The following is a 247207-nucleotide window of genomic DNA, read 5'->3' on the forward strand; positions in this document are numbered from 1 at the left end:
TGTTGCTATGGTGGTGTGTCTCGCTTGGGTGTCAAGATTGTCATTGGAAATAGATGGGCCAAAATAACAGCGTAACAGGTGGCTGTGCTTTGTGACGTTGTTTGTAAAACTATTTTATGAAGTCCAATGCGAGTAAATCACGCAACTGTGCCCTTTACTGTATTTTGTATTTTAGAACATTCTTTCTTTTTTTGTCGTAACACATTCTTCCTCTTCCTGTTTTATATATAACCTCTCCCCTTTATCAAGCAGCACCACGCTGATTTCCTGTAGAACACAAGGCAAGATTTCAGTTCATTTTATTTAGCCATGGCTGTCCCTTCCTTATTTTGTGTAATTGGAACCCTCCTCCTAAAAATAATCCTTCTTTTTTTAAATCTGATTCTTTTTATAGCTGATGTGCTCATTTAAATAAACCTCTTTTTAATATGCCATTGATATATATATGTCACTACATACACACACACATATATACAGACATATTTGTATACACAGACTTCCTTCCCAGCCCCGTAGACTTCCTCTGTTACTGACCTTTCAAAAATACTGAACACGGTACTCTAAAGCAAGGGTCAGTGAACTTTTTCTGTTAGAGGCCAGATAGAAATATTTTAGAGTTGCAGGCTGTAAGGTTGCAACAACTAAACTCTGACCCTGCAACACAAAAGCAGGCGGAGACAGTATGTAAATGAATGGGCATGGCTGTATTCTGGTAAAATTTTATTTATAGACCCTGAAATCTGAATTTCATGTAATTTTCACATGTCATGAAATATTATTCTTTTGCTTTTTTTCACCCCATGCATAGCTCATGGGTCATACAAAAATAGGTATTGAGAGTCTTTCCTAGTGGTCCAGTGGTTAAGACCCCGTGCTCCCAATGCAGGGGGCCCCAGGTTCAGTCCCTGGTTGGGCAGGTAGATCGCACATGCCACAGGTGAAAAAAAGTAGATCCCATGTGCTGCAGCCAAGACCCAGTGCAGCTAAATAAATAAATAAATAATAAATATTAAAAAAAAAAAACAACAGGTGTGGGCTGGCTTGGGCTCAAGATATTGAAGGAGCAGTGCTGAAAATATGGAAACTAGTTACTTCAGCACCTTATACTCTGTTGATGCTTTAGTATTAGCATCGTCAGTTTGGAAGCTGCATCAGTTTTGACTGACAAGGTGATCAGTTCACCCACGTGACCTCCTGGTAAAGCTGTTTCTGCATCCAGATTTTTATTTGAAATCTACAAAAACAAGCAGCCTGATAACGACAACAACCATTATCGTAGGACTTTGAAATGTAAATGTGATGAACAGCATCTGCTGATTTCAAGTTTGACAAAATGTTTTTGGTTCATGCTTCTGTTATTTACTGTGTTAGCTAGTCCTCTTAACTTAGTGCCAGATGTGATAAGCATGGCTTTCTGTCTTGATCCAACAACACAGTGACTTTTCAGTCACATCCAAATCCTAAAATATAGGTCATCGCTGCTTACCTTGGTTGCAGAAACCAGTAAGCACTTGGGTATAGAGATGAAGCCCTCAATTATATTAATAAGATTAAGGATGGATTATTCGCTACTTCCTCATTAGTTTCAATTTTTTAAAATAAGGTTCTCATGAGATATTTTGTGAAACAGTTTAACCAAGATTATAATTTACCATGCAGAGGAGAAAATTTAGTAAATGGTGAAGCCAGTTGTTGTTTTTTTTTTAGTGTACAAACATTTAGTTAAAATCATATATTTGTCTGTGGGGACATTTACTTAGCAAGGCTTTGCTTTTTCACAGAAGAAGGGAAAACAGAGAGGATCAACATTTATGGAACTTTCTAGTATGCCAGGACCACTGTGTTTATTACCTCATTTCATCTTTGCAGTCATCCTTCAAAGCATTCATAGCTTGATCATGTCCGGCTCTTTTTACCCCATGGACTGTAGCCCACTAGGCTCCTCTGGTCCATGGAATTCTCCAGGTAAGAATACTGGAGTGGTTTGCCATTTCCTTCTCCAAGATCCTTCCAAGTGGATCCTTTTATCTCCATTTTATAGATGTTGAAACTGAGGCTCACTGGATTTGCCAAAGTCACCCAGAGAATCGGTGGCAGAGCTGGCTTCTGATGCACAGCACTTCGGTTACAAATTTCCATTTGCTTTCTCCAACAACACCATTGCTTTCCACAGCCAAAGAGAAGTTGCCCCCTCATTCATTATCAAGTTATTTGTGTTAATTTAGATAGTTGATCCCAAAAGGGACATATGTTCCTGAATTTGTTACTGGAATGATATATTTCTGGAGTAAATATCTGTAGAAAGTGTGATATAAAACAAAAATATTGACCTCCTTAGTGGAAAGAGTGTGTTCAAGTTGTAACTACTGGCATTTGTCAATCTTAGGTAAAACTGGAAACTAGATTCAATTTTCGATAACCTTACAGTGATATAAATCTTGAGGGAAGCCTTAATTGTTTTTAGAAAGCTTCTGTGTTTATTTCAACTCTACCTTGTAAAAAAGGCATTTCAAGATGTCATTATATGAATATTCAGAAACTAATAGAACCTAGATAAAAATATGTGATAATCTATAGATATCATTTACATTGGGGATTAAAAATACATTACTTCAAGTGAAAAACAAGTCTTGGAAACAAGTTCTTTACAATTCCACGTGCTCTTAATTCCTTAGCCTGAGTCCTTAAAAGCAGATTTATAAAAGGGAGATGAAACAACTTCTCAGGGTAAAAATGTGAACCTCTAAAAGCATTGATATTTTAATTGTATGAAGTTGATTCTTTAATTATAGCTGGTGCTGGGAATGACAAAACCCTTGCTGAAGTTGTTCCATGAGGAACCTGGTTTCTTGGCTCTCTGGAGCTGGTGGCCACTCATGCTTTAGATTATAAGCTCTTTGGAGGATGGTGATTGTCATGCCTCTTTCTAAAAAACTCTTCCTCTTTTTCTTTCTTTTTAATGGTGTGTTTTGCACACTGTGGTTTCTTAGTTAAGGTTGACGACGAATTTATGGTCATTTAAATTCAGATCCACAAGTCTGTTCTCCATGTTGGTATCTCCATTGTGTGTGCTTAGCTGGTCAGTCATGTCCGACTCTTTGTGACCCCATGGATGTAGCCTAGGCTCCTCCATCCATGGGGATTCCTCAGGCAAGAATTCTGGAGGGCGTTGCCATGCCCTCCTCCAGGGGATCTTCCCAACCCAGTGATAGAACCCAGGTCTCCCACACTGCAGGCGGATTCTTTACCATCTGAGCCACCGGGGAAGCATCTTCATTGCTGCCCTGCAAATAGGCGCATCAATACGACCCTTCTAGATTCCATATATGTGTATTAATATGATATTTGCTTTTCTCTGTCTTACTTCACTCTGTATAATAGGCTCTAGAGTCATCCACCTCATTAAAACTGATTCAAATGTGTTCCTTTTTATGGCTGAGTAGTATTCCATCAGATGTATGTACCACAGCCTCTTTATCCATTCATCTGCCGATGCTGGGATGAATTGGGAGAGTAGCATTTAAACATATACTTTACCCTACGTAAAATGGATAACCAGTGGGAATTTGTTGTATGATGCAGGGAGCTCAAATCCGGTGCTCTGTGACAACCTAGAGGCATGGAATGAACTGGGAGGGGGGAAGGAGGGTCAAGAGAGGGGACGTGTGTATACCTATGGCTGATTCATGTTGTTGTGTGGCAGAAGCCAACACAATATTGTAAAGCAATTATCCACCAGTTAAAAAATAAATTCAGATCCAATTTTTGTGTTGATTGTGGTTTGAAAAACAGGAGAAAGGTATATTAATTGCTCTTTTAAATGTTTTGCTTTTTATTGAATAGTTATGAAGCAATACACCTATCCACTCATTTGCCCAGTTTAATAAGTAGAATGATAAGTTCATTTAGCCCTCTATGTGCCCCCAACTGATCCCAGGCTCTCTATATACGTGGCATCCCAGAGGAGGTAGTCTTTAACAGCTTGCTGGGGTTTTTCTCTGTTAACTTTTTGTCTTGAAATATAATTCATATAACATAGACTTCATTCTTATAAGTAAGTGTACAGATCAGCAGTTTTAGTGTATTCACAAAATTGTATGGCCATCACTGCTCTTATTCCAGAACATTTCTACCACTCAAAAAGCAACCCTGTACTCACTGATAATCACCTCCCCAGCCCTTGGCAACCACTGATCCACTTTCTATCTTTACAGATTTGCATGTTTCAGACATTTCATATAGATGGAATCATGCAATACATGGCTCTCTGTGTCAGCTTCTTTCCCTCAGCATGGCATTTTCAAGATTCCTCCATGTCGTGTGAGTCAGTACTTCATTCTTTTTTATAGCTGAATATTACTTCATTGTAGGGATATATCACATTTTGCTTTTACAGTTATCAGTTGATGGACCTTTGGATTGTTTCCACAGTTTCCGTTCTGCTGGATAAATACACCTAGAGGTGGAATTGCTGGGTCTTATGGAAAGTCTTTTTAACTTATTGAGGAACTGCTAGAGTGTTTTCCACAGCTGATGCTCTATTTTACATTCCCACCAGTTGTGTATGAGTGTTCTAGATTCTCCGAATCCTGGCCAACACTTGTTATTTTCTTTTTTAAAAAATAATTTTTAAAAATATTTATTTATTTGGCTGTGTAGGGTCTTGCTTTCTGCATGTGGGCTCTTTTGTTGGGGCTCGTGAACTTCAGTTGTGGTGCTCCGGCTCAGTAGTTGCACCGTAGAGGCTTAATTGCTTCATGGAAGTGGGATCTTATTTCCTCAAACAGCGATGGAACCCATGTCCCCTGCATTGCAAGGCAAATTCTTAGCCACTGGACCACTAGGGAAGGTCCTACTTTCTGTCTTCTTTATTCTAGCCATCCTTAGTGGGTGTGCAGTCAGAGCTCAGCGTGGTTTGGATTTGCATTTCCTTAATGACGAGTAATACTGGACATCTTTCCATGGGCCTGTTGGCTATTTGGATATCTTTGGAGAAATTTCTATTCAGGTTACATCATCTTTTTATTGTTGAGTTCTAAGAGTTCTTTTTGTATTCTGGATGTTAGACCCTTATCAGGTAACATGATTTGCAAAAATATTCTCACATTCTGTGGGTTGCTTTTTCACTTTCTTGATAACGTCCTTTGAAGTGCAACAGTTTTAAATTTTTATTAAGTTGAAAGTATCTACTTTTTCTTTAATTTCTTGTACTTTTGGTGTAATATTTAAGAAATCATTCCCTAATCCAACATCACAAAGATTTATACTTATGTTTTCTTCTAAGAGTTTTATCATTTAAGCTCTTACATTCAGGTCTTTGGTCCATTTTGAGTAGATTTTTGAATATGAAGTTAAGTGAAAGTGTCAGTCGCGTCCGACTCTTTGCGATTCCATGGGCATAGCCCACCAGACTCCTCGGTCCATGGAATTCTCCAGGCAAGAGTACTGGAGAGGGTAGTCATTCCCTTTTCCAGGGGGTCTTCCTGACTCATGGGTCAAACCTGGGTCTCCTGCATCACGGGCAGATTCATGACCGTCTGAGCCAGATTTTTTAATGTGATATAGAGTAATGATCTAAATTCATTCTTTTGTGTGTGGATACCCATTTTGTTGCAGCATCATTTTTTAAAAGCCTACAGCACCAGTATTCCCAGGTGGTCTCCCATCCAATGACTTCCCAGGCCTGATCCTGCTTCACTTCCAAGATCTGATGAGGTTGGGTGTATTCATGGTGGTATGGCCATAGACTCAGCATCATTTTTGAAAAGACTCTTTTCCTCCTTCTATGGCAGAACTCAATCTTTTTTACTCAACATTTTGATCCTGAGATTGAAACCCATGGCCCTGATTTGTTCGTTTTTATGGCTGTATGCTGCTGCTGCTGCTGAGTTGCTAAATTTGTCTGACTCTGCAACCCCATGGATCATAGCCTGCCAGGCTCCTCTGCACATGGGATTCTCCAGGCAAGAGTACTGGAGTGGTTTGCCATTTCCATCTCCTGGGGATCTTCCTGACCCAGGGATCAAACCCGTGTCACCTGCTCTGGCAGCTGGATTCTTTACCACTGCGTCACCTGGGAAGCTAAGCCCTTATGGCTGTATAGTATCCTTCATGTGAATCTGCCATACTGTATTTAATTCATTCTTCAATCCATGCACAGTGGGTTGTTTCCAAAGTTTTGCTTTTCTGAATACTGTGGCTGGGAACATACTTGAGCGTGTGTTTTACTTCCCACTTGTGAGAGTCTTTCTGGGGAATATGCTTAGGAGTGTAGAATTGTGCACATGTTTCCCCAAAGTAATTGTAATATTTATGTTCCCATGAGCAATGTAGAATAGTTTACATTTGAGAAAATTCAGTTTTTAAATGGTCTATTTGTTCAGTGTCTCTTTGAAAAGTCATTACCTAAAGGGAAGAAGTAGTAAAATTTGCAAGTGGGATTTGCCTCTTAGGCTTCTGATATTTTATTAGCAAGAATTGTATTAAACAAGCAGAAGGCCAATAGCTGGAGAACTGAGTATCCAAAGTATCTCTATAAATTTGTAAATACTAGTGTGAGGCTTAAACAGATCTTTAGCTGGTTGAGATGATGATGCTTTTGCTAGTAGTAAATAAGGGTGTGTGTTTGTTTGTTAAAGCAACATCGCACCAACCTATTATTACTCTCTTACACAGGGTCTGGAGCTACGATAGTGTAGCAGTTGGCAGAATCAGGGAACCAAGGGTAGAGGAGGGAGGCTTCCCTTTCTTAGAGCCCACATAATAGTGCAGAATAGCTACGCTAAGACCAAATTGTGTCCATGTTGATGAGAAACATACCCTATCTCATCCTATAGCATTATGTGAAAGAGTTGACTGACAAAGTTGAGTCGGTGGTACCTAGAACCTTGAAGGAGATGGAAATGTTCTCTGCTTGTGATTACAGGGAGTTACACCTGGAAAACACAACAGGCTCTATACTGGACCACCAGTGTGGCCCAGGTAGACGGGTGTCAACAGGGATAGCCATGTAGAAGGTGAAGAAAGGCCTTTGGAAGGCAGACAGATGGAAGATGCAGGCAGCTTACCTGGCAGCATCAGAGAAACATGTGGGAAAGTGCTCCAAGTCAGAGTGGGACTTAGGGACAGGATGTCAGTTACAAAGCAGGAGTGAGGGAAGAGGAGATTGGTAAAATGCCCCAACCCTAGGGGCACTCGAGTAGCTCATCAGACCTTGTATTCCAGAAACTGAAACTCTAATATAAGGAGGCAACTTGATCTCAGGAATAAGTTGATCTTATGCCTAGTGTTATAGACTGAATGATTATGTCCCTCCCAAATTCATATGTTGAAACCTAATCCCCAATGTGATGGTATTTAGAAATGGGGTTTTTGAGAGGTGATTAGGTTGTGAGGCTAGATTTGTGTCATGAGTGGGATTAGCATGTTTATAAAAGAGACCCTCAGGACTTCCCTGGTGATCCAGAGGCTCAGACCCCAAGCTCTCAATGCAGGGGGCCTGGGTTCAATCCCTGTTCAGGGAACTAGATTCCACATGCTACAACTAAGACCCGGCGCAACCAAATAAATAAACCCAGACCACCTTGAAGGTTGTCGCATTAATTTGAATAATAAGTCCGAACTCCCTAGCAAATATCCTTGTCGGATGGACTCTCAACTCAACTTTACAGCCCTATTAGTTGTCTTCTCATTCACACATTCATTGCCTGCCACACCAGGCTCTGTATATAGACAGCCCCAGCCCTTGTCAGCTGCCGTGCAGTTGAGAGCAGAGGTCTGCAAACTACATTCTGTGGGTCAATTTTTTTTTTATCAATAAAGTTTTATGGGAACACAGTCGCATTGCTTTGCTAGCACGCTGTCTATAGCCACTTTCTTGCTACAATGGCAGAGTATAATAGTCATGACAGCGTCTGCATGCTAAAATATTTGCTATCTTGTTCTTTACCACTCCCTGGCCTGGAGTTAGAGAGAGCAAACCACAGGAAAGAAACACAAATGGCTAGGAATAATGACAGGTCACGAGGAATGCTGTGCAATAGAGAACCACGGGCAGAGGGGAACCTCTTTCTGTAGGGTGCTTCCGGGGCATCTTCACGTACAGCCAAATTGAAATTCTCATCGTTTTCTAGCTCTCCTCTATGTGTTTCGGACTCCCAGTCTTTGCCCGGCCTCCCCATCTACTATGCTCTTTTGTTGCCATCCACTGCTATCAAAATTTTACCTTCCCCTCGGGTCAGATGGGATGCCACATTCTCAGAGGTTTCCTGTCTCCTCAGCCATAATTCATTTCTCTCCTACCTTTCTGTTTCCTTTTTTCTTTTGGCTGCTGGGAACGTGGGAATCTTAATTCCCTGATCAGGGATTGCACCTACAGGCCTTGTATTGGAAGCACGGAGTCTTAACCACTGGACCACAAGTGGATTTCCATTTCTTGCTTTTCTTTAGCTCAGGAACCTCTCTGGGTGTCACTTCCATTAGATACGAAGTTTCTTAATACCAAGACTCACGTCTCATTCTTCTCCGAATCCCTGTGGTCAACACACCCTCTTTTACAGTGAGTTTAAGCCTTTTTGCATGACATTTCAAGTCCTCCAGGCAGACTTCTCTCAGCCTCATCTTCTGCCCCTGTCGTATCCTTTGACCAAATCAAACTAATTATGGTCCCCCAATGACTATGTAGCTAACTTTTAATATCTCTTCTTTTTATTGCCTTGGCTCTCTTGAAAAATCAGAGCTAATGAAATGTTGGCTATTACAGTTCTATGAACATGGTTATGTAATGGCCTCACAAGGCCCTTAATAAATGAAATCTAAAATGTTACATCTTTTCAGACCCAGAAATTCATTCAAACTTTATTCTCTTTGAAGATTTATAACATTTTTTGAAGATCATGTTGTCCTCTTCTTTCTTCTGAATGATTTTCCAGGAACTTTGGTTGAAAATGATAAAGTCCCAACTTAGATAGGATAAATACGCAATAGTCACGTCTTTTGGATGGAAAACACTGACTTTTAAAAATCACTCTTGCCTGAAAAACAAGCCTGAATGTTTTTTATACTTATGTGTAAAAATGTACTGCTATTCTTTGCTCTCATTTGTGTGTTGAAGAATGATTGCAGAATTGAAGGCACACCAATATCTGTGTCATGTATGTTTAATATGTAAAATAGCATGACAGTGACTGGACTCTTAGGAACACAGGTACTAACTAAAACACTCATTTAACTTTCCAAATAATGCTTTGTCTTTTTCTGCGTGTAAGTGTGCACCCCTTTTCATTGTTCTTATGAATGCTATTTTATTTATAATGAAATTTTGTATAATTTCAGTCACTGTCAGATTAAGAACCTATGGTTGCAGCTATAGATAACTTAAACCTAGGGAAAACAAAACAGTCATGGGAGTTGGGCGAGATAACAGTATATTTCTGCCTAGATTCTTCAGCCCCTTGCCTCTTGGTACAGGATGCTGATATACCTGGATAGGGTCCTACCGTATTTGAAAATGGCTTAGATAGTGAAGAATCTGCCTGCAATGCAGGAGACCTGGGTTTGATCCCTGAATCGGGAAAATCCCCTGGAGAAAGCCTTGGCTACCCACTCCAGCATTCTTGCCTTGGAGAATTCCATGGACAGAGGAGCCTTGTGGGCTACAGTCCAGGGGGTCACAAAGAGTCAGAGGTGACTGAGCGTGAGCATGAATATGTGGAAAGTTCAGTTTTTGCTGCACCACACTCTTTTAAAATTTTAATTATTTATGGCTGTGCTGGGTCTTCATTGCTGCGTGAGCTTTCTCCAGTTGCGGTGCGCAGGCTTCTCACTGAGGGGCTTCTCTTGTCGCAGAGCAGGAGCTCTTAGGGCACTCAGGCTTCAGCAGTCGTGGCACACGGGCTCAGGAGTGTCAGCTCACTGGCTCTAAAGCCCTGGCTCAGTAGTTGTGGTCACAGACTTGGTTGCTCTGCAGCATGTGAGATCTTCCTGGACCAGGGATTGAACCTGTGTCCCCTGCATTGCAGGGTGGATTCTTAACCACTGGACCACCAGGGAAGCCCATTTGTACACTTTCAAAATAGCTTCTCATCAGCTGTCCTGCTGAGAGCATACTTTTGTACTCGGTACTGTGAAAAGTTCTTTCTGGTTTCCTGTAGGTATGGAGCAGTTACATACAGCTTGGTCAATGGAAAGAGGCAACATATTAGGGTATTCTTCCCTTGGGAAGTGCGTGTGATAAATCTCACCAAGAGATGATTTGAATCTTAAGGCTACCAAGCACATAACCTCATTATCAGGGGATGATAGGGTAGTAGATTAAGATCTGTTTATTACCTTGTTGTAGACTATTCTAAAGCCCCCCATACCTATTTTGCACCCTCATGGACTGTAGCCCATCAGGCTCCTCTGTCCATGGGATTCTCCAGGCAAGAATATTGGAGTGGGTTAGCCATTCCCTTCTCCAGGGAATCTTCCCAACCCAGGGATCGAACCCAGATCTCCAGCATTGTAGGCGGATTCTTTACTGTCTGAGCCACCAAGGGAAGCCCATACCTATTTTTATTAGAGACTAAATTTCTAGCTTGTTCAATTGGTTGTTTATGGCAGCACTGCTCTGCTGTTCCTAGAGAAGACAATTTTACATTTAAATGGAATATTCTAACTTTGCCTAGTAAGTAATGACCTAGAAATTACAATGCAGGGAAATGGGATTTCAGTGTTTCGTGAAAAAGGTTCCTATCACAAGAGCATCACATTTTTCATTCTTTGGCTAGGTAGGCAGATTTCTGCATATTCCGTGAAACAGTCTTTCTGGAGGAGGAGGAAGCAAAAGTGAAAGATATCAGCAAGCAGGGATGGCAGTCATTTTCGGAACTCTGCTTAATATAAGCATGATGAAAATGAATGCCTTTGACCAGAGAAAACAGGCCTGACTGAAGCCCTGGGTTGCGTTCGGAGGTCATCAGCCTATGAGAACTTCATGCTACTTGGGTCTAGCTTGGCATTACTGAGTAACCTGTTCTTTTTATGCCAGCTGATCGGTAAGGAGCAGAGGACAGCACCCTCTTTGCCCAGATTAACACTAGATTGATAAGTCAGTAAATTTAAGCAGAGACTTTACTGTGACTTGTAACCACGAATAAAACCTTGCTTTGAGGAAGAAGGAGAAAAGGAGAGGAAAAAGGTGGAAGCAAGAAAGTTGTCAGGGTCTTCCTGGGTGGCTTAGCCTCCATGCTCCAAATGCAGGGTGCCTGGGTTCGATCCCTGGTCAGGGAAGTAAACCCTACATGCCATAACTGAGAGTTTGTGTGCACAGCTGAAGATTCCACTTGCCACAACTAAGATCTGGTGTAGCCAAATAAACAAATAAAAATAAATAAATATTTTTTAAAAAGAAAGATGGCAACAGGAGGTGGGAAAAGACAGGCAGCAGGTGCAAAGGGTGAGGGAGAAGATAGCTACATGTTGTGGAGAGGTAGACACTTCTCCAACTTGGTCAGTCAGCTCTGCTTCACTGGCACAGATTCTAGAAGTTTCCTAATTCTTAGAGCGTAGATAGGGTGTATTTCCTAGGAAAGACAGATTTATATCCAGCAAACATCATCTCAGGTTGCCGTGCCAGACTTGTGGATCCTTCTCTGCGTCCTTGTCTCAAGTTTTGTCGATTCAGTACATGCTTTAGAGCTAAGAGTGAAGCCAGTCTTTCATCCTTATTTGGGATACTTTCTAGTTTTGATCTTAATATGGGATCAGGAGAATTCTGAGAAAGGGAAGACCCTATTTTTTCCTCCATTACAGAGTCAATGGACTCATTAAAAAAAAAAAAATCCTTTTATACCAGAATGATCCACCTCTGGCTGTACATGAAGCACCAAGCTATCAGAGGCCTTTTTTCCCTTTGTGCTCTGAGCGCTTGACATCAGTCTGCCTTTGATCCCCAAGGGGGTAGCAGGAAAGCAATGCTTTTCACATTGGAGCTATAAAAAGGCACTCCGTGGAAAGGAATATATTTTATTGATCAGTGATCAGTGAGTCTTTTTTAATGGCATGCTTTGTATTAAATGTGATTTGAAAACCTTCAAAGGAAAATTCTCAGGAATTATTAAGTCATGGCCTGTCAGCATGCCTCTGAATGCAGCCAGAAGCAACGGAGCAAAAAAATCTCAATGTGTAGCCAGATTTCTACATTCTTGGAGACCCACGACATGAATCCGTTCAATTTTCTACTTGTATTTTTATTTCCATCACATTTCCTAACATTTAATATATTTTCTCCCCAGAGAAGCACTTAGTGCCTTAATATTCAGACATATTTTCCAATATTTCTTCTAATCAAATCAGTAGTCCTCGGGGCTTCCCTGTTAGTCCAGTGGTTAAGACTCTGCTTCCAATGCAGGGGGTATGTGTTCAATCCCTGGTGGGGGAACTAGGATCACACGTGCCTGCAGGGAAAAAAAATCAGTAATCCTTCATTTATGTAGTCTGTATGTAGCTGAAGGAAGATCAGAAATGCCTTATGTGGGTGCCCATTCTTATCCCAATGATTAGAATTTTATCATCCATGAATAATGCATTATCCATGATGTTAACTAGAACATGTTCAGCTCCAGTCTCTTTGGCTAGGGCTCTTTTAAGGTCTTTCTGGGTACAAAGGGGAAAACGGCCCTTTGGGAGACCTCTGCACACCCCTCCTTGGCTTCTTCTCTTCCAGGCAGGCTGAGCGTGGGCTTTCTTCTTTATGGCACTGGTGAAGACTTGGCAGGTGGCAAAAGAACTGTTAGTTTTTCACCCTGTGTTGGATGCATTCACACATACAGCCTGTATATAAGATCGAAAGCCTTCTTATCTTGGTGCCAAAGACTTGAGAAAAGAGGATGGTAGCTTTCAAAATCCATTTATGTTATTCCTAACCTCTTTGTGTAGTGTGTAGTATGATGTTAGGGGGAAAACCAGCTTGCTCTAACAGATGTCACCTCATCCAGGTTATGGCGGTTCTTAAATCGCCTTATGTGAAGTACCACTCTTTTTGTGACCTTAGAGAAGCTATCTTAATCTTCCTGTGCCTTAGTTTCCCTACTGCCTTGAAATGTGGCAGTGTTACACTGTCCATTGATCTAGTCAGTATTTATCAAGGTCTGGAAATACAGAGGTGAGTGAGCCAGCAAATCCTTCCTTGATGGGAATCATAGTCTAGTAAGGCCAAGGCAATTAGAGACCTTCCAGAGATAATATTGAGTGGCGAATTCCACATATCGATGATACACGAGGCCAACAGGAAATGACCTCAAATTGAAGTTAAGATTCACAGTATGAGAGATGAGCTTAATATCTGTGAACGCTTGGAACCCAGAAAGGTGAGCTGGTGTAACTTGCAGGAAGTATGACTCACTTGTGAATGTAATGAAGAAGGCTTAAAACAAATCATCTGAAGAAAGGCTGTACCGATATATGCTTCGAAAGACAAAGGAGAGGCAGAGAAAAAAACAAAACAGCATGTCCCCTGGCCTGTCCTGGGAAGAGAGGAGCTCATAGACCTTTGGCAGTGTCCAGCTACCATTACATAGAGTTGGAAGGAGAAAACAAAACAAAATAAGGGGATTTCTCTGGAAGTCCAATGGTTAAGCATCTACACTTCCAGTAGAGAGAGTGAAGGTTCTATCCCTGGTCGGGGAACTGAGAGCCTGCACTCCATGTGGTGAGGCCAAAACAAACAAACAAACAAAACAACAAATAAGGCTTCAGACTGAGTTTAGATCCCAGTTCTGCCACTTCTTACTAGGTGCTTGACCTTGGACAAGTCACTTCAACCCTCTGAGCTTCAGTGTGCTCATTTTTAAAGGTGGGCACAGGGAACTTTACTTGATGTTCTTTAATAACTTATATGAGAAAATAATCTTAGAAAGAGTAGATACATGTATAACTGATTCACTTCACTGTACACCTGAAACTAACACAACACTGTAAATCAACTATACTTCAATAAAATTTTTTAAAAATTAAAAAGAAACTTCAAAAAGGTGGGCTGAGACAAGGAACTGTATTCATTATCTTGTAATAACCTGTAATGGAAAAAAAATTCTGAAAAAGAATATATATCTATAAAAAATATATATAAAGAAATCAGTTTTTTGTGCACCTGAAATTAACACCTGAACATTGTAAATCAACTCTGCTTCCATAATAAACACAAATAAATAAATATAAATAAAAAAGTGGACTGAGAAAGAGTGGTCGTGTGGACGTGCCTCAATGCCTTCTGTGTCCTGAGCACTTAGTAAATGTGAGCTCTGCTCTAAGGAATGAAGCTCTGATTTGAACTCAGCAGCTCTGTCTTTGCTCCCAAGACTTCAGCATCCTTGCCTTTTTTTTTTTTTAAATGAGAAAGAATACAAAGAAGAGCTGCGTTTTAATTGTTTTACTGCTCAACTGCTAACTGTTTTGATAGATTGAACAAAGTCCATTGATTCTTCGTGGAGGAGTGCCTGCTAGAGAGAGTGAGTCAGCGTCTGTGTTATTAACTTGTTCAGAAGCTTTTTGTGGCAGATTGATTTAAAAGCTCCCAACAACATGGGAGGATTTTATTTAATAGGAATATTGTCAGGACGGCATTGAGATTTTGAGTTTGGCTTTCAAATCAAGCAATACAAGTTGAATAAAGGTCTTTCTTCTGACAGATTGAAGAGTCATGATGGATTGCAGAAATACTCTCCATCATCTTGTAGGGCTTTGCCTGGGGGAGGTAATATTCCCCTGGAGCACCCTGACCCCAATCAGTGGGCATGGCTTTCTTTTCTAAAGGTGAGCATATGGGTTTGATATAGAGAGCTGGTGAAATATGGTCACTAGTACTTTCAACTTACAGGGTTACGTGGTTCTGGGGTTAAGGACAAATGAAAGAAAGTTGTTAAAGAAACGAAGAATGTTTCACAGTGCCTTCAAAAGCAGGCTCCAGATTGGTATCCTCCAGCCTGGAAGGAAGATATTGTCGGAGTCTCACATGCAGAGACGTAATGTTCCTTCTTGAGTGTCTTGGTCCTTATTTGGACTCTGGGCTGAAACATCCGGATCAGTTTCACAGAAGAGGTTTTGAGTAGGTTCCTTGCAACCCTGAAAGTCACACTTCTCTGAAATTGGTTTTAACACCAATCTAAACCCCACTGGTGTTCCTGATATGTTTTACAGCTATTTATATGCCCTTTAATAAATGACCTCTGGAGAGAAAGAAGGATCACTAGTTCATTGTGCAGGAGGATCAGGCCCTCACAACTGGCCACAGCTTATTCAAAACCTGCATTGCTTCACCAGAATTTCTGACATTAGGCAAACTTCTTCTTAAAGGGCCAGTGAGTAGCTTTTTTTTTTTTTTTTTTTTTACTTTGCAGGCCGCGAGGTCTCTGGCACAATCCTTCAGTGCTGCTGTCATAGCTCAAAAGTAGCCATAAACAGTAGGTAAGAGGGATGAGTGTGACTGTGTTTTAATAAAACTTTATTTACCAAATAGGCCATTGGCCTGCCACCCCTGGTTCGCTAACATCTTCATAGATCATCATAAACTTCCTGTAACCTTGTGAGTGTGAAAATTACCCTTTGGAGTAAAAAACTCATTTGAATATAAATTTGTGTTTAGAGTTTCCTTATTGATGTATCACAGTGTTTTCTTACAACGTACTTAGTTTTTATTTAAACAGTCCACATTTATTGCCTCAAAATTGGATTCCTCATTTTCATTACTTGTTAAGGACACTCATGTTTGATAGGAGACAAATTAATTGGTGATGTTGGAATTCCTATTCATGGTGAAGTTCACTTTTACTTGCCAGGGACGTTTTCAGCACCCTGTTCCGGGTGTCTCTTCTTTGTAGCAGATGCAAGCATGAGGTCCACTCTGGAGGTGCCATACCAGACTACTCTCCCAGTCTTGATTCCCACCGGGAGAAATTCTTCTGATCATAGTTCACGTTAATACCTAAGGCTTTGTGGCACTGTGAGATCCTGGCTACATTACTGCTTTCCCACAATTTATAGTCTCTCACTATTAAAACCTCCGATTTCTCTCACAAGAGCGTGTGAGCCAGGTTTGCCGGATTTTCAAAGTCATCCTCTATTGCACGTGAACACTGGCTGCACCCGGAGCTTGGCTGTGAACTGATTATTCTCACCACGACCTGTTAACACAAATTCCATCACTCCCAAGGCTAAAAATATACCATATTTAACACTTGGAAGCAAAATTCCAAGCAAATATATAATGTGCTTTGATTGAATCTTTGTTGAAAATGTTCATGGTGGGGTCAAATGCTGACTTTTAAGGTAGAAGATTACCCCTGATAGCTCAGTTGGTAAAGAATCCACCTGCAATGTGGGAGACCCTGGTTCGATTCCTGGGTCCCGAAAATCCACTGGAGAAGGGATAGGCTACCCACTCCAGTATTCTTGGGCTTCCCTGGTGGCTCAGATGGTAAAGAATCCTCCTGCAATGCGGGAGACCTGGGTTCGATCCCTGGGTTGGGAAGATCCCTTGGAGAAGGGAACGGCTACCCACTCCAGTATTCTGGCCTGGAAGGTCCATGGGGTCGCAGAGTCAGACACAACTGAGTGACTTTCACTTAAGGTGGAAGATTGCATTCCTTCCGTGAGCAGGTAGATAGAAATCAATTCCCTCTTATCAATCGATGTAATCACAGAGACTGATAGATGCCTCAGCCTCAGCATCCCAAATCGCACTAGTTCATCTTGTTTAAGAGTATTTCCCCTCTCCCCAGAATTCCCTGGTGCTCCAGTGGTTAGGACTGGCTGCTTTCACTCCCATGGGCCCTAGTTCTATCCCTGGTTGGGGAACTTAAGATCCCACAAGTCACATGTTGCAGCCAAAATAAAAACAAAAAATGTGTGTTCTGCCTCATTTGTGGCACAAAGCCATCGAGGATCAGGCTTCTCTTTAAATCATGGTGCCATGTTAGAGGACTTAGGCATAGTTAGTGTTTGTGTGTCCAGCTAGTGTTTGGGTAATATAGAAACATGCTTAGGAGATAAAGCTGTTAATTATAGTCATTTGTGAGTGATGGAATTATAGATGATTTTAAACTTTCTTCTTATACAATTTTTCTGTTTTACAAATGTTCAATAAATAATATGCATTACTCTAAGAAAAACAGTACAAAGGCTTTCAAAATTTTTTTGATTGGGACCCCCAGTAAGAAGTAAAATTTACATCCTGACTCAGTACAAACATGCATTTGTGTACACAATTAAAACAAGCATTTCATGAAGCATTCATTAACCTTTGTGCTACCTGTCCTTATTTCCTGGTGTTTTCAATTTTTTATTCTATTTTATTGACACAGAAAGAGTGCAGGTATTGACCAACTAAAATGACCTCATAAACCCCTGATGGGTAAAATGAAAAATACTGACTATTGTGCAATAGTGCTAGTCTTTTATTTCATGGGTCAGTAAAATTTCAAAAGAAATTTTGGCACTTGATGCAAGATCAACTTTTTATGTTGCAGAGTAAGGCTATTTTAAAAACTTCTGCTATTCTTTTCATTAATTTTTCATGTTAAAATTTGTTTTTTTATGATTGGGGGAAATTTTCATGTCGAAATGTCCTTTATTTTGTGGGAGTATGTTTGAACATGCAACGATTTCAGGATTTAACCAGTGAGTAAATTTAGCCCTATGAGAACAGACTACACTGGCTTCGTTTTTTTCCCTTTGGCATTGAACCTGTGCAAACTTGGTGACGCAGGAGCACTTGGGAATCACTGAGGAATTATTATCAGTGCAGCCAAGAGTCCCACTTTGGAACAAACACAGTGCAGCTCTGCGTCCCCACTACTTGGGAGCAAATCACTTAACTTTTCTGATCTGAACCCCATTTCTGCTCACCTGTAAAAGAAGTACCTTTCACAGGTGTAAAGATATGATTTATATAGAGTTTAAGACCCTTTCAGATGCAGGGGAGTTTATAAATGGTAACATCTCAGGACCATTAACTCTTTCTGCTGCTCTGTACTGTGAAAAAACTTGGGAGGTTTAAAGACGTTCATTAGATGTTTCTACTTTATGATGAACTGCCCCTTTAACTATCATTAATATAAACAACACTTTTTTTTTTTTAACGTTTCCTGTCTTGTCTCACCCTCAAACTTTACCCTTCTTACTATATTTTTTCCCATCTTTAACCTCCTGTCAACCTCTTGATACCGTTATTCATGACAGGAACATGACTCGTCTGGCAGTTTTAGGGGACAGTTAGAAAATATTCCTTGACAGTGCCGTGAGCTTGCAGTTTTTAAGTTGTGGTTTTGGCTAGAGGGACTTAGATGGTGAGCGGAATACTAAGACTAAGGGAAGGATGTGCTTAAAATAGATCTTGTGAGCCTTCTGTTTAATTACATGGTAATTTGTAAAACAGACTGGTTTCTGTGGCCTTGAATACTAATGTAGATTTGTCCCTTACTAATCTTAAAAGCATATATCCCGAGAAATGCATAATTCACACATTTCCACACATTTTATGTCTTCAAAAGCTCCACGTGAATCAGTGTGAAAGCTTTTCTTCATTTATCTTTTAAAGTGGTGACTTTTTTTGGACAATGGGCTGTATGTTTATTTCATCAGCAATACCTATATTTAAAATGTCCTCTGTTTGGCTCAGATATTTTCAGTTTCTGGTGGTACCAACCACACCCCTGTATTTCCCCAATGGATTAACCCTCCAGGAAAGTTCTAGCTGTCTGAAACTCTCAGGAAACAAGCTGGGTGTGCCTGATAAGGAAGGTTTAACAAAATCATATACATTTTTCTAGAATATTTTCTATCATAATAGCTAACATTTTGCTGGGCTTGCTATGTTCTAGAAACTTTGTTAAAGACTTCCGGAACATCTCATTTAATCCGAAGAAAAAAATAAATACTTTTCTGCCTTGATTGCTTGAGAGATCTGTTGTAAAGGTCAGCAGTTACAGTGTATCCTATGGATTTCAGTTCTATGGTACTATTGTTCTCATTTAGCTTACCACTATTTACTGAGTAGTTATTTTGTGCCAGATACTGCTCTGGGCACTAGGGATGTGCAGTCACAAGTCACGGAATGCCTGGCACCACTAGAAACTTCCTGCCTTCTGCATGGGAGGACCCAGATAATAATGTTGCTGTTGTTCAGTTGCTAAGTCGTGTCCAACTTTTTGCGACCCCGTGGACTACAGCACGCCCGGCTCTTCTGTCGTCCGTGATCTCCTGGAGTTTGCTCTGATTCATGTCTGTTGAATCGGTGATGCTATCTAAACAACCATCTCATCCTCTGCCACCCTCTTCTCCTTTTGCCTTCAATCTTTCCCGGCATCAGGGCCTTTTCCAATGAGTCGGCTTTTTGGGTGATAATGTATAAACATACAAATACAATGTCAGGTAGAGACTTTAAAAAGGCAGGATAAAGGAGCAGGGCGTGGCGATGGGAAAAGTGATGGGGAAGGCCTTTGATGAGATGACATCTGAGCAGAGACCTGCATGAATCACGGGAAGAAGCCTCGCAGATACTTGGCAAAAGAGCCAGTTGCTTCTGCACTAAATGGTTCTCCCTCTCCTGCTTTTTATAGTCTTCCTGTCTCCTCCTTGCTTGAGCCAGACCAACGGAAGCCAGATCTAGAGAGGAGACAGAATGACAAGTGTGCAGTAGGGAAGGCAAAGGACTTAGCTGCAGCTGCGGAAGCAGGTCTGGACACGTGGGTGACGCCACATGGGAGTGTCTGGTGGCTGCTATGAGCCACCAAGCTTGCAGGCAGGTGCATCATCAGAGGGCCGGCCAGCCCAGGGCAGGGGGACCACCTAGCTGCGTGAGAAGATGCAGCAAAGAGGCTGATGGGCAGCAGAAGGACGGCACAGACTGGGTGTGGGTGCTGTCAGCGCGGGGCAGAGGGGCCAGGACCACAGGTGGCACTGCTGTTGGGGCTCAGAACAGAACCTGCTTCTCCGAGGAGATGGAGCAGACCGAGGCAGAGGGCAGACCATAGAGGGCTTCGGGGGCCTGGCCAGGAGCTTGGGATGTTGCCTTCTTACTGAGGGAGCCACTGAGAGTTATAAACAGGGGAGTGACATGATTTGATTTCTGTCTCTGATGTGTGGAGGGCTTCCCTGGTGGCTCAGTGGTAAAGAATCTGTCTGCAATGCAGGAGACCCAGGTTCAATCCCTGGGTTGGGAAAATCCCCTGGAGAAGGGAATGGCAACCTACTCCAGTATTCTTACCTGGAGAATTCCACGGACCTAGGAGCCTGGTGGGCTACCGTCCAGGGGGTTGCAAAGAGTTGGACACGACTAAGCAGCTAACACTTTTCTGATGTGTGGAAAGTCAAGGCGAGAGGAGGAGTGGGGATAAAAGGGAACCAGGGATCCTTGGACTTCAAGGATGTTGAGGTTCAGGGATTCATGGTGATGGCCTTTCAGGGGAGGTGGGATACTCAGTTATCAGTTTAGTGATAGCCTTCTGTGGGAGTCTAGTAGTCTCCTCAAGATTCGTGTTTGTCCAAATCCTCAGAATGTGACCTTATTTGGAAATAGGGTTTTTTGCAAATGTAGTCAGTTAAGAAATTAAAAACCTTGAGATGAAATCATTCTGGATATAGAATGACCAGGGTCCTTATAAGAAAAGAGGACACAGATACAAAGATGGCCTTGTGAAACTGGAGGCAGAAATTGGGGATATGCAGCCACAGGGATCTCCTGGTGCCGCTGGAAGAGGCAGGAAGGATTCATCCCTAGGGCCTTCAGGGGGAGCGTAGCCCTGCTGACACCTTGATTTTGGACTTCTACCTGCAGAGCCGTGAAAGTGAAAGTCGCTCACTTGTGTCCAACTCTTTGCGACCCCATGGACTATACAGTCCATGGAACTCTCCAGGCCAGAATACTGGAATAGGAGCTTTTCCCTTCTCCAGGGGATCTTCCCAACCCAGGTCTCCAGCATTGCAGGCGGATTCTTTACCAGCCAAGCCACAAGGGAAGCAGGAGCCGTGAGAGAGCATTTCTGTTGCTTGAAGCGACATCGTTGGTAGTACTGTCTCATTGCTGCTACAGGAAACTAATGCGGTTCCTAAGGGTCTTTGATCTCTCCGGAGGTTTCACTGGGGTAGATCGTGGGAGTCTCACAGGAACATTGGCAGCTCTGTAAACCTCCCTTAACGTCAGGGAGGCTGGTATTACCAGGAACGCGAATGAGCGTCAGTAGCCCTGAGGAGGCAGGGCTGGTTAAATGAATGAATGAAAGAGTGAGTGAATGAATAGGTCTGTCTGTGAACGAATAGGGCCTTGTCTGCCCTGAAGGTTATTAAATAGCCCCAGTGATAATTACAAGCAGCTGTGGACAGTGTGTGGGCACTCCTTTGCTGTGTGCCTTCTAAGCTCCTGCAGGTTGAAATACCAGATTAATTAAAAATCTGTGTTAGAATATGGATGAGGAGGACCGAGTTCCTGAGTGAGGGCCTAAGTACCTCTCTAATGCATAGACTGTGTGGATTTTAGAATCTGGACCCTTAACGTTGATTTTCTGAGCTGATAGGTAATTTTCCCTTCCTCCCTTTTAAATGTTTATTAGCTGGGTCAAGTTGGGAGAACTGGAGAAGCAATCCAGAAGTATAATCCTCTATGCCAGCAACACAAAGCAGTCCCGCTGCTGGTTTATTGCTACTATTTGTTTTTGTTTTGTTTTGTTCAGAGGTTGAAAGTGCTGAAAAAGGAGAGGAAACTCCAGGACACAAACATTTGATTTTATTGTAATCCTGCCAGAGGCCTACCCGCTCTGCTCCTATAAATTTCCCTTGGCCTGTCCTGTAGAAAGGGTACATGGACATCGATCAAGCTTTTTTCTTTTTTTCTTAATTAAACTAATGGACTGGCCTCTCTTCCATAAAACACGGATCCAAGTAGTGATGCCCTGGCCGAGCATCCACCTCTCCCAGGAAACCTGGCCCTTTGTCTTCGTGATACAAATTCCTGGTCCTGTCTGAACACACAGCAGGTCCTGAATGAATGCTTCTTTAACTTAAACCGGGGCTGAAATGCTGAACTGGTTAGGCATGAATACCTGGACAGTGTCAGTTTCTATGTCAGCTTCTCTTCTGTGTAATTGATGAGCTTCCTAATGTTGATTTAAAAAAAAAAAAATACAAACCAAGCACTGTATTTAGTTAATTAAAAAAATACAGACTAGGATTCAAAACAGCTGTGTTTGCTGTTGGCGAGGCCTTTATCCTCCTCATATTCGTGTTATGTCACTACAGTACCACATTGTAGAAACAAAAGTTTAGAAAGAATAAGGATGACTTTTCTCCCTCCAGTTACCAGTACAACCCACAGCTTCAGCTCATAATATTTATTTAATTTTGTATCTGATAATAGGGCTCAGAGACACTTCTATGAGGCAGATGTGTGAAGAGCTGATCCTTATGGAAGCTAATTTCCTGTAGAAATAAATATACTCTGAGGCCTTAGGCCATTATTCTAATAATAATGTGTGTGTGCTTCCCTTTTGAGTATATTTGAATATGTTCATGGGCTGTGTAGAATTTTTTGCATCCTGTTATCCATTTTATCACGTTTTGCCACATTTCTTGGTTGTAAGTATCCTAGTCGTGTCAGTGGTGACTAGAGAAAGAAGATAAAGGGAAGAAGTAAAATGAAGCAAACAAGTAAGTAAAAAAAAAAACCACAACACTGGAAACCTCTTTCACAGTAGGCAATACCTTTGAATGTAAAACTTATCAGGCAGGCTGGAGGAGGGGGATATGTCTGCTTAAAATGAGAGCTGTCTGTAGGCTGCATTCAGGTTATCATAGGTCACCCATAACCTGGAGGGCAGCCAAAGCTAGGATGAGGCTAGTGAGACATGCCCCTGGGACCCCAAATTGAAGGGGAAGCCCCCAAACTCAGTAATCATGATGAATAATATTTTTAATCTGATATATTATAAAAACATCATTAATATAAAATATTCCATGCTGAATAAAATATCCAAATGTTGAGTGCAGGATCTGACCCTGCACTGGTGAACTCAAACTTATTTACCTCCCACTAACGGAAAGTAAGTTACCAAGAGCTCAAAAGGAAAAGTTTCTCCTTGGTCTAAGCCTGGCTTTGCTCTGGGTTTAAATTCTAGTTCCTTTAGGACCAGCTCTGTGTCCTCAGGCTCATGACTCAACCTCTCAGAGCTTCCTTTTGTAGAAAAAAGATAGCGCTTTCTTTGCAGGACTTTGGGATGGCTTAAAGTTATATCTGTGAAGCTACTGGGTGCAAGGTAGATGGCCATTAAGCCATGGCTTGAAATAATTCATAGTTATTCACAGAGAATTCAGTTCTTCAGGCAACCCAAGCAGGTCCTGCCTCTTACACAAGTCTTTTACACATCTGTCAGGGTTAACACAGCTGTGCTTTCACTTTATAGGATGTCTCAGAATATAGCCCAGTGCCTGTGCTTTGAACGCTCATACATCCGTTCAACAGCTAAGTAACCAGTTTCCTGTTTAGTCATAGCTCTTTGCCTGGGCTGGGACATGGGCAGCAAGTTGCTATCTCTGTACCACCCTCTCAGAGCAAGTCAGCCTTTCAAAGCTATCCAGAAGTTAGATTTGATAGCAGCTTTTTTATTCTGGCTGCTCTGGGCCTGTGGAACTCCCCTACCAGGGATCAAAGCCACTTGCTCAGGCGTGGAAGTACAGAGTCTTAACCACTGGGCCACCAGGAAAGTCTCATAGCAGCTTTCTATTTATTAAAACCTCCTCCATCATTGAGTCTCTCTTGAGTGCATTTCCACACCTAGTGATTTATCTAGATAACGTGTCCATGATCCTGAACAGCCTCTGATCTGCTCCACAGAGAAGAAGCCATATTCCATAACATAGGACTGAAGCTAATATGGGGCAAGTGAAAATCACATGGGCAGGAAAGTTGGCGTGGGAATCTGGTTACTCTCTGATAGAAAACTGTAAAGCTCCCTCCCCCCATCCATTCTCTCCCATTGTGCCAGCCAGGTGTAACCAACCATTTTTTCAGCCTTTCTTCTAATCTGATCATAGCTGCAGAGACAACGAAGCAGAGCCCTCATTTCAGTTACTCTCCTCCTTAGTCCTAAGGATACAAAAAAGACGGGAGAATGACAGGAGAGTGTCACTCAGAAAGCTTGTTAGACTTTGGGGGGTGGCCTTAGTTATCATGAATGGGGATTCATCACTGTGCCCTTCTCTTCAGCGAGAGGCAGTTTGCGAAACAGAACCACACACTCCTGGCTTCAGTGGTGTGTGCTTTGGACTTAAGCTCCTCTTTCCACTTAATTAGTTAATAGGAATTTATTGAGTTGATACAAAAAGCTAGGATACAAAATATGATGGAAAAAGCTAGGAGAATGGAATTTTTGCCCCTGCAGTGTCTATGATGTCGTTAGGGAGAATAAATGATATTCCAGCTGAGCCTTTAGGCTTATATTCCTACTGTGTTTGTACATTCTCTCATTTCTGCCCTAGAAACGTTGCTTGAATCCGGCCTCTTCCTCTTTCACCCTCTGGGTGTTTGCTCTTGCCTCAGGGCTGTCCGTCCTCATTTACTGCCCAGTCTATGGCGGAGCCCTGCCAAGCTCTTACAGGCACCTTCAGGCAAAGAAAACTGTGCACCCCGTGTCCACTTATCAAAATATCCTCCCATATTGAGAACCGAGCAGGAAAAGTTAATAAAAGCTCCACAACAACGACAAAAAAAAAAATACAACTATATATAAAGCCTCACGTTATCCAGTCTTTTCCTATATCATTGTCCACCTTTGTAAACCCACCCAGCGTGGTGGAGGGTGGGGCTTGTGGAGGTGGGGTGGTGTTTTCCATTGCAAATAAGGCAGGGTGGTAAAACAAACAGCAACATTCTGTCTTTACCTATAATTTGGATTTTGTTTTCCCTCGTGGTTTTTTTTTTTTTTTTTGCTTTAATTTTGATTTCTGAAAAAGAAAATTGCATTAAAATAATATTCATCCGGATCGCTGAATTCTTTGGTGTCCCTGTAAATTTTGTACTTCACTCGATCACCCTAAGCCTGGCTCTGGTCTGTTGCAAAAGCCCATGCCAGCCTGTTAGGCACACAGCTGACAGTGACCTTCCCAATAGACCAACAACAATCATGTTACTTCCGCATTTATTTCTGATTGTCTCAGAGGTGAAATCTGGCCCCATTGGCTTGGCTACAAGCCCCTTCTGGTCTCCTTGCATGTTAGTCACTCAGTCGTGTCCGACTCTTTGCGACCCGGTGGACTGTAGCCTGCCAGGCTCCTCTGTCCATGGGATCCTCCAGGCAAGAATACTGGAGTGGGTTGCCATGCCCTCCTCCAGGGCATCTTCCCCACCCAGGTATCAAACCCAGGTCTCCTGCATTGCAGGCAGATTCTTTATCATCTGAGTCGCCAGGTAAGTCTTCACAGTCTGGGCCCCCACTTACCCTGCCAGGGCATCTTCCGCATCTGACCCTGTTCCTTCCTTACCACTCAACTTCAGAACTGCGTCTCTGTCTAGGTCATATCTTCTGTCAGGGTTGTACTCCTGGCCCCAAACTCATTCACCTTGGACGTCCCTGCTTAGCTCTTGAGTTCCATCTCCTGACTGCACTGCCTTTTTGAGCTCCCTAAAGCAGGCTTACTTGCTCTGTTTTCCCATAGAAACCTGTTTGTTTCCACTCGATTTCTGTCCTGGCTGTTTCACTTAGGATTCCACTGTGATTTATCTGTTTACCTGTGTCCCCGGTTACACTGCCAGCTCTCCTTGAGGAGAGCAGCCGGGCTTTTCGTGTCAAATGAATAATGAATACAACTGGATACAGCGAAAGCAGTAACAAAAGCAGTAACAGCAACTATGAAATAATTCATGAAAAACAATAGCACAGTCAAGAGGCTCTGCTCTTAACAGCCCTTAACGTCAGGCGATCCTGTGTTTTGAATGTCGGTTGTCATTAGCCAGCTTTGTGACACTAAATATTTTCAGATTTTTACTATGGAAACTTTCAAACAGAAGCAAAAGGAGAGAGACCCCCCACATGGGCCCATCCCGCAACTACAACAGTCAGCTTATAGCTAATTTAGTATCTTGTAATACCCCACCCTCCACTCAAATCCCAGATCACATATTATTCCACATAGAATTACTTCAATAAGAACATTAAACTTCTAATTGAGTGCAAACTCAGTATCATCCACGTGCAAGGAAGAACTTCCACTGGGTTGGGGTCATGGGAAAGCCCTTTTAAAGCAAGCCTTGAAGGATGAATATAGATTTTGGCAAAGAAAGTTGTTAAGTGGGAAGCTCTAAGTCATGTGTGCACAAGGTGTCAGCATATAGTTTTTGCTGAAACACAGCGGTCAGGGCAGGAAGAGGGAACAAGAAGGAAAACCTAGGTGTGAAACAGATAGGGGACCAGGCCCTTGATGCTTTAGAGGCAGCCTTGTAGGTGAGGGGATGGACTGTGGGATCTTTTAGTTTTAGGTAACAGTGTGTTCCTTTGGAGGTCTGTGCTCACAGTAGTGACACGGGGCTGAGGACAGTAGTAATATCGACTTAGTGCCCTTCAATTTTTTCTCAAAGCACTTTCTCTGTTAACTGATTTCTCCTTAAACAGCAAAAGAAATTGTCACAGAACATTTAAAGAACTGGTTTCTAAAAAAAAAAAAAAAAAAAAGAACTGGTTTCTGTACCAACCAACCACCTGGTTTTCCACACTCAGCCCTATGCAAAGATGACCTGGCAACTGTGTATTTTATCCTACTGAGCTTAATCCTTATTATGAATAACAGAGTGAAGCTTTGTTATTCATGGGAGTGGATTTCTGCTGCTGGGAGAATTAGCTGCACTCTTATTCACAAGGTACCTTCTGATGCAATGAGTCCTTTCGAACTGTGCATAAATAGAGGCTATTGTTTAGGCATTTGGAGCTAAGGCTTGGATTGCCCCAGAATTTCCAATCAGACTTCAGGTATCTTTGTTTGACTGATTTCTTTTTTTTTTTTTTTTTCTCTCCTCCCCGAGGCCACAAGTAGTAGTTTTCTCCATGTTGCTTTAGCGACTTGCCTTTTCATCACCTTCTAAAACTAGGGCACAACCAATCCTTTTTCTGGAGACTTTTCAACTTAGAGAAGGAGGAAATTCTTCTGAGTTTCAAAAAAATAAAATGGAGAAAAAATGAGCAAGTTTAAGAAGGGTATAATAGAATTGGAGTCTTTGGTAAAGAAACAAGTTCGTTTCCAATTAAGATTTTATAAAAAACAAACTAGGAGGAATAGAAGCATAGAATCTCTTAAAAAGATACTTCAGGATCTCTAAAGGAGACTTGATTATTTGTGTTAGTCTCAAAGCTTGCACACCCCAATTGCCCAGCACAATAAGTCTTTCTGGGTCTTTGGAGCGGTGGATGTGAAACTCTGTCTTCAAAACCACAGAGAGAAGTCTCCTTTCTTTGAAGGTGTCTATTTTCTGAAATTTTCACCTGGGATCCGAAAACACATGGCTGTTTTTGTTTTTTTAGGTTTTTTTTTCTTATGAGAACTTTTAAGATCTACTGTCTTAGCAACTTTCAAATGTATAATAGCGTATTGTTACCCACACTCTCCATGCCAGTATGTCACATCCCCAGGACTTACCTATCTCACCACAGTGCTTTTCTGGAACGGCTCATTGAAAATGATTTATGGGCTTAACCTGGGTATTTTCTTTTTATCACCTTGGTCTTCGTGTGTCCCTGACTATGTGTCTGTCTGTGGTTCTTCCACCCATATTGAAGTCATTTTCTCTTCTAGAACCAGATGCTTCTAGTATGGGGGAGGGCACCCCAACATGCGTAAGAGGGTACCAGGCTTCTCCAGAATCCAGGAAGCTGCCCTTTGTAGGTGCTTCCTGCATGCTTTATTCACATCTTCACGTTACCTGTTTTTTCCTTCCGCTGGATCTGTCTAGAGCCACGGGATCATTCTCCCCTTTTTTGTGACTCTGTGATTCTTGTCCTTCCCAAGGGATAAGATCTTCTGGTGCAGTCCTGTCTCACCACCCAAAGACAAAAATTACCATTAGTCTGTGTTTACTGAACTGCAAAGGTGGGTGCATCACCTCTTTTAAGCTCTTAATACTTTTATCTCTTCGCTCTTTCCCGCCTGACACCTGTGCCTTGTCACCCACACGGTTAAAACCATTTGGTTGTATTTCTTTGATTTGCACTGACCTCCTAAGGAATGTCCACATTGACATAGCAAGGCCCCTTCTCTTGCCTTTTCTCCGCTGCCATGTTTGATTTTGGAAAGACTTGGTGTCTGAAGAAGTTAAAAGTGACCCCCAAAGGCTTGCTTTGGACGATACTAATACACACCTTTTGACACCTTAGATTGGGTAGTGTCGGTTTAATTTGGAGTCTGTCAGCTTCTTACATTCTGATCACTCGTTTTGAAGGCTTGCTGAGGACCTGTGATTATTTGTTAAACCACCATTGGAATAAACACACTTTTCTTTAAAGGGAAAAGAACTTTTTAAAGAAAGTAATAACCATAGCTTTATATTTTCTTGACAGATATCAAAGGAAGAAATCTTCCTGTTTTTACCTTGACAAGACATCTAACATCTTTGGGAGGTTTTACTTGCATAAGAACTTCAGCATTATAATCTAGAAATCTCAAGCTCAACAAATTTCTCTGTCTGGGGGTGGGGAAAGGGAGTTAGTTTTCTATACAGCTGGTTACCAAAATAGTCAAATATGAAAGCTAATTCCTCTCCTTTTAAAAGGTTAGTCTTTTGATATATGAATCACAATTGATGCTAAAAGGAAAATGTTAGAAACATAAACTTTTTCTCTGCTAGTTCCGGTTTTGAATGTTTTAATTGCTTAAATGTTTATCTTTCTGGCAGTGAGGTTAGTACTGGTAGCCAGTGATCACCAATAATTAAAATAACAAGTCAACCAAGACAACACTTGCATGCCCAGAAAACCGAATTAAAATCACACTTGTTTTTTTGCTCTCACAGTTTAGAAGTAAATTTTGAATCAGTTTCATGAATTTTGTGGTATTTTTCCAGATTAATGACTTTGGACCTTTGGACATTGAGGTGTGTGAATGCTAAATGTGTTTTCTTCCTTTTGCTATCAGTTAGATATTTAAGAATGCAACTTATGAAGAAACAGGCATCTAAAAATGGGCCAAAGGTCACAGTCCTGTATCCTTCCTTAGAATACTGCATAGGAAACTTAAAAATATTGTGGTTATATGTGTCATAAAATCTACATTTTAACCTTTTTAAAGTGTATAGTTCAGTGGCATTAAGTACTTTCATAATGCTGTGTAACCATCACCACTAGTCATCTCCAGAACTTTTTTGTCAACCCGAACAGAAGCTGTGTACCCCTTAAACACTAACCCCCCCATATCCCCTTGCACCACCGTTCTACTTTCCGTTTCTAGAATTTTTGTATAAGTGGAATAATTTGTCTGGATTATTTCACCAAGCATAATGCCTCCTAGTTTCATCCATGTGGTAGCATGTGTCAGAATTTCCTTACTTTAGAAGGCTGGATAATATTTCATTGTATGTAGGTACCACATGCTGTGTATCCACTTATCTATGGCTTAATGCATTTTTAAAAGGAGCCTTTTAAAATTTAATTTTTCCTTTCATCACACACATACACAAAAAGGTAACCACAAGAGGAAATATGTTAATGAGCTTGGCTGTAGTAATCATTTATCCCAAATCATCACCTCATACACCATATGTCTTTTTTGTGTGTGTGGGATCTGAGTTCCCTAACCAGGGATTGAACCTGGGTTCCTACAGTGGAAGCGCAGAGTCCTGTCCTTTGGACTCTCAGGGAATTCCCAAGTAGATACAATTTTTATTTTAAAAAATAGGATAGTATAAAAATTATTTTTAATATGTGCCATTTGGCATCTTTCCTCCTAATTTCCTGCTGTTTCCCGCTGTTTCCCGTTGGGGATTAGTTTTTGAACCCTACATGATGCCACGTGCTGAGAAGACAGGGACAAATGAGCTCTACCCTGCATGCAGAGAACTTTTTGTCTGGCCAGGTAGAGACACCAGAAAACTGGGTTTCAGGCTTGGTGGGCTGCCACCCAAGCAGAAGGCATGGGGAAGAGGGTGACTCAGTGCTGGAGAAGGGCCACATCCACTGTGGGTGGGGGCCTGAGGAATGAAGTGTTCTTCATGTTCTAAGTTCATGTCATGTTCTAAGTTCTCTTACCCAAAAGGATAAATGTGAGCAGAATTAAAGGTCATGTGTAGAAGGAGAATCTGTTATACTGCAGTAGTCCACCTCTAGGTATGACTTCTTGTAAATTATTTTCAAGTTTTATCATCAAAGACACCCATCTCCTAAAATAACAGAGCACAACTTTAACTCCTTTGGCCCCTAAATAGACAGGGGGTTGTGTGTAGTAATGACTAACTTTCAAGCAGTATTACTATGTGTTATGAAACACATTTTCAATTTTTGATCTATGCATCCTATTCCCATTTGTACATAAACAGAATATAATTAACCTGTCCATGGTGGAAGAATAGAGTATAGAATCTGGATCTTCTGGCATTTAGCCTACTGTTCTTTTGTCTGTATTTCCTAGTACCCTGTATTCAACAATCTTTTTTGAAATTTTTTGTTCCTCTCCATCTGTTAGCCATTTGGGAGCATTGGGAAGTTCAAGTAGATCTCCAAGGTACCAACCTGCACAATATATTATTGACAAGACAGTAGAACTGATATGCATTTTGTTGGTGTAGATGAGCTTAGGGCAACAGATGGACTGACCTACCTACCCTTAACTTCAAAGAGCAGATTAGTACTCATAGCCACAGTTAGAGAGTTCCAAAGACAACTAAAGCATGCACCTTGCTTTCTAGATAGCAGATTCTATATGGTCCAGATTGCCTCTGATATGTTCAGCATTCTGCTCTCCAATCTATATATCTGTCCTCAGTTGGGGCATCATCTTTGGCCTTGTTCGTTTTGTGATCTCTAACTGCAAAAATCGGTTGGCGGTCTGCTAAGTGCAAACTGAAGAACAGCAATACGTTTACTGCAAGGGTGAGGGGCGCTAGCACGCACTGGTGCATGCGCGTACGTGAGTTGGCGCACAAGACGTGCACGTCGCACCACCGAGGCTCAGCGCCGGGCGCCATTTTGTAGAGTTTTTTCTGACGAAGGAACCGCCGCCACTGCCGCATCCGTGAGGCTCCTGTCAGGGTGGTAACGCTCTTCATCGGAAACCTGCTCTGGGAGGAAGAGCAGGAGATCCACTCTTTGAGCAGCATGGGAAGGTGCTAGAATGTGACATCGTTAAGTACTATGTCTTTGGGAATGCTCTGGCGGTGGGTCCTGTGGTTAGGAAGGTCAGTGAGGGCCAGCAAACCGTCATGGGCCAGGTTCCATCCCTGGTCAGGGAACTTAGATCCCGCAAGCCCCGCCAAAACAACAGAACAAAACTATAGCAACCAAACAAAACCTTCGTTGTGCACATAGAGAAAAAGATGCAGCTGAGTGTGCCATATGCAACCTGCACCAGTAAAAGCTGCAGGGAGGGAACATCAATGAGGAAGCCCTCAAGAATAGAAACAAAGCGTCAACCAGGCTGCATGTATGCATAATGTGTCCTATTTGTACCAAACGAGAGCTTTGGGTCAAGTTCGAGGAGTATGGTCCAGTGGTGGAATGAAATGTGACATCGTGAAAGATTATGCCTTCCTACACATGGAACGGGCAGAGGACCTTGACTCACAGAGTTTCAAGGCAAATGAATGCGCGTGGCATTGTACACAAGCCAGCTTCCAACCGCCCCTGGTGTGGGAGAAGACCAGAGTGGCTGCTATCGGTTGTGGAAAAGAGGATCACTGGTCAAAAGAGATCAAAGGGATGTCATGGCCGACGTTACTGAGTAGTACAATAAGAAGTATGGAGCGGACCCCATGGACTATAGGGAATCCATGTATGAGGAGGATGCATCGGGAGCACGCAGCTACTAACTAGGCTAAGCGCATACAGAGTCCGCTTTTCAGGAGGCAGTGGCGGCGGTAGCTTCCTTGAACAGCTACGTGGCCCATGTGCCTCAAGACCAGAGCACAGCTGTGACCAGTCACCTCAACTCCAGGGGTTTTTGTTTGTTTGGACTCTATTGCATGCGAGATCTCAGTTGCTTCTCCAGGGATCGAACCTGTGTCCCCTACAGTGGAAGTGCAGGATCCTAACAACTGCACCAGCAGGGAAGTCCTTCCACTCCTGTTGATCCCTGGACAGACCCCCACCCCCACCCCCGCCCCCCATAGCCAAACTCAAACCCTACTGCCACCTCAGCTGCTATGACTGTTGCTGCTGTCACCACTAGATTCTATTATGAAAGGGACAGGATCCCCCGCCCCATTCCTGCCGCAGCTCTACTCCCAACAGCTGGAGAGGGCTTCGTAATGGGCCAGAGGTGCGCTGTCCCAGGCTTCACCAGCTGCGGGGAATTTTCGGTATGACGTGGCCCGGCAGGAGCAGGAGCAGGATGTGGACCGAGGAGTGGTACTCAGCCTTTCACAAACTGGAGGTAGGACAATGGCCGACCGAGCCTTCGGGGGGCGGTCCTGTAGGAGAACTTGCTCCATACGGCCCCTTTTGCTGAGATGGTTCCATTCCTTCATGTTTAGGTTAAAAAAGAGGAGTCTGTGACCGACTGTGTTTTCTTTCTTAATTTAATTTTTCTAAGTTGACTTTTCTTTCTTCCTGATACTAGTCTCTATAGCCTGTTGATCCATTCTGTGTATTCTCAGCCACTGAGCTGCCCTGGATAAGGATGATGCTGGCCATCCCTTTTTTCCCCGTGCAGTGGAATTCCTCTAATCTTGCTTTCCTCCTTGCTGTCTACCTGCAGCGTGTCCGTTTCCCTTTATTTATTTAAAATTTGAAATGAAAAAAATTTTTTTCTTTATTAGGCTCCTGTGCATGGCATGTAGGAATCTTAGTTCCCTGACCAGGGATGGAACTTGACCCCCCCAGCAGTGAACGCACCGTGTCCTAACCACTGGGAACCACCTAGTCCTAACCAAGGGGACCACCAGGGAACTCCTCTCCTTTCCTTTTAAAATGACTGTGAGAGGGCAAGCAACCTTTTACTTTTCTGTTAGCCCTGGACTCTAACAATGAAACTAATCTTCTGAAATTGCTAGGACCATTGGGGTTTGGATTGTTTTATGTCTGACCTATGGTCGTCGTACAGCATTAGCTGAAACTTAGCCTTGTTTTACTCCACTCTTCCCATATTTCTAGAAGATATTTTGACAAATAAATGTTTCTAACCCTTAAAAAAAAAAAGGAGAAGGAAAAGCATTTTCTTAATATCTTTGCAAGGAGGACAGAGTAGATGCTATAATTAGCCTTTTCTTGGCCCTCATGCTTGTGAGGATCTTGGTTCCCCCCCCACCAGGTATCAAACCCAGGCTGGCCGAAGGTGAAAGTGTTGAGTCCTAACTACTGGCCCACCAAGGAGTTCTCTGTAATTAGCCTCTTTGATTTTGAGCCATAACTTCCTGCTGTTTGTCTGAGTCCATAGGAATCTTAGCTCGGTGGTTTCAGTGACTATTTCTTTGCTAAGATTTCTCCACGCCACAGCATCACCTCCAGTCTTTCCATTTCTGCCTGTTTGTATGCTGGATATTTGTACTTGAATATCTTGACAGCATCACACAATCAACCTAAGACAATATTTATGTCACCTCTTTCCCCCAAATCTGGTTTTGCTCCTATCATGGGCTTCTCTGGTGACTCAGTGGTAAAGATTTCACCTGTAATGCAGGAGATGCACCTAGACACAGGTTGATCCCTGGGTTGGGAAGATCCCCTGGAGGAGGGCATGGCAGCTCACTCCAGTATTCTTGCCTGGAGAATCTTACGGAGAGAGATGCCTGGCGGGCTACAGTCCATGGGGTCACAAAGAGTTGGACACGACTGAAGTGACTAAGCACTCAGCACTCATCCTTATTTGTTTTAGTGACATCTAGAAATTGTCTTCTTTCCCACCACCTCATGAGAAACTAAATAGTTGGTTCTATGTCTTTTCCCTGGGCATTGCCTGTTGTTTTTTTTCCTTTTACTTTTCCTTTAGAGTTAGCTTTCTAAAACTCAGATGTGATAGTCACTCACCCCCCACCCCAGCTTCCCTAATGACTTCCCACGACCTGTGAAACGAAGTACCAACTCCTTACACCTTTCTATTTTCTCACTTACCTAAGTGTAGCCTAACTTTTAGTATCACCTCTTTCTTTTCTTTCCCTAAATCCTACTTAAGTTTTCATACCTTCCAGTTCCAGCCTCTGCACACTGTTAAATCTCTTTCAGTTAAATGTCAATTATCAGAATGTTACCTCAAACTTTTTCTTCTGAAGCTTTCCTACATTTTCTTCCAATTCAAGCAGATAGCTGCCCCCTTGCTCCTATAGTTTTGTTTTAAACGGCTTTATTGAACCCTCATTTGCATGCCATAAATCCACCCATGAATGTAATGATGAGTTTTGGTAAATCCATACATGTTTGCAATCACAACCGCAATTCAGTTGTAGAACTTTCCATCACCCTGCAAAGTTCCCTTATGCCTGTTTGTAGATAGCCCTTGCTTTCACCCCAGTCCTGGGCAACCACTGATTTGCTTCTGTCTCTATAGTTTGTCTTTTCTAGAAATATCTTTTAAAAACATACAATATAGTCTTTTGAGACTTGCTTCTCTCCCTCAGCATGCTGTTTTTTAGTTCATCCATGTTGTTGAGTGTATCATAGTTGGCCTTTTTTTATTGCTAAGTAGTGTTCCATTGTGTGGATATACCACATTTTGTTTATCCAGTTACCAGTTGATAGACATTGGAGTTCTTTCCAGTTTAGAACTATCATGAAAATACTGCTGTGATCATCTGTATACCAATCTTGGTATGGATGCATGTTTCCATTCCTTTTGGGTAGACACTTAGGAGTTGAACTTTTGAGTCATATGTTTAACTTTCAAAGAAACCACCAGGCCATTTTCCAAAATGACTGTTGCATTTTATGTTTTACATTCTAACTAGCACTGTATGGGGGTTTTGCTTTCTCCACATCCTTGCCAATACTTAGTACTATCTGTCCTTTTGATTATAGATACTTTAATGGGTGTGGTGATGTCTCACTGTGGTTTTAATTTGTATTTCCTGTAGTCATTTAAAACTGCTTTCTATTATAAAATGTGTTTTGTTGTATTGATATATATCTTCTGATCTGTAAGCTATGCTTAGGGTTTGTTAAGTGAGTGAATGAACAAACCCATACTTAGGGTGGGCCAAATTCTCAGTTATTTTGGTAACAAAAAAAAAACACTGATAAGTTAATTAACTTCAGAAATGACATAAACGTCAAGTCTCTTCCCTTGAACAAATCTTTGCTAGAAGCAATAACCAAAAACTAAGTTTTACTTTCTTTTTTTAGTGCGCCTCTTGATGGGAGATAATGGATAAATATATATATATACACAGACATAGCAGTAGAAAGAGCTGTAGAAGGGCTTGAAAGAGAGAGCCGTTAGGGCTCTTGGTTACTCTGTGGTTCCAGGTGTGTGTGTGCTTTGTCGCTGTCATGTCCAACTCTTTGTGACCCCATGGACTGTAGCTCCCCCCCCAGGCCCCTCTGTCCATGGGGATTCTCCAGGCGAGAATACTGGAGGGGGTTGCCATGCCCTTACATAATGAGACTAAACAAATTTCCACCACTTTTTATTGATGAAATTCAAAACAGAATAATAATAATAAAAGAGTACAGCTTTCTACAGTGCAGGTCTAGTGATGAAAAGAGTGGAAATTGGTCTTTTTTAGTTTATTTAATGTCTTGTCTGTGGTGGGTCTTCACTGCTGCGCGAGGGTTTTCTCGAGCTGTGGTGAGCAGGGCTCCTCTTTGCCGCAGTGAACAGGCTTCTTGTCGTGGTGGCTTCTCTCGCTGCAGACCACCGGCTCTGGGAGTGTGGGCTTAGTAGCTGTGCACGGGCTTAGCTGCTCCACAGCATGTGGGATCTTCCTGGATCAGGGAGTAAACCCGTGCCCCCTGCGTTGGCAGGTGTTTTCGTAACATTCGGCCACCAGAGAAGTGTTTGAATTCTTTTTTTTTTTTTTTTTTTCGCCCTGGAATTCTTTTCAGGAGGATGACATTTTGGTTGATCGAAGTTCAGAGTTTGTGTTTCCTATCATCATGAGCTTTCCAGGTGGCATTAGTGGTTAAAGAACCCCCCGCCTGTCAGTGCAGGAAATAGAAGAGACATGAATTCAATCCCAGGGTCAGGAAGATTCCCTGGAGGAGGGCATGTCAACCCACTCCAGTATTCTTGCCTGGAGAATCCCATGGACAGAGGAGCCTGGCAGGCTACAATCCATAGCATCACAAGGAGTTGGACACGAAGGAAGCACCTGAGCACAGCATATCATCATGGTAGAAGCAAGATTGAATCTCAAAGCTTCCCTGAAACACTGTGGTCTTTCACCCTGAGATTCACCTATGCAGATCGGCCCTCACAGTGGTGGATTTTTCACATGGAGGAGCAGTTTAGGTAAAGTCTGGGGTAAGACTCCTTGGGTTTGAATTTCCACAAAGACTTGGTAACTGTGAGATCTTTGACCACTTACCTGACCAATCCTGGAGCTTCTGTTCGTTTATCTATAAAACAGGCCATAGTACCAACTTCACAGGGTTGTTGTAAAGATTGAATACAAAGATTAGAATGACAGATTATAAATATTATTCTGCTTTTTATTTTTTCCAAGGATATAAAAATGTAAAACCATTCTTAACTCACAGGCAGGGTGGCAGGCTGGATTTGGCATGCAGGATATAGTTTGTGGATCCCTGCATTAGAGTATAAACTGGAAGTATTGCCACTTACTTTAGAAATAATGATTGCTTCCCCCCCCCCCCCCCCCCCCCCGCAACTGCAAAGTACCATATGCTCACTGCAGACAGTTGGGAAAACAGGAAAACACAATGAAAAGAGTCAGTCAGAATCATGCTTCACTGGTGGGCCTTTGTCTGCTTACATATATATACATATGCTTTCTTAATTAAAACAAGCTCATACTATGCATAATGCTTTGTTTCTTTTTTCACTTATTAATATATACTTGTCATTAGCAATCTTATACAGCCTTAACCTGAATCTTAATGATTGCACACTATTCTGTTATACAGATGCATTACAGTTTAGTGAAGCAGCTTCCAACAAATTTAAAGTTGTTTGAATTTTTCACCATTACATGTAACTCAGTTATAAACTAATACATACGTGTTTGTACACACCTCTGATTAATTCCTTGGGATAAATTACAAGAATTGAATCACTGAGCTAAAGAGTGTCTACATTTTTAAAGTTTTTGTGTATCTTACAAAATTGTTTTCTAGGAAAGGTGTATAGTTCATACCCTCCCAAATGGTGTATAAGAACATTGTCATTTACTGTGGTCTTATATTTTTACTTGATTATTGGACTTAATAGATTTAAACAGTTAAAATTTTTTTTTTTTCTTTTTTGGCCATGCCACATGGCATGCAGAATCTTAGTTCCCCCAGCAATACTTGAACCTATGCCTCCTGCAGTGGGAGCTCGGAGCCCTAACCACTGGACTTCCAACACTTATTTTTGAAGCAGTTCAAATAGATTAAAATATACAGACAATAATGAAACTTGCACCTATGTACCCACCAGAAAAATTACACAAATGTTAACATTTTGCTGCATTGCTGGTGGCTCAGATGGTAAAGAATCTGCCTGCAATGCAAGCGACCTAGATTCAATCCCTGTGTTGGGAAGATCCCCTGGAGAAGGGAATGGTAACCTACTCCATTATTCTTGCTTGGAGAATTCCATGGACAGAGGAGCCTTGAGGGTACAGTGGACTACAGTCCACGGGGTTGCAAAGAGTCAAGATGCGACTGAATGATTAACATTTTCTTTTCACTTCTTTGTGTTATTTTAAGAAAAATGTATTATAGACTCAAAAATAAGTCTATCATTATCATCCCATTTTACAGATGAGAAACGGACCTTATCTCATTGATGAAATCAGTTAAGTCTTGTGTAAGAACCAGTAATTGGTTTTACTTAGTGGTAAAGTAAGTAAGAGGTTTTTATTTATAAGAACCTTTTTTAAATAGAATATGGCTAAATTTTAACCAGCTGTTTTAATCTGTTTGCATTTATAGTAACTAAATTATTTCTCTTACTTCATGTTCTCTATTTCCCATAGTTTTTCTTTGCTTTCTTTTTCTCCTTTCCTGTCTCTTACTGAATTGTTTTATCAATTCCTCCCTTTTTCCTTCTGCTGAATTTGTTATCCTTAAATTTATTTTCTTAGAAAGCAGTCTGAAATTAACTCCAATTATCCTACCTACCAACTTATTTTCTTTTCATTTAGTTCAAATTTCTCCTCGTTTTTGGCATTTTATAGCCTTTGATATTCTGCCATTTAACTATCGCATGTGTGGGTTTGCTTTGATTTATTCTGCTTGGAACTTGCTGTTAATTCTCTACATGGAGGATATATGGCTTTTACAATTCTGGAAAATCCTTAACTATTATCTCTTAAAATATTGCTCCCCTTCATTTTGGCAACCATGAAATATGCCTCCCAGATCTTCTGCTTTGGGAAGCATAGTTGAGAGACCCCAGATGCTGTGTCTCAAGATTTACTCAAAAGCCACACTTGCCCCGGGCTGTTCGAGTTGCTGGCTTAGTAAGATGGGGGTACTAGTGCCAGCCCATTCCTTCAGGATGTAGGACTCTTCTAATGCATGATTTTGGTTCAAGATCTCTCCACTGCATGACCAGAATTTTCTTAGAACTGAGCTTTACTCTGCGTCTCATCCTATCCAACACTCTTCCTTTCTCCCTTACCTTTCACAGGTCCCACCTGCATCATGGTCTGAGGCTTCTCTTTACCTATCCCTCTCTTCCCAACATCTTTTCTTGGCATCTGCTTATTAGAGGGTCCAAGCTGACACAGTCTCTATATTTGCATCATCTGAGTCTTGCATTAAGTGCTTTTGGAGTCAAGCTATTCTTTCATGCCCCTTTTATTTCTGTAATACACCTTGACAATTTCTTCAAATCTTTCTCCCATTTTACTTAATTTTCTCTTTATTTGTGTCTAATCTGTTTAACTTAATCTGTTGACTTTTTAATTTCAATGATTATAATATTCATTTCTAGAGTCTCTATTTGGCTTATTTTTACATCTGACTGTTTTTCATATTTTTTCCCTCAGGGTTTTATTCCCTACTTTTATGTCTTTTATAGCTTTAGACACACTTATTTTGTATTTTGTATTCTCTTTTTCAAATTTGAATTTTATGATCTCAAATTCCTGGCATTCTAACAGTTTTGTTTGTTGTGGTTGCTGTGTCCCTCCAGAACAATTTGCACTGCTTATTCTAGAGCTCTCAGGAGTATCACTGGTTTGGAGCCAGTGTTTCTGCTAATTTTTTAGTTTGGAACTTTCTGGATTATTTTGTTCAAGGCTCAGTTCTGGATATCCGTATTTCAGAGGAGAGGCTTTTTTGTTTTTCTTTTTCACTCAGAGTTCAGGGACACAAGGCTTGTCCTGTTGGATCCCTTTTCTAGGGGGTGAACTTTTCCCCCGGTCTTCATTGAGGAAGCCACCTGTTGAGGATCCTGCCTCACCTGAAGAGTTTTAGTTTCAACTCTCTGCCTTATGGCAACTCACGGTTTTACTCCTTAATCCACTTGGGTTTTAAAATGCAGGTCTGTAAGTTACCAAAGCAGTCTCAGGATCCACTCATAATATGCTCTCACTTGGCTTTTTCCTTTTTATATTTTACCCAGTTCTTGAATATTTGTAGTGAGAAATTTTTTTCCACATTGTCTTAATTTGCCACCATATTGCTGCACCAGAAAGTCCCATTTACCATATTAAGATTTGTGCTGCTATGCTTCTCAGGGTACCAATTTCTAAACAGTATCATTGGTGAAACCCATAAACTCACCCATTGTTAGGAAAGCCAAGTGCTTATGATCCTGTTGAGACTATAGATATATAGTGTGTGCTAAGGGATTTGGGAAGAAAGCTAACCTTATTTTCCAACCCATAGTCACTTCATTGGTACATCCAGAAAGTGCTGTAAGATTTTACAGATGGAGCTGATACTTAGAAAACAGTGACACTGCACATCATCATCATCATCATTAATTCTTAGACTGTACAGGCCAAGGGACAGAGCTCTTCTGTTTTCCTGCCTTTTTTCTCCCAGTTTTCCCACCATCCTTCTCAGTGTGTCCTTTGTCAACAGGGCAGAAAAGAGAGGCCAAAGTGATGTATGGGTATAATCCACTGTGCACTGCTAGAAAGGTAAATGAAGTGATTTATTACCTGTGGCAGGTATTCTGTCCCCAGAATTGTCTGTCAAAGTGAGTACCTGTTGATGTTCCATACTTTCTCTGTCAGCCTCTGGATTGCCATTGTTCATTAGTGGTGGATAAGGAGTTTAAGGTGCCTGGGTATTTTCCAGCCTCAGCACCCTTGCTGCAGGGGTTAGCCTTTATTTGTGTTCTAGGGCTCAGAACTCTTTCATTGTCTTGCCTAAAACTGTGTGTATTAAGAAGAGCAAATCCCATGGGTACTTCAAATTACTCAAATTAGAAATAAAACATATTCTGTATTCTTATTTTGAAAATGCTTCTAAAATTTTCCTACTTGAGTCAAATAGATAATAGGTATCAGTAGAATAGCACAGGATAGTATACAGCTATCAGAGCAGTGCCTGAGTTAGTCTGGTCTGTCTTAGAAGAAAGATACTCCATACCCTTTGGGAAGACATGAAATAGGTAATTTTTTTCACTTAAGGGGACCACACACATGTCATTCAGGACATGTCTTTCCTGTTTTTCTCCAAACCTATCCCATTGTACTGGCGAGTGACAAGCAAAATCTCTCCAGCAACCACAGTGCAGCCTTGGGAGTCAGGATCAGTGTCGTGGAGTCTTAGCAATGCCTAGGTATTGAAGAAATAGCCTTAAAATCTTAGAATATTGAATTGGCATGGACCTTAGACCATTTAATCCAGTGTTTTAACTGTAGATGAATATGAAGCCACCAACTTGCTCATCATCACAGAACTAGTCAGTTACACAGTCAACACTCAACCTGGTCCTTGGATTTCCTGCCCATCGCTGTTCCCTGGGAAGTTTCTCTTCCACTTCTCACTGGGTAACAGTCCATGTGCTTTCGCAGTGTACTGCTTGAATTTAAAGATCACTGTGGTGTTGTCGACTCTCAGGCTCTCATCGTTGAAGTTCATGTGTTTGGTCCTTTGACAAGAAAGAGTGTTTTGCTGATTATGAGTTTGGGAGGAGGGAGCTTAGCTACAATTTTGCTTTTTCCTTTCTTTTTCCTTTTTTTCTGTTTCATGCTTAAATGTGGTGATGTGGACAAGAACACCACATAGCAGGCACTTTCCAAACACACATTGTGCTGGAAAAAAGACTGCTGGCTTGTGCTGTGCTTTAGTTGCTCAGTTGTGTCCGACTGTTTGCAACGCTTTGGCTGTAGCCTGCCAGGCTCCTCTGTCCATGGGATTTTTCCAGTATGAATATTGGAGTGGGTTGCCATTGACTGCTTTTATGCAATTGGGGTGGAGCCAGGGAAATTATTTACATGATGTAATAGTATTTTCTTTTTTTTTTAATAGTGTTTTCTAAATAGCATGTTATAGGGAAAAAAAGACTAGTTGGATCACTGAATCTGTCGGTTCAGTTCAGTCACTCAGTCAGGTCGGACTCTTTGTGACCCCATGGACTGCAGCACGCCAGGCTTCCCTGTCACTGAATAATTATAGTCAAATACATAGATTGTAGTTATATATATACACATGTATATAATGTAATGTAGTACTTGTATTTAGCATTTGTGTTTTTTAAGATGATAAGCATCCTGTAGTAATCTGGACTTATACATGCCTTTGCATAGCAAGTAACAGTTTATAGTAGCTCAAGAGAGATAAACATGCATCCTATTTTTCTCTTTGTACCTCTGATTGACAGGTAGGGAGAGAGAACTGAAAGCTGGATTTGGGTTAATTTTGTTTTTTTTGAATACTTAGTTTCAATACTGTTTAATCACTTTCTTAATTGAATTTGTGGCATGTATTTCTTTAATATGCATTTATGGCAATATTGATTGAGCTTTCCCTGAGCCCATACCATCAATTTTTACAAGTTAAGCAGGATGTTGTTGTATTCATGCTATAATAATTTTGCACTTCATAGAGTGCTTTGAGAGCTTCCCAGATGGTGCTAGTGGTAAAGAACACAGAACACACCTGCCAACACAGGAGACATAAGAGACGCGGGTTTGACCCCTGGGTCAGGAAGATCCCCTGGAAGAGGGTGTGACAACCCACTCCAGTATTTTTGCCTGGAGAATCCCATGGACAGAGGAGCCTGGTGGGCTGCTGTCCACAGGGTCGCACAGTCTGACATAGCTGAAGCAACTTAGCACACACACATGCTCATAGTGCTTTGGAGGTTGGAGGAAGCAAATTCAGCCTCCAGAAGTCCTTAGCTTAGAGTTGAGAAGCATCACTGAACCAAGAGAAGCTATCTGGGTGTGCATTTGGTGGTAAAAGTGAAGAGATATTTCATGTGTTCAGACAAGCAGAGAAAAAAAAATATGTAGACCCACGTTATATTAATTTTCTTCCCTGTGTTCCCTAGTGACCTGATTATTCATCTGGCTGAGATGTAAGATCTTTTGAGTTTCTAACATAATAGTTATTCATAAAGGCATTTAGACTGATGGCTTTCTCAGAACCTCCTGCTGTTCAGGATGGACTTCATCTTTATTTCAATGAATTTCTAAATGGAGGAAACAGAACATTTTCCCTTTGATTAAACCATTGGTTTTTTTTTTTCCCATTTATTTTTATTAGTTGGAGGCTAATTACTTTACAACATTGCAGTGGTTTTTGTCATACATTGAAATGAATTAGCCATGGATTTACATGTATTAAACCATTGGTTTCTTTAGTCTTTAAGGACCCATATGCTGGAGAACTCCAAAAGGAAGTCAGGAAAAGAATAATGATAAATTGGAATTGGAACCATGAACTGGCCCCATAAAAATCTTTGAACACTGTCCTAAATTCAACATCTGAAATATAATGGAACAGGCAAGATTTATGAAAGCTAATTTAAAATTGCACTAAAGAAGCACATTGTTATGAGTTGTAAAAAATTCTTAGGCTGTTTCGGGCCACTCTTTTACAACTCTCTGGCTTTTAACTACTTTGCCCAAGAATCAAGTACTTTAGCAAGTTACAACTAGTTAGGTTACATTCTTGGGCCCTTCACTTAGAATATGAGCTCTGGAACTAAGATTTTAATATTTTACGTTGCTGGATGTACACTGTCCTAGAGTGATCCCCAGAGGTCAGCCCTAAGATGAGAACTGGGGAGGTAATCCTAGGAAGCCCCAAGAGGAGCACCGGACAGGAAGAAAGGCAAAGGAGGGAAGGCAGTGGGGAGTGTATATAAAGGAGAAAGTTTCCTGCTGATCCTGTAAAGAGGAAACAGCCTTGGAAAACACCAAGGAAAGATCATCTGTGCTGCGATGCTAGCACCAGTGCAAAATCTCATTTTAAATATCTTGTTGAAAAAGACTCTTTTTTGCCTTATAAGTGATCTGTGAGATTGGATTTGCCAGTATTTAGTTTTTCCCAGCTTGGGTACATGGTGTCCAGTAACTAGCAAAATCAGCCTTTTCTTGTAGGATCTTTTTAGGACATGGCTCTGCACACCCAGATATGGGGGATGCATCTCCTGATATCCTTTGTTCAATCGCAATAAGGAAGCACCAGGACATGAGCTTTCTTTCTAGTGTTTGGGGCATCAGTGGGCTTGGGTCTTAGTCTTTTCTGCCTAGTTGTTCTCAAGGGAGCGCTGGAGTCCTTGAACTGGAAATTCTTTTCCCAGGATCTACCAAAGCTCCCCCTGCCCCCAAACTTCAAGGAAGCTTAATTCCCAGTGTCTTGGGTCAGGTTCTTTAGAAGTCAAGGGATTTGCATGGAGATGATGTGTTAGCCTAGGGGCTGGGGGTGGGCAGAGTGGCAGGGTGGGGCTTCCCTGGTGGCTTAGACAGTAAAGAACTCGTGTGCAATGCCGGAGACCTGGGCTTGATCTCTTGGTTGGGAAGATTCCCTGGAGGAGGGCAAAGCAGTCCATTTCAGTATTCTTGCCTGGAGAATCCCCATGGACAGAAGAGCCTGGGGGGTTTCAGTCCATGGGGTTGCAAAGAGTTGGACATGACTGAGCGACTAAGCACAGCAGAGAGTGGCGGGGCGGTGGGGGAAAGGTGAGTTTCAGCTGGGTTGTTGAGGAGCTCTGTGTCCCCTTGCCCAAGGGTCAGCCTTTTGCTCTCCTCTCCCAGGTCAGCCATTGATTGGTTCTGGGCCTCCCTCAGGGTAGGTATAACCTTCCAGGTGGAGATATTCCTGTAGGCCAAAGGCTGTTTTACAGATTAGGGGACCAGAGGGGACCCATTAGCGGTCAACACTTAGAGCAACCCTTTCCCGGTAAAGACACATGCAGGGCACTCTGGCCTTACTCAGCAGAGAATAGGGCCAGGCATTCGCCTTTTCTGACTCGTGCTCTTTAACACAGTTCACCACTCTTCCAAGTGTCTCTCTTCAAAGCACCCCTTTGACCTTCCAAATACAGTGTCCTCAGCCTGCTCCCTTGAAAAACCTACTCCTGGACACCAGAAAGACACATCAGATGCCCATGCCTTCTGGTTGCTGTGGCTTGAGTTGGACCCCACTGGGGCTTCCCTGGCTCTGGGAGGAGTGGTGGCCCCTGGCATTGGTAGGATGGGAGATGGTAACGCTTTCATCCTGATCCATCTTTCAAACACTTGCTTCCGGAGTCAACTCATGGTAAATAGGACTCAGCAGTGAATATTAATTTTCTGCCCCCAATAATTTTCCTCCTATTAACAGGGCTTTGACCCTACTGTTTGCAAAATAACAAGCTGGCATTCTTGTGCTAAGGTTCATTTGATTGCTTCTTGAATCTGCTCTTGTTTGCATTTAAGCTGAAAAGAACTCTGAGGCATCCAGTTTTTTTCCCTGACCTCAGATTTCCAGATACAAGATGGGGGGAGGGAGGTGTGGACTGGCGGGAGAGGTTTCAGTTGTACCTGTTTCGTATTTACTCTGATGCAGAGTGACTGGGGTATTAATTTAATGGATGTTGTCACCAAGGGTTTTGAAATGGTTGTGGTCAGTAAGTGAATGGCTGTTAAAAAAAAATCTGAATTTGGGAACCAGCTATTGTTCTTTTGCTACACCAACCTGTCACTTTAGGCATGTTATAAGGTTTGCTTTGCCTATGCCTCAGCCAGATTTGCTCTGCAAATTAATGTCACTCAGGGTGAATGCTACACTCTCAGTGCACCAAAGCCACCTGTCAGCCACACCCAGGTGTGTGATGCATTTGGATATTGTGTCAAGATATCTCAATGACCTCTAAGAATAAAACTGCCAGAAGTCATCCTGATAATTCTAGAAAGCTGCCCCTGGGACCTGTTCCATCCATTAGTAGTGAGTCACTGAATCCAGCCTATATTAAAGGGGAGGGAAATGAAAGCTTTACCCAGTAGAGAGAGGAGTATGAAAACAAGGTTGTTCACAGGTGCTAAAACCCCCAAAGGGATTAATAATGCTTTTGGAGAGATGCTTTGAGGCTGTGCAAGTATCTTGTTTCTCCTTTAAAAACTTTGAACTTTCACCAGTGTATCTCACCAGCAGCCATTACTACCATTGCGCTCTGCTAGTGATTTTCTTTTTTTTTCATTCTTTTCTACATTTATTACTTGGAATTCTTCTGTGAGGATGTTTTGTTCCTTCTCTTCCATTTATTTATTTATCCAATTCCTTATTTATATCAATATGGACTCAACAGGTATTTGAGTCCTGTTTATTTTATTCTCTAGGTGAGGGGGAAACAGCCTCTCTGAACCAGATAGAGGGAGGTGGTGAGGGAGAGTGTAGATGGTCAGGAGTAGGCCATGGTGGAGGGAGCATAGTTCCTGAGAATGCCGGTGAGAATGAGGTCCGGGGGGTGGGCAGGGGGAGCTTGGCAAAAACAAGGAACACTCTGTACTCAAAAACAGGGACAAAGAAGGCCTGGGAGGGTTGATTTTTGTCTCCAGGAGGGAGTTCCCATTAATTAGCTTTTGTCTTCCCCGTCAGGATGTTTTTTGGTGACGACAGTAGGAAATTGACTTTTGGAATTTAAATTTTCTTGGCTGAAATTCCTGGCCTCTAGAGGAGGCTTTCTTGAACCACAGCACCGTTGACATTGGCTCATTCTTTGTTGCAAGGGGCTGCCCTGTCCTTTGTGAAGCGCTTGGCAGCATCCTTGGCCTCCACCCAGTAGATGCCAGGAGCATCATCCCTTCTTTCCCCAGTGTGACCTCTAGAGTGTCTCCTGTGTCACCGAGGAAGCGGAGCACTGGTTCTCAGAGGGTCTTTGTTCTGGTGAGTGTTGTTGAGGTTATAGCCTTGCCTCATGGTGATGGGTTGTTTTGTCTTCTTTGTGGGTTTGAGAAGCAACTTCAGTGTGCTATCAGCTAGGGACAAGAGGCTCTTCTCACTGATGGGGTTCTGCACGCCTTTTTGTTCTAAATCCAACATGACACTAGCCTAGCTTGGGTACCTGTTGCTGGTAAAATTGTTTTCTTAGTGAGTCGGAGATGTTGAGGTCTCTTACTCGTTTATAACTCTTGTTTTATTATCCAAAGACACTTGCATTTCATTTTGACTCTTTCTTCTTTCTTTTTTTTAACTTTCAGTTAGTTTTTAACAAGACATTGCATTTCATAGATAGCAAACGTGACAGAGATTAAGGAACAAGGCCAAGGCCGAAGCTGAAAGGACCTTGCACGACCACTGATGCCATCTGTTGGTGGCTGGCAGAACTGATGCCCTTAGACGCTTTGTTTATTGCACAAAAGTCCAAAATTGGCAGCAGAAGACCTTTCTTGCACCCAGGGAGCTTGGGATTGTCATTTAAGAAAGAATCCCAACGCACTGGGCTTTGGGGCATTAACAGAACAATAGGGAGATCTCAGCTAAAAACCATTCTATTCCATAGAATTAGCATGCATCTGATGTTTGTGAAATCTGATTAGTCAGGGACTATGAACTCATTCCAATCAAGGAAATTAAGAACTTGAATAAAGTAACTATTGTATTTTATCTTCTTTCAAAGTGCTTTCAGAAATGCTTGTTTCTATACCAATCCATTTTGGCCAGCATATCCCCTTTTTCTGATATCAAACTGAGATTCTTAGAGATTTAAGTTTCCTGGGTCCACATACCTAGTTGATAAGGAGAGTCAGAATAGTCCAGCTAGTGGGTCCCAAGTCCTGCTTGCATATAAAACTCACCTGGGAAACTTAAAAAAAAAAATCCCAGTGGTTGGCCTCACTGCCACATATACTGACTTAATTGGTCATGGGAAGGACTGAGTCAGGGATTTCCCTTTCAGAACTACAGTGATTCTAATGTATTGCCTGGGTTGAACTGTTACAACTCAGAGTATGGTCTGTAGAGCAGCAGAGCATCATTTAGAAGCTTGTTAGAAATGCAGATCTCAGGCCTCATCCCAGAACTTCTGAGTCAGAATTTGCATTGTAACAAGATTCCGAGGTAAAATTTAGAAACACTGGGTTTTGCCTCTGAGGCAAGGTTTCCTGAGCTGCCCATTGGTATCTCCGCTGGTGACTCCAGGTTTTATTTTTACCATTCAGATAGCATTCAAGGATTGGGTGACCTCTGTTGAGGGTCCTGGCTTCCCTCTGCCCTGTGGGTTCTCCTAGATTGAGAACCCTGGTGCTCCCCTCCTCCCCCTTAAAGTCTTTCTCAGCACTTGCATGTAGAGTGTTTTCACAACTCCCAATTTCTAGGTGCATCATAGTATCATCACCAAACCAAGACACCAGTCTGGGTGCCTCCAGGCTCTTCCTGTTAAGAGCTATGACGTCCTGCCATGATGAAACGGTCACCTTGTATTCATCCTGTAAGACTTTCACTTTATCTCTAACTTAAAGCCGGCTTGGATTAGAAAGGAAGGAGGTAGTGCTTTTTTTTTTTTTTCTTCCAAAAGAGAAAGTACTCTGGGTCAATGTTTGTTTTTTGAATATTTGAATAAAATAAAGCCTGTGTGGGCATCTGGGAAACTTTTTGACATTACAAACAGGCTTCATCCATCCTAGCTGAACTTGGGTTTTGGTGGAAGGACCTCTTACCCAGCAAATCCATCTATTGTCTTTCTAAAAGAGATCTTTTTTTAGTTCATTTCTTCAAATCCAGTGCTATATAAGTGATGTTTTCTAAATTCGTAGTTGCATTTTCGGTAGTGCCTGAAAGAGACACAGAAGTCCCTGTTCAGACTCTTTTTGGGAAACTGAGCATCTTGGCTTCTTTTCCACCCGTCCACTGCCGTTTTAAGAACAAGCCCCCTTTGATGAAGGGCCATTCCGAGCCAGGCAGAGCCAGCAGTTTCTCCCCTCTTCTACGCTCCCCTCCACCATCTCCTTTCCCTCTTCCAACCTTCCTCCTTGCAGGAACAAAACAACAACAAACTAAACTGGGAAAAAAACAGGGGAGGTTTGTCCCCATTTGTGAAATCCTTTGAAAGGGTGTTACTGAAAGAGGATTCAAAAGTGCATGGAGGATTTCTGTGTCTCTCTTTTTCTAGAAGCCTTGGGAGGTCTCTCTGCACCCAATCTGGAGAGACTGGAGTGGTCATTTTTGCACAGAAGCCATTCATTAGTGGCTGCCACCAAGAAAACCTTGCCAATTGCTTGTCATGCCTCTGAATTCGGAGGTTTTGAAAAGACCCTAAACAGGGCTTGTGGCTTTCTTCAGTCTAGTAGTTTTTTTTTCCTCCCCCTTCCTTCTCCGGCTGCTCTGTTCTCTGCTCAGTGTTTCTCCTCTGTTGCCCACAACAACCCCAGCAGTTGGTACCAGAGTGAGGGGAGCAGGAGTCCAGGTTACCTCGGAGTCCAGAAATCCTCACTGAGCAAGTCACCAGAGCCAGACAAAGGAATAGGTTTCTCTGAAAATTTCTGACTCAAACCACCTTTTGCAGCTCCCCCCAGCCGCCACCCTGCGTTTCCAGAGAGGCCTGTTTCTTCTGGTCCCTGAGAAACTGAGACACCCAGGGCCCCACCTCTGGAGGCATATGTTTACCAACAGTTCTGCGTAAACTCTTGTCTGCTCACACGTTCCCTCCACAGAGAGTCCGTAGGCTTTTCTCCAGTGGAGGGTGTTACTGAATCTAATATCACTCTCCGATGCAGGGAGACAGACTAGGGGAAGAATTAGCCCAGGGCCACCCGGGTAGAGTAGGCAGCCAGGCTGTGAGGTTTTTCTTTTGCTCTTTACCACAAGAAGGCACTTGGTCGAGAGGAAGTGCCAATGTCGTCATGGAAATAAATGATCAGGCTGTGGCAGCCAGATGAATTGAGCCGCTCTTAATTTGGGGGACCTCTTCCATTAATATTTCTAAATCTCGGTGTACAAATGAGGATAGGATAACTTGATCTGGGACACTTCTTGCGATTCTTTTGCACCTCAATTAGTAAATTTCCTTTCCCTTTGAATACCACAACACTCAGACCCAGAGAACGAGCAGGTAGAGTGCTGAAAGAGACCAAGTCAAAGAAGGTGATTTTTCTGAAGGAGGGAAAAAAGCATGAAACCTGAAATAGTGTTCCTCATTTAGATCCTGCCTTCTGATATCTTAAGTGTACCAGTTCCTTTAAATTACAAGGACTGGCGGGCTCTTTGGATATTTGTCAATGACAAGCGAAGTATGGGTTGAGTAAAGGCATTTTCTTCTGCAGTGTTCGTTTTTCTATTTCCATGGTTTGCCTCAGTCCTTTTTAATTAATGCTGTTTATGCTCACTGATGAATAATTCAGAGTCATACAAGCAACAGATGTCAGAGGATTCAAAAAGGCTTTCTCTGAATTATTTATTATTTCCAAAAAAGTAACAGGTTTGTTGAACAAGTAATTGGCAACACAGATGTAGATCAAGGTTTGTCAGCAGGAAACAAGGTTTACTACTGCTTTCCTTTTTGTGCATGTTACTAGCCAGGACTGCATTGTACAGGGAGAGTTTGTCTTATATGTGTAGGGAGTCAGTTATTCATTCCAGGTGCTGAGTGGGAGCTGGTTTTTCCGGTTGACAAAACATAAATAGGAGTTTGTTCAAAAATATAATGAATGAAGGCAGCCTTACAAATACTTATCAGACATATGATTTAATGCAGGCCCCGAGAAAGAGGGAACATCTTTGCAGATTTATGCTGAGAAGAGAGACCTAGGGGGGAAAAAACCTGATGGATATGTAAAGGTTTGTGTGCAAAAATGTTCTCTGCAGTGTTGTTTATAACAGAATTTTTAAGAGGAAAAAAATGCAAATGGCCAACAATGAAAAGTTAGATGAGTTTATTTTGATAAATCCAAACAGTAGAATATTATATAGCCATTAAGGTTAAATGTATGTTCTGCTATATTTAAAATGGATAACCGAAAAGGACCTACTGTATAGCACATGGAACTCTGCTCAATTGGATGGGAGGGGAATTTGGGGGAGAATGGATACTTGTGTGTGTATGGCTGAGTCTTTCCTATGTTTGCCTGAAACTATCACATTGTTAATTGGCTATACCCCAATACAAAAGAAGTCTTTTTAAAAAAGATTAAAAGTATGTATTTTTGATACTGAAAAATATTAGGAAATTCCCTGGTGGTTCAGTGGTTAGGATTCACACTTTCATTGTCAGGGCCCTGGGTTCGATCTCTGGTCAGGGAGTTAAGATCCTACAAGCTGCAAGGTGCAACCAAAAACAAAAAAGAAAAATGTTAATAGATAGAAGATGATATGAAGTAAGAGAGGCTGTATTTCTGTAGAAAAACACATGTATGTAGTTCTTCTATAGATACAGAGAAAAGTCAAGAGGTTAATAATTAATAGGTGGTGTAGGGCCCAGGTGGCTTTTCTCCTGCTTCTCATATTTTCTCGTCCTTTCCACTATACATACACATGTATTCTTCAGTTCAGTCTCTCAGTCGTGTCCGACTCTTTGCGACCCCATGGACTGCAGCACACCAGGCTTCCCTGTCCTTTACCCACTCCCAGAGCTTGCTCAAACTCTTGTCCATTGAGTCGGTGATGCTATCCAACCATCTCATCCTCTGTCGTCCCCTTCTCCTCCTGCCCTCAATCTTTCCCAGCATCAGGGTCTTTTCCAATGAGTCAGTTCTTTGCATCAGGTGGCCAAAGTATTGGAGTTTCAGCTTCATCATCAGTCCTTCCGATGAATATTTAGGATTGATTTCCTTTAGGCTTGACTGGTTGGATCTCCTTGCAGTCCAAGGGACTCTCAAGAGTCTTCTCCAACACTGCAGTTCAAAAGCATCAATTCTTCAGCACTCAGCTTTCTTTATAGTCCAACTCTCACATTCACACATGACTACTGGAAAAATCATAGCTTTGACTAGACAGACCTTTGTTGGCAAAGTAATGTCTCTGATTTTTAATATGCCATCTAGGTTTGTCATAGCTTTTCTTCCAAGGAGCAAGCGTCTTTTAATTTCATGGCTGCAATCACCATCTGCAGTGATTTTGGAGCCCCAAAAAATAAAGTCTGACACTGTTTCCACTGTTTCCCCATCTATTTCCCATGAAGTGATGGGACTGGATGCCATGATCTTAGTTTTCTGAATGTTGAGTTTTAAGCCAACTTTATCACTCTCCTCTTTCACTTTCATCAAGAGGCTCTTTAGTCTTCGCTTTCTGCTATAAGGGTGGTGTCATCTGCATGTCTGAGGTTATTGATATTTCTCCCGGCAATCTTGATTCCAGCTTTTGCTTCATCCAGCCCGGCACTTTGCCTGATGTACTCTGCAGAGACATTAAATAAGCAGGCTGACAATATACAGCCTTGACGTACTCCTTTCCCTATTTGGAACCAGTCTGTTGTTCCATGTCCAGTTCTAACTGTTGCTTCTTGACCTGCATACAGATTTCTCAGGAGGCAGATAAGGTGGTCTGGTATTCCCACATCTTGAAGAATTTTCCACAGTTTGTTGTGATCCAGACAGTCAAAGGCTTTGGCATAGTCAGTAAAGCAGAAGTAGATGTTTTTCTGGAACTCTCTTGCTTTTTCAGTGATCCAACGGACGTTGACAGTTTGATCTCTGGTTCCTCTGCCTTTTCTAAATCCAGCTTGAACATCTGGAAGTTCATGGTTCACGTACTATTGAAGCCTGGCTTGAAGAATTTTGAGCATTACATTGCTAGCATGTGAGATGAGTGCAATTGTGCAGTAGTTTGAATATTCTTTGGCATTGCCTTTCTTTGGGATTGGAATGAAAACTACCTTTTCCAGTCCTGTGGCCACTGCTGAGTTTTCCAAATTTGCTGGCATATTGAGTACAGCACTTTAACAGCATCATCTTTTAGGATTTGAAATAACTGAAATTTCATCACCTCTACCAGCTTGTTTGTAGTGATGCTTCCAAAGGCCCACTAGACTTCGCATTCCAGGATGTTTGGCTGTAGGTGAGTGATTCCACCATCATGGTTATCTGGGTTGTGAAGATCTTTTTTGTACAGTTCTTCTGTGTATTGTTGCCACCTCTTCTTAATATCTTCTGCTTCTGTTAGGTCCATACCATGTCTATCCTTTATTGTGCCCATCTTTGCATGGAATGTTCCCTTGGTATCTCTAATTTTCTTGAAGAGATCTCTAGTCTTTCCCATTCTGTTGTTTTCCTCTATTTCTTTGCACTGATCACTAAGAAGTCTTTCTTATCTCTCCTTGCTTTTCTTTGTAACTGTGCATTCAAATGGGTATATCTTGCCCTTTCTCCTTTTGCCTTTAGCTTCTCTTCTTTTCTTAGCTATTTGTAAGGCCGCCTCAGACAATCATTTTGCCTCTTTGCATTTCTTTTTTTGGGGGATGGTCTTGATCACTGCCTCCCGTACAATGTCACGAACCTCTGTCCAAAGTTCTTCAGGGACTCTATCAGATCTAATATCTTGCATCTATTGTCAATTCCACTGTATAGTCGTAAGGGATTTGATTTGGGTCATACCTGAATGATCTAGTGGTTTTCCCTACTTTCTTCAATTTAAGTCTGAATTGGCAATAAGGAGTTCATGATCTGAGCCACAGTCAGCTCCCGGTCTTGTTTTTGCTTACTGTATAGAGCTTCTCCATCTTTGGCATGTATTAGTTAGAGTAAAAATCCAGACTGCTAAGAATCCACAGTATGGAGATAGTGAATTTCTCTCTCATTTAGCAGTTTGACATAGGTATTCCAAGGGGTTCTGTTCCATTCAGATATTCACAGACTTGGGTTCCTTCTATCCTGTGTCTCCTCTTTTCCCCTTGGCCTTGTCCTCTTGTACATGGTCAAGGCTGGGTGCTGTCACAAGAAGGAAGAAGAGGAGTGGAAGAGACTCTGCTCCCAAAGTGGCACACATCATCATCACACACCCCTTACCAGAGAAACAGTCACACGGCTACACCCAACTGCCAACCACAAGGCAGGCAGAGAACAAAATCCTGACAGGTATCTAAGTGGCCAGTGACAGTGCTAATCTATGGAGGAAGGAGAAAATGAATTTTGCTAGAAAGTTTTCAGTCTCTGCTAAAGGTGTTACCTGTATAAGAAAATATAATTTTTTCCTAAAGGGATAAACCTTTGGATTTGGTGTCTTCAGAGGGCAGTTCATTTAGGAGTTAAACTTTACCAAGGAACTATAAAATTTGGATACTGCCTTCAAGGGATTTACAATTCTATATAGTAACTAGGCCAATAACAATTCAAAGACTTACATGCAAAGGGCCAAAAGAGGAGCCAGATCAATGCAGAGGAGAAAATTGGCTAGGATCTTGGAATAAGGCTTAGAGGGTCAATTGAAAAGTTTGCAATTCTGTTTCATTGAAATACAAGGATTACTTGTACCTTTGGAAGAAGTAAAACTATTTGTGTTTTGTGACATTTTACAGTACCGTGATCCCCCTTTACACCTTAGGGGATCTGAATCATGATTTCCTACTGACCTAACAGTAAGGTACTGATTGACCGTCAGTTAGCTGTTGTTTATTGTAAGTCTTTGTTAAATCTGTAGTGATCTTTAGCATAGAATATTTTAGAAGGGCTATAATTTGAACAGAACTCAGCAATAATTTATCAGTTGTTTTAAAAATAAATTTTAAAAAATAGTTTTAAAGTTTTAAAATATGGTTATTTGGAGTAGAATATTTCTAGACTTGTGTGGAAGGCAAACCAGAAGTATAAAGAGGTTTTTTTTTGTCTCCTTTGGATTGAAAATTTTCTATCTTTGTTATATTTTTAGTAATCAAAGATATATTACCTCCTTCACAATAGGATCAGATTTTGCATATCTTTTACCTAGCATCAGATTTTTCAAGTCTGTTTCATTTAGGCTAACAAAACTGAAAAAATGTTCTGGTTTTATACATTACACTTCTGAAAGTCAAAGGTGGGTTTTAGTCTCTTTTTTTCTCTTTTTAAAGTCTAGATGATTTATAATGTTGTGTTAGTTTCAGGTGTATAGCAGAGTGATTTATATTCACGTTTTATTACAAGATACTGAATATTGTTGCCTGTGCTATATTGTGGGTCCTTACTGTCCGTCTCTTCTTTAATCCAGCCCGAATATGGTCCCTTAAGGCATCCTGGAATCCAAATGCCTGTGACTTGGCATTAATAGTTCATGAGACGCAACAGAATGTTTGAAGGAAGACATTAAGAATCATTCTGTGCTTTGGGGTTTTTTGTTTTGTTTGGCTTCAGGAAATTCAGGATGCAGAAGCCCCATAGACAGGAATCGTTGCAAATGAGGCCCAGATTTGAAAATTGCTCTTTTGTAAATTGTGCTTATCCTTATAATAAAGATTTCTACAGTTGGAAAGAATTTTAAAAATTAGGTGATCCACTTGCCTTATTTTGCAGATGAGGAACTGAGATGCAAACAGGTCAAGTCACTTACTGAGGTCAGATCATTCATTTATGGCAAAATTCAGAACCATGGCTTTGACTTTCTATCCTCAAGTCACGGTGTCCCACACCGTGCCATGTCTCTCTATCTTATGCCTCTGTGGATTGCCAGCTTGCTTTCCACCAGTGACAAGAGCCTCAGATAGAAACTCCAGTGAAGAGAGGGCAATACTTGTATAGCTCCTGACCCATGGGACTGATGGGTTGGCATCAGGATGAAGTGGGAGTGAGGGCACCATGTTTATACCCCAGCTCTCCCTGCCCCTTTCTTAATGCTTTGTCTACTGAACATCTGCAGAGATGTTCTGGATTCGTAGTACTAAATAAACACATTTGGGGCAGAAATCAGACTTGCAGCCAATTTTGTAAGAAGTTTCATTGCCAACACAGATCCAAAGAAGAAAAAAGCCCTCTTTATCTATAGTATGTTTCTGGTTTGCCTTCCACACAAGTCTAGAAATGCCCTACTCCAGATAACCATATTTTAAAACTCTTATTTTTTAAAGTTTATTTTTAAAATAACTGATAAATTATTGTTAAGAGTTCCATTCAAATTGTAGGTCTTCTAAAAGAAGTTTCATTGCCCAACACATAAAAAATTGCAGAGTTGAGCACTGAGAGTTGAAATCTCACAGTGACTATGAAAATAAAAGATTTTCTTCTTGTTGTAAAGTGGTCAGAGCTAAAAAGTTATTCCATCTTTAAAAATTTTCTTTTTCTTTTTTGATCAATATTAAGATGAATTGTGTCTTTGGGGGTGTGATTCTGGTTTAATTGGTACAAATGTTATGGAAAATGTTTTGTGACCTGTAGGTTTGTTGATTTCAAAGACCATAAATCCATCTGTCCATCTGTCCATCACCTACCTACCCGTCTGAGGGCAGAATGGTAGAATAGAAAGTTTGCAGGGAAGTATCAACAGCTTGAATTGGTGGGTAACCTGTGCAGACTTAGTACTTTATACTTTGATTTTTCTACTTGAATAGCATATAGACCTTAATTTTCAAAACATAGCTCTGTAAGTAACGGAAGAGTAGTATAATGTAGCCAACATTGTTGATTGTCATAAAATAGCCATTCTCCCTTTATCCCTATTAACCCTTTATTCAGTTTCCTTGCTTGATATATGGGCATAATACCTAGCTCAGAAAGTGCATATGTGGTAGATGCTTGTGTTAGTTCTCACTGTCTAGCTTCGCCTAATTCGATTTCTGTTAAGCTTGAGATCATTTATAGTCAAGTTTTTCCAGATTAAAAACATAAGCCTTTGTTGAACTATCTTGTCATTCTAAATTGGGACCATTTTGACTTTGTATTAAAGAATTCATCTTTAGTTCAGTTACCACATAAACTGGCTTAATCCTCTAGGGGCTGCTGTCATTGTTAATTTACATCTGACCTTGTTCTGAAAAAAATATTTAAAGCAGTAGAACCTTGATTTAGAACTTGCTGGTACTTGCTTTGCCTATTTGTCTGGACCTGTAAAAATTAGTCCAGTTCCCGCAGAAATCAGACTAAAGATTTTGATAAAAACTTCACATGACACCCTAAGTACCAAAGCTTCTTTTGACTCTTGGTCATTGCATCAATGAAGGTAGATACAATCAGTATTCCCATCTTACAAATAGGGGAAGAACAGAGGCTCAGAAAGATACAGTGACTTACCTACTTCCACCCACTTGGCCAGATTCTGTGTGTCTGTGTGTGTGTGTGAGTCTCCTCGTCCTCAGGCTACTGGGAGCATCTGTCACAGGCACAGTGGGAAGTGTGTGGAGCATGCCAGAAAGCGTCCGGCATTTCATCTGGATTTGTGGGTTTATTTTGTAATAGAGTATCTGCTAGACCATGTGCCTGGGAGTCAGCAATAGCTGCAGTTGATGGATGTTTCTGGGGGAGAAGAACAAACTTGCCAAGTCAGACTGGCATGTCAGGAGTTGAGAGACATTAGAACTACAGAAAAAACATTATTAAAGATGACTCATAAGATGTCAAGAGGGGAAAAAAATTACTTCTTGGGTCAGAAAAGCGAAAGCGATCACACTCTGTGAGCCCTGCACTGTGAGATGGCTTCTCAAGGGCAGCTTAAATGTATTAGATTAGTCTGCAGTGTGGATTAAGGGACTGTGGGATTTAATAACTTGTGTATTAAAGAATGGCCCTGTGAATGTTACTCTACCATAAAAACGTAACCAGTCTAATTGAATTTAGAAGCGATATTAAAATTACTCTTCTGGTGATTGTTTCTAGATATATTAAATAAAATAACAAAAGTCACAGTTGATTAAACGGAAACTTCAGTATGTGAGTTATTAAGCACTAAATTTTGCTGGTAGAGGTTTTATTTTATTTATTCTGGAATGTACAAAGAAATTTCTCTTTTTACACAATTTGTGGTCATTCCACTATTTCAGTGAGCCAGAGAATGTACTGAGAGCCTTAACAGTGTTTTGGAATACAGTATATTATCTCACTGTTGGGCTGTATGTATAATGAACACTCACTATCAGTTGATGGTGAAATTTCATGAGCTGAATTCTCTCTTATAGGCCAAGAAAGGAATAGGCTGTTAAGTTAACATATAATGCTTAGAGCGCTTTAAGGAGTAAGGGTGGAAAAATACACCTTTTCTTCCTCCTCCCATGTCAATATGTGTAATATTTTTGCTAGCCTTATGTCTGCACACAGAGACCTGAGAAGATGACATTGATCTGGGGTGGTATGTGTGGCTGGGATGCTACTGTCCACATACTCCATGGACCACTTCATAGTTCCAAAGTTCCGTCGACTCCAGAGAGCCTTATGGAAATCATAAAGTACCCCATGGCAATTATAAGCAGGGGAGTCTGTCTTTCTGTCCAAGCAACGGGGATCTTTTCCCTTCCATTTATGGGGCAAACCTGAGGTGGGAGTGGGGGAGGCAGGAGGGTTACATTTATATGTCTGAATTCAGATATGTAATGAGGAATATAGTTGAAAAATGTCTATGCATTTGGAGCAGGTGGTTGCCATTAGGAGCACCTAGTAAACCGGCTTCCCTTTTGCTCTTCAGGCTGTCTCCTGGAGTCCCCAAGGTGGCATGTCTTATATGATGGAGTATTGTGGAACTGATTCGTAAATATCAATATGAAAAGAACCCATAAAAATATGGACACTGGTTAGAATTTATCACAAATAAGTCATATTGTTTAAGTTAGATTTCCTTTTCCCTCCATGGACAAGAACCTCTCCCCTTTTCTGTTGTTGCTCAGTTGAAGGGAAATTTATTTTGTCTTGCAAAACCTTATGCCAAAGAAACAAGTCAGTGTTCACTGTGTCTGAGCTCAGTAGAAGGATGTCCAAGTACTTAATCCAACTCCTGTTGAGTGATTGACTTCTGGTAGAACTGTTAATTTGCAAATTCTTAAAGCAGAAAGTTTACATTTTTCCAGCTGCCAAACTTTGGGCTTCCTGATGAATCACTGGGACAGACTCTCTGGGTCAAGTGTGAGTGGTGCTCTGGGGCTGCCTGTCCGAGGCTGGGGAAGCATGACAAGCTTTTTTAGATGCCTGGCCAGAGCTCAAACATGTTGGCTTGGGGACCAGCCTCTAGGGCCCAGATGACTTCCCCTAGAAAACGTCTTCACAAGTCATCCCCTGTATAGAATCATCACAGGCTGAAAGAACGGGTTAGGACCACTGATCAGAAAAGAGCTGCACATTTTTTCCTTTAGTCAAGGAGAAAGCTTACTCACTTGAAAGCTGTGGATTACAGAGCAGCTCAAAAAGAGCCATTGGCGATGGAATGTTCTCCTTGTTGAATATGTTCTTTGCCCCCTAGAATACCAAGCCAAAAGGAAGGAAAAGATGAAAAATAATACAATACATTTGAGTCAACCCACCAAAGAGAAAACAAGAGATTTCTCAACTAACAAATAAATGATATTACTGCATTTGGGAGTTAGAAAAAGGCTCCTTGATAAAGTTATTTGGGAATTAATCATCAGTTGACACCTCATAGACACAGAGCACATCAGAATTCACCTCGTCTTGTTTGGAAACTGGCAGCTTGGTGATTATATAACATGAAACGCAAGGCCTGCCAGCCGGCCCTCAATGTATCCCCGGAGGAGTCACGAGGCTCTCTAACTCTTTCTTGAGTCAGTCAGTCCTGCTAAACAGATTTCAGCATCCTGGGGTATGTTGGGCATGAACCTCAGACTTCACAGTTTTATAGATGACACATCTACCTTTGTAATTTTGTCCTCAATAACCTTTGCCAACACCAGAGAGAAGTAAATGAGAGGCACTCATTGGGTGCCCCCTACTTGCTAAAAAATATACCATCTTAAGCGTTTTAACCGCTTTGGTAGCCTGGAGTACATTCACATTGTTATGCTACATCACCACCATCTCCAAGTTTTCATCTTGCAAAACTGACACTCTGTGCCCATTAAACAATAATACTCTGTGTCCTCCCTACCCCCAGCAACCATCATTCAATTTTCTGTCTCTGATTTGACTATTCTAGGGACTTCATATAAGTGGGATCATACAGTATTTGTACTGTGACTGGCTTATTTCATTTGGTATAATGTCCTCAAGGTTCATCCATGTTGTAGCCTATGTCAGAATGCCCCTTCCTTTTTCAGGTTCAATAATGTTCCATTATCTGTATAGAACACATTTTCTTTATCCATTCCTCTGTTGATAGATGGATGGATTACTTCTGCCTTTTGGCTCCTGTGAATAATGTTGCTGTGGTCTTGAGTATACAGACATTTATTTGATTCCCTGCACTTTAGTCTTTTAGATGTATATATCAAAGTGTGGAATTGCTGGATCATATAGTAATAGGTGCCCTTTTTAAAAAGAAGTATCATGAGAACCTGTGAGGAGTACAGGACCTGATTGCTTGCTATGTCCCCCTTTTCTCCAGTTGCAGTCTGCATGCTTCTGTAGCCACAGGCGTGGTGGGCAAAGGTGACCTTGTCCCAGGCTGAGATCACCAATGTAAATCTTCTCGGTTTGACCACACATCCGGTTAGCCTTCTGAAGCACAGAGGATGACAAAGTAAATTGAAGATCATATCATATAAATGACCCCTCCCTCCTCCTTTCCTTTTTCTTTTCTTCCCTCTTTCTTCTTTTGAAAACTATGATTTTATGATTTTGGTCTCTACATAGCTGTTTTGGTCTCAGTTCAGTTCAGTTCAGTCACTCAGTCATGTCTGACTCTTTGCGACCTCATGGACTGCAGCACGCCAGGCATCCCTGTCCATCACCAACTCCCGGAGCCTACTCAAACTCATGTCCATTGCATCAGTGATGCCATCCAACCATTTCATCCTCTGTCATCCCCCTCTCCTCCCACCTTCGATCTTTCCCAGCATCCGGGTCTTTTCCAGTGAGTCGGTTCTTCAAATCAGATGGCCAAACTATTGGAGTTTCAGCTTCAGCATCAGTCCTTCCAGTTAATATTCAGGACTGATTTCCTTTAGGATTGACTGGTTTGATCTCCTTGCAGTCCAAGGGACTCTCAAGAGTCTTGCTCAATACCACAGTTCAAAAGCATCAATTCTTCAGTGCTCAACTTTCTTTATAGTTCAACTCTCACATCCATACTTGGTCTAACCTCCAGTAAATCAGTGGAACTCCAAGTTGGCTATACATTGGAGTCACCTGGTTGCTACTGCCATCCAAACCCCACATCTAGAGATTCTGATTTAATTCATTTGAAGCCTGACCTGGGCATGGGGGGTTGGGAAAGCCCCCCAGTGAGTCTACTGGGCAGCCAGGATTCTGAAGCATCAGATCAATGACTGAATATAAATGAATATTTTCTCCATCCATTTCTTTCTGTCTTCTTAGTTATTCCTTTAGAACACATCTGCAGATTTGTAACTCTCAACCCAAATTTGAGTCTTTTAATAGACTTTTTTTTTTAATTAATGAGGCCTCATGATGTAATTTTGAAACCAGGAGTGAGGAGACCTGGGTCGTACATTGTGTTTGACATTATCTAAACAGGGCTGATAAATTACTTAACTTGTCAGGATCACAAGTTTCTTGTGTTTTGGCTTTAAAATTAGAATATGGCTTGGCAAACCAGTTAGAAGAATGAAATTAAAGATTTTGTAAAAAAAAAAAAAAAGTCCCCTGTAGCTGTAACATGCCATGACTCTGAATGAATAGGTGGAATTGATGGGGAGTGAGACAGGCTTGGACTGTAGTTCCATAAGTGTGAATTACATCATATTCTAGCCATAATGAGCAAGAGGATGAAGAACTTACCCACACAGTGCAGCTGTGAGTTCTGTCCCAGAAGCAGCCTCAGGGCAGTTCTGATCAGTTACTAAAAGGATACAAAATAAAGGTCTCAAAGGCTCTGTAGTTAATCAGAAAGCAGGAATGTCTTGCTAGGTAGACTGTAAGAGAGTCTTGGGGCTTTTTAAATGATGGAGAGAACGTAGCAGGACTCAGAAGCCCCCGTTTTCATGAAAATTGTCACCTCTTTGCCACCGTCCATCTTGTGCTACATGCTGTTTAAATAAGTATTTCTTCTGGGAAATTCTTTCAAAGTTTATACTTATTTCTCTCCTCTAATCCTATTTGAGAAATGTGAATGGTTTGTTTTTTTATGTTTGGTTTTTTCCTCTCTGCAGATTAACACAGCTAATGTTGAATTATAGTGCCAGGAGCTATTAGAGTAGAAAAGCAGAGAATGTAGTCCTCCCCTGGACACCTCTGGCATGGAATTTTACTTCCATGGTGACTTCTTAAGCCCATGGGAAAGTGAGAGGAGGCGGCCTCCTGGGGGGCAGCCGACTCAGCCTCTGGAACAGGGAGCTGGAGCCAGCCCCATAGTGTGTGGCCGTCAGGATGACGCAGAGAGGCGTGTGAATGCAGCCAGCTGCTGCAGCTGGTGCACTTGACTCTGGGCAGTGCGTTCCCAGGAACCCGCAGGACACTGAGGACTAAGAGTGATGTAACCCAGATCTGCCAGATGTGGGAGCCAGCGTGAGTCACGCTGGACGGTTCATTAAGAACGTTTTCTGGGTCATCTGGGCAGGGAACACTGGCTGCTCCCCCTGCCATCTGGGATTGGAGGCACCCACGTCCACACACAAGGAATCCCCAAGTTTACAAACATCTGTCTCAAATGACAGCCTGGTTCCCTGAGACGACACAGTGCAGAACCCAGACCTTCTGATGGCCCCTGGCTTATAATCTGTTAAAAGATTTCACCACTTTGGGCAGTGGAGGATGGAGGGGGAATCAGTTAATAAAAACATATGCAGAAGTTGCTGTGAGGTTTCTGTACATTCTGCTAAGAGCCAGAAGTGGGATGGGAGGGTGTAAAAAGCCAAAAATTCTGCAGGCATTGTGGCCAATGAAATGCCAGGGATTGTGGTCTTCTTTTTCCTTAGATGTGTGCAAGACGCCTCATGGTGAATAACAAATGTATTTCTGAGAAGTTGTAAGCTGTCTTTAAAAGCTGTCTTCATGTGGGTATATAACATACAATCAGAAAAGGGCATGTATCCTTCACTGGGTAAAATTTCACACCCAAGTAACTATAGTGGTTGAATGGTGGCTCCTGGGAAAAGATGTCCTCCTGAACCTGTGAATGTGATCTTATTTGAAAAAGGGCCTTTGAGATTAAATTAAGGCTCTTGAGATGAGATCATCCTGGGTGGTCCCTAAATCCAATGACCAGTGTCCTTACAAGAGACAGAAGAGAAGAGGCCACGGGAGAGAAGACCACATGAAGATAGAGACAGAGATTTGAAAGATACAGCCACAAGGAACAGCTGGAGTCACCAGAAGCTAGAAAAGGCAAGGAACAGATGGTCTCAACGAGCCTTCAGAGGGACCCTGACCCTGTAGACATCTTGATTTCTGACTTCTGCCTTCTAGAACTGAGAGAATAAATCTGTGTTGGGTTAAGCCACCAAGTTTGTAGCAATTTGATATGAAAACTAAAACAGTAACCAACACCCAGCTCAAGAAATAGGATCCTCATGCCTCATTCCTGTCTTCTCATCACCCCAGGATAACCACTGTCCTGAATCCCAATGCTGCAGATAGAATTTATGCCCTGAGAACCTAATTAAATGAAATCACATGTACGTGATCTTCTGTAGTGGGCTTCTTCCACTCAGCACTGTGTTTGTGAGACATGTCCTATTGTATGTTTGATCATTCCCATTGCTGTGTCTTTCATGGTGTGAAGATGCCACAATTTATTTATTCTTCTTCTGGGGACTTTGAGTAGCTTCCTGTTTGGAGTTATTAAAAGTAGTGCCTTTAGGGAACATATTGTGTATTTTGTTGGTGATATTCTCAGGAGTTGAAATGTTGTATGTTCAGCTTTAGTAGATATTGCCAGTTTTACAGTTCATTTATAAAATATCCAATCATATTCGGAATCCTTTTGTTAAAAAGAGAACCCAGTGGGGAATTCAATAGCTGTTCTTTAATGTGGATGTTTTGTAAGATCCAAGTGTTGGACATAGGATTTTCTAGGAACAAGGACCCTCTTCCTTAGGTGGGAGCTCTGCATTTTCAATGAGGAATACTCCATGTGTCAGAAGACCCCATCACAAGTGGGCAAGTGTTAGAGCCCCAGTTTTTGGGAATCAGAGAAGGTGCTAAGCAACTGACTGTGAATTCTAAATACTCTTCACCCATCACTGGAAAGACGAATGGCACAGCTTCAGTGCCTTCCACTTGAGTCTCAGCAACAAATTTGCAGTCTCATAAGAGCTCTAGTTTTAAGTCACCTTTACAGCTTTCAGGTTTAGTTCTGTGCTTTATAACTTAGAGAGTGATCAAATGATATGCAGAATTTCTAAATATCTGCTTTGATAAGTCTGTAGAGTGAGTACTAGTGTAGTGGAATAAGCTAGATTAAGGTGCAGGTCCACACCTATCTAAAGTGGAGGCAGCTTCTCATTTGCCTGATGCTTCTAGACTCTGTGGAGCTAGGAGAGCTGGGCGTGACCTTAAAGTATTGAAATGGGTCTTGAAAAGGGGAGGAAGATGTGGTAGTAGCAGTCGAGCCATCACTGTAAAAAATGCTTTGTTTTCTGACTCCAAAAGCAATGTATTTTCCTTCTAAGAATGAGAAAAATACAGGTCTACCAGAAAGTACCCACAGACTTGATAACCCAGAGTTAAGCACTGTTGAATATATTTGCATATACACTGCGTGTATAAACCTTCCATTCTATGCAAACATCTATTTCTGAAGTTAACAAATATTTATTGAATGCCTGCCTTATGCCATCCCTAGGGATAGAGCATAAGCAGACAAAAGCCGCTGTCTGCATGGAGCTGACATTCCAGGGAGATTATATATACAATACTAAATACTAAAATAAGATCATACGGCTTTCTTCCACTAAACTATACTTTTAACCTCTTTCCACGGTATCAGATATTCTGGTATAACTTCTGTAGATTTATCAATGAAACAAACCCGAAACAAAGTCTATCGGTAAGAAGTCTGCTATTATCAGTAGTCAGTCAGCCTGCCCTATCTCTAGGCTCAGTTTGCTTTGTGTGTGTGCGTGCTCAGTGGTGTCCAACTTTTTTGCTACCCCATGGACTGTAGCCCGCCAGACTCCTCCATCCATGTAATTTTCCATGCAAGAAATACTGGAGTGGTTTGCCATTTCCTTCTCTGAGGCATCTTCCAGACCCAGGGGTTGAACCTACATCTCTTGCATCTCCTGTATCTCTTGCATCTCCTGCATTGGCAAGCAGATTCTTTACCACGTGTGGCACCTGGGAAGCCCTCAATTTGCTTTGGAACAAATCAAGTCATAGTAAATCAAAATTTAAAACATAAAAGAGCCTTTGTCAGAGCAAGAGTTACCATTGGATGAAATTTACCTGAGCACCTTTTATTATGGAATTGTACCTCAGCGTTGTCTAGAAATGGGCCAGCTGTTGGTATTCTTTACCGTCTGAGCCACCAGGGGAGTCCAGGAATTCTGGAGTGGGCAGCCTATCCCCTCTCCAGCAGATCTTCCTGACCCAGGAATCGAACTGGGTCTCCTGCATTGTGGGCGGATTCTTTACCAGCTGAGCCACCAGGGAAGCCCCCATTGGTAGTCATGTGAGATATTTTCTTTTTTTGATGGAAGACCAGACTCTTGCTTATTTATTTGTTTTTCCAGTTTGATTGAGCTATAATTGACATACAACACTGTGTAAGTTTAAGGTGAATAGTATAATGATTTGACTTACATATATTGTGAATTTTTTCTGTTTCTTAAGGAGTGGCCTTTACTTCCTTCAGTCTCTTGAATTTCCCGCAGTGAATATTTCTAGCGTATCCCTCAGTTTATTAACCATGTCACACTCACTAAAGTTATTCTCAGTCTTGCTGGCTTTGTCATCTCTTGACTAGTATTTATCATTATTCCCATGGAAAATTAATTTCCAGGATAAAAGGGTTCCATGGTTGGGAATTGGTGGTCCTGTGGGTAAGACTCTGCACTTTGACTGTGAGGTCACAAGTTCAATCCATGGTCAGGTAACTAAGATCCCACAAGTTGTGCAGTGTGGCCAAAAAAATAAATAAAAAGTTCCATGGTTAAGTAAATTTGAGATGTGCTAGGTTAAATAACTATGTTCTATGATAAAGAACTTTTCAGAGCCTATGCTATGCCCGTGGGCTTTGGGATCTCTCTGGAAAGGCAATCTTTTATTCATTTAACTACTGTTTATTGAGCGTCCAGGGCTTCCCTGGTGGCTCAGAAGGTAAAGAATCTGCCTGCAATGCAGGAGACTCAGGTTCAGTGTCCTGGGTCAGGAAAATCCCCTGGAGAAGGGAATGGCTACCCACTCGAGTTTTCTTGCCTGGAGAATTCCATGAACAGAGGAGCCTGGTGGGCTACAGTCCATGAAGTTGCAATGAGCTGAACACGACTGAGCGGCTAACACATACACACACACACACACACACACACACACACACTGGTTGATGCTGGGATTACCCTAGTGAACAGGACAGACAAGGTCTGTCTTCTCACATGCTAAGTGGTTGAAACAACTACAAACAAGTAAATCCATACATGAAATAAATGAGTGAGTAATTCCTGATAGTGATAAAAGCTGAAAAGATAGTGAAACAAGATGATGTGATAGAGTGGGGATTGAGTGTTTTCACTTTGGGAAATGTTGCTTTTGATATAAAACTGTAGTTCTGTGCATTTTAACCTTTTCTTGCTGTTGTTGTTTAGTTGCAAAGTTGTGTCCGACTCTTTTGCGAACCCATGGACTATAGCCCACCAGGCTTCTCTGTTCATGGGATTTCCCAGGCAAGAATACTGGAGTGGGTTGCCATTTCCTTCTCCAGGGGATCTTCCTGACCCACGGATCTCCTGCATTGGCATTTGGAGCCTTCACTGCCAAGCTACCTGGGAAGCCCTTCTTGATCGTTCACCATTAATTTTATTACTACAAAGTGTATTAAAAATATCTTCATCTTGGACTGCCACTATTTTAACATTACAAGTTGACCTTTGGAAATGCAGGCATGTATGACTCAATACTGATGCTTCTAGTGACCAATAACAAGGCATTTGCCTGGAGTTAGACTCAGAGCTGCTGGCCATTACCTGATGGATTAATACTGTCCTATAGTAGTTGTGATTGGTACCCTGCCAATATTCTTTCATCTTTACAACTTCAGTGCTCTTTGGCCTGACTTCTGAATTACAGAACTTGCATTTCTTGGCCTGAGGATTTTTCTGGCCTATAGATCACTTTGCTGCCCCTGAAGCAATACTTGGTTCCCAGGAGCAGCCCTAACAATGACTGACAGGAACTGGTATATGAATAACCCAGCTCCCTCACCCTTTGGAGTGGGTGAGTCTAAGGTGTGCATCTACGTAGTTTTTGCAGGTTCTGCTAGTGAAGTTCAACTCAGTTGCCCAGGGTGGTAATTGGCTTGAAACACACCATTTATCTTATATCTTCCCTTTCATACATCACTTTTCCATTTCTTTCACCTCCCAAATAAATTGCTTGCACTTAAGTTCTTACTTCATTATCGACTACTGGGGAGAACACATGTTAAGCACTAGCCCATGTCAGAATCAAAGCTGTGACCTTGAATTTTACTCCCAGTGATTGGTCAGATAGGTGACTGTTCCTGTCATTTAGCTGGTCAAGACAAATGAAAAAAGAGAAGACAATCTAATGACATCTATCTATAGAATTCTTCCAACATGAGGGAACTCAAGTCTAGAATGATGTGACCTGTTTTTAGTGACTGTCTTGACTAATGACTTGGGTAACTTTATGTTGCATACACTGATACATAATTAAATGTGAGTTAGCAGTTTGTAACTATATATTAATCAACATAAACTCTGTCTTAAGAAAACTAGAATGATATCTTAGATAACAGCAGGCAACAGCTGCCTGCTTTCCATTTAGACATTTGATTGAACTGGCAAATCACATTTCTGGTTTTAAAAAAATTAATGGCTAAATGTATCTGGATTTTAGCTGAGATTGCTTTAGATAACCTGAAAAGCTAGACATTTCTCTGGCTTGATATCCTGTTATGCCAAAATAATGAGATAAAACAGGAAAAGGTTGGTACTATTACTAATGCAGCAGATCCTAATAATTAGTCATATTTCCTTCTTAAAAAGCAAACCTCTATCAAAAATCAAATAGTGAAAGTTTATTTTTTTTTACTTCTTAGGCCTCAAGTAATGCTTACAAAAGATAGAATGATATATGGAGCTGGGCTGCAAACTTGAACTTGTAAAGACAACCTTGATGGGGATAAAGCTTTCTCAGCCTAGAGGCTGACATCTTGCTGTTGTCAGCCAGATGGAATTCCAGAACATTATATCCACTTTGACAACAGAATTACATGAAAAAACAAAACAAAACAAAAAAAATCCAAGCCTATTTTATAGTCTTATTTCTAGTGTTTTTGAAAAGCTATCAGTTACTGTTTGTTGCTGTTCTTCAAATATTTCTAGTACTCTCTTTCTGGACGTACAAGAGAACTGTGTTCCTGGTCTTCTGTGACTGAGTGAGGCGATGTGACTTGTTCTGGACAATGAGCTGTAACAAGAATGACATAGTGTCACATTCCAGGTTTCCTTACTGGTGTGGGCGCTTGAGGAGTTCTCTGTTTCCCTTTTGTATGGTGACCAGCAAAGTTCAAGGGGGTGACTCCTCCTGGTGATGAGGAGGATCAGAGCAGCCTTGTTGACCTGCTTGAGCAAGAAGTAAACTTGGGCTGTTTTGAGCCATGGAGATGTTGGGATTCTTTGTTACCACAGGGTTACAGATAACCCTGACTGTTGGTCAGGTTACAGACCAACCCTGACTGATGCAGCTACAGGCATAACATACAGCAGCATTCAGGGGGAGCTCTTCTGGCTAATTCTATTATGTTGTCAAAGTGACATTGATGTAGAGTTTTTATTGGTATTTTAAAAAACTGGACACATTATAATCAGCATTTAGAAATAAATGTCTTTGGATATGGGATAGTTTTTTCTGTATCAGCCATCTTTTTTTTTTAATTGAAGTTTACATGTATATACATATTCTCTGTTATGATTTATTACAGAATATTGAATATAGTTTCCTGTGCTATACAATAGGACCTTGTTATTTATCTATTTTTTTATGTAGTAATTTGCATCTGCTAATCCCAAACTCCTGATTTGTCCTTCCCCCACCCCCTTACCTCTTTAGTGACCATGTTTGTTTTCTGTGTCCCTGAGTCTGTTTCTCTGTCATCAGTAAGTTCATTTGTGTCATGTTTTAGATTTCCACATACAACTCATACATATGGTATTTGTCTTCCTCTGTCTGACTTACTTCACTTAGTTTGATAATCTCTAGGCCCATCAGCGTTGCTGCAAATGACATTATCTCACTCTTTTTTATGGTTGAGTAGTATTCTGTCGAGTACATATACCACATCGTCTTCAGCCATTCATCTGTTGATGGGTTCCATGTCTTGGCTTTTGTAAGCAGTGCTGCTATGAATGTTGGAGTGCATGTATCTTTTCAAGTTAGGGTTTTTGTCTTTTCTACATATACACCTAGGAGTAGGATTGCTGAATCATACGGCAACTCTCTTTTAGTTTTTTGAGGAACTTCTATACTGTTGTCCATAGGGGCTTCACCAATTTACAGACCCACCAACAGCATAGGAGGGTTCCCTTTTCTCCACATCCTCTCCAGCATTCATTATTTGTAGACTTTTTAACTGACGGTCATTTTAACCAGTATAAGATGGTACTTCATTGTACTTTTTATTTGCCTTTCTCTAATAATTAATGATTGAGCATCTTTTCATATGCCTATTGGTGTATGACCATCTTTCATTTAATTATTATGCTTAGGATTTGGAAATTCTGAAATACAAATGAATTGTTGGTGTTGTGGGAGAGTTGAATTCTGAGAAGAAAACATTGCAGGAATTATAGAGAGCATTTTTGGAGTCATGCCAAGCATAGAGAAAAAAAATACCAAAGAGCACAACTTGAATTGGGGGAGAAAAAAAGAACAAATTTTCAAAATTCCACCTCTATAACAAATACTTTTCTGAGGGAGACCTTTCACCTTCCCCATTATTTTTCTTCTCTATTTCCTCCTACTATTGAACTACTTATTTTTGCATGTGGTAATTTCCCCATGAAAATTATACAAAAAATATTTTCAGTCCTCTAACTACATAATCAAATATGTCAGTTTTTAACTAGTTCCATGAGGCATCTAAGTCCCATTCCTGGCTTTCTTTGAGTTGAGTCATATAAAGGTTATTGCTTGTTTTTGCAAAAACCAAGATAGTTTGGATCCATTCGTGACTAGTCTTACCCCAAAATTGAGCCTTAATCTCCCCCAGTTTACTGTGGAATTTCTGAGTCAGCTTTTGAATTCCAGTTCACTAAGATACTTGGAAAGCACTCACTGTTCCCCTCTGGTTGAGCCCTCCTGAAAGCATTAGGTGCGATTCATTCTAGAAGAAACATTTTCACTTCTTGAGTGATTTTAACCCAGACTCATGTATGGTGATTGAAAGACTTTGTGTTTCATAGATTAGCAGAATTATTTCTGTTTAGAACAGAGAAGAGAAGGTTGAGGGTGATAATGTCAAAAGTGGATGAATGGGTTTTGTTTTTTTTTTTAATTTGAAAGTGATACACAAATAGCCCATGTATATTTAAAGTCTTCTTTCAACCTTACCAATTCTGTCCCTCTCTGCAGAGTTTATCGATATCAAAAATGTGCTGTTTATCCTTTCAGACTTTATTCTGTGCATTTATAAACCTGGGAATAAAGACTGACTTAGGTGGTTTTTTTTAACATAGATGTTCACACAAGACATGTTGTGATAAACTCGTTTTTTTAAAAACTTTATTTAAAATGGAAATCTCTTTGCAGGTACACTTTTATCTACCACTTTCTTTTTAGCAGCAGTTCATCAGGTAGATGACAAAATGTAACTATTCCCTTAATGATGGACATTTTAAAGGTTTTAGTTTTTTGCTTATTGCAAATAAGATAAATCTCTATTTCCATAAACTCATTTGTGTGTTTCTTTATGTCTTTGGTGCAGATGTGAGCATTTTCCCAGGATGGATTCCTAAGGTGGAATTGCTGTTCCAAAATATGCATATCTTCAGTTTGGGGAGACACTGCCTTCATGCCTTCCCAGAAGCTTTATCACCTCATAGTCCTACCAAGTGTTCCATGATGTGTTTTTTCCCAGTTGTTTCTGTTTCCTTCTCTTTCATTCGCCATATTTACTGCCTATCCATAGAGTCGTCATTTACTGGCCATCCATAGAGTCATCAGATAAAACATAGGATGCCCAGTTAAATTTGAGTTACAGAGAAAAAATAATTTTTTTAGTAAAAATATGCCCCAAGCATTACATGGGAGGTACTGATAATAAACAAATTTATGTTGTTTGTCTGAAACTCAGATTTAGTAGGATGTCCTATATTTTTATTCATTGGACCTGGCAACTCCAGCTTAGCTAATACCAGCGACGAGACCTCACTTGCTCCTCAAGGAACTTAACTTCTAGTGATTGAGAAAAACTGTTGGGAAACTCTGTTTTCCATACTGCTGCCGGAAGGATCATTTTGACAAGATCCTAATCTCTCCTTATAAAGATGAGCCTTTTCCTTCAAGATCTGCCCCACTGCTGAGCACTAGGCCCATTTCCCCACCACTGACAGCCATGCCTGCTTTAGCCCTATATGTCCTCCCCTCTGTCAGCTTTTTTTTAATTGTGGTAAAAAGCCCACAACCTGAATTTACCCTCTTAAAAAGGGTTTTTTTTTTTTTTAAGTATATAGTATACTATTACTAACTTTATGCACATTGTTGTACAACAACTCTAGAACTTTTTTATCTTGCATGGTTAAAACTCTGTACTCATTCCCGGGTGGGCTTTCCTGGTGGTTGGTTCAGTGGTAAAGAATCTACCTGCCAATGTTAGAGATGTAGGTTTGATCCCTGGGTCGGGAAGATCCCTTAGAGAAGATCCATGGGAAATCCCATGGATAGAGGAACCTGGCAGGCTACAGTCTGTGGGTCACAAAAGAGTTGGACATGACTGCACAGCTCAACAACTAATCTTCTGGTAACCCTGGTGACCACCATTCTACTTTCTGCTTCTATAAGTTTGATTACTTCACATACCTTATTTAAGTGGAATTATGCAGTATTTATCTAGTTTGTGATTGGTTTGTTTCACTTAACAAAATGTCCTCAGATTCATCCATGTTATAGCATATGGCAGAATTTCTTTTTTAAGGCTGAGTAGAACTCCATTGTATGTTCACACATTTTCTTCATCCATGGATTGCTGGCTGGGTGCTTCCGTGTCTTGACTATTGTGAATAATGCTTCAGTGAACATGGGTGCAAAATATTTCTTTGAAGGAATTCCCTAGCAGTCCAGTGGTTAAGGCTCTGCACTTCCACTGCAGGGGGCCCGGGTTTGACCCTTGATTGGGGAACTAAGATCCCACATGCCACACAGCACAGCCAAAATAATTTTTTTTTCCTTTGAGATTTTATTTTCAGTTCTTTTAGATATATACCTAGAAGTGAGATTGCTTCTGAATATGGTTGTTTTAATTTTTTCAGGAACCTCTCTTCCATACTGTTTCCCATAGCAGCTGCACCATTTTACATTCCCACCACAAGGATTCCAGTTTCTTCACATCCTTGTCAATACTTGTCACTTTCTGTGTTTTTGATAGTAACCATCCTAAGGGTGTGAGATGGTGTCTCATTGTGATTTTGATTTGCATTTTCCTGATGATTAATAATGTTGAATACCTTTTCTCCCATTTTTACCTGCCAACATTCTGGATAAATATGGCATATCCATAAAATGAAATATTATTTGGCCATGAAAACATATGAAGTACTGATACATGCTTCAAGATGGAAAAAACTTGAAAATATGCTAAGTGTAAGAAGACAGACCCAAAAGGCCACATGTTAAAAAAAAAAAAAGTCACACACTTTGTGATTCCATTTATTTGAAATGTCTAGAACAGGCACATCCAAAGAGACAGAGAACTGGTTACTGGTTTCCATAGGCTAGGGAGAATGGGAATTAAGTGCTCATGGATGTGGGACTTTTGGGAGTGATGAGAATGTTCTGAAATTAGATAGGGGTCATGGTTATACAGCATTGTGTGTGTGTATTCAAAACTAATGAAATTAATATTTTAAAAGAGTTAGTTTGGGGAATTCCCTGGTGGTCCAGTGGTTAGGATGCTGCACTTTCACTGTCAAAGTTTCTGGGTTCATCAGTCCCTGGTCAGGGAACTAAGATCCCACAAGCTGGTGGTGGGAGGGGGCAGAGTTAGTTTTATGATCTTGAATTCTATCTCAATTAAAGAACTCTTTAACAGTTATATGACATTCTAACCCTAATACCTTTAGGTTGTTTCTAAAACTTGAGCACCAGTAAGCAACATTTATATGATTATTTCTGTGTAAATATTTTCACTGCAGATCCAGGCACAAGGGCTATATTCTTTTCTCTATGTTATTAAAACCACAATGCACTGACCACCTAAAAAATCAGTATTCATGTATCAGGGTTCAAATGAATTCTCTTTTCTCTACTATCCACTACAGCTTTTTTGTTTTCCTAGAGTTTCTACTTATCTTTCTTTTTCATGTGGGCAAAAATAATGTATTTCCATCACATAATGTGATTAAAGGACATCCTCTTACCTCACAGAGTCATCATCTTTTTGTCCCAAGTCACTAGTCAATGTCCTTATCATTTCACTGCCTTGGTTCATCATTTTATTGAATTTCTTGTCCTCTTTTTGTTCCATTCCCTTATCTTGTAGCTTCTTGAATGGGTATGTTGCAGGAAGGGGGACTGCTTTCAGGGCCCGAAACTGGGCTCTTGTCTAACACTCGGAAATGAGTTGTCCAAGAGACACATGTGCTGACAAAGCAAGAGATTTTATTGGGAAAGGGCACCAGGGTGGAGAGCAGTAGGGTAAGGGAACCCAGAAGAATAGCTCTAACACGTGGCTCACGGTCTCGGGTTTATGGTGATGGGATTCGTTTCCAGGTTGTCTTTAGCCATACATTCTGACTCAAGAGTCCTTCCTGGTGGTGAACACCTTGTTCAGCCAAGATGGATGCCAGAGAGGAGGATTCTGGGAGATGGTCAGACATGTGGTGTCTCCTTTTGACCTTTCCCAAACTCTTCCACTTGGTGGTGGCTTGTTAGTTCCATGTTCCTTACCAGGACCTCCTGTTGTAAAACAACTCATGCAAATGGTTACTACGGTGCCTGGCCAGGGTGGGAGGTTTCCAGTCAGTGTGCTTCCCCTAACAGGTATATCCTCTTGGAAGTTCCTCATAAGAAAATGTGTAAGAGAGAGAAACTTTTTGAATCCTAGCATGTCTAAAAATATCTTAATTTTGGTCTTCTGCTTTGCCTGTGCCTCAGTTCTCTCATCTGTGCAGTAGGGGTGATCATAATTGCACCTGTCTCAGAGTTATTAATGAGGATTGAATGAATTAGTGTGCAGAAAGCTGTTAGACAGTCTTTGGCACATTAAGAAATTTGTTCAGTAAACATTAGCCCTTAATGTTGTAATTGAAGCCCTTAGATAAACCATAGCGTTCAGCACTCTGAAAACACTGTATGGACTAACAGTAAAGTAATAAGATGAAAGTTTGTGTGATTCAGTAAATAATCCTATTACCATAGCTGCATCATAGGCTTATGAATTATTAATATTTATTCCTTAGTGTTTTTCTTCTCTCTTTTTTTATGAACTCATAATCAGTGTTGTAGGATTTACTTGTGCTTTTTTTTTTTAGTCACTCGGCTGTTCTCAGCTCTCTGGAATTTTAGTAAAGTACAATCTTTTCCAGGAAACGGCTTTAAATTGTAATGCAAATTTGGTTTAAACGTATGAAACTAGCTTGAGAGAGTAACAATGCAAACTACTTAAGGAGTTTGAAAAATTTAGGACATTGAATATTTAAGGAGTAGATTGGCTCAGGTACAAAAGCACTAAAACGTGAAACCTTCAGGCTGGTCAATCTATAGGGGCCATTGAAGAGGATTCTGGGGGCGGTTAGGCTGTTGACGAGTAAATGATGTCTGCCACTGGAGAGTTGGTGCATTTGTCAATCCTGGTCCCACCTTAACCTTTTCTCAAGAAGGAAGGGACAGTAGGTTATAAGGAGGCTCTGACTGGGAGAATGGATCTAGTCTTGGGTACTCGGAGAAGTTTGGTGAGCTCAGTCAGATAATGTTAACTATGCCAAGGGAAGGAGATGGAGAGAACCACGCATTCAGAAGCTCCTAGGAGGAGGGGAGTAAGCCAGTGTATCTGAAACACAAAACTGTAAAGGAGAGGAGGGTACATGCTCCAGTTAGTGGAGGCACCCAGTCTATCAGGCTGGGCATCTGTCATGGGCCATGCTGAAGCCTGGGGATTGATTCCAAGAGCAGTTGAAGGATTTAGCCTTGGGAAGCAACACTGGGATGACCCTGAGGAATGGGATGGGGAGGGAGGTGGGAGCGGGGTTCAGGATGGGGAACACATGTAAGTCATAGCTGATTCATGCCAATGTGTGGCAAAAACCACTACAATATTGTAAAGTAATTAGCCTCCAATTAAAAAAAAAGAAATAGATTTATAGTGAGGAGAAAGAAATGGAGAGGGACAGGAGTGGATTCGAGCACTCCTTTCTGGAAGCTATTAAGGGGTCCAGAAATGGTTGCATCTTTGACCAGGGCACCAGCTGTGGGATGAAGAGAATCAGTGGCGGTGAGAGTTATTGAGAAATAAATCTCCGGGATATGCTGGGGGGTGGAGTAGGGAGGCATAAAGGATGACACCTTGGATTTCCCATTTGTAGAACTGGACAGAGGTGGGAGGAACTGGGAGAAATTATCACACACTGAACCACTTCCTATCACTCATGAGTGTACAAAAGCTTAGCAAAGGGAATGGACTCTGATTTGAAAGGAAAAGTGTTTCTGGGTAGCTTTTTTACAACCCTGGTATTTTCTTCAACCTTCTTGGAGTCTGTGGAGCATCCGTCCCCAAAGGAATAGGACCACTTGACCACTCTATTGAACATAAGTTGTTTTTATTTTGTTTGTATCTGCTTGGAAGTTTACAGCAAATGAAAACATGACAACACCGTATAAACAAAACACAAAAATGTCACTTGTATCTTCCTGTTTTCTGAGGTTGGTGCCAAACGGGTCTTTTCTAAAGCAACTAAAAAGGCACAGAGGTAATAATTGTTTTGCTGTTCCAGGAACTGGCAGCTACATGTGCAAAACTGTTGAAGAGCACAATTTTAAGCTTTTGCTTAAAAGTTATAAGGAAATGGCTAAAAATCTTTCTAGAACTCATTCTCCACCCTGGGGCAAAAGGACCTAAAAAACATATTCTAGCAAAGCAGTGTAATTTGAGTCATCTGTTTTCTTGGTCAGTCTAGCAAAAGGATTGTCGATTTTGTTGACCTTTTCAAAGCACCGGCTTTTGGATTCATTGATTTTTCTCTGCTGCTTTTCTCTGTTTTAGCTGCATCTCATACTTTTTTGATATGTTTTGTCTTAATTTTTATTTCTAATTTCCCTTGTGATTTCTTCTTTGACCCATTGGTTGCTTAAGAGTGAGTTGTTTTATTCATACCTATTTGTGAATTTCTCAAATTTCTAATTTAATTCCATTGTTGTCAGAGAGCATGCTTTGAATGAATTCAGTCCTTTTAAATTTATTGAAGTTTGTTTTGTGGTCTACCATTTGGTCTCTTCTGGAGACTGTTCCTTCTGCACTGAAAAGAATGTATTCTGCTGTGTTGGGTGGAATGTTCTGTGGTTATGTTAGGTCTGGTTGGTTTTTGGTGTTCAAGTCTTTTGTTTCCCTGTTGAATTTCTGCCTAACCATTCTGTCCACTATTGAGATGGAGTTTCAAAGTCTCCAAATATTAATTTATTTCTCCCATTAATTTTTGCTTTATATATTTCAGATATCTTTTAGGTGCATACGTATTTATAGTTGTATGTTCCTGAGGAGTTGGCCCTTTTATCATTATAAATTGTCCCTCTTTGTGTGGAGAAAAGGGCCTCTTACACTGTTGGTGGGAATGTAAATTGGTGCAATCAATATTGGTAAAAGTATGGAGGTTCCTTAAAAAAACTATAACTAGAACTGCCATATGATCCAGCAATCCCACTCCTGGGCGTATAAGTGGAAAAAACTTTAATTCAAAAAGATACATGCACTCCAGTATTCATAGCAGCACTATTTACAATAAGCAAGACTTGCAAGTAACCAAAATGTCCACTGACAGATGAATAGATAAAGATATGGTACTTATATATGATGGAATGTTACTCAGCCATAAAAAAGATTGAAATAATGCCATTTGCAGCAACATGGATGGACATAGAGATGATCATATAAGTGAAGTAATTCTGACAAAGACAAATATCAGATGATATCGTTTATATGTGAAATCTAAAAAATGATACAAATGAACTTACAACAAAGCAGAAATAGAGTCACAGATATAGAAGACAAGCATGGTTATCAGGAGGAAATGTGGGGAAGGATAAATTGGGAGATTGGGATTGACATATGCATATTACTGTATAAAATAGATGCATTCACAGTAATATATAAAATAAGAACCTACTGTATAGCACAGGGAGCTCTACTCAATGCTCTGTAATGACCTATATGGGAAAAAAAGTCTTAAAGAATGGGCATGTAAGTATGTATAACTGATTCACTTTGTTGTACAGCAGAAACTGAACACAATATTGTAAGTAAGCCACCCTTGAATAAAAACGCTTTTATAGTTTACTGTAGTGACCTACTTGTTTACTGTTCTGGCTCTTTTCGTTGGTGTCTTGGACATGAGTTACCATCTGCTACCGTTTCCTTACTCTCATACAGCTTTGTTCATACTCATCTCCTCTGTGCACTTACCGTCAAATATACTACATTTCTGTTACAGACCCAACAGTACACTTCTAGACATACTGTTTTATACTACTGCTTTTCTCTGAAAAAAATTTATTGAGGTGTAGTTGATTTACAATGTTGTGTTAGTTTCAGGTAAACAGCAAAGTGACTCTGTTACACACACACACACACACACAGGGCTTCCCTTGGTGGCTCAGTGGTAAAGAAGCTACCTGCAATGCAGAAGATGCAGGAGATGTGGGTTTGATCCCTGGGTTGGGAAGAACCCCTGAAGGAAGGAATGGCAACTCACTCCGGGTTGGGAAGACCCCCTGAAGGAAGGAATGGCAACTCACTCCAGGATTCTTGCCAGGAAAATCCTAAGGACAGAGGAGCCTAGCAGGCTACAGTCCATAGGGTTGCAGTGGGTTGGATACTTCTGAGCTCACACACATCTATCTTTTATCTGTCTGTCTGTCTATCTGTATGTATATATCTATGCATGAGTGCTTGCTCAGTTGTGTGCATCTGTTTGAGACGCCAAGGACTGTAGCCCGTCAGTTTCCTCTGTCCATGGAATTTTCCAGACAAGAGTATTGGAGTGGGCTGCCATTTCCTTTTTCAGGGGTTCTTCTCGGCCCAGGGATCAAACCTGTGTCTCTTGTGTCTCCTGCATTGGCAGGCAGGTTCTATACCGCTGTGCCACCTGGGAAGATATCTGTATCTATACCTATATCTATATCTGTATCTATATCCTGTACTAAATCAGTTAAGAAAGAAGAAATATGTGTTTGTACTATTTTTTAAATTACATTATTAACTTTACCGACACTTTTTTTATGTGGATTTGAATTGCTGCTTGGGGTTGCTTCTGATATTTGAAGTGTCATTTATATTAACTCCCACCTATTTGTTTTTTCAAACAAAGCCCCAGACAACACACAACAAAAGAGGAAATTCTCTTCAGCCACTTATTTTTTTTCCCATTAATTCTGTAATGCAGATGCTGTCCTATCACACTGTTAACCTTAAAACATAGCAGTCACTGAACTGTCTGTGATTCCCCACTTTTCTGAATGTTTGACTTTCCCTAAATGGGCAGAGGTGGTTAGGAGTTATCAACCTGTGCACACCGTACCCGATGTTCAGACACAAGACTGGAGGATGGAAGGAACCAGGCTAGTAATAACCATCAACAGGCTAGTACTTAAAAGTCAAAGAAAAGGAGATAATTTTAATTGCCTTGATTATTTTGGCAAGATGTTGTGTTGTCTTGTTCCTACCCTCTGATGACTGTAAGTTATGTTTTGTTGTGCTTTTGTTTAATTTTGTTCTGATTATAAAAGTGATACATTCTCATTGAGAATATTTAGGAAACTCAGAAAGAAAGAAATTCCACAGCCCAGAGATAACTACTCTTTAAATTTTTTTTCACTCAGTATTTTAGAGAATCTTTTCTTCCTTCTTCCCTCCCTTCCTTCCTTCCTTCCCCTCTCTCTCTCTAATGTATATATGTTTATATGTACATAAAGTATTTAAACAGCATCTGAATTTGGATTTAGGTTGCTTCAGGCTGGTTTTAGAAAAGGCAGAGGAACCAGAGATCAAATTGCCAACATCCGCTGGATCATCGAAAAAGCATGAGAGTTCCAGGAAAACATCTATTTCTGCTTTATTGACTATGCCAAAGCCTTTGTGTGGATTACAGTAAACTGTGGAAAATTCCGAAAGAGATGGGCGTACCAGACCACCTGACCTGCCTCTTGAGAAACCTGGCAGGTCAGGAAGCAACAGTTAGAACTGGACATGGAAAAAAAAAAAAAGAGCTGGACATGGAACAACAGACTGGTTCCAAATAGGAAAAGAAGTACAACAAGGCTGTATATTGTTACCCTGCTTATTTAACTTATATGCAGAGTACATCCTGAGAAACACTAGGCTGAAGGAAACACAAGCTGGAATCAAGATTGCCGGGAGAAATATCAGTAACCTCATATGTGCAGATGACAGCACCCTTATGGCAGAAAGTGAAGAACAACTAAAGAGCCTCTTGATGAAAGTGAAAGAGGAGAGTGAAAAAGTTGGCTTAAAGCTCAACATTCAGAAAACTGAGATCATGGCATCAGGTCCCATCACTTCATGGGAAATAGATGGGGAAACAGTGGAACCAGTGTCAGACTTTATTTTTCTGGGCTCCAAAATCACTGCAGATGGTGATTGCAGCCAAGAAATTAAAAGACGCTTACTCCTTAGAAGGAAAGTTATGACCAACCTCGACAGCATATTGAAAAGCAGAGACATTACTTTGCCAACAAAGGTCCGTCTGGTCAAGGCTATGGTTTTTCCAGTAGTCATGTATGAATGTGAGAGTTGGACTATAAAGAAAGCTGAGCACCGAAGAATTGATGCTTTTGAACTGCGGTGTTGGAGAAGACTCTTGAGAGTCCCTTGGACTGCAAGGAGATCCTACCAGTCCATCCTAAAGGAGATCAGTCCTGGGTGTTCATTGGAAGGACTGCTGTTGAAGCTGAAACTCCAATACTTTGGCCACCTGATGCAAAGAGCTGACTCATTTGAAAAGACCCTGATGCTAGGAAAGATTGAGGGCAGGAGAAAGAGATGACAGAGGATGAGATGGTTGGATGGCATCACCAACTCAGTGGACATGGGTTTGGGTGGACTCCGGAGTTGGTGATGGATAGGGAGGGCTGGCGTGCTGCGGTTCATGGGGTCGCAAAGAGTCAGACACGACTGAGTGACTGAACTGAACCGAAGCAACCTACGAGTTAGATAATAGTCATGTTCCCATTGATTTATCTTGCCTCTGATAACTTTTCCTGTATCACCTAATATTTAATATGTAGTGTTCCTGTTGTTATTTTCTATTTTTTGTTTTTAGCTGTAGTTTTGATTTCTACCATAACCAAAAGTTTATCAAAAAGGATTTTTTTTTTTTAAGTTTCTAGGAGTTACAGTTTTGATTTAAACTTCTGCTGTTTTAAATGAATTTTTTAGAGGATGAGGGAAGGTGTGACGCTGAGTGCAGTATAGTCCCACTTGGAGTTTATTTAGGTTTTATTGTGGTTTACTGTATGGTTAGTTTTTTATAAATGTTCCATGAGCACGTAAAAAGAAAATATAGCCTCTGTTACTATGAATCAAAGTCAGTTCATTTTGTTTGCTGTCTGTCAAATCTTTGATCATCCTTTTATTGTGACCATTTCTGTCTCATTTTGTTTTAGTCCTGTCTCTTATAAGCAAAGTGTCACTGGATTGTATTTTTTCAACCCAGTGTGAAAGTTATTTCCTTTAAATATGGAAGTATAGTATCTTCTTAAAATTAATAGTATGATCTTATTTTATCTTATTTTATTTTACTTTTCCTTTAACATTTGCTATTTGCTCTATGCACTGTATTTTCTCTAGTGACTTGAAAACTCACATCCTGACTTTAAGTTTTGCAAAAGCGTTCTCAACCTTTGCTTTTTCTGATTACCAAAGTCAATGTAATCAGTACATGGAGCAATACGTTTTTTCTTCCCTCCTCTTTTTCATTTATGTTTTTTCAAGTCACTGTCACCTACTGTAATATGTAACACTTAGAAAATTATTAGTATTTTTGGCATTGTATATTGCAGTTTTTATTTTCGGTCAGTATTTTGTATTTCCATTATTTAGACATAACTGTTTTGCTGGTTTCCATGTACATACACCATTAGATCTTTTCTACCTTGATTTATCCTATTTTGAGCTCTTAATGTGGGTACTTCTTAGGCTTCTAGAGGAGATCTTCAAATAGTAGTTTCTGAGAAAAGGATATGGTTGAACCTCTGCATATGTACCTTTTCACACAAATGTCAGCTGGGCCATGTGTAAAATTGTGGAGTAAGTTTCTTCCCAAATTTGTTTGCTGTTGTTTCTTTGTATTCTGGCCAGCAATGCGACTTCTTTGCCTAATTAGCACTGGGGCTTCCCTCAAGGCTCTTTGGCCCTTTGCCTTGTTCAGTTGTTGGCCCCCTGTTGTTACATCATCCTGGAAGCCCCTTGCCTGCCCTCAGGGGCTCTGGGCTGATTTCAGGCCCATTCCGTTCCTTTCCATTTCCTCTCCTCTCCTTCCTTAAATCATCATGCTTGGGAGATACAACTAAGTGACAGGTGGATTAATTAGTGATACTGACAGTTCACTTGATTGTGAGCAAGTACATAAATGCAATTTAACTAGCTTTTACCAACTGAAAAAAGTCAGTATATTTTAATATGATGAGATATACCTGAAGAAAGGATAAATGAAAAAAGATGAAGTAAGATTTTCACAAATTTCTAGATTAGACGATACTGAAGATCTATAGAAGTTTGCTGGACATGCAGTCTCTCTGTAGATTTACGGTATTGTTGCTTTTGTTCACATCACTGCCTTACTTATGGGTTTTAGTCTTTGGAAGAAGATGTGGTGGCCATCGTGGGCTTGGGAAAGCAGTGCTTTCTTCAGTTCTAATTTGCTTTTCAGACTAAAGTTTATAAATTCTGTGAGTCCGTGTTATCACAGAAGCTGAAAACAACTTTTTTCCACTTAAATAATTTATTTTCAGGAATTCTCTGGTTGCCCAGTGGTTAGGGCTACAAGCTTTCACATTGCGGCCAATAAATAAATAACTTATTTGCTATTTCAGTGCTGGAGTAAATTCAGAGGATTGGCTACTGCTATTGATAATAAAATTCAATTCAACAAATATCTTCTGAATACTTACTATGTGTAATGCGCTGGAGTAAACAAAAAATTTTTTAATTCTTAATTGGTAGTTGGGAATTCATTAAATTATGTCCATACAAGGGGCTACCTTATACAGCCATTAATACTTTTAGGAGAATGCATGCTGTGCTCAGTTGTGTTTTTGTGACCCTGTGGACTGTAGCCTGCCTGGGATTTTCCAGGCAAGAATACTGGAGTGGGTTGCCATTTCCTTCTCCAAAAATATTTTGAAGAATATTTAAAGATATAGGAAATGCTGACAATAATATATTAAGTTAGGAAAAGCACTTTACAAAGTGATATATTCAATTTAATTTTAATTTAGCTTAAAAACATTAGCTTAAAAAGACTAAAAAGAATATGTCCCTAAATGTTACTATTGTTTACTTCTAGATGAGTTTAAAAAAAAGAAACCTTTTACATATTCTAATTTTTCTATAGGGAAAACAAATCAATTTAATAACCAGATGATAATATGATTTTGTTGTTTTTTTTAAGGATATAGCCCAGCTCTGTAGGATTCTAGGGGATGGACCCAATCATCCCCATTTCAGGGATCTATTTTTACCTCCCAGAAAAGGTGAAATGGAAGCAAGGCCTTGAACGGAGGGCAAAATATCAATAGGCAGATACACAGAAAGAATGACATGTGGGCTTCCCAGGTGATGCGTTGGTTAAAGAATCCGCCTGCCAATGGAGGAAATGCATTTCTGTGATGAATATTTTACCACAATTAAAAGCTAAAAAAAGTAAATAAAACCTATTCAACTTGGTTTGAAACAATTTTTCCCAGACTTGTTTGATTATGGAGCTCTCTGATCAAAAGGAAAAAAAATATTTTAAAGTACAACATATATTCACATCCTTTAGTTGTGAGAAGAACATACTTTGGGGAACATTCACACTTACCTGGGGGCAAGAAAGAGGAATTAAATTCCTCATTTCCTCACACCCTGTTGGAACTCAGTACATTTCTTTAAAAAACATTGTTAGAATGGTGGTTGGACTTTTATTTAGGAAAATTATGGATCAGTTAGTCTTTCCCAGCGACCTAGTGACATTATTTCTATGGGAGCTTTAAAACACTTTAGCCTGAAAAGGAAATTCTGGAACCCAGTCTACTCAAATTGAAGGCAGATTTACTTCAGTAAGACACAATCTCACTTTATGCAGAGCTTTGCAAATTACTTTGAAAAGATAGGAGGTTCTGCCCATTTGGGGCAACTTCTACCCTCTCTTCTCTGGGTCGCCTTCTAGTAACTTGTCCTGAATAGATATCAAGACTTTTGCTTTGGTTACCTTTCTGAGTTCTTGATTCAGTTAACAGTTAGTTGCTCAGTCATGTCTGACTCTTTGCGACCCCATGGAGTGTAGCCCGCCAGGCTTCTCTGTCCGTGAAATTCTCCAGGCAAGAATACTGGAGTGGGTTGCCATTCCCTTCTCCAGGGGATATTCCTCACACAGAGATTGAACTCGGGTCTCCTGCATTGCAGGCGGACTCCTTACCGTCTGAGCCACTGAGAGCCAATCTAAAGCCCCAAGCCCTGTACAACTCAAGAGGGTGTTCTTGTGCAGTGCACAACCTGTGCAGCTGCCCTTTGCCAGAAACACCCTCAAGTTGCTTCCTTTTTCTATTGTCCACCCCAGGAATTGGAATCCTGCCTCAAAATTTGAACAGAGGGTCACCCTTTCCATACTAACTTATTTCTTTAATTGAAAAATACATGCTTTTTATAAAAACTTCAAACCTTACCAGAAGTACATTTCCCACAATCCCCTCTTGGGTAATTATCATTAATAACTGACAGATAATTTTTAAAATTTTTCTTACCAATTTATATACTAGTACACGCATGTGCATTTTACTGAAACTCCTGCTTTACCTACTGTTTGCAGCTCACTTTGTTTTTTCTTCACTTAAGTATGCATCTGGGGCCTCTTTCCATTTTGGCAAATAGAGATCTATTTCATGATTTAATGGTTGTATTGTATTTCACTATTTGGATCTACCTTGATTTATCTAACTGGTCCCATTGATAGACAATTGGAGTTTTTCCAGCTTTGTGCTATTGCATGAATGGAGCAATGAATAATCTGAAGCATGTAAATCTTTGCACAAATGCAAAAGAGTTTCTCTAGAATATATTCCTAGATAGAGTAACTAAGTCAAATGATAACAAACATATTAAAATTTAACAGACAAAAATCATCTCCCTTCGCTTTCCCAAGGATCTGTCCCCTCCACCTCACCAACACTGGCAAGCCTTTTTCATCTTTACTAATCTAATAGGTGAAATGTATTGGTTTGGGTGAAAAAAATTTTTTTTTACCTGTCTTCCCATTGCGAAATTCTGGAATCATACCGAATACTTGCGGTTGAACATTTTTCACTTGTTTATCAGCCGTTTGTATTTCTTTGAATTCTTTCCCAGACTTCTACTTGGTTGTGCACTTTAATGCCTCATTTCTGTTCATTGCCAGAATGGAAAATCTGTTGCTTCCCTCCAGACCCTGTGCTGACCACCACTTCCTGCCTCAGAGTTAGAGAAAGTGATGCCGGCCCAGGACTCTTGGTGGCGAAGACCTGGGGTGACTCCTAATTTGCTCCACGTATTTGTGTGACTTCTGGTAATTTTCCTAACTTCTCTATGCCCCAGATTCCTCATTTGAAAATTGAGATGGTAAAATTGTCTACAACAAAGGGTTGCCTTCAGGATTAAATGGTATAGTTGTTATGTAAAGCTCTTAGTCTAAACATTCAGGAAACACTAACTAGTATTATTATTGCTCTAATAAAGTGTTTTCATTGTTTTCTGATTTGTGCTTTCTGGCCAGTATCACTACTGAGATGGTGAAGGATATGGAGAAAGCCTTTGAAAATGGAGCTATGCTAAAACATTTACTGTGTTCTTATACCTTCTCTATTGCCATAATTGTCCTGGGACTCAAACATGAATGAGACAACTTGGCTCTGAAGATAACACTTTCCAGTATTATTCTATGCACACCTGTTTTCTCTCTTTATTGTAACTGAGTTAACACATCATCAGAAGTTACAACCTAATGTGGATAAATATTTCAATTTCTCATGTTTATAGAGTGTTATGTTGTTGCTTTTTACTTCCGCCGGCATTTAGAAGTTAGGATGTTAATATAAAAGTGGAGATTTTCAGCTTTTCTGAGTAATGGAAATGGTAACAGGCATCCGGGCCTCCCTCGTGTCTCAAATAGTGTGAATCTGCCTGCAGTATGGGAGACCTGGGTTCTAGCCCTGGGTGTGGAAGATTCCTTGTGGGAGACCTGGGTTCTAGCCCTGGGTCTGCAAGATTCCTTGGAGAAGGGAATGGCTACCCACTGCAGTATTCTTGCCTGGAGAATTCCATGAACAGACGAGTCTGGTGGACTGCAGTCCATGGTCTTTGACTGTGTAGATTACAACAAACTGTGGAAAATTCTTAAAGAGATAAGAATACCAGGCCACCTTACCTGTCACCTGAGAAACCTGTATGCAGGTCCAGAATCAGCAAAACTGGGCATCAAACAATGGTCTGGTTCCAAATTGGCAAAGGAGTACATCAAGGCTGTATATTGTCACCCTGTTTATTTAACTTATATGCAGAGTACATCATGCGAAATGCTGGGCTGGATGAATCACAAGCTGGAGTCAAGATTACTTGGAGAAATATCAACAATCTCAGATATGCAAATAGTACCTCTCTAGTGACAGAAAGTGAAGAAGAACTAAAAAACCTCTTATGAGGATGAAAGAGAGAATGAAAAGGCTGGCTTAAACTCAACATTAAAAATACTGGAGATAATGGCATCCAGTCCCATCACTTTGTGGCAAATAGAAGAGGAAACAGTAGAAACAGTGACAGATTTTATTTTGTTTTCTTGGGCTCCAAAATTAGTGCAGACAGTGACTGCAGCCATGAAATTAAAAGACGCTTGCTCCTTGGAAGGAAAACTGTGACATACCTGGACAGCATATTAAAATGCTGACAAAAATCCATATAGTCAAAGCTCTGGTTTTTCCAGTAGTCATGTACGGATGTGAGAGTTGGACCATAAAGAAGGCTGAGTGCTGGAGAAGCGATGCTTTCAAGCTGTGGTGCTGGGGAAGACTCTGGAGAGTCCCTTGGACTGCAAGGAGATCAAACCAGTCCATCCTAAAGGGAATCAGCCCTGAATATTCGCTAGAAGGACTGATGGTGAATGAAGCTCCAGTACTTTGGCCACCAGATGCGAAGAGCCGCTCATCGGAAAAGACCCTGAGCGACTGTGGAGTTGCAGGCAGTGAAGGCAGACTGCCTGCCTGGCTCTAGTGCAGCTCTCCCTGGGCAGCAGCGCCCACCAGTTTCAATCGAGGAGGCGAGTTGGAATCCCTTTCATACTTGAGACCATAGCTAGAGTGAATGCTACCTCAGCTTGAGCAGCCTCTTGGCCAATTTCCCCACAAAATGACCAGACAAGGACCTGGGTGCTCAGGCCCCGATGACAGATTGCTCATCACAGTGCTGACCCCTCCTGGCTTCCCACAGGCAGACATGTATCTGAGGGCTCCATCCTGTGTTCCCAGGCAACTTGCACTTCCTTTTCAAGTATTTATATTTTATCATCATTTTTTGTTTATATATCTATTTCTCTTACCAGAATTTAAGCGCCTTGATTGCAGGGACTGTACTTTATCACTTTAATATCCTTGGTGCCCAGGGCATACATTTGATAAATATTCTCAAATGGATTTAAATTTTCATAATTTTATTGACTCTTCTGCCATATGAAAAGTTGTTTTCTAAATGCAACACAGGGAGGTTTAAAGTGTAGTTTATATTATGAAGGAGCTTATTATCCAGTTGGGCAGATAGGCTCAATTAGTCATTCATTCATCAGTCAGTCATTTGACATGTAGTGAGTGTCTAAGTCTGGAGCTTGGCCTTGGGGATATGATATCCAGGTATGTGCTCCACTCTCAGGTGGCTTTCAGTTAAGGAGAGATGGATATAAAATGATATAAAGTGAGCACAGCATAAGGTGATAAGTACAGTGATAGGATTTCTCAAAATTGTTCAAAACATGGAATAAAAAATAAGTAGCTCAAAATAGTAATGAAAGAACCAACACAAAGCAGTGCATGACTTGGTAGTTGTGATTAGAAGAAAAGCCCAGTTTTCCTGGGGTCCACCAAGGGGGCATTGAGAAATGTCTGCTGAGAAAAAGTTTCCTATGAAACCAGTGGTTCACAGTACACATCAGTACAGCTAAGGTGCAAAGAAAGCCCATGTTAGAAACACCTGTTCGACTTTGCTTGGCCTAGTGTTTCCCAAGCTTATGTGAGTGTGAAACTCTTTCTCCCCACTGTTTAACATCCCGTGGAACTGACATTCCTTGAAGTCATTCTGGGAAATACTGATGTAGATACCATCTGTAATTATTATTACTATTTTTTTGGCCTTGCCACATAGAATGTTGGATCTTACTTCCCTGACCTGGGATTGAATTCATACCCCCTTGCAAGTAGACGTTCAGAGTCTTAACCCCTGGACCACCAGGGAATTCCCACCATCTGTAATTAGATAGCTAGCGACTCTTAACATTTTAGGAGATGTGGATCTTTTGAGAAGTTAACAGTGGCGGGTCGGGAAAGTTGTGCACACTTCATGCATTCTTTGAAGCTCATCCAGCACCCCTCTTCATGGTCAGTTCAGTTCAGTTGCTCAGTGGTATCCAGCTCTTTGCAACCCCATGGACTGCAGCATGCCAGACCTCCCTGTCCATCACCAGCCCCTGGAGCTTGCTCAAACTCTTGTCCATCAAGTTGGTGATGCCATCCAACCATCTCATCCTCCGTCGTCCCCTTCTCCTCCTGCCTTCAACCTTTCCTAGCATCAGGATCTTTTTCAATGAGTCAGTTCTTCCCGTCAGGTGTCCAAAGTATTGGAGCTTCAGCATCAGTCCTTCCAATGAATATTCAGGGTTGATTTCCTTTAGGATTGACTGGTTTAACCTCCTTGCAGTCCAAGGGACTCTCAAGAGTCTTCTCCAACACCACAGTTCAAAAGCATCAGTTCTTCAGTGCTCAGCTTTCTTTATGGTCCAACTCTCACATCCATACATGACTACTAGAGAAACCATAGCTTTGACTAGATGGACCTTTGTTGGAAAAGTAATGTCTCTGTTTTTTAATATGCCGTCCAGGTTGTCATAGCTTTTCTTCCAGGGAGCAAGCATCCTTTAATTTCATGGCTGCAGTCACCATCTGCAGTGATTTTGGAGCCCAAGAAAAGAAGTCTCACTGTTTGCATTGTTTCCCCATCTATTTGCCATGAAGAGATGGGACCTGATGCCATGATCTTAGTTTTTTGAATGTTGAGTTTTAAGCCAACTTTTTCACTTTCCTCTTTCACTTTCATCAAGAGGCTCTTCAGTTCCTCTTTGTTTTCTGCCCTATGGGTGGTGTCACCTGCATATCTGAGGTTATTGATATTTCTCCCAGCAATCTTGATTCCAGCTTTGCTTCATTCAGCCCAGTATTTCTCATGATGTACTCTGCATAGACATTAAATAAGCAGGCTGACAACATACAGCCTTGACGTACTCCTTTCCCTATTTGGAACCAGTCTGTTGTTCCATGTTCGGTTCTAACTGTTGCTTCTTGACCTGCATACAGATTTCTTAGGAGGCAATAAGGTGGTCTGGTATTCCATCTCTTGAAGAATTTTCCACAGTTTGTTGTGATCCACACAGTCAAAGACTTTGGCATAGTCAGTAAAGCAGAAGTAGATGTTTTTCTGGAACTCTCTTGCTTTTGTCAACGGATGTTGACAATTTGATCTCTGGTTCCTCTGCCTTTTCTAAATCCAGCTTGAACATCTGGAAGTTCTCGGTTCACATACTGTTGAAGAGAAGGGAGCAAAAGAAGAGAAGGGAGCAAATCCCAGATAGGAGGGATCCATGTGGGCAGAGACAAAAAAGATTGGGGAAAAAAGGGTTTAGTGCCCAGCAGTTTGACTCTGAAGGAAGGACAGATGGGGCAGAGAGAGAAGGGACCACAGTGAAGTTGGTGGCAGCTAACTGTAGAAGGTCTGAGAGGGCAGAGATGGAATTACCAGTCCTTAATGACCAGTTGCCTATGAAGGTTAAGGGAGATCCAAGGCCACGAACAACTCTACTAACAGAGTCTGGAGTCAGAAGAATTATTCACAGAAACAGCAAAATCACAGAACTGAAATCTTCTACATGTCAAAACCTATGTTATTATCATGTTGAAATGCTCCAACTTGTCTTTTATCCCCCTCCCTCCCCCAACTTACCTGTATTAACTAGTGCTGAATCTCCCAATGGAAATATTCACTTTCAGAATTGGATTTGCCATCTAACTGGGCATCCTACCTTGAACAGTTAAAAATCCAATTGGTCTGACTTCTAATTTTAGAAGGAATCAAGCTGACCTTCATTGCGCTGTTGCTAACTGGAGCTGGTTACCTGGGTGACTAGATTTACAATATGTCAGTATGCAAATACCATCTGCCCAAGAGGAGGAAGGAAGGCCTTCCTCCTCTGGGGCTTGTCAGCAGTTCTGGAAATGTCTTCCTCTGGGAATGGAGAGGAGGCTCGCCAGAGAGGAGGAAAACCAGAAAAGATGCAGTTTTTTAATGTTACCATCTACCTCACTCTAGGAGGGAGCGCAGGACTTTGTGGTTTGCCTTATGGATTGTCCTTTAAGGTAGACCACTGGGGATATACATGGAGGTCTTAGGTTTTGCATTTCTTGGGCAGGGAGGGCGCCAACAAGGTAGGGCAGCACTTATTCCTTTAGTGCATTTAGATTGGGATAATTGCAGTAGCTTAATGAAACCTTTCAGGGTGCGATTCTTGTTTTCCACAATGCCTTTGGAAATTTAATTTCATTTGATAAGAGTGCCTGAGCAGAGAAGGAGCCTGCTGCTTTTCTTGGGCTCTCAAGAAGTTGAAGAGAAGGGGATATTTCATCTCATTTTCCCTCACATCATCTTCACTGGGGAAGCTGAAGGGATTTTCTCCACAGAATATCTATATTCAGCGCCTGTCCTGTGTATTGTTTCAGGCTAAGGTCTAGAATCACTTTTGGAAACATTCAAATCTGAAGGCAGGCAGGGAAGTTCTTTTCCTTTTCATGAAATAACTGTCACATCAGCTGTCAGCTGCAGGAATTTCTTCCACCCACGAGTTTTCTGAGTCCAGATTAGATGGACTCATTAATTTTTACTTTAAAACCTCAAGGACTTGTATGGGTGTGTATGCTTCCTTTAATTGCCATGTGTCAGAATTTGTGTAGGAGGAAGAGTTTCCAGGAGTAGAGTGAGAACCCTTGTGCTCTTAGCTTCTAATTTTTGTACCCCCTGGTAGCTTCCCCTGTGACCTCGTCTCTGCTTGCTCTTGTTGGCACTGCTGTCTCCCACCTCTTTGGAAAAAAACAAAACTCCTAATATCTACCTAAAACTATCAGCAGCATGAAAGAGTGAGGAAAGTCACTTTACTTCCCAGAGTCCTTTTACCCAGCCTTATACTTTTATTTACCCAGCCTTTTATTGGGATGTCAAGCAAATGGCTGCGGAGATGAATGCCAGAGACAAAGTATGGTAAATCCTGGAGCTCGACTGCCTGGGTTCAAATCCCTGTGCTACTACTTTCTAGCTGGGTGATGTTGGGCAAGTTACTTAACCTCTCTGTGCACCAATTTCTTCATTTGTAAAATAGGAATTTAAATAGTGCCTACCTTATAGAGTTGCTATGCAGATTAGATAAGGATGGAATGCTTTAGGACCATGCTGACCCTAGAAAAGTTAGCACTGTGTAGCAGCATTTTTTTTCTCTTTTTCCAGACAGCCAGCTTTTTAGTTGATTTGCAGTGTTGTGTTCATTTCTGTGATTCAGTTTTTTCCGACTCTTTCTTATAGGTTATTACATGATATTGAATATATAGTTCCCTGTGCTACGCTAGTAAATCCTTGTTGCTTAGTTATTTTATATATATTAGCTGTGTATCTGTTAATCCCAGACTCCTAATTTATCCCCCACCTTTCCCCTTTGGTAACCACAAGTATGTTTTCTATGTGAGTTTGTTTCTATTTTATCAATAAGTTCATTTGTATCATTTTTTTAGATTCTACACATATGATGTTTGTCTTTTTCTGATTTACTTCACTTAGTATGATAATCTCTGGGTTCATTCATGTTGCTATGAATGGCATTTCATTCTTTTTTGGGGGCTGAGTAGTATTCCTGTGTGTGTGTGTGTGTGTGTGTGTGTGTGCACACGCGTGCACACCACATCTTTATCCATTCATCTGTTAATGGACAGTTAGGTTGTTTCCATGTCTTGGCTATTGTAAATAGTGCTACTATGAACATAGGGGTACTTGTATTTTTTTGAATTAGATTTATTTTTCAGTGGTACGTCTTCAAAGGTCCTGGAACATAGTGGAGTTTTGCTGTGAGCAAGTAAATGTCCAGGATTTATTTGCAGGCTGTGACTTCCTCCTGTTTCCTTCTTAACAGGCTAGTGTCTCTCCACACACAGGTCAAGCCTCATTTTCTATGTGACGCCCTCCTGGATATCTGTAGCCCATGCCACTCTCTTTCTAGCCCTCACACGCTTTCCATATGTGTCATATAATTAATTAGTACTTTGGATCTGCTATCTTAGCTCGTAATTGTCTGTAGTGTCATGTTTAGCTCTTTGTTGTCCCAGCAGAGTAATGAAAAGACACCATGAGGCTGGATAGTTGCCCAGGGTATCTGTTGATTGAATGTGCCCAAGTGTCAAATGTGTGACATGAGCAAGCAAGGCCATACTTGTCCCATAATTTACTCTTCATTTTTGAAATCAATTGTTTGATTTTCTTATTTCCACAAGTAACTTAAATTATCTAAAGTAAGTATGAGACACTATTGGTGAGGATGTAAAATGGTGCACCTGCTATGGAGGTCTGGCAGTTCCTCAAAAGGTTAAACACAGATGTGGCTAAGCAAGTCCACCCCTAGGTGTCTACCCAAGACACATGGAAACAAGTCCGCACAAAGACTCATACACATACATTCATTGCAGCATTACTTGTAATAGCCCCAAAGTGGAAATAACCCAAATGTCTATCAAGTGATAAATGAACAAATGTGGAATATTATTTGGTAATTAAAAAGGAAGGAAATACTGATACATGCTACAACATGGATGAGTCTCAAAAACATTATGCTAGCACTATTTACAATTTTCAAGACATGGGCACAACCTAAATGTCCATTGACAGATGAATGGATAAAGCAGATGTGTTATATGGATACTACTCAGCCATAAAAAAGGAATGAAATAATGCCATCTGCAGCAACATGGACAAACCTAGAGATTATCATACCAAATGGACTAAGAAAGAGAAAGGCAAATATATGATACCACTTATATGCGGAATCTAAAATATGGCACAAATACCTACAAAACAAATAGACTGGCAGACATAGAGAACAGACTTGTGGTTATGGAGGCAGGAAGGTGAAGGAAGGATGGATTGGGAGTTTGGGATTAGCAGATGCAAACTATTATATATAGAATGGATAAACAACAAGGTCCTACTGTATAGCACAGGGAACTATATTCAATATCCTGTGATAAACCATAAAGGAATGTATATGAAAAAGAATATATTAATATATGTATAATTGAATCACTTCGCTGTACACCAGAACTTGCCACAGCATTGTAAATCAGCTATGCGCTTGTGTGTACTCAGTTGCTTCAGTTGTGTCCAACTCTTTGCAACGCTACGGACTGTAGCCCCCCAGGCTCCTCTGTCCATGGGATTCTCTAGGCAAGAATGCTGGAGTGGGGTGCCATACCCTCTTCCAGGGGATCTTCCTGACTAAGGGATCGAACCCGCTGTTTCCTTTGTCTCCTGCATTGCAGGTGGATTCTTTACCTCTGAGCCACGGGGGAAGCCCACATCAACTATACTTCAATTTAGAAAGAAAGAGTACACTTGGTGAAAGAAGTCCATCAGAAAAGGTCACACATATTGTATGATTCCATTTATATGAACTGTCCAGAATGGACACATCTGTAGTTACCAAAAGTAGATTGGTGCTTGCAGGAGCTGGGAGGAGGGGAGAATGGGGAGTTAGCAATAATGGGTGTGGAGTTTCTGTGGGGGATGATGAAAATATTCTGGAATTAGATAGTGGCGACAGTTGCATACAACCTTGTGAATAGACTAAAAACTACTGAATTGTGTACTTAAAAAAAAAACTAGCAAGTACTCAAAACTACTTAAATCTACTGCAGAGTTTAAAGTCATTTCCAAGATTACTTTGTCAAGAGTAGCTGTCACCTAAAATAGAATAGTGACTTAAACTGTAAGAAAAACACTAAAAAAGGCAAATTACCTACCAAGAATGGCTTTTTTTTTTTGCCTCAAATCTTTGAATATAAGTCATACACAGCTGATTAATAAGTAAATTCTGCAGGACTGTTGCTGCCTTCTACATTATGATTCTGTAATTTGCTGCATTCCTGGCTAGGCCATCTAAATAATGCGGTATGCACCTTCTATAACAGAAATAGAAGTGCCTTTTCAGGTCATGCCCACCACCCCCCACACCCGGACTCCCTAAGGTAATAATTCATAGCTGCTTCTCTGTGGTGCCCTTATAGAGTGATGTAACTATTGTGACTATGTTGGGTCCTTTTTGACTTAAAGGGATTTGTTGCATTTTCATCTTCTTTTTGCAGACAGAGCATTTCAAAGGGACACCCTCCAACCCCCTGAAAAATAACCATCTCAGTTCATCAGTGCTTTATCAGAAAGGTCTTCTGACTTAAATAAATGGTAGAGTTGAAATCTCTCCCAGGGCTGTCTCAGTACTTATTTTGGAAGACCGATTTGACATGCCCAAGCACCACTTAAAATGAGCCTTTCAAGAGTGAGATCCAAGGAAGAAATTAGCATTGACTTTAAAATGTCATGTGACCACATCACACCTACTAGGATGGCTATTATTGAAAAACAAACAAACAAAACACAGAAAGTGACCAGTGTTGGCAAGGATGCAGAGAAATTGGAATCCTTGTGCCTTGCTGCTGGAAATAAAATGGTGCAGCTGCTGTGGAAAACAGTTTTGCGGTTCCTTAAAAAGTTAAACATAGAATTATCATATGATCCAGCAATTCCCCGTATAGGTGTGAACTCAAAAGAACTGAAAGCGGGGACTCAGATACTTATACAGCACTGTTCATAGCAGCATTAGTCACAATAATAGCCAGAGGGTGGAAGCAACCCAAATACCCATCAGGAGATGAATGAAGAAGTATCCATGGTATCCACATACAATGGAATGTTTTTCAGCCTTCAAAAGGAATGACATTCTGACACATGCTACAGCATAGATGAACCTTGAAAACATGCTGCTAACGTGAAGTAAACCAGTCAAAAAAGGACACCCATTGTATGATTTCATTTATATGAGGTGTCTAGAATAGACACATTCATAGACAGGAAGTAGATTAGATGTTACTGGGGACTGGGTGGAGGATGAAAATTGCTATCTACTAGGGATGGAGTTTCTTTTTGAAATGATGAAAAGTTCAGAAATGGACGGTAGTGGTGGTTGCACAAACGTTATGAATGCACTTACTACCCCTGAATTGTACATTTAAAAATGGCTAAAATGGTAAATTTTGTTAAGTATATTTATATACCACAATTTTAAAAGATGAAAAAAAGAATCCTGTGACGAACAACATTCTGGTTCATCATTTTGTCTCTACGTCCTTTTTTCTCCCCACTGTTTGAAAACATGGTGAACTATATTTTATCGTGGCATTGCTTCCCTTAGCAGGATATGCACAGAGACAAAAGGATTACCAATTGCTTATAGAGCAAGAGCAGGGCCACCACTTGGCACTTAAAAGTACCAGTTGATAGAATCTATCTCCGGGTCACTAGAATAAGCCTGAGATGTGTCAGAAAGTTATTTATTTATTCATAATTTTATTGCAGTATAGTTGATTTATAATGTTCTGTTAGTTTCAGATGTACAGCAAAGTAATTCAGTTATACACACACATACATATTTTTTTCATAATCTTTTCCATTACAGTTTATTACAGGATATTGAATATAGTTCCCTATGCTATACAGTAGGGCCTTGTTTTTTAATCCAATCTAAATGTAAGAGTTTGCAATGGCTAATCCCAAACTCCCAATCCATCCCTCCTCCACCACCGTGCCCCCTTGGCAACCACAAGTCTGTTCTGTATGGCCATGAGTCTGTTTCAGTTTCATAGATCTCATAAGTGATACATGTTTGAGAAAGGCAAATATAGTCTTTCTCTTTAAAGTCTTTCTCTTTCTGACTTACTTCACTTAGTATGATCATCTCCAGGTCCACCCATGTTGCTGCAGATGGCATCATTTCAGTCTTTATTTGTTGTTGTCTAGTCTCTCAGTCATGTCCCAACTCTTTGGGACCCCATGGACTATAGCACACCAGGCTTTCCTGTCCTTCACCATCTCCTGGAGCTTGCTCAAACTCCTGTCCATCAAGTCGGTGATGCCATCCAACCATCTCATTCCTCTGTCGTCCCCTTCTCCTCCTGCCTTCAGTCTTTCCCAGGATCTTTTCCAGTGAATCACTCTTCTCATCAGGTGGCCAAAGTATTGGAGCTTCAGCTTCAGCATCAGTCCTTCCAATGAATATTCAGGGTTGATTTCCTTTAGGATTGACTGGTTTGATCTCCTTGCAGTCCGAGGAACTCTCAAGAATCTTCTCCAACAGCACAGCTCAAAAGCATCAATTCTTCGGCATTCAGCCTTCTTTATGGTCCACCTTTCACATCCATACATGACTACTAGAGAAACCATAGCTTTGACTAGATGGACCTTTGTTGGAAAAGTAATGTCTCTGTTTTTTAATATGCTGTCCAGGTTGTCATAGCTTTTCTTCCAAGGAACAAGCATCCTTTAATTTCATGGCTACAGTCACCATCTGCAGTGATTTTGGAGCCCAAGAAAATAAAGGCTGTCACTGTTTCCACTGTTTCCCCACCTATACACCATGAAGTGATGGGACTGGATGCCATGATCTTAATTTTTTGAATGTTGAGTTTTAAGTCCACGTTTTCAGTCTACTCTTTCACCTTCATCAAGAGTCTCTTTAGTTCCTCTTCACTTTCTGCCATAAGGGTAGTGTCTTCTGCATATCTGATATTTCTCCTGGCAATCTTTATGGCTGAATAGTATTCATGTGTGTGTGTGTCTGTGTGTATACTGTACCATTATCCAATCATCTGTCGATGGACATTTAGGTTGCTTCTATGTCTTGACTATTGTGAATAGTGATGCTATGAACTTTGGGGTGCATATATCTCAGAATGATAGATTTTTTAATGTAGTAATTTCTAGAAATATACCCAATTTACTCTATTTTACCTCTCTTCATTAACTGTCTCTGGAGAGCAGGAGTAAACAACCATATACTTTTCTCCATCAGTCACCTGCTTCCTTTTACCAAGGAGGAAACACCTATAGGATGCTATTGCTTAGGAAAATGGTACCTTCCCTGCAGCCAACCACATGTCCTATGAGCATCTATGGGCTACAGACACCATTGCAGGCAAGTGAAACCTGGGGCCAGTCCCCCAAAGTGGGGTGAAGACAGATGCTAGAATTTTCCCGACTTTGATCCACGGATCTAACTTGGTCATAACTCTCTCTCTTCATTGCTAGATAGTTAGTAGTGCTGAAACTACTTGCTGTGCCAGCTAGCACTTAAGCAAGCAGAGAGGTTCAGTGACCTTCAAATATTACTGAGATCTTGTTGTTCTAGGCTTGAAGTGGCTTGAATAATTCTTTCAAAACATTGAGTTGTTCATTGTTCAGTTGTACATGAAGCAATAAGGGCTTCTCTTTGCATTCAGCATGCCCTTCTGTTCTCAGAAGGTCTCAAAGACACTGAAACTAATTGCTATCATTCCTACAAGTGTATTTCTAGCTTTAACCAAAACAATAGCATCCTTTGATGCCACCGGGTGGGTGCAATAGGCTTCAGAAACAGGGGCTTTTCCAGTTCTGTAAAGAGCCTGTTACCTCCATAAGGATAGACCTCTCTCCTAGAATCACTTCTGGAGAGGCCACGGTTAAGGAGGTGAGCAGTGACACAGGGGTTGTGGCAAGAAGATGGCACAGGATACATTTCCCAGGAATGTACTGTCTTAGTTTTCTCCGTTTTTGGTCTTGTGATTGGCTGTGGGTTTCTGCTTGGTAGTAAACAAAGAGACTTGATTGCATTGTAAAGGTCAGCCCTGTCACCAAACCTCTCCATTTACTTAAGTTGCATTTGATTTCACATTTGTTGAAAAATGGTTCAATGGCTATGATGTCAGCCTCAGGTTCCTTGGGCTTATAGGCCTTGTGTCTTTGAGAACTCAGGAAACGCTCCTCTTTGCTGGAGACCAGGTCAACCTTGTTTATAGCTCTACCTCCAGTGTCTAGTGTTGTCTGTTAGTTCAGTGCATGAGCCAGAAGGAACTGGACTCTCTACACCCAGAGTGTCCCCCAGCCCATGTCTGGAGAAATCCCATGTTCTGCCCCAAGGGCAGACTACCCTTGTGGTTTTGAACTGAGTCCTGGCAGTTCCTGTCTTTGCTCTCTGTGGTTTCACATGCTGCTCTCTAAAAGCTAATGTGTTCAGCTTCTCATTTATCAATACTGGGGAATGATACCTCTCACTTGAGCTAATGCTTATAAAGTAGCCTCCGTGTGCTGATAGTTATCATTTTGGCTTTTAAATCTGTGCATTAAGTGAGTTCTCAGGGCTAGAATACCTCCCCCAAGGATAAGTCTGTGTTGGAAGGAGCAGTTAAAGTATGTGCTCTTATTTTTCATATACTATAACCTCCTGTACTCAGTCAAGTGGATTATGCTCCTGGACCTCCCAGTGTACTGGAAATGATTTGCAGTTTTGCACAGTTATAAGCATAGAATTCTGCTTGCACCAGCACGAAGCATACCCTGAGCCCTTCCCCTGGCATTAAGTTGCTCTATTTCTGTCCAGTTCAGTCCAAAACTTAGGACGGGTTAAGCACCAGCATATGATGCTGTTTATATTAGTTTGTCATGAAAAGGGGATTTTTGAATTAAATGTCGATAACCCAGCTCCTTCTTAAATCTTTTTATCAGCTTTTTCATTCCTGCACCCTGGCATAATGACACAGGTATTACGTAAACAAGACACCTCTGAGGGTTGCTTATAAAGATCTGGGAGAAAAGATAAATATGTGATGATACACTGATATCCTGAAATATGAGCTGCAGGTTTGTATTTTCTTTGTGGCATCGGATATTGGTTTTCGTGCTTTATTGACCTGGCAGGGAGAGAGCTGACGAAACACTGAAGAACTTTACACCTTTTTTTTTTTAAACCTCTCTGTCTACATGGAGAAATCTGAACATTGAATCACAGAGCCAGAAAGACTGATGGGGCTAGCCAGTCATATCTTTGCAGAGCCCAGATCAGATTCAGCCCTCAGAAATAAAAATACACACCTTACCTTCCCAGTGGAAAAAAGGAATTGAAATTGGGCTTGTTGCAGAGTCGCTCTCAGGCTAACGGAGGAGCTGGGCTGTGAACTGTGACAGCCCTGTTCAGTAAGAAGCTGGTGTTCTCAGTGACCCGCGTGAAGGTCGGCAGGAATAGAGTGAGTTTGTATTCGGTTAACCACTCTTTCCCTTCTGTCAGGGTCTTTGTCAGTACTGCGTTGCTTGGGAACATCAGCAGCAAGAATCCTCCAGAATGCTAATGTTAAAGACATTTAAGTTTAGGGCAGAGCGAGCCAGACATCTCTTCCTGCGTGGCAGGAATCAGGCATCTTGTAGAGAATTGTCTTTGGAGGAAATAATTTTATAATTCTGTCCCCTGGGCTTAACTCCTTCAAATAAGCTTCTAAACCAAAGATCCAGCAAATATAAAAGTGCCTGGCCTTAAAAAAGAAAGAAAAAACTTTTGCGTAATCATAAAAATAGAATCACTGATAGATGGCCACCTTGAGGTGTGAAGTAAGTAAGCCACACTCAGGGACAAAGTGATATGTTCCAGGTTTTTTAAAGAATTGTGATGAATATACATCACATAAAATTTACCATTCTAACCATTTTTAAGTGTACTGTTCAGTGGCATTGAGTGCATTCACATTGTTATGCAACCATCAACACCATCCATCCATCCCCAGAACTTTTGCATCATCCCAAAGGGAAATTCTGTCCTGCTGAGTGCTAACTCCCCACCCCTGGCAACCACCATTCTACTTTTGGTCTCTGTGAATTTGACTCGAGACGTCATATAAGTGGATGTTCCCAAGTTTTTTATAATATTTTGGGAAATGTTTGATCTGACTTCCATCTAGGAAAACTTTTATAGGAGGAAACGGTGGTCTTGGGCTTATGGTCAGGTTTTCCTGATTTTTGCATTATAGGAGTATGTATGACAGATGCCTTGTTCTTTTAGCCTTCTTAAAACTATACCCAAACCGAAACAAATGAAACAGATCTTCACCTCCCAGTCAGATATGTTGCCAAACAGGAGCCATAGCTACTTGGTGTAGTTTTACATTTTAATGAAGCATATTAATTTGTAAGTTTTTTTCTCACTTGATTCTCACCATGTCCAATGAAGTATTTGCTTAGTCCCATTTTAACGATGAGAAACTGTGGCTCAGTTCAAATTGTGTAGGGCTACAAAACTCATCAACAGCAGAATCGGGACTTTGGCCTCCTGTTTTCAATTTTAAAAGTGCAGTGCCTTCCACCATAGCACACTGTGAACTGTTATCACCTCTCTGGAGGGCCACACAATGCCAGCCCTCAGAGAAGAAAGGCTCCTCCAAATGTGTCCCTGGCTATCCATGCTCTCCCTCACTAGCTTGGAAACACAGGGAAACCCTTGACCTGACGAGCCATCCTCCAAAGTCTTGGTGTGGACTGAAGGCCTGACTCTCTGTCCCTGATGGCCAAGTTTAGGGCTTAGGCCAGCACTGTCCAGTAAAATATGTGAGCCACAAATGCAAGCCATATATGTAAAAGAAACAGGTGAAGTTACTTAAGAATACATTTTAAGGACTTCCCTGGCAGTCTGATGGGTTAAGACCCCACGCTTCCAATGCAGTGGGTTTGGATTCAACCCCTAGTTGGGGAACAAAGATTCTACATGCCACAGGGTGCAGCCAAAATAAAAAAGAATACATTTTAGGTAACCTCATATCTCCAAATTATTTCAATATGCAATCAGTTTAAAAATTATTAATGAGCTATATTACTTTTTTGTTATTATCAAGTTTTTTGTTGTTGTTACTAAGTACCCATTTTACACTTTTAAGCAATCTCAAGCCAGATGCTAAAATTTTATCAGGGGTACCTGATGTGAATTGAGATTTCATAAAAATTTGCAGTTGAAACAGTAGATTGATGTAGTCGAAGGTGTCTCACAAATATATGGAAAAGTTTTCTTATAGCTGAGTTGAGTATCAGTTTAACATTTAATTAAAAAGAAGGAAAATTTTAAATTCAGTCCATCCATTGCAGAGGCCACATTTCAAATGCTCATAAGCTACATGTGGTGAGTGGCCACCATACTGGACAGCACTGGTTAGGTGAGCAGCTAAGGCTGCCCCAGACTGGACCCAGCAGCACGGGACTAGACAGGGGTCAGCAACCTTTTTCCTAAAAGGCCATATAGGAAGTATTTTCACCTCTGCAAACCACATGGTATCTGTTGAAACTACGCAATTCTACTCTGATATCATGAGAGCAGCCACAGAGTGAATGAGCATGACTATTCCAATAAAACTTTATTTTACAAAACAAGCCCCAGGCCACATAGTTTGCCCACCGCTGGACTAGAGCACTTGTTCTGCTGCTTCGCCCATGCTGTGAGAGTCTGGAACGCAGCTGGCTCTCGCCTCCAGCTTTCTGAGATGAGGCTGTTAGAACCCGGCCCCATCGTACCCCCTTCCCAGTGTGTAGCGGCAGCGCTGGCACCACTTGGTGTGAAGGCTGCAGTGCACCGGTGTCCTGGGCGATGTTTCATCTCTCAGACACGCTCTGCAGGGGGCTCCTTGTGCACGGGGAGGCAGCTGCTTCACAGTGCTTTGAGATCTGTGTATTGAGAGTGGAGAAAACTGGGGGTGAAAAAGCCAATTAAAGCATTATGGGTGATGTGAATAATGTGTGAAACTCCCAGGGACACCAGGGTATACCACCCTCTACTCTTTGCTCTCTCCACACAGCCAGAGAGAGGCAGGAATCACGCCCACTTCACAGATGGAAACATACACAATAACCATGTTAAATCATAGGGACAGATATTTCTCCATGGTTATGATATTATGTGGCATGCATCCATTTTGATGTTAAAGGCAGAAGTAGTCATATCATCAGGGAATAACTCCATCCAGACTAGGTAATATTTATTGCAAAGCAATGGTCCCCACCTTTCACATCATGATGTTTGAAAATGATATTGGTACTAATGGAGAAGAGAAAGGGGACAGGAAGGGAGGGACTGGAAGAAAGGTAACACCCCATGGTTCTTTAGGGAGGGGGAAATATAGGAGTCTGGCCTTGCAGGGATCTCTGAAGCTCAGCAACTGGGGGAAGGGGCAGTTAAGTGAAAATCAGTCCTAGCTTGGGGTTCTGCTGAACCTAACTCTTCAGGTCCAAAACTTTCTCTGACAAGAATGATGTTCAGGTGTTGGTGGTGGTCATTTAATAATCCCTTAACATACTCAGGAGTTTTTACTTGGGGGGTCACCTTTTCTAAAATCAGGGTTTGAGGCTGAACTGAATTAAGTACCTTGATCATGTGTGGTCACATTTGCAAAATACAAGGTGATGAAACTGCTTGGTTTTTCCAGGCACATTATGCAACTCTGCCTTCCCTCAAGTTCTGCAGCTGTATTAAATGTTCAGTGCTATGTGCAAGTGGGAAAGATCTGCATCCCCATGATGGTTTTTTTTTTTTTTTTTACTACAGAGATAATTATTTGGGGTAGCTGTTCTGATGATGGCTCACACAGAGGCTCAGCCCTGCAGCGCAGAGCTGTTTCTAATCGTGATTGCCTGTAATGATGATTACCCCAAACTCTGGAATCATAACAATAGATTTTACAAAGTTAGAGCATAATTACTCTGCCGTTCCATATGTGAACACAGTTTAAACATCTTTGATCTTTTGAATGATATCAGACTTTTGTTCATCTTCTGAAATAGTGAAGTTCAAAGGCAGTGACTCCAAACCATCCCTCTTTGTTCTTCATAGTGAGATCAGGTTTATTAAAGCAGTTCACCTGTTAGTGAAATAAGGGCTGAACTTGGGTGGAGAAGAGTTCAGGCCTGTGGTGTTCAGCTCCCAGTTCTGCCACCTGGAAGCCACATGGCAGGAGAAAGTCTCTAGCCTCTCAGAGGCTAGTCTCAGATCCCTCATCTGTAAATACCTAACTGGCTGAATCTTTGTGAGTCTTAGAAATGAATATAAAGCACCTAATGGGTACCTCACACCGATAGGCAATCAGTGAAGCTTTTTCACCACCACCATCATCATCATCCCCTTCACTGTCATCATCAATTCTGTTATTGATTCTCTGGCTTTCACATCTTCACAATCCTTCTGAGTCTATGGATTTTGCAGCCTTCACTTTACATAAAAATTAGTTTGAAGCTGGTGATCTGTGGTGTGGTGTTCTCACTGACTTAGGGAGGAAGCTTTATGAGAAATTAGTGTTAAAGAGGAAAGAAGAAACAGGCCCTCTAAAGATGGAACATTCTGGTCTTGGCTCCATCTGGTACTGAGCAAGTGAATGAATACCTCGCCCTCTGCTGAAGTGGTTCTCAGCTTTTAGCTTGTGTTTGAGTAAGATCCAAAACTCCCTATATCTCACAGTGTGAGTGTAAAATGGGCTGGAATTAACCTAGGATTTAGCATTTTTAGGAGTATCTCTGGTGATTTTGAGACATGGTTCAAAGACTCTCTGTTTTGTCCTGTCCCCTCCAGTTGAGAAACTTCTGGATGCATGTGTCTTTGAGTGAATTTGTGTTATAAAACCTCTACTTCAGGATGGCCCAGCTCAGATGGATAGAACAAGCAGAACAGACCTGATTTGCTTGAGAGCAAAGAAAGTGACAGGTGCAGAGCCCTTGATCATCTTGGTGTCTGGGCCTGAGTGTCCCGCCACCCCCGGCACTGTCACCCACGTGACTGAATCCAGCGTCTGTCAGTCGCCCACAGGCTGACACTATCTTAGTGAGCTAACCCTGGTGTCTGCCCTGCGATGGCTCATTCAGGAGCCGCTGGAATGATCAATGAGGCTGGGCAGCCAGGCCCTCCTCTGCCTGCCGGTGAATCAGCCTCTGGCTGCCTTGGCCCTTTGCTTTCAACACAGAGCAGGAAGCACTTGAGCTGAGCGCAGCCAGGCTGACTCGAGTCTGGCTAATGGCTTTTCTGTGTCATGCATTGTCCTTGGTCCCATGCATTTCCATGCGTGAGTGGGTTGGAGCTCCTGGAGATGGCCCAGGAATAGATATCCCTTCTGCATCCCCGCCCCTGACTAAAGCCCTGGACAGCATTTTGGTTTAAGGGTATCCGCTTCAGAAATGGGGTCAACACTAAAAAAAATTGAAGTTGTCAATTGAAGAAAAATTCGCAACCTAAAAGATGTGTTAAATTGTATTTGGGGAGCTTACTGAGAACTAGAGAGAGCTCTGAGAAGGGAGGAGCCAGGATATATAGGAGTTTGGCTGGGGAAAAAAACACCACATAGTCGAACAGTAAAAAAAAAAAATACCATGTAGCTGTAAAAGATACGCTAGTCACAAAAAAAACCATACATCTCAAGGTAATGAATTTAGTGCCTTTTTTTTTTTCTTCCCATGAATGGGAAGCGCATGAGTCTAGGTTCTCTGAAATGTTTCCTTAGGTGTTCATCTAGGGCCAGTGTCCAAAGCACAGAATGTTACCTTTTCTTCTCCATCCTGAATTCTGCTCAAGGCTCAACACTGAGGCTTGTTGTGGGTTGGAGTCAAGAGGCTACAGTGGCTGATGGCGTGATGGCAGGCAAATATTCATTGTTTACTGGAATGGCAGCAACATTCCCTTTCCACAAGGTGGAAATGAGATAATACAGAATTCACCATTTTAAAGTCAACTCAGCAGCATCTAGTACATTCACCACATTGTACAACCACCACCTCTAACCAGATCCAGACTTTCCATCACCTCAGAAGGAAACCTCACACTCACTGTATTGGTTGGCTCCGGCTGCCATAGCAAAGCACCACAGGATGGGTGGCTTAAACTAGCATTGTAAGGGCTGACAGTTGTGGATGGTGGAAATCAAAGATCAAGTGTCAGTAGTCAGGGCTGGTTCCCTCTGGGAAGGCTGGGATGGAAGGATCTCTTCTGGGTCAATCCTTGGCTTGTAAATGGCCAGCCTCCTGCATCACTTCACCACATCTTCTTTCCTGAGTGTCTCTATGTCCATCTTGTGGTAAAGAACCCATCTGCCAATGCAGGAAACGTAAGAGACCTGGGTCCAACCCCTGGGTCAGGAAGAGCTCCTGAAGGAGGAAATAGTAGCCCACTCCAGTACTCTTGTCTGGAGAATCCCATGGACAGTGGAGCCTGCCAGGCTACAGTCCATAGGGTCGCAAAGAGTCAGGCACGACTGAAGCAACTTAGCACACACATGAGGAAACCAGCGCTGTTGGATTAGTGCCCATCCCAGTGACCTCATTTTAATTTGATTGCCTCTGTAAGGAGCCTGTCTCCAAATAAGGTCATATTCTGAAGTACTGGGACTTACATTTGACTTTTGGGAAACACTGTTCAACTGATTAACACCCATGAAGCAGTATCAGTATCAGTACCCCCTTCCTTTTTATGGCAGAGTAATATTCCTTTGAAAGTAAACATATTTTCTTTGAACACCAAGTACAAAGCAACTTCTAGTGAAATCTTCATCCCCTGGGCCACTGAGCATTCTGTTCTAGGCTTGTGTGTCTATCCATATAAGGTGGAGTGTTGATCTCACAGGTGTATCTTACAGATCTCCAGCCTATAACCTTTTTCTCACTGTTTCCTCCTGGAAAGAGGGTTAGTTAGTCTTTATGAGCAAAGGAAAGAGGATTTACTAAGGGGAAGCCAAGACAAGGTTCTAATCCCAAAATGTGTTTAAAAATAAATTTTATCTTTGATTTCCTTTCTCCTCTCACTCCCTTCATCCTCAGCACAGACATAGATGCATTAAAAGCATCTTAAATACAGACCCTTCTGGGGAGGAGTGTGGCACAGACAGGAAGCTCTGCCCTTTGAGAAGAGCCAGACTCTGACAGCTCTTTCCATTGTCATGGTGACTGCGCCTGGTCCCTTGGGCTGACCTCACAGCAGAGCCTTTCTCATTCTCTCCACACTCCCCTCCCTGCACCTGCCTCAGAGTGAAACAGGGACCTTCAGACAGGTGAGTCCTCTCAGCTTTAGAACTGACTGTACTGTTGATTTGTACATTTCACCTTGCCCCCTTAATTTAAAATCTATTTCTTTTATGCACATAGACAGGAGACCTGCATCCCTGTTGACCTTGGCTCTTTGGGAATAACCCAGAGCCATCATTAGCTCGCTGCAGACTCAGGTCCCTTCCCCACATCCATGGGCCTTGATGGTGCTGACACTGTGTCGTTTCACACCGAATCTGCAGGAAGGACCACAGCAGGGTCTCATCACCTTGCCTTCTGATTCTGAGCAGACTTCCTTCATGCATAAGTTGTTTCACTCCCTCCTTTGCCTCTCTCTCTTTCTCTTCTTTTCCCCTCCATTAAATTAGTTTTTGTTACTTGGGAAGTTCACTGGGTGAAGAGATGCATGCTGGCTCCAGGGTTTTCAGAGAGGCAAGAAAGAGACTGGAACAATTCAAAACAGCAGACAGCATGGAAAATATTCACATTACGTGTTATTCTGTTTTATCATTTTCATGTAAGCACATGTGGCTTCAGGGCCCTCAGGCTAGAAGGCCACACACTGTTAGTGGAATTGGTTGAAAAGGATTTATACTGTATAGATTTTCTCCCTTGTGGACCAGCCTAATGGTGGGTTCACAGTTTCCACTCAAGGGGGATTCTGGGCATCTGGAGATATTTTTAAGCTTCCAGGTCATTCTAATGTCCATCCAGCTTTGAGAACCACTATTCTAGGGGACAGAGACCTCCAGGAGAGTTTTAACACTTTGAGAGAGGCAACAAAAGAAACAGGTGACATCTAATCCTCTGTGCCCAGCAATGCAGTTAATTAGGCAGAAAGAGTGGACAGAAATAACACACTCTGGTCTGTCTTGTGCCAGGCAAAATAGGAATTTAGCTCCACTTAACCCTGTAAGGCCAGTGTAAAAAGGGAGATTCCAGCGTGCCCACCTCCCTGCTGCTAACCATGGGTTGGTTGATTGGCTGCCAAACCTTGAAGACCATCAGCCCCCTGGTGAACATTCGCCAAGGTGATGCAGAATGGTCACAGGAACAAGCCGTTTCTGCATTCTACTCACAGTTAGTTCTCCTCCTTACTCCTGAGGAAAAATAACATCAGGCCCACGTGCCTGCTTTCTTTTCTCAACAGAAAGTGCTGATGCCATGAGTTGCTTGCAGCACCGTCATTGGGAGGGGTTGTTTTTAAAAATGAGTGGTGGGGCTGACCTGTCTGCATCCGTGTGTTTTGTAGTACAGAATTGGACAGCTGTACATGATCAGCAAGCACAGCCATGAACAGAGTGACCGAGGAGAAGGGGTGGAGGTCGTCCAGAATGAGCCCTTCGAGGACCCTCACCATGGCAATGGGCAGTTCACAGAGAAGCGAGTATATCTCAACAGGTAAGTCCTGGCAGCTGGCCCTCCACCTCCAGGTGCCCTCCCTGCCCAGGAATCCCTCCCACCTGGCCTCACGGCTCCCAGTAGAGGCTGTGACTGTCTGGGATGAAAAGCTGATTTAGAAAGTCTCTATATCCGCCCTCCAAAACCACCAGTCTAGTTGCTTCCCTCGCATTCTGCAAAATAGTCCTCAAATGCATCTTCATCAGAAGAAGCTTTCCTCTTACCATTCGCAACCCTTCCACCACATGTTAGGATGAAATCTTATCTTAAGGATTAAAGGACTTTGTCTTCTCCCTTGGTTCTGGGATTAGCAGAAGGAAAGAGGCAGCTTTGCCTGTAAATTGTAGAGAAGTAAGTGCTGAAGATAGTCGTGTACCATTGGGGTCTTAGCTCAGTAAAATTTCCACTTCCAGTCAGGTGACCACTCAAGTGTCCCCAAAGGGAATTGACAAAACTAACAGTCACCTGTGACCAAAGCGAGATACAGTATGCAGGTGTTTTCTATTTCTCAACCACTTGAGAAACTTTATAACTTTTCCTGCAGCAGAACAAGAAGTGGCCAGCTGTCTCAGTCATGTCTGTTTTCTCTATCAAAATATTCATATTTATCTTAATGGAGAGTAATAAACATTAGTAAGAGGGAAATTTGTTATAAATAGGATATCTGGACTTTCAGTAATAATTCCATTCTTCCCAAGGTGAAGGATGTCATCCCTCCTTTGGAAGGGTAAAAATTCAAGGATGATCAACCAGCACTGATCAGGACTGCCATTTCTGTTTCGCAAAATACACTTTTTAATCTTTTCTGTTTTCTTATTACTAACGACAGAATTGATTATTGGGGCTTGTCTGATCTTCTCCCTACCTTACACCCCCCTCTAGGTCATTTTCTTCCTTTTACTTTTCTGGGTCAGAACATTTGTAGTCACATGCCATATGGGGTATATTTTCTTAAAACTAACAGTTAGTGAACCAGTGTGTGACCATTCTGGTCTTTGCTATCCTCTCCATGAATACTACCATCTATGGCCTCCCTTATTGGCCTATTTCTCATTATTCAGAAAGCACTACCAGCATAATAGTTGGACTGTGTCCCCATTTTGTCCACTGACACTTGTGAATATTTCTCCATTCTCAGTGCTTTGACCACAGACAGATGTTCCTGAGGGAGCCATATTTGGAGTCTCTCATTCTTGCATGACCTCCACCCTCCAACAGGCTGAAGGGGACTATTTCTTCTTGATGGGAATGTTTGTGTTCTGTCACTAGTGTGTTTGGAAATCTCTCAGGCCAATATCCTGACACTGAAGGCCTTGGGCTGATGAAACCAACACCTTTTAATCAGCCCACGGATGCAGTACCAGGGAATTCCTGAGTCATGATGAAATGCAAATGAGATTGATCCTGTTCACCTATTAGTAGCTGTGAATTCCCAGGATTTGGAACCTGTTCAACCTGCAACCAGCTGTTGATTTGTAGGAGTAGCTAAGCTCCAAGTCTAGTCTGAGAATAGCTTCCTTAACAGAGCGGTTTCTCAATATGCTGCTTTGACATTCTTGGTGCTAAGGGTGTAAATAAAATATTGAGCATCACTCACCTCTGTAGAGCAAAGAGAAGTGAGGAGAGTGCAAGAAAATAGATACAAACCTACAGAAAATTCCATTTCTCAGCAGACAATTACATTTTCCCAAGTTATTGCCTGGGGAATGTTCCCTAAGTACCAAATTTAAGAAATTAGAAAACTTTATAACTTTTCCTGAAACAGAACAAGAGGTGTCCAGCTGTCTCTGTCATGTCTGTTTTCTCTATCAAAATACATGACATTTATTTTAAAGGCGAATAATAAGCATTAGTAGGAGGGAAACTTGTTATAAATAGAATATCTGGACTTCCAGTAATAATAACTAAAAAGAGTAATATAGACCTTCCCCCTGCACCTTGTATGACAAATAGAGGATGAAATATAACAATATAAAACTGAATTCAAACCAAAGAAAGGGAAATCCTCAGATACTAGAAATAAAGAGGAGACTCTTAACAGGAGTGGGAAGCAGATGAGCTAATGCCAGGGAAGCTGGGGGATGTCAGAACTGAGTGTGGGCCCTGCCATCTAGGGGTTGGGGGTGTCATGCCCATAGTGTTAGTTGCTTAGTCATATCCGACTCTTTGTGACCCCATGGACTGTAGCCCACCAGGCTCTTCTGTTCATAGGATTTCCCAGGCAAGAATACTAGAGTGAGTAGCCGTTACCTTCTCTTGGGATCTTCCCGACCCAAGGACTGAGCCTGGGTCTCCCACGTTGCAGGCAGATCCTTTACCTCCCGTAAAGGGACAGGACATGAGGCCTCAGTGCCTGTAAACGGGGCATTGTGATCAAGAATCATGCAAAAAAAAAGTTTTTGACAAAGGCTGAGAAAAGTTATTACTCAGAGACGCACACTAAAAGAACTACTAGGACTTCCCTGCTGGTCCGGCGGCTGAGTCTCTGCTCCCAGTGCAGGGGGCCCAGGTTCAGTTTCTGGTCAGAAAACTAGATCCCACGTGCTTCAATGAAGATCGAAGGTTCTGCATACTGAAACCAAGTAATTAAGTAATTAAAAGTACTACTGGATTCCCCTGGTGGTACAGTGGATAAGAGTCGGCCTTCCAATGCAGGGGACACAGGTTCGATCTCTGGTCCATGAAGATTCCGCATGCTGCGGAGCAGCTAAGCCCATGCACCACAACTACTGAGCCATCTGTGCTCTAGAGCCAGTGCGTCGCAACTGTTGAGCCCTCAAGCTTCAGCTAGTGCGCTGGTGTGTCCCAGAGCCCGTGCTCTACAAGAGAAGCCCCTGCAATGGGAAGCCCACGCACCACAATGAGGAGTAGCCCCTGCTTGCTACAACTAGAGAAAGCCCAAGCACAGCAGTGAAGACCCAGTGTAGCCACAAAAAGTACTAATAAAGGCTGCATTTTTAAGTAAAAGGAAGTTGAAACCAAGAAGAATGAGGGGGGAATCTAGAAGAAATAGTAAATATCTGGACAAATCTGAATAAGCATAGAATGTTGCAAATATATGAATAATGAGTAATCGGAAATATACTCATGGAATTTAAATAATTCAGATAACAATAACAGATGTCCAGTTCAGTTCAGTCGCTCAGTCATGTCCAACTCTTTGTGACCCCATGGACTGCAGCATGCCAGGTCTCCCTGTCCCTAACCAACTCCTAGAGTTTACCCAAACTCGTGTCTGTTGAATCGGTAGGGGTAGTAAAAAGGAAATGCTATAAGTTGCTAATATATTATCTAGAAAGAGGAAAGACATGCTTACTAATTTTAAAAATTTAAAGCAAATATGCCTACTCAAAATGTAAAAGTAACCTCTAAAAGAATAGTAAAATAATATGTTTTGGTCATGCACAGTTTTGGAAAGCACGACCAGTCTAATAGAAGGCAGAGGAAGAACAAAGAGAAGTCTACAAAAAAGTATGGTAAATAGAAAACATAAATTGTGTTTGTCAGATGATAAATCAAAATATATCACTGATCACAATAATGTGTTAAATCCTAAACCTGAACCTAGCTCAACAAAGATATGGCAACACTGACAAAATCACAAGTGCCCTGAAGTTATAATGGGAGATTTTAACCTTCTTCTTTAATAAACTGATAGAACAAGTAGACAACTTATTAATAACAAGCATAAAGAAGATATGAACAACTGAATTACAAGCTTGACCTAGTGGCTATTAATAGACCATGGAACCAACATGCCTTTCAAACACACATGAAAGTATATAAAAACTGAATACAAAGTAGGCCAGAAACCAGTCTCAAATACTAGAAAATTGATATCATGTAGGTCTTATTGGCTGATTTCAAAGCATGACAGTAAGAAATTGCTAAAACAGTAAGTGAACTCCCACAACATATAGAAATATAAACACTTCTAAGCATTTAATGAGTTGAAAATGTCAGATAAGATACTTAATTTCCCGGCCACCTTTGCAGCTAGGGATGGCATGTAACCTAGTTCCAGCCAATAAGATGTGAGATTTTCCTCCGTGATTAAAAAGGGTAAGATATTCAAGGTGTTTATAAGAAAGGGGATGAGAAGCACGTGGTGATGGCTGAGAAGGCAACAAATAGTGCCTACTACGTGAATCTTGATAACAAAACTGAGCAATAACATTACAAAGGGAAACTTACAGATCAATTTCAATTAAGAATATAGACATGAAACTTTAGCAAATCAAATACTTCAGAGTATAATAGTATAATAATTCATGACTTGATTAGATTTTGTTCATTAATATTAATATGAGAATTTGACAAGATTGCTGGGTATAAAATTCATAATAGAAATATCAATAGCACTATTACACAGTGGGAGCAATAAATGGAAAAAATAAGTTTTAAAAATTCCATTTATAAGAGAAAAGGAAACTTAAGGTACCCAGTAAAAAAAATCTACAGATAACACAAAATCTTTTTGGAGGAAAATACGAACAATTAACCAGAGAAGGCAATGGCACCCCACTCCAGTACTCTTGCCTGGAAATCCCATGGACAGAGGATCCTGTTAGGCTGCAGTCCATGAGGTCACTAAGAGTCGGGCACGACTGAGAGACTTCACTTTCACTTTTCACTTTGATGCGCTGGAGAAGGAAATGGCAACCCACTCCAGTGTTCTTGCCAGGAGAATCCCAGGGACGGTGGAGCCTGGTGGGCTGCCATCTATGGGGCCGCACAGAGTCGGACACGACTGAAGTGACTTAGCAGTAGCATAAACAATTAACAGAGGACATTTTTTAAAAACCTGGACAAATGAGAGTATTCATGAATGGGACATGCTGCATTATAAAGTTCCAATCAATTTTCAGATCTGTTATAAATTTAAGGTAGATCTGATTAAAATGCCAACAAGGTTGTTTTTAGATAGAATTTAAGGATATAATCCTAAAATTCCCAATTACTATAGCTATATAAATAGTCTTGAGGTCTGGTAGGGTAAGTCTCTCCTACTTACTGAACTTTTCCAAAATTCTCCATATGAATCTTAGGATTAGAAACCCCAGTGATGTGAAGAACACTGGATGAAGCCAAGGACATTTAACCTGGAAAAGCTATATTAGGGCATATAATGGTGTGATTAGGTGGGAGAATAATTAGGCCCATGTATTCTATATGACCTCAAGAGGACCAATTAGACTCAGACCAGTGGGTGAGAATGCCAAGAGGAAAACTTAGGCTCAGTTTGAGGAAGAAATCTAAGTATTGAAGCCACCAGAAAACATAGCAGGGTGATTTATATAGTACATTATGCTGTTGCTGGGGGTGTTTGAGCATAAGTAGAATACTCACTTCTCAGGCACATTCAGACATCAAGTAAGTGGTTAAAGTAGCATTTCAGATCCTTTTGAATCCTCATTTTCTATGCTTGAAGTATGTTTCAGACATTACTCCAACTCTCCTCCAGCATATGTAAATGAGTAACCAACAAGGTCCAAGAAAGAGTACTTTTAGCTCCTTTTGCACAAATCTAAGTAAGTCCATTATTTTATCTCAGAACCAGGAAGATTATGGTTTAGTAAGAAAAAGAAAAAACTTGATATGTGATGTAACTATAAAATACCTATTTTTGTGATCATAAAAGTAAACTATCTTTCCTGGTGGCTCAGACTGTAAAGAATCCATGTGCAATGGAGGAGAGCCAAGTTCGATCCCTGGGTCGGGAAGATCCCCTGGAGGAGGAAATGGCAACACTCCAGTATTCTTGCCTGGGAAATCCCATGGACAGAGGGGCCTGGCGGGCTACAGTTCACGCGATCTCAAAGAATAGGTCATGACTGAGCGACAAACACTTTCACTACTTTGTAGTTGCAAACTAGAGTTAACCCACCTCAGGCTAACACATGTCCTGCATGCAGAGGTCATGGGACTCTGATTATGGTGAGGCTGCTTTATAATTGTAATTCATTAATTGAATACTTATTGAAATTGACAATGTGTAACAAATTGTTCTGGTATTGAAGAGAATCTCTTAATAAGTAAGACATGGTCCTTGTATTCTGATCAAAGTAGGGCCTAGGTCACCTGATTTCATTATTTGTAAGTCTTGCTGTCCATCTTATGAGTGGTGTCAAGGAGGAAAAACGTTTTTTCCATCCACTTTTTGTTGTTCAGTTGCTCAGTCACATCTGACTCCTTGCGACCCCATGGACTGCAGCACACAAGGCTTCCCTGTTTTTCACCATCTCCTGGAGCTTGCTCAAACTCATGTCCATTGAGTTGATGATGCCATCCAAACATCTCATCCACCGTCGTCCCCTTCTCCTCCTGCCTTCAATTTTTCCCAGCATCAGGGTATTTTCCAGTGAGTCAGTTCTTCGAATCAGGTGGCCAAAGTATTTGGAGCTTCAGTTTCAGCATCAGTCCTTCCAATGACTATTAAGGGTTGACTTCTTTAGGATTGATTGGTTTGATCTTCTTGCAGTCCAAGGGACTCTCAAGAGTCTTCTCCAACACCACAGTTTGAAGGCATCAGTTCCTGGACACTAAGCTTTCTTTATGGTCCAACTCTCACATCCATACATGACTATTGGAAAAACCATAGCTTTGACTAGACGAACCTTTGTCAGCAAAGTAATGTCTCTGCTTTTTAATATGCTGTCTAGGTCTGTCATAGCTTTTCTTCCAAGGAGCAAGCAAGCGTCTTTTAATTTCATGGCAGCAGTCACCATCTGCAGTGACTTTGGAGCCCCCCAAAATAAAGTCTGTCACTTATTTGCTTGTTTGCCCATCTATATGCTATGAAGTGATGGGACCAGATGCCATGATCTTAGTTTTTAAATGCTGAGTTTTAAGCCAACTTTTTTCACTCTCCTCTTTCACCTTCATCAAGAGGCTTTTTAGTTCCTCTTCACTTTCTGCCATAAGGGTGGTGTCATCTGCATATCTGAGGTTATTAATATTACTCCCAGCAACCTTGATTCCGGCTTGTGCTTCATCCAGCCTGGCATTTTGCTTGATGTGCTCTGCATATAAGTTAAATAAACAGGGTGACAGTACACAGCCTTGATGCACACCTTTCCCAATTTTGAACCAGTCTGTTGTTCCATGTCTGGTTCTAACTGATACTTCTTGACCTGCATACAGATTTCTCAGGAGGCAGGTAAAGTGGTATCGTATTCCTGTCTCTTAAAGAATTTGCCACAGTTTGTTGTGATCCACCCAGTCAAAGGCTTTAGCATAGTCAATGAAGCAAAAGTAGATGTTTTTCTGGAATTCTCTTGCTTTTTCTATGATCCAGTGGATGTTGGCAATCTGATCTCTGGTTCCTCTGCCTTTTCTAAATCCAGGTTGTACATCTGGAGGTTCTCTGTTCATGTACTATTGAAACGTAGCTTGGAGGATTTTGAGCATGACCTTGCTAGTATGTGCAATGAGTACAATGGTGCAGTAGTTTGAACATTCTTTGGCACTGGAATGAAAACTGACCTCTTCCAATCCTGTGGCCACTGCTGAGTTTTCCAAATTTGCTGGCATATTGTGCTAGGTCACTTCAGCTGTGTCTGACTGTGTGCAACCCCATGGACAGTAACCCTCCAGGCCCCTCCATCCGTGGGACTCTCCAGCCAAGAACACCGGAGTGGATTGCCCTTCCCTTCTGCAGCACTTTAACAGCATTGTCTTTTATGATTTGAAATAGCTCAGCTGGAATTCCATCACTTCCACTAGCTTTGTTCATAGTGATGCTTTCTAAGGCCCACTTGACTTTGCATTCCAGGATGTCCAACTCTCAGGGAGTGATCGCACCATCATGGTTATCTGGGTTATTAAGGCCTTTTTTTGTACAGTTCTTCTGTGTATTCTTGCCTCCTCTTCTTAATATCTTCTGCTTCTGTTAGGTCCATACCGTTTCTTTCCTTTATTGTGCCTATCTTTGCATGAAATGTTCCCTTGGTATCTCTAATTTTCTTGAAGAGATCTCTAGTCTTTCCCATTCTGTTGTTTGCCTCTATTTCTTTGCATTGTTCACTTAGGAAGGCTTTCTTATCTCTCCTTGCTATTCTTTGGAACTGTGCATTCAAATGGGTATATCTTTCCTTTTCTCCTTTCCCTTTTGATTCTCTTTTCTCAGCTGTTTGTAATCCACTTAGTATTGGTGATTTGGGTCCTGCAAATTAAACTGAAACTGATAGATTAACAGGAAAAGAGACATGTTTTTATCCATGTACATAGGCAAGAGCATCCAGAAAAATAATGACTCAAAGGACTGGTTAGAATTTGGGACTTATATACCATTTTAATAGGGGAGGGACAGAAAAGGGACTTATGGGAAAAGAAGTATCTTGTATGAAAAATAAATGGGGCCTCAGGAGAACGGATGAGAGAGAAGATAGCTTTGTGATGATGTCTGTTTAGGCAATTTCTTGTCCTCGTGCTTACTTCTTGTCTCTGGTGATAGGAGTCAATCTTCTCTGGTTGCAAAACTCCTGGAAAGGGGATTTATGACAGTTGAATTATTTTTGGAGGCTCTGTTTTTATGAGGATAAGCAGAATTCAGAAAAAATATCTTCCTGCAACTATTGGATTCTCAAATGTCTTCAGCTCAAAATAATCGTGATGTCACTGTAGCATGTTGTGGACTCCCACACTGACCACAGGTAAGTGAGTTCTAAAAGTTGGACTGGAAGTTACTAAGTTGTTCCAGTGCCCACTTAATAACTTACACAGAGAAATATCAATGTCCTATGGACCTGAATTCATGATCTGGCAAAGGGAATGGATTCCCTTCTTTACATCAGTTTGTATGGTAAGACAAATCACATTCAGAAACTGCTTTACCGACTTATTACCCAGAGCAACTACTTGGAGCATGGAAGTACTCAGTGTCTGTGTATCAGGGCCTCCTGTCTGAGTCTCTCTCGATCAGAAAGGACATTTCATGGAGCGATGTTAGTGGTCCACAGAATTATCTGAAGGCTTGAGATTGGACAGCTATCAGGTCAGGGCAGCTCCAAGAGGCCAAGAACAACAATGATGACAACCATCTTTAGTGAAACTGACCTTTTCATTTTGCCATTACCATCATGGCTGCCATGGATAGGCCTGAACTGTCCATTTTTCCTTTGTAGCCTTTGTTCTAAAATACCAAACATAGGGAATAACTCTGGTGGTCTAGTAGTTAGGATTCCAGGCTTTCACTGCCATGGACCAGGTTGAATCCCTGGTTGGTGAACTGAGATCCCACAGGATGCACAGTATGGCCAAATAAAACAAAATAAAATTCCAGGCATGAACATCCCATTGAGTTCCCAGGTCAAGCCCGGCTGCTAGTGAGTGGGGAGAGGGACTTCCAGACTGTTTTCCAAAGTGACTGAACCATTTTACACTCTAGCAATGTATGAGGGTTCCAATTTCTCTGCATAATCACCAACACTTGTTATTGTCTGTCTTTTTTATTACAGCCATCCTAGTGGGTGTGAAGTGGTATCTTGTTTGGGTTTTGACTGGCATTTCCCTAATGACTAATGATATTGAGCATCTTTTCATGTGCTCATTAGCCATTTATATGTCTTCTTTGAAGACATGTCTATTGAAATCCTTTGCCCATTTTAAAATTGAGTATAGTGTTTTTTTCAAATGCCATTTATCCTTTTAGTTCTTGTTGCTTAGCTCCCTGGATTGTGGGGTTACTCCATTCTCTGGCCCTTCCTATAGTGTCTGATACACTGTTGTGTGCAGTACATTTGGGTGGCTGCCCTAATGCATTTAGAACATTACATTAGTGCTAATATATTAGTACATTTGGTGGTTGTCCTTCGGCCTTCAGTCCAGTTCAGTCAACCAAATAAGTGGTGTTTCTTGGCTTGTCTGCAAAAATCCTGATTTCAACTTGCATCTGGGGAAAAGAGTCAAGATACTAATCTGGAATAGTGATTCTAAATAAAACCTGTCGTCCAGAATCACACGAGGATGGAGCTTTTCTTTTGTCCCCTTTCATTTTCACCTCATTCCTAGCTTCACTCCAGTCCCCTCTCACTGAAACTCATGAGGGGAGAGAAGCAGATGGGGGTGGAGGGGAATTGGAGAAAAGATGGAGCCTATTTTTAGGCTTGTTTATCAGTCATGAAGTGTCATGTTCTTCTCCACTACGGCTGCTGGATTAATTAGACTGTGCTGGCAGCTGCCAGTCAGGGAGGGTTGCCAGCTTCTAACGGTGATTCCGCCTAATGCCTGAAATGATTTGCATGGCGAAGACCTTTCTCCCACTACATGGCTCTTGCCTTCCAGGGCAACCTCTCCTGGCTTCTAGTGGCTCTGGGTAGGAGAGGGGGCAGCTTCCCTAAGCCATGAATCTTGTTTAACTGGATAAGCAAAAGCCACCAGACAGTCACTTTACCTACCAACTCATTGGTAGAACCTTGATGCTGTGGCTTGGGTCTTTCTTTCTCATTTTTTCTTCCTGTTCTCCCAGATCTTCCCCCATAGAGCCTAGAGCCGCAGTTCCTGTGGCAGTGGGGAGAGTCCACGGCCCAGGCAAGAGATCATAGAGGAAGTGTTGGAGCCAGAGATTCCGACCTAAGAGCTTATTTCCACACTGTTTTGAAAGACTCTTCATGGTTATTACTGATTTCTGAATATCCAGAGATGATCTTTATTCATTCAGAAAATATTTATTAAGCATCTGCTGTGTGCCAGTCATCATTTTAGGTGCTGGCTGGGGGAGCAGCAGTAAACAGGACGAAGATCTATGCCCTGGTGTGACTTGCATTCTAGTTATGGGTAACAGGCAGTACACAATAGCCATCTATATAAAAATATTGTATATTTTAGAATGTTTAGTCATATATGCTAAATAAATATTCAATTCATATCTATTGAATATAATATTAAGTAAATTAATAGTATTTTTAATATATATTGGAAAAAATAGAGCACGTAAGGGCCCTATTTCAGACGTAGCTTTCAGTCCATGCTCTTCATTTGGTCCCCATCTCAATCCTTAAGAACACATCAGGCATTCTCATGCTCCCGGGCCCCATGCCTTCTGTCCCTTTGACTACTCCCATGGAAAAACCACAGAAGCAGGATGTCTCAGCCTGGTTGGGGTTTCAAGATCATTCTGTCAAGCAGTTTCCACCTTGATTCTGCCACGCTCCTACCCAGTGATGATGACACATGTGGTCAACTCCCCTAGGTGCTCCCCAGCACCCCTGCCACGTTATCCTAACACTGTTCACACACGAAGCTTTCCAAGAACTGACACAAGGTAGGCTGCTTTTCTCAGAATCCAGAACATATTGTCCTTTTATAGGAAGAGTGGCAGCAGTGTCCAAGTTCAAGGAACTTCTGTGGGTGATGCCGCAGCAGCCTTATCTCTCACAGGTAATGGCTCTAGTCCAGAACCTCTGTTCATCTCTTTGCTGCAGTATAAAGAATTACATTAAGATGAGGACACAAAGACCATCCAGAAGACAATGCATTAAGGAGTAAATGAGTAAGTCATAGCAGCGTAAGAGAAATTTAAAGACCTCAGAAATCACTGTACACACAACTGGAGAGGGACAATTGGTTATTATCAAGTGACTGTCAAATGTCAGATTTGGGCACATAGAAGAGGTCAGAATATCTGTCCTGGACCAGTGGGAAATGGAGATATGAAGGTAGCTAAGACCTTGTAAGAAACACTTAAATGAGACTTCCCTGATGGTAGAGTAGATAAGAATCCACGTGCCAATGCAGGGGACATGGGTTCGATCGCTGGTCCAGGAAGAATCCACATGCCACAGAAAAACTAAGCTGGTGCATCACAACTACTGAAGCCAACGAGCCTAGAGCCTATGCTCCACCACAAGAGAAGCCACCACAATGAGAAGCCCATGCACTACAACGAAGAGTAGCCCTGGCTCACTGCAACTAGAGAAAGCCCGCACACAGCAGTGAAGACCCAGTGCAACCATAAATAAATAAATAAAATTATTTTTTAAAAATCACTTAAGTGAACTGCAGTTCTTTGAGCCTAATCTTAGCATAGCTATTGGCTAGTTTCAGATATGCAGTTTGGCAGAAAATCTTATGTGACGCACTGTTTTTTGTTTGTGTTGGTTGGTTTTGGGGTGGGGGTTTTGGCTGCGCCACATGACTTTCAAGATCTTAGTTCTCCAACCAGGGATCGAACCCAGGCCTGGCAGTGAACATGCTGAATCCCAACCACTGGACCCTAGGAAATTCTTCCCAAAGCACTATTATATTTTGTGAACTCAGAAGGACTCCCTGCCCAGAATGTTTAAGTTCAAAGTGTCTAGTTGAGACTTGCACAATTCTGACCCTTGTTGAGAAAATGAAATTAGACTCCATTTGGACCACATTTGACCTGATGATGTTCAAGAACCCCTGAAGCCAAAAAATATTCCCAAATGAACATAAATTGCAAAATGAGATTAGATATGCTGGAGAATTTGGTGATAATCTGGATTGTAAAGCGATAGAAGGGAGAGATGGTTTAGGATTCAGTTCCAAAAACTCTTTATGAAGTAGATAAACATTCTTAACCTGAGGCAAGATCAGATTATGCCTGCCTTGGGGCATCCTTGGCCTCTTCCTACTAGATGCCAGACCATCATCGCTCCCCATCCCCAACCCCCAGCTCTCACGACTGAAGATGTTTCCAGACTTGGCCAAATACCCCCTGGCGGGGGAAATTCCCTCACCTCTTTCCTGTTGAAATGAGAACCACTGCACTAGAATGACCAGCTTCCCATTTTGCTCATGATCAAGGAATTTAGCATGTAGGACCTTTCACTGCTAAAACCAGGACAGTCCCATGTAACCCGAGGCAAGTTGACCACCTGGCTGTCATTGATATGTTCTATTTCATACAAAGTAAAGATATAAGAAGTGAAACAATATAAAAAGTCTGTCCTTCGGAAACATGGACAAAGGTTTTAGAGAAACATGTTATTTTAGAGTTTTGTCTTTTTACTCAGTGTCTCTAAAGCCTGAGCCATGGTGAGATGATTTGGGGAGGTTTGATCTCTGCCAGTAGACTGAGAGAACATGATTCAAGTCATGCCACCTTTCCAGCAGAGAGATTCTTGTTTGACGCCAGGTAGCAAGTTTGAGTGACAGGCTTCTCCTTGGAATTGTAGGCTGTGTGGCAGTATACATCATGAAAGTGACAGCAGCAGTGGAGTCTAATTTAATTCCGTTTCCTTTGCAGCCCTGATAAATCATTGCTGCAGGGAAAAATGAATTTTACTTTCTCAGACAAAAATGATTTGAGTAATGATGTGCTCTGGGGAAGTCGGGGGCTAAGAGAAGGTCTGTAGTAGGCTTAAAAATATTTAAATGGCACATCATGGAATTTGTTCCAGTGCCTCCTGTGCCTGGCCTAATAAATGGCTTATACCAGAAGGGCTGCTTCCCAGACTATTTGGAAGAGTCACATAAAATCATATCAGCCATCTTGGCTAACTGTTGTTTTAGGGTGCCTTGGAAAGGGTATTTGATGATAGTGTGGCATATTCTGCATACATTGGCAGATTAGACAACTAAGATAAAGATTCTAGAGCCTGTAGTCCTGATCATTTACAAATAGGACAAATCTCAACATGAATGGAAAATGACTGGTGTTTGTCATCTTCCTTCCAGAAAATTGATTGTTGCTTAGGAATATAGTTCTGCTGGGAGGCTTTTAAAATGATACAGGGAATGAGTTATGGAGGGAGGAAGACTTGGACCCCAAAGTACTATCAAGAGGCTGGTGAGTCTGGGGTGGGGAGGGGGCGCAGTGTAGACGGAACAGTGGAGAATGGTTTCTAACGCTTGAAGGGAGACAAAAGTACTTGGTCTAAGCTGAACAATTCCTAGCTTACTTTGGGGAGCTTCTACAATCCCATTTCAATCCACTGAAAGCACGAGAAACCAATTTGCCGATGAGTAGAATCAACTTCTTGTATGACACAGTGGCATATCACGCTGGGGTGTGGGGGCAAGCAGTAGGGGACCCGGGGGACCTGGTGATCGTGACCACTTCCCGCAAGCCAGCCCAGCGCTACTTTCCCACTTTCAACGTCAGTCCCAGTTACCCTCCAGCTTCAGTGACTGAAAGAATAAATCCTAGGCGAAAGCTGTAAAATCCTCTGTTGGGAAGCAAGCCTCTTCCTAGTGGAGCAAAGGGAAGGTAAATTGAGCAGTTACTGCAGAAACGATTTTATGAGAGTGAGACATTCTGCATTACAGCAGCAAAAAGAACCGTTCTGTGAATTATAATACTGCTCTGCATGCCCCTCACAGCGCACCTATGGCAGTGGCCTTCATCTGATGCCCACCCGGCTTCAGGGGAGTCTGATTTCCCCATTTATTTTAACCGTGATAAATGGCCCAGAGCTTTCTTTGAGTTAGGTCTGGCCAACCATCAAAAGTACGTATTTGTGTTTTAAAAAGCTGGTCCTGGGTACTATCAGAAAGAAGAGAAGCAATTTGGGAAGACATACAAGGTGCACAGTATTTTACTGGCTCTGGATGTCATTTAAACCCCGTGTCCAAGAAGGGGATTTGGAGTTTATTACCCTGGTATCCCCCCCTCTCTTAGCTAGATCAGCTTGCAATTCACAACTGCTTCTTGATGTTTTTTATCGCCAACTGCCGAGAGCCTGCGTCCTCTCTCTGGGCCTGATGTACTGCTAGACGTCGGTGTCCCAGGCACTTAGCTGTAGGCACCAGCCCAGAAAGAAGATAGTAACAACCAGAAAAACAGAAAGCCCCAGAGTAGAGTCAGGGGGGAATGAAGTCATGCAAACATATTACAGGAATATATAGGGAATGTTCTGGGCCTGCAGAAAGCTGTGAAGTTTGCCTCAGAAGGAAAGCAAAATGAAGCAAAACAAAGCTTAATCAGTCCTCGGTCACTAACGGTCCTGGGGTTTTCCTTGGGTTTTCTTTGTTTTGAGAATGTATTTTGCAAATGGCTGCCCGGGTCCCTGTTCCAGAGAAATGGCTCTGTCGTTGCCTTAGTTTCCTGGGGCTGCAGTAACAAATTGTGGTGAACTGGATGGCTTTAAGACAACACATGTTAATCCTCTCCCAGGATGGAGGTCAGAAGTCTGAAATCAAGGTTCCTTCTGGGGAACCAATCTCTTCTGTACCTCTTTCCTGCCTTCTATGGTCTATGGCCATCATACATGTCCTAAATACTAACATGAACAGAGGATAGTTTAACAGTGATGAAGATCAGGGAGATAGGGACCAAGTGGCTGTGGAGAGGAGGGCGGAAATAGAAGTCCTCTGATTTCTCTAGCAGTCGATTTCTATGGAAAGATGTGGTAGCAGGGTGAGGCACTGGACAGACTCTAATTGTCGTTTTTCTTTCTTTCCTCTTAGCAAACTGCCCAGTTGGGCTAGAGCTGTTGTTCCCAAAATATTTTATGTAACAGAGAAGGCATGGAACTATTATCCCTACACAATTACAGGTAAGTCCTTGTATACCCAGTATGTCACAAGTATCCATGCAAGGACACAGGGGGATTCAGATTTCACTGATTGAGCCAGGATTATCCCAGCAGGGACTCACAGGAACCCTGTGACACCTCCCTGACCTTTTGTCTCCATACTTTTAAGTCAACACTCTTCCTAGCAGGAGGTTGTAGGGGTTAAGCTAAACTATTCTATCTTCCTTCTTGAAGTGATCATTGTAAATAGCATATGGAGAAGAAAAAGGAAGCTCTACTTAGTGACACTTCTAGAGGTTTCATTATCCTTATTTCTCCCTCTTTTCTCAATAATCTCCAAGTAATTTTAAGGTGTGGTTTGTTCATAATCAAGTTGTTTATTTTGACTTCTTTGCTTCACAGACACCCTCCCCACACACACACTGAACAGAACTTGACTGTTTTTATCATTTATGTAAAAGGTTCTGTTGGGTCTCTCAGCTCCAGACCCCTTCCTCTGCAATCAGATAACATGAAAATCAGTTTCCTCCTCACTTGTAGTGGAGTGATAATGACACTCAAAATGTTGATACTGAGCTAGAAACTGGCCAAAAAATTTAAAAGGTTTGGTTCCTGACCTCAAACACATGAAAATTCAAGGTCCCATTTGAATATCAGCCTAACAAGCTCTTTTTATTGGTTTTAAAAGCTGCTTTTCCACTTAAAAGATTTCCTTTGTGGTTAATGAAATGCTCTACTGGAATTATTAGTCTTTAATTCTGCTTTTCTAAGGCCAACTCTTTAGTTTTTAATTACCCACAAGCCTATAGGCTAATTGAATCTTGTCTTACACTCCTTATCTACCCAACCACAGAAGTATCATATGAAAGAGTTTCAAGAACAAACATGGAGACGCTTAGTATTTATGAAAGTTTAATTCTCAGAAGGTTTCTTTGCCACATTTTTAATAGTTATAATTCAGCAATATTTGTTAGTTCTGTGGTTTTATAGTGCATATAAGTATGGTCTTAATCTATCATTTTCTCTTTTTTCTTTTCCCTCTTGCCCAAATGAACATCTGGGACCAGAATACACAGTAAGTTTCATTTAATCATTTAAAAATACTCAGCCTAAGATCAGAGGAGTAATTGGAACTTCCCTTGTACTTCTCATCTTATTAATGTAATTTAAAAAATAGAGGAATACTTCAGAATCAGAAATATTTAAATATATGCCATTATATAGTTATATAGAGTGCAATAATTTGAATGTTCTCATTTGTTCAAGAATATGAATGTAATTTAAAATGCCTTCATAGTCACTTTACATTATTAACTTTTGCTTGTATTTTTAAATAGCTTGACTGCTCTACTTATGGTAGTTCACTCTAATAGAACAATTTCTAGCAATGTGGTATTAAAGAGATGATGGTAATTATCAATGGTGGGCGAGGCTTTTCCTTATAGTCTGTGATCTGATCCCTTATAGAAAGACCGTGAAACTAGAAAGGCATACATTCAAACTATTTTACTCAGATTGAACAGTCTCAGTGACTTGATAAAGTCATTTAATTTCTTCCTGTCCTAAGAGCCTCTAGCATCATTGCTTACACTAAAAAAGAAGTCTATAATGTCATTGTGTTGGTATTTTCATATGGATCATTTTCCTCAATGGCAAACAGATCTAACTCTCATAAGAAGAAAATGGTTAACTGAGCTCACAGGTTTAAGAGTGTTCACACTGCTATATTTAAAATGGATAACCAACAAGGACCTCCTGTATAGCACACGGAGCTCTTGTCAATGTTATGTGGCAGCCTGGATAGGATGGGAGTTTAGGGGAGAATGGATCCATGTATATGCATGGCTGAGTCCCTTCACTGTTCACCTGAGACTGTAACATTGTTAATCAGTTATACCCCAATACAAAATAAAAAGTTTATAAAAGGGGGAAAAGCAAGATAAAAAATAAACAGGGGGTTATTTTTTATTTGTTCTTAAAGAAAAAAGACTGAGTATTATTTACTTTAATTTTGAAAAGACTGAGTCTTTTTTAAAGATTCATTTATTCTTATTTGTTTTATGTTTGGCTGTGCTGGGTCTTCATTGGCTGCTTGCAGGCTTTCTCCGGTTGTGGGGAGAGAGGTCTGTTCTCTAGCTGCGGTGCACAGGCTTCTCACTGCGGTGGCTCCTCTTGTGGAGCACGGGCTCTAGAGCAAAGGCTTTGGTAGTTGTGGCACAGGGGCTTAGTTGCTCCAAGGCATGTGGGAATCTTCCCGGGCCAGGGATCAAATCCCTGTCCCTTGCAGTGGCAGGAGGATTCTTAACCACTAGACCACCAGGGAAGTCCTGAGTGTTTAGTTTTAGTCAGAACAGCCAAAGGTTGGGACTTCCCTGGCAATCCGATGGTTAAGACCCTACACTTCCGCACATCCCTGGGTGGGGGACTAAGATCTTAAATGCAGTGTAGTACAGCCAAAAACAAAAACAAACAAAAAACAGCCAGAGGAGAGACAGATGGTAAGAAAGACATGGAGAAAAATGATTCATGATTTCCTTGGCATGAGCATGGTTCCCTGCATTAGTGAATGACAGAAGAAATGCATGGGTCAGAGGTAGATGGATTGTCCCAACAGATACGAAAGTGTCACCTGTTTTGAGACCTCTGGCTCTGCCACTTACTAGCTGAATTTCTTGAGGAAGTGACCCTCAATTGCCAGTTCTTGAACTCATGATGGTCCATGACTACACGCTCACCCACCCTTTACAAAATGGGGGGAGAAAAAGCTTTGCATAAAATTAAATTTATTCCACTTAAAGGACTGTTGTAATTAGAACCCTCATTCTTGGATATTAAAATGTCTTTTCTTTCATGAAATGAAGGAATATACATTTAGCACCATCTCCAATCTTCGGGAGAAAAAAGGCAATTCTATGGCAAAACAACTTTTATAATTTGGAAATCAGAGAAACACTGTTCTAGAACAAGAGCTCAACTTCTGTGAACCTAAGTTTCTTCATCGCTAAAACTGAGATAATCCCCTTTTAATAGATCTGTTAGTATTAATAAAATGATTCAATGATCTAACACAGGGATCAGAAGACTTTTTTGTAAAGAGTCATATAGTAAATACTTTCTGCCTGTGGGCTGAACAGTCTCTGTCCTTGAGAAAGCAGCCAGAGACTGTATGTAGAGCTAGAGGCATGGGCATATTTGCTCAGGCAGCAGGCCACATTTGGTCCCCAAGCTATAGTTTATCAACCCCTGATCTAGCGGATGGAAGACTGTTAGCATATTGCCCGTAAAGAGCAGGAAATTAAATGGTTCCCTGCCAACAGCACTCCCAGACCCATCAGTTGTACAGTCTTCAAGAGAAAGACTTTGGAAACTTCTGAATCCTGCCTCCTTTTAACAGTTGTGCAGATTAATTCCTTTTAAATCTCTATTTCCTGTCTCATGATGGTGATAGGAAGATTTTATCAAATAATCCATATGAACTCTCAGCCTAGTCCTTGGTGCATGGTGAATACTCAGTAAATACTCATTATTATTATATATCATGGGGCTTCCCAAGTGACGCATTGGTAAATAACCTGCCTACCAATGCAGGAGACGTGGGTTCAATCCCTGGGTCAAAAAGATCCCATGGAGTAGGAAATGATAACCCACTCCCGTATTCTTGCCTGGAAAATCCCATGGACAGAGGAGCCTGGCAGGCTGCGGTTCATAGGGTTGCAAAGAGTTGGACATGACTGAAGATGCACAAACTATCATATATCATACAGTGCTAGAATGAAAGTTCCATGGAAGTTCTATGGGCAAATAAATTGGAATATATTTTGGTGTGTCTCAGTGCAGACTGGGCTCATTAGGATTGTCTAAGATTTGATTTGATTTGATTGGTAGCTGATGTTATCCCACTTCCTACATCTCCAAAAGCTTGTGCGTGGATTTCTCATTTGAAATGTAGTCCATAGTTGCTTGGCTAAGAGAATTCTTGTCCCTGTAACTACTCAAAGACAATTATTTGCTGCCTTAGAATTGGGTCACTCTGGCTTGACCCAAACCAGTAGCACTTATTCTTCATAAACTCATGGCACTACTAATGAAATGTGGGAATAATTAACAGAGAAATGAAGTCTGAAAAATGTTTTGTGATATTGTCTTCATTTTTTAAGTGTGTATATTAAAGTACTGAGGTTCTGAAAACAGAAGGCAACAGAATGGAAACCATGGTTCCTGACAAAGTCACCCCACAGGGATGAACCTCCCAAACCTTTCCTGCCAGTCTCTCTCACCGTGGATCTTGGTCTCTTATGCCCACCTCTGTGCAGACCACGGAGGATTTCTGTGGGACTCATAGCCTTTACTTCTGCCCAGCCTCTGACCCACAGTACTCATGCAGTTCTAATCACATGGTTCAGATTTTTAAAGGGACACAAATTATGATGTTTCTGTTTGAGGAAATTTGGAGACAAAGCATAAAGAAGTTACAGTTATATAATCTCATAGTCAGCCCCTTCTAACTCTCAGGTATTATTTGATTTCTTCTAGACTCTCATTTTTGGGTCAGTGGCAATCCTTAAGCTAGTTGTCTAGAGCTGTCGCAGCAAAGTATCACAAATTGGGTCACTTAAAACAAGAGAAATCTGTAACAGTTCTGGAGACTAGAAGTCTAAATCAAGTTGTCAGAAAGGCAGTGCTCCCTCTCCAGCCTGTAGGGAAGGAGTCCTTCTTTGTCTCTTGTTAGCTTCTGGTGGCCTCTGGCATTCCTCGGCTTGTGGAAGCACCGCTCCAATCTCTGCCTCCATTTGCACATCGCTGTCTTCCCTCTGTGTGACTGTGTCTTCACTAGCATCCTCTTCGCTGTGTGTCTCTCTTCTTCTTTTTTGTAATTGTATTTCTTTACTGCTGGTTGCACTGGGTCTTTGTTGCTGCGTGTGGGCTTTGTCTAGTTGAGGCGGGCGGGGGCTGCTCTTGCGGCGAGCTGGCTTCTCACTGTGGTGGTTTCTCCTGTTGGAGAGCCCAGGCTGTAGGTGCACGGGCTCAGTGGTTGTGGCCCACGGGCTTAGTTGCATGTGGAATCTTCCTGGACCAGGGATCGAACCTATGTTCGCTGCATTGACAGATGGACTCCTATCTTCAGTACCAGGGAAGTCTCTGTACCAGAGACCAGGGAAGTCTCTCTTCTTTGGAGTCATATTGGATTAAAGACCTGCCTTATGCCAGTTTGACCTCATCTTAACTAATTACATCTGCTACAACTCTAATTCCTAATAAGATAATATTTTGAGGAACTGGGGTTTGGAATTCAACATATATTTAGGAGGGGGACACAATTTAACCCATAACACCATCTTTTAACTTTAACAGTAATTTATGACGAAGCACCAGCAGTGTGTAAAGCATCATGCTATATGCTAGGTTTCATTAAACAGTAATCCCTGTCCCTTTGGGGAGTCACAGTCTGGTGGGAAATAGTTAGATATTCCAGTTAAATCCTGGGAATCATTTGCAAGTCAGGGAGTTGTCTGGAGGCAAAATAGGACAGGCCATCACAACAGCTCAGAGGACAGGCTGACACTCAGACTTAGATGAGCTCTGAACTGGGCTCACAGCAGAGGTTCAGACAAACAGGCAGAATGAATGGCACTGGGATCCAGCCAGGCAAACAACTACAGTGTGAAAAGGAGAACCCTGGCCCCTGGAGTGGGGCCATAAGCTTTACTGACAGGACTGTGGCCCTCAAGAAGATGTACAGACAAGAAGACAACATTCCCCTCTTACATAGGTTACTTGGTCATGAGCTGCTAGGGTGAGAAAGTTGCTAGCTTTAGCAAGGAAAAATACAGAGTGTCCAGTTGTTTGAATTTTCAGATTAACAGCAAATAAATTTTTGGTATGTCTCAAATATTGCATGGGCTATACTTATACTAAAAGAGGGAAGAGGGCTTATGTCATATTTTATCTGGCAGACCTGTTACGGGGAGGGGCTGACAGTGGGGCAGAAGTGGTCTCAGAAACTAATATACAAAAATCAGGTTATAAGAACAGGGGCACATTGGTAAACCAAGGAAAAGAGAAGAGAGAGAATTCTGAAACTCGGGAAGCTGTCCTGCAGCTGACATGCCACGTTCATGTTAGGGCCAAGCAAGTGACACATTAGGACAACATTAGTACTTCCTGCCTCAGTTAGGATTGGCTCAGGGAGTGAAATGGACTGAATGGTGCAAAGTAGGAACTTCAGGAGACACAGGTTCGATCCCTGGGTCAGGAAGATCCCCTGGAGAAGAAAATGGCAACCCACTCCAGTGTTCTTGCCTGGAAAATCCCATGGTCAGAGGAGCCTGGCAGGCTGCAGCCCATGGGGTCACAAAGAGTCAGACACGACTGAAGCGACTTGAGCGGTGGAAAATAAGGTGAGAGCAAATTAATACATAGCTGTCAGTATTTCAAGGAAGACTAGGGCTAAGTGTTAGAGTCAAAGTGCAAACAGAGAGTTGTGCAGAAAAGAGAAATTCTGCCTGGGAGAAAGGTGGGAAGATTTCTTGGAGCAGGTAGAGTTTGAGCTGGACCATGGGGAGAGTGGAACTCCCACCTGCAGACACCTGCTCTTAGTCTGTCTGGGCTGCATCACAGGACATCATATACTGGGTGGCTTAAACATCAGACATTTATTTTATATAGATCTGGAGTCTGGGAAGTTCATTATCAAGGTATCAGCTGGTTCATTTCCTGATGAGAGTTCTCTTCCTGATTTGCTGACAGGCATCTTGCTGTGTCCTCATATGGCAGAGAGAGAGTGAAAGCAAGCTCTTTGGTCCCTTCTTATAAGGACACTAATCCCATTGTTAGGGCCCCACCCTTATGACCTCATCTAAATCCCATTACCTCCCAAAGGCCCCACCTCCAAACACCATCACATTTGGGGATTAGGACTTCAACATATATAGGGTAGGCACAAACATTCAGTCCACCACCTGGTCATTCCAGGCTCAGTGGGCAAGTGATCTTTCTGGATCCTGGCTGCTCAGACCCATGGAGGGCAGGTCATGGTAGCTTTGAGTCTCAGGGCAAGGTCTGGATTTAATTCTCCATAGGGAAGCATCATTGTTCCCGGCTAGTCCACTTTTATTTTCCGTCCCAAATATAGCACAGCTTTTCTTTCCATCTCCCCAGTGAGGATCTCTGGCTTTTTTCCTCTCTGGCTGCAGGTGCATAGTTTTAGGCCCGCAGTTCTGATTTTGAAGCTGCCTTCCTCCTCCTGACTAAGATTCAGCCGTGTTCTCACGCTCTCTGCCTGGGAGGAAGAGCCCACTCTTCTCTCTAACGACAGGGTCTGGTCCCAGGATTTAGGACAGATGCTTTCAGTTGTCTTCATCTTTTCCCCTGTTTTAAATGCGTTTTCAATGGGCTCTTTATCCCCTGATCTTTTAATCCTGAATATCTCTTCTTGATATCATTCCAAGCCCCATATTTCCTGTCTGTGCCCCAAAGCAAAACCTGCCCCAAAGCCAAACTCCCAACTGGGGTCACCACACTCCACCCTCGCTCAGGGAGGCAGAGGGGCTCTTCATAATACTCCAGACAGGTGTCTTTCCTCATAGCATTAGTCCAGAGCAGTGTATGTCTATTCCTAGGATCCCCTGGGTCTTATTTCTGACTGTCCAACCTATTATTGAGAGTTCACGCTGCCCTCATTTGTGAGAAATCCAGCTAAGAGAACTTTCTCTTTAGGGTCATCTCGGGCCTCAGTATTATCACAGTTATTAAGACGTAAAAGCTTTTTCATCACTATGAGTGACTGTGTGTGTTTAGGATTATGTGGAAATGCCGTTTGCACAGGAAGTGGAAAAAATATCTTTAGCTCAGTTATAGGAAAAAGAAATCTTAATTATACAGTAAACAAAGAATGACATGACGACAATTTTCCAGAGGACAGATCATCTAACCAGTTCTTCAAAACCTGCCGGTTCTTCTGAAGTTTATAAAGTCACAGAGGAAGGTGCCCGAGGAGACTGGCTGCCTTCCAAAGTGGCCGATTTTGTTTTTCTAGGGCTAAAAAAAGGCCATTCTAGAATATGAACATAGCTCAGCAGCATCAATTCAACCTTGGTAGTAACGAAGCAGGGGGAGGAAAGGATTTTCTTCTCATTTGTAAGAAATTGAAAATTCAAGCCTATAGTAAGTCAATAGCCATGACCTAGAATATACAGTTGCTGTATATATTTTGCTACTGTGACCACCCACTCCACCAAAACATCTTTTAATAAGAATCTGAAGAAGAGGTGATGGCAAATGGAAAGCACCTTTTCTCTTAGTTGGAACGATTGACTGTTCCCCAAAGATAATAATGGGCTGTCCAGTGCTACGCAACATTTTAATTCTTTAGTTGAAGAGGTAGAAAAAGTCAACTATAACAGACCAGGGAGTAGGAAATGACGCTTGCATGAGAACCTCCCACAGTACTGAGCCACAATGAGAGATAGAGTTGTTCAGATTTGGGTTAGTCCAGCCAGGGAAGAGAGTTGGGCTACTCATAATTGGGTCATCAGTCACCCAGGATGAACTCAGGTTATCTTCCCAGGGGTAGCACTAGGGAGACTGAGGTGTTTTTCTGAAAGCAGCAAACTGTCTTGGATAGGAGTTTCACTTTCTGTCTTGACCTCATCAGTTTCTCCAGTAAATGAAAGAGCTGATGGGTGCTGTGTGCACATTCCTCTCAAGTCCCTCCATCTTAAGCTTCTCCTCCCCCATCTTTCACTTGAGTCCCAGCCAAGGGCAGTAGAAACCCCAAAATTACGTAACTAGGAAATACTTATAAGTCTAGGTAAGATACATTATTATACCTGAACCCTGGGATTGGTCTTGTTTGGAAGGCAATTAGAAGACAATCTGGCCATCTAAGCTACTATGTAAGCTAAGAGAGAATTGTTATTGTTGTTCAGTTGCTAAGTCGTGTCCGTCTCTTTGTGACCTCTTGGACTGCAGCATGCCAGGCTCCTCTATCCTTTGGTAACTCCCACAGTTTTCTCAAATTCATGTCCATTCAATCAGTGATGCTGTCTAACCATCTCATCCTCTGCCGCCCCCTTCTCCTTTTGCCTTCAATATTCCCAGCATCAGGTTCTTTTCCAATGAGTCGGCTCTTCACATCAGGTGGCCAAAGTGTTGGAGCTTCAGCTTACTGGATACAGTCTAGAACCATTCATAACCACCACTAAGATGGTTCATAGCCAGTTAAGTAAGGGAAATGCCTGGTTATACAGATTTTAATAGATCTTGTCATTGCAGAATAGCTACATTGTGAATCTCCAAAAGGGAGCCGTAGTATATAGTACTTCCCACACTTATTTGTCCATAGGACCTTGGATTTTGCAAAGCCAGTCTTCTGAAACTTAGAGATGCTCCAGAAGCTTCCCTCAGGGTCAGAGCTATTACATGCCCACTAAATAGACTAGTCACAAAGAGTCAGACACGACTGAGTGACTGAACTGAAATGGACTCATGGATCAATTCTATTTCAGTAAATGTTACTTTTCTCTTAAATTTTAGTGGGTTAATATGTTGTCTAAAGACTGCTGTGACTAAAACACCAGAGTTTTTTTTAAGAGCTCCCAACTGTAATGGATTTTTGAAGAATCAAGCGACACAGAACCTGGAAGTTCCTTTTCAAGCAAAATCAATTCTGTTAGACCAAACAGCCAAGGCAGCAGTGTGTGGAGATGACAGCGAGTTTATGCATTCTGATTTATTTCAATTTAGAAAATGAGCTGGTTGTACAAGTACCCTGTTACAAACCAGCTTTATTTGCAGATGTGCCTCAGTCCTTGCTCAGGGTTCGTACTTGTCTCTATATCTCAGCAACCCAATCGATTGGTGCCTGGGGAAGCAGGAACCTTGGGACAACCAGTGTTGTTTGTCCAGTTTGTCCCATTTCCATTTATTCTAGCTCTCCCAGTCTCTTCTTTGTACAAAAATTGATTCAGCTATTTTGGGGGGGTTGGGAGCAGAAGCTAAAATATGCTACTTTACCATAAGGTAGTGTTTTAAAGTTATTTGCATTTTTAAAAAATTGAAGTACAGTCCATTTACAGTGTGTGTTACTTTCAGGTGCACAGCAAAATGGTTCAGATATATATATATATATATTTTTTTTTTTTCAGATTCTCTTCCATTATAGGTTGTTACAAGATATTGAATATAGTTCCCTGTGCTATACAGTAGAACCTTGTTGTTAATCTATTTTACATATACTATTGTATATCTGTTAATTCCAGACTTCTAATTTATCCCCCCATTTCCCCTTTGGTAACCATAATTTTGTTTTCTTTTTTAATTTTTATTTATTATTTTACCTTTGGGTGCTCTGGATCTTCGTTGCTTTTGCGTGGGCTTTCTCTAGTTGCAATGAGTGGAGGCTACTTTTCATTGTGGCTCATGGGCTTCTCATTTTGGGGGGCTTCTCTTGTTGCAGAGCACAGGCTCTAGGCTCTCAGGCTTCAGTAGCTGCATCATGCAGGCTCGGTAGTTGGGGCTCCCGAACTCTAGAGCAGAGGCCCAGTAGTTTGGCACACACGGTTAGCTGCTCCTCAGCATGTAGAATCTTCCCAGACCGGGGATTGACCCAATGTCCCCCGCATTGGCAGGCATATTGTTATCCACCGCACCACCAGGGAAGTCCTCATAATTTTGTTTTCTGTGTTTGTGAGTCTGTTTTGTAAATAAGTGGGGTTTTTTGGTTTTTTTTTTTTTAAGATTATACCTTTAAGCAGTATCATATGACATTTATCTTTCTCTGACTTACTTTACTTAGTATGGTAATCCCTAGGTCCATAAGAATGACTTAACAGAGGACAATCACCAAAGGAAAAAATATTTGTTGAAAGGCATTTTCCAAAGAATATTTCCCTAAGAAATACTCTTTTCCTTCTTTTCTATTTTCTACTTGTACTGAAAATTAGATTTCTCTTCTAATACAGTTTATTGATGTCTATGGAGTTGTGTTCAGTTCAAGTTGATGCGATCGGAATAATACAACCGGGAAGATTTTGTGGGCAGATATCTTTCTGCAAAGATAAAATTAAGCATGTATAAATGTGGATACACTGAAATAGTACATTTCAGTAATTAAATAAAGTGAATGCAAAATTTTCCCCATATCTTTCAACCTTTCTAATCACTAAGATACTCTGAACTACATGATAGTATATATTTAGGTGAGGAATTTGCCTAGTTGGTGAAGAGAGGGTGATTGTTAACCATTTTTAACTGAGAAGGCTTGTAATATGGAAGTTTCCTACCTGGCCATATGCCAGCCTGTATATGAGGAGTCACTGATTTGTTCCAATCTCTTATTTACATACAGTTCTTTTTCATTTACATGCAGTTTCTTTCCACCTGCTCCTTAACTCCTTGTCCTGCCTTTATCATGTGTAGCTATTGGTGTTCACCATCATCTGCTTATTTCTGCGTTGGCAGGTCCAACTGTAGATTGAATGAGCCTGAATTTAGTTTCCCTCCTCAATTTTCATAGAAGCGCCAGTAGCAAACCATTCCCCATTGAGAAAACTTACTTTCATTCATGCATTTGCTCCCTCTCCCTCTTGGCCTTGCTTCTCCTGTGAGTGGCTGTTACTCAGCATATCAGAAGAGGGATGAGGCTCCATCAATGGAGGAACTAATGAATGAACAGAAGCCTCAGTGTAGGGTGCAGCCTAGTGAAAAGCAGCGGAGAGGCTGGTGTTCATTTCCTTACTGTGGGCTGGAATACAAACAGCTGTTTTCCTGCCATACTTCCATGCTCTGCCTTCCACACACCCCCTTTCTCTCTCACCCTCCCCTACTTCTCTCTCAGATCCCACTGCTCCTCTTGGCCACATTTTACTTCTGATGCAGTCTGTATTGGGGAAACCACTCTCCAATTCATCCTCGTCTGTATTACCTATATGCTACTCCTTTTTGCCTTCTCTCTGCTTTAAAATTCTTCTTTTTTCTCCACTTGGGTTCCCCTTCTCATTTTTCTGGACCTGTCTTTTTTGCAGTTTTTTGTTTTTTTTTCTGACTACTCTGTCATTAGGGCCACCCACCTAGATTGTATAGTCATACATGACCCTGGAAACCCAGAACAGCCAAGAAAGCTCAAATATCTCCCTTATTTTATTTACATCAATCCCTGCAAGATGACTGAGATTCTGAATAGATGTGGGACAGCCAGACATACACCTTCTTGAAACTGTTGTGTCTGTTAAAGGTTTTCTATGCACAAAAGAGTTTATATTACTTTACAACTATGGGACAAATTTTCAGTCAAAGTGGAAGGATAAAAATTTTCTGATGAAGAATTTAAAAAGTTGAAAGTACTTTAAAATCTAAGTTGTCTACTGCCTCTACATACAGATTCACCACCCACAGTCTACTGTTTTACAAACAGCACAGGCTCCAGCTCTGAATTCCTAGAAGATAATAAATCTTAACCGTTAGACTTATTTCACTAGGTTCACTGGAACATTCTGAACGTAAGTCTCCTGTTAGTGAAAGGAGAAGGCATATGCAAGTTCAGTTTTATGAATGACCCCATCTCAAGCTGAAATTCCCTTTATGGCCTTGGAGTTTATTTAATATGATAATACAGAATATAGTACCAGAGAATCAATGTCTTCATGGGGGTTCCATTAGAGAGAAGATTAAGTCTGATAGAGTTTCAGAACAAGATGGTCAGAGAGGACTGCATTGAATTCCAGATAAATGCTAAAAAGAAATGATCTTTTAAAAGCCTATAAGTACTTTATCTGCCCCAAGCCAGAGTCTCAACTCTTACATTTAATTTTCTTGACTCCAAGCCTCCTTGTGAAATGCTGGCTCTCAGACATGGAAGAATTTCGGCTGGTAACCAGAAATAAAGCATTGCATTACTAGGCTCAGTCAGAGATTTTCAAACTTTTCTTCTTTTGGTCCAGGAATTTCCATGAACATGCCTCACTAGCCACCAGATACTTACTTAACATATTATTTGAAGAAAGAACTCTGATGCCATTTAAAAAGTGGTTTGAACTACTGATCTGTATCACCTGTCAGATCCACCTCGTTCTAAGACTCCATAAAAGTGTGATACAGGAACCACTTGAAACAGTGAAAATTTTTAGTCATCTTGTGACTTCCATTAGAGATAATATAGTCACTTTGGGATATCATGGATTTGTCTGTGTACTTTTTTAATTGGATTTAAATTTTTTCTGCTTACTGAAAAAGTAGATATTTATTATAAAATTCAAGTACCACAAGAAACTGTATCACAGAAAATTAAAGAGCCCCATAATTTAACTTATCTCCTCTAAGAAAATATTTTGATATCTATTCCTCTGTTTTTTCTGTGCATATGCTAACATGCTTTTCCCCCCTCTTTTTGCAAAAAGGAGGTTGTTCTCTTTTGCACTTTGCTTTTTAAAAACCTTTAGAGTTCACGACAGTGTACTTAACCAACATTCTACTGGTGGACTTTGGGATTGTTTCCCTGTCCTTTATAGAACCAACAGTGCAGTAATGAACATTTGTTCACTTGTAGTATTTTTTTCACACCTGAGAATTCATGCCCTTCCTGGTTCTGGGCAAGGTTTTTGAAGTACTTCCAGGGGAGTTCCCTGGAGGTCCAGTGGTTAGGACTTGGAGTGTTCACTGTCATGGGCCAGGTTCAGTCCCTGGTCAGGGAACTAAGATCCTACAAGCCACATGGCCAAAAAAGAATTTTTTAAAATAAGAGCACTTCCACAGTAGGAGTTATCTTAAGTCATCATATTGACATTTGCATTTTTGAAAATGATTGTATTTTAAAGGTACTAGGATATTTTTGCATTTTAAAAGAATACCACTGTAAATTTCTTAAATCAATAATTATTTCCCCAATATATCTTTTGGGTGCCTCCTGTTTGAATAAGCCTCTTTGGGCTTATTTAAAGTAGGCACATCTGTCATTAGATGGTTGGATGGCATCACCGGCTCAATGGACATGAGTTTGAGCTAGTGATGGGCAGGGAAACCTGGTATGCTGCAGTCCACGGGATCACAAAGAGTCAGAAAGACTGAGCGACTGAACTAAACTGATCATTAGATGGATGCACACACACAATGTTTCCTTTGCTGTCATTGGCCATAGGACATACTGAGGGACCTTAACCACCCTCACCCCCAGCTGAGCACTTAACTGCAATGGAAAAACACTCATGTGCCTTCCTAACACGCAACAGGCAGCAGGATGTGGAGTCATGAGCTTGAACTGAGAGCCTGAGTGAGTCCATTCCAGAGCCATCATGTAAATGTATGATTTGGGGCATACTATTCAACCTTACCCTGCCTTTGTTTTCTTGTCTGTAAAATGACCCTCACAGAGTTGTATCAGAGGGTTAAGGAGTGAATAAATGAATTATTATATAACAAATACTTGAGGCAGTGCCTGATGATAGTACAGTATCCACAGTTTTGTCATTTTTACCTCAGTGTTGAGTCATGTCTGTGTGTCTCAGATTGGACTGAGGAATGGTTATCTTGGATCATCGTTTTGATCCAAAGTTATTCCAGAACTTCCTGGGGTTGAGAAACACTGGGCAATTACAAGTGCTAACAAGGTTATGGAGAGCCTGGCACTCTCGGACACGACTGGTGGGAATGCAAAATGGTGCAGCCACTTGGAAAATCATTTGGCAGTTCCTCAAAAAGTTAAACATAACCATATGACCAACAGTTCCACTCTAGAGAAATAAAAAGATATGTTCACACAAAGCGTCTACCAGAATGCCCATGGCAGCGTTATTCATAATAACCAAAGAGTGGACACAAGTACACATCAACTGATGAATGGGTACATTTAAAACGGTATATTCATATAATGGAATATTATTCTGCCATAAAAAGGATGCTGAGAGAATCCAAACACAAAAGACCACATACTATATTATTCCATTTACATGAAATGTCCAGAATAGACAAATCAGAGACAGAAAGTAGATCAGTGGTTGCTTCAAGCATGAGGTAAGGGAGGAGGTGGGAGTGACTGCTAATGGGTACAGGGCTTCTATTTAGGGTGATGAAGTAGTCTAAGATTAGATTGTAGTTATGGTTGCACACCTCTATGAATAGACTAAGAACCACTGATCTGTACACTTGAAATGAGAGAATAATATGGGAGTGAATAAAGCTATTTTTAAAAAGAAAAATCAACTTCTAGGTTCAGGTCTGGGCTCTGGGACTCCACCAACTTTCTGGAAGCAAGTCATCAGGAAAGGAGTCTCGGGTCTGTTTTTTAACAGCCTCACCAGATGAGGTTAAGTTTTGGAAACATTCTGTTAGAATACGACTTTTGCTTCACTGGTATGGGAGGGATTAGTACCCTTTAGCTTGCAGTTTCCACCGTGCACTGGGCACTGTGGGGGGTGTAGTATGACACTAATGATGATCTCAAAGTGGATAGTGCAGGTCTTCCAGAAGTTTCACCTCTGCGTGTTTTTGAAGCATAGCGCTCCCAGAGAGCCTCGCTGGCCTGTTCTCTGCAGCCACCATTCCTTCTCTGCCTCGGCAGGTGTGGACACTGCAGCCAGGCTCCCAGCACCACCCAGAAGTCGACTGTAAAATTTCCAGAGCACTTGCCTCTTTCACTTTAAGACTCGCTTGCATTCACTTTCCTTCTCGTAAGTGATTCTTATTGCCATAGCAACCCTAATCAATCACTGGACTAAAAATAGCTCTTTCATTTTTTTTCCAAAGCATGTCTGTAGTGAATAGAAAATTGAGCTCTGCCGTGCATTTTGCATATGCTGCTTTCCTTTCCTGACACTGAACTGGGGTGTGTCTGTGTCTGGAAATTATTCTTGCAGGGAGCCTAGGTACTTCACTCGTCTTTCCTGGATTTCTTCTTCCGGACTGCAGATTCCCCCCATCATTTCCAAGAGACACAAGTACATGTTTTTAATGTTCAACAGGGAACATCACTTTCCTGCACATTTGGTTTCAGGTGCTGGAGATTTCACAGCTACCTGATGATCACTTTCCAATAAGAGGTTCATTCCAGTGGATCACATTGTGTTTGGAAGGCAGATTAAGGATGCTCAGATGCTGGGTACAAAGGAAGTTAGTCCTGGCAGGGCGCAGATGAGAGCAACACTAGTAAGACTCCTCTGGCTTAGGAGGATCTAAGCTAGAAAATCAAAGGGGAGACAACAAGAGTTTTTTTTCCTTCTTTCCCCGATTTCTCCATGATACCTGTGTTATTTTTAGGGGGTTAGAGGCAAAATAAACCCTGGATCTAATAAAGGGAATATTTGTTACGATCCCCTGGCCAAGCTGCTTTTCTAGTCAACGAGAGAGAGAAAGAGATTTTTCCTGAGGGAGAAGGTTCCAGATCTTGAATGGGCCCAGGGGAGGAAGAGGGCAAAGGAGGGGCTGAAATGAACTCACTGACGTCCCCTGGGCCCTGGGGGATGAGGCTATTTCATGGCCCCCTCTCTGCTTCATCATGCTGCTCGGCAGTCACTGCCCCAACCCTCTGCCTGTAAGCAGGCTCATCTCACGGGACCCTCTGGGGCTCCCAAATGCTGTCTTCTGATGCTATTTCTCAGCTTCTCTGAGCCTCAGTTTTTTAAAATAAGGCTAAGTGAACTAGCAGGCATAAAGCCTTTAAATCTGGGAAAGAAGAAAACTCGTGGAAATTCTGATAGTATTCTTGTTTCCCTGTGTGAAATTGGCAAAGGGATCAAGGGAATCTGAGAAGAGGTGAAAGGACAGGGCCCCTGTGCAGAAAGAGGGGCTGTTTTAGGAAAAGGAAGACAGTAAAGAGAATGGACCTGGAAGATATGATGATGTGTCCTCAAAATACAACAAGTTAGGGGTCAGAGCAAGGCTGGAAGGACTGATCAGGTGTTCTGTTGCTGCCACTTCAGCAAATTCACAACCTCCCAGGGCATCCTTACACACACACAGTGGAGGGTTCTTCCTACACACATGCCATCTCTATTTAGTCCCCATCTGGTCTGTGGGATTTCATGGAGAGGAGAACAATGAGGCGCACCAGTGTTTCTGTAGTATCTGTTCAGCCAGACCTTGGCCTGGCCTTGGACATTTATTATCTAACTCCACAGCTAAGAGATTGGTATCATATCCATTTTACAGATGAGAAAACTTAAGCTCAGAGTGATTAAGGAATTTGCCCAAGGTCTCAGTTTGTGTGAAAAGAAGCCAGAGTTTGAATTAAAGGTTGTTTCACTCCAAAACCTGTCGTCTTTCTACTGAACAACCGCACTTGCTCCTTGCAGGCTAGGTGCACACTGCTGCATTTGGACAACAATCAGTGGCAAGTTTCATGGCATCTGTTTCTAGTAAATATCCCCCTGGGCAGTTAGCAGTGGCCATTGACAGAGGGGATGACATTACAGATGGAACTAAGAAAGAGTACAAATTCCCCATCCCATTTTCCTTGATATGTTCAGATCTCAAAGTCAGTGACACTTTACTCAGATGAGAGCCAAATGAGTGATTTGGAAGGGAAGCAGTGGTTGTATTCTTGAGGTTGGGTATTATATTGGTTTTCTATTGCTGTATAATAAATGGCCCACAAATGTGGTGACTTAAAACTTCACAAATTTATTTTCTCAGCGTTTCCACTGGGGCTCAGGTTAGCTGAGTCCTTGGTTCAGAGTCTCATCAGACTGAAATCAAAATCTCAGCCATAGTTGCAATGTCATCTGAGTCTCAAGGTCCTCTTCCAAGCTTAATTGATTTTCGGCAGAATTCCGTTTCTTGTGGTTGTAGGACTGAAGTCTGGTTTTCTAGTTGGCTGGCCTCCAGGGGTCACTCTTGGCTCTTAGACACTTCCCTCAGGTTGCACTCTAGGGCATAGCAACTTACTTCCTCAAAACCAACCTGCTTTGGACTTCCCTGGTGGTACAGTGGATAAGAGTCCATCTGCCAATGCAGAGGATGTGGGTTCAATCCCTGGTCCAGGAAGATTCCACATGCTGTGGAGCAACTAAACCTTCGAGCTGCAACTACTGAAGCTTGAATGCCCTAGAGCCTATGCTCCACAAGATAAGACCGCACACCACAATGAAGAGTAACCCCCACTTGCCTCAACTAGGGAAAGCCATGCACGGCAATGAAGACCCAGAATAGCAAAAAAGAATAAAAGAAAAAATTTGCTTCTAAAAATGAAGTCTTATATAATGTCACGTTATCTGGTCCCCAGGGGGCTTTCCTGATGGCTCATCTGGTAAAGAATCTGCCTGCATTGTGGGAGACCTGGGTTCGATCCCTGGGTTGGGAAGATGCCCTGGAGAAGGGAATGGCTACCCACTCCAGTATTCTGGCCTGGAGAATTCCATGGACTTTATAGTCCAGGGGGTCGCAAAGAGTCAGACACGACTGAGCGACTTCCACTCCACACTATCTGATCCCCATGGTAATCTATTCAGAAGAGTAGTGAAAGTGAATGTGTTAGTCGCTCAGTCATGTCCAACTCTTTGGGACCCCATGGACTGTAGTCAGCCAAGCTACCCCTTCCTTGGAATTCTCCAGGCAAGAATACTGGAGTGAGTTGCCATTCACTTCTCCAGGGGATCTTCCTGACCCAGGGATCAAACCCAGATCTCCTAAATTGGAGGCAGATTCTTTACTGTCTGGGCCACCAGGGAAGTCTCTACTCATAGGTCTCATCTACACTTAAGGGGAGGGATTATGCAAGATGTGCAGATATACCAGGGATTATACCAGCCGCTGGAAATCTTGGAGATCATCTTAGAACTCTGTCTGCCATGGGTATTTTAGTCTTTCCTCTACGATGTTAGGAAAGATTGAAGACGAAAGGAGAATCGGGTGACAGAGGATAAGACGGTTCCATAGCATCACCAACGCAATGGACAGGAATCTGAGCAAACTCTGGAAGACAGTGAAGGACAGGGAAGCCTGGCGTGCTATATGTAGTCCATGGGGTCCCAAAGAGTCAGACACGACTCAGCAACTGAACAACAATCACCATGTTGCTTTGGGCCAACCAAGTGGCTTGGAGAACTTAGGAGTATTCTGAATCCCTTAGACAGTTTTAGTCAATGAGTGACACTCCTGATAATCTCTCTTCTTGCATCATGCAAGTTTGATTATGTCAGGATTCCCAACCTTTTTTCCATTCCCTCACTTCTGACAGTTCCCTCAGTGATATGGAATCTCCCTCACTCTAGGAAATGTGTCCAAATCCCTAGAGGATAGCATGTATTTTGAGAAAGTCCATAGTTGGAAGATGGGGTGCTCCCTTCCCCACCGCCTAGATATTTGAGAATGACTAGGTTAAGTGGTATCTTCCCAGCTGGAGCAAAGCCCTTTGTCACAGAGAGCAGACTCAGGCAACCTGGAGGTAAAGTAGATGCTTTGATGCCCAAATAACTGGGGAGACAGTGACTCACACCATTCCTAATGGCAGCGGGTTGTAGGGGAGGGATCTTTCTACTGGAATAGCATTGGAGCTTGTCATCTGGTTGGTGAGCTGGACAAACAGACAGCTCAATGTGATGATGGAAAAGGAGATAAATGCTGTGGCAAAAATACAAACAGGATGCTACCTGTATACACAGGATAATCATTCTGAAGTAGTGTTTGAAATGGTAAGATTTAAGAAAGAAATGTTAAGTTAAGGGCATTGTGGGCAAAAAACATGGCAGCCAGAAGTGTTTAATGAAATGGGAAGTGGTCTTCTGTGACTGGCTATGGGGTGAACACCAGGCAAAGCCAGAAAAGAAGATTCAGGTCAGAAGCAGAAGACTCCAGGTCTTCCCTTTAAGGAGGGAAACTGAGTCATCAGGACCCAGCAATTCACTGTTTGTGATGGGTGAGTGTACCAAATAGTAGGTGAAATAACATCCCCCTCAATATTCATGTCCACCAAAACCTCAAGTGTGACCTCATTTGGAAGTAGGGTCTTTGCAGGTGTTATTAGTTAAGCACCTTGAGATGAGAGATGAAACCACACTAGATTTAAGGTGGGATAAATTCAATAACTGTTGTCTTATAAGAAGAGGACAGAGGGAAGAAGGTGATGTGGAGACAGAGGCAGAGATTGGAGTTGCAGCCACAGACCAAGGAGCCCCTGGGGCCACTGGAACCTGGGAGAGATGGGAGAAGCTAGGCCACTGGAAGCCTAGAGCCTTCAGAGGGAGCACGACATAGCTAACATCTTGATTTCAGACTTACGGGCTCTAGGACCATGAGAAGATACATTTCTGTTGTTTTAAGCCGCCAGATTCATGGTAATTTGACAGCTCTGGAAAACTCGTATAGTGCAGAACATTCAGATTCAGTATGGATGTTTCAAGTTTGATGTGCCTAGAGGACCCTTGTCAGGGACAGCCACTGGGCATCTGGACCTGTGAGAAGGGCACCCAGGGTGAGACATGTCACAGGATTCATAAAAATGAGTCATGGAAAAGTCAGGAACAGATGAAATCAACTGGAGCAAGTAAATCAGGTGGAGGGCAGAACCTATGGGTCCACTTTCATTGGAGGAACAGAGGAGGGAAGAAAGCTGCTGTCACAGGAGGAATTGCTTAGTCATATAAAACAGTGTGGGCTTCGCAAGTGGCACTAGTGGTAAAGAACCCGCCTCCCAGTGCAGGAGACATAAGAAACACGAATTCATTCCCTGGGTCAAGAAGATCCCCTGGAGGAGGAAATGGCAATCCAGTATTCTTGCCTGGAGAATCCCTTGGACAGAGGAGCCTGGAGTGCTATAGTCCATGGGTTTGCAAAGAGTCAGACATGACTGAAGCAACTTAACACACACACACACACACACAACAGTTTAGGGAGGCCTACGGGGTGTAGATGGAGAAGGAGTGCTGCTTTGAAAATTCTCTGATAATCAGTCCTTTCCTTTCCATACCATATTGCACTGCTTGAGAAAAAAGATAGGAGGTGGAAAAGTACAGCCAGCAAGCATGAACTGTTCTTTTAATAGAGTTTGGTTGTGAAGACAAGGAGGAGTGGGGTTGGTTGTAGATCAAGGAAGAAACGTAACTGAGGATATTTGATGCTTGTTTGTTTTTTAAGAGTATGACCCTTTTCATTATATTTTTAGGCAATAGGAAGGAAGCAGGGAGAGATGCAAATAATCAATGAAACAAGTTTCCAGAGAAGAAACTCACAAATATATTTAACCATGCACCTACTCTGTGCCAGGCACTGTGCTGGGTTTACTGAATGATCCTCATTGATCTTCTCAGCATGCCTACAGAGTAGAAAAAAATTGTCCCCGCTGGGGATGGGAAAATAATTTGCCCAAGTCAATACATCTCAGGTCTGATGACTCCTCTGTGTCTCAGTTCTGAGCATTATATTTTTTTTTTCCCCCGCATTGGGATAAAGAATGCAGCATCTTTCTCTGATTCACGAAGAATAGGAAGCAGCATAAAGAAGCAGATTTGCGACAATGGAGGAGAGGGAAAATGTAGGTGTTTCTGTCACGTGATCTGTGTCATTGTTAAACTATGAACCACAATTATCAACTGCAAGGAAGGAAAGGTGAAGTCAAGCACAGGGTCTTGAGAAGGGAGAGGGTTTAAGATAACACCAGTGGTGACATGCAGTTGGGAGCCAGCCAGGGGGAAAGGAAGAGAGCCTTACTCAACAGATTAAACTCGACTAGGATTAGAGGAACAACAGACTGGTTCCACATCGGGAAAGGAGTGTGTCAAGGCTGTATATTGTCACCCTGCTCATTTAATTTATATGCAGAGCACATCATGCTAAATGCCAGACTGGATGAAGCACAAGCTGGAATCAAGATTGCGGGGAGAAATATCAATAACCTCAGATATACAGATGACACCACCCTTATGGCAAAAAGCAAAGAAGAGCTAAAGAGCCTCTTGATGAAAGTGAAAGTGGAGAGTGAAAAAATTGGCTTAAAACTCAATATTCAGAAAACTAAGATCATGGCATCCGGTCCCATCACTTCATGGCAAATAGATGGGGAAACAGTGGAAACAGTGGCTGACTTTATTTTTTGGGGCTCCAAAATCACTGCAGATGGTGACTGCAGCCATGAAATTAAAAGATGCTTACTCCTTGAAAGGAAAGTTGTGACCAACCTAGACAGCATATTAAAAAGCAGAGACATTACTTTGCCAACAAAGGTCCGTCTAGTCAAGGCTATTGTTTTTCCAGTAGTCATGTGTGGATGTGAGAGTTGGACTATAAAGACAGCTGAGTGCCAAAGAATTGATGCTTTTGAACTGTGGTGTTGGAGAAGACTCTTGAGAGTCCCTTGGACTGCAAGGAGATCCAACCAGTCCATCCTAAAGGAAATCAACCCTTAATATTCATTGGAAAGACTGATGCTAAAGCTAAAGCTCCAATACTTTGGCTACCTGATACAAAGAAATGACCCATTGGAAAAGACCCTGATGCTGGGCAGGATTGAATGCAGGAGGAGAAGGGGACGACAGAAGATGAGATGGTTGGATGGCATCACCGACTCAAATGAACTTGAGTTTGAGCAAGCTCCGGGAGTTGGTGATGGACAGGGAAGCCTGGCGTGCTACAGTCCATGGGGTCGCAGAGTCAGACATGACTGAGTGACTTAACTGACTGACTGAGGATTAAAGAGCTGGATTTTTAGGGAAGCTAACCTACTTGGGAGAAGCAGGAGTTGATTTCAAGATGGACATATAGTTGGAAAGATTTTAGTGATAATGTCAAAAATGCCCCGAGCCAGAAACATTTCAGATTTTAACATGAGGCAATGTATACTACAGGGCTCTGAGAATCAGCCATTGATACCCTAAAGGGATTATCAGTCCCAAACCACTGCTGAAGGAGGTAGAGCTGAGCAGCCTGGGGCTGGCCTGTCTGATCTGTGTCTTCCCACTGCCTTGCCAAAACCAAGTACCCTTCGAGCCTCTTGCAAGGTTGCTATTCTGACATGAAAATAACCTAAATCCCTTGACTCAAAAATAACAACATGTTAATTTGCATAAGAGTATTGCATTTTGTATTTTGGGTTTAATATCCAAATGCTAAAATTCACTTGTTTGACCTTAGTTAAGTGGTTTAGAGACTCAGCCGATTAAAAACTCTTTACAGGTTCCACTCTGACTCACCTAGACCCACCTCCCCACCCTGGACAGCTCCATTCTTTTGCTCCTTGGTACTGTGCACACATTGGATTGAGCCTCTTGAATTATGGGTTGCATGCGTGCTAAGTCGCTTCAGTCATGTCCAACTCTTTGGGACCCTATGGACTGTAGCCTGCCAGGCTTTTCTGCCCATGGGATTCTCTAGGCAAGAATACTAGTGTGAGTTGCCATGCCCTCCTCCAGGAAGTCTTCCTGACCCAGGGATCAAACCCATGTCGCCTGTGGCTCCTGTGTTGCAGGTGGATTCTTCCTGGCTGAGCCACCAGAGAAGCCAAATTATGGGTTAAAAAAGGACAAATCGGTTCACCTGAAGCTTGTTATTTTGAAAAGTCTCTGCAGGTTCATGTTCTCAAGTTCACATGGTTATTGAGAGCTCTGTGGTGGGGCTCTGAGCTGCTCCATCTTGATTCATGACAGGCAGCCCCTCCTTAGAACTCCCTGGGTCTGGGTGTGAGGGCAGCAGTTGTGCAGTGAGAGGTTGTTTGAGAGGAGACAGCAAAGAAGGTGTTAATGAATGATCACAAGGCTTCGTTCTCCATAAAGGCAATTACTGGGATTGATTGTTTCCATGTTTCCTTAGTCACGGTTCAGCTTGCTTGTTTCACTGGGATTAAGACAGATGAACGCTGAATGCACACAGACGTGTGATGTCAGGAGAATTATCAATGGCACATCGAAGGCCTCTGCTTTCTTGCACAGATGCCGCTTGGGAGATCTCAGTGGAGCTGAAAGGGGATCATGGCCACTGTGGGATGACCAAGTGGGGCAAGGGTGTGTATGGTGGACCACGGGATTTTAGATAATGCATCTTCTCTCTTTCCTTCCTATACATGGAATAGTGGGGTGGTTTTCCAGCTTACACCTGCATTAGCATGCTGGAAGGCTTGACAAACAAAAATGCTTGAGCCCCATGCCCTGAGTTTCTGATTCAGTGGCTCTGGCATTGGCTCCAGGAATTTGCCTTTCTAAGAAGTTCCAGGGTACTGCTGCTACAGGTGCTGCTGAAAACCAGTGGGGTCGTCATCAAGAGCATGGACACTGATCAGGCCACCAGACTTATCGATCACGACTTTACTTTTTACTAGCTGTGTGATCGTGGGCCATGTACTTAACCAATAGCCAGGACATGAAGCAGCCTAGACGTCCATTGACAGAAGAATGGATAAAGAAGGGGTGGTTCACATATACAATGGACTATTGCTCAGCCATAAAAAGAATGAAGTTGAGTCAGTTGTAGTGAGGTGGGTGAAAGTTGAGCCTGTCGATACAGAGTGAAGTAAATCAGAGCAAAACAAATATATATTAAAACATATATATGAAATCTAGTAAAACGGTACTGATGAACCTATTTGCAGGGCAGGAATAGAGGTGCAAACATAGAGAACAGACTTGTGGACATAGTTGGGAGATTGAATTGAGAGAGTAGCGTTAACATATGTATACTACCACATGTAAAATAGCTAGCTAGCAGGAAGTTACTGTATCGCACAGGGAGCTCAGCTTGGTGCTCTGTGATGATGACCTAGAGGGGTGGAGGGGGAGGGGAGAAGGAGGTTCAGGAAGGAGGGGATATGCATATAATTATGGCCGGCTTGAATTGTTGTACAGCAGAAACCAAGACAACATTGTAAAGCAATTACATTGCAATTTTAAAAAGGGGATAATGATAATAGTTCCTATTTCATGGGATAGTTAGAAGGACTAAATGAATTAGAACTTGGAAGCACTGAGACCAGTGCCAGGTCTATGTACACTGGATAAATAAAAGAGGCAACCTCTTGGAACTGGGAGCATATGGACCCAAGCCTCACTCCTCCAATACCTGCAGCTCCCAGTGAAGTGGCTGTGTCCTTTGCCTGTAGTCTGTGATCCTATCTCTGGAAGTCAGGAAGGTTAATGCCCAGCTCAGGGCCAGTGCCAGCAGGAGGAAGGCCACATCGACCTCCATCAAAATCGTCTTGTCAAGCTACACTAACCCTTTGTCTACTGAATACGTGGAATGGGCTCAGTGAGATGAAGATGTCAGGGTGATGTGCATTTGGAGTTTTTCTCCCTGTGCCGGCAAAAAGAAAGGCTGTCTTTTACGTCAAGTTCACATGCAGCCTTATACTGATTTGTTAAATGTTTGCTCGATACCCAGCACTGATATGTGTTATGCACATGGTTTCATTTAACCCTCACAATGTCACTGTTAGGTAATCATTACTGTCTCTGTTTCAGTATTGCTGGGGTTCATATAAGTTCAATGACTTGTCCAAAGTCACATGACTATCAAGTGATAAACCCCAAACTAAAAGCCAGGTCTGTCTGACTTCAATAATTTATAACCGTAAAGCTCTACTCTACCACCTCCAGCTTATTATGAATATTTATATAATGGTTAAGGCTGGCCCCCAGGTATCCAGCCGTGGTAGCTGCTCCCTAAAGGGAAGCACCCTGGAACTGGAACTGTCCCTGTTTCAGGGGGTTGCTTTTCTATAAAGCCTGTGGCCGGACTCATAGAATATACTCCTTTGGGAAATGTCCTCTTCACCAACTTATCTTGCTGCTGCGGCTGCTGCTGCTAAGTCGCTTCAGTCGTGTCCAACTCTGTGCGACCCCATAGACAGCAGCCCACCAGGCTCCGCCGTCCCTGGGATTCTCCAGGCAAGAACACTGGAGTGGGTTGCCATTTCCTTCTCCAGTGCGTAAAAGTGAAGTTGCTCAGTTGAGTCTGACTCTTCGCGACCCCGTGGACTGCAGCCTACCAGGCTCCTCCATCCATGGGATTTTCCAGGCAAAAGTACTGGAGTGGGTTGCCATTGCCTTCTCCGGCCAACTTGTCTTATTGCCTAATTATTCTCTCTGGCCTGACTTCTGGGTGAAATTGTGTTCATATCGCCAAAGGTGGCTTTTCTTACATTTGGATATGGACTTAGTGTCTTAACATCTCTGGTTGTGGACAGTGGTCACAACCAGAAGGCCAGGAGCGCATCCAGAGGCTAAGCTGAAGATGTGAAGAGAGAAAAAACTGGTGTGCTGATGAAACCTTTCTCTCTTCCCATAGTGTTCCTTTCTGCCGAAATTCTCCATTCACATAGAAACCAAGTACGAGGACAACAAGGGAAGCAATGACAGCGTGAGTAGCCCCTGCTCCCCCCACCCCAGCCCCGCCCCCGTCCGCACTGTTCTCCCCTCGTGGACGGAGCCAGCCCCACCTGTGCCTGGGACCTCAGAGACGCTCTGGCTCTTCTTCTCATTTTTATGTACATTCTGTGGGCCTCTATGCAGAAATCTCTGTCACCTGGAGTGATTGTCATCAGGGATCAAGAGGGATGAGGGGAACCTCGGAGTCTGGAATTTGGTTTCTGGTCATTAGATTGAACACACATTTTCTCCGTGACAATTGACATTTACTTAGAAGGATGAATATGATCAGATGTGTGTGTGCATACTGTACGTATTTTCTGGGCTGTGCATATGTTACATATACACACTCATATGTGCCAAAGAATCCCACATTAAAAATCAGTGTAACCCTCCTGCAAGATGTTTTCCTCATGAGGCATTCTGACTGTCACTAAATTTCAGCCAAGAACTTTATTAGTATTGCTTAAACTTCACTTCTGACCTGGCTTTTACCCCACCTCTTTCTGTCAGAGCAGTACATTTCTAAATTCCTTTCCCTTTATGAGTGGATGATTTGACCTACAACAACCTCACCCTGACCTTGAGCTATGAGTTCCGTCAGGACCCATGAGGGAAGACTCTGTATCTAGAAGCTGCAAGGCTTCATCTGTTTATTTCTGCCTCAATTACATGTTTTGCATTTGTGGAGAGTGATGAAAATTGAGGCTGTATCGAAATGAACGAGAGTCTCCTGACAAAGTGACCCCTTTGGTGCCTTCACTGAGCTAGGGGAATACAAAACAAGATGCAGGAGGTTATGGAGGTGCCTAAGTGCCAGAAAGAAATATCTAAGGGCTCATAAACATTATCAATTTACAGCTTTGGCCAGGCCTACTTTGTGTTTGATCATGTTAACAGCTTCTAGAAACATCTTCCAGAAGGTTCCTCCCCTTGGCAGGAACAGATTCTTCTAGAAGACATGGATGCATTTGTGCAGCACTCAGATGGTCCCATTCAAGGTGGAGTCTGATGGAACAGAGCTTGAGTGGTTCCCAGGAGGAGTCACCTGACAACTATTAATACAATTCACACCAGCATGGGAGAGAGGACACTGGTTCATCCACTCAGTATTTTGGAACACAGCTACATTCATTTGTCTGTGACAGAATGAGTACTTAAAACAGAACTCATGTGGTTCACAAAGCCTAGAGTATTTATTACCTGGCCCTTTACAGAAAAAAAGTTTTCTAACCCCTGCCTGGTTGGAGAGACTCAGATCAGAGCAGCATCCACCGGGTCTCCAGATTTGACCACTTGATAGATCTGTCCCAGCTGAATCCCAACTCCAGAGTTCCTGAAACTATCCAGAGGAGAGAACACTGCTACCCTCAAGGGTGCTTGTCCCCCCTTGAGTTCAGGAGCCTCAGTGGGTAGCATCCCCTGGTGATGGGTGACCTCAGAGGAAATGTTTAGTCCCATCTCCTTGTCTATAGCCTGACATCAGGCTTCTCTGATAGCTCAGTTGGTAAAGAATCCGCATGCAGTGCAGGAGACCCCAGTTCAATTCCTGGGTCTGGAAGATCCCCTGGAGAAGGAATAGGCTACCCACTCCAGTATTCTTGGACTTCCCTTGTGGCTCAGCTGATAAAGAATCTGCCTTACAGGCGGGAGACCTGGGTTTGATCCCTGGGTTGGGAAGATCCCCTGGAGAAGGAAAAGGTTACCGACTCCAGTATTCTAGCCTGGAGAATTCCATGGACTATATATATAGTTGCAAAGAGTCGGACACAACTGAGCAATTTTCACTTTCATTTTCACTGGGGCCAACTCCAGCAAAGTCTTGTGGTCTAAAGTAGTGTTGCACAGTGTAACTTGAACTCTTGTAATTACTCTTTCTGATTGGAAAATTAACACATGATTCTTAAAACTTTGAAAATCAAAAAAAAAAAGTAAAGCAAAACCAGTAGTAATCTCAGGCTTCAGAGATGACTACTGTTAGCATTTTGGTTCATCCTGCAAAATATTAATGAATTTACTTTTCAACCAATTTCCCTAAAATTGAATCGTACAACATTCTGTTTTTAACATGTCATAAAATATCCTTCCCAGTAATTTTTATTAGCTACCCTGCATTCCCTACTTAAATGTATTTCTTTAAACAATTGTCAGTCACTGAATATGGGAGTGGGCATGACCATTTTAATGTATCTGTAGACCATCAAGAAAAGGATGGTAGAGATCAAACATGCCTTAATTGCTTTTCTTGGCACAATCTAAAAAACATGGGGTTGAGGGAAGCAATAGGAGTTAAAACATCTTTTAGTCTTTCTAGACAGATTGTCTTGCTTTCTCTTTTTCTCTATGGCTCTGTTCTGTCTTCACGGATAGTTATAACCCACTCCCTTTGTAGAGGTTTGGAATGGATGTATGGTCCCACCATGAGCCTGATAGGTTGGCAAGACCAGTGTGATCTGGTTTATCCTCTGCTCAAGTCTAATCTAAAAAAAAAAAAAGAATCACATGGTTATCATTTATTGTCTTGTATCCCATTTTTGGCAGGCGCTAAGGTCTTTTTTTACTACTCTCCTAGGAATTTAGCTTTGTCATTACTCTCTTAGGAATTTAAAATACCAAGTGAGCCATCCTAAAGTCAGGAGCTATGCCTGGAGCCAGCGTTCTCTACCCATGCCAAAGGCCAGTTCTCTCTGAGACTTAGGCCAGCCTGCAAGAAAAGCAGTGAACCCCGGAGCACTTGTGAGCAGTCCTTGTCAACACAGCTTGCTTCCTCTGGGAGAAATGCCAGCTATTGCACCCTGTGTTGCCTCCTTCTCCCCAACTTGCTGGCTCTGAGACTGCCCATGAAGCCAGCTCTGTATTCTCTCTGTCATGGCACCCACCTTGCCCAAGTCCAAGTTCACTAAGTGTTTTTGCCCAGCCTCAGCCTGGCTCTGATCCATACATCCCCAGGTCTCCTTTCTGAGCTATTGGATCAAACAGGCCAGCTCCAGCTTGATTAGACTTCTTTGCCAGTTTGCCTTCTTCTAATTTCCATATTCAGCAGCAGCTGTTGGTCACCCAGCTGGTTCAAGCTTGGTCCCTGGAGGCAGAAAAGGAAGACTTCATTGGTTTTCATTCACACTTGTTAATGTTTCCAAATCAGAACATGAGAAATATGTATTTATGTAATAATACTTTATTAAAAGATAGCTTTGTCCAGAGGTTCAAAACTAGAGCCTTAAGCAGATGGCGTGTGCTGGCATGCTCTTTTCTGTCCAGGGATGAGTATAGAGTTTCTGGTGGGAGGCAGAATTGCTAAAGAAAGCAGTGCAGTGGTGGATGTTTCTCTTGTCTCACTGCTTTGCCAAATTATTTAATAAACTCAGGCCATTTCTTTGCATTTTCTGGGTATATAGTCTTATCATTCAGCTACCATCCTTCATACCGCTATCTGCATCCTGTTTCTCTCTGTACCTGCCAGAACTTTAATGAAATGGATGATGATAAGAAGCAATAATTAAATTGAAAAACACTACTGATAATCATATTGATTACTGATTGAATAGAGTCCATGTTGTTATCCTCTTATCAATCACCACCTATGTCATCTTTTTACGTGACCCAATACTGCATGTAAAAACATAGAAATTGGTACATCTAGATTTAAATATTTTCTCCTTGTTAAAATAAAGCTAGTATATTTATGAATGTGAAAACCTATAAACCGTGATTACATTAACTAGGACACAATGGGGAAGTTGTCTCAAATTGAGGCCCATTTATTTTATGCACATGCTGATGAGAATTATTTAGGCCTTAATTAGTGCTGGGAGGACGGCACCGTGCCAAAGTAAGGCTCTGTTGTTTGTCCAAGGCCATAAATCTAGATCTGGGAGAGTCAGTGCGTATCATTCGAGTGTCGGCCGCTGCCAGGTTACTGTCACTCGCTGCAGTTAATGGGGGGCAGGCCTGCCTTCTCTTCCTCCTCCAAACAAAGCAGGTACCACTTAAAGCGGTGGTTCTCAGTCTTGGCTGCATGTTAGACTCAGAAACTCTAACCCTAGCTCCTGCCTGGTTTCTGCCCACACTGGGATTCTGATTTAATTGGTCCTGGGTGCAGACTGGTCTAGGGCAGTGCTTCCTACACTGTGTCTCTCGGAATACAGAGTTTGCCAGTAGCAGGTGTGTGGACTTGTAGGGTCTACCCTCTGGTCAAACCTGATCCATTCTCTTTGGAGGGTATAAGATAGGCCATCCTCACCCCACTTGAGGATCTAGACCACTGGTTCTCAGTCCTGCCTGCATAGTAAAGTTACCTGGGAAGCTTTAGACTCACTGATGCCACTACCCCACTCCCCGGGAGTCTGATTCCACTTGTCTGGGATGGGGGTCCAGTCACTGGGGTTTCTTGTACTCCCTCAGCGTAACCTAAGAGCCATCAAGGCTGAGAACTGCAGATTTAAAGGCATATGAAGTGCTATTTAAAACCAAACCAAGTGAACCCTTAGGAAATCCGCTTCTCCAGATTTCTTCATTTCTTCATACCCCTGAAAACATAAAAGTTTACAAAAGCATGTTTATAACCACCACCACCACCCCACACACACAGTGAAGGGGCCTGAGGGAACCATATTTCTTCTCATTAGCCATTATTCCTCAGCAACAAAACTTCTCTGATCAGATGGAAAGAATGTCCAGTTTAGTTCCTAGAAGAGCAAGACTCTGTTCTTCACAGAACTCTCCTTTGAAGTTGCCTAGAAGTATTGATAATTTATTTAGTTTCTAGTTCAGTTATGTTATAATGGGAAAACACAGAGTCGTTCTTTGTGAAATGAAAAGATTCATGTTGAATCTGCAGCTCTATGAATTAAGCAATGGAGTTTTGGCTTCTCTATCAAGAAAACAGAGTAAATAATGTCTGCATCACAGTGTGGAGGACTCATCCAGGTTAATTTACCTGGAAGCACTTCATAAACTGTAAGTGCGATACAAATTTTAGGTTTTGCTTCAGTTACGGTCATACCTTGGGATTAACTGCATTATGGATGATTTCTAATGAGACTCTCCTTTTGTCTGAATTGTCAATAAACCACAGAAAATTTTGAGTACCTACTGTGTGCCAGGCATTGCAAGAGGCAATGAGGATGTAGCAATCAGATAGACAAGTCTCCACTACTCATGGAATGGGGGAAAGCACATAATAAGCAAGAAAACAAGGAATTCCAGCTGTGGGAAGTGCTGGAAAGGCAATAAATAGGGTGGAGGAGAACTTAGCTAGAAGCCATATGATCAGAAAGGCCTCTCGGAAGAGGTGACAAATCTGGTAAGATCTGAGGCTGGGAAGGAGCCGACCCTCTGAAGGGTTTTCCAGGCAAGGGGACTGTTGTAAGCTTAGTTGTATCCTCCCAAATTCATATGTTGGAGTACCTGAGACTATAACTATGTTTGAAGATAAGGCTTTTAAAGAGGTGATTAAGTTAAAAGGGGAGTCTCTTGTAGCTTCATCGGTAAAGAATCTGCCTGCAATGCAGGAGACCAGGGTTCAATTCCTGGGTGGGGAAGATCCCCTTGAGAAAGAAATGACAATCCATTCCAGTATTCTTGCCTGGAGAATCCCATGGACAGAGGAGCCTGGCAGGCTACAGTCTGTGGGGTTGTAAGAGTCAGACATGATTAGCAACTAAACCGCCAAGTTAAAAGGAGGCTGTGAAGGTGGGGCCAAATCTAAACTGATTGGTATCCTTCAAAGAAGAGGAAACTTGAATACCCAAAACTAGAGATGTGCATGCACAGAGGACAAACCACATGAGGATGACCAAAATCCTTTTTCTATTCCAGCATTCAGTTTACCACTTAAATTTTTGGTTTTTTTGTTTGTGCCAGGTCTTAGTTGTGGCACACAGGGATCTTCCATCTTCACTGTGGCATGCGGGATCTTTAGTTGCAGCATATGGGATCCAGTTCCCTGACCAGGGATCAAACCCTGGCCCCCTTCACTGAGAGCACAGAGTCCCAGCCATGGACCACCAGAGAGGTCCCCCAGCGTCCAGTTTAGGAAACCATATTACATTGGGTGATTTATGTTTTTCAGTGTTTGCTCTGGCCACTCTGTCAAGAGTGATGGGAGGACAGAAGGAATAGAAGCAGGTATTCCAGCTGGCAGCAAGGGCAAGAATCCAGATCACAGATGATGATGGCTTCATCTGGAGAGAGGGCAATAGATAAAGATTGGTATGTTTTGGAAACAGACTGACTAGGTATTGATGCATTAGATGGGAGCAAAGTAAGGATGACCTCAGGATTTCTGGGCTTCCCAGGTGGTGCTAGTGCTAAAGAACCCACCTGCAAATGCAGGAGATGTAAGAGACGCATCCAGATGATCCCTGGGTTGGGAAGATCCCCTGGAGGAGGGCATGGCAACCCACTCCAGAATTCTTGCCTGGAGAATCGCATGGAAAGAGGAGCCCAGCAGGCTATAGTCCATAGAGATGCAAAGAGTCAGACACGACTGAAGCAACTTAGCAGGGAGCAGCTGGCTTTCTAGATTTGCCCATGGACCCTAGTGGGGAGTGGGGAGTAGTGCAGGAGAAACAAGAAGTCAAGAGCCCCATTAGGGCACAATCAGTTTGAGGTACCCTGGAGACGTCCAAGCGGATGGTAGGTAAGGAGTGGGATATATGAATATGGAGTTCAGGGAGAGGTGTAAAGTCATGGCTCAGAGATGGAAATAAGTGAGGTTATCTAGGAAGAGGAATGACAGAGGAAAGAAAGTTCTGGTTGCTCCAGGATGGAGAGCACCCTGGTCCTGAGAAGGACCTTCCCATGGCTTTCAATCTAGCTTCTGATTATTTTCTTATCTCCTTGGTTAAGACCAAGTCACTTTCAGTCACTGAGTTGTACCTGGTTTTAGGGAGTTAGATTATCTCATTTAGTCAACTACATAGGTCCACCTGAGAAATTTGAGTTTCTTCCCCTGGATAGGTGTCTTCTTTGGATGAATTGAGTAAAAATTTCAGTATTTTGACTTGTCTCAACTTGCATTGGCTTAGAGACATGGCCACGAGTTCTCCTCCTGACCACAAGTAGTTCCCACTGGATGTTACCAACCGACAACCAACAAAGAGGGAATTTTATTATCTAAGGAGAGCTCTATTTATTGAGGATTTGTTATTGGTATAGTCATCATGAAGTTCGTTTCTTTAGCGGTATTAGTATTTTGAACATCAAGAGGGCAATATGGGTAGATGTAAGATAGAATAACTTATTTACACATTTTGAAATGTACTAAAATTAATTTGTAAAGCAGGAGTGCCAGTGAGAACTGTAGAATCTGTATTTACAAGCCTCTCAAGCTGATTATCCTTTCTTTAAATGGTTTCTAATTGAGGATTATAGAAAGAAAAAAGCATTTGCTTTATTTTTAGACATGTCTGATGTACTGTTCTGTTTTTAACCTTAAGATTGTTACAACCAGCCACCTACAAAATCTGCAATTTTCTCTAATAAGTAGTCGGTAATGCTAAGAAGTTTGCACAAAATACCCCCATTTGCAGTTTTAAAGGATTATTATCCACGATGGTCCCTGAAATGGAAGTTCAGTGTCCTTACTCAGTCTGTGTCTAATGGTATCATTTAGAGGACAGTGGGAAACAGATCATATTTGATACCTTACGATGTTGTCTTTGCTGTTTGTAGTACAGTTTGCCATCTGAGAGTTGGATGTAGTGGGGGGGAAAGTGGGTAATAAGAGCGTCTGTCCAGCATGAGGACTAGCTTTCAGGTTGAGGAGAGTCACGATGCAGGTTATCTCTACATTCAGGAAAGCTAGAGCTAATCGATAATAATCATTATTATTAATAGCTATAGCTTAAAGTAGTATTTGCTTTCTGTCTAGGCCTGGCTTATTGGTGCTGTGGTATATCTAAAAACAGCCAGGCTGTGCTGACCTGTTGGTACTAATGGTTTCGGAAGACAGTTAACCAAACTGGTCAAAAGCAGCATAATCAAAGGGGACAAGGCTGAATGCCATGGTTAAGAAACCAGTGGGCAGAGCCAGAAAAGCAATACCAAGTATCAAGATCTAAATGACCATTTCACAGCTACCTCAGTAACAGTTCATTCAAGCAGGAGTCATCAATGGATGCCCAAACCATTGAGTGTGAAACAGTATTAGGGAACAGGAATTCACACTGCCTCAAAGTGTCACTACAGAGATTATGTATTAATTACAAGCAGTAGAAAGTTTTACAAATGATATCATGTGCTTCCCTTTGTGACATACTGAGGATGCAACATCACAAATCATGATATGGATTATCCTTGCCAAAAATATTTAACCTGAATCCAATTAGGAGAAAAGAAAGTGAAGTCTCTCAGTCGTGTCTGAAGACTCTGCAACCCCATGAACTGTAGCCCACCAGGCTCCTCCATCCATGGGATTTTCCAGGCAAGAGTACCAGAATGGGTTGTCATTTCCTTCTCCAGGGGATCTTCCCAACCCAGGGATCAAACCCGGGTCTCCTGCATTGCAAGCAGATGCTTTATCGTCTGAACCACCAGGGAAGAAAGCAAACAAATCCAAATTGAGGGATACTCCACAAAGCAACTAGCCAAAATTCTTCAAAGAAGAATGTCACCAAAGACCAAAACAGAACAAAAACCTGGGGGACTGTGCTAGATTAAAGGAGACTAAAGTAATTTGACAAGTACATTTAACACCTAATCCTTGCTTAGATTCTGGATTAAGGAAAGGGGTAGGCTTATGCAGGACACAGAAAAGATAGGACAATTAGGGAAGTTTTAGTCTGGACCATACATTAGATACTAGTGCAGTGTAGTATTGAGTCAGTATTAAGTTTCCTGCCTGCGATCATTATATTGCAGATGTGTAGGAGAATCTCCTTGTTTTTAGGAGATGCCTGCTGACATATTTAGGAATGAACTACCACGCAATATACTCTAACTCTCGTATGGTTCAGCCAAAAAAGATATTTATATGTGTATGTTTTTTCTTCTTTAAAAAAGTCTTATAAAATTAAGAAACTATTCACATGTTGCAATGAGATGTCAAATAACTTACTTCAGAGTTACACAATGAGTTGTGTTGTTGTTTTTTGTAGTCATGAAGCAGAAGCTTTCAGTCTTCTCTCTGTTTTTTGGTAGCGTCCTGATTTCATTAGTGAAATAGCAAAATAATTAGCCTAGTCATAAACATTGTCAACATGTCAGCATCAGCACTGAGTCCATACACCCAAAAGATGTTTATAAAGAGGAGACTTTTTGAATTGCAGGATCCCTAGTTTCTCTCTTGTAATGTCACACTCTGGGTTGTGTTGTGAAGTTTTGAAATGGCAGATAGACATAATTCAGACTAGATTTCTAAGTGCACAACCCTCCAAAGGGTTAGAGCCCAGGATACATGTACAGTGTTGCGTTGATTTCTGCTGTACAACAAGTTGATTCAGTTATCCATATACATGTATATTCTTTTTCATATTCTTTTACATTATGGTTTATCATAGAATATCATCCAACTCTTCTATTCTATGAGACTCAAACCTCTTCTCTTTTTTGTAATCCATCCTCAGCTCACGTCACTTTGCAATTGTTTCCTAAATGTTTGGCTTTTCTTCCCCCCTCATAAGATACCTAATTACTGTGGGAAAACTGTGTACTTCACTTTAAAAAAAAAAGGCACAGCTTTCCTATTTATTTACCTAGAGTTTTGTGTTGACATTTGTTGAGCCCAGTTTTGGTACCTCAGAGAATGGATTGCTCACAACAGAGGATGACCAACAACCTTTCGATCTTGGAGCCATTTGAATGAGGACACTTTAGGAACCTGCCAAAAGCTTGCAGCTGGCCAGGCTCATTTAACAGGATGATGTACTAGATTCAGAGGAGTCACCAGCCTCAGACCAAACAGGGTCCAAAGCAGAACTTGGGAATTCAATGATAATAGGACTTCATTGTTATGAACTCCCTCCCGACAGTGAAAAGGAGAACAGTGCCCATTCAGTGGATGACTGGGAGAATTCATTGAAATGGTGCTTGTCAAATACTCCATAACAATCGTTCTTTTCTTCTCTTTACTTCGGTTATGCTTTGTGGAGACCACTTAAGAGTTAGACGCTTATAAGTGCAAGATCTGTAAGTGGGGAGGTTAATCAGGGGAGTTCTTTTGGAAGGAAGGTGCTAAGTTCTCATTTCCAAAGCCTGTAGTTTCTACTCCTTTTCCATCATCCAGGAATGGGGCATCCTCAGACATAAGTAGGGAAGTCACATGTTTCTGGGAGCTTTTGAGTTTACTTTGGAGGGGCTGTCACTGGCTGGAGCTCTGGACCCTCCACCATTTGGCCTCTTGCCTGGAAGTTCTGGTTTCAGAACCCATCCTTCCTTGGCGCTCACTCACCTAAAGGAATCCTGATGGGCACATCTTGGCCCCAAGAGGTGACCGCCACCCGTCCTGTTGTTTCACAGTGGTCATCAATGTTTCCATCAGGATAGAGGCAAAATGGTGAAGAGACGAAGGCTGCAGGCACTGGAGTCAGACTAGTTGGATTTGATTCCTGGGTCAGCCACTTAGCCGCTAGATCAGCATGTTCCTCAGCTCTTTGTGCCACTGTAAATGGATATAAAAATAGTCCCTACTCATTGGGTACTTGTGAAGATTGAATGTATTAATCTTCAGAAGCACTCAGAACAGTGCTTTAGTCCACCCAGTCCTACTCAATGTGTTATTGTTAACTGATACTTCCATTTCATCAAGTATGAGGGTGGTCGTTATTTTTCATGCTTTAGCAACTTTAAAAATGAAATGTGTAATAGTCAATGGCCTCATACGATGATCAGCGGCAGCAGTTTTCTTTTTTGGAAGTATAATTGGTTGTGTCTTAGAATCAATGAATTCTGTGTGAGACCTCCTCTTGCACAGGATGTTGAGATGTCTGGATAGCGAAGTTAAGCCATGAAGAGTGTTTGCATGTAAAGTGTGAACACAGTACCAGATTCTGCCAAAGAAAAGTCATTGAATAAATAAGCTCTTCAGTCATCCAGGCCTGGAAGGTTGTTTGTTAACTTTTTCCAGGGCACCGATCTGCTTCCTCATGATGCAAAGTACTTGATAGAGGTCCAAAAGAGGAGCACTTGAATCTTCCCCCTTTTAGGTTCAGAGCCATCATCTTTATAAAATAGATTTCTCTCTAAAATCCCTGGCTGTCATCTATCTGATAAATACCTTCTAGAACTAAGTCTCCACTAGTATTTTAGTCTTTAGGGAAAAAAAGTGTCACAAGGAGATGATGATATGTGTTGACCTTATAGAAAAGAAGTTAATGATTTCCAATGGACATGATTTCAAAGCAATTTTTTCCTTTTGCTGCAGCAAAAGCATTGCTTCCATCCGCTCCTCTACTTGTACACAGACTGTATTTGAATCAAGCAGTGTGTCAGCTGTTGCCCAGAAAATTCTATACTTGCTCTTCTGAGACTGATAGTACTTCTGTCTGAACAATACTAAGCTGTTAAGTTAAATTTAAATCACATTTCCCCACTAATACCTATTGAAGACTTGTTTATAGTCCATCAGGCTTTATAGCCATTTGGGACATAAACTTAGTAAATAAAAATTTCATGGAGCTACATCTGAAAATTTTTCATCTTATTTCCAGCCCTTAAAGGAGACAGTCATAAATAACTTTGGAATATGCAGACCATTAAATGGAGTAATTTTAATCTTCTTTGGCTATGCCCATCAGATTATTAATAAATAGATGTTGAAAAGCATCAACTAAATGCCACATCATGGGGTAGATACTCAGGAGTAGAACCAAATAGTTGACTTTTTGGTGCTGAAATCTTCTATTATCACTCAGGTATACCTAAGTTCAGAGGAAATCAGAAATCTGTCATGAGTTTGAGTTTGTTATTAACTCAACTTCACCTTGGTTGGCATGTCAAAACCAGAGTGAAATATTGAAATGAGATATAAAACATATTAGGGGAGGACCTCAGCAATGAAGGACATGGAAAAGATTGATTTTTCTAGTAACTTAATTTTGATCTATGGGCCTTGTTTTCAGCACCCAGCTAAATTTGCTTAGAACCATCTGGGTCTCTTGAAATAGATGATGTTAAACCAGCTACACCAGTTGCACACATGGTGCTTTTGTTGAGACTTTTTGTAACAGTTTGAAATAGACAACACTGCTTTTCTTAAAAAAAAAAAGAGTAGTTTCATGTGATATGTAGGATAACTTTAATATTCTGTTTTGGCTAAGAGTTCATATCATTCCATTGCTTCTTGTTTCTAAAGTTTCTAACATTCAAAAAAATCTTACTATTGAGAAAAATATTCTCTCATTCAATTAAGGATAATAATTAGTGACTCCTTTTGGGTATAGATTTTTGAGAGTTATGTTTTTATACTAGATTTGTTCTCTAGCTTCTCTGAAGACAGCCTTCTAGTACCCACTTTGAGTTTGCACCATGGGGTGTTGAGGAACAGAATGTACAATGGGTGACACGTATCGTTTACTCAGTGTACAAAAAGGAATGTCCAACATAAAGCACATTTCCAGCTGTTTGCTTTATCTTGTACCAAACCACTGCCCTACAGATAACAGTTGTTGAGTAACACTGGACAAAGTCAAAAAGTGATTCTTGGGTCAAAACATTCAGAGACTTCAACAGGTTTTTCCCGCTGCACAGGAAGGGTAATGAACTTGAAGAGTACTACAGAGTCTCAAGGACAATCAGCAACAGCCTTGAGAGATAGAGGATCTGTGGCTGTTTTCAAGAGATCTAGATTTACTCTTGTTGTTTCTTGTCATTATTCTAAACTGACAAGGATGTGTAGTCTTCTGGTTTAAAGACTGTTCCCTTGGATGTTCCTTATTCCCTAAAGGTCTAGTAAATTCTTATGTTTTAAAGATTCTTGCACTTGGCTTTTCCTTATTCCCTTGGATCAGTTTTAAGAAAGATAATGAATGTTCTGAACCAAATACTTGATATAATCTACCTATCCCAGTTCCTCCAGGTAATAGATGTTTAGTAAATACCGATTCTCTTCCTCCATCCTTTCGTGGTAACCTCCCAGCAGGAACCCAAGACGACCTTTATGTTGCATTCAAAGGAGAGGATGATCTCAATAGCACATTAATTCATCATACAAGAAACATTTATCACGCATCTATTTTGTACCAGGAGTTGTCGGTTTGGGGAGACAAATACTGTCATAGCAGCACAATGTGATAGGTGCTCCAGAGAACACAGGGCGGAGGATGAGACTGAAAAGAAAGGCAGGATTGTCATGCCAGGAGGGACTAGTTGAGAAAACAGGAGATTTGAAATAGATCAGATGAGAGAGAATGCAGCCCAAAATTTAAAGCACTGACAGAAGAAATAGAAGAGGATTAATTAGGAAGAGGGAGAAACATCAGTGCCTAACTGGATTTGGGAATGGGTTGGGGACAGCTGGCTCTGGGGTCTGGCATGATTCAAGGTTTTGTCATGAATCAGTGGTGTTGCCAGCTAAGACAAGGAATTGTTTTAAGTGGGTTTGGGAGAGGTTGGTGAGTTCAGTTTTGGTGCAGTTGAGTCTAAAGTGCTTATGGAAAATTTAGTGAAAATAGGTGGTAAGAAATTGGACCTAGGACTTCCCTGATGGTTCAGTGGTTAGGAATCTGCCTGCCAATGTGTAGGGGACACAGGTTCAATCCCTGGTTTGGGAAGATTCCACATGCTTTGGGGCAACTAAGCCCAAGAGCTGCATTTACTGAGCCCATGTGCTACAGCTCCTGAAGCCCACATGCCTAGAGCCTGTGCTCCCCAGCAAGTGAAGCCACCCAGTCAGAAGCCCGAGCAGGGCAACTAGAGAGTAGCCCCCGTTCACCACAACTAGAGAAAGCCCAAGGGCAGCAATGAAGACCCAGAACAGCCAAAAAAAAATATATATATATATATATAATATATATATAACAGAAAAAGAAATTGAACCTATAAATCCAAAGCTGAGACCTAGAGATATAGATTTGAAAGTCATAAAGCAAAGATAGTTCAAAACCGCAGAAATAGAGATTATCACCCAAAGGATATGTGAGGGGTAAGGATGGAGCTTGTGGGAGTATTGACATTTAAGGGGAAGGAAGTGGAAAGAAGAGGAGTCCCTGAGATGTAGGAGGAGAATTGGGATGCCAGGAAGTCACAAAGGCCCAGGAAAGAGAGAGTCAAGAAAGAGTCATCAATGATAGTAGCAGCAGAGTTCAGGAAGATAGAATTTAAAGGTCCTTTGAGATTGAGAAATAAGATGGTCGTTAGTGACCTTTATGAAAACGAGTGAAATGGTAGCAGCGGAACCCAGCTTGCATTGTACCAGAGAGGAATTCTGAAATGGTTGGCTCTGGAAAGAAAAGAAATTGAATCAGAATGAGACTCAGGATTGAGGGGAGAAGCCTATGGAAGACTTCCCATCTTGGTGGAAAGTCATGTTCATGTTCAAATGCCTCTCCTCTATTCTAAACACTTAGGAATAACAAATAAAATTTTTAAAAAAGAAAACCAAAATGATATAGCTGGAGTCATGGAAACAGGACAGAGATTCAGGAGGGTTGGAATGCATGGAGTGACTGGACCTGTGGGCAGGTGTTTGTGAGTCTTATAAAACAGTGGGATGAAAAGTGCTTCATACAAATAAGGGATGAGAGCCAGATTCAGTGTTTGAAGAGGCTGAAAGCATCTCTCTTGGTAAAAGGGAGGCTGAAAGCATCTTCTGTGTTTGCTTCCTGGGTCACAGCTTAAAAGTACTGGTTTTGCTCTTGGAATGCAATGGTGAAACCTAACAACTGATGTGAAGAGTGGGAGATGAGTTGGAGATGGAGAAAGATAGCACCAACCAAAAAAAAAGAAGAAGAAAAGAAGCTTCCCACTCCAAAAGACCCCCAAACAAACTGTTAAGAAAGATAGCCAGAGACTTCCCTGTTGCTCCAATGGCTAATACTCTGGGATCCTAATGCTGGAGGCTCAGATTCAGTCCCTCTTCAAGGAACCAGAACCTCCATGTTATTAATACAGTTAAAGACTCCAAGATCCCACATGCCTCAATGAAGACCCAGTGCAGCCAAATAAATTTTCTTTTAAGAAATATGCACCTATTTTTTTTAAAAGGAAGATAGCCACTATAATCAATAATCAAAACACGAGTGCAAATTTTAAAACTTTTTAGATGACTCTGATTAAAATAATATGTTTGTGCTGCTCAAAGAAGAAAATAAAGAATTAAAGACACTTACTCCTTGGAAGGAAAGTTATGACCAACCTAGACAGCATATTAAAAAGCAGAAACATTACTTTGTCAACAAAGGTCAATCTAGTCAAGGCTGTGGTTTTTCCACTGGTCATGTATGGATGTGAGAGTTGGACTATAAAGAAAACTGAGCACAGAAGAATTGATGCTTTTGAACTGTGGTGTTGGAGAAGACTCTTGAGAGTCCCTTGGACTGCAAGGAGATCCAACCAGTCCATCCTAAAGGAGATCAGTCCTGGGTGTTCATTAGAAGGACTGATGTTGAAGCTGAAACACCAATACTTTGGCCACCTGATGCAAAGAGCTGACTCATTTAAAAAGACTCTGATGCTGAGAAAGATTGAGGGCAGGAGGAGAAGGGGACGACAGAGGATGAGATGGTTGGGTGGCATCACCAACTCAGTGGACATGGGTTTGGGTGGACTCTGAGAGTTGGTAATGGAAAGGGAGGCCTGGTGTGCTGCAGTTCATGGGGTCGCAAAGAGTCGGACACGACTGAGTGACTGAACTGAACTGAATGTCCATTTTAAAAGGATGAGGGAATTCCCTGGCAGTTCAGTGGTTAGAACTCTGCATTCACTGCCAAGGGCCTGGGTTCAACCCCTAATTGGGGAACTAAGATCCCACAAGCAATCCATGTTGTGGCCAAAAACAAGAAAAATAAAAGAGAAATTAAGAAACAAAACTTACAAAAAAGAAATGAAGATTTGAAAAAGAAGCAATTAGAAATTTAGGAACTCAATACTGAAATGAAAGACTCCATAGATAACATAAACTATAGACACAACTAAAGACATAATTAGTATAAATTGGAAGATGGTATTTAGGAATACAACCTAGTTTATAGCATAGAAACATAAAAGAGTTCTAAAGATTAAATAGCTAACAGTATAATCACTATGGAGAACAATATTGATAAAGTATTATAAATTAACTCTTGACTGTGAAATACTGAGAGGAAGGAGCCAGAAGGTGAATAAGAGTTTAGAAGTAGAAGAGGAAGGGCCGTTCCCAGAAGTCAGAGGGTGAATGGTCTTCATGAGCCCCCCTAAAAAGAAAATGAAAACCAGAGGGCAGAGGGCAGAGAGCAGGGCAGGTAAAGGGCAGGTAAGGCTATGTCTACAGGGAAGGGAAAGTCACTGGCCTCACACTTGATGGCCTCCAGATTCCAGTAATGTGAGAAGAAAGGTTATCTCCTGAAAGGGAAGGAGACAGGGAAAAGGACTTAGGGAAGAGGATGAAGGTCAAAGATAACCTGAAAGGGAAATGGATAAAGGAACCAACTCCAGAAGAGAAAAGGGATCACTTGAAAGTTTGGCAGTCTGGTGATTTGGGAAATTCTGAGTAAGTTGTGCCACCAGCCTGAGTATTGGTGTTATTTTCCCAGCTGTGCTTTGTAGCCTGCATGTCAGGGCAGAGGAAATGGTGACATTGACTCAAGGTTTGCTTTCAGGGAGGGTTCAGCAGGGTATGGAAAAGTGGAGTGAGAAAGTGAAGGTCATTGTGAGCCGTGAGTCCAGTGGAGGCTCTCGGGGATCAGAGAGCTAAACCAGGTCAAGAAGGAAGGGTCCCGGGAATGAGAAGATTGAGTCTGAGTTTAAGAAAGCAGTACCTAGAGTTTTCAGATTGCAGAAGTGGACTAATTCCAGAAGATTCAAGACCAGAGTGGGAGTTGGGGAGGGAGAGGAAGTGGGGGAGGAGATCAAACAGAGGTAAAGGTCGTTGGGGGAGAAGTGGAAGAGGAATTAGGAGGCTGAGCCTGTGGTGTTGCATGTGTTGTCCAAGTGGATCCTGAGATCAGAGATGTGGGCATGAGTTGGGGGTAAAGCAGAACCTGGAATGTGGTCCACGATGTTCTCTGACGTGAGGGGCCTGGGGTGTTCAGATCAGTGGTCTGTAACTAACACCGGTCAGCCTGACCATGTGGCTACAAAGCATGAGGCTAGAAAGGAGGAGGGGACCCCCACACACAAAGCACCAGTCATTCTACAAGTGACCACTATAATCTCTAGAAATTTAAATGTGATTTTGACTTCTCTCAAGCATCTTCTGAAAGTGGCTATATTAGCAATTCTGAATACACTGTCTCTTCAATACCGAGCTCTATCCTGAGGGAGCACATCTCCTGTACTTCAGGCTGGTGATCCAGCTTATCACAGACATGTGCTAACCCACAGGGACTGTGGTGTTTGCTGGGTGACAGACCCTGTGCTGTGCTGTGCTTAGTTGCTAAGCCATGTCTGACTCTTTGTGACCCCATGACCTGGAGCCCACCAGGCTCCTCTGTCCATGGGGTTTCTCCAGGCAAGAATACTGGAGTGGGTTGCCATGCCCTCCTCCAGGGGATCTTCCCATCTCAGGGACTGAACCCAGATTTCCCGTACTGCAGGCGGATTCTTCACTGTCTGAGCCACCAGAGCCAGTGGGCTCCTTTGGCCAGTCTAAGCAGTAATCACAGAGTCCAGTAGTCCTCTCAGCCTTTTCCTCCTGCTCCCAAATCTAGAATCAGAGCCACTTGCTGACTTGGGGGGTGATGAGAGGGCCCCACCTAATGGCCCGGTTGCAAAGTACAAGTGGAACAAAGCAACTCTTTGATGACCCTTTGCCGAGCAAAAGGAAGGCAAAGAGAGTGGAGGCTTAACCCGCAGACCCCAACTAGGAACTAACTTCAAGAACAGATGGTCATAGTGGTGACAGTAATCGTTGTCACCTTCATCATCGTGAAGTAAGTCATGTGGATAATGGCTAGTGATGATGATGATGGTGATGATAGTTCTGCAGCATCCTGCTAACCTGTTACAACCATGATTTTATTTAGTTCTGTTCAGTCGGTCAGTCATGTCCAACTCTTTGTGACCCCATGGATTACAGCACGCCAGGCTTCCCTGTCCATCACCAACTCCCAGAGCTTGCTCAAACTCATGTCCCTCAAGTCGGTGATGCCATCCAACCATCTTGTCTTCTGTCATCCCCTTCTCCTCCTGCCTTCAATCTTTCCCAGCATCAGGGTCTCTTTCAATGAGTGAGTTCTTCACATCAGGTGGCCAAAGTATTCAGTCTTTCCAATGAATATCCAGGACTGATCTCCTTTAGGATTGACTGGTTTGATCTCCTTGCAGTCCAAGGGACTCTCAAGAGTCTTCTCCAAAACCACAGTTCAAAAGTATCAATTCTTCTGCACTCAGCTTTCTTCATGGTCCAACTCTCACATCCATACATGACTATTGGAAAAACCATAGCTTTGCCTAGACGGACCTTTGTCACAATGTAATGTCTCTGCTTTTTTATATTCTGTCTAGGTTGATCATAGCTTTTCTTCCAGGGAGCAGGCATCTTTTATATCATGGCTGCAGTCACCATCTGCAGTGATTTTGGAGCCTAAGAAAATTAAGTCTGTCACTATTTCCATTGTTTCCCCATCTATTTGCCATGAAGTGATGGGACTGGATGCCATGATGTTAGTTTTTTGAATGTTGAGTTTTAAGCCAGTTTTTTCACTCTCCTCTTTTACCTCATCAAGAGGCTCTTTAGTTCCTCTTCACTTTCTTGCCATAAGGGTGGTGTCATCTGCATTTCTGAGGTTTTATATATGTAAATATATACATATATATATATTTTATATATATATATATATATATATACACACGCACTTCTCGTGGCAGTCCTGATCCAGCTTGTGCTTCATCCAGCCCGGCATTTCGCATGAAGTACTCTGCATTTAAGTTAAATAAACAGAGTGACAATATACAGCCTTGGCTGTACTCCTTTCCCAATTGGAACCAGTCTGTTGTTCCAGGTCTGGTTCTAACTGTTGCTTCTTAACCTGCATACAAATTTCTTAAGAGGCAGGTAAGGTGGTCTGGTATTCTCATCTCTTGAAGAATTTTCCACATTTTATTATGATCCACACAAAGGCTTTGGCATAGTCAATAAAGCAGAAGTAGATATTTTCTGGAACACTCTTGCCTTTTCTATGATCCAGTGGATGTTAGCAATTTGATCTCTGATTCCTCTGCTTTTTCTAAATCCAGCTTGAGCATCTGGAAGTTCTCAGTTCACATACTGTTGAAGCCTTGCTTGGAGAATTGTGAGCATTACTTTGCTAGCATGTGAGATGAGTGCAATTGTGTGGTAGTTTGAACTTTCTTTGGCATTGCCTTTCTTTGGGACTGGAGTGAAAACTGACCTTTTCCAGTCCTGTGCCACTGCTGAGTTTTCCAAATTTACTGGCATATTGAGTGCAGCACTTTCACAGCATCATCTTTTAGGACTTGAAATAGCTTAGCTGGAATTTCATCACCTTCACTGACTTTGTTCATAGTGATGCTTCCTAAGGCCCATTTGACTTTGGACTCCAGGATGTCTGGCTCTAGGTGAGTGATCCCACCACTGTGATTATCTGGGTCATGAAGATCTTTTTTGTATAGTTCTTCTGTGTTTTCTTGCCACCTCTTCTTAATATCTTCTGCTTCCGTTAGGTCCATATCGTTCCTGTCCTTTATTGTGCCCAACTTTGCATGAAATGTTCCCTTGGTATCTGTAATTTTCGTGAAGAAATCTCTAGTCTTTCGCATTCTATTGTTTTCCTCTATTTCTTTGCATTGATCACTTAGGAAACCTTTCTTATCTCTTCTTGTTGTTCTGCATTCAAATGGGTGTGTCTTTCCTTTTCTCCTTTGCCTTTAGCTTCTCTTCTTTTCTCAGCTATTTGTAAGGCCTCCTCAGACAACCATTTTGCCTTTTTGCATTTCTTTTTCTTGGGGGTAGTCTTGATCACTGCCTCCTGTACAATATCACAATCCTCCATCCATAGTTCTTCAGGCAGATTCTTCAGGCAGAGGGCCTACTGTCAAGAGAGCACTGGACCAGGAGTCCTGACGCCTGTGTGCATGCTCAGTCAGTCATGTCTGACTCTTTGTGACCACATGGACTTCAACCCTCCTTTATCCCTGGGATTTTCCAGGCAAGAATACTAGGGTGGGTTGCCATTTCCTCCTCCAGGGGATCTTCCCAAATCAGGGATCAAACCCACGTCGCCTGTGTGTCCTGCACTGGCAAGTAGATTCTTTACCACTGAGCCACCTGGGACACCTCCCATGATCTTATTAAATCCTCAAAAGTTTTATTATCCCCATTTTACAGCTGAGAACTTAGGCTTCACGAGAGCAAGTGGTCTGCACATGATAAGAACTAGCAAGTGTCAGACCTGGAACTTGATTCTAGGTTGGTTTAGTCTCAAAGTACAAGCTCTCATATAATGAATATACTCTCTATGGCTCTAAAACTAAGAGTTATGAGACTGTGTGTGTGGAATCTGCTGCCTGAGTTTTTAAAGCCTGGTTAAAGGTTTAAATTTTCACTGTGAGGAAAGGGAAATAGTCCTTCCCATGTTACAGAAGCAGTGTCCAAAAACAATTTTTTTTCTCTTTTCAAGTTTTTCAGAACAGTAGATTTTCCTGAACAGAATGGCCATGTTAATGATATCCTTTGTCATCTCAGTTTTTTTTTAAAACTCTATTAGTAGGAGTTTTCTCAGAGGTTTAGAGCCTAATAAGGCATGTTTATCAGCTGGGATAGTCAGGGAGATTGCTTTCCAACCCTATCTTCAGTTTTTGTATATAATATCTTCTAATATTAGTGGTGGAACAGAGCTGGGTCATCTTGAATCTGGCTCCAGTCAGATGCGCATGTGTGCTCAGTCATGACCCACTGTTTATAACCCCGCGGACTGTAGCCTACCAGGTTCTTCTGTCCATGGGATTTTCCCAGCAAGAATACTGGAGTGGGTTGCCATTTCCTTCTCCAAAATAATTATGGAATGCTTCACTAATTTTCATGTCATCCTTGTGAAGGGGCCATGCCAGTCAGTTACCTTGGGATTAGAAGGTCAGGGTGTTCAGCCAGTAGAAGGATGCTGGTGGCATATACAGAAAGGGATAAAAATGACTAGATTCTGAGAAAAAGAAGATCTAGGTGGGAAAGAGACTGACTCCAGAGACAAAGGCAAAGGAAATCAGTTAAAGATAAGATGAGGCCAGTGATAAATCCAAGGGCTCCTTGAAGGAGCACAGTTGAACCAAGAACTCTATTCCTAGAGCCCAGTGTCTGAACAATTTATTTTCCTTACCTTAGTCACGTGCGTTTCTCAGCTGAGATCAAGTGCCAAGGGACATCTCAAAATACCCACAGCCAAACCTACTCAGCATATCTCACCACATGGAGAGAGAGACCGCTCTGCAAAAGCCTTTGTCCTGAATTGTTTATGGATTTTCCACAGTCTGTGTGATACTTTGGATATATGCCACCTGCCAACTGGCAGCCGCCATCCAACCTGGGGACAGACCTTGCCCTTCAGGCTGGAGAGTCTTCACTGGGTTTATTGTGACTTTCCCCTGTTTTGCATATTCATCCTGAAAACCTCCCAGTCTTTTCTTAATGAAGATTTTAGTTAGGAGAAATTGCATTAGTGGGCTCATATATTTCTGTCATTCCTTCTCTATTATGTTAATGGTTATGAAGGTAGTACAGTAAGTCCTTGTATTTGTTTTGGGCTGTGCCTGGGAGTCATAATGGACAATAAAACAATAAGTAATGGGCAGGAAAACAGCTCTTAAAACCAGGTCGGAAAACTCCTCCAGCACTAGACAGAAAAATGGCTCTGGCAGTTACCAGGAAATCAGGTGAGTTCAGTTGACATTCATAGGGCTCCTATTGGGTACCAGCACCCAGGCATGGTACCTGACATTTAAAGGGCATTATCTCAGTGAACATTCACAACATCTCAAGGGTAGGTATGGTTATAATCAGTTTGCAGATGAGGGCACTGCTGCCGAGAGAAGTTTAAATAAATTGCTCAAGGCCACACAATTAATAACCGACAAAACTGAGGTTCCCCCCCTCCGCCCAGGCTTTTGATTGTGTGTTCTTTGCTCTTTCTACACTCCACCTCAGCTGCCAAGAAGCAGATCCTATGGCCAGAGTGGACCTCAGTGGGAAAGCATCAGATGGAAGCTTTCTGCCCTAACCTGGCTCCTCTAAATTAATGAAACAATGGACGATGGGGGATAAATGAGGGAGTTATTCAGTAGTTGCTTAAAAAAAGTCTTCAGTATGTAAACAGGTCTTAACGTAAGTCATGAAAAATGAGGTTGAAAGAAGAGAGTAAAGAGAGAAGAATGTTTTCTCTATCAAGCCTTGGAGAAAAACACTCTTTCCTCAAACACCCAACTTGGTATTTCTCTCTCTCCTTTTCTAATTGCTAAGACAAGTGACCCTTTTATACCCAAATTTAAATGCCTTCAAAGAGACGTTTAAAGAATGAAGCATTGCATTGAAAACCATCTTTTCTAAAAAGCTCAACAAAGCACCCTTATATTTTGCCAAGTGGCCATGGAGAGAAAAGGTATGTAAATACAGGCTGGAGGTGCGTGGCCCACACTTGGAAGACCAGGTGTGGAAGAAGGACCCTTTGCCTGGAAGACTATACGTCCATTTCAGAAATATTTTTGAAGCTGAGCTTCATAATGGAAATGCTGACACAACCTGCTATCAGCAACCACGATATTAAACAGGCACCGAGCCAGCAGCAGTGGCTTGGAGCCAGGGAGGAGAGATTAGCATCACAAGTAAGAGATTTTAGGTTCTGAGCCAGGAGAGTTTTTTTTTTGTTTGTTTTTTTTTTTTTTTTTTTCATTAAACAAATAATAATAAAAAGAGAAGAACCAAAAATAAAAAAGAGAAAATATACAGAAGAATTCTTATTTAGCAGCCCTTTCTCAGGTGGTTCTCCTGCAGTATCCAGATAAGCATAAAAACAAACCGCTGTCTTGTTTGAAAATTTGGCAGTTGCTTGACCTTAAAATGGTCTTGGCGGAAACCCTTCCAACCGGCCCCCCTCGGCTGTCCTTGGTTGGCCCATGTGCAGGATGGGATACGTTATCTTCAACAGAGGGAAGTAGTGGTCAGCAAGGTCCACTTTCCACTTGGAGCTGGAGGAAGCTCCATTTGAGCAAAAAATCAGAGTTGCTACCTTCTTGCCCTGCAGAACTCTAAGTAAGAAATGTGCAGGAGATGGAAGCGACTCCCCAGAAGGGTGAGCCTAAATCATGGGGCTCAGTAAGGCTTCTTGTAAGACAGCTTTTTTTCTAACAAGCTGCTTCCTGTGGGGTGCCACCTTTTGAGATTTTAGGAGAGGGAGCCAGCCCCAGGGTTTCATGATGCTGCAGAGTTGAGGTAGCGTTTTCTAAGAGATCCATGGGACTGGCCAGCCCCATCCAGGGCATGCGGACAGGCAGGCTGGTGTTCTCTTTGTCAAGTACAGTAACTCTTGAGAGTGGGGGCTGTGCTCAGTTTTCTGTTGGCAGTTGCTTCTGGCATTTCAGCAGCTTTCTCCAAACTAGCAAAATGATTGATTGGTTATGACTTTCTTTTAAACTTTTTATATAAAAAAATGTCAGATCTGCAGAGAAGTTGCAAGAATAGCACAACGATTCTAGATATTCACCCATGGTTAACGCTTTTCTACATCTACTTTGTCTCTCTACCTAAATATTAACACATTATTATTATTTTTTCAAGAATTCTCTGAGGTTAAGTTGCAAACGTCACTCACCTTTAAGGACTTAAGTGTGCACGTCCTAAGAACAGGGACTTTGTCTTACATGGTCACTCTGCAGTAAATTCTGGAAATTCAGCATTGATGCAATACTATTATCTGATATTGAGTCCTATTTTTGTTGTTGTTCAGTTCCTCAGTTGTGTCTGACTCTTTGCAACCCTGTGGACTATAGCACGCCAGGCTTCCCTGTCCTTCACCATCTCCCAGAGCTTGTTCAAACTCATGTCCATTGAGTCAGTGATGCCATCCAACCATCTCACCCTCTGTCGTCCCTTCCTTTCCTGCCTTCAGTCTTTCCAAACATCAGGGTCTTTTCTTATGAGTTGACTCTTTGCATCAGGTAACCAAAGTATTGGAGCTTCAGCTTCAGCATCAGTCCTTCTAATGAATATTCAGGATTGATTTCCTTTAGGATTGACTGGTTTGATCTCCGTGCAGTCCAAGGGACTCCCAACACCATAGCTCAAAAGCATCAATTCTGCCAGTTGTCCTGGTCATGTGTTTTATAGTGAACAACCGTAGAAAACCTTCATGATTTGTGTTTTCATCCAAGCACACCCATTACATTTAGTTGTTATTTTCTTTGGACTTCTTTAACCTGGAGCAATTTCTCTACGTTTCTTTGTCTGTCATGACACTGGCATCTTGAAAAAACACTTGAAAAAGGAGTCATTTTAGGGGATGTCCTTCTTTCTTGGGTTTTCCTAGTTGTGGTCTCATGATTAAATTCAGACTTGCATTTTCGGAAATTCTATAAAAGCAACATTGGGTCTTGGTGGACTTTCAAAATGTCTTTCCCTGACATGTGTGATTTTTCTGTTTTATTTTCTGCTCTTTGAGAAGACTGTGACCTCCTTCAGTTTTCCAGGCTATATTTATCATGGAGCTGGAGTTGGGGGCCCAGTGTGTGGGGTCTTCATTGGTTGAGGCTCAGGCTGATGTCTTCTAGGACTGGAGAAGGAATTGTGGCTGCCTGACCCAAGAGAGAGATCAGGAAAAATCCCAAAGCAGGGGCAACAACGGACTTCTGAGCTGGCCTCTAACTTCTGCAAACTGCTGATGAAGCCCTAACAGGCTCCTTCAGAGCAGAAGTAGATCTGATGGGATTTGAGGGAAAAGAGGCCAAATACTTTCCCTCCATTTGTTTTTTGTACCCAAGTCGCTGAGCTGGAGAATTCCATTTGGATGCTTTTCTTCCTAAATAGTATGTCCACCCTGTCTTCTCCTTTTTACCTGCTGTTACCCTAGTTTAGCTTCTTACCTCTTTCTAGAACAATCTCTCACTAAAGCCATCTCCCACAAAGCTGCCTGAGGGAAGATCCATTTAGACCCCAAATGTGATCATTTCACAGTGGCTTCCACAGCCAGGATGGAATTCCATCTCACTACTACTTCCCTCTACAGTTTCTTAATTTCATACTCCCTGCCTCAAACTATTTCCCAAGTATCAGATGTTTATAGAATCTTCAGCATCACCTGGGAGTTTGTTAGAACCTCAGGCCCTACCGTAGACCTTCTGAACCAGACCTGCATTTTAGCAAGTTTCCCCTAGTAATTGATGTGCACATCGGGAAGTGCTATTTAGAATATGCTGGAAAGATCTTAAGTTGCCCTCAGGCTCTTGCTGTTGTTGGTTTTGAGGCTTGAGTCTCAAGCTATTCTTTCATCAAGGGATTCAGTGTCTAAAATTAAATTTTGCAATTATTTTTTCCAGTTTGCAAGAAAGAAGGAAATTTCATGGATGGGCTTTTTCTCAATTTTTCTTTTTCCTCACACAATTTTTTTTTATAAACTTTGACATCTGCTACTACTTGTTGGCTAACATGATGTGATCTGCTAGCAGTCAACAAAATGAACCAACTACCAGCAAACAAATGCTAACATTAAAACTCAAAGTTGGTGATATTTAGACCAACAGTTCACTTCCACAGCAGGAGAAAAAAATAAGAAAAAACTTAACTGTTGAGCTTTGATTATATATGAGACATTGAAAGATTGAGGGATGCACTGACGAATGAGATACAATTTGCTATAGCCTTTTGCCTACTTGGGGACCACATGGGCTCATAGTGCTGGGACACTTAAAGGGACTAGAGTCTTGGAGTGCTACCTATCCTTATTTGTAGAGTTCAGTGAAATAAAAGCCTTGTGCTGTCACCTGTCAAGTTTATTTTATCTTCCATGTCCAGACAGCTATCTAAAACAGTGCAGCCAGGACATTCCTCTGGATTCTCCAATTAAATGGTTTTTTAAAACAAAAATCACAATGGGTCTGTTGCCACTTGCTTGATTTCGCTTTCCTTGGAGAGATTTCAAAAGCCAGGAGCTGAAAGATAATTGTTCAACCTTGAGTGTTAATGACTTATGAGCTTCCAATTTAACCAAAGTAGCAGCAGCTGAGACAAACCACTTACTAGAAGTAGTGTTTCCCCTGGCAGGTCCGTCAGGGAGATATGCATCGTGATTTCTGGGAGCCTGAGAATTTAACCATAACCAAATGTTACGCAGAATAATGAATTATACATGTGATTGCTTTACTAAAAGATTATCAAAAAAGGCTTGGTATGGCTTGGCATGACCTTGAAAGATGAGTTGATGTGAGTCAGGCAGATAGGGTGGTGAAGAGCCTTTAGGGCAAAAAGATGACCAAAAGCCAGGGTGTGGAAAGTTGAAATAGTTGTTAGGAAGTTTGACACTCAGAGGGGTGAGTGGGGCATGCCTGGAGCAAAGATGAGAGAAAGAAAGAATACCAGACAACATGAGTTGACAGGTAGAGGCAGGTATACCAACTCCGTACATTTGTATAACATTTTGGAGCTTGCAAAGTACTTTCATGCCTGGTTATCTTAACCAGTGCTGACTGCTCAGTGAAGGGGCAGGACACAGAGAGAGCTCACTTCTGGATGATGAAATGGAGGTCTGAAGGAGCTTCTGGGCTGACACAACTCATGAAACCAGGATTAGACCCAGATATTTTGATTCTTAGACTCTGCCCTTCCCACAATAAACTGATACGTTCCAGGGGCAACAAAGAAACCATGCTAGCATAGTGGGAAGAAAACTCAAGGGTGGATATACATAGATGGATGGATGATGGAAACCTGAATCTCAAGAGAAAGGATATTAGGGGTTCTGCAGTTGTCCAGGTGAGAGAGAGAACCAAGTTCTGTCAGGGAGATGGATTGGTGAGATGTAGAGGCAGATACAGAAGAATTCCGAGAACTTACTACCTGACTAGATGCAAGAATATGAAAGAAAGAAGAGCCTAGGATGGCACCCAAGTTTTTACCTTGGATGATTCAAGGACCATAAGAGGAAGAGAGGAAGGGCAGATTCAAATCTTGGAACCAAGTGGGTGGTGATGAAGACAATAAGTGTAACTTTGAATGCGTTAATTTTTTTGTCATTTTAATTTTATTGGCATATAGTCGGTTTACAATGTGGTTAGTTTCAGGTGTACAGCAAAGTGATTTCAGTTACATAGATTCTTTCTTTAGATTCTTTTTTAGATTCTTGTCTCATATAGGTTATCCCAGAATGTTGAGTTGAATTCCCTGTGCTACATAGTAAGTGCTTATTGGTTATCAGTATTATAAATAGTAGTGATAGCAGCATGTGTGTGTTCACCCCGAGTTCCTGATTTATCACACACACACACACACACACACACACACACACACATTTCGTCTTTGGTAACCATTGTTGTTGTTTAGTCACTAAGTCATGTCTGACTCTTTGTGACCCTGTGGACTGCAGCACGCCATGCTTCTCTGTCCTGAACTATCTCCTGGACTTTCGGTAACCATAAGTTCATAAATTTGAATATATTAATTTTGAGTAAAACCAGAGACTGGTATCCAATAGTCAGTTGATACCAAAGGTCTGGAATTCAGGAATAGTGTCTGGGGTATACAAAAGATTTGTTAGGTCATTAGCAGTCAAAACTTAACATTTTATTACAAGTGTTTACTATAATATAAACAGTGTGAAAAAAAAAGAGAAAGACAAAAAAGAGAACGTCTTAAACACTTAAGAGTGGAAAGAGTGGTTCATTTAAGCCACAGCTGTATAATGAAATGTGATTCATACCTTAAAAATGAGTACTAGCCTTGTGATTTTTTTCCCCCTCTTAGTGATACTAACATCTAACACCACCAGGGTACTTAACCACCAAGTCAAAATAAAGTGGGTGTTACCTGCCATTAACCAAAATTCCAGAAATAGAGACCTGATTGAAATAAAAAGGTATGTATTGGACTTCGGCCTGGGAGTCACAGATTCAAAGAAGTATTTGAATTGTATTCCACCAGACTACAAAATGGGAAAGGCTTATGAGAGCAAAAAACCGCAAGGTTACAGTGAGTTTACATGAATTGTTTCTCAAGAATTGTAATTGGAGCCTGCGAGGAGTAGGCATGTTTGGTAAGGACAGATTGGTTGGCATCTGAATTGTTGCATGGGTGGAGAGAGAGGCCTTGAGACCATAAGGTTGCAGCTGACAGGTGTTGTTTGGAGTATGGCTGGCAGTGTCCTTGGGTCAGGTGCAGTTCAAAGAAAGTTCAAGTTCTCAGTGGTGCAGAGACATGTCTGAGACCAGATTCTCCATGGCCACTGGGCTCCGTTTTTTCTGCCTAAACTGCGATTATTCCATTTGTCATCACTGCTTTATGTCATCATGTCCTTGCTGCTGCCAGGTGAGGCAGGAGCCAATACTGCCCTTCCTTCACAGATGAGGAGAGTAAGGTCAGGTCATCCTCGGCAGCGACCCCAGGTCGCCCAGCCGAGCCACGGAATCCAGGTCTGCCGACTCTGGAGTCTGGGCTCATCACCACTGCACTGTGTTTCTCTTGCTACAATTTTCTGATTCTGTTTTCCATAATAAAGAAGTACACAGGAACAACAGGCCCTTTCGAGGGCCTCTGGTCTAATTACGCCATGACCTGGAATAGCGCTCAGGAAGCAGCCCTCTCCCCTCTGCTGGCCCGTGTTTGCCTTACCCACACCTCGTGAGTTCCTTCTGGAGCCTTCCAGTCAGCTGCCCAGAGCAAGTCTGTGGAGCTCAGCCAGAAGCCTTGCCTGGTACCCCGACTTTGCCTTTGGGGAGGTGTTTAACACCAGTCCAGGCAAAAGGGAAAGCCAAACACAACACAACCTAGCAGGAAAATGTAACCGCTTGCTCCTCGGTTTTGTTTTTTCTGACAGTAGATGTGATCTGTCAGGATTCCTAAGTGGGTTTGGGCTGCTGCCCATTTCGTTGTGCCTCCAGAAAGGCATGCCAGGAATGAGCTAGAAAGAGACACAAGGTCCTGAAGTACCTCAGGACTCTCATTTTGGGAACAAGAGCAGGAAACTGTGGCCTCTAGAGAGTAAGACTGCTGGCAGCCTTCTTGGGACTCTGGGCATTGTTTTTTGACTTCCGGGTGTGGCCGCCCAACCAGGCACAGGCCTCAGCAAGCCTTCCACCTCAGCATTTCAGTCCCTTCCCTCCAGGCTGAGTTAGCTTCTCAGTGAAAGCAAAGAAGTACAGGTGGGTTTTGTGAGTCAGGAATGTTACCTCTCTGTGCAAAGAATTCATTGTTCGGCTCAAAAAGGTTTCAAGAAGGACAGACTCAACATCACCTTGACAAACACTGAGGCTAGTGAGAGCTGGCCCGTCTTGAGCCCCAGAGCGTTTCCAGATGAAGTAACCATACTTCAACTTGCGGGAAAACCAGCAGTTCTAGTTCCCGGAGACCACCCTGTGAATTAAAATCGGAAGGAACAAGGAGAAATTGAAACTATTTTAAGCTCAGCTTCTGGGACTTATTTTAGGAAGCGTTATTGATCATACTGCAGGGAAACCATGTGTGTTCTCAGGTACCAGGAGCCAGTATCCACATGTGCCCGTGTGAAGTGTTGGTTTGATCTCATGACACAGCCTATGGGTCCAAAGGGGGCTGTGGCCACAGAAAAAATTCAAGTTGAGCCTGTTTTGGCTGAAATCAGACTGAGCTTATAAAAAGAGCCTTGTTACAGCTGCCCTGGGAACCATAACTTAGAAGTGTTTTTGTGCCATTAAAGCCTTTTCAGTAAATGAATTGAGTCATAGCGTTTGTGACCCTTCTGGGTTGTTTGAATATACTTTTTTGTTCCTTTCTTAATTAGTTACCGTGATCAGAGCACCTTTTAAGAACACTGTTTTACCAGTCCGAATCTTTTTCTCATCAGTCACCATGTCTCTGATTAATGTCTCTTGAACTTTCTTCACCCTTTATCTCACCCAGATGAACCAGGGGTCACCGTTGTTTCCTGCGTGGGACTTAAGGTCACAGCACCAAATGGCTCTCAACTCTCTACTAGTTTTGCTGGCTCTGTTTCTAGATACATATTCTAGGATAGAAAGAAGTGTTCTTTTATTCAAAGGGAGCACACTGTGAATTCATATGCACTGTGTTATGTCCTTTGACCCTTAGGTCTCTGCCTGCCCCTTCCCGAGGCCTCCTTTCCTCTTATATCGTTCTGTGTTCTCAGCCTCAGGTGTGTTTATCGGCAGCTTTTTCTTTTGAACTTCACTGACGAGCAATGCCCTATGTTACCCTTTCCTTCATTTCCACTGTTGTCATCAGGTTTCTGCCTGTTGTTTTTTAATTTTCTGCAACCTTTGAGGTGGGTGGGGAAAGGAAAAGGAAAAATCTCCACCACTGGTTAATGTTTAAAAAAAGTTGTTCATGACACTTGGTGAAGACAGGCTGACTTCATGGTGTTGGCATTGTTGGGTTCTGGGTTGCAGACTGCCACCTTCTCCCTGTGTCCTCACATGGCAGAAGGGTCTCGGTACTTCTACTGCTGTTTAGTTGCTAAGCCATGTCCAGCTCTTTGCGACCCCATGGACTGTAGCCAGCCCGCCAGGCTTCTCTGTCCATGGGATTTCCCAGGGAAGAATACCTGGAGTAAGCTGCCATTTCCTTCTCCACTGGGGACTTCTATGGAGTCTTTTTTTCTGAGGGATCTTTTTTATAGAGTGCTAATCCCATTATGAGAGCTCTACCCTCATGACCTAATCATTCTCCCAAAGGCTCCATCTCCTGATACTGTCACACTGGACATTAGTTTTCAACCAATTTGGGACAGAGAGATACAAACATTAAGTCCATAGCAATCTTTAACTAACAACATCTGCAAAGAACCTCTTTCCAAATAAGGTCACATTCTGAGGTTTGGGGTGGGCAGGAATTTGGGGGAGATAGTAGTCAATTCGTTTCAGGAGTATTGATTCATCTGCTCGTAAAGAAAAATTAATATAAAATCCTATAACCCAACCATCCTACTTCTGAATATGTACCCTAAAGAAGTGAAAACTTATATTTACACAAAAGTGTATCCACAAATACTTCTAACAGCTCTCTTCATAATTGTCCCAAACTTTAAACGGGGAATAAACAAATTGCTATACATTCATACAGTGGAATACTACTTAGCAAGAAAAAGAAATGCACTTTGATATCCACAACCACAGGATAAATCTCAAAGGCACTGTCCTGAGTGAAAAGACCTAGTCTCACAGGGTTAAAACCTACATGATTCCATTTGTATGGCATTCTTGAAAAGACAAAAGCTGTAGGGTTGGAGAACACAGGAGTGGTTGCCTGGAGTTGGGGTGTAAGGAGATTGTGATGATAAATTAGTTTCTTGGGTTGGTGAAACTGATCTGAGTCTTAATTGGAGTGGGGTTGCAAGAACCTATGCATGTGTTAAAATTCATAGAACTCTACATTCCCCCAGAAATCAATTTTAAAAAAGATTGTTACAGGGACAGGGAGTCTGAAAAAACAAGGATCAACATCTTACTAAAGGTGCTGAGCTGTCTGTGTGTGTGTGTATCTGTGTGTGTGAATGACGAGATGGCTCTGAAATGAAATGAAATGTTAGTTACTCAGTCGTATCTGACTTTCAGTGATCCCACAGACTGTAGCCCACCAGGCTCCTCTATCCATGGGATTATCCAGGCAAGAATACTGGTGTGGGTTGCCATTCCTTTCTCCAGGGAAACCTTCCCAACCCAGAGATTGAACCCGGGTCTCCAGCATTGCAGGCAGATTCTTTACTGTCAGAGCCAACCAGGGAAGCTCTAGCTTTTCTATAAAGTTTATTTTTAAAATTTTGTCTCTCCTCATAGAAAAAAAGCTTACGGTCACCAGAGGGAAAGGGGAGAGAGGGATAAATTGGGAGTTTGGGATTAACATATACACACTACTATATATAAAATAGATAATCGACAAGGACCTGCTACATAGCACAAGGAACAGTGTATATCCAATATCCTGTAACAACCTATAATGGAAAAGAATCTGAAAAAGAATGTCACGCGTGCACACACACACACACACACATATTCATACATATGTATATTCTCCCTTGCTGGATTCGGAATGAAGTACTTCTTGTCTGATACATAGCTTTTAATACTTATTACTTAGTAACAGATATAATGCCTTATATGATGTTGTTAAGGCTTCCCTGGTGGCTCAAGACGGTAAAGCATCTGCCTACAATGTGGGAGACCTGGATTTGATCCCTGGGTTGGGAAGATCCTCTGGAGAAGGAAATGGCAACCCACTCCAGTACTCTTGCCTGGAAAATCCCATGGATGGAGGAGCTTGGTAGGCTACAGTCTACGGGGTCTCAAAGACTTGGACACTACTGAGCAACTTCACTTTCACTTTTTCTTTTACTTTCATGATGCTGTTAATTAAATCTTGCAGTGAAACGAGTCTTTTCTGCAAAATCATAAGCCTCCTTGAGAGTAGGCCTTATCTCACACATATTAAGAGGCACAGTGTTGACCACATGTGTGTTAGTTGCTCAGTCATGTCCAACTCTTTGCAACTCCATGGACTGTAGCCTGCCAGGCTTCTCTGTCCATGTAATTTTCCAGGCAAGAATACTGGAGTGGGTTGCCATTTCCCTCTCTGGGGATCTTCCCAACCCAGGAATCAAACCCAAGTCTCCTGAATTGCAGACAGATTCTTTACCATCTGAACCACCAGGGAAGCCCTGTTGACCACATAGCAGATGCTTAATAATTATTTGCTGATTTATTGATTGCTATAAGCCTAGTCTCTTCTCTTCAGAGAACTGTTGTAGAGTATATCCACCTTCAGCAATTATTTTTTCCGTTATAACAAACAGAATAAATAGCAGCTCTTTATTCTGGGAGTTGGAAAGAAGCAGAAATGTTTTTAAAGAGATGGAAGAAAACCATCCTTTTTTTTTTTTTTAATTTCTATGATAACGGCAATGGGAAAGGCAAGTTACAGCTTACACATTCATGAAATGGTCACCACTGAATTGCATGGGCATGAGAATGTTCTTAGCAGGAATATGAGTAGAGAGGGGTAATGAAATGATGGTTGTCTTCATCAATAACTTGGACTATTTTTTTCCTGGCCATAAGTGTTTTTCAGGCTCTCCCTACAGGTATGCTGCCATTAGAAAATAATCCATAAAAAACCATGAACCAACTCTAGCCCCATATGCCTAACATATTAACTAGGGACCCACATCCTTTACACCTAACCAACTGGCCACTTTGCAAATCCAGAGTGTTGAAATGAAAGCAATGTTAAAACAATAATTCTGCTTCCAGTGTTCCTTCTTACTAAACCTATTCTTTGTTAGTGTGTCTTAGTCAATTGCTTCCTCCTGAAACCTCTCAAGAACATTGAAAAAAGAGCAGAACAGTGGCTTAGCTGAGATTCTTTGTCCATCAAATCATATATGAAGCATAAAACAGGATGACTGATCAGCCACCCCTACCTTGCATCCTTGGTAGCTCGGACAGATGGCAGGAAGAAGTTTGGATTGCCACCCCCCACCTCAATTTTTTTTTAATATTAGACTTTATTTTTTTTAGACTTTATTTTTTAAAGCAGTTTTAAGTTTATGGAAAAATTGTGCCGAAAGTACAGACAGTTCCCATCTAAACTTGGATCATAAACCACAGAACTTAACTGTTATAGAGAAAGGGGCTGCAAACCCATGACTCTCAGGACCATGGATTTCTGAAAAGCTGCTGTACACAGTGCTCTCCCTGGCTGGACAATCACAAGAGAGATCACAAAATCTAGAAACATCTAAAAGCAAAATGAGAAATAATTAAATCCAGAAAGACACTGCTGTTCAAGGAAGAAATCTAGTGTGTTCTTAAAACACATTCCACATTTATCAGTGTACCTTTCCCTTCGGAGTTGTGTGAGTTATGACCACATGACTCAGCATCTGTCTGTATTAAATATGGGGCATCTCCCCTTCTCCATCCCACCCACACCCATGTTTACCCTCCTGGGAAAATCTTTTTTAAGAATGGAGTTATTAATGGCCACATAATGGTTCATCAAATGGATCTATCATAATTTCCTTGGCCATTCTCCCATACTGGAATATTTTGGCTGTTTGCTTTTTTTTCTCCCTCTTTCCTTCTGTTTTTTTCTTGCCATTACATTAATGTTGCAATGAAAATCTTTGTGCATTAAGCTTTTCATTTATTTAAGATCCTTAAGATGAATTCTCAAAGCTTAAGTTTACCAGATCAAAGTATATGAAGACTTTAAAAATACTTGATATTTAATCTTCATAATGCTTTACAAAAAAGAGAAAATTACCCCCTTTTCATTTTGGAATCTATAAGATAGTATTTACTCAGGAAATTTGCCTTCTGGGTGTAATATTGCTTAGTTCATATTAAAAGAAGGAGTTTATTGAGTGTTCATTGCCTAGTTGGGGGAGGGAGGGGGCAGAGGTCAGAAGAGTCAATCATATTGGCACTGAAACCCTCTACAAATGACTTGTGGTTGGATATGTCTGATAAATAACCACAGAGGGGAGCATTATTATTGGAGGTATAGAGAAGGTACCACATTTGAGTCCCAAACCCAACTCCCATCTCAGAAAGGGACAAATTCTGCCTGAGAAGCTCCCACAAACATGAAGGCAACACAGCACCTGTGTCAGGTGACAGCCTGGGGAACTTTGGCTTAATGTACCGACTCTAAGGGGCTTCTTCCCAGGTGGTGCTAGAGGTCAAGAACCCACCTGCCAATGCAGGAGACCTAAGAGATGCAGGTTCCATCCCTCGGTCAGAAAGATCCACTGGAGAAGGGCATGGCAACCCACTCCAGTGTTCTTACCTGGAGAATCCCATGGACAGAGGAGCCTGGCAGCTATATTCACAGGGTCACAAAGAGTCGGACACAACTAAAGCGACTTAGCACACATACACACCAACATTAGGATGTATCTCGGTCCTAAGCTGTCTCAGCAGATCTCTTATTCCACCTCAAAGAGCTGGTGGTTGGAGCAGAGTTCTGGCAGCTTCTGCTGCTGCGACTGCCACTGTGGAAGCCCCAGTGGATAGTTACTCTTGCAGTTTTCCTTTGAGGCCTGGCTAAGCCTCTGTTTGTAACAGCGTTGGCTTAATTCTGGATGGTGTCCTAAGCTGAGCATGAGGATGAGACTGTTTCACCCCTGCCGTGGCCTCTGATTACATTACATCATGGCCACTTCCTGCTTCCCTGTTGCAGCCCCTCGGTGCACCACCCAAGTCAGCTGGATATGGGGTGAAGGAGCAAAGAACAGGATGTAGGAGCCTAACAAAACCCAGAATTCACTCAATATCACTGACATTTTAACTGGAAAGAACTCTAGTGGTCATCTAGGTCACTTGCTCTCAATCTCATTAGGGCCACAGATTTCTCTGAAATCAGTTGAAAATAGTCAAACTCTGTTGCCAGAAAGAAAGCATCTCCCCAGATGTTGGGTACAGCTCCAGGATATTTCACAATTCCCTGGTATCCATCCATCTAGACCATGCTTTTATTCTGCAGGGTCTTGCCCAGGGTCACACAGAGAAGATAACTGAATTCATACTCAGCTCTCCTGATTTCCATTGTGGGACCCGTCAGCCAATACTATGAGGTTTCCACTCTCCATTGAGGTCTATATTGGGAATTATGGAAAGTTAGGGTGCTTACCAGCAGATAGAACTGGGACTCATGAAAAGAACCTAATATCAATTACTAAGCAATATTCCTGACATAGATTCTTCTCTGGAAAATAGAAGCTAATGTATTCCAGTCAGTCATTCAGCAGCATGTATTGAGCACCTGTGAGCATCTTCTAAAAGCTTTAAACATTGGGAGGTTAATTATTTATTGGAAACTAAGACTCTTTGTAATCTCAACCCTTAAGAGAATGTTGATGTCCTCAAAGTGATTTTTTTTTGTAGCTTTGTTCAGGTGGTGAGAACCCCACCCTGAAACATTGACTTCAGAAGTGCTTGTTATTTCATGGACTTGGATGTGAGAATAAATGTCATATTAAAGAAAGAGTCCAGAATTGGAACTTAAAAACTACCTAAGTAGATTCTACTGCAGTCTCAACAGAAAAGCTCGAAGTCGTTGGGGAGTTCCCAATAACAGTCACTCAGGACATACATTTTTCAGTAGCAGGAGGAGAACCAGATTCTAATTTCATCGTTTTGGAAAGAAATAGGAAGCACTTTTGATTGATGTTTATCTTCTCAGTTGGGTGCCAAGAGACAGCCTTTTTATCACTGGAGGAGTCTGATCGTGAAGCCTGGAGGCTTGCCCTGAGTCTGAGCTTCTCTGCCAACAGGCAGTGTGACCTCAGGCAAGGCACTTTACTTCTTGTGCATACGTGCTCAGTTATTCAGTCATGTCCAGCTCTTTGTGACCCTATGGACTGTAGTCCGGCAGGCTCCTCTGCCCATGGGATTCTCCAGGCAAGAGTACTGGAGTGGGTTGCCATTTCCTCCTCCAGGGGATCTTCCCAACCCAGGGATCGAACCCACATCTCCTGCATCTCCTGAGCCTTCGTCTTCTCTTCTGAAAAGCGGAAATAATAATACTATCCTGACCATGCAGTTGTGAAGTCAACATAAATGACTCCTCTTCTGGCCTGACAGTCTGTTCTTTCTTTTGTAACGAATATTTAATTCACCTTGTATTTTGGGGAATAGCTTCCCAATCTGTCTCTCTCACTCGATGGTAACTCGTGAAGAGCAGGAACTCAACCCTTATCTTTGCAGCCCTCAAAGCCAAGGACACTGTTTCATATGCAATTGAGTGTGTAAGTCGGGGCCTGTTTAGGAGGCCTAAACCACAGAAAAATTTGAACATGAAGAGTGTAGTATAAGGAATTATTAATTTATTGTAATTATTAATTAGAATTATTTGATGGGCACTGGAGCAGCAGCTGCGCAGTGCTGGAGCAACTTTGAGGACACATCCAGGAGCAAAGGAGAAGCCCCAGCAAGATGGTAGGAAGGACGAAATCACGTTTAAAATCAAACCGCATGCTCACCAGAGACGCTCAGAGGGGTCAAACAAACCTTGTGTGCACCAGGACCCAGAGACCCCACAGAGACTGAGACAGAACTGGGTTTGAGTGTCTCCTGTGGAAGTACAGGTCAGCAGTGGACTGCCGCAGGGGCAGGGGCTTTGGGTGCAGCAGACCTGGGTATGGCATAAGCCCTCTTGGAGAAGGTCATCATTAACCCTACCATAGAGCCACCGGACTTACACAGGACTGGGGAAACAGACTCTTAGAGGGCACAAACAGAACCTTGTGCACACCAGGACTCAGGAGAAAGGAGCAGTGACCCCACAGACCTACCCAGAGTTGCCTGTGAGTGTCCAGAAGTCTCCAACAGAGGCCTGGGTCAGTGGTGGCCTGTGCCAGGGTTGGGGGCACTGAAGGTAGCAGTGTGTGCATGGGACCTTTTGAAGGAGGTTGCCATTATCTTCATTACCTCCACCATAGTTTGGCCCCAGGTAAATAACAGGGAGGGAACACAGCCCCACATATCAACAGAAAATTGGGTTAAAGATTTACTGAGCATGGCCATAGCACTGGTCATAGCAACACAAGAGAAGACTCTACACATGGACATTACCAGATGGTCAATATGAAAATCAAATTGATTATATACTTTGTGGCCAAAGATGGAGAAGCTCTATACAGTCAGCAAAAACAAAACTGGGAGCTGACTGTGGCTGATCATGAACTCCTTATTGCCAAATTCAAACTTAAATTGAAAAAAGTAGGGAAAGCTACTAGACCATTCAGGTATGACCTAAATCAAATCCCTTACGATTATAGTGGAAGTGAGAAATAGATTCAGGGGATTAGATCTGATAGACAGAGTGCCTGAAGAACTATGGACAGAGGTTCGTGACACTGTATAGGAGGAAGGGATCAAGATAACCCCCAAGAAAGAGAAATGCAAAAAGGCAAAATGATGGTCTGAGAAGGCCTTACAAATAGCTGAGAAAAGAAGAGAAGCTAAAGGCAAAGGAGAAAAGGAAGACACCCATTTGAATGTAGAGTTCCAAAGAATAGCAAGGAGAGATTAAAAAAAAAAAAAAAAGCCTTCCTCAGTGATCAATGCAAAGAAATAGAGGAAGACAATAGAATGGGAAAGACTAGAGATCTCTTCAAGAAAATTACAGATACCAAGGGAACATTTCATGCAAAGATGGACACAATAAAGAACAGACATGGTATGGACCTAACAGAAGCAGAAGATATTAAGAAGTGGCAAGAAAACACAGAAGAACTATACAAAAAAGATCTTCATGACCCAGATAATCACAATGGTGTGATCACTCACCTAGAGCCAGACACCCTGGAATGCAAAGTCAAGTGGTCCTTAGGAAGCATCACTACGAACAAAGCTAGTGGAAGTGATGGAATTCCAGTTGAGCTATTTCAAATCCTAAAAGATGATGCTGTGAAAGTGCTGCACTCAATATACCAGCAAATTTGGAAAACTCAGCAGCGGCCCCAGGACTGGAAAAGATCAGTTTTCATTCCAGTCCCAAAGAAAGGCAATGCCAAAGAATGTTCAAACTACCTCACAATTGCACTCATCTCACATGCTAGCAAAGTACTGCTCAAAATTCTCCAAGTGAGGCTTCAACAATATGTGAACCAAGAACTTCCAGATGTTCAAGCTGGATTTAGAAAAGGCAGAGGAACCAGAGATCAAATTGCTAACATTTCTTGGATCATTGAAAAAGCAAGAGTTCCAGAAAAATATCAACTTCTGCTTTATTGATTCCGCCAAAGCCTTTGACTGTGTGAATCACAACAAACTGGAAAATTCCTCAAGAGCTGGGAATATGAGACCACCTTACCTGCCTCCTGAGAAATCTGTATGCAGGTCAGGAAGCAACAGTTAGAACTGGACATGGAACAACAGACTGGTTCCAAATTGGGAAAAGGAGTACATCAAGGCTGTATATTGTCACCCTGCTTATTTAACTTATATGCAGAGTACATCATGAGAAACACTGGGCTGGATGAAGCACAAGCTGGAATCAAGATTGCCGGGAGAAATATCAATAACCTCAGATATGCAGATGGCAGAAGAGAAGAACTAAAGAGCCTCTTGATGAAAGTAAAAGAGGAGAGTGAAAAATTTGGCTTAAAACTCAACATTCAGAAAACTAAGGTCACAGCATCCGGTCTCATCACTTCCTGGCAAATAGATGGGAAAACTGGAAACAGTGACAGACTTTATTTTGGGGGGCTCCAAAATCACTGCAGATGGTGACTGCAGCCATGAAATTAAAAGATGCTTGCTCCTTGGAAGATAAAGCTATGACCAACCTAGACAGCATATTAAAAAGCAGAGACATTACTTTGCTGACAAAGGTCTGTCTAGTCAAAGCTGTGATTTTTCCAGTAGTCATGTATGGATGTGAGAGTTGGACTATAAAGAAAGCTGAGCACCGAAGAATTGATGCTTTTGAACTGTGATGTTGGAGAAGACTCTTGAGAGTCCCTTGGACTGCAAGGCAATCAAACCAGTCAATCCTAAAGGAAGTCAGTCCTGAATATTCACTGTAAGTACTGATGCTGAAGCTGAAACTCCCAATAGTTTGGCCACCGGATGTGAAGAACTGATTGATTGGAAAAGACCCTGATGCTGGGAAAGATTGAAGTCGGGAGGAGAAGGGGATGACATAGGATGAGATGGTTGGATGGCATCACTGTTGTGATGGACATGAGTTTGAGTATACTCCAGGAGTTGGTGATGGACAGGGAGGTCTGGTGTGTTGCAGCCTGTGGGGTCGCAAAGAGTCAGACACGACTGAGCAACTGAACTGAACTGAAACTTTGATACAAGTAATTATAAAGATGTAAAGAGAAGTCTAAAAGGTACCTAAGGCTGGGGAAGTGGACACTAGGAAGAACAAACTCAGAAGGGGTCCACCTCCATGGCTGGAGCATGACCTCCTTGCAGAGACTGTGATCATAGCCCTGGATGGCAGAGAAGTTTGCTGGGTTTCCTGGACCAGAGGTGGTCCACAGTTGCTGGATGGCAGAGAAGTTCCCCCTGGGTACAAGTGAAATGAGACTGATGGGCAAGAATATAGAGTCTGGGCACCATTGGCGATGTGCGGCTGGAGCAGAGGGGTGCCTACATCAGAAGGGCCACAGTGAAGGCACGGACTCCAAAGTCACCAAGCAGCTGGGCATGCAGTCTGGTCATGCAGCTGGGACGGAGCAGCACTTCATTCCCCTCTCCCCTCAACAGATTGTGCAGCAGGAATAAGATTCACACCAGGAAGAGAAGCCCCCTTCTTCCTGCAGGGTTCCTCTAATACATGGCTTAGTGTCATACTCACTGTCAAGAGGTGCCTACAGGGTCTGGTCTGTTAGAGCAGAGACTAAAGGGTGAATTTGGAGCAGAAAGGCAATAATGTAATAATGGGTGATCCAAAACTATGTGAATTAAATTAGGAAAAGCCACCTAATCTGTCAATAACTCCCTTAACCCCTGTTCATTTCCCTTTCTTTCAGTCCCATAAATTTTACCACCAATAAATGTCAAAGCTCTCTAACTTCTCTTGTAATTTACTCTCTAGCAGCTCATTTGCCCCTGGGGTGTTGCGTCTGTTTTGTTTTCTTAATGAGGCACATGTCTTCTCTGGCACACACTTAAAAGAGACTCAAGTGAAAAGAGAGAGAGTGAAACACACAAACACCCTGAGACCCAGTGTTTCATTTTGTGTTTCATGTCTCCACTCGAACTTATTTTCCCACCATTTCTCCATTTCATTTCAAAGCAATCTACCTCTCCGTCCCAAACACTTTGGGAGTGTCTCCAAGCACTTGAATTCACCTGGCCATGGTCGGAATCAGAGCTGATCCAGGAACCAGTCTTCCTCTGCCTTTAAGGAAAATACAGTGGCCTCCTCAGTTCACTTGATTGGGGAGTCAATCTCTTTGAACAGATCTGAAGAGTCCAATATCTAACCATTATAGAAGAAAATTGGTGACAGAGCAAACAGCAGCCTGGCCAGATAATTACCAGCACAAATATTATTCAGAAAGCATTTGGAAAGGACTAGCAGTTTCAACTTTAAAGAGCCCTCCAGATGCTATCCTGGGGGAGAACATGTTATTAATAGGCTCCAAATTTATGTCAAGACAATGTTCTTAGGCATCAACCACCCTCTTCTTCCAAAATATTTCGTTCTCTTCTGGCGAGTCAGATTTAATTAGTGTTAGCAGATGATTCCCTTGTAGGAATTAGCTGAACAGTGAGATAGGGATACAATTAAGACTTTCTCCAAGGATGAAGTGATTTGCGAACTTAATCTTTTTACTATCCTTCAGAAGTGATGAGAAGATATCCCTGTAAGGTCAGAAAAAAATGGCAGTGGGGAAAAGTAGACGAACTTAGTCTTCCCACCAGAGTGTATATCTATATACGTGGTTCTCTTACATATTTCTTTGCAAGTGTTGGGCATTCTGGGCCTGTAGAACCAAGCCTAGATTGACAAGAAGCCATCTCAGTACTTTTTTAAGCTCCACCTTCATACCCCTATGTGTACCAAAGAAATCGTGCTTTTAAATGATCAAGAATAATACACTGGGTAATGGGATTGTGGACAGTCTATATTTTCTTCTTTCTGTTTATCTGTATTTTCTGCAATGAGTGTGTGTTATTTCCAAAATTAAATATATGTAAACACTTTAATGAAAAAAAAAAAAAAACACCTTATTTTTCTTCTCTAAATCTCAGGCTGTATTACTGCTTTTTGTCTCCTATCTACCCAGAACCTTTTTAGCCTCTTCCCTCTCCCTGTTTAGATTAACTGCCAAAAATCAGCAGACTTCCTTTTTGGAAGAGATTTATTTCTTCACTCTTGAACTTCTAAAAACAGCTTGTTTTATCTTCTTCCCCTCACCAAGCGGTGATTGATGCTACACCTGCCTCTGATGTGACAAAATGTAAGCGATGAATAAAAGCTTCTCATGATTCTTGCACATTCTGAGGCAGCGGAAAGCTCTCACCAGGGGCCCTGAGCCATGTGAAGATGCTCTGTGGGGAGTCATTCTGCCTCACGCACCGGGCCAACTTGTGGGCACCTTGAGGATCTCACCTACCGTCACTAACCTTTGATTTGTTGCTCTGCTCTTTCAGATTTTTGACAATGAAGCCAAAGACCTGGAGAGAGAAGTTTGCTTTATCGATATTGCCTGTGATGAAATTCCAGAACGTTACTACAAAGAATCTGAGGTGAGCAATAGACGGGTTGTCATGGGGAAGAGAGTTATTCTTTCAGCAAACTTGTGTTAAGTCCACCCTGACCCAGGACACATCCATCTGTCTTTGTGTTGATTCAATTTACTGTTACATCTTACTGAATTCTTTACTTTGAGACTCAGAGTGGAGTTCCTACTTCTTGGGGCCCATCATTAACCCCAGCTGCCACTCAGTGTCAATGTAGTCTTCTGTCTCCCCAGCTCTGCCATCATTCTGGACAGCAAAATAACTCGCAAGGCTGAACCACACAACTGAAAACTGGCCTATAAAACACAGTGGCCACCTCTGGCTTCCTGTTTGGCCAGGCCTGGGCCAGCCTGTCTCCTCCTCTGCAGGGGCTGTGTTTTATTTATGTCTTCGGGGTCTAACACAAAGAAAAGGCTCAGTGAGTCCTCCCTGGGTGAATATTGAAACTTGGGCAGCTTGTCTCTGCACAGAAACTTCGTCTCAAAACTGAAAGGACCTTCATAAAGCTCTCTCCTTTTTTTTATCTTGACTGAGAATAAATTTAAGAAAATATCTTTCCGTATGATTTCCACCTGCCAGAATCCACTGTTTGCCTCAGTGCAAACTTTTATCCTGTTAGTATAAGTCACCACTTAGGGCCTGTTAGTATTTTATTAATGGCTGCTGATGGAACTTGGGTGACCCCCTTGTAAATAACGTCCCAGCCCTGCAACAACAGATGCTGGGCTATTTTTGTTGTTTAGCAACATGCAGCCAATCACAGTATGTTTGGACTCGTGGCCCTCTTCTCGTCCTTGAGCGGTAACACATGGACCTTGAAACTCTTTCCTCGGCTTCATTAAGGCTGATTTAAGATGTAATAAATAAACCCGGTAAGAATGAATCCCACCGTGACGCACGCTGGGCTCTAAGTGTGGTTCAGATGTTTTTTGCCTCCACCTTTTGGGATCCATTTGGATGTCAGAGTCTAACCCAGTCTTAGCGAATGCTTAGCTGCCTAATTGCAGGCATGTGCTCTGCAGCTGCTGTCCCTTCAAATCTTGGGAGAGGCTGATGGGAATGCCTCTTGGTGGGACTCAAAGGCTGAGCCCTTGAATGTTATCCATTTACATTATACTCTGCAGCCAGCCACACTCATGAATTTTCAGAAAAACAAAGCAAAATGCCCTCTGCATAACTGTGGACCTGCTCAAGAAGAGAAATCTGGCCTCCCCTTGTCTTACTTTTCTGTGGTTTCATCTCAAGGCCACCAATACTTACAGGGCGTCAGTGATGGGGAAAGCATCATGCAGCGCACTGGGTGAAGCTGTTGCCTTGCCACCTCTGTGGCTTCTTGAGCCTGGGGGACTGTTGTCTTACCTGAACATCCTGGTCCCTTTGGTAGCTCAAACCTTCTAGAAAGGCAGAGTTGCCAGAACACTCTGAACTGATTTCAGCTCTTCCTCTTAGATGGCTTCAGTGTGGTCCTGCCTGGCATCGGGAATCCCCTGATTCAGTGGAAAGTCTTAGCACAGATACAGAATACTAATGACAAAATCAACAAGACTCATTTCTGTCAGCCAGTGCCTGACTCATCTCCCTGAGCTTTGTGCTCCCAAGAACCAGCACCGGCAAGCTTTTCCTCATTGACACAGATACTCGAGGAACACTTTTTTCATGCTTCACTGTCATTCATTTTCCTGGGCCATAAAGTATTCTTTTCAAGATACAGTTTGACCAAGGAAATGAGAGGGGAGTAGTCACTCATCCAGTAAATATGTACTGAGTACTCACTGCGTGTCACAGACAATATTTAGATGGGGACATGGCAATGAACAGAAGAGACACAGAGGGTCTCTTCCCTTACAACACTTCCAGTCTAGCACGGGAGCCAGGCAATAAAGAACTAATCCCATAATAAACATGTGGAGTTAAGGAAGTTTGCAGGGAGAGACCATGATAAGGAAACTGAACATAAGAGGATGGGATCAGGAAAGATGCTCGGGAAGACATGACCCACAGGAGGAAAAGAGCTGGGGTCAGTGCTCCAGGTGGAGGTGACAGCATGCATGGGAGTCCCACGGTGACACCTGGGAGGAAGCAAAAGAGACCAGTGTGGCGGCAGCAACAGAAGGAAGAACGGCAGGCGGGGAGGTTGGGAAAGATGATGAGGCCACGTTAAGATGCTTAGATTTTATTCACCTGCAGTGGAATCCTCTGAAGGAATTAAAGCTGGGGCATCATGTGCTCTGATTTATGCTTTTAAAAGTTTGCTCTGGGTGGAGAATGGACTGTCCAGGAGCAGAGTGGAAGTCAGGAAACCACTGAGGTCATCGGAATTATCTACTGTGTTAGTTATTTAGGTTATATGTAACTTGAGCTGGAGGGCTGGGAGCAGAAGGTTCTGAGGTATCTACTGAAGATAGAATTGATAGCGATTGGTCATAAACTGGGTGTGAAGATAAGAGAAAAGGAAGAGTCAGGATGACCCTAAGGTTTACTGCGTGGACAACAGATAGATGGGGATGAGAGAAGAAAAGGAATGGATTTTGGAGAAAGACAGATAGATTTTGTGATGCCAGTGAGACATCTAGAACAAACAGAAATGAGTCTGGAGCTTAGATAAGAGATCTGGGATAGAGACAAATTGGGGAGTATTTTGGAAATAGAAGAATTTAAAGTCCTGAGGATGAATGAGAGTGAACAAGCATAAAGTATAAGTTCAGGTCCTAGTATCACATTTAGGACAGTAGTTGGAGATCAGAGAGAGGATGGTGAGGCCCCAGGAATCTGCAAAGAACTGAACAGAGAATTAGAAGGAAAACAAGAAGAAAGCACCAAGGGATGCAAGTTTCGAGAGAAGAGAGCGAATGGTTATGCTTAGTGCTACTGAGAAATCAGATAAGATAATGGAAAACTGTCTCCAAGAGCAGTGGCTCTCAACTGAGAGCATCCTTACCCCACAAGGATGCTTACAATGTCTGGAGACATTTTTGGTTGTCACAACTTGGGAGTGCTACCAACCGTAACCACATTCTAGAATAAACAGGACAGCCCCCACAACAAGAGTTGTTGTTTAGTCGCTAAGTTGTGTCTGACTCTTTTCTGACCCCATGGTCTGTAGCCCACCAGGCTCCTCTGTCCATGGAATTTTCCAGGCAAGAATACTGGTTGCCATTTCCTTCTCCAGAGGATCCTCCCAACCCAAGGATTGAAGCCAAGTCTCCTGCACTGCAGGCAATCGGATTCTTTACCTCTGAGCCACCAGAGAATCCCAACCCTCACATGTCAGTATGCCAAGGCTGGAAAATCCTGCCCTGAAAGTAAAGGTCATTGGAGATGAATTGGATTTCATTCATTGGCAGTCTGGATTTTGCTCTCATACCCAGGGTTACTTAATGGATGTGGGAGAAAGGGGCCCCAGAAGGCTCGGCCCTACACATTCTGTCAAGCACTGCTTCCCAGACGATCACCAGCCTACATTACATGTAGAATTTTTTCTCACTGTCTCTGGCAGTTAGACCACAAAGGAAAGAGCATAATTGGGAATTGCAGTAAAACCATAGGAAAAGTGTGTTCCATGGGATTCCCTTGTGACCCAAACCCACCATCAGTCAACTTTCAGAATCCAGATTGTAGTATGAACCCACCAGAAGGGAGAGAGTGAGTTTCCAAGGCTGTTTGGGTCGTGTGTCATTAGCTAGGGACTGAGAATAAGGGCTGGAGATACCAAGGGAACATTTCATGCAAAGATGGACACAATAAAAGGCAGAAACGGCATGGACCTAACAGAAGCAGAAGATATTAAGAAGTGGCAAGAAAACACAGAAGAACTATACAAAAAAGATCTTCATGACCCAGATAACCACAGTGGTGTGATCAATCACTTAGAGCCAGACATCCTGGAATGCGAAGTTAAGTTGGCCTTAGGAAGCATCATGACGAACAAAGCTAGTGGAATTCCAGTTGAGCTGTTTCAAATCCTAAAAGATGATGCTGTGAAAGTGCTGCACTCAATACACCAGCAAATTTGGAAAACTCAGCAGTGGCCCCAGGACTGGAAAAGGTCAGTTTTCATTCCAATCCCAATAAAAGGCAATGCCAAAGAATGCTCAAACTACCGCACAATATCACTCATCTCACATGCTAGCAAAGTAATACTCAAAATTCTCCAAGCGAGGCTTTAACAGTACATGAACCAAGAACTTCCAGATGTTCAAGCTGGATTTATAAAAGGCAGAGGAACCAGAGATCAAATTGTCAACATCCATTGGATCACCAAAAAAGCAAGAGAGTTCCAGAAAAACATCTATTTCTTCTTTATTGACTGTGCCAAGCCTTTGACTGTGTGGATCACAACAAACTGTGGAAAATTCTTCAAGAGATGGGAATACCAGACCACCTTACCTGCCTCCTGAGAAATCTGTATGCAGGTCAGGAAGCAACAGTTAGAAATGGACATGGAACAACAGACTGGTTCCAGATTGGGAAAGGAGTACGTCAAGGCTGTATATTGTCACCATACTTACTTAACTTCTGTGCAGAATGCATCATGTGAAATGCCAGGCTGGATGAAGCACAAGCTGGAATCTAGACTGCCAGGAGAAATATCAATAACCTCAGATATACAGATGACACCACCCTTATGGCAGAAAACAAAGAAGAACTAAAGAGCTTCTTGGTGAAAGTTGGCTTAAAACTCAACTTTCAGAAAACTAAGATCATGGCATCTGGTCCCATCACTTCTGGCAAATAGATGGGGAAACACGGGAAACAGTGACAGACTTTATTTTCTTGGGCTCCAAAATCACTGCAGATGGTGACCGCAGCCATGAAATTAAAAGACGCTTTCTCCTTGGACGAAAAGCTGTGACCAACCTAGACAGCATACTAAAAAGCAGAGACATTACTTTGCTGACAAAGGTCCGTCTAGTCAAAGCTATGGTTTTTTCAGTAGTCATGTATGGATGTGAGAGTGGGACTATAAGGAAAGCTGAGCACTGAAGAATTGACGCTTTTGAACTGTGATGTTGGAGAAGACTCTTGAAAGTCCCTTGGACTGCAAGGAGATCATACCAGTCAATCCTAAAGGAAATCAGTGCTGAATATTCATTGGAAGTACTGATGCTAAAGCTGAAAGTCCAATACTTTGGCCACCTGATGCGAAGAACTGACTGACTGGAAATAGACCCTGATGCTGGGAAAGATTGAAGGCAGGAGGAGAAGGGGACGACAGGGATGAGGTGGTTGGATGGCATCACCGACTCAATAGACATGAGTTTGAGCAAGTTCGGGGAGTTGGTGATGGACAGGGAAGCTTGACGTGCTGCAGTCCATGGAGTCGCAAAGAATCAGACACGACTGAGCAACTGAACTGAGAATGAGGGAAACAACCAGTTTAGAAGTCATTTCCAAACAAATTTCTCCTCTATACACTGTAAATAATTAAGATCCTTCTCCCTGCCACAAGAGTTTCTTTCTAAAATGAAATCAGACCTTGTCATTTTCTGCTTAAAAGCTCAATCCTTTAGTATGGTCCTCTGCCTTCTCCCCTTTCTGACCCTCACCACCTCTGTGCCTCTCAATTGGAAAGCTTCTAGTCATTAGTGTTTAGAGTTCTGTCAAACGCAACTTCTACTCTGTGGGCTTCCTGGGCACTTCACTCCCTCCCCGCTGGAGCAAGAGTTTTGGTCTGTGGTTTCTAGATGATGCTAGCTCCACAAAAAAAAAGGTCTGTCTTCTTTATCTCCGTACCCCAGCAGATAGTATAGCACCAGCACATAGCAGCTGCTCACAGAACAGTTGTTGAATGAATGAGTGAAAGCTATGGGCTTTATTTTTTTCCTTCTAGCAGTGACAATCTCAGAACGAGTGCTATCAAAGCAAATGCATTTGTAGCCGTTAAGCTAACAGTTGTGCATCAGTTCCATATATATTAATCTGCGGTCTACAGCTTTATGCGCTTTTTCTTCCAATCCATCTTTATAAGTTGACTGTGTCAGCATCATAAATAGGAAACACAGTTTCTGCAGAGAAGGCTGAAGTGCTGGTGGACTCAATCTGTTTTGAGATTTTTGAGGTTTATCCATTCAGACCAGGGTTATCTGGGTCACCACTCAGCTCTTGTGTGTCTCTGTCTCTCTCTCACACACACACACACACACACACACACTGCCACCCAGGACTAAGCAGAGGGTTGAAGTATTTTCTTTTCTTTTTCCATTTGTCCCTGGAAACCTCCAAACCACATGAGAGGCAAGGATGCCTCTCTCATTAAGGTGACAGGAGCTAGAAATTTTCTGCGGGGTGCCCTCTGTCTGGTGGCATAAGAGCCCCCACTAACCAGAGTTTTAGCAGAACTCGAGGCTCAGAATCTGCTGAGAGCCCAGCCCAGCACCATCTTTGTTATCATTTTGCCACTGTTTCCAGCCACAGCAGGGGCCTGAGCTGCAGCTCCCAAGAGCCTCTCAATCTCAAGTTTTTTACTCTCCTACATGTAGCAGGACTTTGCAGGGCAGCACTGCATTGTTAAAAAATCAGTGTGACTTCTCAGGCGCAGAGGGCACCTCCATGAGTCTCCACGCAGCCCCGCCAAGGCCCTGAGCCCATCAGAATCATAACTCTTTGGATCAAGTCACTTACGCACCACCCAAGCAGCAAAGATGAAGTGAAGCCAACATCTGAGCAGGTTGTACTTGTTATGTGGTTGACACGTGGGTTCTTTCCTCTGCCAAGATGTCCATCCCTTTGATGCTCTGCCAAGATTTCAAGGTGAAGATCCCAGCCCAGGAAGGAGGAACTGGAGATGATAAGTCATAACACGCGCTCAGAGGACATGGGCAGTGAGCCCACACCTGCCAAGCTGAGCTGGCCGTTTGGGATGAGGAAGCAAATCTCGACACCCAGCCTCCAGCATTGGTCAAGCCTAGACAATCTCCAAAAGTCAGACTTAGGGAGCTCTGACTCAGAGGCTTCTGTGTTGGCTCAAGTCCAGCCCTCTTTCTCCTCGATTCACTGCAGTCATTTTTATTTTGATTTGATTTGATTTTTTATTTTTTTGGCCTTGTCCCATGGCATGCAGGAATCTTAGTTTTCCCCAACCAGAGGTCAAATCCAAGCCCCTGCACTGGGAACACAGAGTCCTAACCACTGGACCATCAGGGAAGTCCCTCGTTTGCATTTATTAAGTGCTTACTGGGTGCCAGGCTCTGTGCTAGGCTCTGGGGCTGCAAAGGCCGTAATCTCACCAGTCTCCACCACCATTTGAACTTGATCTTCTTTTTTTTAAATAGAAAAAGGAAAAAGGAAATTTCTCCTTCCTTTTGGAAGATGTAAAAGAAGTCTCCATTTTACCAGTTATAAAGAGCACAATAATTCTAATGGAGAAATTAAAGGAACTCACAGTGTCTTAAACTTGGGCATCAGTGAAGGAGAATGTAAGACTGTCTGAGAAGCAAGTAGCCCTGATATAATTGGAGGTAGGAGGGTACAGGAGGTCTTAGGCAGGATTTGATTTAGAGCTTTCCCTTTGAGTTGGTTAACTGGGGGACTCTTTAGAACTCAGCCTCCAGGCCCCTGGGTTAGAGTTTTTCTGAACTAAGAAATCCTTGGCAGCCAGTTCATTGGTCTCACCGATGTAAATATCTGCTGGATTGTCTCTTAAGGGAGAGAGAAGGGAACAGAGATGTGTCTAACTTCCAATAACTGTCAAGGGTGAGAGATTAAATGCCTTTTGCTGAGTACAACGGGCCCCCAGAAAGGGAACGAAGAGATGAAATGAGCAAATATTGTCATACATAGCTGTACCCTTCAGTACAAAGTGCTTCTTTCGAATAACTCTGCTCCCTCAAATTAAAAATACTTTCATGTCAGTCTATATCTTGGCGGGTGAGGGTGGTCAGAATTTTCAATTATCTCCAAATGGCCAGATTTAACACAGCTGCCTCCCACTGGGCTGCATGGTGCAGTTCATGTTGTTGGGTTGTTACTGTCATTTTTTTCCCTTTTCCCTCCATCCATCTGTTTCTTTCTGAGAATATAATGCAGCTGTTTGGTGATGGGCTCCAATTTAGCAGTGCTGGGTGCCTCTGGGAGAATAAGAACTGGTTTGCTGGTGTGGGGCGAAGTGCTCCCTGGTGACAGCCACCAAAGCTGAGGCAGGAAGTCTGCAAGGCGACGGTCAGGGTAAGGGTCCCCCAGAGCTGCTGCGTCACAGGGTCTCCATGAGGCCAGTTCCATTAGAGATGGAAGCTTGTGGAGGCCTCTGAAAGTGGCCAGAGCAGTAGATGAGAAGGAAAGCCCTGGGAAGAAGAACATTCTTCAGTGGAGCTTCTTTTAACCTGCTTCCTCCAAAGCCTGGGTGACAACACAAGTGCCTCCAGGGGTCCCAGGAGAACAATATGGTGACCATACTGTCTTTACAAAGGCCCTCCTGATCGTGCAGGACAGCGTGAGTCATCTCCTAGGCATCTGCCTTTCCTTCTCCCTGCCCGCCAGTCCCCTTTGCAAGTTGGATGACGTCCTGTTCACTGATCCAGGTGGATGGCCCTGGAAAAGCAAGGGTACCCCACCCAACGGGAGGCCTCGATGATATTTGAGTGACTCGCTTTGTGTATGGGATTGGCGATCCCATCACCTTAGCCAGGAAGACTTGGTCCCAGCAAGGCTGCAGAGAAGTCTACCATTCCCATGATCTTCGAGAACATATCCTCTGTGAAGATGCAGTGTGAGACCTTGGGTGTTGACAACAATCAATGAAAAGTAGGACACCCTCACCTTTAAGAGGCCCGTGATCTGGTTGGGAAGATAAAGGCTGACAGCATAGGCTAAATGATAGCCTAGCCTGAGGCAGCAGGAGAAAGGCCTTCTCACCATGTGGGATTCACTCCCCAAAAATTCCTCTGCTCTACCATCACCACGTAAGTCAAGAAGGGGGCAGCCCCATAAACAGAAGTGGTCAGGGGGAACTTTGTAGGAGTAGTGAAATCTGAACTGGGCCTTTAAACAGTGTCTACTTTTATTGTTTATCTGTTCACAAAATAATGCGTGATCCTTGTTTAAAAAAAAAAAATCCAGGATTTCCTTGACAGTCCAGTTAAGACTCCATGCTTCCAGTGCAGGGGGCATAGATTTGATCCCTAGTCAGGGAACTAAAATCCCACAAGTTGCAGCATGCAGCCAAAAAAAAAGCCCAACATGACATAAATGTGTAACATCAAAGAAACAAATGTTCTGTGATACCTAATCACAGAGTTAAATGTTGTTGAAGTTGGTATTTGTGGTGTTCATACTTAAACATAACACATACATAACACTATTTTATAAAATTGAGCTCATAGGATGCAACTTTGCAACATTCATTTTCTCAGTGATATAAGCTTACTGTCTTTCTGGGGCAGCACACATCTCTCTGGCAGGCTTTGTAACAACTGTATAATGTGCCAGTGTACAATTATGCCATACTCTGATGGACATTTAGAGTGTTTCCATTCTTTCACTGTTACAGTACTGCAGCAACATGCTCATGCTATATTTTTTTTGGTATAGTTTTAGTATTTCTTTCTAAAAGTGAAATTGTTGTATCAGTGGGTATGCACTTAGGGAGGCCTCCCAGGTGATCACAGCCATCACAGTGGTGCTGGCTTCATCAGCACCACTGACTGACCATTTTGAATCTCTTCTTCCATTCAAATGAGTGGATGAATGGAGACATAAGATGAGATGCAGTGAGATGATGTGAAAGCCCAGTCCTGGCACATAGTTAGCATTTAATAAATGTTCCCTTCTCCCTGCTTTGACGCTGGCACTGAGATCTGCAGATGTGTTGCTGGTGTGGTTGCTCAGCAGAAACCAAGTGTCTTTGGAAAGTGGCTGCCGTGAGTTGGGCTGTGGACATCAGTTTGCATGTTGCTTTTTACCTGTTGGCATGAATGGAGAAAAGAAGCAGAGTGTTGATGTCAGTCACTCCAGTTCACAAGATGACAGAGTTTGCTGCAGGTACAGCAAAATCCTTCAGAAAGTAGAGCCATTTGTACAGCTGAGACTTTTTAATTAATTAATTATGGCTGCACTGGGTCTTTGTTGCTGCACATGAGCTTTCTCTAGTTGCAGCGAGCAGGGGCTACTCTCTCTAGTTGCAGTGCATGGGCTTCTCATTGTGGTGGCTTCGCTTGTTGCAGAGCATGGACTCTAGGGTGTGAAGCCTTCAGTAGTTGCAGCATGTGGAATCTTCTTGGACCAGAGATCAAACGCATGCCCCCTGCATTGGCACGTGGATTCTTAACCACTGAACCACCAGGGAAGTCCCCAAGTGTATTTTAGAAGAATAAGAGTTAAGACTTTATTTATTTTTTTTTTTTTAAGAGTTAAGACTTTAAAAGAAGGAAGCAGGGTCCAAAGGGCCCAAGGCTTTCAACCAAAAGTGAACAGATGCAAGCAAGTTCTTCTTCAGTCCCATCTCATGGAGAACCTCCCTGTGTACTTTCAAGAAAGCAGACATTAAGTCCACACCTTGCTCAGAACTTGGGTCACCTACATCAGCCCCTGCTATTTTTTGGTCTTATTAAAACACCAGAACTTCTTGACCCTTAAAGCAGAGTTCCCAAATCAGATTAGAATCCCCTTAGAAGCTTCCAAAAAATGTAGATACCTGGAACTGTCTCTGGACCTGTCTAACCAGATGCAGTAAGATGGGAAACAAGGATAAATGCACCATGTTTAGGGGGGAAGAAACCCTTTGAGCAGAGCATCCCAACCTTTTTCATGGCATGATGCACATAGGAAATGATCAGTTTTGACTGGCATGTCGGGGAGCTCCTCATCACAGAGGACCACCCAAAGGGTCAGGAAGCCCAGTCTTCTCACCCAGGGACCGAGGGAACCAGTACGTTGTCACATCTATTATCCATTCAAGGTAAGGAATTTCTGCCTAGAAGAGATGCATTTACCATGTTCACATTTTAAAAGCATTTTATTGTTACTTAATTTTGTAGAGACAAAAGGAAACAGCAACGTAAGCCTGGAAGACTGCCCATTCCCCTACCGAGGGAGGGGTCAGTACCTTTGAATTTCATTCCATCTGTTGAGAATCTGATCCCATCTGTCATCTGTAGAGTCTTACTCAATGCCTTCCTTGCCAGCCAATAGTGTTTTTATAATATACATTTGTGAAGTTTTCTCCTCTAAGTTGCTTCTGAGTTGGGGGCCGTCTTCGGATCATCCAAATTTATTTTCTTTCATTAAAAACCATGGTCAGTGTCTATCAGATCCTCTGGCTAGGTCTTGCCCAAGCCATTTCCCAACTATCTGTAAGAATCTGGAGCTATGACTGGGAAGATGGAAGTGGTATTTTTTTCCCTTGAGAAATAAGACCTGACCCAGTGATTGCCTCCTCCACTTCTTCTAATTTTTTTGCAGACTCCAAGTACAACTGTTCAGCTTCTGCTCCAAAAATATCCAGGAAAGAATAGGTGCTATTAAGTTGCTTGTCTTCATCTTTTATTGTTAAGGGACCCAAAGAAAGACATACAATTACCAGCTCATTAACTTGGGCCTTAGAAGTTTTAACAGATTTGTCACCAAATTGCTAAACCCGACTTCAGAGGGACAGGAACTAACTTTCGAGAAAAAGAAAAGTCCTTGCTAAGTTGTTTTATTCAACTATATCTTTTAATGATAACTACAAAATAGAATAGATATTGTTTCCATTTTACAGATAGGGAAACTGAGGCTCAGAAAGTCTCAGTAGCTTGCTAGTGTTTCAGGAAGCCTTGATTCAAATTCCAAAGATTGTGCTTCTCCTGCCCCACCAAGCTGGCTCCTTCAGGCAAAGCTGAAAGTACAGACACTATTGTCTGTCTTTAAAAAACACTCTATAGATATTTGTTTCCTTCTGAAATGTAATTCGCTAACCCCGAATCTCAATGACCGAGTGAGTGGGGAATTGCTGGGAAAGACAGAGTAAGAGGAAGGGGCTTTCCAGTCCCTTAGTTACCCTCTTTAACTTTTCTTTTTTAATATTTATTTATCTATTTTGTCTATGCTGGGTCTTGGTTGCGTCACTCGGGATCTTTAGTTGTGGCATGTGGGATCAGTGTCCCTGACGAGGGGTCAAACCTGGGCCCCCTGCATGGGGAGCACGGAGTCGTAGCCACTGGACCACCAGAGAAGTCCCCCTCCTTAGCTTTAATGATCTCATGAAAGCCGACTCCCTGTCTTATAGGTGAATAATAGTGATGGAAGCAAACCTGGTCTGGGAAAAAAGAAAACCTGGCCATCCCACAACTGCGTAGTACAGGAACCAGTTAAAGACAAAGGAAAAGTCATAACCCCTAAAGAAAACACCCACCAACTTCCAGTTTGGGAAGCATTCCTCTTCCTATTTTTATCATCCCCAGAGCAGTCCTGTAGTTAAATAATTTGCCCAGGTTCACACAGGTAGTAGTTGCTGAATCAGCAATTCAAACCCATGGGTGTCTCATTCCAAAGCTCTTCTGGTCTCCCATTCAGTTCTGCTCCACAGAACCTAGGGCCCCACTGAGGTGCTTCTTGAGCCCAGTAGACTATGACGTGGAAGTGAAAGTGGTAGGCAGTCAGTCATGTCCGACTCTGCGACCTCCTAGACTGCAGCCCACCAGGCTCCTCTGTCCATGGGATTCTCCAGGCAAGAATACTGGAGTGAGTTGCCATTCCCTTCTCCTGGGGATCTTTCCGACCCAGGGATTGAATCTGGGTCTCCTGCATACCAGGCAGATTCTTTACCATCTGAGCCACCAGGGAATTCAAATAATGAAGGTTGAAATAGTACAAGGAATCCACTCTTCATTTTTACCTGCTTTATATGTTGGGATTCCAAATAGTGTTTTTTACAAGCAGGTTGCTGTTTTTTATTTAGTAAATTTAGCTTTGGTTGCCTCAGGTCCTAGTTACAGCATGTGGGCGTCTCACTAGTTGTGTGTGGGCTCTGGAGCCCATGGGCTCTGTAGGTGCGGTGTACGAGCTTAGTTGCCCCACAACATGTGGGATATTAGTTCCCCAACCAGGGATCTAACCCACATCCCCTGCATTGGAAGGCATATACTTAACCCCTGGACCACTGGGGCAGTCCCCTAAATAATAATATATTTTGAAAAACAAAATGAGTTCCAAAGCTAAAATAAGTTTGAAATCCACTCCAGCTTTAAAAATGGGAATCTTTTATTGCCTCCAAATGCAGAGTTTATTGATTATCTCTACCCCAGTTTCTGTTCAACAAGTTGGAGGTCCAGGTTTCCCCAAATAATACCGTATATGAGGAGCAAGCTTAGATTCAGGGACAGTTAATCCAGTGCTGATCACTGTTGCCATGTTGCAACTCATCAAGAATATTTGTTAGTCTATTATCAGGTTTTGATTTCAGGAACTTATGCTATCTATGGGCCAAATTGTGTATCCTCAGTATGAATAGGTGATACAGTTAGGTGTTTCATACCGTGTGTCCAAAGAGCACAGCTAAGATCAGAGTGAGCGTGAACAGTCCACAACATACAGTCCCAGCTCAAAGTCTGCAAACAGAGCCAGATCCTAATGGCACTCTTTTCTGGGAAGAGCGTGGCTCCCAGGCTTTTAGGAGAGCTGGTGCCTGGCCTCTCACTGTCACATGTAGTAAGGCAGGGGATCCTCTCCCGGTGGGCCCTTGCATAACTTTACTGGTTTTGATTAGAGGTGATCTTATACATAAAAAGTCGTCTCTGCCTGAAGGAGCAGATTAGCTTTGTGTAACAGGTTATTAGGGAGCCATCTCTTGTTGCTCTGGAATTGGGGACCAGGCCCAAAGCTGGGGACAAGGAGAAGTTGTAATTCCACATTCCCCAGCAGCTGCTCGTCACTGAGGTCAGGTACCCCAGGACTGGCCCAGGTGGCTCAGCTGGCCCTCTTGCCATGGCGCCTGTCTTCCATCTCTCCCCCATTCCCAGTCCATATTTGGAGATGGGGGAGGGGAGTTCTCAGAGTCGTTTGGGGTATCCTTGCCTAACCCCAAAGCCATGTGAAGGGAGTATTCCAAGAGAACTAATTACAGAAACTGGAGTGAAAGTGAAAGTCACTCAGTCATGTTCTATTCTTTGCGACCCCATGGAGTATCTGGTGGGAAAAAAAAAAGGCTATTTGCCAAGCTGGGGACCTGCACATCCACACGCAACTCTGCCATCTCTTGAGTCTGGGGCAAGGCTGCAAAGTGGCCCTAGATGTTCGTAGGGGAACGTAGAGACTGATAGATGCCTGCTTCGCATCTGAAGATTTCTGAAGGAGGAGGCTTGTGGAAGGAGCCTGTGGCAAGGATGCTGAGATAGAGCTGTGAAGAGTGAGTCTGGAAACAGGAAGGGGGCATTCTTTTGGACATTATACAAAATGAAGATAACAGCATACTACTTTAGAGGTTTTGTAGTGAGGGAATTTCTGTTTGCTCTGAGAACAATAAATTCTCCAACTCTCTGATACCAATCAGGTGTCAGTAATTCAATTCAGTTCTGACACTTCCTGGCTTTAGCATCACATAGCACAAGTTCAAGGACTCAGTCCTACAAGACCACTTGCACTTCAGATGCCAGTTACAAGCTCAAGGCCACCACATTATGGTTATTTTTCCCTTCCTCCCACAGCATCATCGTCACATTCGAGAATTTGCTGGGAAGGCTCACAGAACTCAGGAAAACAGTTGATTTACATGTACTCATTTTTCAGAAAGAGTACAGTTCAGGAACAGCCACATGGATAAAATGCATAGGGCAAGTATGAGGGAGGGAGGTACAAGCTTGCATGCCCTTCTCCAGGCATGCCACCCGCAGCCCCGGCACAGAGATGTGTTCACCAGCCCGGAAGCTTTCCAGATCTCATTGTCAAGCGTTTGTATATTTCAGTTGCCAGCCTCTCTCTTCTCCCCACCCTAGAGGACAGCAGACTAAACACTGAATCTTTCTGAGACCCAGCCCTATCCTGAGGCCACCCTGAGTCACCTCACATATATTTCTTCTATCACAAAGATTAAATAAGAGAGTGTACCCAAAGTGCTGGATCCAGACTCTGGTTTCCAGCAAGTATTTGATGAGCATTAACTAGTTTCGTGACTTTTCCCTCCTTCCATCCTCCACTTTCTCCTGACCACCTCTCTCAGGGTTCTCTTTTGCCTTCATCTTTTCTTTTCTTTTTTTTTCTTTTTTTTTGGTTTCTTTTTTTTTTTTTTTAATTTTTTTAAATTTTTATTAGTTGGAGGCTAATTACTTTACATCATTACAGTAGTTTTTGTTATACATTGAAATGAATTAGCCGTGGATTTACATGTATTCCCCATCCCAATCCCCCCTCCCACCTCCCTCTCCACCCGATGCCTTCATCTTTTCTATAGCCCCTAAAAGGCATCACCCTCAAGGCTAGAGGCCTTTGACTACTCAATGGTTTTGTGGTTTGCTCAAATTTTCCATTCTCATACTTCCTCTTCTTCAAGTAGAGAGTCTTGAGTTTTTCTGGCCCTGAATTAGAACCGAGAAGGGCTCAGAACACCCACCAAAACACTCCCCCCACCACCACAACCACCTTTTTCTCTGCCTTTCTGCATGTCAGACACACCTTCTGAGTCAAGTTCCTTTAAGAGAGTCGCTCTGCAGAGGACTAGCACAGATCACTCTGTTTGCGGTGCGCACTAGTGCCAGGAGCAAGTGCTTTAAAAATAGCACTTTAGGTATTAACTGCTCACAAAGCAAGAATTGGCTGCTTCTGGCCACAATTTGCATTTAGGGTTGTATTTTTTTAAACTGATGCATAGCAGGTGACCTTTTAGTAAAGTTTTCGGTCAATTCTCAAGTGCACTGAAAGCTCCATAGTTCTGTTGGGTTTTGTTGTTGTTTTTTTTTTAATACCTTTATGAGATCCAGCTCATGCACCATATAATTCACACATTTAAAGTATAGAATTCAGTGGATTTTAGTATATTCACAGATGTGGGTAACCATCATCACAATCAAATTGTAAACATGTTCACCAGCCCAATAAAGAAACCCTGTATGCTTTAGCTATCACACCCCCTACTCTTTTACCCTCAATCCCAACCCAGCCCTGGGCAGTCATTACTTTTCCTGTCTCTAGATTTCCCTATTCTGGACACTTCATATGAATAGAATCCTTTAACATGTGATCTTTGGAGACTAGCTTCTTTGAAAGCTCTTTAATTTTTCTGTGCATCCCTTTTAGGATTCAAGTTCAAGAAATGTTGGTGCAGGGAACCCCCTGACAATCCAGTGGTTAGAACTCCATGCTTTCACTACCAAGAGCCCGGGGTTCAATCCCTGCTGGGGGAGCTAAGATCCTGCAAGCTATGCAAAAGGAATGTTGGTCCAAATTAGGGGCTAAATCTTAACCTGATCGAAAAGGCCATTCATTAAAGGGGAGTGAAAATAATACCACCTTGGAATCTTCAAGAAAAGTTCCCAAATGCAGAAAAAAAATCTGATGTCTTTCAGATGGGTTAGTTCATTCTTACTTGAAGGCTGATCATTATAGTTACATAATGCAGCATTTCCTAGCCAGTGACTGCTTAGCCCTTTTTCATTTAACATTTATCAAAGACTTCTAATTTCAATTAACAGGGCAAGCCCCTGTTGGCTATAGTCCTTTGTGGTTCAGATTGAAAGAGTAATTAATCACAAAGACTTTATATCTCAGTGAATGTCGGCCAATAATGTTGCCTCGGAGATGCAGGCTGTGCTCCAGGCAGGCTGAGATCTCCCGCGGGTTTCTCCTTGCACCTCCCAGGTATGGACAGATCCTGACAAACGCAGGGACACAGTTTCACGTCGGCTGCACTAATCAAAGCCCTGAGCGTCATCTTTGTTCTGCTTTGTCCAAGTGCGAGATAGATGAAACCTGAAGGTGTGACTGACCTCCGGGGTGAGGAAGGAGGAAGCCTTCTAAAGAAGATGCATCCGCGCCAAAGGAAGGGTGGCCAGTATGGTCCATCTGGCCCCGGGGAGAAGCCCTGGCATCAGCTCAGCTCCCTTCCATACAGATGGGCTTTAACGACAAGCGTCCAGTTTGCCATCTGCCAGGCCTAGGGAGCACCAATGGGATTCAGAGCCAGGGCTCTTGCTGTGGGTGAATTTAGAAGCCCCCGGCCAGGGGAACTTGAAGACTGGCACATTCCCAGCTAGCCAGCTGCGGGGCGGCGCCCTCAAAGCAAGAGCATTGGCCAAGTGGGTGAACATGCTACGGAGGAGTCAGGGGAACCTATATTTCTTTTGTGAAAACCTCTCTGACTTGGTGTTAGATGTTGACCTGGGTGCCCCCCAAAAAAGATATGTTGAAGTCCTGACCCTCAATAACTGAGAGTGTGACCTTATGTGGAAATAGGGTCTTTACAGAGGTAATCAAGTGAAAGTGAGGTTCGGTGTGCCTAATCCATTATGACTGTGTCCTTGGGAAAGGGGGGCAGTTTAGATGCAGAGACAGACGTGCACAGAAGGAAGATGATGTGAAGACGCACGGGGTGAACACCATGTGACCAGAGTATACATCTGCAAGTCAAGAAACACCAAAATTCTCAGCAAACCAAACCACTAGAGCTAGCACAGAGGGGCAGGACAGATTCCTCCTCACAGCCCCCAGTGGGAACCAACCTCACCAACACCTTGATTTCAGACCTCTGGCCTCCAGAGTCCTTGAGAGAGTACATTTCTGCTGTTCAAGTCAGCCCGTCTGTGGTACTTTGAACAGCCACCTTAGCAAACTTACATACAGCTGGGTTCCGTTAGGGAAACAAGCTCCACCCTAGTTGGGAAGATTACTGAAAGGAAAGGATTGCATTTATCTCTGTTTAGCTCTCAGCTCTTCAGGAGGAAAGCTATTAATAACCCCTGGGATGCTCAGATTGTCTGATTCAAGGCTGGTCCATCCCGACATGGGAAGATAGCCGCCGAGGGTGTCCACCTGCCAGGGAAGCTCCCAGCTTGGATAGACCATCTCCTGTGTGTGCCCTCATGTAGTTTCAGAACCTGGTGTCATCAGTAAAATCCCTTCCTCTAAGGGAGCAGCCTACAGTGGGGCAGTCTGCCTTGCTCTCTGCTTCGTCAACTTTGTTCCTGAAACATAAGAGAAAGAGGGAAAGGAGTTGATTCTAATATTGAAGACTGTCATTTGTCCTTGGCCCAGAACCTAGTCAGAAGCATTCAATAAGCAAAAACCCTTTTCTTGGGATTTCTTCCACCACCATTGTTACGGACACTGATGGGCAACAGCTTCCAGAAAATGGAAATGCCCAGCTGCCTCTCACTGGCACAAAGACACGAGCATGATGGTGGGCAGCCATATTTTTTGGCAATCATTTTTCTATACACTCAACCACAGGATAACAATGAAGTGATCATACAGTGCTTAAGATATTGCTGCTTCCTTTCTCCTGAGGATCTTAATGAGATTTGAGGAAATTGAATTGTGGTATCTCTCAAGGATGTTTCCGAATCATATGCCTCTTATCACTCTGGGACATCTGTGTCTCATGCATCACCTGTTGGGCACTGGGCTGTGGACTTCCCGACATTATCCAGCTTAAGCCCTGCAGCAGTCCCACAGCGGAGTTAGTACTAACACCTTCATGCGAATGAGGAGACTGAAGCTCCCCTCTGACAGATTGCGCCAGAATTTCAGATGGGAATCTTCATAGTCTAGGTGCAGGGAGCCCAGGTCTGGGAGTCGGTTTGACCTGAGCTTGAGTCCTAGAATGTGGATACGTCAGCTGTTGTCTCTAAACTTCAGGCTCCTCGTCTGGAGCACAGAGATGACATTTGTACCTTGGAATAGTGGTTAAATTTGGCACCCGGGAAGCTTCTGAAATGCTGGATGCAGAGACCCCACCCAAGACGAATTTGATCAGAGGCAATGGGGATTTAACCATACTCCTCATCCTCTGAGGTTTCTCTCACAGTTCTGGACAACGGAAGTTCTTAGTGACAGTGGGGATCTAGGGGAAAATCCTTTCTTGCTTCTTCTAGCTTCTCTTGGCTCCAGGAGTTCCGTGGTTTGGGGGGCCTTTATCTGTCCCTTTTCTTGTGTGTAAGGAATAGACTCCAACCTCCATGACCTTCCCTGAGTCCCAAAGGGCATATTCTAACCATTGCAAATCATTCCAAAAAAATAAGATGATAACATCTAGTCCTATCACTTCATGGCCAATAGATGGGGAAGCAATGGAAACCGTGACAAACTTTATTTTCTTGGGCTCCAAAATCACTGTGGATGGTGACTGCCGCCATGAAATTGGAAGATACTTGCTCCTTGAAAGAAAAGCTATCACAAACCTAGGTAGCGTATTAAAAAGCAGAGACATTACTTTGCTGACAAAGGTCCATATAGTCAAAGCTATAGTTTTTCCAGTAGTCATGTATGGATGTGTAAAGAAGGCTGAGCGCCCAAGAATTGATGCTTTTGAACTGTGGTGTTGAAGAAGACTCTTGAGAGTCCCTTGTACTGCAAGGAGATCAGACTAGTCAGTCAATCCTAAAGGAAATCAATCCTGAATATTCATTGGAAGGACTGATGCTGAAGCTGAAGCTCAATACATTTTTGGCCACCTGATGTAGAGAGCCTACACACTGGATAAGACCCTGATCCTGGGCAAGATTGAAGGCAGGAGGAGAAAGAGACGACAGTGGACAAGATGGTTGGGTCACATCACCAACTCAATGGACATGAATTTGGGCAAGCTCCAGGAGGTGGTGACGGACAAGGAAGCCTGGTGTGCTGCAGACCATGGGGTTGCAAAGAGTCAGACATGATGGAGCAATTGAACAACTGTCAGGGAAGGGAGGGGATGCAGAAACAAGGGAGGAGACCCTCTGAGCCCAGATTAAAGGAACCAAAGAAACTCATCAGGAGACCATCTAAAGTCAGATTAAAGGATTACGGGCTCTGCATATACCCCATCCTTATTAGCAACTCCACCCTTAAAGCATTGCTATAAAACTCACCAAATCCTCCCAGGTTGGAAACACAATTTTTGAGGCACAAGCCCACTTTTCTCCCCTCTGCCTGGCAAAGCAATAAAGTTGTTCTTTTCTACTTCACCCAAAACTATCTGCAAGATTTGATTCAGCACCGTTGCACAGAGGCCAACTTTTTAGCATCAAGATGAAGTTGGAAGTTTATAAATTTTATTTTAAAATAAGAAAACCTGGAAATGAAAGTTTAAAACATAAAACAATCCAGTTGTTTTATTAAAAATAAATAATATAACTGAGCTTGAATCAGAACCAAAATACGAAATACTATACGATACGATACGAAATACAATCAGAATACAAAATACTATAGCCATAGAAAGAAACAAACTAGAAATTTTAAAAATAAAAAAATTTTTAAAGTCGTAAGAAAGGTCAACTGCTGTGTGAATGGGAAGTTTAGATATTTATATTCACAAACCCAAGTGAGAGAATGAGATTTGAAGAGAGATTTCTCTTGAGATTTCAAGAGAAATGAGTACTTGGGGAAAAGGTAGGGAAAATGAATAGAGAGGGAGGGGTAGACTGTGCAAAGGGGGACATCTGCAGTGACCAGAATACTTCAAAATAAGACCTAGTGGGGAAAAAAAAAGACCTAGTGGTTGGGTTGGATTTTAAAATTTTTTATTTGTATATTTTTTTTATTTTGCTTATTGTCATCCAGAGGATTTCAGCTGGATGTTCATTTCTGATCTTGAGCTTTGAATTAATGGAGTCCTCTGGTAAATCCTTCTCCCTTACTCCCCTCCAGCTCTTTGAAAGTGAATCCCTAATTATAGGCCATGTATGGATTTACTAGATGAAATCAGCAGCTATGGATATGACACCAGACTCTCAAAAAATCAACACATTGTTGCCATAAAAAGCCCAATTGTTAATTGCTTCTTTGGCATCTGGCTATAACAAAAACACCCTTTTTCTGTTTAATATTAAAACTAAATGTAGTGGAAAGAACATTGAACTAGAACTAGGGGAGGTTAGTATTCTTGTCCCAAACCTGTTACCAAGCGCCTATGGTTTGAGGACAAAAAAACATTTCATTCTTTGAGGCCTCAGTATCCTTATCCATAAAATCAAGGGCATGAAGTCAAATTACCACTTCCAACTGAAAAATCCCATTCTGCATCTTGAAAATACAGTACACTCTTCTAATCTTTTCCCAAAACTTTATTTCGTGATAGCCTGATATCATTTTATGATTTTGTAGTTCCATGAGGAAAAGGACCCACATACAGATTTAAGCGTCTCCATAGTTTTCACTATGCAGGCAGTACTTTTCTGGTCTTTCTCAGATCTGAAGTTTGCTGTGAGGCCCCACAAGTCTTAACGACTTTGGAAATGCAGTCTACCAGTGTTTCACAATTATTATTGCAGAGCCTTATTTTATTCTTGAGATGCCTGGAATCTACGATTCTACACGAAGATTCTACAATAGGTATCGTTTCAAGTTCCGCAAGTGGTCAGCTGAAAGAACAAGCTGGGGCTAGTCCATGAATCAGGTACTAGTGTTGGGGAGGCGAGTGTGGGGTGCACCCAGCTGATCCAGGGGCCTCCGTCTTCAGGCCTTTCTCAGGCCCCCTGCACAGGACCGGAGACAAATGAAGGCAGCTCAGGCCACGACCACACTTGTTTTGTTTGCTGGGTCCTTTGTCTCTTACATGTCTGGGTTGCCAGGAGCTTTGGTCTCTTGCTTTCAGCTGCTTGCTGGCTCTGCAACTGTCCTTTGTTTGCCCAGTTGCTAACTGGAGTAGGACAGCCGTCACTCAGGTTCACAAGGGTTTGCCTTTGTGTATTCTGACCGGCCACAGTGTGGAAGCCATGTTTTTTGAGCTTCAAGATAGTTGTTGGTGTGCTCATTATTCACCATCACTTTGCTCTTGTGGGAAAGTCAAAGGGCAGATGGGAAAAGAAACCAGCTTCCCCTGTTTAACTCCAACTTTTGTATTTTAAGTTGCAGGGATGGCTTGGCAGTGTACATTTCCTTGTGTATAGTTTTCGGGGATGTACCTAATGGTATGAACTTTTGGAGAGTGCTGGGAAAGAACAAAGCAGCATTCTTTCCCTTTGTCTTTGGAGATCCAGTTATTGCATCTGTTTGGAATCCACATGATGTTTCTGTTTTGTTCTTTTGCTAAGTAGCAGTTCATCCCAGAATTTAGTGGCTTATGGGAATTCCCTGGCGGTCCAGTGGTTAGGTCTCTGTGCTTTCACTGCCTGTGTTCAATCTCTGGTTGGGGAATTAAGATCTCACAAGCGGCACAGTGTGGGGAAAAAAAGAGGGAATATATAGGAATATATAAGCCAGTAATAGGATGACTGACTAGCCATTTAGGAAAACAGAATTTAGTGATTTAAACCAACAGTGTGGTAGTTCTCACAATTCTGCCATCTCAACTAGACTTAGCTGGACAGGATCTCCTGTTCCTCGTGGTATAGGCTTGAGCTGAAATATTAAAGATGACTTTATCGTTCATGTGCCTGGCTTCTCAGCTGGAATGAGTGAGCCTCTCTCACATGGCCCTCCATGTGGCAGGCTTGGCTTGGACTTCCTCACTCCATGATGGTCTCAGGATAATCAAACAAGACGTTTTGCATTGTGGCAGACTTCTGGTCTCCAGCTTCTCTTAAAGACCCAAACTGACACAATGTCTCTTCTGCTACATTCTTTTCGTCAAAGCAAGTCACAGACCAGTCTAGATTCACGAGGAGGGGAAGTAGCCTCCACAGCTTGGTGAGAGGAACAACACGCAGGCACAGTGAGGGAGGGAGTTAATGGTGGCCGTCTTTGGAGATTATCTCCTGTAATCTCCCTCGTGGTATTCTCTTGATTTATTGGTCTTCTCTCTTTGTTTTTACTGGCATTTTGTGGTATAGGAACACAAGTCAGGCAGGAATTAGTCCCATCATCTTAAGCATCAGATCTTTTACCAGCAATTCCAGGGTGCTTTGGAAAGGCATTGCTGATTCTTCCCTGGACTGTAGGGCTGAGCATCAGAGGCTTCACTGACTGCCTTGGGAAGTACAGTAATGGCCAACATCAGCTGAGCACTTGCTATGGACCAAACTCTATGCTTATGCCTTTTTCATATATAATGTTATCATCATAATCTTCCCAGGTCTGTATGTATAATTTCAATGGCAGTTCGTGGGTTGGTTCAGGTGATAGTATAGATAGTTGGTACTGAAGATTCAAAAGTGCTACATAGCCACACTCAAGATCACCAGCCCTTCCCTCCCCAGAAGCCCTCATTTCCTTGAGGTACTTATTATGGTGATTGGTTTCTTTCACTTAGCTTTCCATATTCATTTATTTCATATAAATGACAGTTGAACTTTTAAGTTATCATTTCTTTAATGTATTTTTTCTCCAGGATCCTAAACACTTCAAGTCAGAGAAGACAGGACGGGGACAGTTAAGGGAAGGCTGGAGAGATAGTCATCAGCCCATCATGTGTTCTTACAAGCTAGTGACCGTGAAGTTCGAGGTCTGGGGGCTTCAGACCAGAGTGGAACAATTTGTACACAAGGTAAGTAAATGGTTGGCAGTTCCTGGGCTGTGGGCAAAGTAACTGTCTCTGTTGTGAGCCGGAGTGCCCAATGTCCAACAGATGTGTAAGCACTGAACCAGCACAAGTTAACCTACATCTAGAAAATCCTGTTTCCATGAAAATGAATTTTGTCTCCTTTTTAACTTTCTTCTACTAACAGATCTCTTACACTTCATCTCTCATTTTGTGACTTCCATGTCTATTGGGTGAGTATGCTCAGGAAGTTGGGCTCTCAAAGTATGGTTCTCTCGGGCTAACCTAGTTCCAAAAAGAGGTTCTTGTACTTGGTACTTGGGCACTCAGGTTCCAGGCAGAGGCACAGGGTTTATCTGTGTGCACTGTCCCCCCAAGGATAGTCCTCGCTCAAAAGATCCTGCAAATGTAGACACCTGAGGTAGAAGCTGCCCCAGGAGACAGAAGAAGAAACCCCAGTGGTCCCATGAGAAGATGTACCCCAGCATTTCTGCCCTTTTAATAACTCTGTTACCAAAGAATTATTGGCAAGCTCAAAACACAGGTTTTAGCTGTATACCTCCTTTGGCTAAACATGTTAATTTTGTAGCAGGAGCCCATTTAGTGATGATTTAAGTTTATTGGGTGCTTCTAACATAACTATTCCAGTAGTCATGTATGGATGGTGAGAGTTGGACTGTGAAGAAAGCTGAGCACCAGAGAGTTGATGCTTTTGAACTGTGGTGTTAGAGAAGACTCTTGAGAGTCCCTTGGACTGCAAGGAGATCCAGCCAGTCCATCCTAAAGGAGATCAGTCCTGGGTGTTTATTGGAAGGACTGATGCTAAAGCTGAAACTCCAGTACTTTGGCCACCTCATGCGAAGAGCTGGCTCATTCGAAAAGACCCTGATGCTGGAAAAGATTGAGGGCAGGAGGAGAAAGGGACGACAGAGGATGAAATGGTTGGATGGCATCACTGACTCTATGGACATGAGTTTGGGTAAACTCTGGGAGTTGGTGATAGACAGGGAGGCCTGGCATGCTGCCGTTCATGGGGTCGCAGAGTCAGACACGACTGAGCAACTGAACTGAACTGAACATAACTCTTATCCTCATGGAAATTAATTGGAAATGCAGTGCTGAGCATTGCCCTTTGAAACTCCTATTTTCATGAGAGTAAGTACTATCCAAGTTGTCTCTACATTCCAGATAGGCTGGATATCTGTTTATTTTTCCACTTAAAAACTGATAAGGAATTGCTTTCTGAAATTCTTTTGGGGGCACTGGAATTTAACCTTAATGCACTGAGCTGTTTGTTACTTAGATGGATTTGTCTACTGAGCTTGGGGAGCCAATTGATAGTAAAATGTATAAATCTTGAATTTGGGTCCAAGAAATAGATTGAACTTGCTTTCCTGATAATAGCAGGGCCTGGAATAAATTTGAGACAGAGAAATGTACTAATCTGCTGAGCTCTAGAATCCGTTTCTGCCCAGCCAGGGGTGAGAGCCAAGTGGCACGCATAGAAATCAAGTTCTGGGACCTGCTGTTTTCCTGCTGTGTCCCAGTTATTAAGCAGGAAGACAGTCTAGGCTCCCAGAGTAAATATTTTCCAGCCTCAGCTCTGCGTCTGTCCCTGGCAGTATATTCTTAACTTACACAACATCCCACCTTTAAAAAAAAAAAAAAAACAACACCCCAAATGATCTCCTCTTACTGGGGCCACTACCATAGTGTGTTTCATTATCTCATCTTCTCATGAAACATATTTAGATTGCCACAGGGGTCATTGTATTTCTTTTCTAGTTTTGAGAATCCATTTCTTTAAAATACCTGTAAGAATTACACTCTAGCAATAGGCATTCCCATTGCCCATTTCCAAATATAATGAAGTGTCATCAACACCCCCAAAACACACCTGCTGTGGCACACGAGCCACTAATGAGAATCTGAGGCTCTTATTTGCGTAGGTTTCAAGTGCCAGGGATGCCTTTCTCTGAACACCTTTTGTTTTTGAAGAATCTATTCACAGTTAACGGGAAAAAAATGTTCGAAAGCGAGCCATTAGCACATTATTGAATTCTTGTTTCCAGCAGACAGCTGTGTTGTGCTTAATGCAATAGGGCGTATTTACTGATGCCTCGATGCTGTTCTTATAATTTCCATGAATTTGACACACTCAGCACTCAAGTGTGCATGGCTTCATGTTGTTTATTTTCGTTACATGTTTCCTCCTTCCAAATCATGAAAGCCTCACTAGATATCCATAGACCTGGAATAATGAACACTTCATTATGAAGGCTTCCCTTGTTTCTGCAAATTCACTGAATTAAAATCCTTCTCTTCTTGAAACATGCTTGAACCTTCTACGAGAGGTTTTGACAATTGCTAGATTTGTTTGTCAGGAGGAAAGAAATGTTGGAAGGAGAGCACTGAGTGCCTAAGAAAGGTAAAAAGGCATGCCGTATTTATATCGATAAAAGATGAAAAAAAGATACCATGAAATAAAAACACATAAATGGTATAACACACAAACTCTTTACAATTATTTTTCTTAATCTTCTATTGCCGTTCTGTGTCACCATAAGAAATAATTTCATTCCCTTCATCTCCAATCAAGTTCATCATTCCCATTATGTTCTACTCTGGTTCAGGTCTCTTATTTCTATGACTTTCAATAATAGTTAACATAATAGTTGACTAAACTGCTCCCTCCCCTGACTTCTAATACATGAAAGCCAAGCTTAGAAAGATATCTACTTATCTTGAATCACACACCTTCAATTATTTAAAAAAAAAAAATTACCCATATTTAGGCTGTTTCACTAGAGAAGAGAGAGTTTTAAGTGCTTTTTCTTGGAGGTGATTTTCTATCCAAATAAATGCACTTGATTTCCAACATTTATGACCCCCTGGAGCCTGTGAGGTGCACCCTTCTGCAAATGGAAAGTAGAACCTGTTTTAGGTAAAGATAAATGAAGAGAAAAATCTGAGGGTGATCAGCGCTGGAGACTCGTTCCAGTCACTGTTGTGTGACTGCCAAGTCGTTGTCATTATTTTGAACAGCTTCCAGCCCAACTTTCAAATAAGATAAAGAGATTAATTTACAGCAAATATGTGTACACCATGGAAAAGTTCTGAGAGTAAGTATGTCCGCCTCTAATTGTCATCCCATATGGACAGAGGGATGGAGAAATTTGTAACTGTCACATTTCCTAGAATTGGAAACCATTCCTTTTCCAGATAGTTTTAATTAAACCTGGTATTCTATCAACCTCCTTCTTTTGCTTTTTTAGGTGGTTCGAGATATCCTTCTGATTGGACATAGACAGGCTTTTGCTTGGGTTGATGAGTGGTATGGTAAGTCAACTCCCCCAAAATCAGTTATAGAACAACTTCATAACACATTGGCTTCAACTTTCAGTCCATCTGGCTTCAACTGCTACCTAGAAAGACAAGAACAAAGGCAGAGCTATTGCTTCCTGTATTGAAAATAGCATTGTCCATGGGACATAATGAAGAAGAATGTAATGATAGAAGCTTGGTCTAAAATAACCACAGCACTTAATTATTGACTAAATAGGACCTCAATATGTTTGATGTTTGCATGCTTGATAGTGCAGGGTTCTATAATCCTCTGTTGGATTGGCTTCAAACCCCTCCAGTTTATCCCAGACCTCACGATCAGTGCTGCCTTGATCTTGTCGTTAAGCGTCATATCAGGTGAAAGCAGTCCTTGGACTTGAGTCCTTTGAAACACTCCCTCACCAAAAACATAAGGACTTTTGCCAGGATTCAAGGGCAAAGGAACTGGTGCCCCCTTAATTCTAACTGAGACTATTGTTCCGGCTTTTTAAAAAATGATTTGAGAAGAATTAAACCTGTTCTGTATATTTCCAGTAAGTGAAAAGAAACAAGGTTTGTTTCATCCCGTGATGAATGAACCACACTTCCCATATCTGCAGCGCTATCATTTTGTCCACGTGAATCCCCTACATTCCCAGAATCAGTCATCAGAGGCTAGAGTCCTTGACTATAAAAAGAAACAAACACACCCAGTTGGTGACTTGGGTCATATCTGATTGCCTAATGAAAATGCTCTTCTCTTTGGCCTTTTCCTAAGTCACGTTGAATTTGTTCTCAGCATAACCTCGATTGCATTTTGGTGCCTTTGTATCATTGTTTCACCAATGCCCTCTCTCTTCTTGGCTGAAGGCATCAAATTTAAAGTGAAAAATTACAGTGGACTGAACGGACAAAGACAGTGACTATTAGCTGTTTCTGAACCATATTTTTAAAAATAGGGTTTTATAGGCTATGGATGTGCTTTTTTTTTTTTTTTTCCTTTTTTTGCACAGTTTTCCCAGATCCATATCTTCTGAAAAGCAGATATATCTTTGCCTCTTCCTTGGTTTGCTCAAATGCAGACCTCTAGAAGAGATGCTTTTGAAAGATCACCATTTGCTCTCTCTTAATCACACTCTGGGCTTCCCTAGTGACTGAGTGGTAAAGAATCCGCTTGCCAATGCAGGAGACTTGGGTTCAATTCCTGGCTCAGAAAGATCCCCTGGAGAAGGAAATGGCAACCCCCAACAGTATTCTTTCTTAGAAATCCTATGGACAGAGGAGCCTGGCGGGCTACAGTCCACAGGGTCACAAAGAGTTGGACACGACTCAGCAGCCAAACAACAGCAATAATCACACACCCCCAGGACCCAGGATGCTGCTCAGAGGCAGCACTACGCTGACTGGCCACACTGTCACAAGTCTCCCCAACACTTCTTTGTGGTTGTCTGTTGTGAGATGGGGGGAGGGAGAGTCTCCTGTAATTACTTCCCCAGATCATTAAACAGATCTTTCTGGTTGTTTTGTCTGGGGAGCTTTTCACAGATTCTTAGAGGGATCACAGACAACCTAAAGGTTAACAACTGCTGGTCTCCCCCAGCTTGCACTCGTCCATGCTCTTGGCATCCTAAAGGAATTTCAAAAAGATATGCAAAGAATAATAAGCTCAAACTGGTGAGAAGTTTGGTCAGTGAACTGAAACCTGAAGAGCCAAAACTCGACCATCTTGAAGACCAAGAGACAGGGCAATGTAATAGATTTCTCTGGAATACCATGAGGCCTTCAAGGACTTTTCAGAAAAGGCAGCATCAAAAAGGGTAGCTGCACACTAACTAAGAAAGACAAAACACTACAAGCCAAGGGCTGATTTTTTTTCCATTTCAACCAGGCCCTCAGCAACTGAGAGACTTAAAGACTTTTAGTCCAAAAAAGAAAATAAATAAATAAATAAAAATCTCAGACTATTACAAGGGCCCAAAGCTAAAATGACGCATCAAAGGAAGGCCTTTAAAAAGACCTACTTAAGTTGGAGAGGTGGAGACAGGAATTAACTCAAGGAGCCTACTGACAAAAAGCCCTCTCTGTATCTGAGTGCAGAAAAACAGCATGTGGTTTAGTGGATGTAGATCGTCAGGGCACCATGTACTCCCCCAGAGAAGGCCTCCACCCGCTATATATACAGTCCTAGCCCCAACCAAAACAAGCAGCCTTTTCACTCAGCAAAGGGTCTGAGACCCACCCCATCAATTTCATGTAAATTACTGGCATCCTTGTCCCCAGCTGAGCGGCTTGCCAGGAAAGTGGTAGCTCCTTCATTACACAGATGCAGTTACTCAATCAACTAAATGCTAAGAACCCTGCCCACAGCCCCTTATTCAAGGTAATGCTGTGTACTGCAGGCCTTCCGGAGAAGGCAGTGGCACCCCACTCCAGTACTCTTGGCTGGAAAATCCCATGGACAGAGGAGCCTGGTGGGCTGCAGTCCATGAGGTCGCGAGTCGGACACGACTGAGCGATTTCACTTTCATGCATTGGAGAAGGAAATGGCAACACACTCCAGTGTTCTTGCCTGGAGGGCTGCGGTCGATGGGGTCGCACAGAGTCGGACACGGCTGAAGTGACCTAGCAGCAGCAGCAGCAGGCCTTTCAGGTAAATGGGTGTGTCATCGCCCACCGGAACAGCCCTTCAGTTTTGGGTACCTGAATTTGCTTATTTTCCTTTGGTCTATACAAGCTCAGTGAGGCTTTATCACTAGTAAACCTGGAACGGGTTCAAAGTAGAGAAACCCTTTCCTATAGCTTATGGCACTTATTCTCCCAGTGAGGTCCTGGGCCTGCAACCGCAGCATCCCTGGAGTACTTGTTTCAGATTCTCATACTCCACCCCAAGCCTGATGAATCAGATACCCCGGGGGTGTAGCCTAGCACACCCCCTTGTGTTTTAACAATCCCTCCAGGTGAATCCTAAAGGTTTTTTTGTTTTTCAGTTTTTGGTTTTTGTTTTCATTTTTTGGCCACAATGCAGGACATGTGGGATCTTAGTTCTCCAATCAGGCATCGAGCCCGAGTCCCCTGCATTGGAAACGCAGAGTCTTAACCACTGGACCACCAGGGAAGTCCCAAAAGTTTTAAGAACAGCTTTAAATCAGATTAGATTGAAAGGACAGTTTAATTAATTCAGTCCAAATTTAATTAGACTAGAAAATGGTAGATGTCTTCAGGGCCAACTGCTGAACGCTGGTGCCTTGTAAGCATTACGAAAAGGCGCCTCTTCCAAGCAGATTCAGCAGGTGCTGTCGGCTGATCGCTGAATTTTAGCTCCATTGACCCTGGGCCATGCTCCTACAGTGCCCAAACTGTATACCTGTCTACACTGGCAGCCCTGTGTGATGCCTTTCTCCCTAATTAGATTCACCACCTCCAGTGCTTAACTGAGTTGCATTTTGTTTTGTTTTTTTAAAAAGGACACTACAGATGACAGTAATCATTTCTTGCCCAAGGATTAATTTTGTATCCTTCCTGAATTTTAGTATTTGACTGTCACAGTAACTATTTCCCTAAACAGATTTTATTCTGCTCTTGTTTGTTCTAAACTACAACCGTTTCTACTGTTGGGAGTAGTTGAGTTTGGTTTTGAAAGCCTTGATTGGTCTTTATCCATGAGCCTTGGGTGTCTCCTGCATGACTGGAACACTAATCAGAAAAAACAACTGCATATTTCAGAAGATGGGGTAAAAGAAGAGGTGAATAAAAATAGGCAGCCCAGCTTCACCAAAGCGTGGTTTTGCTTCACAAATCTGACAGTATTTTGAGAGGAACACAGAGGGTTGCCCAAGGGAGGCTGTAACTGAGTGGAATTTCATGAATCCTGACCCTTCCAAAAAATAGGGGGTTGTTCTGGCTAGTATAGATGAAACTTCCTCACAAAACTGACTTAGAGATCATTCTGGAGTCCCAAGAGCAATCTAACAATGAAACAATCAAGCTGAAGTTGGAGAAAGAAGCTGACTCAGAGGCTAGCATTAGCTGGTTGATTTCACCAAGCCAGCATTTTCCAATGGCCACAGGTTTCCTGAATCATGAATTTAAGTTCCATGTCTCTTATACAGCATTTTATGTATGTCTGTTTACATTCATTTTTCTGGAAAGAATCCATTGCACTCCATCACATTTTCAAAGGAATCTATGCCTCTGCTCTTCACCTCCCCAAATTAAGAACTGTAGAAAAAAATCATAACTGTAGATTACAATTCTACATCTTGTGATCTGAATTACAAGGAAAGAATATACACCAAGCCTTGAGGATTAGCTACTGTCACTACAAAAAAAAAAAAAAAAAATGAACTATTTGTAATAAGCACCTGTTGAATTTATAGCCTTTTTTTTTTAAAGCACTTCCCAAAGGATGGGCCACCATTTTGTTGAAGTCAAAGGGGTATCTGACCTAATTCTTGATTGCTGGAGCTTCCTCTGACCTCTGACCCAGCCACTGTTTAAGACTTCCATTTTGACTTGGAACAACAACAAATAAAAAGTTACTTCTGTTTAGGCTGACAGGCCTGGAAATGGAGAGAAAATATTTGTAGAAGGAAATAAAATATAATGTGCCATTGAATAGGTCATTGAATTAAGCTATATGAATCTTTATTAAAACTGTAATGCAGGAATATTCCTGACTGCAGACACTTTGTTTGGTGGCATTTGTAGTGTCTCTGTACATTCAGCTGACTTCTGCCTTAAAGGCCTTTCAGATATACAATCTTGCCTCCACTTCCAGTGAAATCTCTAATAAAATGATTGAAAGAAAATTCCCACCATAAACAAAGCTGAAAGTTTGAGAGAAGCTATTTGCAATATATGTATCCAACAGAGGATTAATATCCACAATATATAAAGAGGTCCTATAAATCAAAAACCCAACGCTAATAGAAAAAAGGGAAACAACCTAAATAGGTAAACCATGGAAGAAGAAATGCAAATAACCAAGAGCCTCTCTACTAATCACAAGAAGTGTAATGAAATGAAAATGGCAAGAAGATATGACATTTGCCCATCTGATAGCAAAATTTAAAATGAGTGATAATCCAGTTTTGGATAGGTGGGAGAACATACTAACAGTTTCTATAAAAACTGATGATAGTAAATACAAATTATCTATGGCCAGTAATCCCACCTCTAGATACTCATTCTTTTTTTTTTTTAGATGCTCATTCTTAAGGAATACACATACATGTTCCTGAATATAAATACAAAGCTATTCAGTGTAGTGTTGCTTATAAGAGCTAAAATCTAGTCTCCATATAAATATCCTTCAACAGAAATATGGTCAAGTAAATTATGATACTGCTTATATGATAAATATTGTGTGTTAAAAAGAATAAAGTACGGGGAGGAGCCAAGATGGCAGAGGAATAGGACGGAGAGACCACTTTCTCTCCTACAAATTCATCAAAAGAACATTTGAATGCTGAGCAAATTTCACAAAAGAACTTCTGATCGCTAGCAGAGGACATCAGGCGCCCAGAAAAGCAGTCCATTGTCTTCGAAGGGAGGTAGGACAAAATATAAAAAGAATAAAGTAGTTCTGTGTTCATTTTCCATTAGTGGAAAAAGTAAGCCAGAGCAACTGGTATCATATAGTATACTATAGTATGATTCCGTAAATGTGAAAATAAATGAGACTGTATGTGTGTGTGTAATACTGGCATACATGCAAATTCATAGAAAAAAATCTGTCAGTAGTATCTCCAGAAGGAATGGGATTGATACAGGAAGTTAAAAGGAATCAAACTCTTTTCTCTATATAATCCAGTACTATTTGAATTATTTCTGTGGAACATAATTCACACATTAGTTGAGTGATTCAATAAGTAAATGATAATTGAAATCCACATATTATAACAAAGCAGAAAACAGTTGAAGCAGACCAAGATTCATACAGAGGTATATTTTGCTTATTAGTTCACGGTTTAAAAAATTGAAGGAGCTTCTTACCAAATCCTCTGAGTCCGGAGCTTCTTTAATAAAGCTGGGCAGGTGGTAGAGGAGAGGGTTCTACCCAGGCCAATTTAGTGTGACCTTTACATGCTGGAATAGAAGACCAGGGTCTGCTTACTCTCTCACCTGAAAGAGGGTGAGAAAAAGAAGGACAAAAATGGTCTTGCAAGAGGACAAAGACAGGAAATCTTGCGACAAAGAGAATATTTATGCCGCCAGATGATCATTCACCCTCTAATGGCCAAGTGTCAAAGATACTAGGATTTAGCTTCCTTACCAGAATAATTTTGGTACTAGTTCCAGTAGTCTCTTAAATCAGGCCATTAGGCCAGTGTTATTTGTTTAAGAAGACTTCATTTAAGAAACTCTACTTGAAAAAAGTAAATTATGACCTTTCAGATCTGTAAATTAAGGGATAATTAAATTCAGTTATTTGCAAAATAATTGACATAAGATTCCTTTAAGAGTTTATCTGATATACATAAGCACTTTTTTCCTGGGGACAAAGAGATCTGAACCTAAATTGTGAGAAGTGACTCTGATCATTGAAAATCAATTAGTAATGAAGATGAATCAGCTCCAAAAGTATAATCCATCATCAGGCATATGTAATTGAATTTACTAAAAAATTGACTCATTTATAGATTTCGAGGTAATACACTTTGCCGAAGCAAGATGTAATGCATTCTATCAGATAACCTGAATAAGAACATTTTCACTTGATTAGGCTTTCCATAAATTACTGAGGAATATTGACATCATTTCCATAAGCATGTATAGTATGAGAGGATAGTTCACGATTTAGGCAAACATATTTTCCTTCAGCATTGGCTGGGACCAGATTATCATTATCTTTTAGAGAACCCCCCCTGTACTAGAAGTTTCATTCTTTTTTCTTTTTTTTTGTCTGTTCAGTGAAAACACTGAATCCTAACCACTAGATCACCAGGAAACTCCCTAGAAATGTTCATTATTATGTGGTCTAATTGAGAGATTTTTTTTCTTTAAGATGAAGTTTTCCACAACTGTTTCTTAACTCTTCATTTTAAAAGGGGGGGATCAAAAAAATAAAAATAAAATAAATAAATAAGGGGGGAATCATGATTCTAGAATTGGCAAAATACTCTTTTCTAAAATGTATCTTCTTATACAAGTGCAAATTGATGGTATCCATCTTCTAATGACTCCAAATAATTGATTTTGAAATAACATTCTCTTTCTTTCTTACAGAAGTAATTCAGATTTGATGTAGAAAATTTAGAAAATATAGATAAGCAAAAGGAGAACATTAAAATTTCAACTCCTCAAAACAATCACTGTTAACATTTAGAAGTGTACTCTTTCATTTTTTCTGGCAAAAATGATTTATTTTACCTCCAATTTTTTATTTAACAATATACCAAAGTCATTTCTTTATAGTGTTAAATATTCTTATGCATCATTTTTAATTCCTGCATAATGCTATCAGGCCTCAGAGTTGTTTTCAGTTTTTCACTATTATGAACAAGCTAATAATGAGTATCTTCATTATTAAATCTTTCTTCACATCCATAAAAATCTTTGAAAGCCCCTAGTCACACAGTTTAAGCCCCTCTGTTAACTTTGAGCTAATTAAAGATAAAGAATGATTTCCATTGAGATTCACTAGAACAAAGAAATGAAGCCTCCTTTGTTTTTGTTTTTAAAATTACTAGCATTCCAGTGAGGGGGGAAATAAAGTGTCTAATGAATATATGTATAAAGAAATTTCTTTAATTTTAAACTTTTAACTTTAAATTACCTCAGTATTCATTCCAGGTATGTTTGTATATAAGAACTTTTGATAACTGGCCATTGAAATTAAAGTGGTTGTATTGAAAGAATGTTATTATTGTTAACAAAGATGCATTTGTTCTATTCACAAAGCAGCATCTCTTTACTGCTTTGCAGTTACCTTGATTTTCTAAAAGAAAAGCATGCTCTTCGCTTGGCCAGACTGTTGCTTAGCATTCTTGATACCTACATTGCTTATGGATGGCATTTTTGATTAACAGTTTCAGGGTGTGGGGGTGTCACCAGCTAAATAATATCGCCCAGGTCTGGATTTAGAGCTGCCCTCCATCTTGGCCCCAGACCACACTGAATTAATTCAAACTTCTCACAAGTCTGCCCTTTGGAATTGAAGAGACTCTCACGTGACACACAAGGACTGATATAAAAAGACACCAGACCACATGATGCAGAAAATACTAACGGAAAAATTCCAACTGTAAATACTTGCTCTAAATCCCCACCAAGCTAATTAGTGATCAAGGTGGTAGCTTGATTAACCATTTGTTGAGCATGAACCATTCATTGTAAAGAGGCATGAAGTTAAATTCTGCCAGGAGAGTGGCAGAGGAATCCCCATCTGGGGAAACTGCTAATGAATTGTTGTAAAATATCCAAGGAGTGGAGTGGGGAGTGCAGGATAAAGCAACGGAAACATTTAAATTGAGACTAATTATTATTTTTATGCATTGCACATACCAAAGATAGCAGGGTCTTTGTTGAAGTTTTTTATCTCTTGGATCAACCTCGGCACCACGGACATTTTGGGCCAGATAATTCTTTGTCGGGGAGGGAGGAGGACTGTGCGCTGTGGAATGTGTTACCACATCCCTGGCACCTCCTGGCCATGTGCCAGTAGCACCTCCACCTCTGTCGTGGCAACCAAAAGTGTCACAGAACTGTCCCCTGTTTAGAACCACAGGATTTCAGAAATTATTATTCTGAAATCCTGAAAAATCTGCAGAATCAGGCCAAAAAAATCATAATGTCTTGTGCCATTTTATTTCTAAAACTGTGTGGGTGGAAGTAGTGCCAGCCCTCTTCATGCTGTTAGGTTAGACTTGAAGTTCTGTGTAGACCTGCACTCTCTGACGCCATGTATTCTGTGCAAAAATACATCTGTGTGAGCATTGCACCCAAATCTCACCAGGAGCAGTGGACATCATTTCTCTGCCCTCAATGTCATGTCTCTTACAATAGCAATGAAAGTGTCCTTTCTGTTGTTGAATGCATTGCTGTAAAGAACTTCCAAATCTATTTTGAAAGGTAAGTATTAAACCACACAAACCTGACCCTGTCCCTTACAGGGATCTTCTAACCATGCTTTTAGGAGATCTCAGGCTACAGCCCTGTCCACAAGCTAATACTTCCTGCCCACCTAACTCACTGTACAAGAATCACCCCTAAATAATCTCCATTCTTCTCAGCTCTAAGACTGTTTTGACTTAACTCCCTTGTATTCACTCCGCCTTTGGCTGGTTTAGCTAACTTTATGATTAACCCTTCATAAAGTTAGTGAGTTCCCCGCTTTTTTACTCCTCTCTTTGGCTTCTGCTAAGCTGCCATCATCCCCTAAAGTTTCCCCCATTGAAAGTTCGCCTTTAATAACGGAAGTTGCCAACGTCTTGACCTTCTTTCAGATATGACAATGGATGATGTTCGGGAATACGAGAAAAACATGCATGAACAAACCAACATAAAAGTTTGCAATCAGCATTCCTCCACTGTGGATGACATAGAGAGCCAGGCCCAAACAAGTGTATGTAGAATTTTTAAAACATGTTGCCCACTCTTTACCAAACGTACCCATAAACCGATCTTTGAAATGACTTCAAACGCATCAATTCTCAAACTTCCACAAAAAAGCATCGTAGCCCAGAGGCTGTCGGCGAAGAACCTGAGCTGGGTCTTAACTGGACGTTGTTACCTCTTGCTTCCAGACATTTCTATTTTTTAAAGCCACTTGACTCAGAGGTTACATTGTCTTGGTCATAAAACCAAGAGCATAGAGAATGGAAACATTTTGTGGCCTGCACCACAAAAGAACAGAGGGGTAGAAACGGATGTCACACAAAAGCTAGATCATCAGCGCCAGTAACTTTTAAAGACATAGTTAACGTTCAGTCATTCGTTTCAGGGAAGGCTATTGGCTTATCTGGTATTTTCCATTTCTTTGCATTTGCTCTGAAATGCTTTCCATGGCTCTTTATGGCTGTCTTACCTTTGGTTCCTTTTTACTTAGGTTCCTGTCCAGACGGGGCTGCTGTCCATGCATACACACTGGCTGAGCAGTGAAGGTGGGGTGAGCTAGGTCAGGCTGGGACTTAAGCCTCGGAGAGCCTAAGGTTATTTAATGGCACGTTGGTGACTGAGAGCTGACAGTGTGTTGTCTACATGCCAGCATCTTAAATATAGTTCCATCAGTCATCCGTGCTTATGAGGAAGAATCACAGATAACAAAGAAAATGTAATCACCAAGTCATTTTCATGTATCTTTGGCCAGAGCTGTGGTCTCTTCGGGTGCCAGCTTGAGCCCGCATGTCTGTCAGACCCAGAATAATGCATATTAGCTATGTAAGAAATTACAGTGTAGTTTTAGAAAATTGAGAGATGGCTCTTGTTGTGAATGCTTTAGATTTGTGAAGACCTCTGGTTGCACCTTGGAAATGTCGAGTGAACTTCTGAGAGCATGTCTTGGGAATGTGCCCCGTCAGGCATTATGTGCTGCTGTTGGATGCATGTGGCAGCCGTTGAGGTTGAAATGGCCGTAACTCTTCTTGCATGCAGTGGTTGGACTTGCAGCAGCTGTTTGGATCAGACTTAACTGAAGTGTTCCTCTGGAGGCGCTGGCCAGTTCCTATAGGGCTTCCCCCTTTCTCTCTCCCCGTTCTAAAGTTAGAAGTGCTCGTAAGGAAACCGTCCTTAAATTGCCATCACTCTCAGTTACCTTTCCTTTAGGAATGTTGATACCTGTCCCCTCTCAGCCGCCGTCTGAAAGCCGCTCCCTATGTAAGCATGACAAGACAAAGGAAACCAGAGGGAGGGGGGAGATGCCACTAGCGAAGGATACTACACAGCGCTTTCCTCAGTCTAAGTTCTTACAGCTTAAGGCTCTGGGTTTGGTTTTCTTTCCATTTTACTCTGATTATTACTGTTGGAAAGTCAGTTTACCGTTCAGACGGTGACACCTGGAATGGGTCTCCCCATGGGAAAGCCTGTGCATTCTCTGACTGCAACTCAGAGCCCTTCCCATAACTTCGGTGTCAGAAATGCCCATCTCCTCAGAAGTTAAACAATGTGGTTATCTTTAAATGCATACCACACTTGCCTTATTCTTTGAAATTCCATCAAGTTGGGAAGGGTCATTGATTTTTCCATATTTTTCTTCTCTATCACAATGAAAAAGTTGAAATCAAGAGGCTGCTGTCCATCACAGAAACTACATGGGTGCTCAATAAATTTAGATCTATTTCCTGAGCAGAGACAAACTATATTGAAACTGGGCAAAATGAACACCCATGGCCCCAGCAATAAGGAAATAACAGTCTCCTTTTCAACTGAGCAGTTTCAACACGTTTCAAGGAAGAGAACTTCTTAGAGACTGAATAGGAGTGTAGAATCAAAATTCTGTACTTTGGGTGATTTCTGCCCCCTGCTGGATGTATGGAGTAGCGCACCATTCAGCCACTTGTAAAGAAAACCTGATTTTTCAAAGATAAACTTCGCTGAAATTCACTGAAGCTTTTCTGAGTCTCAATTTTATTTTGAAATACCTCTTTAAAGAACTTAATCTTATTTCTTAGCTTGTCTAAGTGTCTTAGCCTTAGTGTTCTAAGTGGTAAGTTTACAGGTACAGTTCTTGCTATATTCTGAATTTTATATTCTATCAACATAGGCATAACTTTTTATTTCCTTTGTAAAAACTTTTACCTTCCAGAAAATCTTAATAATTTTTCCCAGGAAATACTCTTGAGGATTTTTTTTTTTACATATTTCTGGTTCGCTTGTATGCTATGATATGACTATAGATCATATATCTTAATGACTAATACTGTGTTATGAATATTCACTCCATAGTTAATATTTCCAAAGTGTCTGTATGTTTCATACTGGTTTATGTAGTGTCATCCAATGAAGGCTCACCAACTAAGTTCATGGGAAAGGACACAAGTGAAAACACAGGTCTCTGGGAAGATAAAACAGGTACAGAAGCCCATGGTCAGCAGGTTTCACCTTTTACACCAGGACAAGCTTGTCGGCCTTCACTCAGAGCTTTTTTAATAAGACCAGTTACCTATTTTCCCAGTTACTAGTAACAAAATTGGCAAAGGATACCAGGGATAGCCAGACTGAGAGTAATAATAGAGTTCCTGAGAATGAGAGAAGAAATGCCACACTATATAAAGCAAATCAGTCCTAAGAAGTGAGTCACCACTGTATTGTAGCACAGTGATATTCTTTCCATATATTATGTCTAATTGGTAGTAAGTGTGTAAGCGTGTGTAATACATTAATGTATTTACATTAGGGAAGGCTTTGCCTTTAAAAGAATTTTTTTTTAACTCTCTCACATAAGAACATTTCAGACATTTGGCAAGTCTGTATCTGACAATGCCCATTAAATAAGGCGTCACTGAATTTATTTCTTGGATGCCAAATAATGTTCTTTTTTTCTTTTAAATGAAATTCTCACTGATTTTGTGATCCTCTCTTTTTCTTCTCTGCTCTTTTTATGTTTCCTTGAGAAATTGTTTTGTTTCCTTGGTTTGGGGATAATTAGCAAAGTTCCTTGTTGCTGTCACATCTTACTTGTTTTTTCCTCTGAAAAAGATCTCAGGATGGATACATAGTTAGGAAACAAGTAACTCCTAGAATGCAAAAAGTATATTTATTGAACAAGAGGATACCATGTTGAGAAATTCTGATAATCTGCCTGTTTACCCTGTAAAGGTAAACTTGTCTTTGCATGATCTAAAATAGTTGTTAATATGTATCATTTGGGGCCACTGATTGCTTTAATTACCTTCCTTTTGTAGAAAGGATGGCATGGTCTAATATTAGCTCCATATACCACACCATATCCACAGCACACGGATGTACAGACACGTACAACTTGGTGTGGTTCTGTGCTCTCCTGATAAACTCTTCTTAAGAATACTTAAAGTACTCATTGAAAGTGCTTTGGAAAATCTTGGATGGATATTCATAAAGAAATATTTTTTCAGAGGTCAGCCTCAGTAAAAAGAAAAAATTCAGGGTTTAGCATTTCAAAGACAATCTGGGCTAATAATCTGGAGAGACCCCTTAATCATAGGATTCTGATAGCTCCTTTAAACAGGCAGAGAGATGAATCCATTTGTGTCTCTTCCAACACTTGCTCATTTTTTTTTCTATTTTTTACCTTTAAGACATGACAATGGATGAAGTCCGAGAGTTTGAACGAGCCACTCAGGAAGCCACCAACAAGAAAATTGGCGTTTTCCCACCTGCCGTTTCTATCTCCAGCATCCCCCTGCTGCCTTCTTCAGTCCGCAGTGCCCCTTCGAGCGCTCCATCCACGCCTCTCTCCACTGATGCACCAGAATTCCTGTCAGTTCCCAAAGATCGGCCCCGGAAAAAGTCGGCCCCAGAAACTCTCACACTTCCAGACCCTGAGAAAAAAGCCACCCTGAATTTACCTGGCATCCACTCTTCAGATAAGCCATGTCGGCCCAAATCAGAGTAACTTCATATGAATATTTTATGGGGTTTTATATTTTCAGTTTTGGGTCTTGTTTGTTTGTTTTTAAGGATCTTCTGATACAGAAAAAGACTGCTCTGTCACTCAGACATGTCCCTTTGATCTCTTGAGTGTGCATGTGGTTAAGTAATTTCACATAGAATATGACTCCCTAAGTCTGCCACACAGTGTCACAGTAGATGTAAAATGCAAGACTTGCGAAGGACAGAAGAGATCTTCTGTGGCCGCAGCTGGTCGCCAGGGAGGAAGCCTTGTTTATTGGGCATTTGATGAGGTTGGCATGGACTTCAAGGGTAAATAAATGAAAACTTTACACCACTCTGTTACAAGGTATAGTAAAATAATGAAGTTAGTTTCCTCCCATCAAACGTGAAATTCTCAAAAAATTTCTCAGGCATAAGACACCTAATTGTTAAATTTTGAACTGCTCCTTACCAATACTTGAATACCAGGAGTTACTAAGATTCCTACTTTGGTTAGTCTGACTCAGGATTTGGAGCCTAATTAACTCATTAAATATTTTCAAAATTTTAATTATCAACCTGTAGGGCTCCAAGTGCAATTAACAATAACTTATTTATACCTTTCACAGAATTTGATAAAAATGCCACTTGTTTCTGTCTTTTAATAACTTCCCCTTTGTGCCCTTGTGGCCTCAGAAATCTTTAAGAATTACATGGATAAATGTGACCATAACAGACTGATTTTGAATGGTTTGGTTTAGGAACCAACAGACCCAGGTGAGGCAAATGTCTTTTTTTTTCCCTACAGGTATCAACGAGCCTTACATCATTTGTTAAGATTCTCAGAATTTGCAGTTAATTGAGTAGAATTCATTGACTCTTATGCTCATTCAGAGAAATTCAGGGTAGAGTAAGCTGCCTGGACTTTAACACTGTCGGACTTGTTTCCATCCCCTTAATGGGACGGGGATACTCTTAATAATATCTGGACCTCCCTGGAATACATTGCCCATCACTGGACCGTAGGAAAAAATTGCCGTTCTCTTGTTCCTTACTTGAAATCCAAATATCAGGAATATGGCAAAAGTTGAGTCAGTGCCATCAAGTGGGAGGAGAAAGTGAGCAGAATGGCTGATTCTTCTTTATAGAGTAAAAAGAAGTTATAAAAGATGCCCCTCTGTCCAACTTTCTTTTCTGAGGGTCTTAGTAATGCAGAATTAGACTCAAGGTTGACAGGAGACAAGATCATTCACCACAGTGGCAGAAAGAGAACTCTCTTTTGATCTAAAGAGAAAAATCTGCCACCTTTGCACCTCACTGCCTTTAAACACAGAAGGAAGAGCAGAATCTAGCATTTGTCCTCCAAGGGAGGAAGAGAACAAGGTAATTGGGCGACCCGAGGCCCCAGCTGGCCTTCCTGACCATAACCTCCAACCTCAGGAAAGGGACCTTCCCCAAACGCAGATTCCCAAGGAAACCAAGGAGCGTGTCCTCTTCCTCTTAGACAGGCTCTCAGCCAGTGGACCCTGCCTGCTTCTCTCTCTCGTGCCCAGCACTCTGCACAGTGTCCTTCAAGTGGACAAACTCTCCCAAGGTGCAAGTGCTGGCCCCAGGGCCCAGCACCAAGTGTTCTAAGTCATATGTCAGGTTGCCAAGATCATTTCTTAACCTATAGGTTGACATTTAGCTTAATATATAAATAAACCCAGAACTCAAAGGAAACCCATTGCAAATAGCTTAGATCAACAGTGCATCTCTTCCCTAAGAGTGATAGTACCACAGTAAGACGCCTTCTTTGCATGGTATGGTAGCATGATTTTTGCTTGTGGGAAAACTCGATCTTTTATCCAGATCTCTTGGACTTCTCAATGGCTCCCTTTCAGCACAGTAGTACTTAACAAGAATGTCTGGCTTTAGGAAGCAAAATTCTCCTTCAGAAGACACTTGCATAGTGTATGTATTTGCTTAACATTTGCAAGCTGAAATCAAGATGGGGTGGGATCATGATATTCGCATGGAATGGATTTGTTTTGAGCCCGTGGTTAACACATCTGGCACCTAGTTTTTCTGTTGATGCCATTGCTCATTTTCCATTTTTGTAAAGTAGCTTCCTCTATCAAGGTCAACAATTCTATATGCTTTAGAAAGCTAATTCCTGGTTTCCTACTGTGAATTTTCTTTCTCTTAAAGCCAGTACAATACCACAGACATTACTTGCAAAACTACCACTGATAGTGTGATTCTTAGCCAACAAATATGTGTGGTCTTAGAGTATGTTCAGTTTTTCTGTCTACATGTGGTTCGTGTGCATTTTCAAAGGGGGGAGGGGTGCAAATATTCTTTTAGCTGCTTCAAATATTTAATCCAGTCATCACAAGGCATAAATGGCTTCAGTATTTTATCTATCTTGATTTTCAAGCGTCATTTCACAGTCTTCATACATGGATTTATTTTTTGTGGGGTACAAGCCTGCAATGAATGTGTATATAGAACATTACTAATTCCTATAAGGATGGAAATTAAATGGCTGCATGATGGAAACTTAGAAGAAAAAAAACAGAAACTTGAATTCATTAAGCATGTTTTGGGGAAAAAAATAGAATTTTAACTCAGTGCCTCTGTCTGCCATGTGGAAACCTTCAACTTTGTTCACCAAAATTGTATTATACCTGTATATATATAAATATAGTATGGCAAATCCAGCACCATCAGTTTTAAGTCTCTGGTAGCCAAATTGAAATAATCCACAGATAACATTTATGCTCACCCCATCTTTGTCTCTCATGTAGTAGAGACCATCAAAATGAACATAACTTTCATTACTTTGGATGGACTTCAAATTACAAAATGCCCCCTGTGCTTTTCATTGGCTGTCTAGCAGATCATTGCTTTGGCTGTGCTTTTCCAGGACAAGAAGGCCTCAGTGTTTTTACTGCATAAACTTTGTCAGAAGTCAGGTCTGAAGACCTTTCATTTTCCTACTTTTGAGCTAGAATAAGGCAAAGCAAAGAAAAAAGCATAACAACACAGGAGTCCGTGACATTCTTCAGTTACCACATTGTAACTGAAACAATATGAATTCATTTGTGAACTAATTTATAAACCCTTCTGTTTTGGTTTTGCATTTGTGTGTGGGGAAAACGGCTTTAATTTATTTGAAGGCATTTATTAGCCACGTTTTTGATTGTGAAAATAAATCTCTAACTAGTGCAATTGTGCGTGTCTTATGTAGACACTTAAAAAACAACGAGACTCCCAAATGTTATTATATGGTTTTCTTCCAAGACACTATAATAAACAGTGACCTAAGAAAGTAGATTCCGACACTTCTCGAGAAATCATTTTTCCATGAAAATTTCATGGCTAATGAATTTATGTGTACTTTTAAATCCTACTCGCCTTAGCTCCTCTTCATGGCTCAAAGACTATTTGTCACTGACTGGCATAGGTCAACAACAATTGTACGTTTCAGAAGGGCCAGAGTGTAATTTTATTCCATATGTGATGCGTATTCAGATACTCCAACACAGAAGGATTGTTTAAATAGTTTTAGTCTCTTTCTGATCATCTGGTTCAGTAGGCTGGGTGACAATATGCCATCTGAGCCATAATTCTTAAAACTAAAAAAAAAAAAATCTGTCCAGAAACTGCAATTGATTATAAATAGACTGTTTAAAACTATTGTTTCCTTTAAAAAAAAAAAAAGAAAGAAGGAAAACTATTGTTTCCTGCTAAAAACGAAGAGCGTTTCAGAAGAGCGCAGCAATGGCATATGGAGGCAACGCATACTGGGTTCTTCTGTGTTCTACCTTCAAAGCAGTCTGTTTCATTTGAAATGTAAGTTTTAAGCTTTTTAGGAGTTAGTGCAATAAGAGAATGTGAATATGTTGAGACCTTTCCAGATGCTGTTGTTATCATTTTGTTGTTAACAGACTCTAGGATAAGCCTCTCTCAATGTTTTTGCTTAAAATCAAAAGCCTGTCTGTTGAATTGCAAATCTCCCCTCAGTTTCTGGGTGTCTCCAAGAGAGTCTGTTTGAGCTGATGTTATACCTGTGCCACTTACATGTAGCTTCAATTGTCAGTTTTAGTGTTTACATTGCAAACTGGGATCTTGACTAGTTAAATGGTCGATACACCACTGCCACAGCTGAAGGACCAAGTTCTGGAATGCACAGTGTGATGACAGCAAAGCAAACAGAAGTTGATCTTCACACATCTTAACTGTGTGAGGAAGCCATCCTCCTATGTCATTTTGCAGCCGTTTTGTGTTTTTTTCCCAGTTATTTATTATTGATAATAACTTACTTTTTCTTACATTCTGTTGTAAATAAAGTACAAACCAATCTTCTTTCCAAGTGTATCTTCCTCTCTGTCTTTCTCAGCTCTTTCCGAGGGAATGTTGACAAATTGGGAACTTGTGGGTTGATGGGGAAAGAAGCTATCAAGGGAGAAAGGACAAGCCATTGGCCTGTTCTTAGACCCAGTTCTAGGCAACTTGTGTGCAAAGAAGTGTCTAATAGGTATCTTCAGGGCTCAGCCCTTGGTAGGAAATGCCTGGGTGCCAGTCCTCTCCAGCTAAAAAAGTCACCAAGGTGAATCTGTAACCTAGTGGGATCCACCCAACAGATCCTTGGATCCCGCTCATCAAATGCGAGGCAACAGTCTTGAGTGATAACCAAGAAAAATCTCTCCAAGGGAATCTGTAGGAACACCACCCCAGGGGAACACCAGATTCTCTCCACAGCAGGGCAAGCCAGTTTGAGCTGAGCTGAAATCACTCTGATCTGGTGCGAGTTTCTCCAGCTTGAGTAGCTCCTGTTGTTCACAGAAGGGTCCTCTGGGGATGGAAGAGTGAGCACAGAAATGCTTTACCCTCCTTGTTCCACAGCCGCCTCGGAGCTTAGCCAGAGCTCTCCCTCCTCTTCTATTCAACCCTGTAACGAAAGTCAATGTCCATATTTATTTTGTTGAAGTGTAGTTGATTTACAATGATGCATTAATGTCAGCTGTGCAGCAAAGTGATTCCATCATATATATTTTTCCATCCTCTTTTCCATATTTCATATTTTCCAGTTTTTCATATTCTCATGATTTGTCACAAGATACTGAATATAGTTCCCTGTGCTATAGTAGGACCTTGTTGCTTATCCATCCTGTATAGTAATATAATAGTTTGCATCTGCTAATCCCCAACTCCCAATCCTCTGTCCCGCCATCCCCCCTCCCCCTTGACAACAAGTCTGCCCTCTATATCTGTGAGTTCTACTTGAATATATGTTCACTGTGTCACATTTTCAATTCCGCATATAAGTGATATCGATTATGGTATTTGTCTTTCTCTTTCTGACTTAAGTCACTTGGTATGATAATCTCTAGGTCTATCCATTTGCTGCAAGTGGCATTATTTCATTCTTTTTAATGGTCGAGTGATACTCCTTTGCGTGTAAGTACAATGTCTTCTGTATCCATTCATCTGTCAATGGACACTGAGGCTGTCTCCATGTTTCGGCTGTTGTAAATAGTGCTGCCGTGAACGTAGAGGTGCATGTATCTTTCTGAATTATGGTTTTGTCTGGGTGTATGCTCAGGAACATCCACATTATGTGCATTGATCCCTGCATCATATCAGGCCACAGCTTCCTCTAACAGTGCACCACAACTACAGTGAGGATTTTTCCCAAATTTGTGACTGTTCTTCGGTCTCTAAGTCATGTACGACTGTTCGCGACTCCATGGACTGCAGCACGCCAGGCTCCTCTGTCCTTCACTATCTCTCGGAGTTTGCTTAAATTCATGTGCATTGAGTCAGTGATGCTATCTAACCATCTCATCCTTTGTCGCCCCTTCTTTTGCCTTCAATCTTTCCCAGCATCAGGGTCTTTTCCAATGAGTTGGCTGTTCGCATCAGGTGGCCAAGGTATTGAAGCTTCAGCATCAGTCCTTCCAGTGAATATTCAGGGTTGATTTCCTGTAGGATTGACTAGTTTTCCCCAAAGTATGTAACACTGATTCAGTTACTTAAAACATGCTTGAATTTGGAGCTCCAAATTCACCATTACCACTCCCGCCCTGCCTCTTAATTCATTCTTCAAAGCACATAAACTTCCCATACGTAGTTGCTGGCTGAAAGCCAACTTGGTACAGGCAGACTAGCTGTCTGGAGCCAAAGCAGTCCACTCCAGTATTCTTGCCTGGAGAATTCCATGGACAGAGTAGCCTGGCAGGCTATAGTTCATGGGGTCACAGAGTCGGACACGAATGAGTGACTAACACACACGAACTCCAGAGGTAATTAGATATTTGGATGACTGATGTTAAATGTGTAGATGTTTATCACACCCCCAGTTCCCCTGGTCAGCTTTTAATCATGATATTATCTCATCTGAGTGTTACTCTTAGATTTCTGAACACCCAAGTTCTTTTCTAAAGCTTCCCGTTTACTTCACTACATTCACTTGGAATTTTTTGCCTCTAACTTCCAATTGTACCTTGGCCTCTTGAGTTTAAGATAAATCATGTGTCATTTCTCCAACCCTAATCTGAAATATCCTTTTATGAAAATGTTAGTGTCAAACCTGGAGTTCTGATGGCTTTGGAACAACAATTAACCTGTGTGTACATGTATGTTCATGTGTGTGTGTGTGTGTGTGTGTGTGTGTGTGTGTGTGAGCCTGTAACTTGTGTGGCTGACCCAGGCAAGCTCTTGTTTCCCAGTTTATTGTATTGACTTCCTCTGCTTAATTATTAGCCCTCTGGTATTCCACACCCCCATAAATTCTCCCTTTTCTACAGCATCCAACCTAGTAGGATGTCTCATTCAAGTCCAAACATTTAACTACTCCTTCGCCTGGGAAAATGAGAAACAGCTTGGAACTTTGCCTTAATGTTCTTGCCCTGGTCCCATCATGGAGGACTTGAGCTAATAAGTAGCCAAAGAAACTGGACATGGCCTCAGGTTCTATGAGAGTCCAGCCATTCGGTACAGCATCATTAAACCACTGAATTATACACCCAGAATTTAGGGGATAATTATGTTTAACTAGAAGTACCAGCCATCTGCACTAAAGGCGGGCACAAAGCACCTGGAGTCATCATTTCCCCTCTTTTAATTTATAGAAAGGAGATTTGGTCATCTGTCACTTAAGGGTGTTCAAGGACAGCCAGATCTGAACCTTTGTGATTTTGAAAAAGTCTTATTCCAAAATAACTTTCCTGCTCCCAAGGGATTCTGCATGCAAGATGCTGGCAGTTTTCTGCTCTTCAGCAACCCTTGGGAATCGTTCTGTGATCTCCAGCACACAGGGGGATTATATTCAGAGCAGTCCAAAGATAGCTTGCTACTCTCTGTGCAGTCTGTTCTTAAAGCCAGTCATCAGTATTAATGTGTGCTGTGCTTCTTTCCAGAGCACAACTTAAAAATTTAGAAGTACATCTACAAGTCTGAATTTTCCCACTCCTATCTTGGAGTTATTCCATTTCTTTGCATTTTGACCCAGATTGTGAATTTTCTTTTCACCTTCATTAAGTGCTTTGGAATTTGCCCTTTCATCTGTGGAAGGTAACTCATAGATGCATATCTTTTTACCAAACACTTGAAAAATTTTGAATTATTTAAACTACATTTGGTGTATAGCATGGCCATCATTTTTCATAACTATGTAATATTCCACTTTAGTTGGAAATCTATCATTTATTTAAATAGTTCCTTATTATTTGGCATATAGGTTATTTTCTGGATTTTGTTATTATATATAGGGTAGTTGGGTATATCTTTGTTATATAGGTTATGTCTTCTTTTTAATTATTTGTTTTGGATAAATTCCCAGAAAAATTGAATACTGGGTCAAAGGATATAAATATTTTCATGACTTTGAACATTTGCTGCCAGTATCTCCTCCATAGAAAAACTGTACCAATTTACAATTCCATTGACAATATATGAGTGAGAACACTTGTCTTTTTAAACAAGTATTTGCAGTTTTAAAAATTCGCTGTTTTCAACTCGCTAAGCAGTGGCTAGCATCCATTTCCCATGTAAGTCCTTTGTTCCTTTAATATCTTTAATACCCTCTTTCTGGGTGTTCCTGTGAGGAAGAACAAACCTATACAAAGAAGTCCTCTGACTTATTTAGATGTCCAGTGGCTTCCCAGTCTTAGAAACATTGTCTGCTATAGAAACATTGTCTGCTATAGAAAGGAAAGCATAAGGAATTGCATTTAACTGAATAAACACATCAATTTTTTCAGTTCAGTCACTCAGTTGTGTCCGATTCTTTGGGACCCCATGAGCCACAGCACGCCAGACCTCCCTGTCTATCACCAACTCCCAGAGTCCACCCAAACCCACGTCCATCGAGTCAGCGATGCCATCCAACCATCTCATCCTCTGTCATCCGCTTCTCCTGCCCTCGGTCTTTCCCAGCGTCAGGGTCTTTCAAAATCAGTCAGCTCTTCGCATCAGGTGGTCAAAGTATTGGAGTTTCAGCTTCAACATCAGTCCTTCTAATGAACACCCAGGACTGATCTACTTTAAGATGAACTGGTTGGATCTCCTTGCTGTCCAAGGGACTCTCAAGAGTCTTCTCCAACACCACAGTTCAAAAGGGTCAATTCTTCTGCGCTCAACTTTCTTTATAGTCCAACTCTCACATCCATACATGACTACCGGAAAAACCATAGCATTGACTAGACAGACCTTTGTTGGCAAAGTAATGTCTCTGCTTTTTAATATGCTGTCTAGGTTGGTCATAGCTTTCCTTCCAAGGAGTAAGCGTCTTTTAATTTCATGGCTGCAATCACCATCTGCAGTGATTTTGGAGCCCAGAAAAATAAAAGTCAGCCACTGTTGCCACTGTTTCCCCACCTATCTGCCATGAAGTGATGGGACCAGATGCCATGATCTTCATTTTCTGAATGTTGAGCTTTAAGCCAACTTTTTCACTCTCCTCTTTCACTTTCATCAAGAGGCTCTTTAGTTCTTCACTTTCTGCCATAAGGGTAGTGTCATCTGCATATCTGAGGTTATTGATATTTCTCCCGGCAATCTTGATTCCAGCTTGTGCTTCCTCCGACCCAGCATTTCTCATGATGTACTCTGCATATAAGTTAAATAAGCAGGGTGACTTATTTTTTATTTTATACTGGAGCATAATATACATGCATTGATGGCTCAGAAGGTAAAGAATCTGTCTGTAGTGCCAAAGACCCAGGTTCAATCCCTGGGTCAAGAAGATTCTCCCGGAGAAGGAAATGGAAACCCACTCCAGTATCCTTTCCTGCAGAACTCCATGGACAGAGGAGCCTGGTGGGCTACAGTTCATGGAGTTGCAAAGAGTTGGACACAACTGAGTGACTAACACTTTCATCCTGCCGCTTTCTTTCTTTCATAGTTGATTTACAATGTTGTATAAGTTTTCAGATATACAGCAGAGTGATTCAATTATTTGTTGCTGTTTTTTAGTCACTAAATCATGTCCAACTCTTTGGGGACCCTATACACTATAACCCACCAGGCTTCTCTGTCCATGGGATTTCCTAGGCAAGAATAATTGGAGTAGGTTGCCAGTTCCTTCTCCAAGGGATCTTTCCAACCCAGAAAAGATTGAACCTTCATCTCCTGCATTGGCAGGTGGATTCTTTAACCACTGAGCCACCAGGGAAGCCCAGCTGAGTTACACATATACCTATATTCATTCTTTCTCAGATTCTTTTCCAATATAGGTCATTACAAAATGCTGAGTAGAGTGCCCTGTGCTAAACAGTAGGTCCTAGCTGGTTATTGACCCTATGTAACAGTAGTGTGTGTAGGTTCATCTCTCCACCCAGCCTTTCCTCTTTGCTAACCATAAGTTTGTTTCCAAAGTCTGTGCCTGTGTTTCTGAACAAACATCAAGGTAAAGCCATTTTGTTTTCATTTTTCACTGATAACAAACACTGAATGCATTTTTTACTTGAGGAAACCACCGTATATGTGCCATGCTTTTTTTTTTTTTTTTTTTGCTTTTTTTGTTTGTTTGTTTAACCAAGGGAGTAAAAACATGAAAATTTTCCTTTGGAATTAGTGATTTCCTGATTCTAACAGAACCTGGCTAAAGGACGAAGTGGAGTCCTTTCAAAGTCTTTCATTTAACTTCTTGGAAAGAATGTTGCATGTGTGCTCCCAAAAAGAAAGGTAACAGTGAATGCATCTCCTCTCGTGAGCCACGTGAGAGTCCTTTGGAGGGACAGAGAATCCTTCTTCTCGAGGAGGATGTCCATTTCTCACTCGTAACAAGGACAAGGTATAAAATCAAGCCTCAGGTTAGTTTGGAATCTGACTGCAGTCTTTCCTTTTTTCGTTGTCAGTGTTGTGTGTTGATGTCAGCTTTCTATTTTGAAATAATTACAGATTCAAAAGAAGTTACAAAGAAAGGTACATGGATGTTCTATACACCCTTCACAAAACTTCCCCCAGTGATAACAGCTTGTATAACTACCATACCTTATCACAACCAGGAAACTGACATGGATACAATCCATAAAGCTTATGCAGATTTCACAGTCTTAGACACATTCACTGATGTGTGTGTTTGATTCTATGCAATTTTATCACTTATGTACCTTCATGTAACTATTGTCACATTCAGCACACAGAGCTACTCCATCACTATAGAACTCCCTCATTCTGTCCCTTCATTTATTTGTTTTAGATCTCACCAAGTGGCATGTGGGACCATAGTTCACCAACCAGGGATCAACCCATACCACCCACACTGGCCTCGCGGAGTCTTAACCACTGGACCGCCAGGGAAGTCCCTACACTGTCGCTTTATAACCAAGGCCCCTCTCCGCATGCCACCCTCTTCACCCTACCCCCACAAAACTTTTAAAAACAAAGAAAATGTTTCACTGGGGGAAATAGCCATATCAATTTTTCTTTCTATTATAACAGGCTCATTACAGCTGTCAAACTTCTATTAGGCTATTTTTCAATTGTGGTCAAATATACACCACGTAAGATTTATCCCTTTAAATATTTTATGTGTATAATTCAGTGGCATTAAGTATATTCACAGTGCTGGGTGAGCATCACTAGCACTCATTTCCAGAAATTTTTCATCATCCCAAACAGAAACTCTGTAGATGAACAGTAACTCGCTATCCTTCCTCCCTCCAGCTCCTGATAACCTCTATTCTACTTCCTGTCCCTATAAATTTGCCTGTTCTGGACATTTGCTATAAATAGAATCATACAATATTTGGCTTATACCCCTCTGCAAAATGTTTTCAAGTTCCATTTACTTTTAAACACGTGTCAGACATTTTAAAGGGATGGGCCAATAAACACAGCTTTCCGTGTGTACCACTTTTTTTAGCAGAAGTTTTGTAAAGCTGTGTGATGTTTTGTAAATCACTTCATCTTTCTGAGCCTTCATTTCCTTTTTTAAAACTAGTTTGATTTATCTTTGGCTATGCTGCATCTTGGTTGCCGCAAGGGCGTTTTCTCTAGTTGCAGCGAGTCAGGGCTGCTCTCTACTTCCGGTGCTCCGGCTTCTCATTGCGGAGCACATAGCATAGATGCGCAGACTTCAGTAGCTGCAGGAAGTGGGCGCAGTAGTTCCGGTTTCCGGGGGAGCACAGGCTCAATAGTCGGGGCACACGGGCTTAGTCGCTCCATGGCATGTGGGATCAGGGGTCAGGGGTCATCCTGGATCAGGGATTGAACTCGTGTCTCCTGCATCGGCAAGTGGATTCTTTACCACTGGGCCGCCAGGGCCACCAGGCTTCATTTCTTTAAGTGTAGCAGTAAGTGGCATATGTTATAGCCCAATGGCAAGTATGCAAAAATAAGATTGCCACCTGGTTGTGGAAGCTGCTGCTGAAGAATCATGAGAAAAAGAGAGGGTACAAGCAAGTTCGAACAAAAGCCCCATGCGAAAAATCAGGTAGCTCATGGGAAAGAGACGCTGGCCATTCCCTAGAGCTCCATCATTATGTGAAGCTCCTTTCATTTCGAGTCTATTTTGAGTGAGTCTCTTCCTTTCAACCACAGGAGGTAACTAAAAGCAGTTGGGAAGTAGGTTGAAATGTCCTTTGTAGACACAAGTTTGCCAAAGGAAACAAATGGAAGAAATGCAAATTTGTGTTTCCTTTCTAGGACTTCAACAAACATTAAAAACATCCCAAGTGAAAATGTTTCAAGAATAAGGTGAAAGACATTTCTGCTTCAAAAAAAACTATACAGATGAAGCCAGACCCACAAAACCTGCTTCATTTTCATGCATGCAAGTTGTAAAATAATTGTTTTACTCAAGTAAAGAGGGTTAAATGAGGGTACTTGGATTTTTTTCCCCCAACTTTAAACTTTTTATTTTGTACTAGGATATTGCCGGTTAACAGTGTTGTAATTTCGGGTGAACAGGGAAGGAACTCAGCTGTACATATACATGTATCCATTCTCCCCGAAACCCTCTTCCCATCCAGGCTGACACATAACAGTGAGCAGACTTCCATGTGCCATACAGTATGTCCTTGTTGGTTGTCCACTTTAAATACAAAGGGCACTTGATTTTTTTCAAATAACAACAGCAGCAAACTGACTAGTAGTGTATCTGGTGGGTTAACACTGTGTTGTATTCACATTGTTTAGAGCAATATGTTTTCTTTTCATTGTCAGAATATAAAAATGTCCAAAAGTTCCCTTTTTTCTGATTTGCATCTGGATGAAAAAGCTTCTTAGCATAATGAGACCCTCCCCACCCTAATGAATAACTTTTAAGTCAGATCTGATTAATACACAGAAAAACTCAACCAAGAAAAGCCAAGACTTTAATTGGTTTTGCTGAATACCAGCACCTCAGCTAAAACTCTTCGGTGATTCCTTTTAAATAAAATTGAACCAAAAGTACCCAAAGAAGCATTCATAGCTTAAAAATGAATCTTCAAATCTGAATCCAAATAGGAATTAACTATTTTCATTGTTTTGGTTGAGTTCCTTTCCTTCCCTCCTCACTGCATCTTCCTTGACTCTTCAAAGGAAAACCAAGGACTTCCCTGGTAGTCCAGGGGCTGACTCCAAGCTCCCAATGTGTGTGTGTGAGTGGGGGGTGGCGGGAGGGCCCCAAGTTCCATCCCTTGTCAGGGAACTAGATCCTACACGCCATGACTAAAGATTCCATATGCCACCACTAAGACCAGGTGCAGCCAAATAAATAAATACTGGGCTTTCCTGGGGTCCAGTGGTTAAGAATCCACCTTGCAATGCAAGGGATACTGGTTCCATTCCTGCATCCAGGAAGATCCTGCATGCCGAGGGGCAACTGAGCCTGCGCTCTGGAGCCCGCGAGCCGCAACTACTGAAGCCGAAGCACCTAGAGCCAATGCCCCACAACAAGAGAAGCCACGGCAATGAGAAGCCCGAGCGCTGCAACTAGAGAAAGCCTTGCACATCAATGAAGACCCAGCATAGTCAAAAATAAATAAATATTTTTTTAAAAAAAGAAAAAGAAAACAAAGGAAAGGTGCATTAAAAAGTAGACCATCTCACTATCTCCTGAGTGGACAGTCTTAGAGTCTTTCTTCCCAGTGGAGCACTGAAACCTCTAAAGGGACCCCCAAGATTTCATATGGTATTCTCTTCTCTCCCATTCCAAGGCATTTGCTATTTTACTTTCCTCTCCAGCCCAAACATCTGGCTTATTCATGACTGATACACATAATGGTTCTCTAATCCTAGTCCCACCTGCCATAATGCCGGGCACTGGGTCTCTAAGACCTTCCCGCAAACCCGTCTCCCCACTCCCCAACCCCCAAGACAATGGAAACCACCACCCTTGTCTAGACGCTAGCAGATAAAGGTGTCTCTCTGACATCCGAAACTCTTAAAACATTTTCCTATTGAACCATGGTCACTAGGGTTTTGAACACTAACATAAAAGTGATATTGATGGTCCTTCAGCTGCACTGAGATTGGCCTGGTTTCCCTGAAGAGCATGAGGAAATTTGGACCAAGTTCTGAACAACCAACTCTTAAAGTTGTAAAGTAATTGTTTTGTGAAGTTGTAAAGTAATTTTTCCTTTGGGAACACAGCTCTTCCAGAGTTTGGGGATTCCTTGTGTATGTGCACATTTGTAACATCATTTATAGATACTACTTTGATGTAATTCAGGGAAGAAGTCACCTACTGTTTGAGATAATGAATTTAATTTTACAGGAATTTAATCTCATTTAATTCCATAAAAAATAATTTCCTGGTATGAAAACACTATGTAAACTGCAAAATTCTAAGCCACTTTATCTCCAGTTATCAAAATTTAGATGATGAAAGAAAAAAGATCTATGTATAGCTAACGTTTGCCATGAAGACAGCCCCCAAAAGAATGTTTAGCAGAAAAATGGAAATGTTTGTGTCAAGAGCACCAACTCTCTTGCTTCTTTCCTACTGACTTCATTACTTCATTTGTCATTAAGACAAAACTTAAGCAATTTATAAATCTATCTTTATACCAAAAAAAGTTAGTCAACTAAAAGTTTAAGTTGAGTAGAATGATGAAATTGGGACTTCCTGGCAGTTCAGTAGTTAAGACTCTGTGCTCCCAATACAGGGGGCCTGGGTTTGATCCCTGATTGGGAAACTAAGATTCTATGTACTGCACCATGTGACTCCCCCCAAAAAAATAAAATAATTTTTAAAATGAAATTATTTTGGAGGGCTGGTTGGGAAGGAGGGGTTTATTGCATTGTTTGTCTCTAATTGCATCACATTGTTTTTCTTTAATACACACACACCCTCATACTTACTCATGGAACATGGGCATGGAGGGGAACAATTCCCAGACAGCTGAACAGGGCCCTAGTCCAGACCCACTTGGCCTTTCCCTTAGCAGCAATTCTACAAAGAAGTTCATCAGTACTGACCCCAGGCTGCCCGATTTGCCAGATCAAATACAGATTAGGGGTAGAAAAGGTTTCAGTCAGTTCAGTCCAGTCGCTCAGTTGTGTCTGATTCTTTGCGACCCCATGGACTGCAGCACGCCAGGCCTCCCTATCCATCACCCACTCCCGCAGTTTACTCAAACTCATGTCCATTGAGTCGGTGATGTCATCCAATCATCTCATCCTCTGTCAGCCCCTTCTCCTCCCGCCTTCAATTTTTCCCAGCATCAGGTCTTTTCAAATGAGTCAGTTCTTCGCATCAGGTGGCCAAAGTATTGGCGTCTCAGCTTCAACATCAGTCCTTCCAGTGAACACCCAGGACTGATCTCCTTGCAGTCCAAGGGACTCTCAAGAGTCTTCTCCAACACCACAGTTCAAAAGATTTAAGCAGCCTCAAACCTCTTCCTCAGCCCCACCCCCTCAATGTATTGG

At 41.9% G+C, this 247207-nt stretch overlaps 1 protein-coding gene and 2 pseudogenes across 1 annotated transcript; 2 read left to right on the forward strand and 1 right to left on the reverse strand.

The window, feature by feature from the left end:
- Window positions 1-4229: 4229 nt before the first annotated feature.
- On the forward strand, window positions 4230-236209 carry PITPNC1 (phosphatidylinositol transfer protein cytoplasmic 1). The gene is made up of 9 exons (XM_070479761.1): window positions 4230-4320; window positions 107164-107312; window positions 122688-122776; window positions 123823-123830; window positions 148946-149017; window positions 191419-191514; window positions 214877-215032; window positions 218302-218365; window positions 231565-236209. Exons 1-9 carry the CDS (start codon window positions 4243-4245, stop codon window positions 231879-231881), a joined length of 1029 nt encoding a protein of 342 aa, XP_070335862.1. The 5' UTR covers window positions 4230-4242; the 3' UTR covers window positions 231882-236209.
- LOC139039220 (5S ribosomal RNA) lies at window positions 5631-5748 on the reverse strand (annotated as a pseudogene).
- LOC139038958 (RNA-binding protein 4B pseudogene) lies at window positions 31353-32513 on the forward strand (annotated as a pseudogene).
- Window positions 236210-247207: the final 10998 nt, after the last annotated feature.

The sequence above is a fragment of the Odocoileus virginianus genome, chromosome 17, assembly GCF_023699985.2.
Source record: "Odocoileus virginianus isolate 20LAN1187 ecotype Illinois chromosome 17, Ovbor_1.2, whole genome shotgun sequence".
Taxonomy (NCBI): domain Eukaryota; kingdom Metazoa; phylum Chordata; class Mammalia; order Artiodactyla; family Cervidae; genus Odocoileus; species Odocoileus virginianus.

Bases quoted from the DNA above. Each gene is read 5' to 3' on its own strand.
- PITPNC1 (XM_070479761.1), top strand. From the start codon at position 4,243: ATGGAATCATGCAATACATGGCTCTCTGTGTCAGCTTCTTTCCCTCAG. The intron at 4,321-107,163 runs GTGAGTCAGTAC...TGTGTTTTGTAG, and splicing joins TCAAGATTCCTCCATGTCGT to TACAGAATTGGACAGCTGTA. The intron at 215,033-218,301 runs GTAAGTAAATGG...TTGCTTTTTTAG, and splicing joins TGGAACAATTTGTACACAAG to GTGGTTCGAGATATCCTTCT.